This window comes from Poecilia mexicana, unplaced genomic scaffold (assembly GCF_051168715.1).
Source record: "Poecilia mexicana isolate PSO_F unplaced genomic scaffold, ASM5116871v1 scaffold_2, whole genome shotgun sequence".
NCBI classification, from domain to species: Eukaryota; Metazoa; Chordata; class Actinopteri; order Cyprinodontiformes; family Poeciliidae; genus Poecilia; species Poecilia mexicana.
This window is the reverse complement of record NW_028263371.1, coordinates 22,787,501-23,032,500: the sequence shown is the minus strand read 5'-3', so window position 1 is coordinate 23,032,500 and position 245,000 is coordinate 22,787,501. Positions and strand designations below refer to the sequence as shown.

At 39.4% G+C, this 245,000-nt stretch overlaps 5 protein-coding genes, 1 long non-coding RNA gene and 1 pseudogene across 9 annotated transcripts; 2 read left to right on the top strand and 5 right to left on the bottom strand.

Moving 5' to 3' along the window:
• Positions 1-131,147: 131,147 nt before the first annotated feature.
• On the bottom strand, positions 131,148-174,836 carry LOC106915710 (uncharacterized). 3 transcript variants are annotated; one of them, XM_088012797.1, is made up of 21 exons: positions 174,135-174,836; positions 172,355-172,769; positions 168,767-170,381; positions 162,619-163,047; positions 158,585-158,974; positions 156,309-156,818; positions 154,524-154,970; positions 152,720-153,190; positions 150,943-151,386; positions 143,207-143,635; positions 141,426-141,854; positions 139,624-140,070; positions 137,834-138,280; positions 137,484-137,747; positions 137,134-137,385; positions 136,802-137,056; positions 136,444-136,701; positions 136,041-136,343; positions 135,691-135,960; positions 133,509-133,592; positions 131,148-133,381 (listed from the first exon to the last, which is right to left on the bottom strand). In XM_088012797.1, exons 2-21 carry the CDS (start codon positions 172,725-172,727, stop codon positions 133,315-133,317), a joined length of 8,184 nt encoding a protein of 2,727 aa, XP_087868923.1. In that variant the 5' UTR covers positions 172,728-172,769; positions 174,135-174,836; the 3' UTR covers positions 131,148-133,314. The 3 variants fall into 3 exon arrangements, with proteins under 3 accessions (XP_087868923.1, XP_087868928.1, XP_087868934.1); XM_088012802.1 differs by having other exon boundaries at positions 136,808-137,056; XM_088012808.1 differs by lacking the exon at positions 137,834-138,280.
• A 149-nt stretch (positions 174,837-174,985) lies between these two features.
• kynu (kynureninase) lies at positions 174,986-182,321 on the bottom strand. The gene is made up of 14 exons (XM_014972041.2): positions 182,098-182,321; positions 181,274-181,462; positions 181,075-181,195; positions 180,921-181,003; positions 179,910-179,971; positions 179,758-179,829; positions 178,983-179,057; positions 178,760-178,906; positions 178,526-178,624; positions 178,361-178,434; positions 178,147-178,199; positions 176,444-176,529; positions 176,126-176,356; positions 174,986-175,231 (listed from the first exon to the last, which is right to left on the bottom strand). Exons 2-14 carry the CDS (start codon positions 181,440-181,442, stop codon positions 175,112-175,114), a joined length of 1,392 nt encoding a protein of 463 aa, XP_014827527.2. The 5' UTR covers positions 181,443-181,462; positions 182,098-182,321; the 3' UTR covers positions 174,986-175,111.
• Positions 182,322-182,774: 453 nt separating this feature from the next.
• LOC148160618 (uncharacterized) lies at positions 182,775-217,410 on the bottom strand. Its single transcript, XR_015765364.1, has 4 exons — positions 217,099-217,410; positions 215,873-215,964; positions 207,962-208,013; positions 182,775-183,201 (listed from the first exon to the last, which is right to left on the bottom strand). It is a non-coding gene; the product is annotated as an uncharacterized LOC148160618 (long non-coding RNA).
• On the top strand, positions 187,550-210,272 carry LOC106906674 (von Willebrand factor D and EGF domain-containing protein). Its single transcript, XM_014972033.2, has 33 exons — positions 187,550-187,810; positions 191,315-191,499; positions 192,388-192,616; positions 193,258-193,323; positions 193,400-193,632; positions 195,225-195,314; positions 195,393-195,534; positions 195,896-196,113; positions 196,617-196,690; positions 196,773-197,046; positions 197,163-197,365; positions 197,455-198,356; positions 198,455-198,591; positions 198,676-198,837; positions 198,919-199,023; positions 200,484-200,598; positions 201,596-201,861; positions 201,931-202,150; positions 202,219-202,356; positions 204,147-204,581; positions 205,076-205,240; positions 205,952-206,313; positions 206,377-206,809; positions 207,093-207,188; positions 207,278-207,373; positions 207,461-207,556; positions 208,524-208,619; positions 208,681-208,776; positions 208,884-208,979; positions 209,062-209,157; positions 209,462-209,557; positions 209,643-209,740; positions 210,023-210,272. The coding sequence occupies exons 1-33, from the start codon at positions 187,723-187,725 to the stop codon at positions 210,041-210,043; spliced, it is 6,129 nt and encodes a 2,042-aa protein (XP_014827519.2). The 5' UTR covers positions 187,550-187,722; the 3' UTR covers positions 210,044-210,272.
• LOC106906679 (basic helix-loop-helix transcription factor scleraxis pseudogene) lies at positions 213,512-214,552 on the top strand (annotated as a pseudogene).
• A 1,651-nt stretch (positions 217,411-219,061) lies between the features above and the next one.
• Positions 219,062-225,278, bottom strand: bzw1a (basic leucine zipper and W2 domains 1a). The gene is made up of 12 exons (XM_088012826.1): positions 225,153-225,278; positions 223,429-223,501; positions 223,174-223,350; positions 223,004-223,098; positions 222,859-222,924; positions 222,621-222,756; positions 222,241-222,350; positions 221,284-221,454; positions 221,052-221,198; positions 220,722-220,860; positions 220,492-220,614; positions 219,062-219,711 (listed from the first exon to the last, which is right to left on the bottom strand). Exons 2-12 carry the CDS (start codon positions 223,490-223,492, stop codon positions 219,680-219,682), a joined length of 1,260 nt encoding a protein of 419 aa, XP_087868952.1. The 5' UTR covers positions 223,493-223,501; positions 225,153-225,278; the 3' UTR covers positions 219,062-219,679.
• A 680-nt stretch (positions 225,279-225,958) lies between these two features.
• Positions 225,959-240,828, bottom strand: aox6 (aldehyde oxidase 6). 2 transcript variants are annotated; one of them, XM_014972036.2, is made up of 35 exons: positions 240,745-240,828; positions 239,913-239,970; positions 239,721-239,817; positions 237,819-237,927; positions 236,454-236,580; positions 236,250-236,311; positions 236,054-236,134; positions 235,817-235,897; positions 235,598-235,742; positions 234,912-235,004; positions 234,028-234,179; positions 233,748-233,841; positions 233,557-233,666; positions 232,828-233,012; positions 232,580-232,742; positions 232,428-232,505; positions 232,183-232,352; positions 231,973-232,099; positions 231,526-231,648; positions 231,352-231,448; positions 231,152-231,276; positions 230,944-231,077; positions 230,744-230,831; positions 229,767-229,853; positions 229,487-229,678; positions 229,187-229,414; positions 229,005-229,100; positions 227,953-228,081; positions 227,802-227,876; positions 227,267-227,319; positions 227,074-227,188; positions 226,919-226,984; positions 226,650-226,838; positions 226,412-226,579; positions 225,959-226,327 (listed from the first exon to the last, which is right to left on the bottom strand). In XM_014972036.2, exons 1-35 carry the CDS (start codon positions 240,796-240,798, stop codon positions 226,277-226,279), a joined length of 4,002 nt encoding a protein of 1,333 aa, XP_014827522.2. In that variant the 5' UTR covers positions 240,799-240,828; the 3' UTR covers positions 225,959-226,276. The 2 variants fall into 2 exon arrangements, with proteins under 2 accessions (XP_014827522.2, XP_014827523.2); XM_014972037.2 differs by having other exon boundaries at positions 236,054-236,131.
• Positions 240,829-245,000: the final 4,172 nt, after the last annotated feature.

Genomic DNA, 245,000 nt, shown 5'->3' with positions numbered 1-245,000 from the left:
ATGGACCAAGTATGGCAAGCTGTTGTTGTATTTTATACTCATAACATATATGGCTGAAATGATTAATCATGATTAATCGATTGAACTAATCGTCAACTAATTTAGTAATAGATTAATCTTTAGAGTAAACAGACTCTAAAAAGACCATTTGGTGGAAACAACACAATCAGATCAGTATTTAAGCAAAACTGTACAAAAATATATAAAAATTTCACATTTCAGATAAATAAAAAAAAAAAACTTTATCTGTAAATATTTTCTATTCAAAACTCAAGTGGCAGTTTTAGCTTCACATAGTTCAAATTCTGCAAAAAAAAAAAAAATCTCCAATTAAACACCATTTGTCAAACAATTACTCATCATGTCTACTAACTGATAATCCAAACATATTTTCCATCAATTCAGAAAATAATCTACACAAATTACAAAAATTTGGCTGGACTATAAATTGTCCTGGTAATTATTGCAATAAACAATAATATTGATGTTTGCCCTCTCAAAGATCAATAAAATTTATTTTTATAAAGGCCATCTAACACTAGAACTGGAAAATATTGTAACAACCAAAAATATTGAACAAAAAGGAAATTAAAACCAAACACAACAGGAATCATAAATAGGTTAAGTCTTCCAGATTTACTAGATTAAAATGAAAAACAAACCATTTCCTGAAATTTTCATCTTTTTTGGGATTTTTTTGTGTATTTTTAGCAACAAGAACAGGATTTCTCTCACTCCTCTCACTTCCAAATTTACTAAACAGACGTCCCCATTTCGGTACTTTAGTAAAAGTCTTATTACTAAAGAACAATTTTCCAAGATCTTATTTGTGTCTTTTTTGAACATTTGTATCTTTTTAGAAAAATTCATCAACATTGATTATAAATGCAGATCTGCATGAAATGGCTGAACCAATTTTTCTTGAACTGTGATCAAGGACCAGACAAAATTGTTCCAAGGGCTTCAAATGGCCCATGCGCCTCACTTTGAAAACCCTGTAAAACCTTGAAAAGACATTTCTGAACAATTTCTGCCGCTTTAAATTAAACTAAAAGCCAAACAAACAAGTAAAACAGTGAAATATTTGTCAAATGTTGACATTTGTCCATCACTTTGACTGAAAACCCGTCAAAACGGACCTCAAGTCCTCGGTGTCTGTGTTTCTAAGAACCTGTCTGCGTCGTCCTGAAGGAGCGACTCGGGGAAATTGGCCTTATTCCCCACACACTCGGAGGGAAGTGGCAATTAAAGCGCTGATTAATGTGAGGCCACTCTTGAGCACAACTTGGTAGGGGGCCGACAGAACAGTGGGGAGATGGGGAGATAATTCAGAAATCTCCTGACCTTGTGCTTATTATCTCCGGTTAATGACTGCTGCTGGCCTCTTGATGGGAACCTGGTCAACCTGCCGGCTTCGTTTTCCTTATTTGGTGTGTTTTCCTGGTCCTGGATCCTCAGGAGTATTAATCTAATTTGTTTGTCTCGTCCTCTCAGGCCTGTTTCTTCCAAACGCAAAACGTTCCTTTGTTTCCGTCCCTACAACCAAACCTATTGCAGCTTAAAAATAATAAAATAATCAATATTTTTTGCATGTTTACCTCTGACAGAAAGCTTTTCAGTCCTGTTTTTGTGATAGACTCAATCGTTTTCATATTAAAGTTTTGCTGCTGATGATAAAAGATGTAATATGACCTCACAAGATTCAACATTCCTTATTTTAATTTATTTTTTGTATAAAGGTTTTTGTAAAATCACTATTTTATTCTCCAAATACGATGGCTTTTCTTTTTTCATAATTTTCCGACTTTAATCTGGTAATACTCCCAAGTTTTTCTCGTGTTGTTAATGTTTTTCTCGTGTTGTTAATGCTTTATTCTAGTAATATTTTAACTTTTTTCTCTTTTTACAACTTTTTTCTCATGTTTTGACCTTTTGTGTTAATATAACTTTTTTATGGTAATATTTTTACTTTCTTCTGATTTCTCTAGTGTTTTTTTCCCCTCATATTTTGGCTTTATTCTTGTAATAATTCAACTTTTTTTCTTGTAGTTCAAATTTATTGTAATTTTGCGACTTTATCCTGGTAAATAACTTTATTCTTGTAATTTAACTTTCATTTTGCCTAGCCTGATGTTACTGTGTTGTTTTGGCTTAAGAATTCCCTCAGAGTGCTCATCCTTTTTTAAGTGGATCTTTGTTGTTTAATTGATCTTTGGAAACATGATCAGGACTTTGACTAGACCAGATATAGGCCTCAGTATCTGCAGATAAACAGGAATGCTCTGATGAATTCCAGCTGTTACATAACATTGAAGTTATTGGATTTATTAAGATGTACCTTGAAACCTTTTATAAGGCTTTGATATTTAAATTCTGACATTACTCAGGGAATTACTACATTGCCCAGAGTGCATTTCTTCTTGTGAAAGACTTCAAAGTCCAAACTGGAGGCTGTTTAGATGACGAGAAGCTTGTTGTCAGCTGCTTGATTGATTCCTATTGATCCATAATGTGATCGGATTCCTGATGGTGGAGGTTCAACTTGAGGCGGCGGCCAGAACCGACTCAGTTTGAACCCAAATCGGAGCTGACACGCATTGCTAAAGATGCCAATGCTAATTAATTAGCATCTCATTTTGACCCGACAGGAAGCGGCGCTTGCGTCTCGATGCCATTTCCCCTCCAGGCTCCGTCAGGGTCAGAATCGCCTCGTAAAAGGAGGAGGGCAGACGCGGTTCCTGTTACCGCCGGCGACTGCGCCGCCGTCCCGGGTTCAGAGCAGATCAAAAGGCGACTTGAAGCGCGTCTCGGCGGAGTTATTAGCATGTTGACGCCTCTGATTGAGACGGGAAGGAGGTGGAGAGGTTAAAACCGCTCCAGTAATGGCCCCCGCGGCGGCAAAACAACCGGCTGCTGCGACGATTTCACCATGCTCGTCTTCACCGCAGCTGCAGGGCGGGTTGCTCAACTTATTTTGGTTGCAAAAATAATGAAAGTGACAAAACACTTTAATATATTCAGCAGCGGCATAAATGGGTCGCAAGTTCACTCAGGAGAAAAAATCCAACTCCCATTATGCTTATGGTACTTAAATTTAGCAACCTGCTTAAAAAAACACAAGTTTAATGTAATAGTATAGATTTAGGCGTCTGAACACAATGCCTGAGTGGAAAGACAACAGCAGAGGAGAAGCTGTTGGTCTGTGTGAAAGGTCAGAAGGTCGTTTCCATGTCAGTCTGTCATTCTGCAGTGAGAGAGAAGAGAGGTTTATTTAGATGGAAAACACTGAAGGAGATGGTGGCCATCTTTAATCCTGACTGAAATGGTGGCCATCTTTAATCCTCCCTTCATTTCTGATTCTCATCAAAACCAACAGAAAGTTTAATGTTCTGCCTAAGATTATTCACAATGCTCCAGGTTATAAAGGAACTGGATGGATATACGCCATCCAGCCAACCATCCATCCATCCATCCATCCATCCATCCATCCATCCATCCATCCATCCATCCATCCATCCATCCATCCATCCATCCATCCATCCATCCATCCATCCATCCATCCATCCATCCATCCATCTTCTACCGTTGACCGACCATCCGTCCGCCATCTTGTATCTTCCTCGTTTTCTCCTCCATGTTTAAAGCCTGACCTCAGCAGAATCATTTGCCTCAAACTTGTTTTTATAAATATATAAAATGGTCTAAAGTTTCTGTAAATCACGAGGAACGTGGAGGAACCCTGTTAGCTGCTGAAATGCGACACCGTTCTGTGGTTTCCAGCAGTGTGTTTGTTGGCAGCATCGTGTCCTGAAGTCTGAAACTCCTACAGCTGTTAGTGCTGCACAGAATCTGAATCCATGCAGCTGAAACATTTAAACTCTGAGTGGTGGAGGGATTCAGGTATGCTGGAGAAAAACACCCAGCAGTCCAATCCTCCATTTCCCCACTTCTTCTTCTCTTTGGTTTTCATAAACCCCTCTGGTTTCCCACTGCCTCCGCTCTGTTTTCCTCTTCCCCAGCAGTTTACATGCAAACAAACGGAAAGCTGCAGCAAACCTCCGAGGTGGAAACGACGAAAGCCAGAGGAGCAGAACTGATGGGTTTGATCAAATTACGGTGCCGCTTTCCCAGTCTCAAGACCTCAACGTTTGAACTTTATCTGCGGCGATTCGCTCCGCATGTTTCCAGGTCTGCAAACGCAATGAATTGATATGACGGTTGAAATCGGGTAGACAACAACAACAAAAAAAAGCATTCTCCTTGACTTCAGGGGAACTTTCTGCATGTTTACCTGTTAGCTCTTGATTTCTTGGATCAGACAAAGACTCCCAACATTTGTTGCAAATTAAGTCTTGAAAGAGAGAAGGCACCTCTAAGCTGCAGCCTGCGGGGCTTGTGGGGGGTGCAGTAGGTAGATTGAAGCGCCCTGCCGCTGCCGACCGCACCGCTGCAGTCAGATACTGCGGCTTATTGGATCCAGGCTCTGCGGATTTGGGGGAGCGAGGCTCGGCTCGCCCGCCCAGTCAAACCACAACAGAAGACACGAAAACAAACTTCTCAGAATAGCTGTCCTCTCCGTACTTTGGCTGCCGGTTCAAAGATCTGCGGGGAGATGTTTGATCTCCGTTCAGCAATCAGAGGAAAGTTTAGCTCTCTGGTGGCCCCAGAAGGCGGCGGGGAAAGGTAACGTCTCACATTTTGCCTCAGGGAAAACCTGAGGCGACTTCAGTTATTAAAGAAAAAGCTTTCAAAACCAACCTGCGCATGAGGAATTACTCCCTAGATTTAATAACTTTAGTTTGCTTTAAGTTCTAATGAGTCTTTTCTATCACTGCTGCGTTTGCATTGATCATAAAATTGCGCAAACTGGAATAACAAAAAAATAAATAAACACATTTTTTGGTCATTTTTGGCTAGAATAAGATGGCTTTTTTGTGTACTTTGCATTTTGAGTTGTGATTAACAACAGGAAGTTACTTCTGGTGGAAACGACAAAGAAGACAAAGTAGTAGAAACTTTGATGGAAACATTCCAATTTCTAAAACGTTTTGGATCCAGGATGAGGTAGTTTTTTGGCTATATGAACATTTTTTGTATTTTGGTAAACTGCAAAATACACACTACTTGCATAAACAAATCATGTTAACAACTGGATGTTACTGCTGGTGGAAACAACAAAGAAGACAACAGGAAGTAGTAGTAAATTGATGGCACTTAATGTTTTTAAATGACTTGTGGCATGAAAAAATGTATCTACATGTGATCTTAATTGTGTTACTTAACTGAAATTATGTTTTTAGGGCAAGCTCTGCTAACTATAGAGTAGCACAGCTAGCAGCAGAGCCTCAGGAATGATTGAAATTGCATCATTGTGGTGGGATTCTGACCCACTCTGCTTTGCAGATTTGATGTAAATCAGATATGTAGGACAGTTTATGATCTCGCCAAAGTTTCAAAATTCAAAATTGCCACGTTTTCTTTTTGACACAGTCATAGGTGGATTGAGTTGGCGGTGTGCCTCAGGGCATTGTCCTACTTCATCAAGTGGGTTTGAATCAGAAGTTAGACTTTCCTTTGAGATCTTTTAGCCTACTTCATGCTGTCAGATCGGTACCATTTTCTATACAGGTGATTTATTGATCCTTCAGGTGATCAGTCTTTGGTGTTGGTTAGTTTTCTAAACATCTAGGTTAATTCCTGCTGTAATAAAGGTAAAAAAAGAGTACTTTTTCACATGAAATCAAGCTGTTTCTGTCTCTAAATTTGCTCAGATTGTTTTAAATGTGTTTAATCTGAAACATTTAAGAACAACAAAAGACTCAAAAACCAAAAATCTGTAAATACTTTTTGACTGACTCCTGTGTAAATGTTTAAATTCCTACATTTTGCACCTGAACGCCCTAATAACAGAGCTGCAAATGCTCCAGTTTAATATCTTGTGAAAGTATTAAAAGATTCATAAACCTAAAAAAATGGTAAAAAAGTTTTACCTTTAGTTTCCGATATTTGAATAGTTCTTAAAAACCGTTCTGACTCAAAGGTTTCTATATCCAGGCACGAAATTATTCATTTATAATTCATTAATTGCATTAATGTAGTGGCTGTGAATTATGCATAATCATCCTAACTTATTAATGGGCCGACTCTGCTGTAACAATAATAAATATGAAATTAAAAGAATAAAAGTAAAAGACGGCAAGTAAGTGGAACGTTTGTAAGAGTTAAAACAAAGATGTAATAATTTCCAGAAATACGTCTGGAGAACTTTATAATGAAGAGTGGGTCTTCTGGGGAACGCAGCTCCAAAACTTAACATGATCAAAGCTGCGTTCACAAACACAGCCGGCCAGGAAGTGTTGAACAGCTCAAAGATTTGCATATGTTTTCATTTTCCCAATGAAAAATAGATAGTCGGATGAGAGACTGGAGTCGTCTTTGTTGGCTGAATTAAACCACCTGTGACCACGAAGCTGCACGAGAACAACAACCAGCTGCTGGATTTCTAATTGGCTTTAATGTTAGGACAGAAAAATAACTTTTATATTTTATGACCCAATTCTACGAGTGTTTTCATGAAAAATTATGAGAAAAACTGTCAAGATTATAGTTAAAATGTCCATTTCTTGCTATGTAAATCTAATTAACACATTTTATTACAAACTATTAACACTTTATTATTAACCCATAACTACAAAAAATGTATTTATTCATTGGATATTTAGCTTTAAATTATATTAAAATTGTTTATAATAGAAAAAGTATTAAGCTGTATCAAATACATGTAAAGACAAACACATGTATTTATTAGGTGGGTGTTTTGCTTTAAATTATAAATTAGTACTTCATAGCAGAAAATTGTTATGCATTTATTAAGCTTTAACTAAAAAGTAATAAAGACTAATACACTTGAATATGTATTTATTAGCTTTTTTCCCTTAACTATCACCAATGACACACTTTATTAACATTTTATTATACATCCATTAACCTTTAAGTACTAATTCGTAAGACTAAAACACTATTTAATATTTGTGTATTTTGCTCTAAGTTATATATTCATAGTTTTTAAACGAATATTCTTCATTCTTCAATAATGTAAGTGTTTAATATGTATATCAGCTGTTTATCCTTGCAAATATACATTATTACAGCAAAGTAAGCTTTAATATGCATTTCTGTAACTAATACACTTGAATATGTATGTATTAGCTGGGTATCTTTATTTAAAATGTATATAATTCTTTATAACAGCAAAGTATGCTTTAATATACATTTATTAAGCTATAACTAATTATTATAAAGACTAAAACACTTTAATGTATATTTATTAGTTGGGTATTTTTGCTTTAAGGTGTGCAACATGTCTTTTGTCAGTAATTACTTTATTTCAGGTGGTCCATATAAGAAGCTATAAATCTTGATTTTTGAATGCAACTTCAATAAAGCAAGAAATACGCTAATGCTAATGTTACACAACACAGAAAAAGATGCATCTGTTTGCTGTTATGCTTCCACGCCTCTTAGCATGTTCTCAGGAAGAAACATGCTAATGCTAATGTTACATAACATAAAAAGATCCCCTTTTTGTTATCATGCTTCTGCATCTCTTAACATGTTTCTGAGAAAAAAAAAACCATGCTAACGCTAATGCTAAACTGTTGATATCTGTATCAGAAGTGAAAAAGTGGATCGGTGCATCCCCATTTCCAATTCACTGTATTCAACACATATCTTAGTAGTTATTTTAGTTATTTTACGTTTCCTGATTCACTTTTTGCATCGTAGTTTAAAGCCCAAAATGTCCCGAGGCGTGCTTACTTAGCATTAGCATCCATCTGTTTTTGTTTGGTAAATATATTCATGTATATTTTTGTGTTTCAGTGATGCAGCTTTAAGATATTTGAGCAGAAGATAATGGAGTTAAACAAACAGCAGAGACGCTGATGTACATTATGAGAACATGAATGCATAATTAGCCCGGCCAGCCATTGGCATATTGTAATTAATGTGCCGCCTGTACGTCGAATCAGTCAGAGGCTCGTGCTAATTTGGGCGTATGGCGGCGGATCAGATCCTGGGATAATTGTGGGCGAGTCCGGTCCCTCTCTCTCCCTCTCTTGAGTCTCCAGAGGATGTTAAAAACCGTAACTCCCCCCTTCGTCATCTGAACATGTGCCCTGCAGAGATCAGGACGGGGAAAAAAAGTGTTTTACATTCACAGATGATCCTAATTTGGTGTGGTTTGGAGTGTAATTTAGATCAAACACAGCCATGTAAATGAGTCAAGGTTTTCATAATTAGGTGGCTCAGCAGAGGGGTGGAGAGCGAGAAGGAGAAGAACCCGGACCACATCAGTGGGAACGGCGGCCCGTCCAGAAACGGGTCGCTCTCAGCGGCGCACGGCAACTAAACGGGTCACTCTGCGCCGCTTTGAGCGCTGGCCGGCTGCCAGGCGTCGGGCCTGAAACACTGCAGCTAAAGTTTGGATTTAACTGAAGACACAGATTAACAATAAAATCTGAAATCATCCCAACAGAGACTTTATTTCACATGTGACAAACAAAGTCTGATTAGTTTAATCAGGATTTAATGTGACACAAAAAAACAACACAAAATCAGAAGTGAGGAGGACAGGATTCATATTTTCAACCATAATAAAAAAAAGAGAAATAACTTTCAGTTTATTCAGGCATCATCATGCTGTGGGGGTCCTGTCCTTCATTGTGATGGCAGCATCTTTCTACTTTTATTAATATGGCAGCATCTTTCTATGGGGATAGTTTCCTTTCTCCTGGCAGCATCATGCTGTGGACATATTTTTTCTTCATGATGATGGCAGCATCATACTATTACGATACTTTTCTTCATTTAATACTATATAAGTCTATTATAAATAAAACTTCTCTCTCTTCTATCTAATCCTGATTATTTCCTCTAAAAGTTTTTTTTTGTGAATTTTAAGTTTCAGAGTTTTATAAACTTTATCAGCTGTTGAATCTGTTTGTGGAGAAACTTGGTAAATCAGCGAAAGCCTCTTGGTTCATCAAGTTGTTGTTGCACAAAGCTAATATTTTGTATTAAACTAAATCTATAATAATTGAGGATGAAATGGTTTGACCTTTAACCCCAGAGCAGCGTACTCTAGCCGTTTCCATGCCAACAGCATGAAAGCGTGCTGCAGGAAGCTGGTGACGCTCAGTTTACCAACATCAAGCTGCTTTGTCTGTGGGTCTGAAAGTACCGACAGTTTGCCGGGTTCCTCGTGCCAGAACGTGCAGAAGTTTCCGCTCCGGCTCCGCCGGACGCCAGCGAGGGGCCGGAGAGGCCACCTGCACAGAAGGTAAGTGCAACATGGCGGGATTGCGAACCTCCCCGGGGATTCTGGGACAGCCACATGGCCCGCCGGATCTGCCAGGGTGGCCCCGGCGACACCCGGCTGGGTGCCGCGCCGGGGATTAGCGCGCGGTGCCACCTAGCTGATGAAAGCGGAGCCAACAGGATTGTAGTCGGCCGCCCGCCTCCGTTTCTCTCTCTCCCTCTCTCTTTTTCTCTCTCTCTCCACAATCTTATTAGCTCCTCTTTGTTTCTGGCAGCGCATACATGCTACCATGCTGCTAGCAAAACCGCACTGCTGGCAAGCCGCAGGGAAAAGCCGGTCCAAGAAGGAGGACGTTACCTCGCTGATCCATCTGAGGAGTCGACTCCCTTCATGGGAAGTGACACCTTCTCTTCCAGAATGATTGATGGCCCACTTTTAAAATAGATCGTGATGCTTTCTGGTCCACTAAACCCCTCAGGTTGAAACTTTACTGTTCAGAAAAGCTGAACTTCATGATCCAACAACAATAACTCTAAAGTCAGACCTTAAGATTGTTGTGGAAAAAAGAGTTCATTATTAATTCAGTTACTTAGCAAACCAGCTTGTTATTTGGTAGTTTTAGGGAACACAGCAAACCAAAGACTGACTAATGTTTTTAACAATTTGGAGGATTGGCAATACCACAGAAGCTAGCGTTTACAGTCTGTGCTATTTACTTTGAGAATGGCCAGTCATTAGCATATCAGGTAGCATAGCATGCAGGTCTTTTAGGTACAAAGCTACATTTTTGTACAAATATTTCAGATGAATATTTTGTCAAAATATGTGATACAATGCAAAAAATCAGAATCTTTGATGAACAGTTTGAGGATTAGCAGAAGCTAACGTCTATGGTCTTTCTGATCTACAACTCTTATTTTGGAACGTGTCAGTAGTGTGTCAAGTAACGTAGCATGTTGCTATTTCACATCCCAAGCTATGTTTTCTTTTCAATATTTCAGGTGTGCGCCATGAAAACACCTGCGATCTTCCTGACATATGTTTCTAGTGGCAAAGCAAATTTTTGGTTTAGCACTTTAGCGTTTTTGCTAACTTTGAAAACGTTTATCGCACTCTAAATAATTTTTTCTCGATTAGTTCTAAATCGCTAGTTTACTGTCAGTTGAATAAAGTCCAACATCGGAGTTGACGTTTTGGTTGCAGTTAAGAATTTTTTTATTAGTTAAACATTTATTTTATGCTCTTAATTTGAAACAGATGAAGATGGTTTCTTTTCTATTCAAGAAACTTCATAGAGTAATGGCACGTGTGCGACAAGCGAATGAGGCAGCAACCAGCGGTTTTAAGAACCTGAACATAGTTGAATTTAGCACTTTAGCATTAGCTTTTGCTAAATACAATGCTAATATAGCGCATTATCAGAACTAATGTTTAGTTGTTAAGGATTAGCACAGCTAATGTTTTATCAAGTGATTCCCACCAATAAAAGCAGCTTCTGTCATTCCGTTATCTATCCAGCTTGACATTAGCTTAGCATATTTAAAACCTCATCTATGTGGTATAAAAATATATTTCTACTTTCAATATAAAATACTTTGATAATAACCAGTGGTGTGCACTCTTCCTCTGATTCGCTAATGCTGCCCCAATGGGGAAGCTACTTTTTGGTTTAGTGCTTTAGCATTTTTGCTAACTTTGAAAACATTTACCTTCCTCTAAATAAAAATTTCTGCATAAATTCTACAGCGATAACTTGCTTGTTGAATAGAGTTTGACATCTGTGTTAAAGTTTTGGTTGTCGACTGTTAATAATGGTTGAATTTATCACTTTAGCATTAGCATAACTAATTAGCATAGCTAACTTTTTAGCTAGTGATTCCAGTAACTGGAGTTTCTTCTGTCATGCTGTTGTCTTTCCGCCTTGGCATTGTGTTGATATATTTTTTAAAAAGTACAAACTCTTCATTTGTTAGTGTAACACTTGAACACCTTCTCTGGTTACAGTAAAGCTGTTAATAGGAAGCTGGGGATTAAAATAGCTTTGCTCTGGAGGACATAATCACTTCTTCGTTTGAAGAGCGGAGCTCTTCTCCGTCACCCAGATGTATGTATGACATGTTGTAATGAAACCCTTCAAGTTGCTGTGAAAATGACCTGCCATTCAAACAAATTAGATCTAAATGAAGCTTCTCGAACCCGTCCATCGCTCTCCTCGGCGCGCGCCAGCCTCCGTGTGATGCTCTTTAATTAAAACTGTGATGTTTCTGCAGGATCCGCCGCAACTGGGACTCTCTTCTCCTTCTTTTAGATTTGGTTTGCAGTGATTTGAAGCTGGGAACCCTCAAACTCTGAAATAGAAAGTGTCACTGCAAGTTATTTCTAGATTTAGGGAAAGTTTTTGATGCCAAAAACGTAAAATAAGAGCATGAAAGGAATCAGCTGCACCCAGGGCGCCATACCAAATGGGGGCGTCCTGGAGTTAGCTTCAGCTTCCCCCATGAAAAAATATAAGTATTATTTTAGTTATTGTTTGTTTAACGTAACAAAATGTTCTAAGACAACCTGAGTAAAAATAAAAGCTTTTTAAATGATTTTAATTTAAAATAATAATAATCTATTCAAACGAATCTGGTTTCATGTGAAAAAGTATTCACACCATTTATTACGTCCTTTTTGGACACATTAAAATATTTCAAAATACTTTGACTAAAAATAGAATTTTTGAAATGATTTTATTTAAAGACAAATAAGAATAAAATCTACCCAAACCCATCTGGTTATATGTGAAAAAGTATTTCAACTCGTGTTGACGTCTGTTTCTTGATGCACTAAAATGTTTTCAAGGTAAAAATAGTAAAAAAAAAAAAAATATGTTTTTAAATTATGTTATTTATTCAAAAGATTATCCAAACTAGTTTAGTCCCAAGTGAAAGCATATTCACCTCATAATTGATACTGTAAATAGTTTTTACACAATCATGGATGAACTTTTGTCCACTCTTCCTTGCAGAATTGTTCTTATTCCCACACTTTGAAGAGATTTCCATCATAAACGGATTATTTAAGGTCACACCAAAGCATCTCTTTTGGATGTATTCCAAACTTTGACTAGGCCACTCTAAGATCTTTTGTCTCTTAAAAACAACAACTTGAGATTAGGCTAATAATTTAAAAATGGTGACTCTAAATAAACAGAATTGTGTTTTTAAATCAAATCCGACTCTGCTGGACGACCAGAAGTCACCTTGGGAGTCGGTCCCACCTTCCCTCCCTCTCTGGGCCACCCCCGGCCCTCTGCAGAGGGGACAGGCCTGCCAACCGCGCCACATGGCTTCAGGTTTGGGGGCAGCAGAAGTCCCTGCAGGGGCCCCGGAGCCGTTGGAGCCGGTAGCACCCAGCCGACCCCGGGGAGACGGGGACATCGGGGACGGCGCCACCTCGGAGCTCTTTTCTTCCCGGTTCTTCCCTCCACCTCGTCCTGGCTGCTGCAGGCTACGCCCCGGACATGTGACAGCCTCATGCTGCATTAGCCATACACCTCTCTGTCCATGTCTGCCGCGCTCAGAGCCATGTTCGCTTGTGGAGCATCAAAACTGGGACACGCGCTGCACGAGCCCCACGCCCACAGACACTCCAAACCGTGGAAAATATGGACTCTGTTCATTCTGTGGGCCTGAAATCAGAAAACAACAAATGTTCTTTCTCAGTTTGACTCAAATGCTTCAGTTTTTACATATTTTTATTAGTTATGTTTAAAAATGCATCATAAAAAACATGAGAAGACTGAGTACAAAACTTTAATATAAAAACAGTTAAACTTAACAAAAATCCACTACTTTTTGTTGATCTTTTCTATAAAATCACAAATTTTATTTGACATTTATTTATAGATTTAAAAACAATTTTACTAAGCTTAATCCACATTTTTTATGGATATTTTATATAACATCACAACTAAACAAATTTAAATGTATTATTTTATTGTATGAACATATAAAAAAGAAGAAATTGTTTTTAATTTTATAAAAAATCACAGTAAATAACAAAAAAGAAGAGGTACTAAAGGAGCAGAGTACATACTTTTTATTTGTATAAGATTTAAAAACAATTTTACTTAACTTAATCCAACACCTTTTATGAATATTTTTGCATAAAATCACACAAATACACTGAAATTTGTAATTTTAATGCAGGATTATATAAAGAGATACATTTTGTTTCTGGTTCTCAACAGAGCAGCAATAAATAAACCTTTTATTTCACAAAAAATGACATTTTTTCACCTTTTAATGTGCAAACATACTCTTTCTACTCATATTTTTTAAAAACATTAGAAAAATACATTACATGCATTTAAATATGTACTTTTCTGAATACTTGTTTAAAACCTGAAGTAAATATGAATATTTGTAATAAGATCGTGGTGAGGACTTGGTTATGAGTATGAAAAAGGTTTGTTGTACCTGCTGAAGGATTCCCTGCATGTTGAGGCGCTGGAAGTCGAGGTAAACTCGTTGTTTTTACGAGCTTTAAGGAGTCTGTAAACGGCGTCCCGGGGGAACTTTAAAGTCACATCACTCGTGGTTTTTATGAGACGACACGAAGCGCTTCGTGATCCAATATTCCCCAAGATGAGAGTTCGTAAAAGCCTGCTTATTTGCTCTTACAAGTATTAGTTTCTGTATTAGATTCCCTCCTCAATATGGGGCTCGTTTTGAACTTTCATAGCCTGAAAAGTTGGAGGGGAAGCAGAGAAGAAGACGGGGGTTTCCCTCCGCTGAGTTCATTAGCTCGCTCATAATCTGCCGATGCGGCGATAAAAAAACCAACACGAAGCGCCACGAAGAGTCTCCCTGACACGCCATTAAACGGTGATGCATGGCAGCGCCGCTCCAACTTTCTCCAGTTGAAAGGTCAGCGCAGGAGTCTGTCAGTTCGTGGGACTTCGTGACGAGGCCATCTTTAATTGGAATAACCTGTTTACTCACAATAAAACCTCCCGGATCATTTTCCCGCTCTTTTATCTCCACGTTATCGCAGCATATGAAGCCTCGGCTGCTATCTTCCATCATGACGACTTCTAATGGCTTTTAAAGTAGTTACCTGCGCAGTCCTGACATTTATTACCAGGGTTTTCCAGCGCAGAGGTCTGCTGCTATCAGGAGGCGACATCATTATGAATTATTGTTTGTGGCTAAGGTAGAAAATTGTACTTTGTGGCTCTGTTTCCCCCGTGATAAATCAACCAGTCACTTCTCACATCTCGGACTCTGAAAGCTGCTGAGCGCAGGGCTTTTCTCTCCTTCAGCCATTTTTCCCAGCATTTCTCCGCACCGGGCTGAGTTGCACATTTCAGGCAGGAAAATAACGAGAGAGAGGGAGAATTTGTCAGTCGCTATCAGATGGGTGTTAACATGCTTCCCAGAACAACTTTATCCTCGGCTACATCTTCGCTGGTAAAGTAATCCTGTATGTGGCGAAGGCGAGATAAGGCGCCAACGTTCGCTCACGTTGTAAACATGGAGGATCATTGCTCACCAAAAAGAAACGGACAATAATCTTCTGTCAGGATGGTTGAAGAGGAACGGGTCGCAGACGTGACCTGGAGGAATACGGGAAAGGAAGATGGAGAGAGCGAAGAAACAAACAGAAAATCTGTGAAAATTACGAAACTAGCTCAAAAATATGGTTATTTTTTGAAAATGGTTACCTGGAAGAATGTGAAAATGATGGAGAGAGTGAAGAAAAAAAGGAAAATCCTGCTAAAACTACAAAATTACAACATCTATATTAAGATTGAACTACTTGCATGAAGTACAAAAAAGATGGAGATCGAAAAAAAATGTTACATCCTGTGAAAAGTATGAAACTAGCTCAAAAATATGGTTATTTTTTGAAAATGGTTACCTGGAAGAATGTGAAAATGATGGAGAGAGTGAAGAAAAAAAGGAAAAAAAAGGAAAAACCTTTTTATTTTGTTTTTAAGCCAAACCAAAACAAACCAGATTCTGCAGCACATCTACATCATAGTTGTCATAGTCAAGCTAGCATAACTGATCCTTTGCTCTGCTTCACTATTTTTTTTCTTAGTTAAAGCTTTTTCCTGACCTTTTTTATCTAGTTGTTGTAATGTTGACAGAAGCAAAACACTTCTCTTGTCACGCGTACATTTAAGATTTAGCTCGTTATATTGACAACCTGACATCTAAATCCAGTGGTAGCTATGGGACAAGATCTTGTCCATGTGATGTTTTTATGGGCCAAATGTAGCTCCATATAACCTGGACAACTCCAGAAGTCTTTATTGTTGAGGTTGTTTACGTGTTTTAAAAGTAAGATGTAATATTTTGTGGATTTCCTTTAAAAACTACTCCTTACCTAAGATTATTTACTTGGTTTTTAATCGTTCCCAATCGAAGCTGAGCCTATGATAAAGCTCCTCTTCTCCTCTTTTTGTGTGTAATTAATACATTTGTGTTGAAGTGTGTATATAGCTTAAAAGGTAGCATTAGTTAGTTTTTACTTTCTTGATTTTGGTGCTTTGTGACAGGGATAAAACAAAAAGTTAGAACGAGAACATCTAAGAGAGGAAACGCCAAAATGGAAAGAGGAAGAGGAAGCTTGTTTAACTTATAAATGAGTAATAAGGTGAGCGAGAGAGATAGGGAGGCCGTTTCGTCTAGACTCAGAACAAAGAAGCTAATTAACGATAACAAAAACCTGAGTTCCCTCACCTACTTCAAAAAGACCGCCGCAGGTTACTGCTAAACGTTACCTTGATGTGCCGCTGCCGCCGAGCCGGCGCCCACGGTGACGAGCATCACCTTTTCCTGCATTCTGATCACTGCGCCGCGCTCCATTAGGATGATTAATATTAATGTTTCTCTGCTGATCAGAGATTTCACTAGACCAAATCCCAGTGGGGGGCCACACCTTGCTGTAGGTGACTGTCGGGTTTGATTACTGCCAGATTAAGGGCTCACTTTTTGGTCAATATACTCAGATAAGCTGCCTAAACGTTTGATGATTATTCACTGTCACATTCAATATGAAAGGATCAAGTTTTATCAAAGTGGGATTTTCTGGAGTTTGCATGAGTAGTCATTATCTTTTTTGTAGTAATCTGCTTCATATACTCACTGCAGAACCCATTAAAGAATTTTTAAGGCTTCACCATTTCACTAACCATATAAAACCCATGTTTCTGTAGCTGATTGCGTTATCTAAAGCAACCCAACAACAATCTGTGAATTTCTCCTTTTTCAAAATGCATTAATGAAAAATCAAGAGGTTACACACTATTAGTTGATTCACTTTAGCAGTTATTTGGTTCTGTGAGAGGCTGAATTTATTGCCTCTCACACAAATAATTTCAGCATGTCTGAATTATTTATTAAGACATGCTGTGTGTCACCATGTCTTAAGATTAGCTTGACTCTTAAGAAATGCTTTCATCTTAACAGTTAGCATGCTTCTGAGTAGCTAACTTGCCTCTAAGTACCTGTTATGTTCAGTGTAGCTGTTAGCTTGTCTTCTTGTGGCTGTTAGCATGTGCTGAATACCTGTTAGGACACCACTAAATAGCTATTAGCTTGTAGTATCTGTTAGCTTGACTCCAAGTAGCCTTTTGGTGCTGTCCTTATACCTGTTAACTTCTCTTAGAGCAGCCTTTAGCTGGTCTATAAGCTATTAGATCATCTCTGAGTAACATTTAGCTCGTCCCGTAATTAAATGTTAGTTTCTGAGTAATTGTTAGCTTGCCCCTGAGTAGCTGTTAGCATGTTTCTGTTAGGACACCTCTGAATAGCCGTAGTCTTGTGTCTTAGTAGCTCTTAGCCTTTAGCAGGTCTTCTATTAGCTGGTTTCTTGCTAAGTAGTATCTGTAGCCGGTCTCCCATTTGCTGTTAGCTTGTCACTGAGTAACCTTTAGCTGGTATCCTTTTAGGTTGTCATTGAGGAACCTTTAGCTGCTCTTCTATTAGCTGGCTTCCTCTAAAGTGTTAGCTAGTCTCAGAGTAGCCGTTAGCATGTTCCTTAGTAGCTACTGTGACTTTTAGTAGGTGTTAGCTTGCCTACAAATAGCTGCTAGCTGGTCACACAGGATCTATGAACTTGGGGACAGGAAGTGATGTAAGTAAAAACATTTAGTGGCTATATTACATATTATTTGATATAGATGCCAAATTAATAACACCGTAAACATCGACCAACGGTCGTTTTTGTCTCATCTATTCAGAAACATTGAGGAAGCTAAAAAACTACCCCCTGTTGAAATCTTTAAGAGTTAATTGTATTAATAGACATGAACATGTTAATATTGGTGAATTTTGATTGGGTTTGAGTTAAAATAAAAGGTTTAACTCTGGTTCCAGTGGAGTGTGAGACTGAGTGTGATACGAAGCAGGAACAGAAAGCATTTAACAGGTTTTATGGAAACATATGGTCACATGAAGGTGTTAGTAATTGGAGTATGTGGCATCGGAAAAAAACCCTAACATCTGTTTTCGTTTATTCCACCAATGAATTTAATCTTTAAGCTGCATTTCAAAGATCCAAAAAGCGCCGCTACCACCTGGAAAATGTTGCTCATTAATATCTGGGATTGTTGGATAGCCTGACCTGAATGAGATCAATGCTAACCTTTGGCTAATTTTACAGCCAGTGGGGAAAATCCTCCCATCAAGCAGTTAGTGATAGATACAAACATAATGTGTGAAAAACATCCAGCGTCATTAGGTTAATAGTCACTTCTGAGCTGAATTAGCGCCGCTCCTCCTGAGCCCGGCCGGTAATTCCTCCGTCGCCGCCGGATTGTGTTCCTCCGGCCGCCGTTAATCACGTTCTATCAAACCCGCGCCCCTCCGAGAGCCAATCAGCTTTCAGATTGCTCTGGGAGGGAAGAAAGCAAGCGGCGTCCGGGCAGAACGCCCAAACTCATCCGTCTTCGTGGCGGTGAGGCAGAGGGGGGCTCTGCGACCTTTGACCCCCGCTGAGAGCTGCAGCATCCATCACGGCGTGTTAGCTAATGCGGTTAGCTTCCTCGGTGTTGTGGGTCCGGTGGTCTCCAGGTAGATGATGCTCCTGCTGGGGGTCCAGTTGATAGGAGGTAATCTGCCGCAGTCACAGGTGAGAAGGAAGCTAATCCATCATTAGCCGCTTCAGCGCCGCACTTAAAGAGACAGTACAGGATTATAATCTGGTTTGGTTAATTTGACATTTTTACATCAAACTTCACATATGGAGAGAAGGATGGAAGTAAAGAAGGAAGGAGGAAAGGCAAGAGAAGGAAGGAATCAAGGAGGAAAGGTTAGAGAAGGAAGGGAGGGAGGAAAGAGGGATGGGAAGGTTAGAGAAGGAAGGAAGGAAGGAAGGAAGGAAGGAAGGAAGGAAGGAAGGAAGGAAGGAAGGAAGGAAGGAAGGAAGGAAGGAAGGAAGGAAGGAAGGAAAGAAAGGCAAGAGAAGGAAGGGAGGAAGTAAGGAGAAAAGGTTACAGAAGGAAGGAAAGGAGGAAAGATGGAAGGAAAAGCAAGAGAAGAAAGGGAGGTTGGAAGGAAGCAAGGACGAAAACTAAGAAAATGAAGGAAGGAAAGGAGGAAGGAGGAAAGGCAAAATAAGGAAGGAAACAAGGACTGAATGTCTGTTTTTCTCCTGGCACTCCGAAGGGCCTAGTTCAAACCTTTTTGTTTCCGATTGTTTTCAAAGCGTCTGCAGTCGTTTGACGTCACATTTTGTTTTTTTCTTTGCTGACACTGAAGTCTGACTGCAGTCGCATTTAAAATAAAATCGTATCTTTAGTTTCCAGTGTTTAGTTTCCAAACTGTTTTCTTCTGGTTTTTTCCCCCAGTTTTATTTCTAGTCGTGGCGTTGGAGTGGAAATCGTCGTGTCTCCTGTAAAATGCGACGTTTTCCTGAGCGGAGCCTCGGCGTTCACTCGGCTGCAGCTTCAGAGGTTCAGCATCTGGCGCTCGTGATAATCCTCCTTCTGTCCCACATCAGTGGGACGTATTGATGAAGCACTCAGGCCTGTAGTGCTGCGTTTACGCTGCACATTAACACATTACTGTTATGGCCGCCGAGTAAATAGAGGCTCTTTACCTGGAGAGGAATCATTTCAGTGGAGCGGTTTATTTCAGTCGGACAGAAGAAAGTCCAACTGCAGCTTGAGAAGCTTCTGATGAACATTTACAGGTTTTATTTTTACAGAAATCACATAAAAGTGGCAGAAAAACTATCTTTAAGTAATTATAGTCATGTCTTCATTTTTAGAAAATAAATATTGGAGCAAAATATGCAACTTAGTGCTTTATTTGAATTTAAACAAATATTTTTTTATTTAATTTAGTTATTGCGATATATTTGGACTTTTTTCTTTAATGTAGTTATGAATAAATATTTTTATTTAGTTCTCAATATATTTATAAAATTTTCTTAAATTTAGTCATGAATATGTATTTTTATTTAACTTGCCAATATTTTTATTTAATTTATGAATATTTTTAATTTAGCTATGAATATATTAATTTTCTTATTTACTACTGATTATATATTTTATTTAACTTTTGAATATTTTTGTTTTGAATATTTATAATTTTTTTTAATTAGTTATGAATATATGAATATATATTTAATTTCTAAATTTTTTAATTTAATTTACTTATGAACGTCTTAATATTCCTGAATTTGCTCATTTTATTTATTCCTGAATACATAGTTTATCAAGTTTAGCTATTAAAATATATTTTTAAAAATTTTAAATATGTAATTTAATTCTATTTGTACCAGATATTGTCAACTTATTTAGGAATACATATATCTTTACATTTAATTATGGATTTTTTTCTCCTATTTTTAAAATGTTAAGTATTTAGTGTTAAAAATTAATTGTATTTATTATTTTTAGAGTAATATAATAATCCTTCCTGACATTTTACAGTTTCTCTCTATTTTTCCTCTGCACTGTTTTGACCTTTTCAAATATTAAACACCATCATGTTTGCACAGATTTCTACAAATTGCCACTTTGATGTACGGTTATTTGCGGTCGGGGACGCTTCGCGCTCAAATGTTGTGGAAGCAGATTCAGTCGGGAGTCTTTTCCTCGTCGCCGTGTCAACAAACCGCCACCTACGGGGATCTGCGGCGCGGCGGCCATTAGGTCCAGGTATATTGATGAGAGCCGCCGCCGTCGCCTAATGGCCTCGTGTCCGCCCGTCGCAGCAAACCGGGTGGCGCATGCGCTCACCGTCCGCTGGGTGCAGTTGGGCGGCGCGGGCAGATGGGATCCAGGCAGAAAGCGGTGTGTGCGACCCCCGTTTGAGAACTGCCCACACTTCATTAGGATGCCAGGATAATGGCCAACAAGCACGCGCCGCGACACCCCATTTCCTGCTCGCCCAGCTCTCCAACCGCGACAGATGTCGTACTACTTCCTGTCGTACGCCGAGAAACGCGCCGGTGCCAAAGCAAATCTCCCAAGTTTTCCCTCTGATTCTGATTCCGAATCTGAATCTTCAGGCGGTTTATCTGTGGGCGAAACATAAACAGATGTTCCAGAGGCTGTTAGGCGTCCGCGTTGGACGCGAGCGCCGCGTTTTCCTGCTAAAAGGTGTTATTATGGCGGCGCTGCGGCAGTAATAACGGTGGGCTTGGACGGAGAGCGCCTGTCACATCAGGAGAAGGGGAGCAGGGTCCGTGGACCGAGGCTAATGGAGGCAAAACAACCCCCAGCTCCTGCCCCTGCTGTCCAAGAATCAGCTTTCAGAGAGAAAACACGCGCAACACGATACGTCAACATGAGAGGCAATTTAATCCCCCTCATTTGAATATCCAGCCTCGCAAAAAAAAAAAAACAAGCAATCCCTCTCTCCCTCCCTTTGAGTTTTTGAACCTTGACCAGATTTCTGGACCACGGGGGGAGGAAATTGTTGCACATTTCCTGACAAATTGAGTTAAACGGACATTAAGTAGGCTTTAAGAAAAACAAATGGTCGCCTTTATCACAGGTGGACACTGATGGCTTAATGGGGGCCTGTGAGCTGATCGTATCACCGGCTAATGGCTTGACAGGATGCATTAAGGTTTTTGTGTAAAGAACCAGGGGCCAAAACGCAGACCTGTCAAGTGCCGCATGTTTTTTTTTTTTCCGTTTCTGTGCGGAGGGAAGCAGATGTTTGTGTACACGGTGAACTGGCAGAGGGAGGCCGGCAGCAGATGCCTGTACCGATGCCAAGGTTCAGGACTGTACAGACGCTGCACATTCACAGAGAAAAGCCCCTGCTTTCTGCTTAACCGACCCCTTTTTACTTATTCATCTATTTGTTGAATTATTTACTCATTCCATCGCTCGTTTGGCCGTTTAACGACCCGCCCGAAGGCGTTGGAGAGATGGAGCGCTGACGTCGGGGACAGATGACCGTTCTGGTCATTTATTGTGGTAAAATAAAAACAAATGCTGGAACACGATGGGGCTTTACGGTGGGCACTTCAGAGGTGAGGGGTTCTGTGTGTAGGTCTGATTAGCGAGCACTTAGCATAAATACAGACTTTAATAGATATATTATTGGAATACACGGGAGACTTCAAGTCCAAAATAGTGAAAAACATCTATCTGTTGCCATTAGCACTAGCTAGTTAAAAATAGCAGCTAATGTAGCAGCTATATTGGTGTCTATTGGTAATATAAGCTGCTACTGCTACAGCAGTTATTCCAAAGCTAGTACTTAATCTAATGTTAAAGTTACTGCTGCTACAATATTAGCTAATTATAGATATATTAGCTAATGTAAACACAGTTGTTGACCTCAGCTACTACAGTGGCTAATGCTAAATTTCATACTATCTAAATAGCATTAGCAGCATTAGCAGCTCTAACAATCATGTTATATGTTTTTTGAAACATGTTTTAATTAGCGCGACAGAACTGATGTAGCAAAAGGAGCTAACGTAGCATGCTTAGCTACAGACATTATGATGTGAAAGTTAGTTGCGTTGAATGTGTTTACGTTGGCATATGTAGTAGCAGTAATAGGTAATGTTTATATCACTTTTGTTGCTGGTGCTATATTAGCATTAGCTACAATTTGTTTTGCCAAATTGATTTTTGAGTTGTAGTAGTTAGCTATGCTATGCTAGCCAATGTAGTAGATTTTCTTACTCCTGTTACTACAGCGACTAAGCTAATACAATTTGTATTCCAATCGATAATGCCACTATGTTAGCTTTAGCAGCATTAGCAACTATAAAACTCATGTTATAGTTTTATGTAGCAATACTGTGTTAGCATAGCAACATTACCACATTAGCAGCTAATGCTCATAATGGTATTGTTTTATGTCTTAGTAGCTAATAATACTACATGAGCTAATGCTGCTTTTTACTTTACAATTTTGTTTCTTTGCTTTGTTTCTATTTTTACTTTTATTTTGTTTTTGGTGCAACCGTTTCAGTTGGTCTTTCCTATCAAGCTAATTGCCTCGTTAGTGATTTGGTACCTTCGTTATTTTGGATTTAAGTTTTTTTGACCCTTTGTCATGTTAGATAACATCTTAAAATTTATCGTGACAGGACTAACTTCATGTTGTCAGGTTGTGAACCAGGAAAAAAGTTATTTATTTTAGAAAAAAATCACTGGAGTCCATGGAGTATCGTCTTATCTTCTGATTCTTAATATATTAATACACTGAGGTGTCGGCTCTCGTTTATCTCGAATATTGATTTTCCAAATCTTTGTTTCCCAAAGCAAAGATGGCTCCCTGTAGTTTTGACTTGAAGAGGGAACTTTTTCTCCCTCCACTTCCCTTGTGTTGGAGCTTTTGCTCCACCATTTTTTTTTATTTTTTTTTTGAAGGTAGAGTTTGTTTTATGAACATCAAAAAGTGCCAGCGGGAGACGGCAGTGATCAAATTCCCCTCTAATTAAAATGAACCTGGTCTGAGGAGTTTGTGCTGTTTAATATGGACGGAGCGGCGCCGATCGCACAAAGCGGCTCCTCCTTTTGTTGCCTCAGATAATGCGGGCCCCGTGGAGACGCCGACGTGGGTGGAATGAGCGTACCTAGAGCGTACTCTGAGTCAGGGTGATGTCCTCATCACCGTGAGATTAGAGACGGGACCCGGTGAAGCCTAAGCTGCACGCACCTCGTCTTTAATTTAGGGGGTGATTGACGGACCTGGAGGCGATGCTGCTTGATGTTGGAGCTTGTCCTTGCTTACTGTGGAACTTTCTGGAAGTTCAAGATCACTTTGATATGAATCGAATCTCCAAGCGACATAAACGGCTTGAATATCTGTCCAGAACTCACCAATACAAATAAATTCCACCTACAGCTTGGTAAAAATATATTTGTAAGTTAGTTTTGACTTATTTCAATTGTAATAAAATATTTGCATTTGAAACTACACTAAAATATTTGATAAGGTTGTGTATTTTTGCAGTGTTATCAAAAATCTTCAGTGGTATAGCCTAAAAAACACACACAATCAAAAATGGCTTAAATGCTAAAGGATTGGTTAGAACAGATGGAGGAAAACCACAAAATGTAAAAGTTAACATTCATGCTCAAACTGCAATCGAAACTTTACAAAAAAAAGCTGATTCAATTGATTAGATTACTTGAAAACAATTAGTGGCGCATGTCTTATCGTCTTTTGAAATGTTTGTATGTTGCTTCAAAGCTTTGACTATGTCTACATTTATTAGAATATTAATTTTACCTAATGCCAACAATTGTTCTGTTCTGTCTTTTCTGGATAAATGGAAAACATTTAGTATGTAGCAGCCATTTTTACAGTACATTCTGCAGTAAACCAAATGACCAGAGTGTGGCTGGGGTTGCTAGGTAACGGGACTGGGCTTGGCTGGGGTTGCTAGGTAACGGGGCATGTGACTCAACAATCTGGGGGTTTTTGAAACGACTCATTTCCCAGACAGCTGAAAATGTTAAACTTGTTGCCAAAAAACTGGCTGGATGTTTTTTAATCACGTTTAGCAGATTCAGAGATATAAATTGAAGAACAAAAATGTGAATTTTACCTAATACGTCCCCTTTAGGCTGAAGGAATCCATCATATCGTGTAACAGAATCGTCTGAAAGTTAGTTTCTTTCTTGGTCAGAAGCATTTTCAGGTAAACACATCAACGTTTGCAGCATTTCTCTAAGGCTTCAGGAATCATTGTTGACAATGACAGCCTACGTCTGCCTGGACATTGCCTTTTTTATTTTTTTGGTCTGAGGGTGTTAGGATTCAGGTTTGGACTCTGGTTATGGGGACGCAACATTTGCAGAGAAGGTGAGATGAGGGATACAAATTCAATTTGGGTGTTTGTGCCGATCAATGACAGCAATCCAACCTGGATCTCAGGTTATGAATACCTGAGCAGAGGTCCGGCGTGACGCATACAGATGGTAGACGCTAAGACTGCTGCTTCTGAGATTTATATTTCTGTTTCCACATGTAAACATGGGGGTTAATATCCACACCTCCGAACCAGAACCAATCCCTTTAACAAATACTGTAATGTATCTCAAAAAAAGGCTCAATTTTAAAGTTGTGAAAATATAATTTTAAGTTTGTGACTTTCTGATTTACTAAATTATTGTAGACAATTTGTCAGCCATTAAGAGCGTTGTGGTAGCACAGGTAGGCTAGTTTTTAAAGTCTTTAAAAATAAATAAAACTTTAATGAAATAAATAAATGAAAAGCAAAAAAATAATAATGGAAGAACAGGAAATCATCGTGATGAAAAGAAGTTGATATAAGAAAAAATTAAAAGAAGTCAGTGTCATTTGGATGATACGACTGAAAAACGTATCACAATATCAATTAATATTGATAATTATTGATCAGTTTTTTTGTTTTAAATATCTGAAATTCTGCCAAACTGGCCTGTTTTATCCAGGCTGTTGCAATAATTTTCTCTCTCTTTTTTTAATCTTTGTAAGCAGTTATGAGGTGGCAAAACTTGAAACTGCTGCTGCTGTGCAAGTCACTGAACAGGTTGTTGCTAGGCAACCAGAGTTGGAGGGAACTCGAAACTGTTTGTTACTCAGCAGGTTGTTGCTAGGCAACCAAAGAGCGAGTGAGTCAGTTGATTCCACCGATTTTGTTTAGCGGCGAAAGCCTTTCCTCTGCCTATATCTCCCAGAAGGCTGTGCGGTTCTGCATTGGACATATGTCGTTATTGATTTCTGTACTTTATCAGATTTTTACATCATTGATGTCTCATAATTCTGGTCCAGAACAAAGAATGATTGAAAACTATAATTATAAAATTATGTAAGAAGTCTGCATATATTTTATGTTTGCATAAAATCACAATTGAGCATCAAGATGTAGCCTCAGTACTGAACCAATTTAGTTTTGTAGTAGATATTTCCACATCAGTCAAATGAATTATGTTGTGGCCTTTAAAAAAAGTAAAATTTTTACTCTTTTGAAGAGACAATCCGAAAGCATGAGGGGAGACGTTATGATTCATTTTGTTTTCTGTGGTTTTCCCAGAAATCTTTGGTTTGTTTCATGGCTTCATGAGACAACTGGTTGTGTCTTCTGATGTGTTTTTGGCTCTATTTTCCTCTCCTTGTGTTCTGCCCCTCCAGGGCTACATGTTTACACATAAACAACTATGTTCTGACATCAGATTTTATTTCCAGAAACTGGCAGCACAGAGGGCTGGGATCAGACTTTCGGTTGTTGCTTTGATAACTTGGAGATTTTCCTCCAGGACGGACATCCAGAGTCAGTTTGTGTTTGTGAGCATTTGTTAAATGTGCAGAACATGATGAGGACAGTCGGTGCGAGTAAATTCCTGCAGATTTGAATCCAGAATCCGGGCTCTTTTTCTGCGTTTTTTTTTATTTTTACAGCCTTCCCAGCCGGCTGTCAGACTCCGGAGCAGGTAGCTTGCACTCCATTAAACAAACACTGTGGCCCCTCACTTTTATTTGACATTTTATTTGGCTGTGACAAACGAGCAGCAGTTGGATTATAACATAATTTGTCTCCTCTTTATTACCGGCACAAAGGACACCATTCATTAATTATTCTGCCGGTGCCGCTCAACACTAACTGGAAAGGTCCCTCTTTGGACAGATGGCGAGGACAATGTTATTTATATCAATCAGTCCAAAATGTTCAGCGAGGATTACAATTCCTTGGCCCGCTTTGATTTATGTGTGTGCACCTAACCCCATACCCAACCTCGCCGGCTCCTGCGGGGACGCTTTAATGGAATGGGAATTGAAAACAGACTCGTGAGGCAGCAATGTTTTGCAGCATGTTTATTTATACACTTTTCTGTTTTTCTGCTCCACAAGTCATCACAGATAAAGTTGTGCAGCCGTGTCCTTATTACCGTAAACATTTTGGGTTTTTACAGCAGATCAACACTTAAAAAAGCATTTTGATTTAATGTGCACACCTGCCAGGGCTGGTTAGAAACTTTTGGGGGCCCTAATTTGGAGCCCCCCTCTTGTCCACCTTACCATGCATAACTATATAGCAAATGTTAAAAATATGTTTAAAAAATTGTCTTGAATTGTGAGGATTATGGTTTTTAATGGACTCCAGTGAAAGTTGAGATTCCCAGGTGTTTTACATTTAGAAATATATTTTGAAATATATCTTTTTTTCTTGTTTTGTAACCCAAAATTTTCTCAATACCTGTTATTTTATTTTGACATATTAAGCTTTTCCCTCATAGCCTCTATAGAGTTTATTCACTTCCTTCTCCTTGAGAAGGTCCCGCCCCTTTTTTAGACAAAAACAAATGTTTGTAACAGTATTTGTGACAAAGTAGGCAATTATTTTCAATTGTTTCTTTTTTTTCTTCAAACAAATAGACTAATTCACTTTTAGGTTCTGTTACAAGAACTACGTAACTGTTTATCACTTTCTGCATGACTATTGTTACTTTTGTCTTTTTGAAGAAGCCCAAATTGTCTAACAGAACTTAAACAATTCCAGTCTAATTTGTGACATGGACAACTATTCTTCCTGTACTTTGACAGAATAAAGTTTCTGTGTGTAATTTTAGACATCGATTTTGCAGTGTTTTACATCAAGTAAATATTTACATCAAGTAAAATACTGCAAATAGTTTTATATGTATCAAATCTTGGAATGTTAACTCATTAAATGTGCAGCTACAAATCAAATTAGTGGGATTTCCTAATTGGGATGCAGCTAAATTATAACAGAAACAAAGTATTTTTTCTTTGTTTTACTCCATAGATTTAACATTTTTACAACAGCAGTAAGCTATCAGCACTGAATGTGTGAAAGGCGGCCATGTTGGATTATGAGGTTAGCGTTTCTAGCATTAATCTAGTAAGATCCATCCTCTAGAATCAAAATTAATTCAGCGTAGCTACCTGATATGCAGTGGAGGCCACTACTAACTAAAAAGTTAGTAGCGCTAACACTGAAGAGCTAACCACAAACAATTGTACCGCTTTCGCTAACGTGCAACACCAACACGATATTTAGCAGAAGCTAATGAGAAAGCGCTAACTTCAACCATATTCAGACACATAATGTGCCAATAATACAGTACATCGCCCTCAACAGGAACAAATGTGTTATTACATGAATATGAGAGCATGAATATAAACATTTAGCTAGTCGTTGATAACCAAGACATCAACACAGATGTAAAACTTTAACTGAAAGTTAAAACAATAAATTAATTCTCTATTAATTCATTTGGGGAGAGCTAAGTTTGCTAATTGTTTCCTAAGTTAGCGCTTTGCTATTAGCGTATTAACATAAATGCATTTTTATGTCTCCATGTTATATCTAGTTTTGGAACCAGGTCAATCAGATCTAAGCTTGAATTGTTAATTTTTAGTGAAAATCTTAATATTTATTTTTTAAATAGTCTTTTCTCTGGTCACTTCTTGAAAAAATGTAAAAGCATTTAAAGCTTTTCTAACTTTAATTTTATGCCTAGACATGTAAAAACAGCTTTAAAAATGCATGTACTGCTGTCTCTTTGCAGTTTACCTGAACTTTTACAGCTGGTAACTCAGGGATAGTTTTCTTCTCTTCATGTCTGCAAAGAGAAAATATACATTTTGTAACGAACGCCGTTTATGGAGTAATTAGTTTTATGCAAACTAGTGGAGATGAAAGCAGAAATCTTTATAAATTATGAATCGCGTTCTAAGTTATGGCGGAGTTCCCCGTTAATTAAAAATGTTCACACGGGTTGGAAGCGGGGAGACTCCTCAGGTAGCCAAGAGGCATCAGAGATGCTAACAGGTGTAGCGACATCACCAAACACAGAAGGCTCCAGGTAGGAACCACTGATGATCCGCAGAAATCCTCGCCGGGCCTGCTCATAAAAACCCAATTCATCACGACGAGCGTAATTTGCTCCGAACGGAAGAGCGCCACAAAAGGAGGCGGCGGGGTTTCGGGCGGCAGCGGGGGGGGGGGGAGGTTGTCAGCGAGACAGGTGGCTGGAGATCTCGCTCTGATACTGAGCGATATGAATAATAGATTCTGCTAAATGTACGCCAGGACCCGGGCTGTAAACACAGCTGCCTCCTTTCCCGTCCAAAAGAACAGCTTGGCTGGATGAGAAGCCCTCGCGCTCTGCCTCCACCTGAGGACTGGAGGGGGGAAACGAGGGGGGGGCAATTAACTAATCAAATGCAAGGGCTAAATAGCAGAGAGGAGACAGACAAAGGCAGGAGGGGGGGAGAGGTGTGAGCCACAAGGTTCACTGTTCGAGCACAAAGGAGGTTGATTGCTGACAAATTCATGTCGGCTTTAGCATTTAACGTACATTTAGTACCGTTAGTATCAAACAGTATATATTTGTTGATATTTATGGGGTGTTTACATTAAAACCACAAACTTTCATGTGTTTTACTGGGATTTTAGGAATGCACTGATCCAGTTTTCACTTCTGATTCTGATCCGATTCAGGAAACCAGCTGAACTGACATAAAATGTTTATTTAAAAAAAAAAGAGAGACAGTAATGTAATGAATTACTAACTTATTGGATAATTCTGCACCAGTACACCAAATTAAAATATACCAACACCTTCACAAGTTTGGTCAAACATGTAAAAACAACTTATTTCTTCAGGCAGTGACTAAATCAGATTTTTATTTTGTTTTAACTTTAAAAAGTTAATACTTTTGCCAAACATTGTATTTTCCCAGCTAGTGCAAAAATACATTACAGTTTGGTGGAAAAATGAAAAGTTTTCTTCTTCTTTTTGCTTTTTCACATTCGTATTCTGCTTTAATTAAAGCTCGAACTGTAGATTTACTTTCTTATTTTACTTACATAGACAGAAATGGCTCCCAATTTCATGTTCCTGGACACTTAATCAACTTTTTACAAATTGTTGCAGTTCGTTTTGGGCAAATGTGACATTGTGGGTGTCCAAAGTGTCATTTGTGGGCTTTGAAGAATTTTGTGTGGCCCTGAACTGCAGTTTTTAAATTTGTAAATTTTTTAGGAAGAGAATTTCAATAACAAATTTAATTCTTCTTTAACAAAAATTGTTGGATTTTACTTTTACATTTTAAACACCCAGCGACTTTTTACTCAAAGCAAGCTTCTCATTTTCTATACCAAATAAACTGTTATGAAAACAGAAACTGTAATCTATTTGCTTTTAAGTTGGAAAAACAAAATGGTGCCCAACTTTGGAATTCTCTCCGATGTTGTGAATAATTTGGTCACCCCTGAACTTGGTGCTTCCTCCCCTGATCGTCTCAGAGTTGAATTCTTGGAGGATATAAATGACGTTTGTCCTGCAGCTCGGTGGGCCGAAGTCACACGTTTGGTGGGACATCGTAGCGCTTCGCTCACCGACGTGTTTCCTCGTGAATTTCACGTGCTTCTCGCCGTCGACTCACATTCTGTTGCTGATGTAATCTTCCCTGCATCTACGTCTGCTCCTCTGACGACTCCCCTGGTGAAATTTAGGAGGATTTTGCGCAGCCGAAGGTAATTAATTCTTCAATTAAAATGTTGTTAAACATTTTTAATGAGTAATATGCACCGGGGAAATGGGATACAGAAGTATGTTTAACCAGAGATAGACTGACAACACAAATGTTTCAAAGTTGGTTTCTGCTCGCTGACCCACTTCTTTTTCTCCCCGAGTGTTGCACGGCACAGAAATATAAATAAAAAATCAAATATGAATCGTCTCCTGGCACAGAGGATGTGTCCTTCATCTCAGGTGACTGCAGCTTCATTTGGCTGCTTGGGTTTTTCTTTAATTAGGCCACGAGGCAGCAGCACACAACAACCTGAGCTGCACATCTGCTGCCAGATCTGACATCGCTGCTTAACCTGATTTCACTGCAGTGTGAACAAAGACGGGGACAGATTGATGGATCGGAGCATGTTTCATTAATCACCGGCAAATGACACAAATAAAACCACCGGTTTTCCACACAAGTCTCACACTGCACTGTGTCAAACTAAGAGCATGCGAGTAATTAAAGTGTAGAAATATTGCTTGCAAAATATCGTAAATATATAATATATATGTGAATATATTGTGTATAAATATTTAAAACGTGACGTGAGCTACATATATACAAACATATAAATATATATATATATATATATATATATATATATATATATATATATATATATATATTTATTTATTTGTTGCTAGGCAGACACTGGCCTCCTTGCAATCATGAACCCCTCCTCTAAGTGGGCGTGGCTTATGAGGTTTATACAAAGCTCTGCCTTCTGTAGGACCGACCAATCAGAGCTCAGTCTGGATGGTTTCATTGTAGAGTTAGCAACATTAGCTGCTCTGTTTCAAGGCACTAGCTAAACTATAGAAGATGGTTGGCTAACAGTGTACAGTTATGTTCCTTGTTGGATTATATGGCTGAAAGTCGGATTAGCATGGAAGATAATTTGGGTTTTGAGAGGCTTTTCAGCTCTCAAACTTTAAATTAAGCTAGCATACTATTGCTAAAGTTTGATATTTTGGGTGAAACTGGTTCAGCGCTTGAGTTTTAGAGGCTTTTCATTTCTAAATGGACATTTATTGGACAAACAAATAAAACATTCCTCTTTAGCTAGTCTGGAACTGGATTGCATGGAAGTAAAAAAGGAGCCAAAGTTTCTAGAAAGTCTTTAAAAGTCCTCCAGAAAGACCATTACCAGAAGGTTAGGGTGAAAACGGACATTGCTTTTATTATTTATGGCCTTGGAAGCTGTTGGAATATATTTAAGTTCACATGAAACGATCTGGACCATTAGATGTCTTGATCAAAGCATTCAGGCCCAGCGAAGGAGCCGGACAGCGCTAATCATCTGCTTGTCCTGGCCACGCCTTTCCTGTTTAAAAGCGGCATTTAGAGTTAGAGATCAGCATCAAATGTCCCTTTAACTCATGTCAGGTGAGGATGGGGAGAGTTTGCGTGAGAACATTCCTCCACTGAGGTTTGAGTGTCGCATTTTTTAAGAACAAGGGGCTTTCAAACCTTTGCATAACTGCTGAAACATAGCCGCAGGCCGCAGCTTGAGCACAAAGTCCTCTTCTTTTGGATAAACATCTGTTGACTTTGCATACCAAGACCTTTCTTGGTACCAATAAATCTTGTTTAATGCTTTGCATGCTCATAGGTCACAAAGACAATGTGCTGTCTTGTTAGTTTGTGGTGAATTCAGAGAACTGGACTCGGAATGATAAAGCTGATGGCCAGTTCTGCTGAATCAGAAGGGAAATGATGCATCTTCTTCATGCTAGTCGTTGGCTTTTGAGCTGCCACTGATTTTTAGCTCATCAGTGAGTAAAAACAAACACATCTGTATCTGGAGCAGGACGCGGCGTCCTGACAAGCCGCACTTCATTACAGCTCTGCCCTCTTTGGGTTTCTGGCATTGTTCTCTCAATTAGTGACTTGTAAATGTGTTGCTTGCTTAATCACCCAAAAACCGGCCCCTAGGATTTCCCCTTAATGCGGCCCCATTAAGGAAGGGCCATCAAAACAAAAGATCCTGTAATCCCTCACTGCTAGCGAACGCAGAAGCTAAACTTGTGTCTCAAACGAGCGATGATGGATGACTGTACGCCTCTGTGTCAGATACTTTTATCGCTAGTGATGATCGAGGCGGCAGCGGCGGGGGAGTGTCGCAGCCGGAGCCGGTCCATCCCGATTGGGCCTGGAAGTGTCTGGAAGTCAGATGGCCTCTTGCACCGCTGAGAGGGGGAAATGGAGGGCTTATCCAAACAAGCTCATTACCACAATTAGCGCTTGTTTCCCGCCGATGGACCCCCGGAGCGCTCCTAAAGTTTGACTACACACTGCGACTGTGACTTGGATGATGACTCGCAGGGCCTTGGAGGGGTGATGAGCAGCTTCTTCTGAGCACGGCGTATATGTGATCATGAAGCGGGTGGAAAAAGGAGAAAACACTCGTTCAGTGACCGGGTGTACTCACGTTCATGAAAAAGTTTACCAGAACATTCAAATTAAGACTCTTTAGTCTTATGGTTTTACGTCTGAGCAGTGGTGAGAACCACTAATGTGCTAATAGTGGAATTAGCATTTAGCTAATTAGCGATTTAAAACTTTTGCTAACTTTGAACGTTTTAGTTAATTTAGCTAATTCTTGATACATTTTAAATTAAGCTGATTTGCAAATTTGATAACAGTGTAGCTAATGCTTAGCTTAGCACTTTAGCCCTGTTGCTAGTTTTGAAACTATTAGGTGCTAATAGCATGCAGTGGTTTTATAGATATATTTTAAATTAGTTAGGTTAGCCCTTTTGCTAAGTCACTAACATTTAGGTTAGTGATTTAGCCTCTTTTGCTAACTTTGAAACTATTAATTCCACTAATTAAATTTTTCTGGATACATTTTAAATTGAGCTCTTTTGGAAATATGCCATAGAGCTAAGCTAACTTTCATCTTAGCCCTTTTGATAACTTTGAAACTGCTAGGTTCCCTTAAATATTTTTTCTGGATCCATTTCAGTTAATCAGTTGTTTTTTTTTGGATAAAGTTCAACATATGTGTTTCTAGCGTCGCTAACGTTTAGTTTAACACTTTTCCCCTATTGCTAATTTTGGAACTGTTAGCGCACTTTGCTGAGCCTATATTTGTTTGTCTGGATAGATTTTAAATTATTCTGTTTTGTAAATGTACTAATAGCAGAGCTAACATTTAGGTTAGCTCTTTAGCCCTTTTACTAGCTTTGGAAGTGTTACTCCACTTAGCCAATTCTCTTGAATGAATTCTTCTAGATGCATTTTCTAGTCTGTTTTTTGTAAACTTTTAGATGAATAAAGTTGGACATCTGTGTTGAAGGTTTGGTTCTATATGGTTTTATATCCACTAACATGCTAATAGCTGAGGTAGCTTATAGCTTATTATTATAACTACTGTTTTTCTGGATTTTGTTCCAAACTAGGTGTGGCACAATGGGTGTTTAAGAGAATTAGTAAAGCAGCTGAAGCTTTAGACATATTTTGATAATTTGAAAGTGAAATAAGCCCACAGCATCATAGATCTTCTACCGTAGTGAACAGTGGGAAGGAGGTGATTTTCCTCATATTGACCTGCTGTTTTAATTCAGCTAATTTGTTTGTGTGCTGTAGCTTCTTTTTCTTTGATAAATTATTTCACTTTTCTTCATTTTTTCACATGGAATTATAAAGTGAAAGATCTTGAATCCCCCTCTTTATTCTTGAAAGAGTAAAGTCTGAAATGTAAATGCTCCCCATGTCTGGTGCTTCTAAATAAAGCCTTCCCTGTGTGCCGAACGCCTGCAAGGTGCAGCACAAAGACACGTCGGGCCGCTAACGATGTATCCTCTTAATTATGTATGGAAACCTTTTTCTATTCCCCAGACGGACGCGTTTATTTAAGGAAAGCAGATTCCTTCCAACGTTTGTCCTCCCAGGGTTCCCATACTTAACAGGAGATCTGCTCTTACGGGAGCCAGCTCCGGTTCTGCTGGGAGCCAGTCAGAACCAGGGATCTGCTGGGCCGAAGTCGAAGAAGTTCTGCTGATGAGCAGAGAGGCTGGAGGTCAAAGGTCAACAGTCTGAATCTGATACTTCCTGACTGGGAGGAGATCAGAAACAACGGATTTGTTGGATAGGGATCCTTCATTAGATACATGCAACTGAACAACCAACCAAGCATTGAAATGTACATCCAACTGTTCATATATCAGTAAGTCCAATCACACAACCATCCATCCAACCATACAACCAACTGCACCTCCAATTGTACAAGCAATCAACCATCCATCCAACTGACCGAATATCCATCCAACTATCCATCCATTCATCTGTACATCTGTCCGTCCAGCCAACTGTAATCCATCCGTCCGTCCATCCATCCATCCATCCATCCATCCAAGTGTACATCCATTCAAATAAACTCCCATCAGACTGCTTGTCCAAACGTTCATCCATCCATGCATCCATCTTTCATATTTAATTACCATCCATCCTGTGCAGACTCTCTGTCTACCCAGATGAAGATTGACTCATTTCTACTTAATGTGCTTGAAGAATCTCCACTTCAGTTCAGCCTAAACTACTTATTTGACCACTTAGGGCAGGGGTGTCAAACTCCAGTCCTCAAGGGCCGCTGTCCTGCAACTTTTAGATGTGCCTCTGCTCCACCACACCTGAAAAGAATAATTAGGTCATTAGCAAGGCTCAGGAGAACCGATCTACACAGGGAGGAGGTAATTAAGCCATTTCATTCCACTGTTTTTTACCTGTGGCACATCTAAACACTGCAGGACAGTGGCCCTTGAGGACTGAAGTTTGACACCCCTGACTTAGGGGGTGCTTCTAGAGCATTGACCTTTGATCCCAACAGGGCTAGCTGACCTATAAATAAGTGAAAAAAGTTCTTGAGCCACTTCAGGGTTTATATTGATTCATCCAACTAGATGAACCAACATCTTGTTCTTTTTAACAAAAGACTCAACATTAATTATTTCCCTCTTTGTTGACATTATAGACCTCAGAAGTCTGAAACCCTTCAGTATAAGGCAAAGCTGAAGTTAACATTTCACTGAAGTTAATTAAGAGAGAAAGTATTAGAAACGTTTTTCTAAACCTGGCCGCCATCTTGGCTCCAGAGGAAGCTCCTTCCCTTCCAGCAGGAAGTGCCTCTGCACCTCGCTGTGTAATTAAAGGCGTCGCAGAGCGGGACTCTGGGCTGACAGGTAATAAAGCGCATTGCTTAATTGCAAATGAATGCACACACCCCAGTCTCTATTAGGCATAAATAATTTGGCCGCTTGGGTATGCGCCTCCCAAATTACTTATTCTTTTTGTGTCTCAAATTACCTATTCTTTCTGATGTTGCCTTTAGTTGATTAGCGCACCGATCGCCATTGGCTTTCCCAGGTTTTGCACCAGGAACTGACCGCTTCTCTTTTTACTGCACAGGATTATTCATGCGCTTATTTCCAACTTTTCCACATCTTCCGTGTTTTTTTTCCAACACCTTGTGTCGCTTTTGCTTGGGGATGCACAGTGAATATTAAATAAAAGTGTCAGTGGGTTTATTGCTTTGTTTTCATCTTGCACACATATAGCCACTGCATACAAAAAATGCTTTTTTTTCTTCTTTCCATTCATGAAAGATTTATTTTCCTGATTCTACATAAACAGTTTCAGGACAAAAGGTTGCTTGGGATCAAAAATATCTCTCATTAGTGGGCGATTTCTCATTCCTTATGCATTTATTTTTAAAAACATAAACATTTCTTAAATATTTCACCTTTTTTAAACTTGATGCGTTTCATTTTCACAACAGTGTGATTTTCCTGCAGGCGGTTTTTGGTCCGATCTCTTGCACTGTTATGAGTTTTGCCGTATTTTTTTCCTCCTTACCACTTGAGTTCACAATGTGCAAATAGCTTCTAACAACCTGCAGGCATGGCAGGACAAGCTGGATGTGGACGATGTGCAGCGTTGTCATTCAGAGAAAACTTAAGATTGAAAGAAAATTAAGTGTTCACATTGAGTTGCTCTTATTTAGATGGAAGGTTCAGTTCCTGTAATATTAACATCAGTCAAACGTGGCTTTCCACTGCCATAATATATGCTTATTTTAAGGCTGCAACTATTAATTTAGTTAATTACTCTGACGATTTGGATTAAAAAAGTAATAACTAAACCACTTAAGCCTTTTTAGGTGGTTATAGAAATACATTAAAAGATGCAAATAAAAAATTTAATTCATTTTTAAATAGTATTTCTTAGTCATTTGTAGCAAAAGATGCATCTGTAGCTAAAAATACTAACAATGATCTAGCAGATTATTTCACTTAATAAGGAAATAAAACTAAACTATAAAGGAAAAACCCAAAACTATTACAAAACCTGCTTTAAACCTGGTTTATAAATTAAATTGTAATCAATAGGGTTTATTTGTAAATCATATTTCAGCAACAAAGCTGTTTAAAGTTCTTTACATCATAAAAACAGAAACAATATACAGTCATCAATTTGAGAAAAAAGTAACAAATTAAATTTCTAAACATCAATACACATCAAAATGTTGGTCAATGCTCCATTAATTATGGTTCAAAATCAACTTTGAAAAGCGAGTTTCTCGTTTTCATTTAAAGGAACTCAGTGTTTCAGCTGTTTTGCAGTTTTCAGGAAGTTTATTCCAGATTTCTGTTGCAATGAAATAAAACTAAACTCCAGTGAAAAACCCAAAACTATTACAACCCTGTAAAACATGATCATGACTTTAGTTTGTTAAACTAAACCAGTCTGTTCGATTTTGAATTTCCTCCTAAAAAATGCGGCGACACTTCAACCAGTCAAACTCCCAGAAGGTGTTGTTATGGCAACCAGAGCCCCCCTCTGCCTCCTCCTTCCTGCACGCCTTACCCAGGTTGCAACAGTCCTAATTAAAATGTCCTACCTCATTATCATCGATTGCCCCGTTGCATTTTGGAAAACAACTGCAACGCCAGGCTCTGGCAGCAGCCAAATATAGACATGCGACGCTGGCGAACCCCCCCACGCCGTCCCGTCAGATGGTCCTGCTCCGACATGAGAGCGGGGAAAGTGGGGCAGCAGCCGAGCGTCCCCAGTGGACGCCGGACGCCGACACACACCAAAATAGAGACACACACTCTGGCGTGCGGCCGCAGATGGCCGGCGGACCTTTCCAGGGTTCATCAGGACAAAAACACACGAGGCAAACAAACTTTCTGCCATTAATGGGATGATTTATTCATTAACAAGTGTGCTGTCGAGAAAGTTTCCCATCTGTAGGTTCTGGGGAGATTCTCACAAGACGTGACGATCAGTTTGGTGAGAAAATGGAGGATTTTCACATAAAACATGCAAAATTAAAGATGTGTATCATTGTACTTCCATTTTTTTCATTTTTAAGAACACAAAGCAAAATCTCAGCAGTGCTTTCCAAGGGAGAAACTAAATAAAGTTATTTTGTTTTCGTATTTTCATCAATTTATTGTCTAAGAGTTAATAAATGCTCGAGACAAGATGGCGGACAACTACATTTAGATTTCTAGCATGGAGAACACAAAGGAAAAAAATGGAGAGTTCTTCCCTTCGAGCTGAAGATTTATCGTAGTTTGTGCCCCTGGTACGGCACAGACCCACCAGTAGATGGTGAATTTAAGAAAGTCTGAACTAATTCGGCTCCTTTAGCGCATTAACTCTTTTTTGGAAAAGTGTAAAAACTTTTGTGTGAAATTTAGAATTTCAATCTTTTCTAACACAATAGTTCAAAATGCGTATAAAAAAAGTTGCTTTGGTTTTGAAAATCAATTGACAATTTCAAAATCTACCAATTTACCAATTCAATCGTGTCTCTGTACCCGTTTGAACTGGTTACTTGTCACTTAAGTGTAAATTTGTGAGATGTTGACGCTTCGTTTGGCTACAATCGTCCATTTGGTTCTCCGTCTGCGTACTGATTTGAACTCGTCAATATTCACTCGTCACCTAAACCAATTTCTACTCAATTAGAAACTTTAACAATTATCTCAAAATATCCAAAAACAACAGAAGAAGAAGTCTGAACAGTAACATGTTGCCATCAATCATTCATCAGCCAATGTGGGCACTCAAACACGTCACCCAGTAAATGATTAACACGAACATATTGCCTTCAATAAATCATCTCTCCTCTAGTTTTAGACATTATTTGAGGCAACACATATCTCAGTCCTCTCATTGCTTCGCCGTGTTGACGGACAGATGGACGGACGAATGGACAGATGACGCGTCCGGACAGACACAGGCATGTTGGCTGGCGAGGCGGGACGCAGGGAGCATCTGCCGGCGGGTTTGAGGAGCGGCCACGGCTTCTGTGAATTAGGATTTCCCCCGACGCCGCCACGAGCCAAGAGAGGCCGCGCGAGCGCCAGAGGGTCACCGATTTCACAAATGGTTCAAATGTTGCCACCTAAATCAAAACTACGTTCAACAGAAGGGATGGGAGCAGTTTCTAAACTCTGGTTTTCACTTTAACTCGGAAACATTTATAAAACTACACATGTACAGTGCTAAAACACAAAGTAGTTTCATTTAGTTTCCAGTGCAAATGCCATAGTAGACTTGAAATAAGACTAAACTGACTTCCACATAACTTTTCAGCAAGATACAGGAGCTTAATATTGATGAAAATAATTAATTTTCCCATAATGATCTGCTGGCAGAACAAGAAATGGAGATTAAAGAGGTTTAGCATTCTGTTTGTGAGAAGTTTACCCTGAAATGTCAACAAATTTAGACAAAACACTGCAAAAACACCAAATATTACCAAGTATTGTTGGTCTATTTTATAGTGCAAATAAGACAAAACTATTATACAACTAACTTTGTAGCAAGAAACAGGAGCTTTAGTTTTACATCAGTAATATAAATGTGAAATATTCTAGTGTAGATTTTAAGTTTTTATCAAAAGGAGATTTGAAAAGATCAACATTGGCAACATGCTACAAGTTAACATGGAGAATATTTAAACCAAATAACTTTTTAGAAATTCACCTTTGTAACATACTTAAAAATATATTTGTATTAAGTTTAGATTTTAAAAAGCCTTAAAGTTGACTTTCTAAATTGTGAAAATTTCCACATTTTTCAAATTCATCAAATTAGAAAAGTTGAAGCTAAGAATCAAACTTTCAGTAGTAAAAACTTGTAATTTTAATAAACAGAATGAGTGTCTGTCAAAAAAACCCTCAAAATTAGACACACTTATTTATATAACAATTTTATTTAAATAGAGGAAGTTTCATTGTAAAAAATTCAAATAAAAGTCTAATTAACAGTGAAGTAGCTTTTCAAGGTCAACTTTTGAGTCTAGAATTCGCCACAAATATTAGTACAGATAATAAATCGATAGCAATATATATCACTATAGAAATGTGATCGACATTAATTGATAATACTGATAATATATTGATAATATAATGATAGAATATTCAGTTTATAGAATAATCACTGAACTTTAATCCAGAAAGGCTTTAGCCGCTAAGCTAGGTTGGTGGAATCAACACTCACTCACTCTTTGGTTGCCTAGCAACAACTTGTTGAGTATCTGGCATAGCAGCAGTTTAAAGTTTCGCTTCATGACGACTTAAAAATAAGAAACAACGGCCTGGAGTGGAAACTGGATAAAACAATCATACTAACAGTTTGGCTGCTTTTCAGTTATTAAAAACAAAAAAATAATAATTATTGACATTAACTGACGTAAAACGTTTATATTCTTTCCTGGACATATTGGTCCAATTTAGGCAAACCAGTTGGTAAGAATGTTTTTTTTTTCTATACCTCACAAATCTCCTTTCAGGGGTGAAGTGCCACACCACAGACACACTTGTCTAAATTCCCCACATTGGAGTGCCAGAACTGGCCCAAATTTATCTCCTCCCCCCTGCTGGTTATCTACGGAGAGCCAAAGAATCCGGAGTGGTCGGGAAGGAGGGGGCTCATTTGACCACAGGGGAGGCCTGTCAATGGCCCAGATAGTTCTGGTAATTTCTCAGCGTTGCCTCTGCTGCTGCGGTTTACATATTCAGAGAGGGCATCAAATATTTGGAGAGGGTGGAGGGTTTCTCCATTTGTTCTGGATGGCCGGGGCAGGAGCCACGGATAGGCCTGCAAGACGAGGAAGTTGAAGAAGAGAGGAAAGGGAAGTAAACAGGATTAGCGCTATCAGGGAACACACACACACACACACACACACACAAATACGCTCTGTGTATCTGGGAACACTCACACCAGGAGTTGTAAATGAAACATAAATAAGTAAAGCAACAGTGGACGCAGACGGATCAGTGTTACGACGTAAAAGCCTCATAATGGCGGCGGCGGCGCTTCAATGGGAACCAAAACGGCGATCAGTTAAGATGAAAAAGTACGCGCGCATCTTCCCCCCGCGGCGCCGCCAAGAATCAGCGTGATTCTCCACGTCAATATCAGATATTACAGAAATCCAGCCCTTCATCTTTCTGGGTTTTTTATATTTTCCATCCCTCCGGAGCGTCGGTCGGATGGTGCTAATTTCCAAAAGCATCATCTCCTCCATCACAGAGTTCAGGAAGTTGATTTATAGACGGAGCTGGGGGAGTTAATTGCGGTGCGCGACACCAATCAGTTTTGTAAAAGGCGAGCTGGGATTAAATCGACACCCAGCACAAACAAACAAACAGCCATATTCATATCCCCCTGCATTTATTTATCAATGTTTTAGATTGCAGCCCGCCTCCCAGATTGCCCCCTTTTTCTGCCGGAGATTCAATAAGTCGACGGAAACATTGTCAGCGCAACAAATCCGTCTGTGGGAGGAAAAAATAAATAAAAAATGGGAATGTATGAGTTAAAAGAACCTCCTCGAGAGTTGCTCCTCCACAAAACTGATGGCGCTTGTGTTCGTGAGCATTCATCTCGATTATACAGACAGAAATGCTTTGATAATGATCCGCGGGAGCCGGCTGTCAGAGGTTTGTCAGGAAAAAGAAACTGTAAATGTCACATCTCTGCCGGTGGTATCCGACTACCGACCGGCCTCGTCTCTGGCTGAGAGCAGGCAGCTGCGGACCGACCACTGCGTGCCTGCTCATGTGTGTCGGGTCATCTGGCGCGTTCAGGGACACAAAAACACCGCGGGGAGAAACCGACTTCAGAGCATTTGTTGCAAAGCTGTCACGGCTGTTTGTGCACTTGTTTACATTTGTTCAGCGCGCCCCATGCGCCGGTGGAGATCTTTATCTGGATTTATCTCCAGACTGGACTTTGGCTCAGTTGACAATGTACGAAGGAAATCAACTAGAATATCACCAAAACGGTAATTGTTGTGATAATTTAAGTCTAATTTTTATAACCGACTCATCCGTGAGGTCAAAGAGCGACTCAGAACTTCTGTGTTTTCATTCTTGATTGTCCGGTAGGATTGGTTTAATTGGCGACCAGTATTAGAGCATTTGTTCTCTTCAAAAGAACAGAACCCTTTAAATACCTGTTCTCCTCCTCACCTGCGGGGGCGCTGCACCAAGAACCACTGAAGAAAACGATACGAAAACCTCTGAAGACACCGAGCTCAACTTCATTCTTCATGAAATGTAAACAAAAATGGAGTGGAGTCAGATTTTGTCTTTAGCTAAAGACGAGTTACTTCTCCTGGTAGCACTAGGCTAGTGCGTTTGTTTTGGTTGTATTTACCCAGAATGCCCTGCGTTATAGTCCACTTTCTGCTTTTGGAGTGGTTTCTGGTTCAGATATGCATTCAAATCACACCAGAGTTCACTTCAACCAAACCGAGAGTGAGGTTTGTAGGTGGACCAGAGCTATCATACAATTGGGTACCATTTAGTTCCACATGTAGAAGTGACCCAAATCGATTTTGTTTTGGGGTGAAAAGATTGGAATTTGGTTGTTCAGACTGGTTTAGGTTGTAAAAAAATTGTAAAAATATCAGATTTTTGTCGTTACTTAAGCTCCTCAATGGGACGATTGTCCGAAGTTCACCAGCAAGTCCATCTCTGACTGACTCCAAAAAACCAAAATAGAGGAATTAGAGTGGAATAGACTCAAGTCTGCTGGGGTTTCTATGTTATTATTATATTAAAAACACTGGAAAACCTTCCAATGTGACTGAATTAAGACTCTATCTGGGTCAAAATTCCTCCACTGTGATATTAGAGTCTCATTGCCAGTTATTGCTAAATACTGTTTATTATTAAAGTGGAAAAAAGATGAAATATGAGTGAAGAACCTTCAGAAAACCAAACATCTGCTGATGAAGACGACTTTAAAGGATCGAAGGAACACAAACGAAGTGCTAGTAGAAGTCTTTCACAGTTGAATTTAATCCTAAAAGTTATTTTCAGCAGAAGAAACCGAACCACGTAGGAGAAACCGTGACTAAGGGCGCAGGTTTTTACACCTCCACATGTAAAATACATCTCAATCAGCCTTTGTGCGCCCACACTGGCATTGCGCCGCGGCAGCTGTATAATTTAAATGTAAATGCCGTCGCAGGTTTCGCTCCCTTCGTCCTCTGGCTTTGGGAAGAGCCGCTCGCGCCGGCAAATGCAGACTGGCAGGTACTAAACGGTAAACGAGTGGAACTCCTCTTTAAAATGCTAATGAGCTCCAAATCTGCAGCCGCTGCGTATGCATGAGTGCTTGTGTGTGCATTCGCTGCTCCAAATGAACTGCCAGCCTTCAGTGCGATTATGCTTTTTGACCTTTTTACAGGGGTTGACATAACGTGGAGGATTTAGCTCATTATTGAGTAACTTCATGCAACACATGCTTTTATTTTTGACGCGCCAAGGCTCGCTGACGTTTCTCTGCTCGTATCTGTTTGTTTTGCCGCCACATATGGCCGCCATCGCTGACAATCTTGGTGCAGGCGAACATCTTGAGCGAACGCGGGGACCCCCAGCCTCCCTCCTTGGCTGACGTCCAAACTCTGTCTCTTGTCTTCTGGGAGAACAAGAGGAGAAATGGAACAACTGGTTTTAATGAAACAATTACAAGACACTAATTATTATGTTAATGTTTTGCTACTATCATCAGCCGCTAACTGCCTGCTGCACCTAGAGGTTCAGATGGACGTCTCTCTGTGGGAAGCGGTGCAGGAATGTGTCGAAACGTAGAAGGGGGAAAGAAAGGCCACAGAGCGCTGGCTGTTGTCACTGAATGTCAGGTACATTAATTCCCATAATGCCTAGCGCAAATAAATTAGCAGCAGGGATCCAAAGCCATCACTTGAAGGTGTGGAAGGAGGAGGTGGTGTTGGAGACGCAAGCACTGAAATGTAGATGAACAGGATGAATGATTGCAGCTGCTAACACAATCAGAAACATGAAACAATTGGTCTGCCCCCTGTACTACGATACTTCTTAATAAATGCCGCTGTAAAATTACTTTGAGAACAGTTGGGGTAAGTGGGCACACTTCTGCTAATGTGCTAATAGTGGAGCTAATTTTTAGCTTAGTGGATCAAAGTGTAAATGAGTTTCCTCTTGTCAACATCTCATATTTAACCAAGAAGTTTATTTAAAACAATCAACATAAAGGAACAGGCTTTAGAGTACAAGATATGAACATAAATATAATATCTAAAGGCCGGCACGACCTTTGAATTTGACCTTGTTGAGGCTAATAGGCTGCATGGTAACATGCTTATTATTTGACACATGGTGGCTACCAACATGGTTGGCATTTTATCATTTGCTTCTGCTAGATACTGTGTTGGTGTTGTGATTTAGTGTTAGCTTACGCTAAATACCTTGTTGGTATAGTGCTTTGGCATTAGTTTCTGCTAAGTAGCCTATTAGTATTGCGGTTTATCATTAGCTTCACGCAATACTTTATTGGTATATCTCTTTTGTGAACATTTCTGCTAATTATATTCTTGGTAGAGTGCTTAGCATTAGCTTCTGCTTAATATTGTGTTGGTGTTGCACTGTGGTACAAGTTTCTAAATATTTTATTAGCATAGCACTTTACCTTTAGCTTCCGCTAAAAGCCTTTCGGGGGTTGTGCTGTAGCATTAGCTTAAGCTAAAGCCCTGTTGGTGTTATGCTTCAGCGTTAGCTTCCTTAAACATTTTGTAGCTATAGCTCTTTAGCGTTAGTTGAACTAATATTTATGATTAGTGCTTCAGTGTTGGTGCAGCTAACCTTTTAGCCAGCGGTTCCACCATTAACAAGCTTTGAACATCTAACAAAGCTCTGTAGAAAGGATTGTTGGCTTAATTCTCCCGACTCTCCCCAAATCTGGTCTTTATGGATGAGCAGCAGTATTGTGGTGGCTGCATCATGCTGTGGTGCTGCTTTCCTTTAGCAGGAAACCAATTAGAGCGATATTCCAGGACTATCTTTGAGAGTTCAGGATGATTTCTTCATCATGGTTGGTGTGACTACAGGAAGGTGTTGAAGGCCGGGAAGAACGGCCCTTTTGTGTGGGTCCTTGACTTTGTGAGCCAGGTTTCCTTTTAAAGCCAGTGTTTTCAGTCTCGGTGGGACTACCTGGCTGAATGATGGCTCTGTGGCAGCAGCAACAATGTCCCCGACACTCTGCCATAAGTCGGTGAAAGAGGTGATTCATGAACAGCGGGCTTTGGGTCTTGGCTCGGACTCTTTGATTGAAACCTGTTTAGCAACAACTGCTAATTTCATTACATGGTGTCAGCGCACACTGAGCGGCCCGCTTTGAACTCTGGGGGCCCAAACAATGACACGGGGCAGTGAGGGGGCCTGATGGGAGGGTGACAGGTCGGCGGCGAGCGGAAAAACAAAACCTCCTCCTCTATGAATGGAAAAAATGCTGAAGTCTGTCAGATATTTTGATATGTCCCACACACCATGGTGCTGCTCCTCCTGGGATTCCTGCCTTTCAGCGAGGGAACAATTGATTTTCTTCACGATCACGTTGTTCGCCTCCCTGCCTCCGGGCGAAACCTTTCATGAGGAGCCATGGCCGCCGCCGCAGCTGTTCTGCCGGGCTTCTTCCCATGGACACCGGGGCTGGAGCCACTCGCAGGTTTCTCCCTTCGTTTGTCCCCCCATCGAGTGCTGGCTCACGGGAAACTTTACGGTTGTTTTTCATCTTTGTTTTGGCCAGACTTGGACCAAGTGATGATATTTTGAGTTGGTTTTCTGTCCAGCTAAACAAGACAATGATCAGTTCTCTCAAGAGTTTGGCTTGTTTTCATACTCAGGCTGCATTTCTTGAGCTTCTGCTTTGGGAAAAAACAAAGCGTTCCTGTAAACCGTTGAGCTACAGAACATAAAATCACCAATGGAGGAAAATATAAAAAGCTGCATAATTTAGTCTTTTATTTTCAGACTGAAAAGTATGATAAACTTTTGGTATTTGGAGAATATAAAAAACAAAATGTGGTTAAGTACAACCATATTTGTAACAAATTATAACAATACAGATCCAAATAGACAGATTACGTTCATTACAAGCCACCAGTACACCATACTACATTTCCATTATAAATGTACAAAAAAAACACAATTTCACAATTTCCATTAAATAATAAGTCATTAAAAAACATGCTGCTCCATCATCCTCCAACTACTTCCTGTCGTCGTCTTCACAAGAAGACGACTTGTGAAGTAAAACAATTTTTACTTCACAAATTTTAAGTACATTTTCAAAATGTCAAATATCAGAAGAGACTCTGCGAAGCACTCCACACCAAAACAATGCATTAAATCTAGGAATGATGACGGTTTCTGGTGGTTTACAGCCACAAAATAGTGATTTGTGGCTGTAAAGAAATGGGTTAATACTTTAATCACGACTTGTTCTCTATTATAACATCAAATAAAAAAAAATTCTAGTTACTTTCTAAAATGCATGAGGAAATTAACAGAAAATAGAATCTGAAGCACTCCACACCAAAACAATGCAAATATAGTTGAGCTTGAATAAGTAATGTGAAAAAGTTTTTAATTTCTGGGGATGAATGTAGAACAGCTAACGACCTCCATCTGATGCTAAAAAAATAGTTTCACATCAAATCAGTTTAATTTTCATTTTTGAAAGTTGATACTGCAACAAGTTACTTAGTTATTGCAAAGATTTTTTTGACAGTTCTGGAAATATGCTGATATTAATTTTGACTGCTCTGTCTAAATTTGACAAAGTTGGTGCTTTCTCCATTTTATCTGCCAACTTTCTAATTAAGACATTAATAAGCATCTCTATGCAGAAGCATTTTGCAGAAACTAAAATTTCCCGTTTCAGAGAGTAAAATGTTTTTTTAAATATCAAAAATATCTTTACAAACCAACTTGGCATCGTGTAAATATCAGTGGTGAGCACATTTCAGCTAATGTGCTAATAGCAGAGCTAATTTTTTATTTAGCTTGTTAGCATTTTGGCTAACTCTAAAAATGCTTAGTGCACCCTAAAATAAATTTTCTAGATAAATTCTAAAGTAATTTAACAAACATTATGAGTATCAACATGATTTAATTTAACGCAAGGTGTTAGCATTAGCAGAACTAGTGTTTTACAGTTAGCGTGGCTAACTTTTTAGCTAGGGGTATCCACAATGTTTTTTTTTAAACCCAGTTGAATTTCTGTCATATCTATTCCTGATTTCTATTAGCTCTATAAACTCAACAAATCGCTAAATTAGTGAAAACATGAAGTAGCTTAAATGGTTAATTACACAGTAAAGCTAACTAGCTGCATGCTAACAAATACCAGCAGACAAACATGGAGGTGGAGAGAGAGAAAGAAAATGTCTGATCATCAGTTCATGACCTTAAACTCAGGCTCACTTGTGAATTGCTGAAAAAAACAAATTAAAGTCAAAGTCTGAACATACACCATGTCAAAGTGGAAAACCCTCCAGTCTAAACAATGGCAGAAAGAAGACCAGGTCAAAACCACTAAAGAAATGACATCAAATAACTGAGTCCAGAGGTTGGGTTAGAGCCTTTGTTTCAAAGTGTTCAAAAATCCTTTTTAACTGAGTAAGAACTTTCCAGAACATGCACCATGAAGGTAACTTTGGAAAAGTTCACTGTGAATAGCAGAGCCGTATGAATATTCATGAAAAATTACCCCCGTTCCTGATAGCGGGGGCCTTTTTTCTGCTACGGTATTAGGCCTGTAGGAGAGATGAAAGGCTCGCGAGCCATCCCCACTTCCTTGGCCTTATACTGGGACACAATGGCCAACCAGCCGCTCAATTAGTCTGCCATCTTAGACTGACTGTTTGACAGGTCTAGCTAATTGTTAATCCCGCCATAACTGTTGCTTGGAGTAATTAATCATGCAACAAAGGGGCTCTCAGTGAGGCGACCCCACCAGCGCGGATATGCGTGTCAAACCAGAAAGCGTTTGCTGAACAGGGAGAAGGCATCAGAAAGGTTGTCCAATTTGCAGCTAACAAATATTTAATCTTGATTTGGAGCACCTAGAGTCCGCCGGCTGTTTCCCCGGATGTAAACAAGTGGCGTGAGATCTTCTGGTTTATGTAAATGTGGGAACAACAGCCATCCTTTCCACAGGAATGGGACTCAAGGGTCAAGCACCATTCATCATGAGATGGAGTGTCATTTTCCCCACTTAATACGCAGACAGCTGCTTAAGAGGAGGAAGAGAAAAGAAGGTATTCTTTGAGGAAGGGGCTCAGTCCCCGACGCTAGCGGGGGCGATTGGAAACACAAGGTGCCACTGTGTCAGGACTCAAACCGGTGATGTCATTCACCTCGAGTCATAAGACGAGCTGCATTCCTGGGAACAGCGGACGCACACAAAGAGCCACCGTGTTGCTGCGTTCTCGTTTTGTTGGTGTGTCCAAAACGATGATTAATATCTGTTTTCTGTCTCCGTGGCGGCAAAACAACGGCGCGCCTTGTTTTTGGATGAAACGGGGAGTTTCAGGCTCTGGGGCGATTGCGTCTCATAAAGGCCAAATTGGATAATTTGAGACAAAACGGACAGAGGTCGGAGCTCATCTCGATCGCAGTTTTGTGAGATTCTTAAAGATAGTTCGGACAAAAGACGCGGTGTCCGTAGAGCTGATTTGGCTTAACAAAATTTAAAAACTGTCGGATTAAAGGAGCAGTAGGGTTCCTGCAGTGATTTGACTTGCTCCACAGGTGGCCACCAGCTGCTAGCGAACAGGTTTCATTTGAACAATGAGCCTCAGAACCAGGAGGTTGTTTCTTTGTTTTCTTCCCCTGCGTGTTTCTCTCCGTTTGGCAGCGCCCGGAGGTAAGTCGCTGCTTCAGACGGCAGACAGTGAGGGCTTTTGTGTCCGTGCGCGGAGATGGGGGCTATCAGAAATTCCCCTGTCTTTGCTCACATGATTCAATGAGAGGCCTGTGTTTGTCGGTCTTGTTCTCTTCCCATCTATTCACGGTGTTCACCGGCGGGGGGAAAGACCCGGTTAGCGCCGGAGGGGCCTGCTTTTACTCAGCAAACTCGGCTGAACTCAGAATTCGTTTAACTCATAATTGAGGGGAGCTTCCCAAAAACCAGAGCTGTCAAAGTGTCTGTATCGATAAAACCCAAAAAACTGTTAAAATAATAATAAATACTCACATTGGTCAGTTCCACCAGGATTTTCAGATTATTTTTGTGATTTTTCTCAATAAAAATCAGATTTTTTTGGTGCTAATTTAGAATTATTTCCAATGTACGATGATATAATTTGACATCAGGAAATAAAAAACACTGCCACCTGCAGGTGGGAGGTAGCAATTACCTAAACCCAAAGTTTTTGACAATTTTGGCCGAATATTTGCAATAAACACAAGAAATTTAAAAACAAAAAATAACAAAATGGGAATAAAGTTGTAAAATTGCAAGAATCAAGTCCTAATATCATGAGAATAAAGTTGAAATAATTAGAAGTTATGATATTACATAAATATACATAATATTACAAGAATTAAATCATAAAATTATTTAAAAAATAAATTCCTATAATTATGAGAATAAAGTCCTAAAATGATGAAAATAAAATGATAAAATTACAAAAAAATAAAGTCCTAATATTATGAGAATAAATTCCAACTTTATTCTCTTAATTTTATATATATTTTCTTAGGATGAGTCTACTGTACTCTGGTATAAAGCTTATTATTGTGACCTAGTGTGAAAAATGTGAGGATCTGTCAATTTTATGTAAAATTACTAACTTGTGATAAACTGTTGTGGCTGATTTGGAGTCTGGAAGGCCTCATGAAAAGGTGAGCTGGGCCATAATTGGCCCCTGGACCTCGAGTTTGACTCCGGACTCAGAAGAAAGGACTCCTGGATTCACCCTAGAGATCATTATTTAGCGTAATTCAGATTCCATCTAATGTGGGACAGAAACTCCTCTGGCAGCCGCTGGAGTCCTGAAACCATGGCACCGTTTGATTTTATGCAAATTAAGAGGCTGATATTGTCCAAAATTAACAAAGAGAATTTCTGAATTTGTTTCTGAGCGGCTTGGAGGGACGGTTGGCAAGCGGCTGCTGATTGGCTGCCACGTTCCGCCAGAGACGAGTTAGCGTCGCAGCGAAGCACACATCTTCAAAACTCTGAGTTTTACCACAGATTAACCGAGAATAGGAGAAATGAGGATTAACGGCTGGATTTATAAAAGATTTCTGAGAAAATATGAAGACCATAACCCCATCTATCTATCCATCCACCCACCCACCCACTGAGCCTGTTTTTAGGAATAAAAATGGCTTAGTTTTGTATTCCTACCTTTCAGATGTCTCCATATTATTATTTTTATCTTTTGAAAATCCATTCAGAAGACATTTTGAGTCTCAGATATCAGTAATTATAATAACTTTCTTAGATTAAATGTTAAACTGAACAGTCATGGATTCTTTCAGCGACTCTCCAGTTTGTGTGTTTTCGTCGCAGCGCCACCTTCCTGTCCATCAGCGGGGCTCAGCTGACGATCGGTGTCCCTCCTGGTCACCTTACACCGCTGTCCTCCTGTCACCCCAAAAATAAAACTTTCATCTCCCTCATCATGCCGAACTTGCCCCCGCTCGCCTTCATTTGCATTCACGCAGCTGATGTTTGCTGTGAAGAGGCGCTGTCAGAGAGGATAAAGAAAGGTTACCTGGTGGCTGCACACCAACAGATTTATCCACACTGATGTTTTGATGTCACCACCGGCTGCTCCGGGCGCTTTGCTGTTGCAACAAACCAAACCCCAATCAAATCTTTGATGTAGTCATGTATGCATAAGCGTCGTCTACCTTAATGCTAAATAATTAGCGAGTGAGCTGGGATTGCTACCTCAGGGCTACACTTGCTTGTGCTGCTTTGATCATTACATTAATTAAATCTGGCTCCCTTGACAGGTCGGGGGGCTAAAAAACAGGTAGGTGTCATGGGCACCTCGGCAGAGACAGAAGCACCTGGTGTGTGCGAGCGCCGCAGCTGTCAGCGGCCATGCCTTGAGAGTCAGACGGCGGTGGCGTTAATTCGAACCGATGTCCCAAAAGAGGGAGGGGAGGGGGGCGAGGCGGCGGTAAGACACCCCGGTTCTCCGTTGTGGAGGCGGGCGAGGCTGGCCAGAGGAGGAAAGAAGTCATGTTGTCAGACTTCAGTGTCAGCTCGTGTCATAACCGGCGCCTGGGGGGCAAATTAGAAGTGTGTTTCGAGAAATGTGTCAAAAGTGTTCTCGGTCCACATCACAGAGGATATCGTGTGAAACCAAAGTCAAACACAAAAAAGTCAAAGCAGGGAACTCACCTATGATTTATTTAGCTTTAGTCGCCGACTGTATAGAAACTAACAGGCATCATGTTGGGTTTTACTGTTGCTGTCTAATGGGAGTGGGTGGAAGCAAAGGTCACAGGCCTTCTGGGTGAACATTAGGCTTCACGGGTCAACAATGTTGACGCCATCTTCTTCACATCTGTCTCATTGTGGCACATTCATTTATTTATTTAAAAACATTATATTTGGTCATGACCTTTAGGATAAACTTCATGAAAATCTGCAGAAATGGTTTGTAAATAATGTCAGAGGTGTCTCTGGGGGTCCGAACTTCTGGTGTAAAGAACCATTACTTTCTTACTTAGCTTAGCACAAAACTAGCTGGCCTGGTGTCCTCAAAGCACTTTATTTCTTTAAAAGTTGTTCTGAGATAGAAAAAATAATTTCCAGAACAGTTAAGAGGCATAGTTCTTCTTCTTATTTTAACTGGAGCAGACATAAGTCATAGTCACCTCTGTTTAGAGGATTAGGAAAAATGCTAACTACTACCAGCGTCAAGCTGAAGTAATATCATAGTAAAGCTAACTGCTAATTGTGATAATGCTAAAAGCTAATCTGAGTAAACTTTACTCTTAAGTGAAATAACAAAAGACAACAACTAAACAGTCAAGCTAACAGCTAACTGTGACAATGCTAAAATCTAATCTGAGTCATGATGGCTGTAGCCAACAAAACCTGAGCTAAACAGTCAAGCTAACAGCTAATCAATTTCATTCCAACACCTAATCAAAAGTCAAGATAAGTTACATAGTCAAACTAACATCCATCAACTTCAATAGTCATTCATGTCAAAGTTAAGCTAATCAGCTCAAGCTAGCATCTATACAATAACAAGAGAAGTTTACAGTCATGTTGACTGGAGCTAACCGCTAATCATGGTCAAGGTGCATTAAAACCAGACCCAACTGATTTTATTCAACAATCTCTCCTAAACAGTTTAAATATTAACTGTTTTTTAGCTTGTAAACAACTACAGGTATTGTTCAAAGCTTTTCATGAGATCAGTAAGAAGTTCCTAAAGACTAAAAGCTAGTCTCAGGGACTGACATTAAACACAAAGTTGCACTGTTTTCTTTAAATCTTTTAGGAACGTTCAGTCATTGCAAGCCGTCTTAATAATTGTGAGTTGAATAACATAAAATTACATTAACTCAAATCAGTGTTTATCAAATTTTGTCTCTTCTAATCCCCCAACTGTCCATTAGAAGTTGTTCTGCCTGCATGGCAGCTGACACACAGTAGGCTGCAGGGCATTAAAGTCTCCCATCTTTGATGGAAATGAGGCGAATGACATTTATTTCATATGAAATAATCTAGATTGTGTTTGTTGGATGTGCTTAGAATCAAAAAGGCTCTTTCTGCCTCGCCCCTCGCACCACATAGCGTTCAGTAGTAATTAGTGTCTTCAATATGCTTAACCATCCCACATACCTGTTTAATCAAAGGCGTTTCTGGGCGTTTATTCAACCTACAAAGGCTGCGTTCAGAAAGGCGAGTCGTCTCTGAAGCTCCCTTTGATCTAGATCATTAACGTTTTGGAATCAGAAGTTGACATAAGGCCCGGTTTTGTGTTGCCGCACTCCTGGATCTGTTTCTGTGCCGTGGAAGTTGAAGATGTTTGGAAAATTACTCCGATTATAGCGTTCGTGTGCCATTTGATGGCGCTTCCAAGAACAAGGGGGATCCGCGGCCAAACCAGACTCCACCAGTAAGAGCTGGCGGAACCGGCCGAGCTTTCATGGACCACATGGTCTCCTCGCCGATTTATTAGTGTGGAAATCTTCTTTTTACGGGCCCGTCCTGATCAATTACGCTCCTCTGAGATGAGTACATCAAGAAACAAGAGAGTTCATCTCTGAAAAACTAACATTTCTCCTGTTTTGGCTGGAATGAAACACTCCCTAAACTTTTAATCCTGTCCTGTTTGGCTCTGGTCATCAAAAAGATTAGTTCTGTCATCGGAAAAGTTGTCGTTCAAAGCTGATTGGACGTCTTTCTTGCTGGGATGAAATAAGAAAAAAAAGAAAAACGCAGCATGTTCTTGGACTTAAAGAAACCCTGAGATGGGGAAGCGCTGCCGCCCGCACCCACGGGCAGCGCCTCTGAAAAATCACAAGAAATTCATTTCCTTCCCTTGGATGGAAAATAACAAAGGCATTCCTCATGACAGGCCTCTCTTCCTGTCATCTGCAGGCCACAAGTTTACCCATCTATTATTAGAAACCCCCTTCCTCATTGCTCCTTTATCACAACCAGACTGCAGACCTCTCATCAGGTGATCTGATTAACAAACTGCAGACATGCAGGAAGTCTGATGCAAAAGGTGGAAGTTAAATTGAACTCTGTAGATTCCCAATTCAGAGGAGTTTTTTTTCCTTTGGTTTTTTTCTTGGCAAGGATTATCTCCCATCTGAAGGAGATACCTATCTGTTGATAAGTAGAGGAGCCCGGAGGGAGCTCTTTGTTGGAAGATCCGCTTTCGTTGCCACTTGTTCTGCGTGAAGTTGTCTTTTTGTCGGCTTGTTTGGAAGGAGCAGGTGTTAGTTCGACCTGTGGGAATATTTTAAAGAAAAATTCACTTTTTGGTACTTTTTCTGCCTCAGAAAAACCTCAAGTGCTTAAAAGAAACTTCCAGAATGTAATCAGTAGGCTCTGTGCCGTTACCTAGCAACCCCAGCAGAGTTCTGCGAGTTACCTGGCAACCCCAGCAGAGTTCCGCCCGTTACCTGGCAACACCAGCAGAGTTCCGCCCGTTACCTGGCAACCCAAATGGAGTTCCAGCACATTTGGTAATCAGAATCAGAACTACCTTATTGTTTACTTTGCAAGAAAGCACAACAAAATTAAAAAAATAACTTTTCTCGAAGACAGTGTAAATAAATAAATAACAATAAACATATTTCAAATAAATAAATATAAAAAATATAGGAGAAAGACACAGAGACAACTGGGTGTTAAGAATAAAAATAAATAAAGCTGGTTTTACCACTGTGTGCACTGTACAATGGCTGCTGGGAAAAAAAAGCTTACACTCAAAAAAAAGTTTACACTCAAAAATAGAAAATTGGGTTAAGTCGTTTTGGTTTAGTTTCTATTGCAAATATATTTGAAGACTTGAAATGAGACTAACTTACAAGTATCTTTTCAACAAGATTGAAGGAGCGTGCTTGAAGTAGTATTGATGAAAATGTACTTCTTCCATTGGCAGATTATTTTACTTATAGGAAAAATGTCTTGGTACTTTTTCATCAATATTAATAATTGTTTTAAATAATTAAGTCAGTAATTCAAGTCAATAAAACAAGCTCTTATGTCTTGCTGAAAAGTTACTTGTAAGTTAGTTTTGTCATATTTCAAGTGCACTTAGATATTTGCATTATAAACTAGACCAAAATTATTTGATTAGATTGTGTGTTTTTGCAGTGTATTGGGGTTTGCAATACACTTCCACAATTTTAAACCCTGTTTTAGATGGAGTTTAATGAGGAAGAATATCACTGAGTTCCTTTCAAATATTTTTTAAAGTAGAACCAAAAAAAATATTGATTTAGATGGCAAAAAAATCAAAAAAAATTTTGGATCAGGGCCTACTTCATGTTGTCAAACAGGTTCTTGTTAGGTGATTTCTTGATTCTACACTCCTGGCAATGACGCGTGAGTTCGAGTTGTGAAATTAAACAAAAATAATCATAGTCATAATTAAAGAATAGGAGCAATTAAATACCATTCAAAGCATTTTAATTAAGACAAATCTTTAATTTTGTGTCTTTTCGGCAGCCATCTTGCTTCCCTTTAGCAGCTGAAAGTCCTACTTCTCTGTGGAAAACAAATCTTCAAACTTGAACTCACTTTCTTTTTGTGTGTAAAATTGAGGTAAATCAACAAATGGCAGATGGAAGGAATCATCTAATTTGTTTGTCTGAAAAGTTAATGGACGCTAACGAGCCAAACGCAGATTTAGCATTCGCGCCCGAATGTGGAATTCACAGAGCTCATCTGCTCCAATTTAATGCATTTGATAAACCCAATCTGTCGGTTCCGCGGAGAGCTTTGTGTCCTGATGTTTGCAGGCAGAGCTTGTGGGAAATGATGGACGTGACGAAGTTCGGCGCTGCAGATGCAGACGCAGCCCATCCAGGCCCCCACGTTAATATCTCGGGGCATCGGAAGCAGAACTAACAAGTTAAGCCCAAACACTGGGTCTGCGTGGCAGCGGGGGGGTTAATGAATGTGTCAGTGTGTGTTTGGATGGGGTGGAGGGTTACTTACTTGCATGCATACATCAAACAGAGATGGCTGGTCAATATTGGGGTATGGAGAATCAACGTGCTTTTTTTAAACGAGAGGCTTATGCTCAAACATCAGTCGGCGGGTCGGAGCGTTTCCCCAGGCCCGGATCGCCGTTTCTCATTTGTTGCATTAGCGGGAAATAAAATTTCCCTCAGCAACGGGAGGAGGAGGGGGGATAGGAGGGGATGTTTGCATACAGACCAAGGCCAAGTGTGGATTTTTTTAGCTGAGCAGAAAGTATTGAGCCTCATCAGGAGGCAGTTCAGAGGAATTATCCAAGTACTGTAATTATTCACCTTTATTTGTCTGATAAGTTCAGTTATACCAAGAAATATTTCTGTTTAATCAGTAAAGTAACCAGGAAGTAAAGGCTTCCTGACAATCAATCAAGTTCAAAGTGCTTTACATCATAAAAACAAAATAAACACATTATAAAGTGAAACCAGTAGCAAACACTACATTTTGTCAAGTCCCATCGATAAAATCATCAAATATGTTTGTCAATTTTCCATTTATTATAGTTGTAAACTAACTCAGTGTTTCAGCTTTTTTGCAGTTTTCTAGAAGTTTGTTCCAGATTTATGGTGCATAGAAGCTGAATGCTGCTTCTCCGTGTTTGGTTCTGGTTCTGGGGATGCAGAGCAGAACCAGAACGCCTGGATGAGTTTCTCTAGATCGACATGTTAGTCGTTTAATCCTGGAAATGTTCTCCAGGTGATAGAAGGCTGACTTTGTAACCATCTTTATGTGACTCTGAAGGTTCAACTTCATGACTAAACCCAGATTTCAGGTCTGGTTTGTAGTTTCTGGCTGTAAAAACTCTTGATTTTTCCTCTTTGGGTTCAAAGATAATAGTAACTCCAACATGCTGCCACAGCTACCATTGCTATCTAAAACATATTAAAGCACTTCACATCATAAAAATGTCAAAATAAAAGTCATCATGCAGTCAACAACTGAGAAAACCAGTAGCAGATACTACCTTTTGATGAGTGCCATCAAATATGTTGGTCATTTTTTTATTTATTATGGTTGAAAAGCAACTCTAATGGCTGACTCAAGAGCTACAGTAACGTAGCTTTGGGTTTTCATCAACAACAATCCCAATCAACCAAAATCCTCAGAAAGATGTAGCAGTTGTGAAGCATGGTGGTGGAACCATCATGCTTTGGGGCTGTTTAGTGCCAGATGTAATGGTGGATAGTTGAATAAGCTTGGAACAGATAGAGAAGGATGACTAGGTCATACTCGACGTCAGCAGGTCTGATTTTGGGGAGGATTTAATGGAAAAAGGCCAAACTTTACCAACCAACATGGAGGCGAAACTCTTCGTTTTGCTTCCCGTCTGAACGGCCAGCGAACCGCTGCTCCCCCTCCACCTCTCCCTCTTGTCAGGCCAAATTGTGTTTTACAGCATCTGTTCATTATGGACGGCCGACATGATGGATACGGTCATAATATTAATGTAAGACTGACAACGGCAGACATGAATCATGGCCGACTTTATATCTAAGCCGGCGTTTCATTGGCCCGCTACTAAAAAGTGATCTATAAATGTCAGCGAATGGCAGCCGTAAAGCATTATGAAGTACATTCTGATGGTTATTTACTAATGTCTCCTTCATGCGATGCCCTGTTAGACGGTAACTGGGTCTGTTTCAGGTGCAGGGAGATGATAAAAGGATGTTCTCATATGCAGCGCCGGCCTTTGGGTATGGAAGTCCAACGGTGACTTAAAATTGAAAGTCTTCCATCAATTTGAGATTTCATTTCCCATATTCATGCGGCCCACATGACAAGGAGGCATCAGTCTTTTCATGAAACCGTGGCTTTATCTTCAGACGGGGACGAAAAAGAGAAATGGATAATCTGGAAGCTTCCTTCTGGAAGATGGAAAATCGTCATCAGTGGAAACTTTAATCGGACATAAAGTTGCATTATTAGTGACTTTAATGTGTAATCTACATGAACTTGAAGAAAAACACAGGATGAAACTGATTTTTACCCAACCAGTGAAACCTTTCAGCACCTAAAACCCAAACCGCAAGTCTATGGAGCTCAATTAATGGAAAATGTAAACCTTTACATACAGTTTTGGGGGGGAAAGAAAGTACACCCTCTGTAAACCTATCTGGTCTTTACTGGGTTTCAGTTGTAGAGAACTGCCCAACAGTTTTACAGTTTTTAATGTAAAATTGTGTTGTATGGAGCAACACAATGCCAAGATGGAAAGACATCAACTTTAACTTCAGGGGTAAAATGTAGAATGTAGTGACCACGAATGCCTCTGTATACCAAAGTAACCAAAAGGTCATGTCTGGTTCTGTTATCATTTCAGCTGGGGATCCTCAGGGTTCTGTGTTTGGCCCAGTTCTGTTCTGCTGTACATTATCTCTTCCAGTCACATTCTGATTTACCAACATCTTTACGGAGATGAAACCAGATTCTGAACTGACTCGGGTTTCATTCTTCAGAATCTGGACCATTTGATGTCACTGTTGACATCATAAACTCTACAGCAGAAAAGTCTCCTCTGATTGGCTGAAAATCAATCCAAACAGGAAGTTAACGCTGAAACCCGACTGCAGAAACAGAAGAAAATAGAAGCATTGCAGAGTTGGTTAGTAACTAGTTACAATTACTTTGGTAACTTTTTTTTTTTTTTTTATTTACTTTTAGGAATATTTTTACCACACTGTACTTTTTACTTTTACTTTAATTTTAATTTTAAGTATCTCTACTCTTACTTGAGTAAAATTACTGGATTTTCTACAAACTGAATGAAAGACAAACATGTTTTAACCAAAAATTCACCAGACACAGACCTGCAGTTTAATAAGTTTTAATTTGAAAGAAACTGATTTGGACATTTTAATTTTGCCTGATTTTGTTTTTGTTATTTTTTTTGTCATTTTAGTCCTTAGAAAAACAAAATTTCCACTTATCTTTATATCTTGGTCCATCCGATTATGTAATATTTAAATATTAAACGACTGATAATTTCATTAGTTTCTCAGTACTTCAGTAGACTTTTTACCAAATACTTTTTTACTCTTGTTTGAGTAATTACTTAATTTTTCCTTTTCTTGAGTTAGAATACGTTGAAGTAGTTCTACTCTCACTTGAATACATTTTCATGTACTTTATCCACTTCTTCTTTTATCATTATTACATTAATACTGTTAGATATTCTGCATTGGAAACAGTTTCTAGTTGCTTTTATGTGTATTTATAAAATTTAGCTTTGAATGGAGCTGCTTTGTGTATAAAATATAAATTATTATAAAAAGTAACTTTGCGTTTGGTCGTTTAGGTTGATGTGGATTTATCAGAATGTTGTAAATAAACAGTGAGAAGTGAATAGATTGTAAATCTGCTCCATAGAAATATGTTGAAGTCGTGCTGCTCTGCTTATTTGTGACGCCATCGAATAACAATGTCACTGTCCGTAGATGAACGTGTGAATCGGTTCTCTTCGTCGTGTAGATAAAAACAATCTTTGTCTAATATTTTTCCAGCTAATGTAAATTACGACTGGGTGTTGGTATGTAGTCTGTAATTACACGTCTCTTCCTCCTCCTCCTCCTCCTCCTCGTCGTTTGGGTTCGTGGCGCCGGGCCTCCGCTGCCGTCCTGTTTGAAAGACGACTGCTGCTCCCTACAGTTTGAAAGCCGCCTCTCGCTGCGGCTCATCCTCACGCTGACTGCTGTCTGCGGAGAAAACCGAGCTGCAAAGCTGCAGCTGTGGCTTCATGAAGGGAAAATATTTGAAGCAGAGGAGAATGAATCGTCTTTCAACTGCTTCCAGGTCTTAAATAATTTCTGGTTTTGTTGGAGGGTTTGGTGTCCGACGATGGGCTGAATTAAAAATCAAATGCTTCTCTTGCTTAACGAGGGGCTGATCTGTGAATACTCTGAATATTTGGCTCAAACGTCGCCTCAGAAAGCTCATTTTGGGCTAAAGTGGAAATAGATGTGGTGCTTCTTCCAGCGTTTAAGGTAATTATCATCTTCTCTCAGGTCGACACAGCGGAAAATATTATGCTACTCTAAGATTTGTGAGTTTTAAGGTGTGATCTGGTGCGCAGCAGCATATTGGCTCCTGATGTTTCGGAGGTGTGATGGAGTCTGGATCTTCTCCCGGCGGAGGCAGCACCAACACGGGGCTTTGGCTCGGAAATCCCACAAGAGGTAGAGGAACCGCTCACTTTTATCTGAACTGTTGCAGCAACAAAATGTAAACCAAAGAGCCTTAATTAGCTAAAAATCCTCCTCAGGGAGCACAGAGCGAACTTTGACCTCAACGACAAATATCTCCTCAGAAACCCTTTAAACTTAAAGTTTAATGTCAGAAATTAAAAAGAAATGAGTCTGAATGTCACATTTATCACAAAATAAATAAAAACATTAAAGCAAAACTAGATGGATTAATAAGTAATTTGGTAAATTCACTAATAATATAAACTGAAAATCAATTCAGTAAATAAATGCTGCATAAATAAACACAATCAGACAAACATATGAATATTAAATAATAAATTCATCAATAATAAATGGATTCATTCAAAACTAATAGAATTGCTGAGTAAATAAACATAATTATTATTCAAATAAAATAAAATATGGATTAAATAAATAAAAAATTAAAATATCTTTACTCAGTTCAATAAAAACTTCCAGATAGAATAATAAAAAAATCAGGTAATTAAAAATTAATTATGCTAAATCAACAGATAGTAAATATGTCAGAATAAATTATAATCAATATGTTAACAGGTTAATAAATTATTAAAATAGTTTAATTAAATAATAAATAAAAAATGTGTGCATAAATATATAATTATTAAATATAAAAATGAATATTGGGATCCCAACAGATCAATAAATAATGAATATTTGAGTATTTCTAGTTTTAATGAAGACTAATAATATATTATTATATTATTTTATATACAGTAAATTAATCACTAATTGAATTAAATTATTTTTTTCATGTGTTGTGAATAAATTTTGAAATCGCAGCTTTTACTCCCAAAAAGGGTAAAAAATGACTCGTTTTTTTCTTTGAGCGTTTATCTTAAGTTTACCTGTCACCGCTCGAGGGTTCGGATTAAAGCGAACGAGAACATCTGATTGTGCACAAGTTTGAGTTTAATCCAGCACAGAAACGGCAGAAGAAGAAGAAGCAGAAAGAGAAGAAGAAGAAGAAGAGGGGGGAGGTGAAAGTTGAAGCTCCAAATGGAGATGCTCTGACTTATCTGCAGCCGCCTTAAGTGAAGCCGCTCGGAGATAGACGGAGTGAAAAGAAACCAGCGATTGTCTTCTCGCTCTGCCTCCCTCGCCGTAATCTGATTGGGCACGTTCTCTCGAATCGAGGGCAACGCCAAAACAAAAGATCACCAATCAGATAGACGGGGCTCCCACTGAAGTTCCTGGCATGGCATGAATGCTTTGCCCCTCTCATGTGCGCTCGTATCTAGCGGTGAGATTCCCCGTGTCGCTTTTATGTGTTAATCGTCACCGCTCAGTGAGACTATTGTGCTATCTGCATCGCCGGGGGGAGGAAACCGCAGAAAAGGAGAGGAGTTTATATCAGGAATGAATGCGAGGCGGCGCAGGCTGCCAGGACTGTTTCACACGAGCTGAGAATCACCTCATCCCCCCCGTTGACGAAGGTCCAAGAGAGCAATTGCTGCTCTGCCACCTCTAGCTGATGGGAACCGGAGCATCAAGTAGAGGAACGGTTGCTACCTGAAGTATTCCTCGTTTTAGGGCCGCGGCATCGACATGTTTGAAGCTACGTAGAGAGGAACGTTTCTACAAGACCAGAAATCTGTGATTTATCACATTACACTGCAAAAACATAAAACATTATTATTCCTCTCTAGTTCATCATACAAATATCTTAGTACATTTAAATTAAGACAAAACTTGCTGACTTTTTTTTTAGTCAAGTCCAGTCTTGGTCTCTCGGTCTTGGACCGTCTGGTCTCGGTGTTGGAGGGTCTGAAGTTGGTCTTTGCTTCACTTCTTGATGATGACGACTTGCATGAAGCCGGTTGATAACATAGCTTACGAAGTACTAAATAGTTCTTGTCGTCACTTTGATCCAGAGTTGGATAGTAACTAGTTACATTTACTCAGTTACATCTACTTGGGTAAGTTTGTAGGGTAACTTGGCTGCTGCTGCTGAGAGCGGCGCCCTCAGGAACCCCGTCATCTTTGGCTGGGCTTTACTGAAACGAGATTTTGTTGTGCTTCTGTTTAGTAACAATAAAATCACTCTTATTCTTATTTTAGGAATATTTTTACTGCATTGTACTTTTTGCTTTTACTTCAGTAATTTTATTATGAAGTATTTCTACTCTTACTTGAGTAAAATATGTGGATTTTTTACCCACTAAATGAAAAACAAAAATGTTTGAACCAAAAATTCACCAGACACATAAACACACCTGCAGCTTTTGTTAAAGATTAATATGGAAAAACCTGAATTTTTTGTCATTTTGGTCCTTGAAAACCAAAATTTCCACTTAAGTTTACATTCTGGACGTCTGATGATGTATTTCTTAAATATTAAATGATTGATAATTTGATCAGTTAGTAGTTGATGAGACTTTTTACCAAATACTTTCTTGAATAATTTCTTTTACATCCACTTTTCACAGTTATAAAGGTTGATGTGGATTAATTGGAATGATGGAAATTTACAGTGTGAAGTGAAAAGATTGTAAATCTGCTCCGTCACAGCTCAGCTCTGACTGCTGTGAGTGTGTGTGTGTGGGCGAGAGAGAGAGAGAGCGTGTGTGTGTGTATGTGTATGTGTGTGTGAAGCAGATGCCATTCTGCTGATCTCAGCTCGCATCCATCCCATTTATCAGTCCCAAATCCTCTCCAAGAGTCCGACGGGAGCGAGCTGCCGCTTCCCACCGCGGGTCAGGAGGCGGCCGAACCGTCGCGGGTCGACCTTCGCCTGACAGTGAACATCTGCCTGCTGAAGAGTCGCAAGCTGCCACGGAAACGACAACAACAGTCGGTGTGTGTTCGTCACCGACGGACGAATATGTTGACGAACATTTCTGTGGGACCTGTTGGATCTGAACGAGATTTAATGAGTCCAAAACGTCAAATTGCAGAAATTTAATTCTGTTTTCAGTTTTTCATCTTTAACTTCAAGAAAATACATAGAAATAACAGGAAAGTACAAATATTTAACTGTAAACAGCTACAATATTGAGTGAAATAGTTCAATAAATAGCTAAGAAATTTAAACTTAGCTTTAAAACTGTAGGTAGCATGTGAGCCATCGCTAGCTTGTTTTTGTGTTTAAGATTATGAAATTGTACTTTTAAGTACAAAAAACAAAAACAATAAAAACTACAAACGTATAACTTTAAACACTATTGAGTAAAATAGTGTAATAAATAAAAATTTTAAACAAACATGACTGATTTTGAACCTTTCAAAAACAACAAAAAGTTCTAGTAATGAGTTGACAATTAAATTTTATTTTCTGTTTTTATGTTTACAATTATTAAATTATATGTTAATTACAATAAATGCACAGAAATAACAGGAACATGCAAAAAAAATACAAATATTTCACTTTAAACTGCTTCAGTATTGAGCGTAATAGTGCAAAAAATTAATTGCAAGTAAAATTTAAAGATTTGTTCATAACTTTAATCAAAAGTTTCAGATCTTTAATCTTGCAACAGATGCTTCAGTTTAAAAAAGAAAAACAGAAAATGTTCACATTGTACTGCTATTTTCTGATTTTGTGTATAAAATGAATAAATTATAGGAAAACATGAAAACTAGAAATGTATAAGTTTAAACAGCTGCAGTATTCAGCAAAATAGTGCAATAAAAAGCAGAATTTTTTAAAGAAATCTAAACATTAGATTAAAAACTGTTGTTAGCATGCACCGCTAGCATGTTTTTGCCTTTAAAATTGTGAAATTATATGTTTGCAATAAAAGGCACATATATAACTATAAATATATAACTAAACATCTACAGAATTGAATAAAATAGTGTTACAAATACAAATTTAAAACAACTACACAAGTAAAAATGAAAGATAAAAATTTCCTGCTGCTTTTTAACAAACATTATTTGACAATTTAGAGTAAAATAATGTAAAACTAAAATGATGAAAACACTTTGCCCACAACTTTCTGCTTCGTTTTAACAAACAGAACTTTAACCTCGTTTCAGTTTCCAACAGAAAATAGAAACAGAAAATGTTTTGGAACCAAAACAGAGGCGAGTTAAAAACCCGGGTCAAAGGTCGCGCTGCGCCTCATTACGGATCGTTTGCAGCAGCAGGGTTCAGAGGTTGCATGCATTAAGCAGGAACGCCGTGGAAGCGTTTGGCGTTCCTGCAGACGTTCAGTCAAGATGGCGAGAGGCTTTTCCTGTCAAGCATATGCGCGCTTCCTCCCTGAATCCTGCAGCTTTGATGGAGCTCAAAAAGATCCGATCTCATCCATCAAGGCGGGAGGAGACGGCGAGTCAGCGGGGGGGAGCTGCAGAACAGAAGTCGGGTTTCGCCACCGTACTGAACGCTCGTTTTATTGACGTGGGAAGGAAGACTCGGGCAACGAGCTGCTCTCATTCTTGCGTGTCGAGTCCTTCTGCTGGCGCCCAAATCCACAACGGTTCTGGATTTTGAGAAATACGGGGGCAGCTGGCGTTCCCACAGCCGGGCAGGAATTAACGCGCTGCAACCCTATCTGCTCTGCACCTGGGCGGCGGCGGCCCGACCTGCACCTTTGACTACGCCGTTGACAGGAAACATGTGCTGCCGGCTCACAGCAGAGCCGTCCTGCGTTTTCAGTTATTGGTGGATCAAAGTTTGTTCAGTTGGAAAAATGGCAAACAGGTGATTTTTATGAATAAACGGTTTAAAGTTTTAACTTAACCAACTGTAGCTTTTTACTTTTATTAACAATGCATTTATCTACTTATATTTTTAGAGTAGAGAGGAGTCTGTTGAATAGCAAAAAAGAGTCTCAATAATTTTACTTTTGATAATTTTACTTTTGAGATCATTAAAACTAAATTCACTGTCAGTGACGACAGATTTGAGAACAGTTTCTAAAAACTTATGTTCAAACAAGACGACTGGCGCTGCAGTCAAATAATTTAAAAGACGTTTTCCCTTTTTTTCTCTCTTTTTAGGTAAAAGTGTTCGAGTGAGAAACACGATTAAAGGTGGTCAAGAGAAAAACTCAATGGAAATGCAATTGTAACGTAATTTTAAAAAAAATATATAAACTTTTAATGAATAAAAAGTCAAATCTGGATCTTGAGACACTTTAACAGTGATGACATGTTTAAGGACTGTCAGAAAACCTAAAACTTTCCTTTTTATGTTTTTATCTGATGATTGTTGAAAAAAGTATCAAAAGCTCCAATAAAAAAAATTGAATTTAGTTTTAGTGTTACTTGATTGTAATTTATTTTCTTTTTGGAAAACAAGGAAGTGTTTTAGAAAGATAACAGTTATCTTAAAATTTGTTCAAAAATGTAATAGCAGTATTTCTAACAACTTAGTGTTTTTAGTAGAATATTATGCTTTATTCAGGCGTTTATAAACTTCTTCAGATCAATATTAATTTGCAAACAAACATTTCTTGTAAATTTGAAAATGTAAGTTAGCTTATAAAGTTTCATCTGTTTGGTTAAAAATCAACATAAAATATTTTTAAGTATTTAAGTTTATTTATTAAAGTTTATTTTATTGTGCGGAAGAATTTTGTGTAGATAGTGGCGTTTTTTGATAACATTTTACACCTGATTTACCTCAATTATATTTAGAGTTTAGCAAGTTAGACAAAAGTTTGATATTTAAATATAAAAAACATTTTGTAATAAATTTATTTTGTATATTATTAATTTAGCATAAATATAAATCAGTATCCATTGACCTTCAGGAATTATAAATGATATAAATATTGTAAATGTCCAGTAATATATATTAATAAACATATTGTCTCCTATTGTCATTTAGATTAAATACGATTTAACGGTTACCGTGGAGATTAAATACATCATCACTAGCATGTTGCCAACGGCAACCGTACAGATTGGACACAATGTGTGTACTAAACAGACACATTGTCTCTGGAAACCACAGAGATTTAATACGATGTTAACCGTAATTATATAGATTTAACACTTTAACGTTATAAATTTAACAAGAGGTTAATTATAGTTTTACAAATTTAGCACAATGTAAAACAAATTTCTAAATTTAACATGTTACCGTAGATTTAACATGACTTCCACTGTATAGATTTAACTTGTAAACTTTGTAGATTAATCTCAATGTCGACTGCAGTGATCAAGTTTAAACACGACGTTAAACGTAAGATTTAAAGAACGATTTATCCTCACGTTTTAAAACTCGTCGTTTCAGGAAACGATATAAACATGATGTCAGCGGTTAACACTTAAACGTTTTTGGTAGTCATTTAAACATAATAAACACAATGCCCATTATAAACATACAGTACATTTAAAATGTTTCTGGAAAATACACACAGTGGTTTATATTGAGCAAAGGGTGTCCAAAGTACGGCTCGGGGGCCATTTTGGGCCCTCAGAACAATAGTGGGCGGCCCTTGCTTTCTACTCAAGAATAGTCTAAATTTGAAGTTTAAAAACGATGCAATCGAAATCCTAAGATGGGAAATATAAGGTGCAACACAAAGTATTCATCCAGGTTTCTGGTTTCAATTTAATCTAATTTATTAATAAAAGGGACCAAAAACATTGAAACTGAACAAAACTGAACAAAATCCTGTTCTTGTTGCTGAAAAGACACAAAAACAAATCTGGAAAAAGACGATCAATCTGAATAACACAAACTCTACAGTAATTGCCTAAAGAAATCTGATCTCTTTGCTTATTTTATTAAAATATTGTGAGTTGAGCTGATCATTAATCAAGGTAAAAATAATTACAACCCAGATAGTAAAAGATGCTAATCTGATGTTGAATTGTGGTCAAAAACTTTGGTTTTTGGTTGAGGTCGATGATTGATGGTTAATCAACCATCAACCAACAATTTGATTAATTGGTTAGAATTGGTTGAATAAATGTCATGTTATGGTTGAATTCTAATAATTGAAATGCCAAAGTTTAACCAATGCTGAATTATTTTGACCATTTCTCATTTTCTGTTAATAAATCCTAAATTTTTGCTTGGAATTTCGGAGACATGCTGTCAGTAGTTCATAGGATAAAGGAAAAATGTTCATTTTACTCAAACATATAAATATAAAATGTAAAATCAGAGAAACTATCATTTTAAGTCGTCTCCCGTTTTTTTTCCAGAGTTGATTCCTAAACTTTGATTCAATACAAAATCAACACAAATGTGGATTTAAATCCACATTTAGACTCAACATGTAAGCCACCAACCACTTTTTGTACAATTTAAACCATATTTTAATGTTAATTCAGTCCTATTTTGTTTTCAGGGAATAATAAAGAAAACTTGACATTTTATTTTATATGTCTACATAATCCACTGGTTTTCTGTTGTCAGCTCTGCAGAACCCAGATTACGTTTAATAGTTTGGGGTATTACAGCAGAGAATCTCCCAAACTGCCTCCTCCATGACGCCATCGCCAGCATGAGTTCACTGGGTCGCCGTGGTGACAGGCAGGCGTGGTAAACAGCGGTGAGGAGCGAACATGTTGTCGCCCGTGTTGAACATCTGACCTGGCTGGAACCTGCGGCGCGCGGCGCAGCTGAACAGGAGGCCGTCTGGATGGGAGGGAGGGAGGCTTGGCGGCGCGCGTTGGCTCCCCGCCCCGGTCCCATTGACCAGACAGCTGAACTGTAGCGAGGGACGGAGGGAGGGGAGCAAATGGATGCAGCTTACATGAGAAAATAATAATCTGTGCAGTTAACTGTCATTCAGGGTCCATCTTTGCTGGGTGTCTTTATTTGTTTTTTTTTTTCTTTCTCCCATTTCAACTGGTAAAGAGATTAATCACTCGGAAAGCTGTTAACACCTGTCAGAGTATTTTATATTACACATAAAAAAGAACAGACTATAAAACTGATAAATAATCTGTTTTATTAACGGGGGCATGCGATCGTAGAGTCCTAATAAATCTGTCAAATCATGACGGACAACATTAATCCCCTCACCCCCAAAAAAAAAAAAAAAAGGCGTTGTTATTGACTTGGACGCGGCGTAAACACGTGTCCACGTTTTTTCCCTTTTCCTCAGCTGTGATGATCTCTGTGCGCTTGTGTTAGATCCCCGTGGGGTCCGGCTGTTGGACCTTCCCACCCGGACTCGGTTCCAGCCAATCAGGTGCTGATGTGTCCAAACAGGAGACGGGCTGTGCGGACAGATGGCGGGCTGACCTGGAAAACCTGCCCCCGTTTCAGGGTTCAGCGGCCGGCAGATGACAGGTATTACTTCCTTACCTGGAGAGACGAGTGGGTTACCAAATAACACTTTGTCTCTAACTTGTTGTGCTTTCTGGTCACATTTTTATTACTTTTCTCAAAATAATTATGCGCACAGTTTCAAAAATGTACCCCACTTTGGTCAGGGTGTCCTTTAAAAAACCTTAAATTCATGTATCTAAGATTAATGCCTTAAAATAATTTTAAAATTTAACTTAAATTTTGTCTTTTAATCTCGTATTCCATGAAGGTTTTGGGGGTTTTTTTTGCAAAGGTGTAAGTCACGCACACAGGCGGTTGTGGCTACTACTAACTAGATGCTAATATAGCCTTGTCTAGCTAACTAGTTAGCAAGATTTTGTCTAGCTAACTAGTTAGCTCTTTGCGTAAGTGTAAAGTTTGCTTCATAACGTCTGTCCTGGTTTCTTCGTGACTTTTCTGTCTCTCAAACGTTTGAGTCATTCAAACAACATTGCATTCTAACTTGAGGCAGTTGTGGCTACCGCTAATTAGCTGCTAATGTGCTCTTGCTACCTTTGTGCATCTAAGCAGAAATTCGCCTCCATAACTTACTCATTTCTGTTGTGTACTTTAAAGTTTGACAAGTCAGTCTCACAAGGAGTACCACTTCTTTCATAATATACTTTCTTTCATAAGAGTCTTAAAAAGTGTTTGAGTTGGTAAAACCTGCAGGAACCCTGGATTTAAAGAGCAGCATCAGCTCATTACTTCACCTTTCGCCTGTGACTTACATTTATCTCCGTCTCCAACCAGCCATGTAACCTGAGTGTCAGGGCAGATCCGTCTGGCAGAAAGTGCTTTTTGATGAAGTCGTTCATAAATTTTAATACAACATGTCAGCTAACATGATGTATAGAGTGAGAGCTCATTCATATTTCAGATGGTTTGCTGTTGAGAAAGCAGCCTTACTCGGCTCTAAAGCTGTTTGATTGTAGCTCAAGTTCAACTCTGATGACTGTTTTTACTGATTTTTGATAAACTAGGTTTTGTCACCAATAATGACACATAAAACAAGAATCAGTAGGTTTGTACTCAATCGCGCAGTTTTGTAAATATTTACATTTCCAATCAAATAAGTAAGGCTAAATTGGCTTAGCTATATAGCTTTGTAATAGTTAACTTAAAAAATAACTTTTCTTTTTATTTAAAAACTAAGTTTAAGAAACATTTTATGACAGAGTATCGGGGCCAGACTTTGATTCTTCTGTTAAATTACAAGATTAAAGTCATAATAGAAGAATAAGGACTTCATTCTTGTAAAATTATGAGAAAAAATGTGTTTTAATGAGAGCAAAGCTCCGATAGTTAAGACCTGATGTGACCAGCTCGTCTGATCCCTGATTAGTAGTTTTTATTACCATTTCAAATTCCTACTAATGATAATTTAATGCTAATGTATTAAAAATTGTTTTATTACATATGACATATTAATTTATGTCATACGAAATATGACATACAAGATGCTCAACATTCTTAAAGCTTTAATTTAATTGAGCTAGGTAGCATTTATTAGCTAACACTAGCTAAAAACAGTCTGACTAACATTTCTATTGAGTATGGCACATAATTATAAAATAGTATCATGGGTGCAAATGTAAACTTCAGTATTTTTTTCATGTATTTAAAATAAGACAATGTTAGCTTACTATGCTAGCTTTATGGCTAGGTAGCTTTCTTTTAGCTAACCTTTGCCTCCAAATTCCAGCTGAACTTGTTTAATGTATAAAGCTTCATTGGCAGTGATGGATTTATAGTTTTTCTGGTGCTTATCTTGTGAAATGAATTAAAACAAAGAAAATGTTAAACATGCTGATACATTTCAGTAATTTTGTTCCACAGAATGGTGACAAAAGTGATGTTTTCTGTTGCATGATTGGATTATTATCCCATACTAACTGTGTGAAAATAAATTTTAGAGGATTACAGTTGGGAGAACATACAGACTCACCTTTAAATTTACCTATTTTATGGCTAAAAGTTAAATATCTTTCAGTCCTACTGATATAAAAAGCCTCCAGACTGAGTGTTTAAACCAGAGGCAGGCTGAAATCGTCCGCATGTGATGCTGCTCTGAACAGCTGGAAATCATATCGAATTATTCTGCACACTTTTCTCTGCTGAAGGTGGCTGATATCTGATTTTTCCACCCTAAGCCTCCCGCCTTGTATGAAAATGAGACACATTACCGGTCCATTAATTGATCCGAGCCCTGCTTTGAAATGTGGACGTTCCTGAGAATCAGAAATTAGGCCGGGCTCCAGGGCCAATTAGGTGAGCCTTCGCCACATCTCCACCGGCTCCTCCGACGAATTTCAATCAATCCAGACCGGCCGCAGGTGAAATGCCAGACGAAGTCGCCACTTGCTGCTATGAATGCTAAAGGCGGGCTTGCATGCTAATGCTATTCATGTCCACATCATGCAATGCATGCAGCACATGGGGGCAGAGGCTAATAGTGTCTCGTTGGCTGGTTTTACCTTTCATGATCTTCTGGCTGCGGCTAAACATCATCGACTAATCAGAAGCGGAGGCTTTAATCAACACTAGCTTCTGTTTTTACCTCCACCAATAAAAGAAACTGGAAATCCAGTAACATCTAATAAATAAAGAAAAAGAAAGTAATTATTCCTCTGAGAATAATTGACTGAAAAGATGTATAGTTGCAGCTAAAAAAAATCTAAATGTTTGAATATATTTAAACTTTCCCTAAAAATGATCAAACTACTGGCTTCAAATCTGAATGTTTTCATTTTTATTCCAAGTTAATTTGTTTTAATGCATTTAAAATGTAAACAATGGCTGAGTTTTAAAGGCCTAAAATGTGAGCTAGCCGTTAGCTTTACCTTGAACTCAAACTAGAACTTTAGCAATTTCCTAATTTTCTGAGTAATGTTCCAGTTAAGTTCCTCATGAATCTATGAAAGCATAAAATGTAGAGTAATTGATATTTAATTACTGAAACATCAAGAATTTTGAAAGATGATTTAGATAAAAGCAAATTAGCCTTGGCTAGCATGATAGCAAGACCTAGCGTGTACAAATTTATAAATGTAGGTCTCTAGAAAACAGCAATATTACAAAAAATTAGTCAAAATAGTTATCTCTAAATTATTTTATTAAAGTTTTTACGTTCTATAATGTGGACATTTCCCAACTAAGCTGATCTGTTTAGTTCTTTTACAACAAGTTTGAAGCTAACCATTAGCTTTACATCCTGCTCCGATAGCTACTTTAGAGCTTTAAAATGTAATGTTCGAATTACTTTAAAATGAATTTATAACATTATGACTATATCGTAGCGTACAGAAACAAGTAAAAATGGTTTAAATGAACATTTTTTGATTTTAATTAACTTGAGTTGATTACAAGAACTGTGCTATTTTAAACATTAAATATAAATTTTAAGATAAAAAAATTACATTTTAGCTTAAAAAAATAAAATTTCTTTTAGATTTTTGTAAATATTTAAACAAAAAAAAAAAACACATTTTAAAAGGTTTAGCCGTGAATAACAATGGTTCATGTTTGTGTTGTTGCGAACTCTCCCGGTGCGCATGGCTCGGTTTCTGTCATTCTGGAGCCGTATAATCCCTGGAGCTGCCTGGCTGACCATGTGCTGTGTTCAGATGTGTCCTGCCACTCTAAACCCTGATGTAATCCCGCGATCAGCCAGCATGAGCTTTAATTGAAATAATCCCTGCCGATGAGCGGCGCGGCGCTGCAGCCGGAGCCAGTTCCATGATGGGTCCAGTTTAACCCACTGTGTGACTCTGACCTTTCCCTCGCTGCTTGCTGGGACCATCTGAACCCGGCCCAGTACGGACATCTGGTCCGATACTCGGGAGGTCGTTTGATCCGCCTGGTTGGTCCCAGAGGCCTTTCGGGTCCTCTCGGACTTACAGTACAACGCTGCTGGAAAAAAACTGCTTGCATCAGCAAGACGAGGAAGGAGCTGCTGTTTCTGTCGCTAAATGCAGAATTTAAGATCTGCAGAATATTTAAAGTAAATAAAATCACATAACCAATAATAAATGCCAACCTACATTCCCAGGCTTGGCATTCCGTCTTGCATATTACTGTTTACATGCAGAAATTTTACGCTTTCACAGAATATCGGAGGAAAAAAGACGACTCAAACAACAATGTTAGCAAAATGAAACCTGGAGTTGTAGGTATGATTAATTCAGAGTAATTTGCCGCAGAAAAGGGGGGGGGGAACACAGAAAAAACATTTAAGAACCCAAAACCACTTTTTTTCTCGCTCTCTGCGTCAGCTATGCTACAGAGACTCGTTACCATGGCAACTGACTTACAACAAGATTCAACATCAATAACTACACAAACATTTCCCACAGCATTCAGTCTATTGCAGTTTTGTGTTTTCATGCCTTTTTTTTACAAACTGAACTAAAACACAGAATTCTGCGTCTACATGTCAAGATTGTCACAGTCAAGCTAGCGTAGCATACTTTTTCTTTAATTAAATCTTTTCACTAATCTGTGAAATGTGATTCCTTCCTACCTTATCTAGTTGTTCACATTTAGTAGAAAAGTTGACATGTAGTCCCTTTTTCTTTCACATATCATGCGTACATTTTAGATTTAGCACGTTATGCTAACAAATTGACAGCTAACAGCAACAGTAGTCATTGTCTGTGAGAACGAATTGCTTTCTCTCTAACTATTTAGCTAGTTTTTACTAGCACTCTCACCTGAATCAGGGGTGTCCAAACTTTTTGTTCAATAAATAACCTGTTCAGTGAAGTCACCTGAAAGCGTTTTTTCTTTCCAGAACAAAACGTTTACTCATTCTTTCTAAAGAGAAGCGTGATTAAAACTCAAGAAGAAATGTCTTCTGCCTAAATGTTTTCAGTAAACTGACATAATCCAATAAAGTTGAAGCCAAACATGAGGCTAAACTTAATAAAAGCAGCTCCCTGCCTTGTGTTTGTAATGCGTCAGCTGCTGCTCTCTGATGGATGTTTAGCTTTAACATCTGCAGAGCGTTTGGCGTGTCACCCCGGCCGATTCAGGAGGACGTTTTCCTCTTTTTTTCACTTCTCACTCCGCTTCAGAACCGCATTGTTATTTATCTATTTCAAATTATTGATCTTCTACAAACATTTTTCAAGGTATCTTAATTACTCGCAAAAGAAGCGGCGCCTTGGCCGGCGGACAACACAAATAAGTTAATTTGCATTTCTGTGTTGTGAGTGTTTTGGCAGGCGGCGCGCCGGTCCAGATTGTAACCCCTATTTCTGCCTCCAAAAACCTGCCTTGGAGGAGCGTCCACGGAGGGATTAGGGATTTAGTGGGGAAGGTAAGTGTGACTACAAGCTTTGGCTCGCCATCTGCTCCCCAGCAGAGTTGAGGCCAACCTGTGCAGCCTGCAGCAAAGACCTGGGCACTGTGCTAACTCCGGCTCGAGCCAACCTGGCGCCCGCGGCCCCAATCACCAACAGTCTGCTGATTAGTTGTAAGAAGCGCTCCATATGTAGCAAAGTTTTTCCCCCCTCTCTCCGTCTCCTTCCCTTCCTTCCGTCCTCGTGTATTCTCTCATTAAATAAAGATGGATGTATGGAATATCTGCCATTTTTTTTTATTTTTTTTTTTTAGCAAATGGCAGATCGCCGTCGGTCGTCTGGCAAGGCGAAAACGAGCCTGTTCTTCTTCCGTCTCACCTCTGACAGAATAATGCCGAGCCAGAGAGGAAGGGAGAGGAAGATGAAGAAGAAATCCTGGCTCTCCTCCTCCTCCTCTTCCTCTCTTTCTTCTTCTTCTCCTCCTTCTCCCCTCTTCTGCCTGGCAGCTCCAGGAGACAGATGACAGGGGTTTGTGGCCGTCTGATCACCCCTGGGTGGGTTTTTCTCATTTATTCATCGCCGGCTTATTGGAGGAAAAAACAGGAGGAACCCAGGAAAAGTAATCACACCCTTCACATGTTCCCATTTTACCATTTCCACAAATAAAAACCTGAATTATGCTGAAATTTACACAAATATATACAATAGCACACCATCTTTATAGTGAAACAAGGTGGTGGCAGTATTATGCTGCGAGGACTTTCTTCATTTTGTGTATAAAACTGCAGGAATCTAAATTTTGCCTTAAATTTGTTGTCCTATTCCCTTATTTACAGTTTTTATTAGGTTATAATTTAAAATATACCATGTTTTGGTTTCAAATTTAGCATTTAAATGGAGTAAAGTTAATTAAGCTTAAAATTGTTTTAAAATGGTGAAATACTTCATTAAAATAATTCCCAACATACCGCCCCCTGCTGCTCAAGATTATAATATACACATAGCAGAAGTTTTGAAAACATTAACAAAAATACTTTTTCTCATTTTTATTAATTTTAATTTAAAAGCATAAAATGTTCCAGAATGCATCAAAACTTTGCATAAAATTTGTTTTCATATCCTCATACTTAGTTTTTCTAAGTCTGAATTTTAAGTTTACAATGTTTAGTTTCTAATTTAGGATTTGAAAGGTTTGAACTTTGACCCCAAACTCCTGAGGAGTTGACAGGGAGGCTTCACTGATGCAGAGAGATTGGAGGGAAGTTCAAACCATGTCTTCCATCACTCCATGACATGGAGTAGGGGATACTCCACAGAGATGGAGTATCCCCTGGAGTATCCCCTACTCCAACATCTCTGTGATGTTGGAGTAGGGGACTCTGAGTGATTGTAGTTTGAGTTTACTGATTTTTCTGGTGTTCAGTTTGAATTGCTTGAGCAGGACAAGACAAAACTGTAGTTGCAGTTCATCGCACTCCTTGAACTTTTCCACATTTTGTAACTACGATGTTGGAGTAGAGGATAAGCAGATGCAGAGCTTGGTGTCATCCAGGACATGTTACTGTGGAATATCGTCTCTGCTGCTGATATTAAGCTGTTAGCATGTAATGATAGCAACAGTCTTCAGTCAGAGACTGTTTTAGGTTGGTTGTAGAACTGACTGCTACAAGTGTAAACAATGTGGAGATTGTTTGTTTTCTCTTTGGGAGAAATAAAGTATTTTAAAGTTGATTTTAATTGATTTGATAACTGTTAGTTGAGTAAAGAAAGGCAGGATGAAAGTCATAACACACACATTCCCCAAATTAAAACATCTGGTTGAAATACTTTACAAAAACTAATAAAATCTGAGGAAACGTTGAAGTTGTGGACCAAATAAAGCATGTAGAGATGAGGAAGAGGAGGCAGCGACTCCCTCAGTGGAGATACCAGAGAAGATGAAACGGATTCAGCGCAGGAGGTTGAAACGTAATACTCATTATTAAATTGCAGCTATTCCTGTTGCCAGGAACCTATTTCTCAGTATTAATTATTCATATTTTGTTGCGGTAATCCAATACTCAGGTGAGAGCGGCTCCTCGTGACGGAATGTGTAATTTCCGAGCTTAACGGCGGGCTGAGGAAGAAACGGATTAGTATAAATCACTAATGGCGGCGGCAGCCTGAATCCGTCTTGCTTTGTGTTTACCAGTAGTTTATTGCTGCGCGGCGCTCCGAGGGAAACACTTTTCTCTGACCTTTCTCCAGACTAACTACGGGAAGAGGGAGGAGGGCTTCCTGTCCTCCGCCGGCTTGCCGTGAATACGCAAACGAAGACAGGACAAGCAGGCCCGGTTCTTACAAATGGTGTTTTTCAAGCAGAATAGCGCCATCACTTACTTTTGATCCGATTAGCCGCGTTCAGGCCTCTCCGCCTCGCCGAGCGCTCGGTGATAATAACAATTTATGGACTAGCAGGAATTTGGGGAAGATTATAAACGAAGTGTAAAAGCCCCAGGCTGTGCCTTTTTGTTTTGTCTTTTGTTTTTTATTCTCAACATTAATGTCTCTTTCTGTCCTCCGTACGGTCGCTGATCCTCACTCATCCATATTCCTGCAAGAACAATAAACATTTAACCCTTTCATGCATGAAGCATGATGACCTCGCTCTGGATTTGTTCTCTTCTCAATCATTTTTATGCATCTAGCGACACATTTTTTCCCCAATATATCAGAAAAAGTTTGAATTTATTCAGATTTTTTAAAAGTATGAAGAGTTATTGAGATTCTGCATCAATCTAAGAATATCTAGTTAGAGCTAAAAACGTATAAATAAATTGGATTTTTATTTTTCTGCTGATAGCTTGGTCAAACTACATGGTGGGTCTGGTTGCCCTTCTATGTGGGAGCAAATTTTTCTACAGTATTTCGTCTGTTGCATATTGGACTAAACTAGCCCTTCTAGATTAATTTTATTTTAACATAACTTTAGTTGTTTTAGTGCAAATTGTGTAAGAAAAATTGTTAAAATTTGTGGAGAATTTATTTTTCTCCTATTTTTTTTATTTTAAAATTTTATAGGTTTTATATAAACTATGTGCTTTAACCATTTTGTTTTCACTGATTCCCATTTAAAACTAATTATAATATGTTACCAAATTGTTTATTTTGATATTTTTTAACTATGTATATAAAAACCCTTCAGAGCTATGTTTTGTTGTTGTTTTTCACTTCAAATTAGGGTCAATTTGTAGCATTTCTTTGACGTTTTCAACCATTTTTAGTCACTAAATAGATGACAACATAACTTCAGGTCTTTTGGAAATAAAGTGAGATTTAATTCAGTTAGCTACAAATGCTAAGCTAGGGTTTAGCTTTTTCTCCTATGTTTATATTGACGTTTTTAGACTAATCTGCTACTTTAAGAGCCTCAAAGCTGCAGTATGTTACTTTAAAAAATATATTTTTGTTTACATATTTGTTGAAACTGTCACTGTTATAAGAAAGACAATCTGAAAAAATCAAGGTTTTTTCCTCCTCCAAAGGCTCCCAGTGCTAACTAGAAACAACCAATCAGACCGAGGAGGCGGGTCTTAGCTCTGTCTATCACCCTGGCCTGTAGTGAATATTAATGGCAGCTAACATGGCCGCTTATGATGGCTGATGAATAATTTTCCAGTAACAGGATTTTGGGAAGTCCAGTGAGTACATAAGGTTGATTTGCAGCGCTAAGACCCGCCTCCTGGCTCTGATTGGTTGTTTTGTCAGACAGCATGGTGACAACTTTAACAAATATGTAAAAAAAATTATATTTTTCTAAAAGTTCCATCTGATAAAATGTCAAATCTGACTGCCATAGGTGAGGATAACTTCTACGGTAGAAGGATTTGCAGGTTTTATTTGTCAAACTGACTCTATAAACGACTTGAAGGATTGCTGTCGCCCTGCTGTCCTGATGGTTGGAACAAGAAAAAAGCCAATTAGGTCATTGAATATGCACACATCTTGCATGCTCTCTGGACTCCTGTAATTTGGGTTTACAAAAAAAAAAAGCGTAAAGGTCAGCCACGTTAGTCAGATTGCTCTCGACAAATTCTAAAAAGGCTCACTGGTCACGCCGAATGTATTCCCTGCAACATAATTAGCCACAATTCCCAGACGTCCCACAAGCCCCGCCCCTCACCTCAAAACGCCTCTCACCTCTGCTTGTTCTGCAGCCATGACACCCCCCCACCCCGACTCGCTGCAGATGCGCTCGGCTGATGCATAAATTAGTCATCAACATTAGCATTAGCCGGCGCGTGGCACCCGGTGCCAACTGCTCTCCGAACGGCCATAAAAGGTCATGTTTTGATGACTGAATGCCACACAGGCACCTTGGCTCCCCGGAGGAGGGTTCCCCAGGTGCACGTGAAAGGTTAAAAATTACCTACCCAACGCCACCGCTGCCGCCGCCGCCTGTCTCTGGCGAAGGAAATAATTAGGGGGTTTTTAGGGAGCGGCAGAATGCCTCGCTGTCAGATGACAGAGCGTTACCTAATGGTCGTATCTGGGGAAGAGTCAACCGGCCTGTCATTCTCTTGACAGGACAAATGAGGATAATGGTGCCAGAGAAATGGGCGCACGCTCCCCTCCCCTGTCAGTGAGGTGAAGGGGAGGAGGAGGTGAAATGGCAGCGCCTGAGCAGAATAACAGAACGCTAACCTTTTCCCTAAATCTGTTAACACGTGTAGGAGCGCGGAAAAACTGAGGCTGATGGGATATTTCAAAACAAACCAGGAAAGTCTGGGAAAGATGTGGTTTCTGCGTCTAGAATGGTTTTCTCTCTGGGTACTCCGGCTTCCTCCCACGGTCCAAATATGTTTCCTTAAAGCTGCAGGATGTAACTTTACAATAAAAAAAAGAAGTTTTTGACATATTTGTTAGAATTATCACTTTTGATACTGATATCTGATGCAGTAAAACATTGCTTAAACGTTTATTTTAATCGCAAACGTAAATGTACTAAATTACAAATTTATTTGTTAACTTCACACCAGCACAGGACATTTAAAGGGGCAGTATTTTGTTTGTCCAGGCACATTGTATCATTTTATAGCATAATAAACTAACTGTTACTTTCAGTTGTTATAAAAATGCTAAATGTGTCAAATATGACTTAACCTTTGTAATTTAGCGTCTAGAAATTGGGCCTCCGTCTCTTTAAGAGACTATTTTTCTGAAACTCCGCCTTCAGAAAGTCATCCCAACATGGCTCCTCTATTAAACATTTCACCAGCGTTACTCTGAGAAGTTTTCGTATAATGACGTCAGCAGTCACAACAGGTGTTTGCTAATTGCTTGTGGCTAGTCTGAAGGAGTAGAAAGGGGGAGAAGCTGCACCTTGAAGGCGGGGCTAGGTCCCACCAGGTGTTTCACACAGCTATCGAAGCAAAACTCCAGGAACAACATTATCGAAACAAGTTGATTTTACATGAATACCGGCCCTTTAAAGTTATCACTTTGTCATGACAGGATGGCATATGAAGGCACCTTTTACACTTTTGACACCGATAAAGATTGAGATTTAGCTAGGTCTGGGTGTTTTGTTTGAAATGAAAGGAAAGTTTTACAACAGTCTGAGGATTTTGACCACACTTGTGAAATGATTGGAGTATTGTAAATAGCTGTACTGGTGCAGAGTTATCAAATAATTAGTAATTTTGTACATTTATGTCTGTTTTTAAGTCAGTTCTGTATCAAATATCGGTGTTAGCCGATACTAAACCTCAGATATTGGTATCGGAAGTGAAAAATGTGGATTGGTGCAAACTTTTTTGAAATGTTATTTCTGATGCTTAAATCTTTCTGATTGGCTGCCAGTCAGATTTACTAAGTTGTTTAGGTGTCAAGCTAGCAAAATGGACACCAGATGAAAGGCCACAATGCATAAAAATGAATCCGTTTTCCCAGACATCCGTCTTCGTGAAGTGTTTTTGGTAAAACACATTGTCTCTGAGGTCACGACCTGCAGGAATGTGCCACAATCTAAACACAATCTTGGGTAATTCATCGTCCTTGACCCGTTCGTTCCTCGGAGGTGTATCTTAACTCTCCGCTGCCTCAACAGGCGCACAGCGGTGTCATCTTTGTGTTTCTCCTGCTGCTCCACCTCCTGCATGCTAACAGAGGGGTTATTAACATAACAAACTTAAACGTCTACATAAATAATACGCTCACGGAGATGCAAACCGACTCGCCTGACACTGTTTAGGCAGCGCCTCCAACATCTGTTTATGAGCACTTTGCCTAATGATATCATCCGATATCATTAACTGTGGCAGTGCGCGGCGCAGCAGCAGCAGGTGCAGCTGTTTATGCGTCCCCCATCCCTCCGCCGCCGCCCCAACACACACTCAGGAAGACTTTTACAATCTCCTCCAACACCGGCTCCAACCCTTCCACCCCACAAATCGACAAACCGCTCATTAGGACAATTTTCCTCAACAAAAAAACCAGCCCCTGTGATTTCAATCTGTATATCACCTGTAATTGTAGTTTTTAGTGCGAGTCTGATTCCATACATTTAGCAGGAGTAAACTGCGCATGGTGAAAAGCGCGCGGCTCGCCAGCTGCACGCGCCGTTTTTAGACGGGCTTTTCTCTCCGAAGGGGAGGCGGGGTCGCCGCTTTGTTTTCTCACGTGGGTTTTCTCTGTTTAGATGCTGGAAATTATAGAAAATTATCGTCTCTGCTGAAGAACAATGAGGATTCGTCCTCTTCCTGACCGGAAGGCCGCGTTCGGAGGAGAGGGGGTCTCCGCAGGTTTTTCCGGATCCAGACGGGATCGTACGCTACTGTAATTAGTCAGATGGTCCATACAGATGTTGTGAAACGCCAGAGACAATTACAGAATTTAGAGGCCCAAACACACAACGCATAAGGCCAAACATTGGCTTATTAATAGACGTAAGGAATATCTCTGCATTGAGGAGACTTTGGAGACGTTGATGTTATCTATCAGAATTAGCATCAGCAGTCGACAGTCCTGTCCTTTTTAACAACGTTCAGTTCAAATCAGGGCGAAACGATATGGCAGGAAAACCTATCATAATGTAATTGTTTCATATCAGTTGATACTGATAATTATTGATTAGTTTTTTTGTTTTAAATATGTGAATTACAGCCAAACTGATGGCGTGAAAGTTCCTGTTTTATCCAGTTTTTTCTCCACGTCGTTTTTTTTATTTTTAAGCAGAAATGAGGAGCAGACGGGAAACTTGAAACTGCTGCTGCGCCATTTACTCAGCAGGTTGTTGCTAGGCAACCGGAGTTATGAGGGACTTGAAACTGCTTGTTACTCAGCAAGTTGTTGCTAGGCAACCAAAGAGAAAGAAAGTTAAATGTCTGTCGCACATTTTCTATTGATATTGATCACGTCTATCACAATATATATTAACTTATTATCCAGTTGTAGTTCAAGCTGTATGTGGAGAATTAAGTTTAAGAATTTATATAAAATATAAAGTATACTCCAAATTTCCATGAAACAGTTTTTGTAATTCAGGGGTGACCAAACATTTTGCCCTGGGGGCCAAAACTGGTAAACGTAAACTACTGGTTTCCCACAAAATTCATTACATTTTCTTACAATTTTTGTTTTGTACCTGCTCAAAAGTAAACTTTTTTTCTAATTAATCCTGTGTATCATGAAAGATCCAAAACAAAAAAGTGAGTCCAATAGGGAAATTTTGAGGAAATCGGGTCAGGTGTGTTTCTTTGCTGCAGGCCTCAGGTTTGTGTGTCAGTGTGTCACAAAGGTTTAATCCAGAGCCACTCAGAAAGATTTTTAATTTTACTGTTCTCTCCTTTAATTTTGTTAGTTTTGCATCTTTCCAAATGCTGACATTTTTCCTAGAAAAAACCTGGTGCTTTAGTTTGAAGCTAACTTCAGTCTCAGTTGAAGTGAAATGTTGAATATGTGAACGCCAAGCGGACCGTATACCGCTCCAGAAGCAGGAAGTGGACTACAGAGCAGGGGATTCTGGGTAAATAAAACCAAAACAAACATGCTAGGGCTAGCGCTAGCATGTGAAATAACTTTTTGTCTTTAGTCAAAAAGAAATAAATATAACTAAAATATTACGCTACTTAGTTTTTGTTTGCATTTTGTGAAGAAGGAAGTTGTGCTCAGTGTCTTCAGAGGGTTTTGTGTGGTTTCCTTCAGTGGTTCTTGGTGCAGCTCCCCCACAGGTGAGGAGGGGAACAGGTTGGATTCACACACAGCAGCTGAAAATGTAAAAAAAAATATTGCAATTTTTTCTCCAAAATTAACTGAGTCTATCATCCTTACTGAACATTCAGACACAAGCACTGATGGATAGAAAAACTCCTGCAGTTTGGACTTGATAACAAGAAATTCTTGAGATGTTTCAGTGGAAATGTGGCTCATTGTGCATTGTAGTTTATTTAAAACATAAATGCAACAAAGAGGAATCATTTATCGAATTGGTCTCTTCTAACAGTACTACATGTACTACAGACCACAAGGAAAAATAAATCGTACAACTGTAACCCAAACTTCTTGTGTAAATATCGTCCGTCTTCTGATCTTTCTTCCTTTGGAGTCTGAGATTTCATGTTTTCCCCCAGAGGAGCCGTTTCTTTATTTGTAAGCAAAGACCCCGATGATGAACCCGCTCCGAGCGCCGCAGCCCATCGGGATCGCACACCGACCGCACGAAACGACAGAACGTGAGAAAGTCCACAACAAACACTCCCCCTTCTCCTCCTCCTCTTCCTCCATCTCCTTCCAGCTGTTCCTCTAAATGTTGATTACACAAGACACCGGGGGAGCTTCCTCCCTCCTTCCTCCTCCTCCTCGATCCGGTAGCGGGGCGATCCCCCTCCTGAGGAGCCTGACCCGGGGTTGGGGGTCCGGAGAGAGGGCTGCGGCCTGCAGGCCTCTTGGCTGGGCTCGTCTTCCCCCCTCCGCTCACACGTTTCAGGATGGCAGACATGGGCAGAGACAGCAACGGCCTGCGGACAACTGGTGCAGGAGCAGGATGCAGAAATAAAAAATTAAAACTGCTCACATAAGTTTGTGTCAAATGAAACTGAGACCAGGGAGATGATTTTTATCCAAGCTGACTTTGTTTAGATGGGGTTTTTGTGCTTTTTCAGGCGTTTAGCCGTTATCCAGCTACAGAACATCACAAACAACGCTCTGAACTGACCAGTTACAATGAACTTTCCATAAGAAACCCTATTAAAACACTTTCACCACCTTCAGAAAGTCAAGTTTCTTTGACTTATTGGGACTCTTTAAGGTTTATTCAAGAACTTCACCAAAATGCTTGGTTTCTAACTATAGACTGTTTTGTAATGGACATCCAACTGGTCAAAAATGGGCCTTAAAACCGAATATTCTGCCAAATATATGTCCCATTCCAACTAGTTGGTGTTTCTCCATCGGCGGTGTTTTCCTGTGGTTGACCTTCTGATTGGTTGTTTTCACAAGGTTCCCCAACGCCAACGTGGTTCTGGTCAGACACTAACAAATACCTGGTTCTTTAGCTCGAACCTTATCTTCACCATCCGCCATCTTGTTACTGCGTTCTTCTACTGTGTTGATGACACACAATTGGTTTCCCAAACAAATGGAAACCAACACTGGCTCTCAACAAAACACAACATTAACTAAGCGCAACTTAGAAAAGCCTTAAGACAGAAACAAAATCAAAACAAAAAATTCAACTAAATTTTAACATTTTACAAACATTACAAAAAAAACTTAAAACACGAAAACAAAATTAAAATACACAATTTCAAAACTTTTCAAAGATAAAGCAATTAAAAGTCCTCACTTGTGTTTAGTTATTATTATTGTTTAGTTGTGTTTAGTGAGTTGTTGAAGTGGTTTGGACTTCAGGGCCACCGTACAGATTGGTTTGGATGTTTGAAATCGTTTACATTACTCAGTAGATCCTTGTAGAAACCAACAAAACCAGATTTATTGGCGCTAACTTCCTTTTTTAGAGGCATGTTGGATTATTTACAGAACCAAGAACTGTAAACATTTTGCTGGTTGTATTTGTTGAAACTTTGCGACCTTGAACCATTTGAGGAAAGAAAATGGAGAAGAGATGTTGGTCTACCTGTGGAGACGCTTTGATTATTAAATCATCTTTACAAGAAGAGGAAGAAGAGAGACGGGCGTTGATGTCGCCTGCTTTGTTGTTCCTGTTTTACAGCTAAATGACACATTTAGGATTTATTAAGACAAGAAACCATTTTCAGAAAGTGACTCGGCGGCGGAGCCTCCGCGGAGACGTGCTCATTACTCCGTAGCCCCGGGCCGTGTTCAGCGCCGCCAATGCAATGATTTTCTTCTTCTCTGTCTGTATTTGTGCGCTGCAAAGCCAGATGCCATAATGTCACAGCGGTTTTGTTCAAAGCCGTGGCGATGATTTGGGCTCCCAGCAGGTGCCGTCCTGATGTCTGTTAAATTATTAAAGCGAGGGCCACATGGCCGCATCGCCGCCGCGCCCATTAGATTAAAAACAAGAGACGGCTCTTTCTTGTTCCTTCTCATATTCATCACCGTTTTCATGACGTTTTATATTCTTTTGGAAATATTAAAGAGGCATTTGTTCCCTTTTCGTGTTGTTTGCACAATGGCTATCGGGATCTTTTTGATGCCGTCTCGTCAAATTGAGGTCCCGGCTGCTGCTTGTAGTTCCCTCCACTCGTTTGAACTTCCCAGCAGACTCCGATCTTACCATGAAAACCGCCGCCGCCGCGTTGATAAATAAGTCATGCGGGCGGGATGTCCGACCTCGTCACAATCGCTTCCAGCAGCCGCCGCCTCCGTCGTTTTCTCCCCCCGCCTCAAACGCTCTTTCTGTTGCTTTGATGAATCTGTAATGACCAATCAATGCCCCAACAAAGTCTGCAGCCATTGTTGAGATCAAGCACCAACTTGAAGCTAAAAGATGCCACCTTTAAATTCTTTCTGTTGCTTCTTCAGTTGTTTTTTTTTTTTTTTTTTCTGTTTGGTTTGGAAGAAAGTCTGACTGAAGAAGCAGAAAGTTGATGACAAAAACCTTTCTCAGAAAGATTGAAGAAACCAAATTATTTAAAGGAATACTTTTAAACTTTGTAATTGTTTGAGTTGGATGTGAAGCAGAAAAAGAACTTTAAAGGCTTTTTCCACTTTTAAAGATGCAGCATGTAACTTATAAAAAATATATTTTTACATATTTGTTAAAACTGTCTCTACGTCATCACAAATTCATATGAATTTTCCTTCTTAGAAAAAGGCATCTTCTCTGCCTTCTTCTAAGTAGAAACAACCAATCAGAGCCAGGAGGCGGGGCTTAGCGTTGTCAATCACCCTCTTTAAGACCCTCAAATGTGTTTCATTGCTTATGTGAGCACCTGAGAACAGACCAAAAGCAGGAAGTAGACTACGGTGCAGGGAATTCTGGGTAAATACAAGCAAAACCAACATGCTAGGCTAGGCTAGTACTAGTGGGATAAATTGCTCATAGTGTTTTGCCAAAGACAAATAAGTGCTAAAATCTGATGCTGCTCTATTTTTGTTACATTCCTTCAGCGGTTTTTGGTACAGCTCCCCCAGAGGCGAGGAGGGGAACAGGTTTTTCAAAAGGTTTGGTTGGTTTGACTCAGAGCAGAGAGAAAGTGAGCAGCTGTAAATGTAACAAATGCTGCAATTTTGTCCCAATCGAACCGAGTCTCCTGCACTATCAGGTGGAAATCTAATCTAGTCTAATCTAATCTCAACACCCAAATGACCAAATTCATCCTGTTGTTTTTAGGTTATTGGTTTCTAAACAAGTCTGAGCCTTTTAGATTTTGCTCAAGGTTTGTCCAGATACCAAAAAAAGCAACAAAAAAAAACAAAAAAAAAAAACAGATTCATAGTTTTTGCTCCAGAACTTTCTGGATAAAATGTGGAGTTTTGAAACTGGGTTTGTAGAAACATTGCTGTACATTTTTTCCACCTGCTGCTCCATTGAGGTTTTAAACCAAACTTTAATTTCTGTTAAAAAACAAAAGTTCTTTGCAGCTTAAAAAAAAATCAATTTTAAAACAACTTTGTTGATGTGAACCAATCATAATTATGTTTTCACAGATTTGTCCACCAAAGGAGACATAAATACCCTGAAATAAAAGATATTGTAGCTGTTTGAAGTTAAAATTCTTGGATTGTGCATCTTTTGAAGAGATGAAAGAAGTACGGAGCCCCACATGCAACCTTCCCCTCCCACACCAACAACAAACCCCAACCTCTCCTCCTCTTCCTCCTCCTTGTCTTCGTGTTCGGTGCATGCCAACAAATCCTAATTGCACCCCACACTCGTCTCTTCCCACTGACGCTGCACGCCTCGTGCCACCGAATTCCTTGTGTGCTAATTAGGCACGCAAACCGCGGTGCGACGCGCTCCTGACAGGTGCCGCCGGCTCACCGAGGTCACGCACACACACTCACGGCGAGAGACAGACGACAGGAGAGCGGGCTCGTGCTCGCCGCATTAAAAATAAATGGAGATAGGAGGGGAAAAAAACGAGAGAGGCAAGACGTGTTAATTTCTAGCTTCCATCTGTTATTACATAAGCACTGCCAACAACGAGAGAGGAAGACACAAAACAACCGCCATGACTGAAGTCCTCCTGCACAGAAGAAGAGTTCCCCAGGGAGCGGTAATCGGATCGATCGAGCGGATTCGTCTGAAAGTTTTGGCGTCTGAAAATTTAAAAAAATGTAACCTGGAGTCATTTCGTCGGAAAACAAAACATAAAACGTAGCGTGTCAGAAATTTTTGATTTCATTTTAAGCTCAAGGGAAATCTAAAAGTAATTTTTTAATTATTTCTTTTGGAAACAGTTTGGTAGAGAAGAGGAAAAAGAAACTTAGGACAATTTTTAGATTTATTTTTGGTAACTTTGAGAGTTGGGGGTAAAAAAAACCTTTGCTAATTGAAAATTATTATAAAGTTTAACAAAGAAAAGCTGCAGAACCGAAATGCATCAAAAATTGTGAGAAATGAATAAAAAAATGAACTAACCAATTTCATAAGCTTAAAAACGTAAAGCCAGAACACAAACCTGTTGTAGAAATATAAAAGTTGCACACAGACAGCAAATAAAGTGAAATGAACATTACATTTAAAAAGTACCTGTAGAAGTTTTGGGGAGTTTTCTTCTAAACACGTTTAAATACGTCTTTAAAATCAAATTCATATTCCCTGTCTGAGGCGCTAAACAAATAAAAAATGTAGCTAATTCCTCCGTAAAAGCATAAGCCCCGCCCTGTGTCAAATCATGGGTGGAGCCAAGAGACACTGAGGGGCGTGGCCAACTGGGGGATGAGCAGACTGTTTTTAATCAAAAACTGCATTATTTGGGCAACATTTTGCAGAATGAAACAAGTTTACAGGGAAATGTCAAAATTTGGACAGAAACATATAGAACCCCTAATTTAAACAGTTTATCTGATGTTTAGTTACACTTTAAAATTGTTAGTTTGTTGAGTGGACTTCCAGGGAGTACAACTGTGACACCTTGTGGTTTGGAGGATCAACTGCAGTGAAAACAGGGACGTTTGCTCCAGTTTGTGTTTATGTTTGAATGTTTTGTTTAGTTTTTGATTTTAAATTTTGAGATTTCCTACATTGTGAAACAGATGAATCAAAGGAAACAGAAAACTTAGCAACTTGTGCTAAAGCTGGGAAGTAAAATGTCAAATTGAGGCAGCAGTGAAGCAGGACTAAGGTTTTGAAAATGGTTTTGGACTTGGAGGAGATTGAAACCTTCTTCATTCAGTTGAACCTTGAAGTTTTTGATGGTCCAGTTTATCAGTTAGGAAGTTGCTCTTAATCTCATTGTGATAAATTTTCACATCTGACCTCATTTTCACAGAATCACCCTAATAGTTTGTGAAACTCTTGCGTCACGGTTCAAACCTTCAGCCTCAACTCCACAGCTGCTCCTCATGTTTTCTTTAGTCGCAACATTTTCCACCGACTCAAACTCTCCTGTAAAAATATTCCAGAGACGGCAAAGACTCACCGTTTGTCATCGAAATAAAATGTTTCCAGATCCGAGGAACAATGGGTCCATCCAAAAACAAAGAGGCTCGAGGAGTGACGAGCACCTCAGGGATGTTTTCCTGAAGACGAGTCGGCGTTTCCCGCTTCGTCTTCCTGACTGCGGGACGGAGCGGCGGTCCGGTCAGGATGCTCTCTGCCAGAGTACACATGAATATCTCTGCTGCTTTTCAGCACTCTGTCTGCTGAGGCCGACTTGTTTGATTTGTTTCTTTTGGACGCAGCACCTGAGAGTGAACTGAGGACAAAGAAGAACCTTTCTTCACTCTGAAAGGTAACAGTTAAATGATGACGCTGGGAACAGTTTTTATTTATTTGTGTTGTGAATCAACAGGCTGGAAGCATCAGATCTGAACCGAGGAGAAAGAAGTGGTTCTGAAAGAACAGGACTTCCTGGAGTTGGTAGGAATATTGATCCAGTTGTACTTAATCAGATACTGATATGGTAAAAATGACTAATGTAGCAGTAAAAGCTACTGGCAGCCATGTTTGCTTTCCTTTCCACTTCAAGTTACGCTCTACCTTGTTTCAGTTTATCCCATAAAATCCCAATAAAACATCCAGAGTTTGTTCAAGATGCTAAAAAACGTTTATCAAAGCACCGTTCCCCGGCTTCACTCTGTTCCCCTCTCCTTCCCGTCCCATGCATTATTCACAGCCGCATTAAAACACCGGGCCGAGACGGAGCGCATGTGGAACCAGGGAGGTGCGGTGGCAGCAGCTGAAAGTGTCACAGTTTGAACTTTCTTCCCCCGTCCTCCGTAGTTCCTGCTGGTGCAGCTGCCTAAATGAGAGGGATTAAGTTAACTCCCTGCTTAAAGGAAGAGCAGGCCCTGGATTAGGGCACCAGGCGTGGACACAGTGAGCGTTCAAGCACGAGCCGGCGCCTTTTAGAAAGGAGACGCAGGGCAGCGGTGCATGGCCCGCACAGGCAAACTCATTGACAAGTGTAATGCCGAGCCTGCAACATGGAAACTGGTGTCGGGGCGCAGAGGGGGAACGCTGGCTGACACGCTTGCAAACTCTTTGTTCCCAGTTTCACTTTCCACCCAAACCTCCATCTTCTACCATTACTCACACCTAATAAGGCTTTTATATCAATCTTAACTGGACTTTTAGAGTTGGGGGACTTTATAGTGCTGTCATTTCCTAATTTTGACCAAATTTAGGGTAGAAATAATGGTTTTACAGCAATAAAAGGCTTAAATTGGGCCTAATATGCAAAATGTATTTCCATTCGAGTTTCTCCTAATTCTATAAACAGCTGAAGTTCTTAAAACAAACCAACCAAGCCAATTTCTGCCAATAAATGAATGGTTTTCAGTGTCTGGAAACTGACTTGTTTCAAAAACTTCAGAAATATAACATCGCAAAATAGCGGGGAATTCCCTGTCACCTAGCAACCCCAGCAGAGTTCCGCCCGTCACCTAGCAACCCAAGCAGAGTTCCAGAACATTCGGTCAGCTGGTTTTAGCCATAGACCTATAATATTCAGTTGAAACCACAAGTTTGGATACTCAGAATAAAAATACACAAACACATTTTTTTTCCTCACTGTCTGAAGTTAAATCAGATCAAACTTCTCTTGTTTTAGGTCAATTATTGTTCTGTCAATTGACACCGCTTCTCTAAACTAGTTTATTTATTTTTTAAGGTGTTAGTCTTATTTGAACATATTTGGTTCAGACAGCAGGGGGCGCCTCAGCAAGTTATGCAGCTTTAGTGTCACTGATTGGTTTTGCAGGTGTGGCATCCTTTGTCAGACCAAAAAACAAGTAAACCGGTGAGTAAAAACCTCAGTATTAAAACTAAATCTGCCAACTATTTAGAAATCCGGTTTGGTTTGTAATCAGAGTTATTTTCAGCAGGAAGAACCTGCTGTTTGTTTGTTTGTTTGTTTGTTTGTTTGTTTGTATTAAGTGTTTGCTGACTTAATCTGATGCTGGTTTGAATTTTTTGGTTTGAGGTTTTTGGATAGAATCATGTAATCAGTTTTCCTGCAAATCTGCTAAAGCATTTTTTTGCATAAAGTGATGATAAAATACTTCATTTACTTTAATCTTTGTATGTTAGACAATTTAAAGTGATTTACTTTAAGTGGTTTTAGTGGAAAGAAAATGTTGTTCTCATTTCTAAAAATGAAATAGGAAGATTTAAAATAAAATTAATAATGAGAGGCTTAACCTGCTAAAGTTAAAAAATGGACTAATATGTATTTTTTTTCTCTATAGAAAATAAATATCTTAATTGATTACTGAAATATTTTAAACAGTTATGTGGTAAATGGAAAACTATTATGTTTGTTTTGTTTACAAGGTTTTTCAAAGATCCTTTCAAGTCGGATCGGCTTTGATGTGGAAAGACTTAACAAGTAGAATCACCAAAATTGTTTCTATTTGGTAAAAGTCACAGTAAAGATAGATTGATTTATGAATATCTATAAACTCAGATGTTTACATAAACTTCCTGAGTATTTGGTAGTTTTTCACCTTTGACCTGTGTAACCTGGGTCAAACATTTTTAGGTTTTCTTTTCTCAGTCTGGTAGCTGCTGGAGTTCTGGTCCAGTCCTCCAGACAGAACTGGTGGAACTGGGTCAGCTTTCAGATCTGGCCACAACTTTTACTTTGTGTAGGCCACACCAGAACATTGACTTTGTTGTCTTTAAATCACTTTATAACGACTTTGACTGCTGAAGATCATCATCCGTCTGGAGCTTTAGCTTCGATGTTGCTTCAATACTTCACATAATGTTCTTTTCTCATGAAGTGCATCAGTTCCTCCTGCAGCGAAAAAGCCCCACAGCATGATGCTGCCACCACCATATTTGACAGGGTGATACTAGCGTCTTTGCTTTTTCTCCAAATGTACTAATGGTTACTATGGTCAAACAGTTACATTTTAGTTTAATCAGAGAGGACATCTCTCCAAAAATGAAGATCTTTGTCAATGTGGACATTTAGAAAATGCAATCTGGATTTTTATGCTTTTTGGAGGAATGGATTCTTCCTCACTGAGTGACATTTCAGGCCATCTAACTTATGATTGGACAAAACAAATTATTCAGACTAATTACTGGTTGGATTTTTGGAATATTGGTTCCTTCCTTGCTGAGCTGCCTTTCAGCCCATGGTGCAGAAAATGTTTCAGTGAATAAGGATTCCATCTTACCAGCTTCAAATGGGGTCGATTTCCGCATTTTGGACCAGAATCTGTCTCTTAACATTATGATAGTTGGACATTCCCCATCACGCCACTGAACGGCCATCTTGGTAGGCAAGTAGAAAGCATAAAAACCATGTGTATGAGACCAACAAAATGAAGGTAAAGTACTCAGAAATTGTAATTGAGTAAATATTGTAAAGTATATTGTTTATAACTTATATAGGATCAAGGTGAGAGCTACTTCTAAGCTTGTGGCTTGTTTATTGTTGTCATAGCAACTACATAGCAACTGTCATGGCAGTTACGGATACCTACCAAGATGGCTGTCGGGGAGAAAGTTCCTGGAAGTGTGACGTCACGAGATCTATGTAACAGATAAAACTTCAGGCATCAATCAGAAGTTTCCAAAGCCGTGACATCATCATCTGGGCTTTCCCTCATTGGTTAGAGAGACAGTAATCATCCAAAGACACTAATACATAAATCTCATTGTTGTGGCTTTTTAATAAATAGACATAAATTTGGTGATTCTGACTGAAAACAAGAGAAGTTTGGTTTGATTTAACTTCAGACAGTGATGTAAAAAAATGTAGATGTGTCTCTTTATTCAGTGTTATCTGAAAGCTTAATGCTGTAATGTTTTCCCAAGCCCTTCGCAGAGGGGAAAAAAATCCCAGGAAGGAGTTGAGATGAACAGGTGGTGAAACAGTGTGAGAAAAACAACAGACACCTGCTCATGAAACCCAACCTGGTTCCTCCATCACATTCCAGCAGAGTTTTTACCCGGCGAGCTGGGAGGATCCGCTCCATCTCAGCCGCTCCATCAAACCTGCATTTAGATGGCAGTAAAAGGGTTTTTTTGTTTGTTTTTTTTTTTAAAGACTGAAACCTGCATGTTTTTGGACGACGTTCAGAGGTAGAGCTGTGACACAAAGCCTGAAATAACTCGGTGCTGGTCTGCGGTAACCTGGCGCACCAGATGGTTAGCTTCACCAAACCATCTGGGAAGAAAACCGCAGAATGAAGGGGACAGGTATGGTCAAAATCTGAATGCGGTAATCAACTGGAGGCTCCCGGGCCACGTGCAGTCCACAGGCTCATTCTGTCCGGACATTACTGTCTTAAATTCAGATCAAATTTCTCACAATATGAGAACAGAATCAGTTTTTTACTACGCTGTACTTTTTACTTTTACTTGAGTTATTTTATTGTGAAGTATTTCTACTCTTACTTGAGTAAAATTTCTGGATTTTTTTTATCCACTGAATGGAAAACAAACATGTTTTAACCAAAACAGACACGCAGTTTTGGTTAAAGTTTTAGAAGTGTTTTTTGTTGAAAGAAACTGATTTGGAAACATTTTCTTTGATTTTGTTATTTTCTGTTACTTAAAAGAATTATTGTCATTTTCATCCTTAAAATACCAATATTTCCACTTAACTTTATATTTTGGTCCATCAGATTTGGTCCATTGCATAATATTTGAAAATTATGCAATTTTCAAATATTAAATTATGGATAATTTGATCGGTTACTCAGTACTTGAGTAGACTTTTTACCAAATATGTTTTTACTCTGACTTGAGTATCATTTTTGGATTCTCTGCCCACCTCTGGATAATTTGGACAATGGACTAATTTTTGGTTGGATCTGACTAATTCCTGGTTGGTCCTTACCCTAACTGCGCCTGCCTGTTACTCGGTTTCATAAATCCCAAACATCGACACTCTAACCCTGAACAGGAACTCAAATCGATGACATCACGGTGCTTATTATCTCGGCGATTGTGTCATAATGCGGTGAAGCTTGATGTCCAAACTCCCTGCCTGGTTCCCTGGTTGCCTCATTGCCTGGCCCTCGGTGGGATCAACCTGGACGTCTGATGCTCTTTGTCTTCTCCTGGCTGCAGGCTGAAGAACCAGGCTCGGCTCACGTCAGCTCCGTGACATCAAAGCGACCGTGACACTGCGGCAAACCGCCGATGACTGATGCCTTTTTGTCTTCCTCAGTCAGGACGCATCGCCCGGCCCGCGGACGGCTCTAATCGCATCGACAGGTGACACGTATGTGGGAACCAGAAGATGATGGGGAGACGAGTCGGATCATGTGACCTGCGCCTCACATGCCTCCTCCGTGGGCCGTAAGTGTGTGAGGAGCTTCGCTGTGACAACACATGACATTTAGGAAACAATCTGAGGGAAATCTTGTTAACAAGATGCAGAGGTGATGTGTTTTAAAAAGCCTTTCTGTCGCCACCTCTAAAAATATTTATTCTCTGGAAAAACCTACAAACATATTTTATTAATGTCCTAATTAAAGCCCGAACTGAAGGTGAAGCCTTAAAGTATAATAATCATGTTGATGCTCAAGTTAACTTTGGTTTAAAAATTTAAAAATGCTTCTGCTGAAAAGTTGAACAGTAGAAAAACCTCCATTATTAAAACCGTCCAGATTTAAAAGATGTCGTCTTGTCCCAGATGTTTTTAGATCAAAATACGGAAATAATCAAATTTTAAGCTGAATTTTAAACATTCAACTGAAAAGTTTTAAATACGAGTAATAATGCAACACGTCAAATGTTCATGTTATTCTGTCAGACTACATTTATGTTTGACAGTAAAAAGTTTAATTATTTAGCAGCATTTCAGAACAGAAATCACATCTGATTTGTTTAGTTTGTGGAGGATTTTACTTTATCTTTGTTTAAATAAGAATCACAAAAAACGATTTCCACTGGTGTTTGTCAGGTTTTACTTTTTAATTTGAATCTGTTGCAGATTATTGCAAAACAAATGTGTCTTTAGCTCATAATTTGGGGGATTTTGATTCGTTTCTTACATCCTTTTAAGTTTTAAAATACAATAACATTAGAAAAACCCTGAACAAAACACTATAAAATATGTTGCTCGATCAGGAACATGTTGCATTGACTTCTGGTATCAAAACATCATAATCAACATATTTTGTCAAATATATAACAGAATAAATTTGGCAAAAGGAACGAGGAAATGCAGCCCATTTGGGGCTCTGTAACTCTGCGTTACTCTGCAGTAGAAATGTCATTCAAAGTTTTATTGGTTCACAGAAAACTGAACTATAGTTGGTGAAATTTGAGTTTTTATTCCTTTCATGGTTTTTATGTGACCACAGTTTGAAGTTTGATGATTTTTTTTAGATTTTAGCAGAATGTTTAGCTAACTGTGTGATGATGTCACACACTTTTAAATTTAAAAGTTCAAAAACTGTTAAATTTAAATCACGTTTTTCTCCAAATGAGCAATATGTACATCTAAATGTTACTGATTTGGTCTACTTTTACCCAGTGTGTGTGTGACGGCTTTAGGACTTCTGGTTTTCTGTCAAATCTCCCTCAAGATCAGAGTGCTCACCCCAAACCTCCATTCACTCCCATTGTAAGTTTTCCTCTCAATACTGGGATGAAATCATTTATTCAACCTGTCATTTCTCCTCCATGGAACTTTGTAAATTCATAAAAATCTAAACATATGTCCACCGGAAGCTTCTACTCCTCATGGTTTCAGAATCATTTTGATACATTTGTATTTTTAGTTGGTTGTTTAAAGGGTTAATTTCTCATTTTCATGCTGTGGGCTCAGCAGAGAAGGTGGGAATCGCCATGGCAACCAGGTTTGTTTCTTACGTAACTATTTTCGTCCTTTAATACATTATTAAATCAGTTTCTATTCGTATACACATAAGAGGTTTTTTCTTAAAATGTTTTTAAAAGTTGTTTTATGCTTTTATGCAGAGAAGGCGGGAGTCACCATAGCAACCAGTGACTCAGGCATTTTCTAAGTATTTCTTTTACTCAATTCTAATTTCCTCCTTTTACTTTGTCATTAAATAGGTTTTTTATTTGTATGAAAAAAGTGTTTCAAAATGTTTTTAAATCTATGCTTTTATATAGTTTATAGATAGTTTTTAAAGAAATTAGCGATGATAATCTGCGTTTTGTCCAGAAATCATCCAGCAGATGATGGGCGTTATCTCTGTGGGAGGGATTTGTTTTTAAAAAATAGGTGGGAATACCTCAGATTAAAGACTCACAGAAGCGTCAGATTAACTCTGACTTCTGAGGTAAATCTCCTCCTTTCTAGATCAATGGCAGTTTAATAAACATATCTAACTGTACATTAACAAGCTGTTCCCTTTGAGTTCCTCCTTTGACAGCGGGGCGGAGGAGTAAAGTGCCGTTTGAAGCAGATATTTGTGTTTTTTCCTGACGAGCTTCAGAGGAACTTTGCAGACATCTTTGTCATCTGTGGCCCAATTAGCAAACAAATTTCCCGACAAACACGGATAATTTAAAAGAGCCTAGGTGGATCACTGGCTCAGTGCTGTGACCGTTTCAAAGAGCCGCCGCGTTGTTGTGTGGAGAAATCCCCTTGATGTTTATTAGTTGGTGAGGCTGTTGAATCCCAAATCTTTGTCCTGCTTTTTTATTTCCTCCTCTCAGATAAGTTTAAGCTAGCGAAGCTTGTTGCAGGCCGCGTTGAGTCCTATTTGCTCAGTCGTCGCTTTTCACCAACAAGCCGCTTCACGGGCGTCCGGTGGGCTCTGATGTACTCGGCCCGCTTGAGTGTTTTCTGTTTGGCTGCTGTCATTGAGAAAAGACACATAAGTACTTGCTCCGCGTCTTTCCACACACTCTTCTCGGCGATGAGCTCTCCAGGGCGGAGAAATTCCCCCTCTCTGTCTTTATCTGCTGGTAAATGTTGACAGACCAGTGAACCCTGATGTCGGACTGTGACAGGCGGAGCTGTTTGGGGTGAGAAGAGGAGAGGAGGAACAAAGGAGGAGGATGTTGCGGTGGTTAGCCATCATGGCTGCTCGGCTCCCAGCACCTCCAGCGCCATTCCCAGCTCCACCCCAGTCAGCCGGCTCGCACACCATTAGGGAAATGGCTGAGGGCTTCTCGCGCTTCAGACCCGGCTGCACCGTTCAAATTAATGAGCGGATTGTCAGCATTTCAGAGCTGATGGGTGTGACGAGCAAAGCCCCAGTAAGGATCCAGAAAACAAGGAGAGTCAGGACAGAATTCACTTCAGAGGAAATTACTGTCTTTGGCCTAGTTTACGGCTGTAAACTTCTGTAAAACCGCCCAGCATTTCCTACAAATCAACCAGACAGTCCTGGAATCTTTAACGTCTGTTTTCCAAACCAAGATCACCTTAGAAATGAGGACAGAGGAAAACCCAGTCGTCTCTAATTCATGTATTTGAGTTGCTAACTGTTGACCTCAGGTGTTTAAACTCATCTACATCAAGTACGATTGTTTTGTAAAGTGTCTTGAGATGAGATTTGTTGTGAATATCATTAAACTGGATTGGTGCTCAAACATTTCCCTTATTGTTGCTTTGGACGGTTGACCTCAGTTACTCAAACTCATCCACTGTTGGTATTGTTAGTTTGTGTGAGATCTCTTTGTGGTCTGGACTTTGACTGGGCCATTCTAACTCTTGGCTGTTCCTCTTGTCCAGTTTGTTGGTTTAGGTAGATTTCCATCTAAACTAACAACTTTCTCCTTGGTCTTTCTGGCGTAAGCTTCATTCTTGTTCTTCAGGTTGTTGACTTCAGTTTTAGGTTTATGAAGTTTAGATTGAATAAGAAGTTTGACTCTATTTCTAGGGCCATGATTGCAGTTTTTCACTTTGCGTTTGATGAAAAATGAAACAAAAGTTGTTTCCTGATGACCGACAGCAGGATGGTGTCTGAGCTGTGAAAAAGAAACAAAATGGTGGACTTTAAATCCACCAGCTGCTGATAGGAGTGTCACCTCTCCATGTTCTCCTGTGGGAGCCGCGTTTGTTGAGTTTCCCCTGGCGAGTCGGGTCGGGTCACAGCTGAACGCGACCTGCCAACATGATGGTCCGCCAGGAGACAGAGACACAAAGGTGAGGAGAGACGATGAGCTGCGTTGGCGGAGAAACAATGGAGGATGTAGCGCGGCGGTGTGAGTTAGACTGAATGGAGACGAAGATGTGTGGCACACAGACGCTGCCTGGAGGGACTCCAGATGGAAAACTGGATTTCAGCTTCTCGTGATTCACTGAAGGACAAATTAAACGAGTCCTCAGGGTCCTAGTGCCAGCGTTCTGCTGAGCAAGGCAGCGTCTGCCTGAACTGATAACAGGAAGTCGACATTTTAGGTCTGAAGACCTGAACAGGAAGTTCATCCATCCAATTGATCATCCACACATCCGTCTGCTTGTTCATTCATCTGTTCACCTATTAAATTATCCAACCATCCATCCATCTGATCATCCATCTGATCATCCATCCATCCATCCATCCATCCATCCATCCATCCATCCATCCATCCATCCATCCATCCATCCATCCATCCATCCATCCATCCATCCATCCATCCATCATTGTGTATTTTCCTAAGTATCTCAGTTAAATTTCTCTCCATGTTTTATAAAATCTTTTCTGTTTTTATCTAAACTCGATCAGGTTGATCTGCCAAAACCTCGGCAGCTTTTGTTTTTCCCTCTCCTTGTTTCCTGTAGCAGTCGCTGCCACGGCACTGAAACGTTGGATTTAGGTGTAAATTAGGAGCCATCCGGCATTAGCATAATTAATAGGCACATGTGCAAAAGTTTCTCCAACCTTAGAGAAGAAAATCCTCCTTTTGGAGAAGGCCGTTTCTTTTTCTGCCCTCATTAGACATTCAGCAGTGAGGAGGAAGGCAGCAGAAAAAGGAACATCTCTGACATGATGTGCAGCAAAGCAGCTTCTTGCACAAATTGGACAGAAAAATAATTAAAGTGCTGTTCTGAACGGTGAAATCATGCAGCTGGAGTTTGAATCCTGACATTAGAGCATAAACACACGTTCACCTGTTTTTTTCTCGCCGCCCGGCTCCAATCAGGGTCCAGTTAACAGAAGAGGAGCCGCGTCTCCCAGTGGGAGCCGGTCAGATATTACAGCCGGCTGATTAGAGACAGATGAATGTACAGTAATGATCCTCCGCCCTGTTTGATCTGAACTCCTGCACTTCGCAGGTCAGCAGACGGTTTTCTCATCCTGCCGGACGCTGCTGTCCGTTTTTCTTCCGTCTCAGGGAATTCACTTCACTTTAATTGTTTGACAGTCTCTCCCTGCCTTCGCGCCGCGGCCGCAGAAGGTGCAGAGGATTTTTTTTTCTGTTTTTTCCTCCCTTTTTGAGGCATTAATAACCTTCCGCTCGACTGATTCCCCAGGGCACAACCTCATTATGGCTTATAGGCAGGAAAAATAAACCGTCTGAGCCGCCTGGCAGCTTTTTTTCCTTCTTTTTCTTGGAGAAGCGCGGAGCTGGTGGTGTTGTTGCTGACTGAGCCACATGTCCAGCCTGTTATCTGAGTTAAAGCCGGCTGCTGTTGACGGCAGTCTGCACTGGGGGGCAGCACATGTTTCTGAGGATTCATTTCAGAGCAGAAGTCTGAAGGTTTTCAATGTTTTTCAGACCCCAAAACTGATGGAGAGATGGTGCAAAAAACACCATTTGTCATTCTACTAATATGTAATAATACTGTCCAAATAACACACAGCTTCTCCTATAAAGCATTTTTTAAAAAGCTGATCACCTGATAAACCATCAACAAAATGTTATTTTGCATAAAATGCTGAACTTTTAACACTTTTACTCACTAAAACTACAAATTTGTGACTGAAATACAATATTTTGCCTCCTTTTAATAACTGTGTACATATATTTTTTTAAATATGCAGAAAATGTATAAAAAGTCCAAAATATGATGACCCTTCTGTAGAAAACTATGAATTCATGACTAAAATACAATATTCTCTGTCTCCTTTTAACAGTTTTTACATATTGTGTTTGAATTTTAAAACGGATGCACAAAAAATGCATAAAAAGTCAGAAATCTGACGACCCCTCTGCTGCACCGCCGTGACCCTCCTAAAGGTGGCGACCCTCATGTTGAAGACCTCTGTTTAAAACCAATCTAATAAGAAACACTTGTTAAAATTATTGTTTTTCTGCATCTTCCTCATTTATTACCTCCGGTTGAAATGATTAAAAAAAAAAAAACTAAACTAATCTTCTACTGAAAATAGAAAAATAAAGAACAGAAAATTAAAAAAACTATTTATGTCGTATATCTAGATACAAACGGACCAAAAAGAAACACAGAAAACTGACGATGTGTGAAATAAGTTACACATCTCATTAAAGCTGTAAAAGATACAAAACTAACAGCAGAAAAAACTAGTAACGACTCCAGAATGATACAAAAAGTAACATAAAACATTAATTTAATAAAGCACAAAAAAGTTACACAGTGACCAAAAAATAACACATGGAACAAAAGATACAAAGTAACATCATAAAGATACAAAATGGCAACAAAAAGACATAAATTTACCACAGAAAGTTACAGAATTGATACAAATTAAAAACATTTTTAAAGAATGAATATATCAACTTGACCAGTTTGAGAACCTAAATATAAATAAGCTTCACGTTGATAAATATAATGCTACTGCTGACTTTTGACATATTTCTTGTTTAAAGTTTAGACAGTTTATAAATCAGAGCGGATCATTTGATGCGTTTGCAGAATAACAATCTAATCCTGCGTTAAGGTGAGGAGTTCCTACTGATCGTATCTCCGCCTGTTAGGAGAGAAAACTGGAATGTTTCCAGTCGTCTGCTGCAGGACAGGCGGCGGCGGTCTGGGGTCAAACGTCACACCCACGTACGGCCGAGCAGTAGGAGGATGAGTCAGAGACGCCGTCCTGGAAATGTTCCCCTCCAACCCCACAAAGGCCAAAAGGTGGAGTTGACTGACAGCGGATTTGAATTTTTTGAGTGAAACATTTCAACTTTTTGGAGAGCCGGCTGACATTTATTGACCTCCGTACATGCTTTTTTTTTTTTTTTTTAAGAAATCAAAAACAGATTTTGACTTGAAAAGCACCAAATTAAGTGTGAAGGGAAACATTTCCATCAGAATATGCAACCTGACATTTCAAAGACCAAGAGTCGATGTTGGCGATTAATGCAGCGAAGCTTCATGACCTCCTGCAACAACGGCCTGAATATGCATCAGTACGAAATATGGCTTGGAAAAAAGTTTGTCAAAGTATTTCCACAACAAACTCTTTGATTGCTTCAATCTGACTGACAACAAGCATTTATAGTAACTGATCAGAAAAGGATGTTGGGTGATTATGATTATTTAAAAATGAGACTGCAAGATTGACAACTGAAAATGGTTATAAGAATAAGAAGGTAAATATTATTTACAACCTCTGTCATATTATGACAAAATTACAAAAACATACAAATAATGGAGAAGAAATGGCTACAAAAGATAAGAGCAATAAATATAGATATGAAAATACAAATAACTACAAATGACAGAAAATGGCAACACAAAGACACAAATAAAACAAAAAATGAAAGAAAGAGACAAAATCAAAAACTTTCCAAATTGACTTTACAAATTACACAAATACTTACAAAGGCACAGGGAAACAAAATACCCAGAATGAGATACGGAAGAGCATAAATAACAGAAAATTACTACAAAAAGTTACAAAGACCACAAGAGGCTCCAACTGGTTATTAAAACTGGAGGACCAGAACAAAGCAGAACCAAATAAAGTCTTGAATGGTTTTGATATTTTTAAAAAGAGACTCACTTATTGAAATTGCGATGGTCTTATAAAGGACTGGAAGTGTTTCCGATTATGTCCTGAGCGATGTGTGTTTCTGAGTTTGGCGGTTTGCAGCCATGATGGCCGCCGCTCTCCTGGTGCTGTCACCCTGTTAGCGTCTCTGCTTCCTCTTCCTTGACACAAATTCCTGCTTTCTTAATGCCGCCTCTCCTCCCTAAAAGCTTCTCTCCCACTCAATTTGTTTTTATTCACTGAAATTAAGGGTTTGGTTTGTTTGAGAGGAGTTTGGCGTCAATACGACTTCAATCAAGCAGCGGGGGAATTTCAGGGCGCATCCAGGCAAGGTCGGCATCAAATCCCACTAATGTGTCTCGCAAACGGCCGTTATTGAGTGAAGGCTTGTAATTAAAGGCAGGTTCAAGTCGATGAATGTGGGTTATTTAGCTCAAAAGATAATTTCTGCTGATGCTTTACATAATCCTTAAAATATACAAGCTTCTCCTGAGGAGAAAATATAAATTAATGGAAAAGCTAATGGACACGTTGATGACATTTCAGTAAACCTAATAAGAATTGATTCGTGGTTGTGGGAACGTTTTCATTCCTCAAGCCGCCCCCCATCTGCTTTCCAAGCGTAATGAACCTGCCTGAGCATTGATCAAAAACAAAAATTGGAGGAGTAAATCTGCTTAAAAAGCCGGGCTTTGTCCTGGCAGCGGGCCGGCCGGCACTTACCGAGGTGCTATATGTCTCTTAAATTACCAAATTGCCTGCCGGCACCCGGGCCTTTCTCCACCGGCGACGGTTTGCGGGCATTAGTCGAAAGTTTTTCCCGCAAATATTTAATCCTCGCTGTGACTGACAATGTTGTCAGACCTCCGGACGGGTTTTACGCCGTTATTACAAGTGCTCCTCCGTCCGTGGCGTTTTGGATTACTCAAGATTATGTTGTAATCCCTTTAATCCTCATTGCATTAAGATTTCAGTCAAAATATTGCAACAGTAAAGTAGCACTCAGAGGTCTTAAGCAGGCGTCATGATTGGGCAGCCGCCTTCATTTCCTCCCTGTGTCTCTTTATTTATCCTCCCGTCTCGGCCCGCATTGTCAATAAGCTCAGCAACAGATTTGCTTTTTAGACGCCACAATGAGTCATTTTATGCAGTCAATCTCCAATCGCAGCGGAGGAAAACACATATTTACCAGTGTCAAGGCGAGGCAAACACAAACCCGGGGCGGGGTGTGTTCACAAGAGTTTGGATGTGGGAACTTTGCTGATGAAATATTTGTCTCTAGCCGTGCATCCAGCAGTTCCTGTTCGACTATTTCTCCCCCCGCTGCTCTATACAACCCTTATCTCGGCTCGCTTGACTTCCCACCACATTTCCAGAGAGTCTCCAGCAGGCTCCTGTCTGCATGAATAAAACAACGTCCAGCTTTGAAACTGTGCCTTCTGTTGGCTGTCATTTGTCTTTATACGTCTATAAAGCAAATAAGCCGCATCACGGATGCAAATTCACACAATGAAGGACAGCAGGAAAATCTCCTGAAGATGTATTGTTTAGAAATAATCATGGCAACTTGTGGAAATTTTACCACAATTTTAGCATGAAAAGTCACTGGTTGGTGTTAAATTTGCTTCTTTAGTAAGAAAAAGTAAGAAAAACCAAGCAAGAAAAGCATCTGTTTGAAAATAGTAGATGACCTGGAAGGAATAAATGAACTGATGGACGTACAGGTTGGTTGATTAAGATAGATGGTTGCTTTATTACTATCTATAAAGCAACCATCTACCAACCAACCAATAGGTAGGTGGGTGGGTGGTTGGTTGGTTGGTTGGTTGGTTGGTTGGTTGGTTGGTTGGTAAACAGAGTTTTCAAGGGTCAAAAAAAGACAGACAAGAAGACATAAATGGATCAACAAAATCAAACCAGTTAAAACTAAAATAACAAAAACTTGACGGAAGTAAAAAATAACAAAAAGAGCAAATTAATAGAGGAGAGGAAGTTTATTCATTTCACTGAATCAGGAGCAGAATTTAGTTTTGAAAACAGTCAGATAAAAAGAACCACCTTCACATTTAGCTTTTTACCAGAAAACACAATAAAAAACTGATGGTTCTTATAAAATGGCTTAAGATGAATCAGCATTACTGTAGTTTGATGCAGCAAAGCTCATTTCTGTCATAGATTAAAAAAAAGAACAGGAGTTGGAAAGGTCGCTGATTTTGAAAGCCTAATTATTGTAATTTAAAGAAAAAGTTAAAGTGATACGGTCAGGTCAGAGTCCTCCATCTTTATCTCCGACTAACCATCAGCTGGAAGCGCCTCAGATTCCTGCTCTTCATGGTGCTGACATGTTTCCAGTGATGTCGAAAGGCTTGGAGGCGAAGAGACGGAGCGTGATCAGGTCTGAGGGAGATTTGCAGCAGCATCATCCTTAATGTGGTCACTGACGCTCCTCTGATCTGAGACCAGCTCTGCCTCCAAGACGTTCAGCTCCTCTTCCTCCGCTCCTCTTCCTCAGGACCTTGTTGTTGTTTTGTTTCTCTTGGGGGGAGAATCGCTCGGAGGTGAACAGAGAAGCGGGTGTTCTCCACTTCAAACCCGATAAGATCTCTGATTTGCCTCAGAGTCCGACTTCAAACTGGCAGCGAGTCTTTGAGAGGAGATCTTGTTCTCGGCGCTACAGGCCAGTTTCCTGTCTGCTTGTGTGTCCAGGATGTTGTTTCCACTGACGTTCTCACACACAGAGGTCAGCAGGAGCCAAAAACTGCTCCACATACTTTTAATTTGAAAAGGATTTGGTTTGAAGAGGTTGGATACTTTTAAATTACCTATTTTATTATTATGAGGCTGTTTTTCTTCACAGAAAGATGTTGAGAAAATGCAAAAGGAAACAGAGAGATAAAAAATAATTACTAACAGAATAAAAAATGAGACATAATGTCTGCAACAAGAGGGAAATTAACAGCACTTCAATATGGCTGCAAAACAAGATGAAGCAAGACCAAAGAAAGTGATGCTTATAAGGGCAAAAAATAAGTTTAAAAAGACAAAGATTACGATAAAGAATAAACAAACTAATGAGACAGAATCAAACTGTCTATAAAAACACTCAGCAAGTCTAAGAAAGTGTAAAAAGAAACAAAAAACAGCAACAAAAGACAAATGAACAGAAGAAGGAAGTAGAATGTCAAATGAGCACAAAACCAAACAAAATGTCAACCAAACAACAAGACGTGACAGTCAAAAGAAATTATGATAAGGGAAACATTATAGGTCTAAAAAGACAAAAATGGCTATAAAGAATAAACACTAAAGACACTTGAGTCAAAGTGGCTTCAAAATTATGCAGGACGATAAAAACACTCAGCAAGTCCAAAAAAGTGTAAAAAACTGTCATAAAAGAGAAATCATGTCTAAATAATCGACACAAGGCGGCCACAGAATGTCAAAACGACAAGAATGTTGAAAAAACACAAAATTATTCTAAAGAAACACAAAATAGCAAGAGAAGAAGAACAGTAACTATGAAGAGTCACAGGGAGGCACCAAGTTTAACAAAGTGAGTAAAAAAGATACAAACGTCTAAGAAAAAGAACAGATACAGAAAAAGCTACAATAAAAGACACAAAGTGTCCACAAAATGACACAATTTCTGAAAATACAGAAAATGAGTAAAAACAAAGACACAAAGTTAACAAAATAACACAAAGTATCCAGAAATCTGCAACATGGAGACACAAATTAACATGGAAATTCACTTAAACTCCAGATTATAAACAGATGCAAAGTAAGAAAATGTCACAAAAAGATACAAAGCAACTATAACAACACAAAGCAGCAACACGGGTCCAAAAAGACACAAAATCACTAAACGAAGACACTAATTGGCTTCAAAAGGTTAGAAAGACACTGATGAACACAACATGGTGATTAAAGACAGAAAACAGTGTTAAAAGCAGGAAACGACACAGGAAACAAAATAAAACTTAAAAAGGTTTAATGTCAGCAAAACATAAAAACTGACAACAAAAATAGAATAATAATCAATAAAAGACTTAGGTCTTCAAAAATGTATGGAAAAAAGGCTACAAAACTTTAAACAAATAAATCATCAGAGATTCACAGAAATACTGTCTACAGGAAAACAATGGGAGGAATAAACACAATGAAAAGAACGCCATAAAAATATTCACTTATATTCACGTTTTCAGAAAAAAAGCACAAAAACAAACACTGAAGCTCAAAGAACAAAAATAATTTAACACATAAGTGGGTTAAAACTGTAAAAAAAAAAAAAAAAAAAAAAACTTTTTTTAAGTATAATAACTGCTCATAAATTATTTAAGTAAATTCTAAATATCTCTCTGATCATCAGAGGATTTTTTTCTCTTATGTAGTGCAGGTACACTGCAAAAACTCAAATCTAATGTTTTCCAAAAATGTAAAATATTAAAGTTAATATTAATTAGTTGAGGTATAACTAATGAATTCATATCCAGAGTCATTGGATACAGAAAAGATTTGTTTTTCTCACTTAAATGTTTTAAATTAGAGAAAATAACATGGAAAAAAATCAACATCGTCCATTTATTGTTTAAAGTCTCTTATTTTAGCTATTATTAGAGTTTTAGGATGGTTTTGTATTAAAGTTTTAATGTGTTCAAACAGAAACGTCAACAATAAAATTAAGTGGAAGGTAGAAAAGGTTCACCTTTACACTGTAAAAACACAAATTCTTATCAAGTATTTTTGGTCTAGTTTCTTAAGACAAAACTAACTTACAAGTAATTTTTCAATAAGATATAAGAGTTTAGTTTTAGTCAGTAGTTCTTTAATATTTATGAAAAGGTTCCAGCTCCTCTGGCAGATTATTTCACTTCTCAAAAAAGAAAAATGTTTTGTTAGAAGTGAAATAATCTGTATTTTTCAGGGTTTATTGTCTCCTATCTGTTGTGGTTTTGCAGTGTAAAGTGCAGCAGTAGTTTGTGAGATCAGAGCGACCTGTTTGGCGTTGAGCGCCCGACGCCGCTGTCTCCTACGGAAACGCCACGGCGCTCTGGAAGAAGCCCCAAAGTCAGCCATCTTCACTGGTTTGGCCTTTCGACTTTGCAGAACACGCGGGCCGAACTGTTTGCTTCTGTTTGTCCGCCGCGGCGAAACGAGGTTAGACTTTGCTGTTGGGACATTTCTCTGACCCCTGGCCCGGATCCCGCTCCCCCCCCCCCACCCTCTCTCTGGGAGCGGGGGTCAAAGTTCACAGGCAGCCTGGAGAAGCTATCACATGGTGGCAACACTCAAACCGCTGCCCGCGTTTCCCCAGAACTCCACGCCGCCGCCGTCGCCGCCGTCCCGGTTCTGTCGCAGCGAATAAGCGGGTTTTCCCCTCGGATCGGCCCGGTGTCATGTTGACAAACAGAACGGCGGCCATTTTACGTAAGCTGGGCTGGAGACGCGTCCGGATGAAGACGCTGCAGGTCCAGAGTGACAGGGAGACGGTTCAGGCTGAACGCTCATTATCTAATGTTTTCTAGCACAAATTAAAGCGCAGCAACTCAACCTGATTAAAATGATGAGCAGCTCGGCTGGAAAGTTTTTTATTCTCCTTTAAACCTCAGATTTATTCAAGCTGTGAGTTTTTATTAGGAATATTTTACTGAGAAAAGAGACATTTAGTTCATGAGATCTCTTGAACAAAGTGTTATTTTACAGAATACACTGCAAAAACACAAATATTACCAAACACTTTTAGTCTAGTTTCTAATCAAATATCTGAGTACATTTAAATAAAAGAAAATTAACTTAGAAAAACATTTTCAGCAAGATATGAGAGCTTGTTTTATGTAAATAATTCCTTAATATTGATTATAAATTATTAGTTCACTGGCAGATTATAGTTTTCTAGTAGAACTATAACTTTTTTCATTTTGTAGTAAGATATTTGCATTAAAAACTAGAGAAAAATACTTGGTCAGACTTTTTTGTTTTTTCCATTTCTACCTTCCACCTAATTTTCTTGTTGATGAACATAGAAAAACCTGAATACTGATAAAACAGAACAACGCTAAAACTAATATTAATGTTATTGACTTTACTGAAATTACTCTGAAATTTTCCAGACATTTAATAATTGTTTTTATTCGACTTATTTTAAAACATTTAAGTGTGAAAAAACAAATAGGAGTTCTGAGTCGAGCTCCTATGTTTTGATGAAAAGTTACTTTTAAGTTAGTTTTGTCTTTTTTCAACATTACTACAATGTTTGCACAAGACGCAAATACTTGGTAAAAATGAGAGTTTTTGCAGTGTACATGCAATAATTTACTATATAATAAGAGAAAAATCATCAGAAGATTCAAAGAGATGAAGCTGAAATAATTTATTACTAGTTTATGTGGTAAATTTTACTGTTCTTTCAGTTTAAATGTTGGTTTTTGTTCTTTTTTCCCAGCGACCAAATGAGGGAATCTTTTCTGTAAGGGGAAATACTTTTTAATGCCACAGGATATGAATATGTAAGTAATCCCAGAGCCTTTAACATCATTTTAATATCATTTTTCAGCCTTTAGCACAGGAAGCTGAGGCTCTCTGAGGCCTGCAGTAAAGTGCAGTTTGGCTCCTGAACATCTTGAAGTTAGAGAAGCGTCAGGGAGCCGTTGGACAGAAAGTTCACTAGTTTATACGAGTCGCAGCGAGACGAGCCATAACACAGGACTGTTTAGTCGAACCGCGTACACAAAGCACTCGAGGGGTCGCATCGCCGGATTGTCCGACGTTTTTAAGAGGCTGGTTCTGGGTTAAAAACAATGAGCAGTAAAATTGTTTTAAAATCCTCTCACTGGAGAAAAATAGCCACTTTCAGCGCCGCTCCCGGGGCGGGTGTTTACACGAGCTCAGCTGGATCCGCCGGACCCCACGCCGCTGCCGCCGCCATCGACCTGCGCCGTCACTACAAATAAACAGGAAGGCCGCAGGTGCTTGGACCCGGTCCACGCTCATAAGTCACAAAGAGTCTCCGAAGCCGCGGGGACGCTTTGCTGCAACGATCGGAGCGACCTGTCGGTCCGTAACGAGCGGCGCCGGTTCCAACGCTGCAGTCGTTTCAGAGCGCCGCAGCGTTTGCGACGCGGCCCGGGTGAGCTGTAGGTTTGGAGGAGAGCCGTTTAACTACAGATGCTGTGGAACATGGAGGCAGGGAGGAATGAAGCTGGTAACCCTCCTGGTTCCTCCATCGGCTCTTGGCTTGTTAATGTAGCAAAGTTTTGGATGCTTTGATGGAAATTGATATTTTATCCAGAAAGGGGACCTACTACAGAAAGTTCACATCTTTGTGCTTCCATTTGGGTTTCTACTGCAGCCCAATGCTAAAAAGAAAAAAAGTCACCCAGCCGATTTTTGCAATATATTGATGCTTTTTGGTGTCTGGAAAATGAGCCGTTTCAAAATGATTAGAAGGATTTTGAATGAATTCCAGTTACTACATTTCATTTCCTTTTGGGATCAATAAAGTTTTTTTGAATTTGAATTTGAGGACTGCCCAATCACATTCAACGGTTGCGCCGTTATCTAGCCACCGATGCAGAATTCCGCCCTGTTACCTAGCATCCCAGGCTGAGCTCCAATACATTTGACCAGCTGGTTTTACCGCTCTATGCATGTACAATGGCTGCTGGAAAAGAAGTATTTTGTTGTTGACTTACCATCCAGAAACCACTTGCTGCATTCTTGGTATTTGTGCAGGAGGCTCCATTTATGCTTTTCAAAGATGTACCATTGTATAACTGTGCATCTGTTTGGATTTTATTTGGATTTAAAGTGACAGGAGGCCCTAAAACGGTTCCGTCTGAAAGGACTGAGCCGACTGAAATCTCATTATTTGAGAAAGATTTGGTTCAAAATAATGAAATGAAAATGTTTTGTTTAAACCATTTGGCTTTTAAATTTAAATTTGGCACTTTTAGTGATGACTTCCATTCAAAACACATTTTTAAAACACATTCCCATTAATTTATTCATGTTTTATTGTTTTCTTCCTTATGATCAAAGGAAAACATCCCAACTTGGCTATGATAACATATTGGCTGATGTTTGTAAGAAAATACAAATTTTTTGTGTTTTTTGGTTCTAAAACAGTTTAATGCTTTTAATGTACTGGAATTTCAGGAGTATATAAGTTGCATTAGTCAAGAAATACAAAAAAAAAAAAAAATCTAAGGAACAGAGGTGGAGCACAAAATGGAGGGTTGATAATATCATGAAAAAAATGATCTCTTACTGTATTTTTGATATTCTAAAAGTATAAATATAGAAGACGCTCTGATAGGCAGAAAGTGTTTATCTCTTTAGTGTGAAACAATAGCAGGAAATTGGCTCCAACGCCGCCGTTTTCCAGCCTCTTCAAGCTGACTGACTCCCATTTTTTTATTTTTCTTCCACAAAAATAAATAAAAAAAGCGTCCGGATCTCTTTCTGCTGCACTTAAATGCTCAGATGTGCACAGCCAACATGAAAAGCAATCTTCAAAAGCTATCTTTATCCCCTCCGCTGCTTGAAGTGCCCAAATTAAAGTTGCATACGGACGGCGCTCGGGGAGATTAACGACAACGCCGATCGGGACGCGATAATCTGAAATTGCCTCCTTTCAGAGATCTCTAAATCCCGACCGGGTGACAGCGGAGAGTCGCCACGGCGACGTGAGGCGGCCAGCGCTGCTGGAGACTCTGATCCGCCATGCCAGTCAGCATCAGCGGCGAGTCAAAGGCCTGGAAATTAATCTGAAGTTGAGGAGTTGATGCCTCATAGATTAGGGGTCGTTAGATTATCTGTGGAAAGGATTTAAGAGTTTAAATTTGTGTCGGAAGCCGTTTATTTAAGGTTTTAGAGATTTACTGAACTCCTTCACAGTTTAAACTCAGATCTTCTCCGGGTCTGGACCAGTTCCCAGACCAGTAGCTACTGGGATTGATACGTTTGAGCTCTGATCAATCGGATTGAACACCTGAATACCTGGATTTAGAAATCTTCTGAGCTCTTAATGTGGAGGGTCACTTACTTTTAAAGAGGTAGATTATGAATTAAAAGTTCCAAGAAAGTCTGCCCACACATCCTTAAAATGTCTTAAATTCATTTGAAAATATGTAATTTGGCCTTAAATAGAAGAATCTCAGGTCTTAAATTTTATCTTAACTATCTTATTTTGTTTTTCTTCGTGGACTTTTCTGTCAGGCAAAACTTCGAGTCATTACATTCAGATTCAAGGTGATTGTGGCTAATGCTACCTAGCTGCTAATAAACCCTAGCTAGCTAGCTTACATGCAAAAAAGCTTAGCACTACGATATAAAATATAAAATTTTCTTTTATAATTCCTGTTATGATTCAGGTCTTAAATTTCATTCATAGTGTCTCGAAAAGGTCTTAAAAAGTCTTAAATTTGAGTTAATGAAACAGAGAATTATAATTATTTTACAGGATTTTTTGGTGCTTTATTTCCTCATTATTTCTGTTAGTTTCTGATCTTTAAAGTAAGATTTGACGCTCTGAAAAGCCATGAACCCAAACGCTAAAGGTGGAAGCTGGGATATGAATTAGGACATACCAGCCTCCACAGGAAATATTTCCTGATTAAATACGCAGCAGGATGGGGGTAAAGAGCTTACAAAATACACCTCTTTTGCAATATAAACAGGGTTTTAATCTAAATTGTGTACACAGTGGCGATAGTTCAGCTGGAGAGCCTCAGGTCTTAGCTCACTAATATGGCAAACAGCTTCGATGCAGATATCACTCACAGGAGCCCAAAGTAAATACAGCTCTGCGATTCTTCCAAGGTAACAATCGAGCTTGTGTACGATATGATGGAGCGCACAATCCCCCGCCATTAAACACTAGTTCAAATATTTAGATTTCCCCACGGTGTAAATATAACAGAAAGTTTCACAGTTCTGGCATTGTTTGGAAGGCCGAGGAACACGTTTGAGTTATAAATGAGCGCCCGGTGACAGGTGGCCACGCAAAAATGAAGAGCGTCGAGGGCCTGAAGGTAAACAGAGCGCCGCAACAATACGGGCTGACGTGTTTGGGTCCAGAATGCTGGTTCTGTCTGTCTACATACCAAAGGACACAGTTTCAAAATGTTCCCTTTTTCTGCTCTATGGCTGTGGATTCAAACACCTCCAGCTAGCTTTCACCAACTCCCTTTATCCACTAGATTTACTCAGGAGTCGTAGTCTGAGTAGCATCAGTAATAAAATCTGTATTTCATGGTTATGGCGCTTCCTATGGAGAATGTTGTTTAAAATGTATGGTTTTTAATGTCAGAAATAGATCAATAAGTCTACATTTAAAATAAACACCTTATTTTTAATTCAAGAATCGTATGTAACTACAGAGTTAGACAACGCTAACTTAAAAGCTAGCTGTGCTAACTCTAAAAAACTCACCATAAACAATAGTTTGACAATGGCTAAATCATTATACCATCATGGTATTTAGCAGAGGCTAATGTAAAAGCACTATGCTACCATTGAATTTAGCACAGGCTAATGCTAAAGCGCTATACAAACATGGTATTTAGCATATGCGTGACAGTCTCACAAACACAAGCCACAGTAGTAAACACATGCTAATGTAGATTGTGGACTAGCAGACCGGCAGAAAGTTTTTGCGTCAGGACTCGAAAAAGAATGGTTCTCCACTGTCAGTGGGGTATCTGTTCAGGCGATGTCAGATATCCTGATAGTATTTGTGGAACTAAAATTCACAGATTTCCTAAATCTGATACGGAAGGCCTAGCTTGGATCAAAGCTTGTGCATGAACGCATTTGCAGCTCAACCGTCGTAGGATCAATAAAAACAAAGGAGTGTGTGCTGGTGTAAGTATTAATGCTTTGCTTTCTTTGTGTTTAGTGAATGGGGATATTTTGAGTGATTGTTTATCCACTTGAGATTCTGCTTTACAGCTTCAGTAGTGTTATCCATTTTGTAGCCTGATGAATGGAACATGTAGATTTAATTGAGTGGAATATTATTTTACCAACTGTTTCAGTATCTATGATAAATATGTATTGCAATAAATATATATGCAATGTGTACCATATCTGAGATATATTAAAGATTTTATTTTACCTGAAAAGGCTTTTTACTAAACTGTAATCGTGTTAGCCACACTAGCACCGAGTACCGAGTATCAGGCCTAGGCACACTCAAACATTTGCCAACAACAGAAATCACTGATTTCAAAAGTAACCCTCAAAACCATGAATGCCCGACTTACCCAGCCTTGCAAGAACAATAGGCATCAGTGATCTTGTCCACAGCTATATTTATGCTGAGGGTGTGAGGATCTGCTGTTTTCCTCATCTGTCGGTAGCATTTAGCTGTGACGCGCACAATGTTGGAGGCATCGCGTGGCTCAAACACCTTGATGTCATCCAAAATAGATGACATGAACTTGTTGGTTCCCCTGTCCATTGTCGTGGCTGATATTTTGTGAACATCTGGCAGAAATGCTACACTAATCAACTCAGAAATACCCTGCAGAGAGTCAGTCGAAGTGAAAGACGCCATGTTTACATAGAAACTAAGCTCAGCGAGGCTTTGTTTGTGAGCCATGCAGCCACGTGGGATTTTAGGGGGTGTTTCTGGGCGGAGCTTGGTAAGGTCCATTGAAGTTGCTTCCAAAAGCTTCCAGGTAATTTTTATGAAATGATATGGCTTGGATAAAGGAATCAGAGCGTCAGTTGAAGTATCAAAGCCGGGTTATAAGAACCTGTCAGCACTTCTGAAGACTAAATGAAACTGGACCTAAACGCGATGTGACATGTGCACAGGCCTTAGCGACCGTCTCCTCCTCTGAAGGTTGAGCTAACGCAGCAGAAAGTGTCATTGTTTGATCCAAACAGCAGCAGAATCCACTTCCCTCAAAGAAACGAAGAGGTTTGTCAAAGTCTGATGTGAACGGATAATCAGTAAAGATGAATTACAGTGGAGGGAGGAGAAAAGGAGCTCATTTGTAATGCAAACCTTTAATACTCCTGACTGAGGAGGCCTGACATACTGAGGTGTAATGTCAGCTATCGATTGATCGGCGGTCGGGTGTCTCGGTGTCAGGCCCCATTGACATTCTCTCATCTTACGATGAAGGGAACTTCTTATATCTGTTTACGGCCACACTTGTTATATCTGTTTACGGCCAGGAACTCGTCGTCTCAGCGGCCGCTCGCTCCTCCGTCAGCCTGCTTTCTGGGAAGACATCGTAACGGATCTTGTAGCGTGTCGGCCGCGGCTCGGCTGTTGACTGTAAGTGCCAAGACAATTGATCACCTTCCTCCTCCTCTGTGACACAAACTCCCATTGATAATCTGAGATCTGCAACGGTTTGAGTTGCAGAGCCAGCGTTTAATCTAAATATAAGATTTTACACATAATAGGGCTTTTTAAATAGACGTCTAATAGAAAGTGCAACCAAGTATGGAACCCCCACAATGCCACGATTTTTAAAAAGTTGAGCTTAGATAAAATTAAGCAGATGTAAACATTCCTTCCAAAAAACTTTTTTTTTTAGATATTTGCATTGTACATGGAACCAACTGTTTGCCATTTTTTTGTGATATTGTCCAAAGATAGAAGTAATTTTTTTTTTTTTTTGTTTGTTTTTTTTATCAAATCAATATAAAGTACAACACAGTATGGAATGCCAACATTTTTTTTTATCTAACTTAAATCTAAATTTAAATTTAGACATTCCTTAAAAAAAACTATTAAGAAATGTTTATTTTGTATGGAACAACCTGCATGCCACTTTTTATGGGTTTGTTCAGAATATGTAATGTTAAAAAAGTTATAATGGTTTCATGAATTCCAACAATTTATTTTTCAAACTTGAACTTAAATTTCAATCACAAGTAAAAAAAATAAAAATAAATTCCTCAAAATAGATAATTTTTAGTAGGTGTCAATATACTTTAAAAAGTATGGTTTTTCTATTTATAAAAAATACAACTTTATATGGAACCCTCACAATGCCCACAATTTATTTCAAAGTTTAATCTAAATCTAAGCAAGCAGATGTTTATGTTTATGATATTTATTCAATAAAAAGTACCGCTCTGTATGGAACCCCCACATTGCCACAGATTTATTTTTTCAAATTTGACTCTAAATATAAGCTCTCAAGGTCATGTGCTCAGCCCTTGACTTTTCACATCATTAATACACTATTGTACGTAAACATATGGAGAAACACTATTGTGTAATTTATTTTCCAGATGATCATGTAGTCGTAGTCTTACACTTTATTTATAAATGTAATGATTTGCCATTTTCTACTTTTGAGAAAATTTCAGTTTTGATCTCTTTTGACATATTCATATTATCTGTAATTTTGCTTTATCTTCTTTCCTGTCGTGTTTTGCTCTTCCTGCTTCTTTGTTCATCGATTGATTTGTTTCACGCCTCAGGGCCGACATCGTTTTACCTCGCAGCTTTCCTTGTTGCATCCTTCTTTTTATCCAAAATCAAACTCCATCCTTCCGCTCAGCTGCTTCCTCTTATTGTTTCATCCGTCCTCCTCCCTCTCTCTAATCGCTGACCTGCAGTTTATCTCATCGCGCATCACACCTCCAGAGCCCGCTCTTCATGCATGCATGCACTCCTGCACACGCCGCATATGTATTTTCTCAAAACAAACACACAAACACCCGGAGCAAGCATGTGTTGTTAGGTGACAAGTCGGCGCCCCCCTTCCAGCGCCGTGTTTTCTGTAAAAATAAAAGCAGAGAGGAGGTGCGCGCCCCGCACTCCGTCCCTCTCAGTGGGAGTTATCGATTGTGACGTGCGCTCGCAGTGCACCTTCCCAGTCGCCTGTCAGCCAGATGCGTCCTGGCAGGTCCGCCCCCTGACAGCTCCCGCGTGGCGGCGAGGTTCCAGGGGTGCCAGTGGTGTCAGAGGAGGTTGGGTGGGGGCAGAGAGATAGAGGCAGCTGGCGGGGCTCTGGCCCTTGTTTCTGTCCCTCAGCCTGCAGAAGGTGAACCTCGACCCCCATCCGCCCCGCGCTGGTTTGCTGCTCAGCTGTCGTCGCTACAAGGTGAGCGCAGCTGCCTGCGCCGGTTAGCCTCCATGTGACGATGCCCGGGTTTGTCGTTCTCACCCCCAGAAGCCCCTCAGGAGGAGAATGAACCGCTTTGGTTTGCTTTTCACCGCCGCGTTTAGCAGAACAAACTCCCCCCCCCCCGAACCTCCACCTGTTTAATGCCAGCGCCTCCAGAAGGTGCATCCTGTGCCGGCGCAGACAGGTAATGAGTTAGCTCGGGGGATGCCGACATGACTGCACGCCTGTGAGAGTGTGAAATTACCTGACACGGCTTTCATCAGCGTCTGCGTGTGTCGGCGGCCGTGGGATTTCAGCACACATGTTCACACAGAGAGAGAGAAAACGCAACATATGCTGCTCAGTAAACGCCTCAGTCCAACGCATGTTGTCATGGCAGCAAAGTAACGCGGTGGCGCGAAAAACTTTGATTTCATGCTAATGTTCTTAAAAACACGAGTTTACAACTGCAGTGTTTCCAAAATAATAAGATATGTGTTTTAAATTACACTTGAGTAACTTTGTTTACGTGACAAGACAAAATTCAGTACCACTAATCTCGAACAAACTTCCAGAAAACTGCAAAACTCCTGAAACACAGAGTTCCTTTAAATCCAGACTAAAAACCCAGGTGGTTAGAGTTACTTTTGAAAAATAATCAATGAAACATTGACCAACATTTTGATGAGAAGACGGCTTTTACAAAATGTATGTTTACTGGTTGACTTTGTGTTGCACAATTTGACATTTCTAAAAGAAATTAGCTTTCCAGACCATTTCAACAAAATTTGTTTTGGCGATAGAATGAGGTATTTCTTTGGCCATGTCAGAATTGGTTAATTTTGCACAACTACAGTGGAAACACTTTTACTGCATAACGAGTCACATGATCAACAGCCAGATGTTACTACTGGCGAGACCACAAACAAGAAAACAGGAAGTAGTTGGAGGTTTTTGGTGCGACGTTTCTTTTTGAATTATTGCGTGAACACGTTTATTTACATGTGATTTTAATTGTGTTTCTCATGTAATGAAAACACTGCAATTTCAAAATTGGTTTTCAACATTAGCGGAACATTTACAGTTGATAATGGAAACACAACAAGTAGCAACATCCAGTTGATGAACATGATGAAAGTTTCATTGATATTTGTAAAATAAATTTTAAAACTCCCAAAAAATCCCCCTCATCCAAGTGCCAAACTGTTTTATCATAAAACTGGATTTCTTTTAAATTGCCATGCTTCCAACAGTCAAATTGTGCAGTTATATTGTCAACAGAAATGCAACTAATTATCCATCAATGTTGAAAAAGTTCAAGTTTGCAATTGCTGTTTTTATGAACTAAGAAGATTAATGAAAATCAAACTTAATTAAACTCGTGCCATGTGCCATCAACCTCCTACCACTTCCTGTCTTCTTCATGGTTTTCACCAGTAGTAACATCCTGGTGTTGATCATGTGACCCAAGAAAAACTTTTTCCATTGCAGTTTTGTTAAATAAATCAATTTTAAAAGAACCACCTCATCCTAGCACCGAAAAGCTTTTATTGAAAAGCGTTTTTTTTTTTTTTAATTGGTGTGTTTCCATTGAGCGAATTTATTTTCAAATTGGATAAGTGATCTTTCCTTAGCATTGAACATCCTGACCAGTGAGATTAACAACCAGGATGGATCAGAACAACCCAGAAACACCAAACGTATCATAAATAATAATCAGCTGAGAGTTACAGAGGATAACCTCCATCCTCTCCTCCCTATCTTCGTCCATTCGTCTTGGAAAAGGAAATTACTGGATCCAATACAGTTTGATAGAAATCTGTGTTGGGGTGTTAATGCTGCCTGATACAGGCGGCGGTTTCCGGCTGCGCGCCATCCGTCATCGCGGGGTCGCTCCGCTGGTCAAGCTGTCCAACGCGCTGAAAGATGGCCGCTCCGTGGCGCCATCCATTAACGGCTAAGGGTAGGAAGTTTTTAAAGTCAAAGAAGTGATTTATTTCACTACTTTGGTTGATTTCAAAGTGTTTAGTAGTTTGTTTGTGTAACACCAATTTACAACAAATGTCATCTAAAAGCATTTACCAGACAAACTGATTTGATTTATGAACAGAAACAGAAAATTAAATCATAAAGATTCAACTACAGCCACACACATTTAAATTCAATCCTTAAAAAAAAACAGTTATTATACCAGTTGGTAAAAATGTTTATAAAGATGGACGGATGGATGGACAAACAGATGGTTGGATGGATGCAATGCTGATATCTCAATCAGCAATATTATCTTGTAATATATAAATGCTGAGTCATGACCTCTGAATGCTGAGTCATGACCTCTGAATGCTGAGTCGTGACCTTGGTGCGTTCATCTCGTCATTTCCTGTTGCTCCTCCAGTTTCTTCCCGACAGCAGAATCAGATTCAGAGTCGAAACCTGAAGTTCGATTCGTCTGATCAGATGGATAAATCGTCCTGGATCGGTTAGATGTCTCTGGTCCAACCTGAGAGGCCTCTCCAAACCTGAATAAGGCTCTGGTCTTGATCCGACCCGTGTTCCAGAAAACTCTTCGTCTCATACTTGTTGACTCTGTTCCCCTGAGATCCAAGGTTCAGGATTTCATGCATTTTTAATTCCATATTAAGGCGAAAAAGGAGCGGGGGGTTTCTGTGATCACTGCCACATTTTGACAGACCTGACCTCCCCTGCTGGCGTTGGAGGGATTACCAGGAACAAAAGTTGGCCCAGACGTCGCCGTGCCGACGCTTACGGCGCCACGGACACGGATTAGGAGGAAATCTTCCACAGCCATCAGGAAATGATGCACAGACATAATGAATACGCTTTCATGAAGCAGGGAATCATAAATCTTCAGTAATGCAGATTTCTGGATGTTTCTCTCTCTCTCTCTCTCTCTCTTAAAGCAGGTCAAAGGTCACTGGAGTCTGGTGCTTTTCTTTCCTTTGCTGTTTGTTGCCTAGTTTTGCATTTTATTATGCCAGAGAGATTCATGACAAACCAACCTGCTGTCAATTAGCTCCTGGATGGATGGATGGATGGATGGATGGATGGATGGATGGATGGATGGATGGATGGATGGATGGATGGATGGATGGATGGATGGATGGATGGATGGATGGATGGATGGATGGATGGATGGATGGATGGATGGATGGATGGATGGAGACACGATCAGGCGCTGATGGATGCAGGGACTGAACAATGAATACGAAAACAGGTGTTTATTAGGAAATAAACTTGTTCTTAGTCAGACAGGGTCAGAACCAGGGAATCCAAATCGGGGTCAGGCGGTTCCAGATCTCAGGGTCAGACAGACAGGGGGTCAGAGCCAGCGGGTCCAAATCCAGTGGAGAGGGTCAGGATCGGGGACAGGAGAGACAACTAGGCAGAAGGAAGAGACAGACAGGTTAGTCACTGGGCAGTTAGCTCAAGTTTCTACAGCAGGCCTGAAGGTTTTACCGCTGAGGGTTTCACAACAATCTGACGCCGTGCAGGAGGAAGATCCGTCCTTATATGGCAGCAGCTGGGGATCAAGGTGATGATGATCAGGTGTGAGTGGTCACCGCTCAGCAGCCGCTGTGACGGATGGATGGATGGATGGATGGATGGATGGATGGATGGATGGATGGATGGATGGACGGATGGATGGATGGATGGATGGACGTATGGATGGATGGATGGATGTGTGAAGCAGTGAATCATAAATCTTCAGTTATGTAGATTTATGAATTTCTCTCTGTCTCTCTTAAAGCAGGTCAAAGGTCACTGTAGTCATATTTTTTCTCTTTTCTTTCCTCTGCTCAGTTTGTTGCTGAATTTCCCGTCTTATTATCCCACAGAGCCTCATGTCACCCTGTCCTGCTCTCAATTAGCTCCCAGTGCTCCCAGTTAATGGAACTTTTGATTGGAGGAACTCGGGTTTCCTGGTTGGCGGGTTGTTGACCTTCGTTCTTATCTGCCGTTGCAGGAAGACGAGTTGCTCTGCTGCTTTATGCCGCTGTCCCCTCTACAGTCTCTGTGTTTTGCCACATGGCAACCTGTGTTGTGCAGTTGTTGGTTGCCATCTCTGAAAGCAACAAAGATTTTTATGTTTCGTTTTGTGGGGAATTGTTAAAGTTGTCGGACATGTTGACCAACAGACTTTTCTAACATTGCTGATTTGTTACAATTTAAAAAATCAATCAAGTTTCTTTGTGTTGAACATTTTATCAACAAGGCAGTTCAAGTTGCTTTACATAATAAAAACATCAATAACAGAACCATCAATTTTACATCAAGTATGTTGAGCAATGTTCTAGTTGTTATGGTTCAACAGCAAATCTAAGTTGGTGGGGTTTTAATGGCGGCTTGTGATGTGGGCGGTTGCCCAGGGCGGCATCAGGAAAGGATTACAAAATGAAATGTTTCTTCAGTTGTTTCCTGAACCAGTGGAGGGAGTTTCCCTTAGTTGCTGTTGAATACTGTGGCAATTTATTCCTGCTGCAAAAAAAAAAATCAGACAGTTGCCTGAATTTTAATTGGTTGGATGGTGGAAGGGGGAGGGGCTTAAGGAGACACCATTCCTCCAAAAACCACAACTGCATCAATCCATCCAACCATTTCTCCATCCAACCATTTCTCCATCTAACCATCTGTTTTTCCATCTGTTCATCCATCTGTTCATCCAACCATCCATCTGTTTATCCAACCATCCATATGTTCATCCAACCATTCATCTGTTCATCCAACCATTTCTTTGTGCATCCAACCATCCGTTTCTTCATCCATCTAATTGTGTGTCCATCCCACGGCCGCCATCGGCCTCTCTTTGAACCCAGTCACAGAAGTCTGCACTCCTTCAGAGTGAGGAAGAGTTGTTCCTCTTCCTCAGGTCAGAGGTCAGTGAGTCTCTCCATCGTTCTGCCCGGACTCACCATCAGAGGCTGACATGAATCCTCAGCCTGCCAGGCATCTTCCTCCTCCTCTTCCTCCTCTTCCTCTGGAGCAAACGGTCACTGTCTTCCTCTGCAGCTTGTTGGCAGCCATGTTGGAGACAAGGTGACCAGAGCAAAACAGAGATTCGTTCCTGGAGTTCCAAAAGAACGGCTTCAGGTGGGATGATGCTGCCACTTCTTCTCCTTCTTCTTCTCTGTTTACCTAACGACGCGGTGAGGAGGAGGAAGAGAGGAGGGAGGGAGTAAACAACACAAACAGCGAAGAGATGCGCCCTGACAATCTCTCCTTCCCTGCGGCGGCCGGATGCCAGAAAGGAGTTTGTTTCCTTCGGAGAGACGTTTCCCTGGAGATGCCAGGAAAAGAGAGAGAGAGAAAAGACTGCAGGACAAAATGCTCCGGTCATGAGATGCTCGCTCAGAAATGGGTCAGAAATCACAAAACATCACTAATCTTTACAACTTTCAGTGTGTTTTTTGTTGGTGGTCGAAGCCAAAATACTTTAAAGTTAAACAAACCTGGCAACAACTTCCACTTATCAAAATGAGTGGAAAGAGCTTAAAAGGGATAAAGTTGTTTGACCAACTTTTTATTTTTTAAGTTACTTACAAATGATATAAAAAGTGATCTCTTCAGATCTGTTAGACTTTTGTTATGATGGCCATTGTAGACAGAGAGAAAAAACAATCTGAAATTTTAGTGAAAAAAAAATTAAATTTCAGAGAAAAAACACAAAAAATCAGATTTATTTCAGAAATTTTTGAGAAAAATTAAAATTTTTGAGTTAGAAAATTCAGGAAGGGTTCGGTGACTGGAGGGCAACCGCAGTTTGTCCTTCCACTGAATTTTCTATTTAAATGATAGAGTACAGCACATAGATCTCATTATTTTTGAAAAAGTGCACTTACTGTTTGCCCTACTGCACTTTTTCCTTCCACTGAACTTTCCATTTATATACTAGTAAACGGCACAATGTATCATTTTTGCACATTTTTTCCTGGCTCACCCTTCTTGAGGAAGAAATGAGGGACTGTTTTGTGGACAGCTGTTAACTCCTTTTAATCGTCTTATTTATTCATTTCCATTCATTTCTTCTACTGAACTTTCCATTGAAATGCTAAAAATACAGAATCCTGTACTTTATTTTCTCTCACGCTTCTTGTGGAAAAGTTCACTTACTCTTTTTGCTGTGGATCTGTGTAATCCTATTGCATAGACTTATTTGCTAACTGCAAACTACACTTTTTCCCTCCACTGAACTTTTCATTTAAATTGTGAACTAGGATACAGGATTGTATGTCTTGTGGAAATGTTCAATGACTGGTGAACAGCTGCCAATTTCTCTTATAAAGTCCTGTTAGTTCATTTCCAACTATGTTTTTTCCTTCCACTGAACTTTCTATTGAAATACGAGAATACAGCATTTTGTGTGATTTTAGTTTTTTCAACATTATTATAATTAATAGAAGTATCTATTAGATTCTTCTATTATCATTTTAAATTATGTTCATTCATTTTGATCAAATTAGTTCATCTTGTTGCCAGGTTTTGTTGAAGTTTTAAGGATTTTGTCTTTATGTTGTTTTTGCTTCTTAAAATGTGAAAACCTGTTCACATGTTTTCCTCTGGAGGATGAACTCTGATGTTTCTCAGTTTCCCTGAAACATTTCGATGTGATCAGAACAAAAAAAATCGTCCCGAAGTTTCCCGTCGTCTCTGCGAAGCCGCTCGGCCCGCTCTGAATAATTCAGCGTCCGTCTGCTCCAACGCAAACAAACGGAATAAAACATGGACACAAATACGAACAAACGGCATCCCAAAGAAACAGAGAAGAAGAAGAAACCCGGAGCGCCCGGCGTTTTGGAGCGACAGTGTTTGACTAGCTGGACCAGACATCTTCCTCCTCCTCCTCTTCCTCAGCAGCGATGTGAGGCGAAGCCAAATTACATTCAGGACTACAAAGCTGCAAAACAATAACTGGGATCCAGCAGCAGCAAATTGCAGTAAAATCTGCGAGTCTCTTTCTGTGAATTATTAATGAGGAACAAACCTAAAAAGACAAAGCAGATATGAGCGGCGGAGAAAAACCGTAAAACCGTAATTACACCAGAGAAGAAGAGGAAGGGAGCCAGAAACTGGAACTCAGAGCGCCATGTTGGGAGAAGTTTTATTAGGTTTGCAGAAATAAGATGGAGACGCTGCAAAAACACAAAATATTACCAAATGTTTTAGTGCAAATATCTTTAAAATGAGATGAAACTTTTCAGCAACATATATTAGCTTGATTTAAGTGAATAATTCCTTAATATTATAAGTAAAATAATTATTTTTCATAAAATTTAATAAATTTACTGAAAAAAATCTGATGTTTTTAGCTGAAAAGTTGCTTCTAAGTTAGTTTTCTCTCATTTCATGCGTAATGAAATATTTGGACTAGAAAATAACAGAATATTTTTTGTTTTTGCAGTGTGATAGTTATAGCATTCACGTTTTTCTATGTTCAATCAGAAAAGTTAAGAGTAAAATTAGATGGAAGGTAGAAATGGTTCAGCTTTACACTGAAAAAACACAAATTCTTATCAAATATTTTCTCTTTATTGTGGAAATATATTAGTACAGTTGAAACAAGAGAAAAATAACAACAATGACTTTTGGGAAAATATAGTTGCTTTTTGGAAATCAGTTCCTTAATCTAGATCAAAAAGTAAAAATGTTTGGCAGACTATTTCACTAATAGTATGGGAAAATGTTTTGTTAAAAAATGAAATACTTGAAGAATTAATCACTTACAAAAAGCTGCTAATTTGCTGAAAGAAAAAAAGCTTTTAATTTAAGATGTTTGCAGTAAAATGTACATCAAATACTTGCTAAGGACTTGTGTTCTTGCAGTTATAAAATTGTTCTGGATTTTTCCTTTTTCAAGTTTTCAACTAGAAATGTCAGTGAAATTCAGTGGAAGGTAGAAATGGTTCACCTTTACACTGCAAAAAATAAAATGTTCAAACTTACAAGTAACTTCAACAAGAAATGGGAGCTTTTTAAAGTAAATAATCCTGTATTGTTGATGAAAGAAATTCTTCCAGTGGCAGATTATTTCACTTAAAAGATGTGAAATAAAAATAAAAAGAGATTAAAAAAATTATTTAAAATAAATAATCTGCCAGCTCCTTTATCAAGTGTGATGAGATATTTTCATTAAAAACTAGATCAAAATACTTGGTAATGTTTTGTGTTTTTACAGTGTAGCTTCCAGCTCCATCAGGCCGGTTCTGGAAGGAATCGGGCTCAAAACGTTCAGAATCAACATGGAGAAACTTCAGCAAACGGGTTGACAAGTTAAAGTTGCAGGAGCTCAGAAAATGAGGCAGAAATTTTTAAAATCTGAAAAAATACCAGAAAAATAGAAAAATTAAAGGCTAAATTATAATGTATGGACGAAAATAAAAGGAAAAATTCAGATCTGATTTATAAGTAAATCAAAGAAGGACATGTCATTTTTAAATGTTGAAGAGATTTAATCTGATTTAGGATGGAAAAGTCTCTTCTGATTGTTATTGTTTCTCTTTTGATCATTTCGTCTTAAAAATCTGATTTTATTTTTCAGGTTTTCCATATTTAGTATTCTGAGATACTGAGAACAGCACAACTTTTTTAATTTTTTTAAACGTGTTTCTCCTTTGGTTATTTCTGTATCAGTTTTCAGCCTCACATAATATAAATGTTACATTTTCAGAGAAATAAAACCTTAAAAGTTTTATTTTTTACGTTTTTTATTTATTAGTAAAGAAAATGTAAAATCATAGATCTACAGACACTGTTAGAAAATCATAATGTTCTGTAGAAACACTGTAAAAATTATTTTATTCATAGATATAAGTTTAGGTAGTAAAACCAGCTTATTTGTGTATTTTATGTTTATTTTGAGTGTGTAAATAAATTAGTTTTTCTCATTTTAAATTAGATCAAAGTGATAAAAAAAATTAGTAATCAAAAGGTACATGTTTTAAATTGAGTTATTTGTTAAATAACTTTATAATCTATGAAAAATCTACCACAATATTTGCAATCATTAGTCTTATGGTTTTGAGTTCTTATTTTTCAAATTTCTCATTTCTTAATTTTCTCCAATTAGACTTAATTTAAAGATTTAGTAAAAGAATGTTGAAAGTTAGAAAAAAAGTAAATGTTACTCATCTTGATTGTTTTATTGCTTAATTATTTTGTATAAAATCAAACGCTTAACTTTAACATAAACAGTATCTTTTTAGCTGTATTCCACTATGAATGTACATTTTTGCTAAATTAATGGCTATTACAGATAGCCATTAATTTAAAAGCTAGATATTTGCATAGAAGTAATTTTTGCCGTCTTAAACATCTGTTGTTGCTAAATCAGCCAGATTAAATAGTTATATAGTTCTAACTTTAACAGTAAGTTTAAAGTCATGTAGTAATCAGCTGTCAGTCTTTAATTAAACTAAAATCAACATGTTTTAAATGTGTTTAAATTAAAAGTTGACATTTATGTAAACAATCAAAAAGATATTTACTACTAGCTAACATTATTTTTGCAACTTTCTGCAACGTAAAACCTGTTAAACGTTATTTTTGCATTTATTTGTAATTCTATAAAAAGTCTAAGCAGCAGGAAATTGCATTTCAAAATAAAACCGAATACTAAAAAAGTTTTTTGTAAATGAATACAAAAAGTTTTATAAGTTTTTCTAAACGTTTGTCGTCTCTAGTCATTTTTCATGACTTCTTGGTTTAGTCACACACACACACACACACACACACGCACACACACACACACGCACACTCTATCTTTCTCTCTCTCTCTCTCTCTGGCCCGGTTCCTCTGCTCACAGCAGGCAGCCACGTCCCTCAGGATCCAGAACTGACCAGAGAACCGACGGTGGAGGAGTGTGTGAGCAGCTGGACCTCCGTCACTGAGTGTGTGTGAGTGAGGAAGAGGAGGATGAAACGAGGTCGATCAGCTGATCTGCAGAGACGCTCTACTGTATTTACGCTCCATTTCCTCAGCGATCCGATCCTGGATCAGCGGTTACTGCCGTCTGATCTGGTTCTGGTTGTCCATCGTTTTTATTTGCACAAATATCTGAACTGATTTTAATGGAATATTTATTAAAACCCATTTATTTGGGTTTTAAGGAGTCCAGTTGATCAAAAAGTTCAGACGGATTGGTTCTGGAGTGTTTGGGATTGACCTTTGACCTGATGCAGCTCTTATTAAGTGCTTCTTGTTGAGGTTAAAGGTCACAATAATCTGCTCGTCTCCCTGATGGTTGCAGCTGCTGCCGTCGTTTGTTTCCTGGTTCTGTTCTGCCCTCTAGTGGCGGATTAGTGGAAATGCAGCTTCATTCGAAGCCTGGTTTTAAATTTCAATATTTTTTTATTAGCCTTACATAATATTTCTAATATTCAGTTGGCTTTACAAAGATTTTACTCAGCCTGAGTCTTTTATCACAACAAACTGAGTTTATTTGTCTTTGATTAAGAAAGTATTAAGAAAGAAGTAACTTTTCTGAAAGGTATAGGAGCTTGTTTGAGATCAGTAATTCCTGAGTCTAGAGCAGTGTTTTTCAACCTCTTTTGAGCCAAGGAACACTTTCTTAATTGAAAAAATCTCGAGGCACACCACCAACCAAAAATGTAAACAAAGATACTCTGTAGCTGCCTATATTACATATATAGTCATTTTTATCAAAGTATCTTGAATAGGAATCAAATAAACACAAACATGTATTTTTATCACATTTTACATTTCTTATTTCAAATTGCATGTAACATGTCCACTTCAAAAATACACCTGAACACCTGAACAACACTGTGGTGTTAAATTTAAAGAAGTTGTAGAAAACTTCAAAGTGTTTTAGAAACTAATCCACAAGCATTCTTTTAGCCAGAATACAGAAAATAATTCTTATTCTGAAAGAAGCAATAATATTTGGGAAAGATTTCACCATTACAATATGAAGATTTGCATGTACAAAATGTTAATATCTGCATATTTTACCCATCTAGTGTGAAACCTGTGAATGTTTGGATGAAAACAGCTGATTTCCTGGCAGAAGTTGAAGAAAGACAAAGCTCTTCCTCAACAGCTCTCAGTCTCTCTCTGGTTTCAGTTTTTATACTAACCAGGCTTGAGAAGCTCACTTCACACAGACATGTTGTGGGAAATGGACCCATGTTCTTTCCAACTACTGCTGAGCTTCACTGTCTTTTCATCACTGCTACCTGTAACATCCATGCATCACTAATTCTCTCGTTTTAATGTAAAATGCTCTGTACCTACTGCCATCTAGTGGTAAGAAAATTACATCATTACGCCGCTAGTCACTACTACAGCAGACACTCGAAGATGGCATTATTTGCAGATAATTCATTTTCAAAAAATCTTTTAAAACCAATTAACGTATTTTTCGGACTAAAGAGCTCACCATACTAGCACCTTCAATTAAAAAAAAACAAAACAAAAAAAAACTGGAAGCTGCTCTCGGTTTTCCCAGCAGAGAGCTGCGTCCTATGAAATCTGCTGGGTATATTAAGGACGCAGGCAGCACTACGTCTCCAAAGTCGAACCATGGTTTCGTTCACACCGAGTTTAAGTGCAGCGGCTTTATTTCCCTCCTGTAGTGGCAGATCGACAGCCCTCAACTTAAAAGCTGCATCATATGAGTTTGAAAACATTTCTCCGTCGTGCCTGCTGCTAGCATGTGGCTAAATGAAAATTAACGCGTTCTTCTTTGATTTACAATTTTGACTTCTAATGATTCACTTCCTGCTAGAGAGCCCCCTGGTGGTTGAAGAAAAATACACAGGAAAGCCGTATCGGGCTACAATGCGCATGGTTCAAAGCTTAGGAAAAAAGTAGCGTCGTATAGACAGGAAAATACGGTACCGTAGGTGAAATTGGATAATTTCCACGGCACACCTGACGATCACTCACGGCACACTAGTGTGCCGCGGAACAGTGGTTGAAAAACACTGGTCTAGAGGAAAAATCTCTTATGGTAAGCCAACTAATCTATCTATGGCACTAGTGTTTTTTGTAAATGAATATCAAGCCATCATTTACTTAAAATCTCTTGGTAAAAGTTTCTCTAAAGTTATTTTTGTGTTATTAAAAGTGTACATATGTATTTGAACTAGAAACTCAACAAAAAAATACTTTGGTAGTTGTGTTTTTACATTGTTACATTGTTTTTACATTGTTTAGGTCAGACCGTCACAAACGTAAACCGGTGTAGTTCACTCATTCTACTGGGACATTAACTGTTTCCAGTGGACCAGTTAAAGTCCACGGCCTTTTCTGACCCTCCTCTTTCTCATCAGGGAGCTCAAGGTCGGCTCTCGGGTTATTTTCGGTTCGTCTTCGCTTTGATCCATGTTGCAAAACGACAAGGTAACGCAACTCTGAGGGGGTCAGCTGTGTAACGGGACCGCTGCCAGGAGGAAAAGGAAATTAATCCCGGCTGACAGATACTGAGCTGACATCATAAACGCCTGATGCTCACAAACAAATGCCTGAGCTTCAAATATAGCCGCACGGCTCTGCTTTGTGTCGTCAAGGAGCATCAGAGAGACGCAGCGTTGCTACGGTTTTTACTAACAAATCAGTGAACAGCGAGGGTGGAGAATCAGACCATGAGGGAACAGGAAGTGGTTTTATTCAAACAGAGTCATAATGTTTGTGTTTGAAATAGGACCTTTAATGCAAAATGTTTTTATACTTCCATTTGGAAGCGTAAAAGCAGTAGAGCTTTTAAACTAGCCAACTGGTTGTTTTTAGGTGGTAAGTTAATGTTTATTTGGAAAATCAGCTGTCTCCAAATTCTCCTGATTGGTCAGTGCCACTGTGATGTTACCTAGCAACACAAGCCGAATTCCAGCATGTTTGGTCAGCTGCACAATGGCTGCTGGAAAAGAGAACTGTGTAGTTGTTGATTTACCATCCAGAAACCATTTTCTGTAATCCTACTAGCTGTGCAGGAAACTCCACTTCTGCTTGTCTAAGATGTACAGGTGTGTAATTGTGCATCTGTTTGCAGCCATTTTCACATCAATATCTCCACATTTCTATTAGTACGATGTAAACTGCTTCACTGCATTTAGAAGATCAGCTGGATTTTATTTATGCATTTTATGAGTCGGTTAAACTTTGTAATACTTTTTTAGTAAATTGTTGGAATTGCCAAATGTAACAGAGTTAAATGAAGAATCTTATTGTCTTTGTGCAGACTACAGAGTGATCAAAAGTAGTTGAGGAAACATTTAACTTTATTTTGACTTTAGACAAACGGTTACTGTAATGTTAGCTTAAAAACTGTTCTATGTATATTTGTATTTTTACTTTGGAATAATGGATGTAGTCATAGTGCATATCTAAAATATCTGAAATAATCAGAAGTTAATGCAGCTTATGAAGCTCAAACCAAATGCTACTTAAGCTGTTAATGCTTGTCCATTGTGGTGAACCTCAGGGCTGTAGTTTGGGTCCTTTGCTGTTTTTAATGTATTTTCTCCCTGTTGTTTGCGTTCTCTAAACATTTAAAGTTATTTTACATGTTGAATCGATGAGAAGGGCCTGGGACTTTTCCAGTTTGGCTCCTTTGTTTTGAAGACGGTAATGAAACGGGCCGGCCTCCTGCTGGGTTCCTTCAGGCGTGTATCTGTGGTCAGTCAAAGCCCGGTCAACGAGGCTCCCCGTCTTCCTCACGGGGGGTTTTAGTCGAGGTTGAGAGGCGACAGATTTCTGACAAACATGCCATCTTCGTAATTATCCAGAAAGCAGCAGATGAAACATTAAACACCCAGCGCTGACGACAATCAAAACATGTCATTTGTTGTCAATTATTCATGACTTTGAAGAGTCTGAAGGACTCATTAGTATGGAAATCAGCTTCCATGCTAACAAGGGTGTTTTGTCTTCTTTGAGGTCCATATTTTCATTACTTTATCTTTTTCTGCTTGTTTCAAACAAATCCTGAAACAAGCAGCTTTAATGAAACTGTCACAGCTCAACTTTACCTCCAACAAACTGAGCCACCCAAAACGAATCCAGTCCAGCTTCTGTTTGACTATTTTCTCCCTGCACCTCACTGTTTTATTAACGTTGCAGCAGAGATGCTACTGGAGCAGTGGGTGACGTTCTTGTCTGTACCTTTTCATGCTTTCCTTGCTTTGCAATTAATTAATGGGATGAAAAGTCTGGTGGCCAGCTGTCAAATCAGAAAGACATGAACTGGAAAAGGAGCTGGAGGCCATGGATATCTGAGGTTCTGAGTTCTCATTCAAGCAGAATCGTTTTTACCTGCTAGCTGCTCCAAGCATGGTGTTTTACAGCTCTGCGTGTTTTAAGATCCAGGAATAAGGTCTGAGCTGGAGCTTTAAGCAAATATCTAGCCTTTTGTACTAACCAAAGCTTCTAGAAAGATCTATATTAGAGTCCAAAAATCTGTTTAATGACGAGTAGTTGCTGTCTGTTAGCTAAAAGTACTAACATACAGCAACTGCTGTCTGTTAGTACAGTAGTTAAAAGTACTTTTAAGGCGTACCCCAGGCATGAGTTCTTGGGTTACTATTTGTTTTGGTCAGTAAGTAGTGCTGTTGTCAGTGGTGAACACTTCTATAGAATAAGTTAGTCATGCTAACCTGAAACTGTTAATCATTATTTCTGCTAAACCAACACTATTTAGCAGAAGCTAATGCTAAGGTGGTAACTTAAATAGAAATTACCTGGTGTTGAAAGAACAAACCTTGATGGCTAATTAAAAATTAGTTATAAGTTTTATATTTTCCTTATTTATGTTGATTTTCTCAGTGTTTGTGTTGTATGTAGGAAATATAATTTCAGGGAAAAAGGAGGTGAAAAAGAAATGTTAATAGTTTAGGACAAAGTCATAAAAGCATGGATGTAAATGTTGAAGTAGAAAAAAACTGTAATGGGTGATAATCCAAACCTCAGTAATTCAAAGTAATCTAGGTAAATAAGTGTGTTCAGTGGAAAAGTAGCTATGTTGATGTAGAATTAGTGGAAGGTGGTCATGTTGTATTTAACTTATAGTGATGTTCTTGTCAGTTTGAAGGCTTTAACAATCTTTCTATAAAGTTTGTAGGATTTTAGATGTGAAGTTGTTAATCTCAGAATGAAGTATTTTAATCTGTTTCCTCGGACCAATCTTCGTGCTTTAGAAATTATTCTCTGTGAATCTGGAAACTGACTGTAGATTTTCTGTCCATTAAGTGTTGTGTTGTGTAGTTGCTCCTAAGAAAGAGACATAAATGTGTTTTCTTCCTCAGTGAGGTCTGGTCTGTTGTTACATTAGCAAAATTATGTAATCAGCTAATGTATTATTTATTTGATCCCAGTGTAATAAGGATTTGATACAATCCTTATTACATCCCCTTCATGTCCCAAGTTTTGATACTTTATTTGATGCTGTGTATGTCCACATGAAGTTGGACTCAAATGGCTAACTTGTCACAAGCATTGATATGTTTGTGTGATGCCAGTAGCACCAAGTTAACCAAACAGCACTAGTATTTAGTGGTTATATTGTTTTTGACTGGGTGTGTATTTAAAAGAGAAAACCCAAAGAAATCTGAGGTGAAGTCTCTGATTTATCATGTATTTCTTCTCAGGATTTCTGGAGAGGCCGAGCAGCAGTGACGTTCCTCCAAAGGGAGAAGCTGGAGACAAACATCCTGAACAAATCAAGGTGATTGATAAGTCACTCATTAAAAGTGAACACATGGGTTTTATCTAGCATATTAAGGCATTTGTAATAAACTACTCACATTAAAAGTAGTTGTAAATATTTTAGATAAGTTCAATATTATGCAGTTGCTGTGGTGTAGTGATTTCATCTGGCCACATGATGGCGCCAAATTACTCTTATGTCCATCTGACGTATAAACACAATTCACTGTAAACCTGATCATCTACTTGACTTTAAAATATCTACAATCAGCAAATGAGTGGACTGACTTTAATTTATCTAAATATGTGCCGAGATATCTTGAAATATTTTGATACAATCCTTATTACAAATAACGATTTCATTTGAAATTACGTTACCCTGATAATTTTATTAGAAAAAACATTCTCTACAATACTCATTTTGAAAAATAAAACTATTTAATGTTTTACTGTGATTATTGGTAGTGCCTGAAATACCACACTGAACAGTCAAACACTCACAATTCTGTAAAAGACTCATACTTTGCTGAAAATAAACAGAAATACTAAATGCTTACTGACGTTAATGAGAGATGATGCAATAGTCTTAACCAAACCCATTACTTTTATATTACCTGTGATTTCTTTTTTTTTACATAAACCAACACCTACATCTTTTGTTTATCTGACCAAATAATGCAGCTTGTCAGATTGGCAATGGCTCTAACTAACATAACAAACATCATCTAAAAGCACGAACCCACCACCACCCAGTGGAGTTTCACTGTAATGTGACAGGAGCAACTCTTTCTCCACTGGAGCACATCACAGTCTCCCATCCTGTTACTGGATCTGCATACAAAACATAGAACAAGGACATCGTCACATGTTCAGGGTCAAAATGTGTCAGAGATACTCAGATTCAGAAAACATAGGATATATTTTCATTTCTAACACATTGCAGAATGATCCCAAGTACATAGTGATTAAATAACTTTGTCTTACCTTCGGTTTTTTCACCAGGTGACTCATTTGATCAAGAGTGCTGACATTAGCACAACAAACCTAGTCTATGTACAACAGTAATTATTTTTAAATGACTCTAATATCTTTAAAAAATGTAATCCAACCTGGACTGAATTCATTCAAACACACTTCATGAGTCCTAAAACATTTTATGGTTAAAGTGTAATCTAAAATAACTTGTACATTTCAATACACATAATATGTTGGAAAATAGAAATAAAAAAAATATTAATTTCTGGAAACTATTGCATTGTCTTACAACTTCATAGTTCATCATGGCTCTACTAAGATATGATGATGATAGGTACTTTTCTCGAACCTATATAAAAAGACCACAGACAACGTATATGAATTTTATGACAAGCTTTTGCAAAAGGAGAACTCTCCATCAACAACTTCCTCAGCCGTTCACAGAGAATTCTGATCTGCTTCTGCGTGAGCCCGTTTTATTGTCAAAGCAGAACAGCCACAGGAACCAGTCAGGAAAACAACAGAGGTCGTAAAACTTCTAACCTAAACAAACCAGCCAGGTGTGATATCTGATCTACGGTCTGAGCCCAGTTCAGCTCTAGGTCAAACTAACACAAGAAGAATTTAAGGTCTGGGAAACACAGAGTTAACTGTCTCACATGGAGATGAAACAGACAGTCCTGACCTCCAGGTCAGTTCATACACACATAAGGAAAACAACACTTTAAACAGAAAATCACAATAATACTGATTAACATTAGACTGAATATGAACTAAAGTGATAACAAAATGATAATACCAAAAAATATCTAACAGATGACATTTGTCTTTTATATAATCAGATAAATGTCTGATTAACACCTCAATAAACACTGATATAACAAGAAATACAATCTCCCAAAAATCTGCAGTGCACTAATATCACATCAGGTATGTCATTTAAACTATGTCAACTTTTTTTTAACTATAAGCTGCTTTCTATTGTTAAAGAAAATTCAAAGACAAGAATAAACTGGGTTAAGCTGAGTCAGATAGATGTGATGGCCGCTAAATACAGTAAAACATTTCCAGTTCTACAACCAGACTGGTTTTCCTCACTAGTGTCCTGGTACTGGATGGTTCCTGAGAGATCTGGACTGAAACAGTTGTGACTTTGTGCAAAGATGAAAGATTAAAATGTACCATGGCAGGGAGTAGTTCTTGAAGTTTAATGAGAAATAAATTAGCAAAAACAAACTTATTAAAACATAGGGAACACAAGGAGTGAGAGCAGAAGAAAAACTAGGAATCCAGGGGAGAAACCAGCAAGGAGTGACTGAGAATAACTTCTACATATATTGGAGAGATTCATTATTGTACAAAGAACAGATGACTGAATAGAAACAGGATGCAAGAGAAGCAGGAAGATAGAGAGTACACAAACATGGGAACTGGAAAAACATAGAAATACACATAATGAAGAACAAATCATAAACTACATCATCTTTATTTATGTTCTACTTTAGTTCAGTTCTTAGCAATTCTCATACAAAGAGAGATTAACAAAACAATAACAATGAAAACAGATTCTATATAGTGTTAAGGAAGAAATTTCCTAAAAATAGGTTAACTTTGGAAAAAAGTTTGGCTCTCTCTTCCTCTGGATCCCAGGTCCTCTCGGCGGGCCACGTGTAGCCACAAGGAAACAACAATGCGTGTTGACATCACAGAATTACAGAGTTTAATCCAATATAAGACAAATGCATAAACTTAGAAGTAAGACAATGCACAAACTTACACCAGAAACTGCAGAACGGAGACATACATTCATTTACCTGACATAAAGAAGGAAAGAAAGAAGACAAAGACGTGCAAAGACATCTTTGGAGAATTGCAAGAGCAAATCTAATTTGTTACTTCTGTGTAGAAAGTTTTATCCTCTTGTATTTAATTTATTCAAATAAGGCGTACCTTTGCTCCTCCAACCAGGAGCTATCTCTGACCCTCTATCTGAAGCCTAAACCCCTGCTGTGTTTACGGCCTTTCACAGATGAGTGTGAAAAGCCAGAACTTCCACTGTATTGTTCTCCCACAGACAAAAGGCAGTTCAAACGATCCTAGCAAACCATCTGCTGTAACTACAAGTAAAATAAAGGTCAATAGGCCAGAATAAGTTACTGATTTAAAACCACAATTTAGGCCATTTGAATCAAGACATGTTAAGTTTTAAAACTAGCTTATTTTAAATTTATTTTCTCAACAATAGCAAACCCTACAACAACCCAGAAACAGAAACCAGAAGAACAGCTGCAACCCACTGCTGATCAGTTCAGTGTTGGCAGCCATTATGTCCCAAGGAGAAAAGTTTTTTTTTTGGCTCAGGTGGCCTTTCTTTAGCAGCTGTCAGACAGGAATGTGACTTATGACAGAGGCGGAAGAAGTTAAGCCATGAGAGTGACGTTGGGGACTAAAACCTCCATGTATGGGTCACACTTTACCCAGTGAACACAGAGCATTGGATTACACCAGAGAAAGGGACTTCCTGTTGGTCACATGACCAGCTGCTTCACCAGACTTCAAACTTCCTGTTGTTCTTAAAAGGAGTTTTGTTGATAATGTTGTTGTTGTTCAGTCTAGAAACAAAACAAAGCAGAGAACAGATGTGACTCTTTCGAAAATTACATGGATTCAGATGCTCAGAGATCAATCAGGGGAAGACAAACGCTTCCACTGATTGAGCTCTGATGAATGTTTGCTCACCTCACAGAACCAGGGGAGGGGCTGATGGAGACCAGGTGGAGTAACCAAGCAGTGGAGGCATCAGTGATCTGATTGTGACTCAGACTGGAACACAAAAACAACACAGAACATTATGTTGGGTTTTACTGGAACCGTGTTCATAATGACTTAATTCAGAACCACAGAAGAGATCAGCAGATTCCAGATGTGCTGCTGGACAGAGAAATGTGTCCTTTAGTACAAAATGCAGGTCTTATACTGTCAGTTGGTTTTGTAGCATCTTCCTGCTGAAAGGCTTAAGACTGACCCATTCCCAGCTCTCTGGCAGAGGAATATCCAAAAACAATCAGTTTGAGATATGATCTCCCTACCTTGCTGCCCTCCTCACTGTAGGCAGTGTCTGAACCCATGGATAGTGGGTTCAGAAAAGCTGATCTATGGCTGAAAAAAACACTTGTGTTGACTCATATTTATATCCCTCATTATTAAACGGTGGGTGTCCCATTTAGCTGCTTTTGACTTTGATGTCTAGTGCCGGGGAGGAGAAAGCAATGCGAACGTCAATGCCCTCTCCCATACGTCCAATCAGGAAATTACAGAGACTCTGCAATCATGCCGTCCAAAAAGCCCAAACAGGGTGCAGGTCAGTCCATACAAGGTCCAGACAACTCCTCAAACCAGAACACAGCGGCCTCAGCCAATCTAGACTCAGAATAAGGATCTAATAAGCCATACGGAGACGTGGGTACGGAGTCACTTCCCGCTATGACGAAGCAAGAGGTCCGTGCACGAGGGAGCTATGAAGGCTCTTCACATTGACTCCGAACACTTGGGTTTTGAGAGAACAGTTCAGTTATCGGGCATCGATATTGCTTTTTCTTCTCCGGTACTGGATATCAAAGTCCAAAGCAGCCAAACGGGACACCCACCATTGATTGCCCTGTGGCATCCAACTTTGCAGAGCTCATGATGTACTTGAGGGGGTTATTGTCTGTCTGGACAGACAACTTGCGCCCATAGAGATGGTCGTAGAATTTGTTTGTTACCGCCCACTTTCAGGGCAAGGAACTCTAGCTTGTGGGCGGGATACCTTGCCTCTGCTGGACTCAACCCTCAGCTGGCGAAGGCTATGACTCTCTATGCCATCTTGAACCTGGACCAAGACAGGTCCTTCCCCCGATGCATTTGTCTGAAGAACAAACGGTAGGTTGTATTCTGGGTAACCCAACACTGGCGCAGTTGTAAGTCTGTGCTTTAAGGCCAGGGATGCCTCCATACATTCCTCTGTCCATAAGAATGGTGGTTCAGATACCAGGCCTATTTTTCCTCTTCTGTTCATATTTCTCGGGTCACCACCTGTGAGCTGGCATAAGGGAACTGCCAGGACAGAGTGCCCACTGACATACCGCCTGTAGTAGCCAGCAAACCCCAGAAATTGCAACACCTCCCTGTCGTTTGTTGGCCTGGTCCAGTCTTTGACTCTACGAATCTTCTCTGGGTCAGTCTGGATTCAATCAGCAGATACCAGCTGGCCTAGGAACTGCACTTCTTTTCTCATCAGCTGGCACTTAGTTTAAGTTTTAAAACCTGCTCCAAAGCCGATGAAACACCAACAACAGCCTGTTTAGATGCTCATCAAAGATTTTAGAAAAGATAAGGTCATCCAGATACATCAGAAGGTGGGTGAAGTTCAGGTCTCCTAAACATGAGCCTCTGGAAGGTTGACGGAGCATTCTGCAACCAAAAAAGGCATTTTGTTGACCTCAAACAGACCCATTGGTGAACTGAATGCTGTTTTGTGCTTGTCCTGCTCTGCCACCTCCACTTGTACTTTGTGATTTTTTTATGCTTGTCGCTATTGTTTCTCTATTTGATTGTTTTTCACTTTCTGCAGGTGTAAAACCAGAGTTCTAAGATATTGCCTTGTATTCTCTCTATCCTTCTTTCTCTCCCCTACGCTTATCTAACCTTTTACCGCTGCCCTCCTTCCCCTTTCTCTTCCTTTACAGAGTTCATTAAATTTTAAATATACCCCTATCAAGTTGAACATCATAGCCAAATCCATAATGCTCCACTTGTGAAAGTAAATCTGTTGGGCCTCACCTTGATACTTAGAGAATGCTGAGTACCAAACCCCCCAGGAAAAAAAGAAAATAAGGTGGGATGTCTCTGTCTGACAGAAGGGACAGTCTGGGTCACTTACTCCAGGATGTGGACTTTGTGCAGATGTGTGATGAGTTGGAGCAGCAGCTGGTCTGTCAGCTGGCAGTGACTGAGGTCCAGCTCTGTCAAACCTTCAGAGTAGTCCAGCATCAGAACCAGAGCTCCACAGAGCCTCTGATCCAGTGGGCAGTGACTCAGGTCCAGTTCTCCTCCCAGGGCTCTGCACAGGGACATTGTCCGTCTCACTGTGTCCCTCTGATTGTTCACAGCAAGCAGAGACAGAAGCTGGACCAGGACCGTCTTACTGACTCTAAACAGGAAAAACAGACCAAAGAACATCAACATGAAGGTCAACAAACTTCTCCCTGCTTCAGGGTCCATCTTACTCACCTGAGACGGACTCTGTCCAGGACAGGAAACAGCAGGTCCAGCCCGCTGTCCTCCACCTCACAGTCTCTCAGGTCCAGCTGTGTGTCTCTGCTGCTGTGTCTCAGGACGGTGGAGACGGCCCTGCAGTCAGCAGCCGTCAGGGTCAGAGGCTCAGTCTGATCCTCCTCTGGTAGCTGCACACAGGAGGAGCAGGACAGATCCAACCTGTGCTGCAGAGTCCACAGTAAGTCTGATGCTGCCCCCTGCTGGCTGTCAGAGGAAGTGCAGCAGTGGATGAACCTCAGCAGGAGATTCCTGTCCACACTGGTGGGAACAGAGAAGAAAGAAAACCAACCAGTTAATGAACTGGAGGGAATGGTTCATCATGGGAAGGAGTCCTGAGGAGCAGGTTCTGATATCTGACCTGAGATCAGAAACTGTGTGCAGCAAAGAGTGGATGGACTGTATTCCCTCTGCTGGGATGGAGCTCCACAGCAGCTTCAGTTTAACTCCATCACTGTGTCTGAGGATGAACAGCAGAGCATCACAGTCCTCTGAGTCCAGCTCTGTGCAGTTCAGGTTGATCACATGACCCAGTGACCTCAGCAACCCGGGTATCAGGTGACTGTGGTGAGTCCTGAAGATCTCCCTGATGGACGTCCTAACAAAGCTGGGACTGGGCCTGAAAGCAGACAGAGGATTCACCACAACACTTTGTTACTGCCAGGAACCAGAAGCTGCTGATGGAAGATCAGACCAACTATTTATTAGAAGATAAAAACCTCCACCTTTGAATCTCCATCCTGTGCAGAAAGGGCAGCAGCTGAGCAGCTCTCTCCTCTAAGAATCGGTTCTTCTCCAGGTTCACAGTGATGGTCTGAGCTGTCGGCTGCTGCAGCAGGTAGTGAAGAAGCTCCCAGCTCAACCTGCAGCAGCTCAGGTCTCCACCAACTTTATTCAAGAGGGACAATGTCCTGTCTTGGTCTTGGACCTCATGGAGGAGAACCAGAAGCTGCTGGAGTCTCTCTTCACTCAGTCTGCAGAGATCACAGATTAAACTCTCACTGTGTTTCTGATCTGTTTACTTTCTGACAGAGATGATGAAGATGTTTACCTGAGTGTGAGAGGAGCATCATGAAGCAGCAGACTGAAGAGACTCTGAGCAGGGAGTCCAGACTCAGTCAGGTCCAACCGTCCCACTGTCCAGAACCTCAGCAGAGACGCCAAACTGCTGCCGACCTTCAACAAGACTCTCTGTGGCTGAGCTTTGGTGGACACCACAGAAAGCTCTTCTAGGACCACCAGACAGGCCACTCTGCCTCTTCTCACCCACTGAGACAGGAACAAGACCAGACTGTTGGAGAGTCTGGATCAGAGAGAAGAACAGAGATGAAGGACATCAAGAACTGACGGTTCAGCAGCAGATAAGTGGTGAGAAAGAGACGTTGTTCTTCAGGTTCCTGCCTCAGACTGTGGAGCTGTGTTGTAGATCTGAAGAGGACAGCAGCTCCTCTGACGGACATCCGACTGTCTGTGAGGATCAGATCCACTTTAGATCCACACAGGGGGAGAACTTTTCCCACAGAGCTGCAGATTTTATCATTCAACTCTCCTGTTAGAAAAAGTTTGAAGTTCAGAAGCTGCAGGAGAGACACCATCTGCTGGATCTCCTCTCTGGATCTCATTGATAGAGACGAACAAACACTCTGGAAAAACCCTGGAGGACAGCTGAAACACAGAGAGAGAAGAGAGTGAAAAACAGTAACGTGTCACATAAAGGGAGTTAAAATCTCAATGATAGAATCTCACTGTACCTGAGCTGTGAGATAAAAGGCAGAAACTGCAGGAAACTCCTCACTTCACTCTCTCCATGTGAGCAGTCTGTCAGCTTCACTCGTTTCTTCTGTGGTTGGAGTTTCATCACTTCCAGGAGGATGGAGGTCTTTCTCTCTGAGAGCTTTATGGTCCAGACTTCAGGAGCTGACTGTAAAACTGACTGTAATGATGGAAGGAGACTCAGACCTGATTGAGTCTCTCTGTCCTTCATCTGGGAGTACAGATCCAGCAGGAAGTCACTCTGATATATGACATGATCATCATCCATGTATTTATCCCACAAGGGAAATGTTTCATATCTACAGACTGATGCTAACATCTCCAGCATCTTCTCTCCTGTCTGCTGTTCTCTCTCTGCTGCTGCACAGAACAGATTCACTAAAAACCTGGTTTGTTCATGAAGATCTGACCTCTGAAGATCAAACCTGGAACAACAAGAAGGAAACATTTAGTGATGTTTTGATCTGAGCTGCATAAATACAACCACACACTACTGATGGACTCCATCTTGTCTGTCCTCTATGTGATGAAATTACATGTTCAACATGTTTGATCAGATCAGCTGTTACTGACTCTCAACACAAACTCTGATCCTGTCCTTCAGATCTCTCAGTTATTATCATTTCTGGGATTTTAGGATTTGAGTTTTTAGACTAAAACATCAAAACTGAAACCAAACATGAGAGAAACGACCAAAACTTCAGTTCATCTGATGAACAACAGGAGCTAAAGCTTCACCTTGATCCTCATTTAACACATAAATCTCAGTTCTGCTGCTCAGCATCTGCAGCTGGAGACACAAAGTGATGAAGACTCCTTGGTCTCTGTCATCCTAATGTGTTGTTCTCTATGGAGCTGCTAGGATCTTCATCATGCTCAGTAAAGTTCACTGCAGTCACAAGTTCAAATGCAGCTCAATGTAACATTGTCTGTTTCCTCATGTTGTGTTTAAAAGCTGTTCAGTGAAACTGAAAGAGATTCTTCTTTGAGTTTTTAGCTGCAGAGAAATTCAACCAACCAGCATCAGCTTCAGCTGCAGCTTTTTCTCTGTGAGGATGAGGAGCTGCTAACATGCTGTGTTGTTGTCACTGAGCTGCAGAGATCTGATTATTCTCATCACCTCATTATTCTCTCACTGAAGACTGTCACATGTTTAAAACTGCTGCAGCTCAATGTTTCTCAGTAAAACATGGCTGTTCTCCCTCATTGTTCTCTGGGAGCCATTTGTTCAACCAGAGACCTTCATTCAGACCAGTCAGACCAGTAATGGTCCATGTTGCTGTTCTGAGGACTGGAAACATGAGGGAGGAGTTAGACAGGATGGACTGGAGGAGGAACCTGAAAACACTCAACCTTCATCCTACTGGAGTCAGTTCTGCTGAAGCAGGAAGAAAATTACAAACCTGAAGCTGAACTAACAACATCTAGAAACTAATAACATTAGTTCACATCCTGGTAGTTTACTGGAAAATAAAACTTCAGTACATTGAACTGAACTCATGGCCAGAAATATAAAACTCAAAGATAATCAGTAAATAAAACTATAAAACAAATATATTGATGTCAACACAGCAGATTTTCCTCTGAATTATGGAGATTTAAACAATGTATGAAAATATGAAGAACATTAATTATATCAGACAATGAAGAAACATAATTGAATCATTTTAATGTTTATACAATTTAAAAAATATATATCTAAAAGTTTAAAACATTTATTCTCAATGGTTATTTTTAAGTCAGTAATATAAAAAAACAATGACTGTACCTGAGCTGTGAGATAAAAGGCAGACACTGCAGGAAACTCCTCACTTCTCTCTCTTCCTGTGAGCAGTCTGTCAGCTTCACTGGTTTCTTCTCTGGTTGGAGTTTCATCACTTCCAGGAGGATGGAGGTCTTTCTCTCTGAGAGCTTTATGGTCCAGACTTTAGGAGCTGACTGTAAAACTGACTGTAATGATGGAAGGAGACTCAGACCTGTTTGAGTCTCTCTGTCCTTCATCTGGGAGTACAGATCCAGCAGGAAGTCTCTCTGATATATGACATGATCATCATCCATGTATTCATCGCACAAGGGAAATGTTGCATATCTACAGACTGATGCTAACATCTCCAGCATCTTCTCTCCTGTCTGCTGTTCTCTCTCTGCTGCTGCACAGAACAGATTCACTAAGAACCTGGTTTGTTCATGAACATCTGACCTCCAAGTTTCAAACCTGGAACAGCAAGAAGGAAACATTTAGTGATGATTTGATCTGAGCTGCATAAATACAACCACACACTACTGATGGACTCCATCTTGTCTGTCCTCTATGTGATGAAATTACATGTTCAACATGTTTGATCAGATCAGCTGTTACTGACTCTCAACACAAACTCTGATCCTGTCCTTCAGATCTCTGAGTTATTATCATTTCTGGGATTTTAGGATTTGAGTTTTTAGACTAAAACATCAAAACTGAAACCAAACATGAGAGAAACGACCAAAACTTCAGTTCATCTGATGAACAACAGGAGCTAAAGCTTCACCTTGATCCTCATTTAACACATAAATCTCAGTTCTGCTGCTCAGCATCTGCAGCTGGAGACACAAAGTGATGAAGACTCCTTGGTCTCTGTCATCCTAATGTGTTGTTCTCTATGGAGCTGCTAGGATCTTCATCATGCTCAGTAAAGTTCACTGCAGTCACAAGTTCAAATGCAGCTCAATGTAACATTGTCTGTTTCCTCATGTTGTGTTTAAAAGCTGTTCAGTGAAACTGAAAGAGATTCTTCTTTGAGTTTTTAGCTGCAGAGAAATTCAACCAACCAGCATCAGCTTCAGCTGCAGCTTTTTCTCTGTGAGGATGAGGAGCTGCTAACATGCTGTGTTGTTGTCACTGAGCTGCAGAGATCTGATTATTCTCATCATCTCATTATTCTCTCACTGAAGACTGTCACATGTTTAAAACTGCTGCAGCTCAATGTTTCTCACTAAAACATGGATGTTCTCCCTCATTGTTCTCTGGGAGCCATTTGTTCAACCAGAGACCTTCATTCAGACCAGTTAGACCAGTCAGACCAGTAATGGTCCATGTTGCTGTTCTGAGGACTGGAAACATGAGGGAGGAGTTAGACAGGATGGACTGGAGGAGGAACCTGAAAACACTCAACCTTCATCCTACTGGAGTCAGTTCTGCTGAAGCAGGAAGAAAATTACAAACCTGAAGCTGAACTAACAACATCTAGAAACTAATAACATTAGTTCACATCCTGGTAGTTTACTGGAAGATAAAACTTCAGTACATTGACCTGAACTCATGGCCAGAAATATAAAACTCAAAGATAATCAGTAAATAAAACTATAAAACAAATATATTGATGTCAACAGAGCAGATTTTCCTCTGAACTATGAAGGAGATTTAAACAATGTATGAAAATATGAAGAACATTAATTATATCAGACAATGAAGAAACATAATTGAATCATTTTAATGTTTATACAATTTAAAAAATATATATCTAAAAGTTTAAAACATTTATTCTCAATGGTTATTTTTAAGTCAGTAATATAAAAAAACAATGACTGTACCTGAGCTGTGAGATAAAAGGCAGACACTGCAGGAAACTCCTCACTTCTCTCTCTTCCTGTGAGCAGTCTGTCAGCTTCACTCGTTTCTTCTCTGGTTGGAGTTTCATCACTTCCAGGAGGATGGAGGTCTTTCTCTCTGAGAGCTTTATGGTCCAGACTTTAGGAGCTGCTGACTGTAAAACTGACTGTAATGATGGAAGGAGACTCAGACCTGATTTAGTCTCTCTGTCCTTCATCTGGGAGTACAGATCCAACAGGAAGTCTCTCTGAGATTTATCATTATAACCTAAAAATGTTTCATATCTACAGATTGATGCTAACATCTCCAGCATCTTCTCTCCTGTCTGCTGTTCTCTCTCTGCTGCTGCACAGAACAGATTCACTAAGAACCTGGTTTGTTCATGAAGATCTGAGCTCCAAGGTTCAATCCTGGAACAACAAGAAGGAAACATTTAGTGATGATTTGATCTGAGCTGCATAAATACAACCACACACTACTGATGGACTCCATCTTGTCTGTCCTCCATGTGATGAAATTACATGTTCAACATGTTTGATCAGATCAGCTGTTACTGACTCTCAACACAAACTCTGATCCTCTGCTTCAGATCTCTGAGTTATTATCATCTCTGGGATTTTAGGATTTGAGTTTTTAGACTAAAACATCAAAACTGAAACCAAACATGAGAGAAACGACCAAAACTTCAGTTCATCTGATGAACAACAGGAGCTAAAGCTTCACCTTGATCCTCATTTAACACATAAATCTCAGTTCTGCTGCTCAGCATCTGCAGCTGGAGACACAAAGTGATGAAGACTCCTTGGTCTCTGTCATCCTAATGTGTTGTTCTCTATGGAGCTGCTAGGATCTTCATCATGCTCAGTAAAGTTCACTGCAGTCACAAGTTCAAATGCAGCTCAATGTAACATTGTCTGTTTCCTCATGTTGTGTTTAAAAGCTGTTCAGTGAAACTGAAAGAGATTCTTCTTTGAGTTTTTAGCTGCAGAGAAATTCAACCAACCAGCATCAGCTTCAGCTGCAGCTTTTTCTCTGTGAGGATGAGGAGCTGCTAACATGCTGTGTTGTTGTCACTGAGCTGCAGAGATCTGATTATTCTCATCATCTCATTATTCTCTCACTGAAGACTGTCACATGTTTAAAACTGCTGCAGCTCAATGTTTCTCAGTAAAACATGGCTGTTCTCCCTCATTGTTCTCTGGGAGCCATTTGTTCAACCAGAGACCTTCATTCAGACCAGTCAGACCAGTCAGACCAGTAATGGTTCATGTTGCTGTTCTGAGGACTGGAAACATGAGGGAGGAGTTAGACAGGATGGACTGGAGGAGGAACCTGAAAACACTCAACCTTCATCCTGACTGGAGTCAGTTCTGCTGAAGCAGGAAGAAAATTACAAACCTGAAGCTGAACTAACAACATCTAGAAACTAATAACATTAGTTCACATCCTGGTAGTTTACTGGAAGATAAAACTTCAGTACATTGAACTGAACTCATGGCCAGAAATATAAAACTCAAAGATAATCAGTAAATAAAACTATAAAACAAATATATTGATGTCAACAGAGCAGATTTTCCTCTGAATTATGGAGATTTAAACAATGTATGAAAATATGAAGAACATTAATTATATCAGACAATGAAGAAACATAATTGAATCATTTTAATATTTATACAATTTTAAAAAAATAATCCAAAAGTTTAAAATATTTATTCTCAATGGTTATTTTTAAGTCAGTAATATAAAAAAACAATGACTGTACCTGAGCTCTGAGATAAAAGGCAGAAACTGCAGGAAACTCCTCACTTCACTCTCTCCATGTGAGCAGTCTGTCAGCTCTACTGGTTTCTTCTCTGGTTGGAGTTTCATCACTTCCAGGAGGATGGAGGTCTTTCTCTCTGAGAGCTTTATGGTCCAGACTTTAGGAGCTGATTGGAAAACTGACTGTAATGATGGAAGGAGACTCAGACCTGATTGAGTCTCTCTGTCCTTCATCTGGGAGTACAGATCCATCAGGAAGTCACTCTGATGTTTATTATTACGACCTGAAGGGAAATCTTGATATCTGCAGACTGATGCTAACATCTCCAGCATCTTCTCTCCTGTCTGCTGTTCTCTCTCTGCTGCTGCACAGAACAGATTCACTAAGAACCTGGTTTGTTCATGAAGATCTGAGCTCCAAGTTTCAAACCTGGAACAACAAGAAGGAAACATTTAGTGATGTTTTGATCTGAGCTGCATAAATACAACCACACACTACTGATGGACTCCATCTTGTCTGTCCTCTATGTGATGAAATTACATGTTCAACATGTTTGATCAGATCAGCTGTTACTGACTCTCAACACAAACTCTGATCCTCTGCTTCAGATCTCTGAGTTATTATCATTTCTGGGATTTTAGGATTTGAGTTTTTAGACTAAAACATCAAAACTGAAACCAAACATGAGAGAAACGACCAAAACTTCAGTTCATCTGATGAACAACAGGAGCTAAAGCTTCACCTTGATCCTCATTTAACACATAAATCTCAGTTCTGCTGCTCAGCATCTGCAGCTGGAGACACAAAGTGATGAAGACTCCTTGGTCTCTGTCATCCTAATGTGTTGTTCTCTATGGAGCTGCTAGGATCTTCATCATGCTCAGTAAAGTTCACTGCAGTCACTGTGACAAAGTGGTTCAGTTTATGTTCACCACTTGTCCCTTATATTTTATCATTCACTTATTTTATAGTTGGTTATAATAATTAATGTAAACATTGCAATTTTGCTTTACTTACTATCCCGGGTTTGTTTGTGTTAGCATTATGTTGCAGGATCTATCTATGTTTAGGTTGGTTATTATTTCTGGATTGTGGGTTGAATTTGTTTCAAGGTGTATTTATTTTTTCTTTGCATTCACCATCATTTGCCCTTGTAGATCTGCAGGAGTGTGGGAGGGGCCGACCCAGTACTTCCTGATTGAGTGGCTGGATGATGTCATTGATTACCTTATTGGGTTCTACCAATTAGAGGGTTTTTCTTTTGTGTATTGCTTTGTTTGTTTTTCTTTAAAAATAATCTTTTGGAGTTATTTTGGATCATGTGACTTATTTTGCAGATAATTTCATTAGGTAGGAGTTTGTAAATTGATTTGTAGTTTTGGTGTTTCTTTGTTTAGAATTTGTTTGTTTGACCTGTTCCTTGGTGGCTGTGTCCAATTAAGCACAGGTGTGGTGCCAAATGTGTATAAAACCAGTGAGTTTTTGAATGCTGGGAGAGAAGTCTGAGAAATGACTGAATAAAAAATATAACTGGAAGAAACTGAAGCAGTGGCTGGTCCTGATTTTCTGCTCACTTCTGACCCTTGAGCCTAACCTACTTTACAAATGGTGGCAGCGGTGGTTCCAGGCCGATAGGTGTCAGAAATGCAGAGATCAGCCAAATCTAAAAGACATCAGGGGCCAATAGAGGGTGCCACAGAGGAGGCTCAAGACGATGAAAGCCTACCAGAAGCTTCCGATGAGCAGCGACCTGAGGCACAAAGTCTTTCTGAACTTTCAGTTTTATTGAAAAGCCTGATGCAGCAGCATGCTGACCAGGAAGCCAAATGGGAGCACGACAGACAAATCCAAGATGGTCGGTGGAGGAAAATGCAACACCAGTTCAGTCAACTTCAGCAGGAGGTCCAAATGGAACGTCAAGAGCAGCAGATGCAGCTGGAGGGTGCTGTAGCTGATCCTGGGACACTTCCCGGTCCTGCGGTGCGACCAAAGGTGCCACAATCGGTGCAACAGAGACGAAGCCCTCCCAGCACATCTGAGGAACCACAAGCATCCAGTCTGAGAACAATCAGTTGGAAAGGTCCAAAGATGCAGCCCTATGGTGAGGATGAAGATATTGAACATTATTTGACAACATTTGAAAGAATTGCAACCGGATGTCAGTGGCCAAGGACAGAATGGGCCCTGCATCTGGCACCTCTTCTCAGCGGTAAAGCAAGAGCTGCTTATGTAGCTATGGACACTGATGACACAATGGACTATGATAAAGTAAAAACTGCTGTACTGGAGAAGTTTGAAATAAGTGCTGAGACTTACAGATCCAGGTTCCGGTCCACATCGTTGAGGGATGACGAGACACCCAAGGAACTGCGAACACGCCTGAAAGATCTGTATGAAAAGTGGATGGTTCCAAAGAAGAGGACAAGAGAGCAAATCGGAGATGTCGTGGTGCTGGAGCAGTTCCTGAGAGTTCTCAGCCCGGATCTTCGAACCTGGGTGAAGGAGCGCAACCCCTCCACTTCAAAAGAAGCTGCAGAGATGGCGGAGGCTTTCCTTGCAGCTCGCCGCCCACACAAAGGGTTCATGACTTTGAAACAGAGTTCAGGCCCCTTAATGGTGGGTAAGTCGGGGGCTGGGAATGGACATAGACATAAATATCTCAAAGACAGTTCCCCAATCAGCGGCAATAATCGTGTCAGGGAATTTAAACAAAGAGGTCCTTTGGTTTGTCACTCTTGTGGCCAAACTGGTCATTTTAAGGCTGATTGCCCGGGTCCACAAGTCAGTAAAACTTGCATGTGTTTTTCACCAGAGTGTTTTGATTTACAGGGGGAAAAACCTGAGTCTGCTGTACCCTCTAGGGGTCAGGAGCACACGATTTGTGTTTTCATTGAGGGAAAGCCATGTGTTGCCTTATTAGATTCAGGCAGTAGCCGCACCCTCGTTAGACAAGATTGTCTTCCCAGAGACACCACATTTTCTGGTAAAGTTAAAGTCTGGTGTGTTCATGGGGATGATGTTGATTACCCCATGGCCAATGTTGTCCTTCAAGTGCATGACCAGGAACATTTACTTACTGTAGGAGTGATGGATAAACTTCCCTACCAGGTTGTATTGGGTCGGGATATGCCTCTCCTCAGGGACATGTTGGCAAAGACAGAGAAAGATCTAGATACTTCAAGTGAGGGTCTGCTAGCCGTCACTAGGTCTAGCTCTAGGAAGTCTCAGTCAGTGCCTGGTTTGAGTGAGTTACCTTTTGCTAACACTGAAATTCCTGGTGAGGAAGGTCTAAGACGTCAATGTCCGAGAAAAAGCAGAATGCAGAGGAGACATGAGAGGGTAAAGGGGACAGAAGTTGCTGAGTTACTTTCTGAACCTGACATTGATGAGCTACTGGTGATTCCGAGCAGTATTGTCCAACTACAAAGGCAGGACCCCTCTTTATCGTCTCTTTTTGCTAAGTGTGTACCAGAATCAACACAAATTACAGAGGGAGTTCGGGAAGTTTTCATTATAAAGAATGAACGCCTGTATCGTCGTAGCAAAGTGGGTGACCAGTTAGTAGTTCCCACAAGTTTAAGGCCAATAGTTTTACAGTTGGCCCATTCAGCTCCTTGGGCGGGTCATTTGGGATATGTGAAAACTTTCTCCAGAATGTCAAGCCGGTTTTTTTGGCCGCAACAGTTTTCAGATACTGTACAATACTGCAAATCATGTCCGCAGTGTCAGTTAACAGCTCCGAGTAAGAAAGGTGACAGAGCCCCACTTATTCCTATGCCAGTAATAGACACCCCCTTCTCTCGTATTGCTATGGACATTGTTGGTCCGCTGGAGAGGAGTAGCTCAGGACATAGATACATTCTAGTGGTGTGCGACTATGCAACTAGGTACCCTGAAGCTTTCCCATTAAGACGAGTTAAAGCTCGCCAAATAGCCAATTGTCTGGTTCAGCTGTTTTCAAGGGTGGGAATTCCCAGAGAAATACTTACAGATCAAGGGTCGAACTTCACTTCAAACTTATTGAAAGAGGTTTATAAACTTCTGGGAATTACCGGGGTCAAAACTAGTCCCTACCATCCTCAAACTGATGGACTTGTTGAAAGGTTTAATAAAACCCTGAAGTCAATGTTGAAAAAGTTTGTAAAAGACTCGGGGAAAGACTGGGATCAGTGGTTACCATTTCTGCTTTTTGCTTATAGAGAAGTACCTCAAGCATCTACTGGGTTTTCTCCATTTCAACTTTTGTATGGTCATACTGTCAGGGGTCCACTAGATGTCCTCAAAGAGGCCTGGGAGGGGACCAGACCTGAAAAACAGTGTACATCACTCTCGTATGTGTTGAAAATGAGGGATAAACTTGAACAGTTTCAGGAACTGGCTCATAGTAACCTAGTAGAAGCCCAACAGCGTCAAAAGAAGAACTATGATAAAACAGCTCGCAGGAGAACCTTTACAGAAGGACAGAAAGTGTTGTTACTTTTACCAACTACTGAGAGCAGCCTCTTAGCCAAGTGGCAGGGGCCTTTTGTCATTAACAAGAAAGTAGGTCCTGTCACTTACGAACTCAACATGCCAGATCGGCGGAAAAAACAACAAGTTTTTCATGTCAACATGTTAAAGGAATGGACTGAACGGCCAGTTCCATCAATGCAGTTGTGGGCTCGAGCTGTAATCGATGAAGAAGAGCTTCAAGAGCAATTCCTTCCATCTAAAGCGGGCGAACAGCTTCTGCCAGATGTGAGCCATCTGTCGGCAGAACAGCAAGGAGAACTGCTGACTATTCTGCCAAAAGAACTTTTCAGCACAAAGCCAGGTTTCACCCATCTCATTCAGCATGACATACGACTGCGCAATCCAGATCAACCACCCATCAGAGATACAACCTCCAGAGTTCCAGCAAAGCTGATACCAGCTCTGAAACAGGAGGTGGAAGAAATGCTGTCTATGGGGATCATAGAACCTTCCAGAGGTGAGTGGTGCAGCCCTGTGGTGCTTGTTCCCAAGAAAAATGACTCAAGACAAAGATTTTGTATTGATTTCTCAAAACTTAATGCTGTCTCTGTCTTTGATGCGTATCCAATGCCGAGAGTTGATGAACTTATTGAGCGCTTGGGGAATGCTAACTACCTGACAACACTTGACCTCTGTAAAGGTTATTGGCAAGTTCCACTAACAGAATCCTCAAGGGATTTAACCACTTTCAGGGTTCCTAGTGGACTTTATCGTTTCAGAACTATGCCTTTTGGACTTCACGGAGCTCCAGCTACATTCCAGAGGATGATGGACTTGGTTTTAAAAGGAGCTGATGGCTATGCAGCAGCATACATCGATGACATTGTGGTGTTCAGTGAGACATGGAAAGACCATGTGAAGCATCTGACAGATGTCCTGCAAAGAATCAAAGCAGCTGGATTAGTCATCAACCCTGGAAAGTGTCACATTGCTAAGACTGAAGTTGAATACTTGGGGTATGTTATCGGGGGTGGGGTTATCCGGCCTCAGGTGAGTAAGGTTGATAGCCTTGCTGCTTGTTTTCCTCCTACAACTAAGAAAAAGCTGAGGTCTTTTCTAGGTTTAGCTGGCTGGTATCGTCGGTTCATCCCCAATTTCTCCACCAGATCAGCCATTCTTAGTGACTTGACACGTAAATCTTGTCCTAACAAGATTAAATGGACTTCAGAGAGTGAGGCTGCCTTTGTGGATCTGAAAAACTGTTTGTGTAATGAACCTGTGTTGCAGTGTCCAGACTTTACACGCCCATTTACAGTGCAGACTGATGCTTCAGGGGTGGGGCTAGGAGCAGTGTTGCTGCAAGGTGATGGAGGTGACAAAAGACCAGTGCAGTACATAAGTCGAAAGCTTTTTCCCAGAGAAATTAGATACTCAACAATAGAAAAAGAAGCTTTGGCGATAAAATGGGCTCTTGACACTTTAAAATATTATCTACTGGGTGGTGAATTTGTGCTTGAGACTGACCATCGAGCTTTACAATGGATGAACAAAATGAGAGAGACCAATGCAAGAATCACCAGATGGTACCTGTCGTTGCAACCTTATCGTTTTAAGATTCAGTATAAAGCTGGAAAGAAGAATGTTGTGGCAGATTACCTTTCCCGTTCCTATGAAGATTAAATGACTTAAAGGGGGGGGGAATGTGACAAAGTGGTTCAGTTTATGTTCACCACTTGTCCCTTATATTTTATCATTCACTTATTTTATAGTTGGTTATAATAATTAATGTAAACATTGCAATTTTGCTTTACTTACTATCCCGGGTTTGTTTGTGTTAGCATTATGTTGCAGGATCTATCTATGTTTAGGTTGGTTATTATTTCTGGATTGTGGGTTGAATTTGTTTCAAGGTGTATTTATTTTTTCTTTGCATTCACCATCATTTGCCCTTGTAGATCTGCAGGAGTGTGGGAGGGGCCGACCCAGTACTTCCTGATTGAGTGGCTGGATGATGTCATTGATTACCTTATTGGGTTCTACCAATTAGAGGGTTTTTCTTTTGTGTATTGCTTTGTTTGTTTTTCTTTAAAAATAATCTTTTGGAGTTATTTTGGATCATGTGACTTATTTTGCAGATAATTTCATTAGGTAGGAGTTTGTAAATTGATTTGTAGTTTTGGTGTTTCTTTGTTTAGAATTTGTTTGTTTGACCTGTTCCTTGGTGGCTGTGTCCAATTAAGCACAGGTGTGGTGCCAAATGTGTATAAAACCAGTGAGTTTTTGAATGCTGGGAGAGAAGTCTGAGAAATGACTGAATAAAAAATATAACTGGAAGAAACTGAAGCAGTGGCTGGTCCTGATTTTCTGCTCACTTCTGACCCTTGAGCCTAACCTACTTTACAGTCACAAGTTCAAATGCAGCTCAATGTAACATTGTCTGTTTCCTCATGTTGTGTTTAAAAGCTGTTCAGTGAAACTGAAAGAGATTCTTCTTTGAGTTTTTAGCTGCAGAGAAATTCAACCAACCAGCATCAGCTTCAGCTGCAGCTTTTTCTCTGTGAGGATGAGGAGCTGCTAACATGCTGTGTTGTTGTCACTGAGCTGCAGAGATCTGATTATTCTCATCATCTCATTATTCTCTCACTGAAGACTGTCACATGTTTAAAACTGCTGCAGCTCAATGTTTCTCAGTAAAACATGGCTGTTCTCCCTCATTGTTCTCTGGGAGCCATTTGTTCAACCAGAGACCTTCATTCAGACCAGTCAGACCAGTCAGACCAGTAATGGTCCATGTTGCTGTTCTGAGGACTGGAAACATGAGGGAGGAGTTAGACAGGATGGACTGGAGGAGGAACCTGAAAACACTCAACCTTCATCCTGACTGGAGTCAGTTCTGCTGAAGCAGGAAGAAAATTACAAACCTGAAGCTGAACTAACAACATCTAGAAACTAATAACATTAGTTCACATCCTGGTAGTTTACTGGAAGATAAAACTTCAGTACATTGAACTGAACTCATGGCCAGAAATATAAAACTCAAAGATAATCAGTAAATAAAACTATAAAACAAATATATTGATGTCAACAGAGCAGATTTTCCTCTGAACTATGGAGATTTAAACAATGTATGAAAATATGAAGAACATTAATTATATCAGACAATGAAGAAACATAATTGAATCATTTTAATATTTATACAATTTTAAAAAAATAATCCAAAAGTTTAAAATATTTATTCTCAATGGTTATTTTTAAGTCAGTAATATAAAAAACAATGACTGTACCTGAGCTGTGAGATAAAAGGCAGAAACTGCAGGAAACTCCTCACTTCTCTCTCTTCATGTGAGCAGTCTGTCAGCTCCACTGGTTTCTTCTGTGGTTGGAGTTTCATCACTTCCAGGAGGATGGAGGTCTTTCTCTCTGAGAGCTTTATGGTCCAGACTTTAGGAGCTGATTGGAAAACTGACTGTAATGATGGAAGGAGACTCAGACCTGATTGAGTCTCTCTGTCCTTCATCTGGGAGTACAGATCCAACAGGAAGTCAAGACGATACTTAAAACTGTGATCATCATCATAAACATCATATTCTTCCAATTCATCTCTACAGACTGATGTTAACATCTCCAGCATCTTCTCTCCTGTCTGCTGTTCTCTCTCTGCTGCTGCACAGAACAGATTCACTAAGAACCTGGTTTGTTCATGAACATCTGACCTCCAAGTTTCAAACCTGGAACAACAAGAAGGAAACATTTAGTGATGATTTGATCTGAGCTGCATAAATACAACCACACACTACTGATGGACTCCATCTTGTCTGTCCTCTATGTGATGAAATTACATGTTCAACATGTTTGATCAGATCAGCTGTTACTGACTCTCAACACAAACTCTGATCCTGTCCTTCAGATCTCTGAGTTATTATCATCTCTGGGATTTTAGGATTTGAGTTTTTAGACTAAAACATCAAAACTGAAACCAAACATGAGAGAAACGACCAAAACTTCAGTTCATCTGATGAACAACAGGAGCTAAAGCTTCACCTTGATCCTCATTTAACACATAAATCTCAGTTCTGCTGCTCAGCATCTGCAGCTGGAGACACAAAGTGATGAAGACTCCTTGGTCTCTGTCATCCTAATGTGTTGTTCTCTATGGAGCTGCTAGGATCTTCATCATGCTCAGTAAAGTTCACTGCAGTCACAAGTTCAAATGCAGCTCAATGTAACATTGTCTGTTTCCTCATGTTGTGTTTAAAAGCTGTTCAGTGAAACTGAAAGAGATTCTTCTTTGAGTTTTTAGCTGCAGAGAAATTCAACCAACCAGCTTCAGCTGCAGCTTTTTCTCTGTGAGGATGAGGAGCTGCTAACATGCTGTGTTGTTGTCACTGAGCTGCAGAGATCTGATTATTCTCATCATCTCATTATTCTCTCACTGAAGACTGTCACATGTTTAAAACTGCTGCAGCTCAATGTTTCTCAGTAAAACATGGCTGTTCTCCCTCATTGTTCTCTGGGAGCCATTTGTTCAACCAGAGACCTTCATTCAGACCAGTCAGACCAGTAATGGTCCATGTTGCTGTTCTGAGGACTGGAAACATGAGGGAGGAGTTAGACAGGATGGACTGGAGGAGGAACCTGAAAACACTCAACCTTCATCCTGACTGGAGTCAGTTCTGCTGAAGCAGGAAGAAAATTACAAACCTGAAGCTGAACTAACAACATCTAGAAACTAATAACATTAGTTCACATCCTGGTAGTTGACTGGAAAATAAAACTTCAGTACATTGACCTGAACTCATGGCCAGAAATATAAAACTCAAAGATAATCAGTAAATAAAACTATAAAACAAATATATTGATGTCAACAGAGCAGATTTTCCTCTGAATTATGGAGATTTAAACAATGTATGAAAATATGAAGAACATTAATTATATCAGACAATGAAGAAACATAATTGAATCATTTTAATGTTTATACAATTTGAAAAAATAATCCAAAAGTTTAAAACATTTATTGTCAATGGTTATTTTTAAGTCAGTAATATAAAATAAACTGACTACCTGAGCTGTGAGATAAAAGGCAGACACTGCAGGAAACTCCTCACTTCACTCTCTCCATGTGAGCAGTCTGTCAGCTTCACTGGTTTCTTCTGTGGTTGGAGTTTCATCACTTCCAGGAGGATGGAGGTCTTTCTCTCTGAGAGCTTTATGGTCCAGACTTCAGGAGCTGACTGTAAAACTGACTGTAATGATGGAAGGAGACTCAGACCTGTTTGAGTCTCACTGTCCTTCATCTGGGAGTACAGATCCAGCAGGAAGTCAAGACGATATTTAAAACTGTGATCATCATCATAAACATCATAAACATCATCATAATCATCATCATCATATTCTTTCAATTCATCTCTACAGACTGATGCTAACATCTCCACCATCTTCTCTCCTGTCTGCTGTTCTCTCTCTGCTGCTGCACAGAACAGATTCACTAAGAACCTGGTTCGTTCATGACCATCTGAGCTCCGATAATCAAACCTGGAACAACAAGAAGGAAACATTTAGTGATGATTTGATCTGAGCTGCATAAATACAACCACACACTACTGATGGACTCCATCTTGTCTGTCCTCTATGTGATGAAATTACATGTTCAACATGTTTGATCAGATCAGCTGTTACTGACTCTCAACACAAACTCTGATCCTGTCCTTCAGATCTCTGAGTTATTATCATTTCTGGGATTTTAGGATTTGAGTTTTTAGACTAAAACATCAAAACTGAAACCAAACATGAGAGAAACGACCAAAACTTCAGTTCATCTGATGAACAACAGGAGCTAAAGCTTCACCTTGATCCTCATTTAACACATAAATCTCAGTTCTGCTGCTCAGCATCTGCAGCTGGAGACACAAAGTGATGAAGACTCCTTGGTCTCTGTCATCCTAATGTGTTGTTCTCTATAGAGCTGCTAGGATCTTCATCATGCTCAGTAAAGTTCACTGCAGTCTCAAGTTCAAATGCAGCTCAATGTAACATTGTCTGTTTCCTCATGTTGTGTTTAAAAGCTGTTCAGTGAAACTGAAAGAGATTCTTCTTTGAGTTTTTAGCTGCAGAGAAATTCAACCAACCAGCATCAGCTTCAGCTGCAGCTTTTTCTCTGTGAGGATGAGGAGCTGCTAACATGCTGTGTTGTTGTCACTGAGCTGCAGAGATCTGATTATTCTCATCATCTCATTATTCTCTCACTGAAGACTGTCACATGTTTAAAACTGCTGCAGCTCAATGTTTCTCAGTAAAACATGGATGTTCTCCCTCATTGTTCTCTGGGAGCCATTTGTTCAACCAGAGACCTTCATTCAGACCAGTCAGACCAGTCAGACCAGTAATGGTCCATGTTGCTGTTCTGAGGACTGGAAACATGAGGGAGGAGTTAGACAGGATGGACTGGAGGAGGAACCTGAAAACACTCAACCTTCATCCTACTGGAGTCAGTTCTGCTGAAGCAGGAAGAAAATTACAAACCTGAAGCTGAACTAACAACATCTAGAAACTAATAACATTAGTTCACATCCTGGTAGTTTACTGGAAGATAAAACTTCAGTACATTGAACTGAACTCATGGCCAGAAATATAAAACTCAAAGATAATCAGTAAATCAAACAATAAAACAAATATATTGATGTCAACAGAGCAGATTTTCCTCTGAACTATGAAGGAGATTTAAACAATGTATGAAAATATGAAGAACATTAATTATATCAGACAATGAAGAAACATAATTGGATCATTTTAATGTTTATACAATTTAAAAAAATATATCTAAAAGTTTAAAACATTTATTGTCAATGGTTATTGTTTGTTACTGTACCTGAGCTGTGAGATAAAAGGCAGACACTGCAGGAAACTCCTCACTTCACTCTCTCCATGTGAGCAGTCTGTCAGCTCCACTCGTTTCTTCTGTGGTTGGAGTTTCATCACTTCCAGGAGGATGGAGGTCTTTCTCTCTGAGAGCTTTATGGTCCAGACTTCAGGAGCTGACTGTAAAACTGACTGTAATGATGGAAGGAGACTCAGACCTGATTGAGTCTCTCTGTCCTTCATCTGGGAGTACAGATCCAGCAGGAAGTCACTCTGATATATGACATGATCATCATCCATGTATTTATCCCACAAGGGAAATGTTGCATATCTACAGACTGATGCTAACATCTCCAGCATCTTCTCTCCTGTCTGCTGTTCTCTCTCTGCTGCTGCACAGAACAGATTCACTAAGAACCTGGTTTGTTCATGAAGATCTGAGCTCCGATAATCAAACCTGGAACAACAAGAAGGAAACATTTAGTGATGATTTGATCTGAGCTGCATAAATACAACCACACACTACTGATGGACTCCATCTTGTCTGTCCTCTATGTGATGAAATTACATGTTCAACATGTTTGATCAGATCAGATGCTACTGACTCTCAACACAAACTCTGATCCTGTCCTTCAGATCTCTGAGTTATTATCATCTCTGGGATTTTAGGATTTGAGTTTTTAGACTAAAACATCAAAACTGAAACCAAACATGAGAGAAACGACCAAAACTTCAGTTCATCTGATGAACAACAGGAGCTAAAGCTTCACCTTGATCCTCATTTAACACATAAATCTCAGTTCTGCTGCTCAGCATCTGCAGCTGGAGACACAAAGTGATGAAGACTCCTTGGTCTCTGTCATCCTAATGTGTTGTTCTCTATGGAGCTGCTAGGATCTTCATCATGCTCAGTAAAGTTCACTGCAGTCACAAGTTCAAATGCAGCTCAATGTAACATTGTCTGTTTCCTCATGTTGTGTTTAAAAGCTGTTCAGTGAAACTGAAAGAGATTCTTCTTTGAGTTTTTAGCTGCAGAGAAATTCAACCAACCAGCTTCAGCTGCAGCTTTTTCTCTGTGAGGATGAGGAGCTGCTAACATGCTGTGTTGTTGTCACTGAGCTGCAGAGATCTGATTATTCTCATCACCTCATTATTCTCTCACTGAAGACTGTCACATGTTTAAAACTGCTGCAGCTCAATGTTTCTCAGTAAAACATGGATGTTCTCCCTCATTGTTCTCTGGGAGCCATTTGTTCAACCAGAGACCTTCATTCAGACCAGTCAGACCAGTAATGGTCCATGTTGCTGTTCTGAGGACTGGAAACATGAGGGAGGAGTTAGACAGGATGGACTGGAGGAGGAACCTGAAAACACTCAACCTTCATCCTGACTGGAGTCAGTTCTGCTGAAGCAGGAAGAAAATTACAAACCTGAAGCTGAACTAACAACATCTAGAAACTAATAACATTAGTTCACATCCTGGTAGTTTACTGGAAGATAAAACTTCAGTACATTGACCTGAACTCATGGCCAGAAATATAAAACTCAAAGATAATCAGTAAATAAAACTATAAAACAAATATATTGATGTCAACAGAGCAGATTTTCCTCTGAATTATGGAGATTTAAACAATGTATGAAAATATGAAGAACATTAATTATATCAGACAATGAAGAAACATAATTGAATCATTTTAATGTTTATACAATTTAAAAAATATATATCTAAAAGTTTAAAACATTTATTCTCAATGGTTATTTTTAAGTCAGTAATATAAAAAAACAATGACTGTACCTGAGCTGTGAGATAAAAGGCAGACACTGCAGGAAACTCCTCACTTCTCTCTCTTCCTGTGAGCAGTCTGTCAGCTTCACTCGTTTCTTCTCTGGTTGGAGTTTCATCACTTCCAGGAGGATGGAGGTCTTTCTCTCTGAGAGCTTTATGGTCCAGACTTTAGGAGCTGACTGGAAAACTGACTGTAATGATGGAAGGAGACTCAGACCTGATTTAGTCTCTCTGTCCTTCATCTGGGAGTACAGATCCAGCAGGAAGTCAAGACGATATTTAAAACTGTGATCATCATCATAAACATCATAAACATCATAAACATCATAAACATCATAAACATCATAAACATCATCATCCATGTATTCATCCCACAAGGGAAATGTTTCATATCTACAGACTGATGCTAACATCTCCAGCATCTTCTCTCCTGTCTGCTGTTCTCTCTCTGCTGCTGCACAGAACAGATTCACTAAGAACCTGGTTTGTTCTTGAAGATATGAATTCTGAGGATGAAACCTGGAACAACAAGAAGGAAACATTTAGTGATGATTTGATCTGAGCTGCATAAATACAACCACACACTACTGATGGACTCCATCTTGTCTGTCCTCTATGTGATGAAATTACATGTTAAACATGTTTAATTATAATTATCAGATCTTCCAGATGGAACCATCTAAATTAAAAAGCTGAAGCTGGTCATATGAAAACAATCAGTTTTTACAATCAGACCAACAATCAGATGCAGCATCTAAAACCAAATGTTCAGACATTCAGAGACAGAAATATCATCCAGAGAGCAGCAAGGCAGATCAACATGTTTAGTTTGTTTTATTAACAGATTTACAAACCGATCCAGAAAATAAATATCTAGACTTATATATGTATTCAGAAAGGTCACTGATACAACCAAGTATGACTGTTGAACTTTGACCTTTCATCATAGTGAACATTTAAAACCTCAGGTGAGATCAAATGAACTATTTTCAATCTGATTCAGAGAGAAAATCTCCAGTAGGATGATGATAATCTGACCAAACAGATTAAAAGTTTTTTTCCCCCATGAATTTATCTCTTATTACAATCAAACCAGCCTGTAGCTTCTAGTTCAGCTTCTTTTCATAGAAACAAAATTATCTGGTTTACATTGGACCTCCTGATATTGAAATAATTAATCAGCTGTTTCATTGTAGCGGTTTACACATTGTTCAACGTGCATGAAGGTTCAAGCCAGCAACTTGTTGTATTATCATCAGATCAACACAGAAACATTTAATTATAGACATGAGTTTTTTGGTTTGATACATGAGCTGTTAAAGCTGTAGATTGAAGTAACAATGTTTAAATGTTTTCATGTTAAAATTTCAGATCCTGTCTTGTTTTCAGACACTGCTACCTCAGAGCATCCTCACTACCTAAAGATGTCGGGTCTTCTGGGTTTTTCTGACTAATTTTCTACTACGGATTAAAGACACACAACACTAAGCAATTTTGATTCTTTCTGTTCTTTTAAACCAGAAAAACTCAGTTCCATGTAGAACCAGAACCCATTTGTTATGTTAGACACAGAAGGATGACGCTGGACATTCTGAACATTCCTATTAACCTATTTTCTACAGTAAATAAGTTACTGATAACTTATTTAAGCAATCAGTAAATATTTATATAAGTAATGTTTATAGTTACGTGTGTATACCTTTTTCCTTGTTAGATCTCAGCTACTCTTGTAAGCTATTCTTGCTTTCCTATTTTATTGTCATTTTATTGTTTTTTAGTTCTCTCCTTGAGTTTTTGTGTTGTGTTTTTCTCATGGGGATGTCAAATTTTTGCCATGTTCTTTCTTATGTATGTTGGTTAGTTGACCTGTCACAAAGCAATAAATGAGAGTTACAACACAAGAGCGCTAGACACAAGAAAGAAAAACATTATACTAGAGTCACTAAGAAAGACTAGATTAAAATAGAAACAAGGCTGATCTAATCAAAGAAAGAGACTAACGAACAGAGATAATAATGAAACTAGAATCAATAAATCAAACCCCAAAAAGACAAAAACAGCTCAGGATCCTAACAGTTTTCTCCTGAAAAGGATCCATTTATAAATGAACTGGATTATAAGTCCATATGAATAAAGTCTAAATGTGTGAATATAACATGGAAGAAATATAAAAAACATCCCCATGTTGATATTAAATATTAAATGAATATTAAATATTTAAGACTTTTAGTCTGAACTAAAAGGTTATTGAATAATAAAATCGGTATGAAATAAAATGTCTGTACCTGAGCTGTGAGATAAAAGGCAGGCACTGCAGGAAACTCCTCACTTCACTCTCTCCATGTGAGCAGTCTGTCACTTCCAGGAGGATGGAGGTCTTTCTCTCTGAGAGCTTTATGGTCCAGACTTTAGTAGCTGACTGGAAAACGGACTGTAATGATGGAAGGAGACTCAGACCTGTTTGAGTCTCTCTGTCCTTCATCTGGGAGTACAAATCCAGCAGGAAGTCACTCTGATGTTTATCATTATAACCTAAAAAAGTTTCATATCTACAGACTGATGCTAACATCTCCAGCATCTTCTCTCCTGTCTGCTGTTCTCTCTCTGCTGCTGCACAGAACAGATTCACTAAGAACCTGGTTTGTTCATGAAGATCTGAGCTCTCAAGATCAAACCTGGAACAACAAGAAGGAAACATTTAGTGATCTGAGCTGCATAAATACAACCACACACTACTGATGGACTCCATCTTGTCTGTCCTCTATGTGATTTGTTCTGTTAGACGCTGAAGGATGAAGCTGGACATACTGAACATTCCTGGTAATAGAATGGATAACTTACAAGCAATAAATAAATTAACACATCAAGCTAATAAATCACTTATGACAAAATGTAATTTCATTTAGGTCTTTAAATAGAACAGGGCCTCAGTTTAACAAAGTGACCACAGATCTATAAGAATGTAAGACTGAAGCAGAACCAGAATGTTCTGGAGTTTTTGTCACACTTGTTGGTTGCAGTGAGGCAGAGACATTGAGGTGATAGTGATGGACCATCTGAAGCCAGGCCTCCAGCGAGTTAAAAGCGTCGTATCAAATGAACCTCCGCTTCAATGCTTGCATAGTCTTGCTGAAAACCACGTGACCGACAACAAACGATGCCTTGCATTGCATTGGACACGTCACTGCTTCACTTTGTGTATCCATTTTCAAAATAAAAGCATGATGGGCTGAGCTGCTTTGTGGGTTGTTGGAGGTAATTTGGTAATGGCATTTCAGAAGAGTATTTTTCATCAGCAGATGCTGACATGGAACACAAAAAAGAGAAAAACCTGCCCAATCTGGGAGTACTTTGAAATGACCCCACCAATCACTGCACTTCTACGATACTAAAACAAATATCTTTATTGTCAGCTGATCTGGTATTTTGTATTTTTATCTTTTTATTATCTTTTATGTTCTTTGATATTATCTTTTTATTATCTTTTATGTTCTTTGATATTATCTTTTTATTATCTTTTATGTTCTTTGATAATCATTATTCTTTTCATTATCTTTTAACTTGTTCTTTGCTTTATAATTTGATCTTTCTTTGTTTGATAAAACTTATTCTGCTCAGATTATTGTGCTCATACGGATCACGTGAACAGGGCGTGCTTAGCTCTGGTTGACTTGGGTTGGGCTCTGATTGGTCTGGTTCACGCTCTCAGCCCATGATTGGTTCATGGTCAGAGAGCGGCTACCTCTGATTGGATGGATCGCCTGCAAGGATGGAAATGGCCATTCCCCCTTTGCACACAGGCATTCCTTTGTTTAAGAGATAAAATATGAAAAAGCCCGCGGTTTTGGTCAGAGTCTGCTGTGGGTCGCGTTCGAATGCCCAGCCACGTTGATGCTGTTTGTCTCTAGGCCGAAGGCTCTCCGGCCGTGTTTCATGAGGTAAGCACTGATAACTTGAATGAATCGAGCATCACGTGTTTAGTCATAGAGTGTTTTGTACTGTATTCTGTGGGGAATAAATCGAGCATATTTGTCCTAGCAGTAACAGTGTTTGATGCATGTTATTTTGCTGTAATCTGTGGGGAAATAAATCGAGCACATTTAATTCTAGCAGAAACAGCGTTTGGTTTCGTTATTGCCGCCGATCTCCTTCGACCCTGATTTAAAATTTCATAAAACATCAGCTCAGTCCATAAGACAAAAGAAAACACGTTAGCTGACAGCAGGATGATCACAGCTAAGTTAAATTGGGTTCAAGAAACCCTACGTGGGTTAGATAAAAAAAAATATTGTGACATATTGCAAATCCTACTACGTAATAATATTTTTTGAAGTATGATTTGAGTGACAAGGCCACCGTAGTTATAGCGCAACAGCACACTAGTGAGCAATGAATGAAGCAACAAAGTAATGAACCTTTGGGCAAAGCAGGAAAGCTTCAATGCTTCATTAGGCTTCATTTGGCCATCACTATGAGGTGATGATGAAGTTTTCACTACAAATTTATAAACAAAAAACTTACAAAAAATTTTAAAAATCACATGAACACAGGGAGCCAGAGGAGAAGAAAAACAGGAACCCAGAGTTAAAGAATGGCAGGGAATAAATGGAGCGATAACGGGAAGAACCAGCAAGGAGTGACTGAGAATGGGTACTAGATTTACTGGGGAGCTTGATTACTAGAACAAAGAACAGATGGCTGATTAGAAATGGGTTGCAGGTGGGAAGAGAGAGAGACGGAGTGAGAGAAAAAGTGACACCCAGGACTAGGAAATTAATCTAACACTACAGACTGACTAAATATAAGGAACATAATAAAACTGGAGTGCTAGACACAAGATATAAACATGATAAATTAGTCACTAAGAAATACTGAACTAGATTACAACAGATTACAAGGCTGATCTAATCAAAGAAAGAGACTAACGAACAGAGATAATAATGAAACTAGAATCAATAAATCAAACCCCAAAAAGACAAAAACAGCTCAGGATCCTAACAGTTTTCTCCTGAAAAGGATCCATTTATAAATGAACTGGATTATAACTCCATGTGAATAAAGTCTAAATGTGTGAATATAACATGGAAGAAATATAAAAAACATCCCCGTGTTGATATTAAATATTAAATATGTAAGGCTTTTAGTCAAAACTGAAAGGTTATTAAATATTTAAATCAGTATGAAATAATATAACTTAGGGCTGAAACGATTCCTCGAATGATTCGAGTACCTCGATTACTAAAATTCCTCGAGGAAAATTTACCTGCCTCGAAGCTTCGTTAATTTATGTTTTATTATTTAGCCACCGTGTTCCGGCCGGGACTTCATTTGCGTTGCGCGGAGCTCTCACTTCCGCCTCTGAGTTGTTGACAAAAGCTAAGTCTCAGCGGCATAAAGTCCAATCTTCAAGATTGGCCCGTGGGGATTTTATTGATTGATGATAATGCCCGACTTTTTATCGTTTTTGGGGAACCAATAAGCATCCTTAAAATGACTGGGGGATGCCTGGAGTACGGCAGCATTTCTCCTCCGGGGCTGCTGGTTGAAAGCGAACGGCGGGAAGAGCGCTGAGGTGAGCGGATAGACTGAACAGAGCGGGCGGCTGAGTAGCTGATGCTTACCGTGTAAATGTAGCTTTACCGACGAACCGCACAATAAATTTCATATCCCGGTCTGAAGAAACGGGTGGCGGTGCGCATCGTACATGGCTGGTAGATGAGTTTCTAAGTGTGACCAGTGAAGGTGTCGTAAATATCCCGTATTGCTTCCCCCCGTGTTCGTCCCCCGGTCTAACGGTTCGTCAGTCCGCTGGTCTATTTCCTCCCCTCCACCCCATCTTCGTTCATTCGCCCTCTCCTCCCACTCCAGGCGACATTTCCCGTATTTTCAAACCCAAAGCGTGACAGGTTAGGTGGCAAGGTGAGTTTAATTAATCTATTAAACTCACTGAAGATGAATACATAAACTAAAAGCTGGATTGTAGAAATTTTTATAAGCATATTTGTGAGCCTGCCTCTTTGTTATTAAATTCAATATAATTTCAGATTTTTCTATAACTTTTCTTCTGGTTAACTTAGAAAGTGAGCTATTATTGTTACAGGTTAGTTTTCTAAACTACAAAAAAGCAACTGTTAGGGATGCTCAAATATGAAAAATTGGACTGATATTGATATCTGATAGTAACACCGGTATTATGCCAGATTTACCAATATTTCATTTTATATATTTTCTATTCGATTACTCGATTAATCGTAAGAATAATCGATAGATTACTCGATTACTAAAATATTCGTTTACAACAGCCCTAATATAACTGTACCTGAGCTGTGAGATAAAAGGCAGACACTGCAGGAAACTCCTCACTTCACTCTCTCCATGTGACCAGTCTGTCAGCTCCACTGGTTTCTTCTCTGGTTGGAGTTTCATCACTTCCAGGAGGATGGAGGTCTTTCTCTCTGAGAGCTTTATGGTCCAGACTTTAGGAGCTGATTGGAAAACTGACTGTAATGATGGAAGGAGACTCAGACCTGATTTAGTCTCTCTGTCCTTCATCTGGGAGTACAGATCCAGGAGGAAGTCAGTCTGAGATTTATTATTATAACCTGAAGGTAATAATTCATCTCTACAGACTGATGCTAACATCTCCAGCATCTTCTCTCCTGTCTGCTGTTCTCTCTCTGCTGCTGCACAGAACAGATTCACTAAGAACCTGGTTTGTTCATGAAGATCTGAGCTCCGATAATCAAACCTGGAACAACAAAAAGGAAACATTTAGTGATGATGTGATCTGAGCTGCATAAAGTTTTTTGACCTTTTTATGTTCCTGGCTCTGATGTTGCCAACTTGCTACCCCAACAGATGATTGCAGAAGACAATGAATTCTCCACAGAGTTCTATAAAACATGCAGCATTTGGTTGCAAACATTAAAGGACCTAAAGACTGATTTCACTTTGTTGTCTTGTTGATGGCTTGATTGTTGCATCTCCAGTCCAGTCTGGTGTACAGGTGAACATCACAATATTTAAATTCCCCAACCATCTCCAATAATTTTCCCACAGAAATTGGCTTTGACTTGATCCTGTTTCTTTTAAAATGTACAATCCTCTCGATGTCCATTCAATTTAGATCAGTGGTTCTTAACCTTTTTTGAGGTACCGAACCCACGAGTTTCATATGCGCATTCACTGACCCGTTCTGTAGTGATAAATAAAATATGATTTCCCCCCCTTCACCCCCAAATTCAAGACAACTAGACTCTAGTTGGGTCACCCCATGATCACTAAGTCTTCTTAAAAGGTAGAGTCTCTGAGAACAGTTCTTCAAAATAAAGTAAGTGTTTTCACCAAAGTTGAGCTGACTGTCCAGGAACGAACCAAGGTATTTAAAATTTGCCACAGTTTCAACAGGTTGGCCATCAAGAGAAACTGGAACCACTTTAAGATCTTTAGATCATTTAATTAGCTCTACATCAGTGTTTCTCAACCTTTTTTGGGCCAGTGCCCCCTTAGCCTTTTTCCAGGTCCCTCACCGCCCCCCACCAAAGAATTTGTAGGCTACTTTGCACTGACCATTATTTTATCATTAATATTACTATCACTATTGTAGATATTTTGATTATTATGCTTGTTTCTGAATTGATCATCAAAAATAATTTCCCAGAGAACAAAAAACTCATGGGAATAGAAATTATTTTCACAGGCGTCTATGAAAAATGCAATGAACGTTCAAGTTAAAATTGGTAGGCCTAACAGCAGCCAATCAGAGTGGAAAAAATATTCTTATTTTGTAACATTTTCTAGTTGTTAAATCTTGCATAAAATGACCAGATAAAAGATGTTCAACATGCCAGTTTAAACTTTGAACTATTTGCAAACCGACTGAGCTCTGCAACATTAAAACATGGATAGAACTGCAACTACATTAATTATAGCTCTTCTTTCTGTTGCTTTCATGTGGTGCAGCTCTGTGCTGCCTTCAGGAGAATGGGACACCAGAGTATCATCCATAAAAATTCACCCACATGGCATTTATTGTTCAAACCAGAGCTGTCAGTGGAAAAACAAAAGTTCCACGTCCTTTTAATGCCATATAAATATGAGACAGAAACATGGATTATATTTTTATATAGACCTGTCTATTGATTTATAGATTAATAGTTTTACTGGACAGAAATTACAAAGAACAAATCTGGTTCTTAATCAAATCCTAATGAGTCAAATTGAAAGTGTCATGGAATCATAAGCCTCATGACATTAACACTGACATGAAAAATAATATTGAAGAAATAAATATATCAAATCTAATTAAAAACATAAATAACTGATCAGTTATTTACTGTTATGATCTGTAAGATATGTTTATTCTCAGTATCAGATATGGTCTCTCAACAAACCCATGGCACTTCATCAATATTTTAACTTTTATCTGGAAATAGTGTGTTTATTCTTGCCATACAGTCCTCTGTATTAATTATTGCTCTAAAGGTCTTGCCATACAAGTTTATTCCTCTGTATGCAAGTTTATTCTTGCATTTTGTTATTCATTAATTTCCATTTAGTTTCCTTTGATTAGTATTGTCCTCTCTTGGTTTATTGCTATGTCCACTTTAGTTCTTTCCTGTTGCTAGATTTATTTTATCGTTTATTGACCATCAGTAATCTTCACTCATCACCTGCTGCGCCGCCTAATCATCATGTTTCACATCATGTGTTGATTTTTCACTGTCCAGCGTCGGATTCTCTGTTTTTATGCCATAATTCACATCTAGACATGTTCTCCTGTTTCAGAGTTTTGCGCAATGTGCTTGTCTTTTTTTTTTTAACCCCCTAAAGTGCAGGGCGGTCGGGAAATGTATCAATAGGGAAAAGGCAGACTGACATAAACCTTTTAAAAAAACGGAAACAATTTCTGATTCTGATTATTGAAATGTAAAAGTGCTGTGTTGTTCTATCACCCCCCTTTCATACCGGACCTTACAGCACCTGTGTTAACGCTTTAAAATGAACGCTCTCTATCGTGGTGTCACCATGGAGGGATTTCTTTATTTCTTTATTTAAATGGGTTCATTTTTCAGAGGGATACAAAGTGAGGGCATCGTGATTTTAGCTACCAGTAGCAGAAGAACAGAGCTGCGCCAAGAAGCTAACAAACACTGAATAGAAGAACAGCTGCCATTGATACAGTTGCAGCCAAGCATGGTTTAATGTTACACAATACAGTTTTACCAAGTTCCTCAAAGTCTAAACTGGCATTGTTGTGCATTTAAGGTGTAAAGTTTACCTTTGACCAAACGCCCCCCAAAGGCATCCCAGCGCCCCCCTTTTGTAAAAATGTCCGCCAGCGCCCCCTGCCGTCCTCTGAACGCCCCCTGGGGGGGCGGTACCGCCCACGTTGAGAACCGCTAATCTAAGCCCTTAATTGGGAGACGGGTCAGGTGTTGTTACCACTAACGATCCTAACAAATCCCTAAAAACCCTACCCCCTCATCCCCTCTTTTGTTTACATTAGCGGTTCTCAACGTTAGAGTACGGCAGGGAGCGCTGGCGGACATTTTTACAAAAGGGGGGCGCTAGGATTCCTTTGGGGGGCGTTTGGTCGAAGAAGGTAAACTTTACACCTTATATGCACAACAATGCCAGTTTAGACTTTGAGCAACTTGGTAAAACTGTATTGTGTAACATTAAACCATGCTTGGCTGCAACAATATACATGGCAGCTGTTCTTCTATTCAGTGTATGTTAGCTTCTGTTAGCTTCTTGGCGCAGCTCTGTTCTCCTGCTACTGGTAGCTAAAATCACCTCACTGTGTATCCCTCTGAAAAATGAACCCTTTTAAACAGGCACGTGCAGAGGGGGGGAGGGGGGGGGCTGGGGGTGCTTGAGCACCTGCCCTTTTTGCTCCTTGCCCCAAAGTGCCCTTTTGGTCAATTGTTTTTTTTTTTTTTGTTTTTTTTGTTTTTGGTATTATTAATTTCAAAGCCCTCTTCTGACACATAACATGTACTAAAATTATTTTATTTATTTAATTTTTTTGTACAACATAATAAGCCTTCCGGTCACCTTGTTACCTTTGACCTTTTGCCCGTAACGCATGACGCAGTTGCCTCTCGCGCAGTGAGATAAGGCGGCTAACTGGAGCTCAGCATAGCGAACGTTCCAGATTACAGATCAGTTTTTGGTGAATTAAAAAAAAAAATATATATATATATATAAAACGTTTTTGGTGAATAAAGTGGAGTAGACTTGCTACTTGTCAGATGACTGAAAACGTTGAAAGTATCGTTTCTGCTTCAGCACGGAGTCGCAGAGAGGTAATGAAATACAACAGACACTGACAGGCCTCTAGTCTGGCTTACTCTGAAGAACCACTGAGCGGGAGGAGACAGCCAGGTGAGGAAAAACTGTTCTTATCTATCGATTCAGTATTTTTATCATACAGACAATAGGCTGTTGTTGTTGTGCTATTAGCTAGCTGCTAGCTAACGACTTTGCTAGCAAAGCTAGATAACTGAAAAGCTTCTTCCCTGTGTATGAGGCACATCGCCCGTCCAAAACTTATCATCTCCATAATGAATATGTCAGATCTTCTAATTTCCTTTGCTGCATAATGTACATTGCATTTATTCTGGCGTTAGGGTAAGGATATTCATTTAGAATTAAAAATAACTCACCCTGAATTACCATGATGGATATAATGTATGTCATTAATGAAGGGGAAAAAACTCAACCCAGACTTTAAGTTTAGGGTCTGGTTCGCAGAGTATGTAGTTAAATTTTTCCCCAATTATTCAGTGGGAAAAAATAAACTAACCTCAATTAAGTAAAATAAAATTGTAATGATTTCTTTTTAAAAAACAAATTCTTTTGTTTAAATTTTTTTTTTAATTAAATAAATTTTTGTCTTGTGAACTTAAAAAGTTATTTACCAAACATAAACTTTTATTTGCACACATCAGAAATCTTTTGTTGTGATTTTGGGTCCTGCCCATGACGTCATGTGAGAATCACAAGCAAAACTTTGAGTGAAACAAAAACTTAGAATATCAAGAAAAGATTTCTGACATGCACAAATAAGATTGTTTTGCAAAAAAAAATTCACTTCATGAGACACGTGTGATTTAAATGTTTAAAAAAGTTGTAAGCAAAACTCAGTAGGCTTTTCCCATGGTGACATGCATTAAGAATTAAATTTTTGCTTTTGTTTTTTTTCTTCTTTCTGCAGTTCCACCTTAAAGTTTGATGCAGCTCTGCTTTCCTGAATAGACCATCTTCATCTCCACTGCAGCAAACAGGCAGCTCTTTTTTTATAGATTAGTCACTAAAAGGTTGCATTGTGCCCTTGTTTATATTTTTAATAGTGTAATTCTGTAAAGACAAAATATGTAAATCAGAGCTAAACCACCAGCTCTGATTTACATATCTTGCTTAATTGCGGGTTTGAATATTGCAATACTTTCCTATAACAAAATAGACCTGCAGACAGAAATTACTAATAAAATATCTTACATATGCATAGTTGTATGCTCTGTATAGAGCTTTACCTTAGCTTTGATTGTATATTTCACAATTTTGTAATTTATCATTGTTTATTAAACTCTGAAAGCTGTGTGGCTTTGTTAATATTCTGTCCTAGAATGCGGTTAGATGTGCCCTTTTTTTTTTTTTTCTTTTTTTTTTTGAGCACCTGCCCTTTTAGTGGTCTCTGCACGGCCCTGCTTTTAAATAAAGAAATCTCTCCATGGGTGATACCACGATAGAGGGCATTCATTTTATAGCGTTAACACCGGAGCTGTAAGTGGTCCGGTATGAAACGGGTCTGATAGAACAACACGGCACTTTTAAATTTCAATAATCAGAGAGCAGAAATTGTTTCCGTTGTTTTAAAAGATTTATGTCAGTCTGCCTTTTCCCCATCGATACGCCCTGCACTTTAGGGGGTTAAAAAAAAAGACGCGCACATTGCGCAAAACTCTGAAACAGGAGAAGCGGGATATAAAACGGAGCTAGATGTGAATTATGGCATAAAAACAGAATCCGACGCTGAACAGTGAAAAATCAACACATGATGTGAAACATGACGATTAGGCGGCGTAGCAGGTGATGAGTGAAGATTACTGATGGTCAATAAACTATAAAAATAAATGTAGCAACAGGAAAGAAACTAAAGTGGACATAGCAATAAACCAAGAGAGGATAATTACTAATCAAAGGAAACTAAATGGAAATTAATGAATAACAAAATGCAAAATGTAATGTTATATATTCTGTCAGCCCTTCACTGAGAAAGACAACAGTCCACAGCTGCTGAGCCAGAGGGTCAGACCTGTAATTTAAAAGAAAACTAAGTAACTATGCAAGAAGGTAATACAATATTAGCATTGTGTTGCAAAACTTATCTTGAATAAGTTTAATTTTCCATACACAACCTTATCATGGCAAGTGAATATGAAAAACATACCAAGTCTTACCATTCAACATTTTGAAGGCATCCAAACAGTTGTCTCATTCCTGTTTCAGACACCGTCACATCCTGAAGGTTCAGTCTTATTTTCCTTCCCTTTGACTGAGTGACCACATAGGCCACAGCACAGCAGGAATAAGGGTCCAGATTCTCTCCACTGAGGTCAAGATGGAAGTTCAGTTTGCTCAGAAAGGAAATACAGTCATCAGAGCTTTGGGACTCGTATAAACATTGGCATAAGAACAATATATCAACATAAAGTTCATAGTTTTCATCTTTGGAGAAAAATATGTCAATCATCTCTTTAAAGAAGCGTTTAGATGTTGCCTTGAGCTCCTCAGCTGGAATCAAACAGCTCATCAAACTGGGGTTTTCCTCATTCAACAGATGACACATAAAAGGAATCAGATGCTTCATGTGTTTCTTCTCCTCGGTGAGGCACTGCTGGAAAACCTCCCTGATCTTATCAGGATTCTTCAGAAGCCACAGAGCTGCAAAAAACTCTTGCATGGTATAATGGAGAAAAGCATATTTAACAACTGTTTTGGTACAAGTGGTGCTGACATCAAGTGTTTTCAGGAAGGAAAGGACGCAGCCATCTTCACAGGAAAGTTCTTCCAGATTCACAGTTTTTCTATCAGTTGCATTAAAAGCAGCTTCAGCCAAAGACAGGATTCCATTTCTCTTCGTTTTGATGAACTGATTGAGATTCCTGATCCTGGTTTTGTTGCTGTTCATCTGGAGACCAAATCGAACAATATTGATGTATATTTCAGTCACAGTTCTGGGCTGCAGAGAGTTTTCAGATGGAAAGCTGGCAGCCACCATCAGTGCGTACATTGGAACATGACAAAGAGTCAACAGCTCCACGTTACTCAGGACTTTTCTGTGATTTTCACCCAGAGCTGAAGACAAATATGTCTTTATTGTTTCCTCACTGAAGCCTTTCACCTCCACTCTGAGCCAGTCTTCAGGACAGAGGTCTTCCTCATCTTCTGGTCTGCAGGTAATGATGATTTTAGCATAAGGCAGCAGATCTTTCTCTACAAGTTTCTCCACAACTGATGTAGAGAGATCAGTGACTCCATCCAAAATGACTGTAACATGATCAGAGTGGCTCTTAATGTCCTGTAAGACTTCATCTTTGCGCTCATCTGGTTCACTGCATGCAGTGAAAAGTAGATCCTCCAAACTCATGGTTGGTGGGATGTTGGTTAATTTTCTCATGTCAACGTAAAACATGTAATCCAGCTCCTTGTTGTCTCTTTCTGACCACAGTCTCCATATTTCATGACTCAGAGTCGTCTTTCCAATTCCAGGTTTCCCAACCAGGAGGATGTTTTTATCCGTTTTCAGCAGGTCACTGAGGGAGATTTCAGGTTTGTTCTCTGGAATATAAGTCCTTAACTTTTTAGGACGGGACTTCTTGCTTTTATTGTTTTTAAATTTCTTTATTTTGGACTGAGAAATCTTTCCTTGGACATCAAATACAACTGCCCTGTAAAACAGATCAGGTTTCTTGTCTTCTGTAAAAAGATCTTTACTTGCCCTCCAGAAGTTCTCAGATAATTTTTTTGCTTTAGATTTTAACTTGTTCTGATATTTACAGCATGGCTTTGGACCTAAAATAAAAGCAACAATAGGTTAATAAATTAAAATAATTTGGGAATTATTCTGTAGGAGTATTCTCTTGCAAGAGACACAGATATAAACACAAAAAAGTCACAACATTAATCCATGACTTGATAAAAACCACAAATATACTGGATGTTTTTCCTGCATTCCTTGAGGTTTTTCCTATACTTGCTTTATATATTACCTCTGGAAATATATAAATATATAAATGTATGTCTAAATATGCTGGTGTGAAGTCAGGTTCAAAATACCTGTTCCAAAAACGTCTGTCTGTCTTATCAAATTTTGGTTTGGTTTCTAGGTTGCCACTTTTTAAAAAGATAGTAGATAAAAAATACTTGCACTCAGAATTTGTTTCTCGATGAACATTTAGTTTTAAAGATATTTCAATCTGGGTTTAAAACTCACTGCACCATGACGTCTGCATTATACAGAGTATTTCATATTTTTAACAACGGACTCTGAGATTGTATGTTAATCTTTAAAAAAAACCTGTGCATGTACTTCGAATGCAAGAAAAAAGGAAGGCCTTTTGGGTAGAGATAAAGTAAATAGAATAAATCTTGTGTTTTTGCATTCTTGGAGCAGACTTAAGACCAAGAAGCAGCTGATTTGGTTCAAACTTCCTTCCAGTTTGATCATTGATTGTCTATTAACGTGAGCTTTTATGTTTTATATGTGTTTTTCCTTCCTTCTCTATGTAAACTTGTCCTAACACTTGCTAAGTAGCTCAGTGCTCCATTTCAAAACAGGTTTTCAGAGAACATGCCATACTGAACCATAGTGAACTGCTGGCAGTTCACTATGCTATAATAATACTAATTATTAAAAATAATAATTAGTATTATTTATTGCTACTCTGGCTTCTTTTTGTTCTTTGAAGTTGCCATTTTGGTATCAAAAAGTACTAAGAGATGTATCACTGCAGTGACTAATCAATTGACTAATAATCAAGTGATCAAAAGGTTAGTGATTTGAAATTTGGGAAATTAAATAAAACATTACTTTCTAATAACTTTTTTTCTTCTGCTTGGCTCTGTGACACAAGCCAAACTGAAAGCTAATCTTAACAACAAAACTGTTGTAGACAAATCTTAGTCTTTAAGCACTCATATTTGAACTGGACTGCCAGTTGAACTATGAACGCTTTATACCACACATCAATCGATGGGTTACTTTATGCTTAGTTGCATATTTTGATGCAATAAAAATATGCAATGAGACAATGCACCCAGCAGTGCTGGTTTTCAGCAGTTACTGAATATCTGCTCTGATTATGGGTCAAGATTTGATTTACAGTATAATGCTAAGAAAACTGTTGTACTAATATGTAGGACTAGAGCAGACAAACAACTCTGTTTCCCTGATTTTTTTCTGTCGGGATTAAAGTTAAATGTTTGTTCCAAAACTAAATATCTGGGTCAGTACATTACAGACCAGCTCTATGATGATGATGACATTTATTGGCAGTGTCGCATGTTGCAGGTCCAGGCAAACGTTCTGGGGAGGAAGTTTCACATGTATACTGATAAGGTAAAAATAAGCCTGTTTAAGGCTTACTGTACATTCTTGTATACATCTCCTTTGTGGTGTACATTTAAAAAAGCTAGCATGAAGAAGCATAAGGTTGTTTATAACGACTCCCTGAGAATTCTGCTAAAGAAACCCAGGTTCAGCAGTGCAAGTGAGATGTTTTGTAATGCACATGTCAGAACGTTTCAAGCACTCATGAGGAATTTGATTTACAAGTTTATGCATCGTTTGTGCAGCTCATTGAACAGTCTTATTGTAATGTTCTCACATCCCTCTGTCAGTGCGCTAAGATACCAGTCGACTCTGTGGAATCATTGGTATGCAAGTCTCATAAGATTTGTTTGTTTTTATATATGTGTTATGTCTTTGCGGACCATGATTCTGTTGAATAAAGTTTCTCTCTCTACTTATTTGTAGTTTTAATTACCTCGTATGTAGTTTTGCTGCATTTCTGCATCTTCTTTGAAAGGAAAGCAGCTGATCCAGTGGTGCAGGTCAAACCTTTTAGCCTCAGTTGAAGCTTCATTTGTTGGTCTCTCTAAGGTTCTCCTCCTCGTCTGGTCAATAATCCTTAGAAACCTGTAGCAGGCGTCTTCACCTTTTCTAGTGACTGAGTCCAGTATTGCTCTGGTTCTATCATAGTCATCTTTCTCTGCCTTTATCTTGCTGACCTCTTCATCAATGAGAACTTTTTGCTGATACAAGTTCTCAAGAATCACTGAGAGACTCTTTAATTCTCCAACAAGGTGAGGTCTGGCATTCTTAACATATTCCAAGGCTGACTGTGACGTACAAGCCATAACTTCAGATGACTGTTTTCAGACAAACCCAACTTCACTGATCTGCAAGACAAAAAACAGTTTTATGGAGAAGATTTTAGTTAAGGCAGCATGCATGACCACAAAACAGTATATTCATTATGTTTAAGGTCCCCATAAACTAGTCTGCTCATTTGAAAGCTACAGAAACAACAAAGTGAAAACTTCTTGTAGTTCATTCCACAAGTAAACATTACTAATTCAGTGATGAGTATTCAATTATATATATAAAAAATTTTAATAACCAATGAATGTAAACTAGTGATATTCCCCCTAAAATCTATCAGTTTTTAAAAAATTAAATGAAATTCAGCATTTAAAAAAATACCAGACTTAAAACATATTAAAAATACAAAATATTAAAGCATATAAATACACATAGAATTTACAAACACTGCAGTGACAAAAATACTTATACATTTAAAAATAAAAACTCTGAATATTTCCAAGAGATAGTTTTGAAAATATCCTTAGGTATGACTGTATGTGAATAGTTGTTGATATAGTGCAATATAGAATACAAGCGTATTAAGTAGCTGACTTCAATCAAATGTAAAAACGTCCTCAGTCATTTTGAAACATGCTTTAAAAGACAAATAACTCTCCTGTATTGGTTTTCCTTTAATATTTGCTAACGAGAAAATCCAAACCAACCGAAACATAAACACACGGGGTTGGAGTGGCAGTTAAACAAGCCGTGTCAAAACACGGAAACACGATTTATTTTGCTGCCACTGTTTCAAGTACATTTCACCTGACGAAAGGAAAACAAATCCAAAATAAACATCTACTTCTCTTCATAGGTTGTCATCTTTTCATAAAATAAGCAGAACCACTCATGTATAGAAATCTCATAAAAACAACTTTTACACTCTGTCCGGGTGAACTTTAAACTTCCGTGTGACTTAAAGAAATAAAACAAGTTAAAGTAATTTCTTTTTTCGGAGGGAGTCTAAACGCTTTATATCAATAGATATGGAGACGCTTTACCAGGTCGAGAAAGAGTCACACGCTGTTAGACAAAGGCCCATAGTAAAGAGTTACATTTTTGATTCTGTTAGACACTTAGGCTCATTTCTCAGAGAAACAGAAACTTATCAGGCCACAGAGACATGGTGTGATTTCAGGGAGTGTCTTCCGTCCATATAATCAGCTGCCCTCCTCTTTCTCCTCAGACGCTGCACAGACTTTTTTAGAAACTCTTCTCGGATGTAATGGTAAAGCGTCTCCTTTCAGCGCTGAAAGTTAATAAAATAAGTAAAGTCTGAATGCTTTTCTTGGCTGATTTTATGCTCCGTGTGTCAATACAAATTATGATTCATCGATCGGGATTTTCATTCTCAACAATAAGCAAACAGAAAAACCCATTAAAATCGTTTTAAATCTTACCTGTATAACATGTGGGATCACGGTGACATTCATTGTACCCCATTTCCTCGTTGAAATGCGGAAACTGTCATCACTGTATCCGTGTACCTTCAGGCGGCTTTTTTCTTCGCTTTAAACAAAAAACTAAAGAAACGAGCTTTTACGTTTATTGAACCAAAATGAAAAAATAGATAAATCAAACTCTGTTATTGGATTTCCAATTTCTTGCATTAAACGAAAGTAAAACTGTTCACGAAAAACCTCTTCCGGGGTGGAAGGATCTTTCTTTTTTTTTTTTTTTTTACAGTGGTAGGATCAGGAAGCAGGAAAAGTTTAGAACAGCATTTTTCAGAATGAAGAATCAGGGTAAAATATTATAGTTAATACTAATGGATAAAATAATCAAATGAATACTTTTATCTATCAAATCTGAGCAAGGGGAAAACTTAGCCACTCTAATAACTAGTCTAACAAATGGCTGACTCAAATCAAGCCAACAACTAGTTATACTAATAGCTAATATAGTCCACCTGAACCTTGTCTGAGCTAGCTAAAACCTGCAGTCCAGCAAACAGCTGACAGTCAGACTAATAGCTACTTAATATCCAGACTTCTATTTATTAGAGTCAAGCTAATCGTGTAGTTTTTAGATATATAAATGAGACATTCATCTCAATTTAAGATGTAATTAAGTATTAGCATTATGAAACCTACCCTCTTCATAAAACAAAAACTCAGTAGTTCTTTTAGATTTCTAGCAGTGAAGGTACAAATAAGTTTAAACATGTTTAAATGGGACAGAAACTGAACCTGTCTCCCTCCAATTAGCCAGTGACTCTTTTGTACTCATTGATTGATCAATGGGAGCAGACTCAGGTGTTTATAAACACTTTATGACACTTTGATATGTCATTGACAAGATGGTTGTATATCAACAGTACTTTGCAGCACACAGGATTTGATGAGGTTGCTGAATTTGTTTTCTTCTCGTTTTGGGTCTAGCTGCTGCTGGCAGCCAGAGCTTTTCCCAGTGTTTCAATGAAGCGATGCACGTCCCTGAAGGAGTTGTAGAGCGGCACCGGAGCCACTCGCAGCACACTGGGCTCTCTCATGTCACACTGCAACAGGAAAAAGGCTGTTCAGAAAAAAATATTTAGCTTTTACCCACACACATACTGTTTAACAGTGGGGGAATGGTACAGTATCTGATGGCCATATTTCACCCATCAGATACCGTTCCCCCACAGTGGTCTGGCTCACCAAAATACTGCATCAATTTTTACTTGAGCTTACATTTAAGTCTAGCAGAGAAATGGGGGCAGGAACTTGCATTGGTGACATCATGCTGCAAGGAGTCTAGTTTAAAATAACATTGGAGCTCAGTTAAGAGTATCGTGATATACAGTATATCGTCTACCGTGATATAGCAAAAATATATCAGGATATTAGATTTTCCAGCCCTACCTAGGACCCCTTTTACTCAATATCTATATGCTCCCACTAGCTCAGGTTATAACAGGAAAGTATCTTTTTTACTCCCCCCAAAAAAAGTTAAGTAAATGTAACTAGTACAACCCAACTCTGAACATAAATGACAAAATTTGTATCTAGTCTTCTTGACATGATCTATCGACATGTATCAATTAATCATCATTTTGCTGACATCCAACAGAATAACTCATCTTATTCGGTTTGGTAATAAACTGCAAAGTTCTTCCCCTACTGCTGATCTGCTGCCATGTTTCTAACACATCGGTGTGTCGCGCTGCACAGCAGCAGTTTGTTTCCGTTGTTGACCTCTGGTGTAAAACTGGCAGGAGAATCTTAGCGCTCATGTTGTGTTTAAAGGCGGTTTGAAAAAATATGTTATGACATGTTAGCAACGGATTAAACAGTTTTAGCGGCTGGAAAAAGAGCAGGAGCCCCTACTGTATGAAACTGAGATAGGAATAATAGAAAGATGGCCACTCTGAGGTAAAACCAAGCAAATAGCTTCCAGGCGAGGTGCTTACAGCGACTCCTCTCTTCTCCAGCTCCTGGAAGACTCTCCGGATCGGGATGGAGAAAGAGAGCGACAGCTGGCAGCCCCTCTGCTGGGGGTCAGAGGGCGTGAGGATTCGGACGTAGGCTTTATGAGGCTGGGCCAGGTCCTCTGTGTAGTACTCCTTTATCAGGTACTCCAGGTACCCGGTCAGGAGTACAGACTTCCTCCGCAGCGACTGCATGCTCGCCATGTTAAACACCTGGAACATTTTATAGGCAACTTTTAAAACAACTAGTTTCTCACACAAAACATAAATCTATTAAATAAGTCCTGTAAAGTGCAATACTTCTAAGCTGGCCTGTAGAGGGCAGACAAGAAGAATGGGTTGATTTGAGAGTCTGAAGCCGCTCACTCCGGGCTGCAGCTCCATCACTGACAACAGAAAACAGTAGAAACTAGAGATGTGCCGATCAGGTTTTTTCCTGCCGATACCGATACCGATCACCCATGATGGCCGATACACCGATACCGATCACCGATACCGATCACATAATTATTATTTATTTATTTTTTATCATAAACACTACCGGTTACATTATGTGGAAAAAGGAACCATGAATTCACCTTAATTTAGACAAAAACTTGTTTTTAATAACTTTTTCCAAGAAGAAAACTAAACAAAACAGGCATTGTGCAAATTGTACTGCTATTGGTAGTACTATCTTTAACAGACTGAAAACATATGAAGGCATTGCCAAAAAGTTCAAGTATAAAACTTAACATTCAAAGGAAAATACAGGTTCCATTACAATAAACAATCCTGAGTTACTGAATGAAAACTTCTTGTTAGCATGGCGGCTAGCTGATTACTGCTAGCTCTGATTGGCTGTTTCTGACTGAGCGGAGTAATTATGCAGGACAGGGAGGAGATCGATTATTTTTTCAGAGATTATCTGTCTCATGTTAGGACAGCGGAAGTTTTAATACGTATGTAAAATTTATTTTTTTAGGTTAGATGCTGCAGCTTTAAGCAGGTTCGGTGTGAGAGTCACTACCAGGTGGAGCAGAAGCGGCGCTCCGTCTGTCAGATATTACTACCTGTAGCGTAGCAGCGGTTCAACAGCGAGAGCAGAACCAGCGTCTGACATCGCAGCACGAAGACAAATAATTTTGCGGGTTATTTGTTTAGTTTTCTGACCGTCATGCTAATCCGGGTGAGTGTTTGTAGCTGTGCGCTGCTTTACCTGCTATCTGATCCTCCATGTCTTTTTTACTGCAGTGAGCCTCGATGTAGCCAATCTCCGTCAAGTATGGCATTGTTTTTATGTCGTATTAGCTTCGTTCTGTTGATGCATTTTGACGTGCTTCAATTTTCCGCAGCAACACGCAGCAAACTTCCCCATTCACTCAGTGCGTTATAGTTGCACATCGCTTAAGATTTGTTGTTGCGCGTTTGCGCAGAGTGAAGGAAAGAGGAGACCAGCTGCACAGGCAGGCTGCGAAATGAGAAGTAGGTGATCGGTATCGGTAAAAGAGACAATGGACAATGATCGCCGATCACCGATCATGCACTTTTTCACGAAAATCGGCCCGATTATGATCGGTGACCGATCGATCGGCACACCTCTAGTAGAAACATACATGAAACACAAGACTGATGGAAGAGGATTAGGACCACTGAAAAAGAAGAGACGTATTCTGAGTTTAACCTAAAAAACCTGGGATTAAGGGGGGCTTAGAATTCTGAGATTAAAGCAAAATCTGAGAAAAAAAAAGTCAAAATTTTGAGAAAAATTAATAATTATGAGGAAAAAAAATCAGAATTTTGAGTTTAAAGTCAGGATAGTTTTTTCTCCAGTGGCCCTAATTATGTCATAAACAGTTTCTGTAGAAGTATTTTTCAGACAGGATGCTAATTTTTATTGAATAAAATAGGATTTTCCTGTCGCATTCATCAGCACTGCTCATGTAATACCAAAAATGGCCACAAGAGGGAAGCAAAAAGACACATTTTAGATAAACTGTGTTTAGATAAAGTGAAAGGTTTACCGTTGGTCATCCTAAAGCGAGTTGGCAGGTCATGACCCCACCACCCTAACAGTCTGAAGGAGACACAAATTACACAATTAAAGTGACAATTAGAATTGGCCAATTCTTAAACTTAATTTGTAGTTTAAACTTTCGTTGTTTAAAACCTAAATGCTACCCATATGAATTAAAAATAATTTTTTGTTCATTTTAAAAGAGTTGTTGTGTTACTCACGCCGGTTTGATGGTGTCTTTATGTTTTTCGTGAATGAATGCCCCGGCGAGGCCGCCAGCACCTGAATTTAGATACTATAGAGCCAAAAACACAATCATCATCATCATCATCATCATCAATTTCCTTTCTTTTATTTCTGTCTGATTCAGGCTCTCTTCAGCAGACCTTATAGGAGCACCAGCAGGCAAAGTCAACATCCCAGTCATGCAGCTTCAGATCTGCGTTTCCCACTGCATGGGCGCAGTCAAATCCAACAAAACAGCCCTGATGATGCACAAAAACATGTCGGAGGTCAGTTAGCTTTTCATTTAACATCTCTAATATCCAAATGAAATGTGATGGGGAAACAAAAAGAAAATTGATCTGAACTATTTTTTATTTAAAAAGGTTTCCTGCTACCTTTTTGTGGCCAGCCTTGGTGATGTCTTGCATGTCAAACAGTTGACCAGTGTAGTACTGAACCCCGGGCAACATCACCATGGCGATGATGTCGCCTTCTTTCTCGATGACGTCCAGGATGTCCTCAGTTCTCAGGGTGTCTTCACCCTGAAGAGAGAGATTACATTTGTGAGAAATCATGACTACATTGATCAGATTCTGGTGAGAGGTGTTGTGGACGCACTGGTCTGGGAGACAGCATCAGCATGCTGCTCTCGGGGGAAAATCCTCGCAGGCGGATCTGAGACTCGATGGCGTACTGAGAACAGAAGAAAAATTCACAATGAACTGACTGAAAGTCCAGCTTAAAAAACACTACGATGGCGTGTTACGGCCATTATAGATGGAAAAAAAGGAAAACATTTCTACAAAAAAATTATTCTGATTTTTAGATTATTACATTTCTTAGCACTAAAACTAAAACATTTGCAAGAAAAAAATCTCAGAAATTTTGAGATTACAGTATTCTCAGAAATGTTTACTTTTCTAGAAGATCTAATTTTAAAAAATTACCAAGAAAAATACTCAGAAATTAATGCCATAAACATCCAGCAACTTTTTATTCAAACATACTTGGGCACATATCCAGGTTTTAAAAGAAAATTATCATTTCTGTTGCTGGAAACAAACTAAAACATTTTATAGACCAACAAAAAAGAAAACAATATTCAGATAAGGTTAAATACCAACAAACCTTAACGCAAAATGCCATACTAATATTACATGTTTAATTTGTTGTTTGTAGGTAAAGTAGAAAAAATTCATATTAGTTTTGTGTTTTTGATCAGAGAGAAAAACTCATTTTGGTCACTGAAGAATTTCAACTTGGGCAATTTGGACACCACTATGTTTCCAGCTGTCAACTGTTCATTACTGTAGTTTTTTTTTTTTTTATCGAATTTATTTTTTTTAATGTAATGGAGCAGAAACTAACAAAGGAGGGTTACAGACATACTCACATGATCTGAAGGGAAGGCTTTGCTCTCCAGAAGGATTTTGTGTCTAGTTGGAGTTGGTTTGTAGAAGGACAGCTGCAGAGCGACACCATCAAATGACTCAACTTTTCCACTTAACACTTTACTTTAGATACATTTTTTCTCCAAGGCGTTACCATTAGGAGATGCAGATTAACCGTCAGGCCGTTCATCAGCGCGACCTCCCCACTTTTAGCTCCTGGCATAAAACAAAACGTTCTTATTAGTTCAAGTTGGTAAAAGCTTAGATAATCAAGGTGCTGTCAATGCATTCAGGAAACATAATGATGAGAAAAAGCTGTAAACATTTAGAAAACAAATGAAAAGTAATGTAGAGATCCTGAAAGGTTTGGGTAAATGTATTGGTTTAAATGGATCTGGTTGGTCAGTGAGTTCAGGTTCTGTCTGGTCACTGACCTTCAGACTCTATGAAAACAGACCGGAGGCACAGATGTAACCAACAAAACTATAGATATAAAACTACAGAACTTGCCTGATGCTTTACAGCTTCATGTACAGAAGATAGAGCTTGAGTTTGCTTTGAGATCAGTGTTACTCTTTGGAGGTTATCCAGAACACATTGTTGTAACTTCATGCAAACATCCTTACTTTAACACTAAACCTAAATGTGTCTTTAAGAACTTTGGAAAAAGGAACATGAAAAAAGAAAAAATATAGTTTGTAATTATTGAGAAAGGGAAATGTTTTTACAAGATTTTCTTCTCCCTGCTCCCTTTTCGCTCATGTTGAGTTACTGTTATCAGATAATGCGTTTGTACATTGATGGAATTTGTTAAATTGAATGAATAAACTTATTAATTTAACAAGTTTCTTTCATTGGACTTTCTGAACCAAACCCAGAACTGATTATTTTTTACTAAACTTCCTGACATTCATAGATTTGCCTCCCTCACCTTCTTCAAATCTCACATAACTGGTGTCAAACATTTTTACTGTTTGACATCTAATAAAAAAAAAAGAAATGCACTGGTTGTATTATGGATAACACTTTGCTTTTCCTCCCAGTAATGCCTCTTTCTTTTTTGTTGAAGGTTGTCACTTTAAACTGCTGTTCTGAGTTTACATCTTCATTTCTTCTTAATCTGTTCAGTGTTTTTGGACTTTCTTTGTAATTTTTCTGAACTTACCAACAATATTCGCCATAGAGTCTTCAATGTTGTTTTCCGCCCACGCCCAAGGCCTCGAGCCGACAGTGTGACCATGAATAGCTCTGTTTAAAGAACAGCAAGACAATGTGAATACAATACTTTACTAACAAAGCTAATAATGAAACTCACTAACATCTTAGCCCAGTTGTCCAGCTCCTCCTCCAGATATTTCCGTGCATTTTTGGGTTGCAGACCCAACGAGTTTCCACACAGGTAGATGCATTCTTGGCTCCCGTCCACCAGAGAGCGATCAGCTGCAGAGAGCGAAACTGAATCATCACTATATTCCACCTTCAGGTCAGCAGATCTTGAATGCAATATTTTCTACTCACTAGGGGGCAAATCTGCGATTTTGGGCACCAGGAAGTTTTCTCTGAGGTGCCGCAGTTTGTCATGTTCGTCAAAGTAATCGGCTACTTTCTCTGAGGTCGGACTGCAGCCCAGCAAGGAGGACACTCGTTTCACCGCCGCTGTGGGACTCAGGTCAAAAATGTCGTCCATTGGTGTGGGAGCAGAAAACCCTAAAAGATTAACCAAGACAAGCAGAGGGTCACATGACCTGATGCATTAAAAATGTCAACGTCACTGCAAAAATAATTAAATCCTACCAACTAATTGTGGTCAAGTTTCTTAAGATAACACTAACAAGTGACTTTTCAGCAAAACAGAGGTTATTTTAAGTCAATAATTCCTTAGTATTGGAGAAAAAGTCCCAGTTCCTCTAGCAGATAAAACATGACTTGTAATCTGGTTTTTAATTGTTTCAAGTGAAATACTATTTGCACTAAAACTAGAAAGAATGAGAAGATTTTGTATTTGCAGTGAAAAAGATTAATAATGTTTAAGTCATGTGCTGTACCACTGTTGGAAACAGTTCCTGTTCTTGGTAAGTAAATAAGTGAATTATAAGTAAGTAAAGAACGAAGGCTCCATTCGTTCTGTTCAGTGTCAATGCAATCTGACCTCAGATTATGGAGTATTACAACTATATACATGCTGATAAGAAAATAAACAGTTTATAAATGTATAAAAGCTGCTTGTTTCTTCTTTGCTTCTATCTGATTCTGTGTTGTCAGTTTTTCTCTTATGTCCCTGAATGCTGCATCACAAATAAAGTCGTCTGTCTGAACTCTTTGAAGTGAAAGTTGTAACTTACCGGTGGGCTATCGGAGGGTTTCCTTTCTGCTGGCAGGACAGAGGCTGACTGAACCCTCGGAGACGCTCTTTACCCTCTCTGTGCTCGCTCTCAGGTTAATCATTGCATCGATGAGCTGACCTCCAGCTCCAGATAACAGCGAATCACCTCTACAAAATGCCTGGATCACATTCAGTCCTGCAACTGACACTTATGAAACAGGCTGCTTCCTCTTTCGTGTGGTTTCAGTTTTGAGTGTGAAATTTGAAGCCAACAGGGTGAACTTCCTCATAAAGAGCCAATCATAGCAGCAGCCAGCAGTTTCACCGGATCTCAGCCAGACGGCAGGGATTTGGTCCCATTTACAAACTGGGAATGCTGGTCTTTATGGAGCTTAAGGCACAAAGAGTCAAACACACACTGCACTCATGAAGCTGGACGCATTATTTTCATCCAGTTTTCTTTTTAATCTGGGTAGAATTAATTTAATAAACTCATTATTCATCAATCTTTAAATGTGCAATTAATAAAGACCAGTACAGTTCCCTTGGAAATAAGGTTTACCCCTTCTCCACCAGAGGGCAGAAGAGGACATTCAAATTGTCCAACTTGTAAAGGGGCAGTTTTATGTTTTAACATAAATAAATAACTATGTTACATTCAGTTGTTATAAACATTATCTATCAAATTGTCACCTTCCTAAAATAATATCCTAAATCATATTTTGCCAATAAAGAAACAAAAATCACTAAGCAAAAAGAGCATCAAATGATTGATGTTTTGGTCAGTAACTCAGGACCTGAGTAGTCCTTTTATCCAATATGTTGTTACTCTTACTTGAGTCATTTCTTGGATGGATACTTTCTACTTTTATGTGAGTAAAAATATGTTAAAGTAATGCTACTCTTACTTGAGTACAATTTTAGACTGCTCTACTCACCTCTGCACCACCCAGGTAAGAAAGAGTCTCTGTGTAATTCCTTCGCTGGAAAATCCAGAGATTTCAAAGAGGAGTTCACAGAAGTTTCCTGAAGCAGCTGGCCAGTCAACCAGCAGGAATCTTCAGCGTGTCGTCCATCGGACATGCTCACCATCACATCAAAACTTCAACGTCACGTCTAGGGTCTCAAAAAGAAAAGAAAAAGAAAAAAAAAGTTTAAACTTTGGAGTTCAAACACAAATGATCTAAAATCCACAGTTTCAATATCATTTAAAACTATTTTCATTAATGTCTTGCTATAGCACTCAACTTTCTACAACAGAGGCAGTGTAAACTAAAATATAACTAAATGTTATGTTTTGAAATGTTTATTTAATACCCTATACACCTGACTAGACTGAGAACAAAACCCTGATTTAACAACAAAAAAAGTCCCCCAATTTATATATCATTTTATGTATAAAATATAAGATGATCAATAAGTCATTGAGCTATTAGGAATAATAAATAGTCATTAAATATATTTTTAAAAATCGTAAGTTAAATGACCTTCCTGCTCAAATTAAATGCTTAAACACAATATACATTAAAAAGTCACAAAGAAATCAATTTTTTTTTCCGGCATTAACGTTCAGTCTAATTTAACTTCAGACAGTGAGAAAAAAATCTTTTGTGTATGAAAATATCTGGTTTCAACTGAAAATAACACTTCAAATTTAATCAAATATTAGACTACAATTATATTACAAAAATGTGAAGTTTGAATATCAAGCCATTTTCAAGCATTTTCTAGGTAAGTTTTCAAACTTTTCCACCACCACACAATGGTTAGTCAAATCTTATTGTCACGCAGTCCATTTTTAATATAATTAACCTTTCGAACACATTTAAACTACATTTAAATTACGTAACATGAATTAAACATTAAACGTTTTCCCAAACACTCCAATTGGTTTTTAACTGACTTGTTTAACCGTTATAAGAAAGTGTCAGCTATCGGGTGACAGATAACTAAAGTAGTTATCTTAGCTAACCAACCTAGTCATCTTTTTATCACGTATTCCAACTATTAAAACAGCTAGCAGTTGGTTAGCTAAGTTAGCCTTCTGTCACCTTAGCTTAGCTGTTGATTAGCTGAGGTAGCTAACCGACACTTTTCCACCGTCGCCGAATAAGCGACACTTTTCAAACTCCGTCAATATCCGCAGTTCTTTAACGATGTCACACCATCCAACATTCATTTTTTACACATGTCGTATTTTTCTTTTTTCTTTTGTTTTCCTTTAATTTTGTCCGCGAGCTGTCTGTTCCTGATCACGGCTCCATTTCAGACGTAGATCTCTATGGAGTTAAATTTGTTTCACAATTATTCAATGAAAAAAAAAAAAGTAGTATTCAATCAAAAAAAAAAAAAGTCAAACAAAAAAATAGAGTTGTGATCAAAACTTTTTGATTTTGAAAAAAAAATGTTTCAAACAAAAAAAACAAATTTCTCAATCAAACTGTAAGAATTAATAAATGCTTTTAAAGCTTTTTTTTCTTTTAATTGAAATCACTATTTTTGTTTGAAACTTTTATTTTTGCATATCAGATTTTTTTGGTTGAGTCTAAGTTTTTTGGAAGTTCCTTCTTTTTGATTGAACTCAACGTTTTTTGCTTGCGAATCTCACATGAACATCTTTTTTTTTTCTTAGAGTTGGGGTTGATTTTCATCAGAGATGGTCTTGCTTCTAATCTTGAGTCAGGTTTTGGATCGGTTCAAGTCTTGGTTTGGGTCTTCTTTTCCTTCCGGTCTCGTATTGTTTCTTTTTTGGTCCTTTGTGTCCTATCTTGTTTTGTGTCTGGTCTTGGGTGAGTTCTAGTCTTGGTTTGTTGTAGAATGTCAAGTATTACAAGACATTGAGTCATAAATGAAATTGAAACTGTTTTAACTCCAAAGTTTGAAAACTAAAATGGTTGAAGTGTGCTTGAGCCTCAAACTAACACGCCCAACTCCTGCTGCATTCATCTTATTTTGCTTCCATAAGCAGGAGGACGTGTTGGATGTGACTCAGACTGAAGGAACAATGTGGCTGCAAGATGTTTGCGGGCTCCCCAGCAGCTGACATGCCGCTCGCTCTTGTTGTTCCTGCAGTAAAACGAGGATGTGGGACATCTGGAAGCAGTCAGGAGGCAACAAGGCCGCGCTCCGTCCCCTCACGGACGTTTCTCTGGGCGCTAGAGTCAAATCAGGAGGTAGAAAACATTCCCTCTGCTAACTTCAGAAGATCCAAGGGACAAGAGAATAAAATGAAATTAAATTATAATTGTTTGTCCACTAAGAAGCTTTTCTTTGCAGGAAATGTGTTACAAAGTCCAGAAAAGCAAACTGCAGCATAAACGTCACATCATGTCCTATTTAAAACATCTAATGAAGGAATTATGAAAGGAACCAAAGAACCTTGATTATTGACTCTCACTCTCTCTCTCTCTCTCTCTCTCTCTCTATATATATATATATATTTGCATTTTTCTGTAAATCATTTATGATGTTTAAGGATGCATTTTATTATGCTGAGTCAGCAGTTTGTTCCTGATAAAACTTTATCAATGTGAGAGTTTTCAAATCAAAGCTTTAGATGCTCCGACACATTGCATTTTATCATTAATTAACATTTAACAAATTATTACATTAAACTTACAGATAAAATCTGTTTCCAAGCTGATTTTTGCTGGTAAAGTGAGGCGCTAATAAATGTAGCATGTCTTTAAAAATCTGAATTATTGGCTTATTTTATATATTTGTATAAAACATGCGAATTATACCATTTAAAAACAGAAGTAAAGGGTTATTCTGGAACTGTTTGTCATAATGTGAATTATTTTTCATTAAAATTAGCAGAATTATTCCATTTTCTTGTTGTTTTTGAAGCTTGCAGGTCGTGTTTCTCTCCGATCTCGGTGGAACGGCGAGTCCAGCACACCTGCTGCTGCACTCAGGTCTTTTATTTAGTGGAAAGGTATGCGTTTTCTCTCCTCTCTGTGGCCTCCAGCACCTGATATTTACCCCGGTCAGGAGGCTAACCCACCCCCAACCCTCCTGCAGGGACATCGGCTCAGTCACAAACTGCCTCCAATCACATGAGATGACTTCCTATTATTTAAGAGTTTTACTGAATGTAAAACCCAACGCATAGAAAGGAACAAGAAATTAGGACTAAACTACAGCTAATTCCATTTTATCCTCATGTTTTTGCATTTTTCGGCAGCCAGGCAGAACGGACCGATCCGGACTGGATGAGAAACAGTCAAATATTTTGGCTTTTGTTAGTTTGACACCAGAACCGTTCCTGTAGTTTAGTAAGACATCTTTTTGGAAAAAAAAAGACATATTGTACTTTCTGATAAATACGTACTATTTGAAATTTTGTCTCATTTTTAAAGGACCATCATTGTATTTATTCTTTAGAATTTAAAATAAACATCAAATTTTGCCAAATATGTGGATGGAAAGTGAACCTGCGTTTGGCTGAAAACAAAAAAGAAACAGCTTTTCTTCTAAATTTACATAGAATAAAGTTAAGAACCTTTGAGGAAGGTCCAAAGAGCCAATTAAATCAGTAAAGAGGTAAAAAGTTAGTTCTACAACACATTTGAGTTAATATTTATCTAAAATGATAAGATTTGTTTCTTTAAAAGTTGAGTGGACAGACTAAAAAGTGACTCTTTTGGTTGTGAAGTTTGCAGACCCCTGGCTTGTTACTAAATGTTTTTAATGTAGATTCTATAAATATCTCAGTAAACTTAAAATAAGACTGAACAAACTTCTAAGTAACTTTTCAGTAAGATATAGGAACTTGTTTTGGGTCAATTATTTAATACTGAAAACATTTTAAAAAATTATTGATTTACAAGCTCATATAACCTCCTGAAATGTTATTTATGAGTTAGATTTTCTTATTTCAACCGTACTAAGATATTTCCACTAGAAACCAGACAAAATGACTTGGTAATGTTTGTGTTTTTGTGGTGTAATCTACTGGACATCATGTTCTTATTCACATATTTTTGTCTATTTCTTTTGCAGTAGGTTCTTTTTTTGTATGGGGTTGGCCCGCTGCTGTACCTTTTGTTCTTTTTTATCGGCTCACCAGGTCCAGCTTTCTGTTAATTCTTTTGGGATTTAGTTTTTTTGGGGATGCAGGGATTTAGGGTATTTAACTCTCTTTTTGTCTTTATAGAAAATCAAAAGCAGCTGAACCAAAGGAACATTTCTAGAGTTTTTAAATAAAAAGAATATTTTCACCCTCACTCTTGCATCTGTGTCCGCAAATATATTATGCATTACTTTGTTGCCCTTTCATATTAAATCTGGCCAATTAAATATTGTCATAATATGATGGAAAGTTTTAAGGGGTGTGAATATTATGGGAGGTTTATTCTGTGCAGCTGGAAACGCAGCGAGAGCCTCATGTTTACACAAACTGAACCTGGGAGGAGAACGACTCAGAGAATCTCCAAAGACCCTCCTCCAGCAATAAGCGCTGTCCTGCCTCCTCTTCCTCCTCCTCCTTCTCCTTCATCTCCCAGCCGGTCTCCAGGGAGCCAGACGCAAAGTTTAGTCTCTTATCCTCTAATTAACAGAGAATTTTGTGCCATTTTTGCAACCTCTCCCCCTCTGCTTCCAATGGGCCAGAGAGACTGATCCAGCTGTTAGCGCTGCACACATGGATTGTTGCGCCTTTGCTGCGGTTCTGGGATGTTTACGCATCGCGCTGCTCTGGGCTCTGCAACTAGGAGCGCTGGCGCAACACGGTAGGTCCGGCAGAAGGAATTGATGCATGCATGCAGCCTCACAGATCTGATCCAGAACCTGGTGGCAGAGAGAATTAGGAGCAGAACAGGCATGCCATTGAGCTGCTGTCCAAAGGTTAAAAATCTGGGTCTGCAGGGCGTCTCAGAGCAGATCAAAGCTGATTACAGGACACTTTAGAGGGTCCTGGGGTCATAAAATGAGACACTGAGGGGGCAACAACACCAAACATGTGGAGAGCACAGCAGGATAACAATAACTGTCTATGAAGTTCAGACAAGCAAGACTGTCGCCAGATATTTAGAACTCATTAGCTCACCAGCAGCTTGTCAAATAAAAGTGTAAATGCTTTACTGATAGTCCAGTAGACTCCCAGTTATTCCAATTCCAGCTCCATTGGTTCTCTTTCTCACTGCATTCAGTCAAACCAACCAAATCCTTTGAGCAACTTGTTCCCCTCCTCGCCTGTGGGGGCGCTGCACCACGAATCACTGAGGGAAACATTAAAACTTCTGAGCACAACTTCCTTCATCAAATGCAAACAAAAATTGAGTCGCAACAGATTTGAATAGTTATTTGTTTTTCGTAAAAGACCACGAGCCATTTCTCCTGCTAGCACTTTACTAGCATGCTTGTTTTGGTTGGTTTTACCCAGAATGCCATGCACTGTAGTCCACTTCCTGCTTTTGTAGTGGTCTCCAGGCCACTTGGTGTTTACATCTCCATTTGAGTTCATTTTGATGCTTTGGAGTTCACCAACAACAGATATTTTATTTTATTTTTTTCTTCAAGTATTTTACCTTGAACTGTATTATTTTACCTGCACAACACAGATTAAGACTGATGTAGAATAAAATTGCACATAAAAAAGGATTTCACCTTTTACAAAGCTACGTTGACACTGTAAATGCAACATATATCTGTCTTTTTCAAACAATCTGATTTGTGCCACTTGCAGTCAGAATGCTCGTCACATTTTATATATTTCATGCGTCATAAATCTGTACCAGAAGAAGCCAGACGTAAATCAGGATGTAAACAATGGCTGAAGCTAGCAATGCCAACACTTTCATTTTTTTTTAGCTTTCTTTGCCTTTTTCTGATTTTGTGACCATACTATCAGCTCCATGTCGACAACCACACAAAGAACAATGCAGCTCTTCAAAATCATAAGTGAGAATCAAGAACTGTTGTGTGAATGTAGCCAAAGAGAAATGTTTTGGGTCAATAGATTTCCACTTTCTTGTTCCAATATGTTTTCTTTGGAAAGGATCTGGGAGGTTTATTTGAAAACAGTCGGTTCATTCATGCAATCTGTTCAGCTTTAGTTCAAATCCCTGGAGATTTATGGTCCCATTTACTGTGACAAACTGAAAGAAGGTGGTTTAGATTGTGTTGTGATTTAATACAAACCACAGCAGAAGAAGAAGCTGAAACAGAATGGTGCAGGTATAAAGCAGGCAAATAAAGGAGGGCAAATATTCACTTATTCTTGCATTTTATGCTTTAATTTCTTTCTTGCATTTTGTGTTAAATTAACTTTTGGAGTTTTGCAACATGTCATTCCCTCATTAAAACACACCTGGAGTGTTGCTTTGATTCTTTCATAATAAAAATAAAATAAACTAATTTATATATCGGCTGATCTCCAGATGGTCCAACAAAGTTTACTGTTTTTTCCTCTCAGCTCTAATCCTGTTCCTCTCCGCCTATTCATCAGTTCTGTAAACGTACTAATCCAGGGGTTTAGCCCGCCGCTGCAGTCTGGTCGACCATCATCCTCCCTGAAGCCGAGGCTGTTTGGATGACCTCTGACCTCGCGCTTCTTCAGAGGAGCTTCCAGACGGGTCGTGCGCTCAAACAGGCGACAATGTAAACAAGAGCATTTTCTTTTAGGAAGCTGTCAACAGCAGGATCGGCTGTAACTGTTCGAGACGTCCTGAATGTTTGTTCAGAGGAAGCAAAGTCCACTCGGTCTGTTTCAGCTCCAGAGCAAAGATCGCTGCTTTGACAACAAATGAACATTTGCAGGTTTGTCTTCACCTTAATGCCGTGTTAGTCATCCCCCGTTGGACTGAGCGTCCTTTCCTGAGGCAATCCAGGCGAGGAATGTTATTCCTGGGAACTGAGATCACCTGAGGAGGTGAAAAGGTCCTTCCTGTTAATAAAATCAGCAATCCTGTCTCCGTTTTCCTTTAACTACTGAATTTATTGTACTGAGATATTTTCACTAGAAACTTTTGCAGTTATGTGCTTCCCAGGAAAAAAACTACCTCAAGCAAACACACAACATGATGTTTATTAAGCAGCCTAATGCACCTAAATACATCTTCAAATTCCTCAAAAGTTAAGAAATGAATCACTCCTCTCCTAATTGGATAATTTTTCCTCTCTTGCCTGTTTTAAACCCACCAGCTGTTTGTAATTTGAAACCATCTCTATTGTGCATGTGGACCAAATGCAGTCCATATTGGACCATCTCTTCTGGGTGCCTGAAATTGTAATGAACCATTTTTTAGAGTGTACAACACAACAGAAATACTAAGGGTGCGTTCTCACAAACCCTGTTTGATCTGTTTTAACCGACTCCGGTCCATTTGCCTACTAAGTCTGGTTCCTTTGTGGAGGTGTGAATGCATAATCCAACTCTGGTCTGCCTAAAAGTCTCGGTCTTGGTTCGGTTGAAGTGAACTTTGGTGCAGTTTGAATGCATATGTGAATGCCAAGCGGAGCAGAGATTGCTCCAAAACCAGGAAGTGGACTACATAATTATTTATTTGTTCTCTTTTATATTATGTTCATTTTGTTGTACAACTTTTTTTCTCGTAATGACTAATCCTGAAATGTAGAAGAAAAAAAATCTTAGCCCGATCCTAATACTCGGCCCCAGTGTTTAAGTGAAGATAAATAAGAGACATGACGTATGTAATGTATTAGAATTCATTTATTTTTTATTATTGAAGGCTAACCCATAGACTGATAACTACATTTAGCTAAAATCCACTGATTTAAAAGCCAAAAATGTTTTCTAAACCTGTATTTTATTATGTAAAACTTGCGATTCCTCTGATATTTGGAGGTAAATATGAAACATATCTGCAATACTTTGAAGAAATGCATCCGGTCACATTGAGTTTCTTCACATGCTGGCTTTTCCCAACTTTCTCAGCAGGATTTAATTTAACTGACATTTAGAGACCAGATGTTCAATCGTGTAAGAAAACAAGCCAGATGAAGTCACAGACGAGACAGAATAAAAGTCTCAATAAAACCAGAGAGTTGCAAATCCATGTGCTGATTCCCATGGGCTGGTTTTGTTTTGTCTTCCACCAAAAGGTCCGTTCTGCAGAAAGCAGCTGTAGATAAAGACCTGACCTAATTATGGTCTCAGACTGGAGTCTGCAAGGCTCAAGGAAGGGATTTTAGGTGGAATGACACTGACTCAAAGTAGAAAAGCAAACTCAGTCATGAGAAAGTTTACAGCAGTTCGTCATCCTTCTTCACAGCTCCAGAGTGTTACCCTGGAGGACATCGGATCTTACGCAGCCCCTACCGCAGCGTCGACTTCGACTCCACAGAGATTCAGAACACGGCCATCCAGGACCTGATCTGTGACCATTCACTGTTGGCCGGCTGGTACCGATTCCGGATCAACAACAAGCCGGCAGAGATGCCAACCAGCTGCATTGAGGTTGGAGAATAGAAGGCAATGCTGATGAGTCCAGCATTGCCTGGCTTTAAGATGTGTAAACTCATAAGTGTTGTATATTTCCGTTTCTAAACTGTAAACAGACTGAAGTTAGATTGTTTTTGCAGTCATACCAACAGAGGTGGGCACCACTAACTAAAAAGTTAGCTGTGATAAGCCTAAAGAACTAATCATAAACAATATTTCTGCTAATACTAAAACATTATGAAAACATCGTATTTATCAAAAGCTAAAGCGCTACACCAACATAGTTTTTATTAAGAGCTAATGTTGAAGCACCATACCAAGACAATATTTAGCAGAACTTAATGCTAAAGCGCTTCACCAACACGATATTTAGCTGAAGCTAACGCTAAGGTGCTACATCAACATGACATTTATCAAAAACTATTGCTAAATGCTACACCAAGACAATATTTAGCAGAACTTAAAGCTAAAGTGATACACCAACCCAGGTGCAAAATATGGAAGCAGAAATCTACCAACATGCATTAGGAAGAAAATCAAGAATGCATTTTAAAAGTTTACCAAGCTATAAATTAACATAGTAGGAATATTCAGTGAAATAAATGCTTTGTTATGTGTCAATATTTTCTAAAATAAACCATTTGACAGTCATTTGTGCTCAATTAAACCATTGTGGGATAAAATATTATTTCACCTCAGTCTAGTGTAACAATGAAGGGCTTTTGCACAAGTCTCGTCAAAGTCCAACTTCACTGTAGAAGGGGGGCTTGTTCCATCAAATGAACTTTCTCATGGTGCTTATTAAAATCAGCAGACTGTTTTAATAAGCACCTTCAGCCCAGCTGCAGGGAATAACAAACTCCTCTTTTAGATAACGACTGGTTCTCGATTCTCCACCTGCAGATGAACCACTGTGGTACCCAGGCTCCAATCTGGCTGTCACTGAAGGACACCTCTCTGCCGCGACCCGGCCAAGTCCGCCAGCTCTCTGCCTGCGCCACATGGCAGTTCTTCCACGGCAGCACCAAAGATTGCTGCCTTTTCCGCATCCCCATCACGGTGAGGAACTGTGGCGACTTCCTGGTCTACTACCTGCAGCCGACGCAGGGCTGCATGGGATACTGCGCTAAAGGTGAACACCAGGAGGTTTCTGTTTTCTTAAAGATGACCTATCATGCTTCTTTGAACTGGTTAGGGTAGGTCCACATTTTCTTGCACAAAATTATTCTTAGATACTGAGATTTTAGTCTGGTCAGTTCTGTCTTCTATCAGAATTAACTGCTTTAGGGCCTCTGTCACTTTAAATCCAAATAAGCTGCTGCTGGTCGGGCACTCAAAACTCAATGCTTACACTCACACGTGAAAATGGCTGCAATTATACGATCCTTCATCTTTAAAAAACATTAGTAGAGCCTCCTGCTCACACAGTAAGAATGCAGCAAATGGTTTCTGAATGGTAAGTCAACAACAAAATACTTGTATTTTCCAGTAGCCATTGTACAGCAGTAAAATCAGCTGCAACTAAGCTTGGGTTGCTCGGTAACGGGCTGGCCTGGGCTGGGTTTGCTAGGTAACATTCAAAAAACATTAGCTTATTGCCAAAAAACGCCATTGTGTGTGCGTGCGCGCGTGTGTGTGTGTTTTAAGAGCTTGGACTTTTTTAAAAGCAGTTGAAACCCAAATGTAAGTTCAAAAGTGTGCAAACTGTGAATTTTGCATAATATGTCTCCTTTGATGATGGTGATAACATATCTGGCTAACCTCATGTTTCAGTTGCTCCAGAATCAGGATCCAGAGTCTGTTTACCTGGAGAAGTGGAAGTTAATGGACAATGCAAAGGTAGGACTTAAGGGAAATTAAAGGAAACCATTTATATTTCTTCAAAATATCCTAAAATGTGTACATCTGTCCCCAGTTTTGGTTCCGTCTTTGCCTTCCCGGCCAGTGATCACCCCAGAGCCCATTGGACACAGCGTCCACCTCCGGTGCTCCTTCGTCCCGCCGCCCTGGAGCCAGACACTGGGCTTCCAAGTGGTTTGGGCCCGACACATCGGCCACAAGATGAAGGCCGAGATCAGGCAGGAATCAACGCTGAAGCCCTTCTCTCTGGTGGAGATGGATGGCGTCCACTTCAGGCTGGGAGAGACGGTAATTCCCAACAGATTGTACTGGGATTACTGGAGGTAGGGGAGCACATGTGGAAGGCTTCAGCATGAGATATGGATCACACTGACTTACTTTAATATTTTTTGACCAGTCTCAGAAAAAAAGCAAGCAGGGAATGTCTCTCACTTTGAGTTAGGAGAGAGCAAGTGTAAGGAGGGGAAGTTAAATGAAAAGCAGGTTGGGAAAGCCTTGATCCACATGGGTTTCATTCACAGTGGATTCCAGGGAAGCTCTTTGAAACACACAGATGGTGCAGAACACCTCTGGAGGTGGACGAACTTTAGAAAACATCGAACAAGCAGAGTAGTAAAACCGGATATGGAGTAAAAATGGCTGAAGGAACAGGAAATGAAGACACCTGAAATGTTTACAGCTTCCAGTGAGTGAATCCAGAAGCACCAGCGAGAGAAACACGGACACCAGGAACAGAGTCCAAACCGACGGAGGAGAGGGATTTTATGGCCTGATGGGTTTTTTTCTGGTAGAACGTTATAATCTGCGATTTTGCTGCTGATGTTGCTTAACAAGACATGAGAAAAAAAACCTAGAGGATTTGTATGAGATCAGCAGAACCATGTCGCCATTAGTGAAGTGAATATACAAGAGAAAAGAAAAGCAAAATAATATAAAACAAAAAAGAATAGAAAAAAAGCAGCAAAAGAGGAGTGAAAGAGAGCAAAAGAAAGAGCAAGAAGATTTAAAGAAATAAGAGCAAAAGAAATTGAGAGCAAAAAAAGAGCAAAAAGAGTAAGAGAAAAAGAGCAAAACAATGAATGAAAGAGCAAAGGAAAAAAGAAAACAGCAAAAGGAAGAGCAAAATGAGTGAAAGAAAAGAGAAACAAGGAAAAAAGAACAAAAGAAGGAAAGAGTGAAAGAGAGCAGAAGAAATGAAGTGAAAGAAAAAGTTTGGCAAAAATAAAAGAAATAAGGAAATAAAATGTAAATAAAGCAAAAAAAACTGAAAAGGAAAAAACGACGAGATAAAACAAGAGGATTTGGAAAGAAAGGTACAGAAATTAGAGCACATAAGAAAAAAGGGGGGAGGGAAAAAAGAACAAATTCACACAAACATGAAAAAAGGATATAAAAGGAAATTGAGTAAAATTATATTTTAAAAAGAAACAAGGAGAAAGAAAATGAGAAAATGAATTTAAATAAAAAATGGGGAGAATGAAAAATCTGTAAAAGAATAAAAAAGCAAATCTAGTTGGGGTTTTTTGCAGATTCCCTTCATCTGTTGCTCTGACTTTTCCTTTTCTACCAATTTTATTTGAAGCATTTTAAACAGACAGCTCTGTAGGACAAGACCATTCGCCTTGTTTTAAATCTTTAAAGACGGCAACTTGTAAAACTCAATCTGAGCTGAAAGGATGAAGCAGGTCGTTACACATACATCTTCCAGCTGGAGTCGCCTCAAAGCAGCTTTGACTAGACCTAATGGTCAGTTTCCTGTTTCCAACATTCACTGTCACTGATTTCCAAACATCCAGTTTTCATTTCCTGGAGAAATTTTTCAGCACCAAGTTTTCAGCGTTTGTCCTATTTCACCTACAAATCTTTTGTTTTCTTTGCAGTTCTCATGTAGTGTGTCGATTTTCAAAGTTAGCTCTAACCACACCAGATCCTCTGCAAAGGAAAGTGAAAGTTTCTACGCTGGATTAAAGGTAAAACTCAGCTTTTCCCTTGTTCTTAATGATTAAACCAACTGTTCTCCAGCAGCTAAACTTTTTACTTTTGCTCAGTTTTCTCCAGACTCTCTTCACATAGCAGAGAACAACATGGAGCATGAAGTGACCGTCCACAGCACAGTCCCCATTCCCTGCTTTAGCTCCAACCTTGGCCACCAGTGTGGAGTCCCTCTGGCTTTGAGTGTCCACAATCCAGGTCAGGTCTGCTAGAAAACTGTTTTTACATCAACTAAAACGAAGCTGGGGAAAGCAAAGGATGCAAAATCCAAATTCTGGCTGTGAATAAAAGTCTCTGCAGTTCACACCGAACCAAATATACCCCTACAGTCAACTTTAATATGGTTTTAATGGGATGATCTCTGTTTTAAATAACCATCAAAGCAGAGATCACAATGATAGTAAATAATACATATGAAACATAAAATACTCCTTGGTACTCGTTTTTGTGTTATTTTCAACGATCCTGTAAATCATCACATGAGAGTCTGCTGAGAAGCTGTGATTACAGTTCAATAGACATCCATCTGCTAATGCTAACACGGTGTTGACATCCACAGAGAGCCTGAGGCATGAGGTCCCCAATGTGGTGGTGTCGGCCTGCCAGGTGGAAATCCAGCCAAAAACCTGCAGGGACGACAGCTGTGGCAGTGCAACATTTGTCCTCACCGCTGTGACGGATTTCACACGTGACGGAAATCGACTGAGCCTGGTCTCTGTTTTACCTGGACCTGGTGCTCCGAGACTCTGGAGGAGCTATACCCCAACATCTCTGAAGGTGAACTCATGTTTCCAGTGACAATGTCCTCCTGGGGTCCCTTTAGTTCAGAGTTCATTTGTTCTCTCAATGTATCCTTGTCAGCTACTCTGCTTCTTCATGCTATTCAAAAATGTGCACATTAACCTAACTGTCACCTCAATATTTCCATTGACTCCAATAAATTGCAGGCATGGTTGTTGAGTTTGTGGCCTCCCACGCTGCAAGGATTAAATGGCTCAAAGGAGATAGTGACAGTGTAGCGATTTTATAAAATTTTAAGGACAATGATGCATGTTTAAGGAAAGTTCTCCAATAGCGCAACCACATCTTCATACTGGTGTCAGTTTTCCAAATAGCCATTCATTAATGGTTTCAAAAGAAGAGTGGAGGTTTTCATGTTATAAGAAGGATAAGAAAACTTTATTTTAGTCTGAAACCATCATTGAAGGATTGACAATAAATTTACTGAAATCAAACCTTGAGGATTAGACGTGTGTCTGCCTTCGTCTGCTTTCCTCCAGGTCATGGTTCAAGACATTCCCACTTCTATGTGTTACTCTTTGACTGATCCACATGTCATCACACTTGATCGCAGGTAATTAATACCTCAAAAGAGGTTCTAGAAACAGATCAACCCTATTAAATGTATGTCCCGGTCTAAAATCTGCTACCTCCAGGCGTTATGAGAACCACCAGACTGGCACCTTCCTTCTATACCGAAGTCTTGCCAGGAGGTTTGAGGTTCATTCTCGCCAGTGGGACTGTGGCAGCAGACACTACTCGGTTGCCTGCAATTGTGGCGTTGCTGTGCAAGAGGGGAATGACATAGCAATCATTGACATGTGCAATGGCCAGCTTCAAGAGACCCGACCTCAGCTAATTGTAAAGAACATTGGTGAGGAGGGGAGTCGGGTCAGGATCCTGGAGTCCCATCAGGGAAAGAAGGTCACCGTAGGTATCTGGACATTTTACCACTGTGCTTTTGCTTCTTTTGTGCTTGCATGATGGATGTTTTCTTTAGTTCAATCTATATTAACTTTGTGTTGGCTATGACTCTTCTGTCATAGTTGATGTTTCCCTCTGGGGCATTTGTCAGGGCAGATGTAAGCGACTGGGGGATGAGCTTGTCTGTCCAAGCTCCAAGTGTCGACTTCAGCAACACTCAAGGATTGTGTGGAACCTTTGACCACAACAGCAACAATGACTTTCATGGTTCCAATGGTGGTTTTTATGGTCCTGATGATTTGGAACGCTTCATTGAGGACTGGAGGTCAGCAATTTAAGCTTACAATCTTTTTTCTTGATTCTGATGTGTCTCTAAAGTTATTTGATATAATGGTTTTCACTTTTTTGTGTTAGGATAGCTCCTGGTGAGAGTTTATTTGACAATACACCACCTCTGATCGTGCAAAAGGCCAGACGTCCCTTCTGTCAATGCCACAGAGAGTTTACCCCATCTCAACAATATAGCAGAGGGATGGTGCACAGTCCTTTATCTCACTCTGACTGCTCTGCATATGACAATGTGGATTACACATCTGTTTTTCCTTCCATGGATACAACAGCAGAATACATCAGGAGTCCCAAAAGAGAGGAACGCATCCTGGAAGTGTCTGCTTTGAGTAGTCATCCTCTAGAGGGAAGGCACTTGTGGATTAATGGACAGAGAAGTCAACATGGAGATGATTTTGAACTGGATGGCGAGTTGAGAGAAGACCTGTTGCTTTCACCACACAGGCCAAAGAGACACACTTCCTTTGAATTTCAGCCCCTCTTTGCTGCTCAGAGCCTGAGCCAAACAGATTTGGAAAGTTTTGCCTACTTTTTTCCTGAAGATCACCTGGCAGAAGCTAGACCAAAGGTTCAACCCCAGTGGCCCACACCAAATGGACTGACCTCAGCCAAAGCCCTGGAGGTTTGCCAGATGGCCTTGGTCAACTCTACCGTTGGCGTCATGTGTGGAGGTCTGCTGGGACGCCATCTTGATGAAGCAGTGACTCTCTGTATGATGGACCTGCAGCTAAAGGATGACCTGGGTTGGGATGAAGCTCTACTGCCATTTCTGGAAAATGAGTGTGAGAAGCAGCTGCTGGACAACCGCACCCAGCGAGCCATGAAGGTTCATACCTCATCAGGTGTTTCAGGGGAAGTGGTGATGGCATTGCGCTGCCCAAACTTATGCAACGGAAATGGAGCATGCACCGAGTGGGGATGCCGATGTTATCCAAGTTACAGCAACCATGACTGCAGCCTTTCCATCAGTAAGTCTCGGTGGATTTCTAGCGTGTGTGAATTAGGTCAATGATGAAAAAACCCTGAAAAGTGCTGATTTTAGGAAATATCTCACGTCTTCCGATAGGCCAGCCTATTGAGATAACCGATTTGGAAAACAGTGGACTATGTGACATCCGAACCTTTGACTGTCGCAGTGTTCGAGTGTTTGGCCTCGGCTTCATCAACTCTGCTGAGCTCAGCTGCCTCACCACAAGACTAAAGGTGAGCCAGAGCAATGTTGCATGTCGAGCCAACAGCCGTCAACACAGGAGCATTGTTGCTCATCTTTCTGAGCTTCCTCTGCAGTTCATAAACAACGGTTGGATTCCAGAGGAGCAGCAGAAGACAAAGGCAACTTTTCTCAGCTCCAAGGCTTTAGACTGTGCTGTTCCATCACTGAGCAGTGCAGCTATCAGTACAGAGGACTTCATGATGGACGACAAGCCATATGCACGATGGGACATTAAGGCATTACATTTATCTGTAGCTTTTTTTGTTTTCCTTCTTTCAAAAAATATATATTTATATTGGCCTTTTTTTGGATTCCAGGTGACCAATGATGGGTTCCAGTTCAGCCAGGCAAAGATGCTGACGATTTATGACGGTGTTTGCCAGGTCTGTGAGGCATCGCACTCAGGACTCTGTAAGTTAAAGGTAACTTATTTACCAAAAGGAGCAATGTTTTTCACCTACAGTTCATAGTGGTATAGGCGTTGGTAACCAAAGGTGCATCAGGATTGTAATATTGGTAATACTTTCAACCAGCAGCCCAAGTCAAGACCTTTCAGTTGATCACTACTCGTGATGGACTGGTCATGGAAGCTCACACGATGAAAGGATCATCTGAAAGGGACTGATCATTTTGAAATTTGTCTGAAGAAATACTATTTCTATGTGACTTCTGTATTCCAGAGGTCATTCAGTGATCAGTCCAGGGTGTGGTGCTAATGAAACTGACCTTAGAACTCCAAAAAATTTGGTGAATCCAGGCTAACTCATGATTTAATAGGGGTTGTGAGTATTTTCTCCATAAACAACCCTGCTGCTGTGGAGGGTTTTTCACTTCTAACACAATCCATTTAACAGCTGAATGTTGAATTTACTGAAGTTATCTTTGTCCCATTATTAGGGAAGCACTGATTGCAGTTTTCTGGACGATCAGAGATCTTTAAAAAGCAGATTCCAAAAATACCAAAATTAATGAATTAATTGGTGTGTCCCTACCCAGAGTGATTTAGTTTGATAATTTGAAACATGAAATGTACAGTTATGCAATTGCCTTGCACCCAGGTAGACTTGAATTCAAATCCCAACCTGGGGTCTTTCTCCATGTTTGGTTAATTTGTCTCTAAATTGTCCTTGTTTTTGTTTCTGTGATGGACCAGTGACCCGAACAGTGACCTGTCCAGGGTGTACAGTCAATGGACCAGATCCAAAACACATTCTTTTCTGTCAGTAACTGTGGCAGAAAAGAAAAAAACAAAACTACAAGGGGAAAACACTTTATCAGCACTGTAGATAAAATGGAGGTTAAAATTGCTCCCAGATGGAAAATCAACTGGAATTCCTCCGTTAGGGATTGGCAATTGTTTTTTTCATTAAAATCAAATATACACAGTGAAAGTGCTACAACTGCCTTTAATCTGAGTTTCCAGTTGTCTGCAGCAGTATCTTATTTCCAACTTCAGTTACAGTAACTGTGCAAAGACTAACTGTTGCCCTCAACAGGTCTTTAACTGAGAAGTTGTTGCTGCTGCTATGATGTTTGGGAGGATTTCAGAACAAGGAGTTTTATGCGAATCAAAGGTGTTAAGTGGTAGAGTTTGTTCACGCCTTCTGATAGCATGGGTCTGATTGAAAGCAGAGACAGTTGTTCAATAGCCGGCTTGTTTAAATGGGCTGCAGGGTCTCTCTGTTACTGGAAACACCATTTTACTGGATTGCAATGAGTTTAAACACAAACAGCCGCAAACATGCATCAAAAAGATTTGCAGCTGTTCGAAGAGGCTGGGATTAATTAAACAGCTCATGAAGTGTAAATAGAGTCCATTTCCTACAACTAATGCGGAATCCCATTAAAACTGTTTCTGTTTCCTTGTGTTTCATGGTCCTAGGAGAAGACGTGTTACATAGACGGGATGTGTTTTGCAGCCGGAAGCGTCAACCCCAGCAGCCCCTGCCTCGTGTGTTATCCCGACACCTCCAAATTCACCTGGTCTGTAAACCAAGGTATAAACATTTCCTTGCAGCTGATGCAAGGTGAGGAAGTAGGGAAAACTGCATCGAAGTGAGTGAATTAGTAGGATTCCTTCTGGCTGCTGCCACGGCAGGAGTCCAGCTGGGATCCTGTTTGTCTCCATTAGCAGATCAAAGGAGTCTCCCCAGCATGTTCTGACCCGTCGTTTAACCACTCCTGGGTGAGGAGTGGGGGTAAATCACATGTTTTATCCACAGAGCAGCACAGAGGGACTATCATCCTGAAGTAGTGAGGCTACCCTGCAGTAAATGTCCAACTAAATCAAGAGTAAGACCAGTAATTAGCCTCAGAACCGGATCAAAATGGAAAGCAACAGGAATAAAGTACTTCAACATGACTCATTAAGGTCCCAACAAATCAAATACAGTACAACAATTGGCCTTTTCACAGAGCTTAGCATGAGATCAACACCAAACTGCAGTCCTTCAGAGTGATTGTTGTCTTCGTTAGGTTCAGTTTCTTCATTCTGTTGGTACCAAATGACAATGTTTGACATATTCTATAAAGGGCGACCAGGTCCTTGTAAAATTTTTATGCCAATTCAATCTCTTGTATCTCAATTTTCCCAACTAACATTAAACGCGTCTAACACAGTTGTTAAAAGAAGCCGGTGTGTCTGATTTCCATTGAATAACAGTAAACCTTTAAGTCATGAGAAATCACTTTCAATTGGAACGAAACAATTACCTGTTGGAGTGGTACACCAAAGATGGGGACAGCATTCACATAAATAGGACATTCCTAGAACATCCTACACATGTAGTTGGAATAATTTTTGCAAGTCTGAACATGCATGTTTACGATGATTCATCCAGGAAGGACCTGGTCGTAAAGAGCCTCACTAAGCACAGGAAGCTTCTGTCATCAAATCTTTCTAGTTGGAGAACAGTAAATGAGAAGGTGGGGATAACCAGAGGTGTTGCTTTGATATACAACTGGATAATGGTCAGGTCTCCGTCTGTTTTCCAGTAAACAGGCCTCCATCTTTCCACCGACCTCAGAGCAGCCTGCGGACATTTGCCGGAGAGAATTTCGTCTTCCAGTTTGCGGCGTCTGACCCAGAGGGCTCGGCAATCCTGTTTCAGCTGGAGGACGGACCAGACGGGGCTGCGCTGTCTCCTGCTGGCCTCCTCATCTGGAGGGTCCCCTTGGTTCTCCTGAAGGAGGAGGTTCAGCAGTCCTTCAGTTTCATGCTCTCTGATGAGTGCAACGCCCAGAGCACCTTCACGGTGCAGGTAAAGTTGAAGGAAGCAGCTGTATTAATACAGTTAAGGCTTCGTCAACTCATTTTGTGCGTCACTCAGGTTGATGTGGTGCCATGCGGTTGCCTGAACGGAGGGACCTGCATGATGGATGTCAGTTTTCCCGCCGGCAGTGGGAAGTACCTTTGTGTTTGTCCTGGGGGTAAACAGGGCGAACTCTGTGGCGAAGACGTGGATCAGTGTTTGTCGTCTCCATGTTCAGCCGGCAGGTGCATCAGCACCGCCAGCGGCTACAGATGTGAATGTCCTGCTGGACTGAGAGGTAAGAACAGACTCAAGACATGATCCAGGGACGTCTCTGCAGTCGCTTCATCATGTTGCCTTTCACAGGTTTAACATGCCTGGAGGACATCAATGAGTGTGAGAGGAATCCATGTTTTCCTGGAGTCCAGTGCATTAACAGCATCGGCTCCTTTAGCTGTGGTCCATGCCCCAAAGGCATGCTGGGAAATGGAACGACTTGTACAGGTAAGCGAACACTTCAAACAGGGTGAAACAGGGGGTGGTCAGTTATTTTTTGTCAGGGACTACAAAGGCCCAACATGTCAGCATACATAAGGGTTAAACATTTGGCACAAACAATGATAAATCTCCACATAGTTGCAAAGCTAATCACAATACCCTTTGGTTCATGTTAGTGGTACAAATACACAACAAATGCCATTCCAAGGTTCTACACAAGACAAATATATAATCAATCCAATCTATCCTAATCCAGATTAGGATAGATTAAGCTGATAAAAATTCTTTGTAAGAAAGCAAATAAAAATCACTTCCTTTCTTTTGATGAGGTGTAAAGTAGACCACTTCAGAGTTTCCTCCATCTTCCTTCATGCCTTCACGTAAAGTTGATTTACCTCAAAGTTTTCTTGAACTTTAACTGACCTGCAGTGTTTCTGTTTCTCTAGACCAGGTTAGGAGCAGAGGAAACTGCTACCTGCCATGGTTTTATGTCTCCTGAAATCAAATTTTGAAATAGAATCTGTGCAGAACGATAAACACTGAGTCCTCCCTTTATGCACACAGCAGCGTTGAGCTTATCCAATAAAGCTGTTCAGAGGTTGTGGAACCACATAAAACTATCTCAGTTCACCGACTTCTTTACTAAATTAATTGTATTTGATCATCTAGACTGTGATGTTGGTTTACGCTTCTCTTTTCCTGAATTTATTTGCATTGAGGGAAAAACCTGGAGTCTGGTCTTTTGAGAGGAAACTTCAGGCACATAAATGGAGCGCAGCAGAGTCTCTGAAGAGCCCTCAGCAGGGATACAGTGCTTGTAGTGAATGGAAAGCAGATGTCTGATTGTAGCCGATGCAGATGCTCTGCTCACTTGCATCCAGCTAAGCTTAGTCTCTCTGTCGTCACATGTAGAGTGTTCTCATTTATTTTTGTGTGCTTTGCATTTTAAATCTCCAAAAAAAAAAACCTCTTTTATCAGAACCAAAAATCCAAAACACAGATTTAATGCACATTTTGGGTAATGCACAGCAGGTGTTACCAAGCAAAACCGATCATTAGGTTTAGGGGGCGATTACTTTTTCCCAAATGAACAGGTTGGTTTGGATAGAATGAATATTTCAGCTTCTGCAGGCATGCAACCGAAACAATCCTTCACTACTTATGTTTTTTAGTAGAAAAACTGCCCAAAAACAAACCGCAAAAGGTAAATTATGACTTGGACACTTTGGTTTGACTTTCTTGCTCCCTTTAATGCCAAAGATTTGCAACTTTAGGCATCAGATGAGCTTGAATATTGTCTGATTGTATGCATGTCTTGACTTTGAAAATCAGAACTACCCCAAAAAAAGCAAAGTAAGACTGCAAATTCCCAAGCAACTTCTTGTAAAAATGGGGTAATAAAAAAGTTAGTTTTTCCAGGATATTACGAATTAGTTTAACATAAAGAAACATTCTGACACATGCTGAAAACGGACTCAGTTAGCGGCCAGAAGATTTGGCAGTGGTAAGGCAGAATAAATCAGATTTATGAGTTTGACTTGCTGCCTTGTCTAAAACCTGTCGTCATAAATCAAATTCGCTTGCGGCTCTAGATGTGTCGATAAGCCACAATGAACGACCAATGTTGAGACTTTTAAACAAACTTCTCTCTCTCTAAAGATCTGACCTGTTAAAAACTTTCTTGTGTCTCAAATCATCTTATTGCACCATTACTGCAAACAGTCTACAGCAAGCATTACATAAAAAACGTCTTTTGAAGTTATCAAGATGAATTTCTTGTTTTCCCCCCAAAGCAGCAGTCTTTAGGCCGGATGCCATCATCCCAACACCTTTTCCTCTTACAACTGTTTACAAGATACCAGATGTTCTGCTGCGAGTCCCAACAAAGACGGACCCTTTCCACAGAGCCTCCACCTCTTTGAAGTCAGAGGTGGGCAAAGAGACACCAGGAACTGGGACCAAAGCAGAGTCCACCTCTTTGAGGAATATCCCAGGAATTACCCCCAACTTAAAGGTCAGGACGGCGGAAACCAACAAGAGTGTGGCAGCAGATGCTTCCCAACACATAGGTGGTCAGCCAAGAAAACCTCAAAGAGGTCCTTTGGTTTCATCCAAGCCCATCAGCAACACTTTTGAGGACAACTCAGAGAGTACAGCCATGAAAGAGACATTGGACCAGACAACAGTAAAGAATGAAGTCGGGAATACTTCCAATAAAACATCAGAATCAGGTAAATAGAAGAATAAAAGCTGTTCACATATCAAGAAGCTCTTTAATATTTCATAGTTTACACGATGGAGGAAGAATATATTCATGAAACCCTTAAGGCACAAGTGTCAAACTCCAGTCCTCAAGGGCCGCTGACCTGCAACTTTTAGATGAGCCTCTGCTGCACCACCTGAATAGAATAATTAGTTCATTAGCAAGGCTCTGGAGAACTGATCTGCACAAGGAGGAGGGAATTAAGCCATTTCATTCCAGTGTTTTGTACCTGTGGCACATCTAAAAACTGCAGGACAGCAGAGGACTGGAGTTTGACACCTTTGCCTACAGGCAAGAAAATGGTCTAGTAACAGGTACCTAATGAAGTGGTGAATGAGTGTACGTCATCAAGCACTGAATTAAGCACCATATGATTCAGATGTTGTCCAGAGAAAACGGTTATCTCTAAATGTTGCTGAAGGACCTGATCAGATGATAAGGCAGTCTTTCTCCTGACCACAGGTCCGGTTCGGTCTGTCCCCATCTCAGCAACATGTGCCAGCAGGCCGTGCTTCCCTGGAGTCCAATGCATCAACCGCAGGCCTCCACACGTTGGTTACGTCTGTGGTCGCTGCCCCCCTGGACTTCACGGCAATGGTCGCATCTGCATGAAGACCCCCAAAGAAGGTATGGGATTTATTTACCTCAAGTTCCCAAACTAATCTGTAAATTTTGGGAATTTTTAATAATAAATTTACCCCTTTGACTGTTCTGTGCATGTTTGAAATTATTTAGGAATTTGAATCCATTCAGAAGTTATGTGCTGCTTTTGAGGTCTTTTGTATTGTCTGTTTTTCCTAATGTTCTCTGTTTTCTTTCATTTAAAAATATCATTTATTGCAGCACATAAATCAGTGTGAGTGGTTAGAGACTGCCTTAATGTACTAACCACCCGGCCACAAAGTTTCAACAGCAGATTGTTTAATGCTGTTGCTCTTTAGGGAGACCAGGGAACTCTGAGCAGACAGTCTGAATCCAGCTTTAATCCCTTTACTGCAGATCTTGTTTATCTGGAAAGTCTCAAAGCAACTTTGGGTGTTTTTGCAGATGCCTCAAACCTCTAAAAAGGCATAAATCGCCTGAATGGTTTTGTTTTTATTGTATTTGTGGCAGCACTGATTAAGCACGAGCCCTGTTTTGGAAACATTCTCAGTTTTATGGCAGAATAGATAAAAGGCCTGATCCCTCAACTGTTTGATGCAAATCTTTGACAATTATGAACAAAGCAAGTCTGATTGCATTTCTGGTACTTGAACTTCAAAAGCACAAGGAGAGAGGAAGAAATCCAGCGAGAATATTTGCAGAAAGGCATTGATTTGACTTCCTGTCTTTCCTCAGCATCCAATGTCCTCCCTCAGCAGCAGATGTTTGGTAAATCCAGCCGATATTTGCATGTAAGCAAAGCCAAACCTTCCCAACTTCACCTCCACCTGCCAAGCTTCCCATCCAGGCAATCTATCAGGCGTCCACCTTTATCAGTGGCCACACAAGACAATCCACCACATCAGGATTCATCATCACAGAGAGGCGGTGGAACAGGGAGGAGGGAAGCAGTCTCCTCTTCTTCCAGAAACGCTCCAAGGACATCATCCAACGCTTTATTCACTCCCCACTCCACTCATGAGATTGCCATCTCCAGAGCTGTCACCAGGACATTCACCAGGTCAAGAACTACAGCCTTTAGAGAGTCGGGTCCCAAGGTGAGTTGAAATGTTTTGTAAAGATTAGCTGATGTGTCTGAGCATTAACAACATTGTCCTTAGATGACCCAGAAGTCTGAACGAGCTACAGCCCTTAAAGTGATGCCACCACAGGGAGTTCAGCCACAGCTCAAGTCCTGGACGCCTCCAAAGCCTGCGCTCCCTCTCACCGCCGCCCTCACAGCTCTGTCCTACACTCTGTCTGAATCAGAGTTCTCCGCAGACGGAGACGAACTTGATCCCCTACCCGAGGGTCCACAAGCACCCACAGCACCAACTCCTACACCTCTTGTCCAGGCAGTCTCCAGCTTCACACCACATAAACCTACGTCCAATCATCTCAAAATAAGGAGCGACACAACAGCTAACAGTCATGTGACGGCCTGCTCCAGTACGCCTTGCTTTCCTGGGGTCCAGTGTGAGCCGGCGGTGGGTGGGGGTTTCCGCTGTGGGAGGTGTCCTGCAGGATACATAGGAGATGGACACGCATGTCGGGGTAGGGCTAAACCCAAGAGAACAAATGTTCTTTTTCAAATGTGGTTGGGGTTCATCAAAGTGTGAACTTTGAAAGTGTGAACTTTGATGAACCCAAGTTTCAATTTTATGAAAACCTATTGATATGATGAAAATATGATGAAAATTAAAACAAGTTTAAATTTTCATCATATTGTTCTGGAATAAATGGCTGACCTAAAGTTCTCCTTACAGCTTAATGCAGTTCAATGTAGAGTCAAAAGTCATGATTACCTTCTCAGTGGCGCCCCCTGTTGGTTTTTAAGCTGTATGCAGGCACATGTGTGGCAGAAACATGGAGTGTGCTGCACCCAACACATGCCGCTGCAAACCAGGCTATACTGGCTCAAACTGCCAGACAGGTAGGTGAAAACTGTGGAAGAACCATTTAATTTTTACCCAGATCTAAATTTTGTTTTAATTATTGAATTTTTAAAATGTTTTTCTTCAGCAATATGTGATCCGGAGTGTGTGAACAGCGGGGTTTGCATTGCTCCAGGTGTGTGTCAGTGTCCTGGAGGTTTCCATGGAGAGATTTGTGAAGAAGGTGAACGTAATCCATCAATGCATCTATAAAAATGATGCTAGCTGCTTTAATTATTATTAAACTTGTGAGAGCTTCCTGTCTGTGCAGCTCTGTGCAGGTTTCCATGTGAAAATGGAGGCAGCTGTGTGGGACTGCAGACCTGTTCCTGTCCGTATGGGTTTGTTGGTCCCCGATGTGAAACCAGTGAGTTCATAAAGTTTCTACAAAGATTTTTATTAGTGGTTTGGTAACTATTAAGATTTAATGTCATCCAGTTTGTTTCTCTGAGTTAATATCAAGTTAAAGATCTTTTTTACTCTTCAGAATTTATCAACTTCTCTACCTCAAAATGTTCAGCTTTTCTTTTATTTCATTTGTAATAAATGTCTCGTCTGAATTGTTTAAATGGGAAAATCAGTTTTCCCATTTAGTTTTTCTTATAAAACTTTGATTATGTTCATACAAAACCAAAACTGGGTTAAAAAACACATTTTCACCATTTTAGAACCAACAAAATGATTTGGAGTTCACATTTTAGCATCTCATTAGCAGTTAGCACAGCTAGCAAAACAAAAACAACAGTCTCTTTGTGAGAACGTAGATCCTTACCTCAAAAGGCTGCAGACGTTTTCCAATCCAGTATTCAGGGCTCCTGGACAATCTGGATAAACGAGGAAAAAAGAAAGTAAGAATATGGAAAATATTTGTATTTATAGAAATAATTCTTTATCCCATTGTCTAATCCTTGATTTAGAGTATAAGAAACTATGTTATACCCTCTGCTTTTCTGTCATCACATCCTCGATGAGAAGTTGACGTTGCAGCTCGGCTGAATGAGTGCCATGTGAAACTTAAAGAGCTTACAGTGTGTTTATATGTCAAAACAGAAATGCATAAAGGGCATTTTGCATCTAAAACTGGACTCAGTTTGGACCGTTTATTTTTTCCGTTCTGGTATGGCCCCGCCATCTTTATTTCTGTATCAATTGGCTCCACTTAAGGATGACCAGAGGCGCCCTTTGGTGGATGGAGGCCAAACTACAACACTAAAAGAAAGTCTAAGCAGAAATTATTAATTGATTAGAACTAATTTTGATCTAATAAGCCATTATTTGCTTCCCCTAATCCAAAACTCAGACCTGAATCTGGTCTGATGATGTTTTTACCGCAGTGGTCTGCAGCCGTCACTGCCACAACGGAGGCCAGTGTGTGTCCCCAGACGAGTGTAAGTGTCCTCCAGAGTGGACCGGACCGTCCTGTGAGATAGGTGAGTCCCTGATGTCTTAGGGTGGGAACCAGCCAGCAGGTAACCTGTCTGTTTTCTCTAGCTCTATGTTCACCCGTCTGTCTGAATGGAGGAACTTGTTCTCGGCCGAACGCCTGCGAGTGTCCCCGCGGTTTCTACGGAGCGCAGTGTCAGAACGGTAAATATGAACCTAACTATAAATCTATAAACCTAATCCCGTTCTGCACCCTCAGCTGGATGTTTTATAGTTTAATCTTAATCTATGATCATCTCTCTCTCTCTCAGCTGTCTGCAGTCCACCCTGTAAAAACGGCGGTGTGTGCAGGAGGAACAACCTCTGCTCCTGCCTGCAGGGATTCTCTGGGGAGCGCTGCGAGAAAAGTCCGTCTTTTCTCTCAAATTTCTCTTTAAATTATCTGAAAACATGATTTCCACATTCGGTTACTTGTCTCCTATCCGCCAGGTGTGTGTGACCCCATATGCATGAACGGTGGCAGGTGCGTCGGCCCAGACGTGTGCGACTGTCCGTCCGGCTGGCGAGGGAAGAGATGCGACAAACGTAAGAAAACGCAGACGGAATCTCTGGAAATGCGACTAGAATCCCATTAAATTACCCGTTTCTAATTCAGCATCAGAAAGTGATGATGTCATGGCTTTGTGAGCTTCTGATAGGTTAGTTAAATGTTTGAATTGAATGGATGAACACGCTATGTTCTCATCGGTGTCCAAACTGTGGTGCAGGGGCCATTTGTGGCTACTGGAATTAATTTTTCGGCCTCCTGATTGAAATTTAAGAATAATACAAATTCTGCCACTCCAATGAAAGCGTTTGATGCTGAACTGATGATGAATTCTCCTGGCAGCCAGCTGCCTGCAGACGTGTCTGAACGGAGGGGAATGTGTCGGTCCGAACACCTGCCACTGTCCGCTGGGCTGGCAGGGATTTCTCTGTCAGATCCGTGAGTAAGACCTGCTGCTGCTGCATGTGGGGAACGTCGGCGTTTCTCCAGTTCTGCCTGAGTCTCAACCCGTTTTCACCCTCAGCTCGCTGCGAGACACCATGTTTGTTTGGCAGCCGCTGCGTTCGGCCTAACGTCTGCGCCTGCAGAGCCGGGTTCACCGGAGCTCGGTGTTCACAGAAGGTAAGGAGCAAAGCATGCTGGGAAACGCTTTAAAAAATAAACAAAAATTAAGATTAATGATGAGTAAAACTGATTAAAGTGAAAAAATTTGATATTTCTAACAAAAATACAGCCTAATAATTAAATGAATCAAAATTAGGTATGAAAATAGTAAATGTTACTGAGCCGTTTGTATTTCTTGAATGATTTTTGACATGTTCTAATATTTTCTTCTCTGCTGGTGAGATTATTGATTTTTTTGCATTCATATATTTTACTTTAAAGTATATTTTTGTGTTTCAGCTCGCCATCACTCGCGGCTGAAGATCAGCGGATTATTGATCCAAATTCTCTGACTACTGTAGAAACCCGCCATGTTCAGGTTCCTCGTCTATAATCTGACTTTCTCTATCAGTATTTATTTATTTGGATGTTTTATATTGTCACATACCCTCGATGTATATATCTTAATCACTTTGTAATCTGCTGCTTCCCATCGAATCTTTGTTTACTGGATGTTTTGTAGGAGAATAAAAAGTGTTTTATAGGCTTTTCTGATGGGATTAGTCTATTTCCTGGAGCTTCTACTCATTTGAATTTTCAAATCAGTTCAAATATTCAATAATATGCTTAAAAATGCTCCATATTTCAAGGAGTAGATTATTCTAGATTATTTGAACTAAAGAAAAAGAGGATTGTGGATTAGGCTAACCTTTCAAAATAAAGATCACACATTTTCTTTAAAATAAAAGCCTTAATTTGTAGCTCTAATCCAAAACATTCTTGATGAATGGAAGCTAAGGATAAGCTGAGATACTTTTCACAATAAAAGTCTGTTTTTTCAAGGTTTAATTATTACAGAGGTGGTTCAGCGGCTCCAAATGGGGTTTAAAGTCTAAAACTGATGCATTGTGGGTCTGAAGTTAGGAATATTTGGAAAACACAAAATTTCAAGACATAATAAAGACACATCATGAAAATAGGGTGTTTCAGTAAAATCAGTAGTAGGGTGATAAGTAGTATATTTAATTGTATTTTGAAGTATCACATTCGGTTTTACAAATAATGACTTTAATACATCACATTCAAATGATCACATTTTGATCACTATCCAAGTTTTACTCTCCTAAAATCTTTTTACAGTTTCATCTGGTAATATTGCATCTTTATTCTGTAAATATTATGACTATTCTCGAAATTAAAAGAAAAATCCCAATCTGGCCTCAATACCTTGTCATAAAAACTTTATGTAGATATGGGGAAGTTTTTGTGGTTTTGAGGTAAAATTATTACTGGGGATTTACCACCCTCTAGTGGCGACAATAGAAAACAACAAAAATATTACATGATGTGATAAACTATCACTAAAAACACACAAAAAAACAAAACATGGATGACACTTCACTGCAACACAATGTTTCTTTTTATCATTGGATTCTGTTTAAATAAAGGCAATAAAGCAATATTTGCTGGAAATCGACAACTTGAGTGTCAGTGGGAGCTCCAGCAGAAGCAGCAGCCCACATGAGGCAGATATTTATATCTGTCCCCAAAGATGGTTCTGGAGCGGACGGCGGAGGTCCGGCCCGGTCCCACCTGGACTGTTCACTCAGCAGGAGCTCAGAGCAGCCGGCCAAAGTTCGCCTGCAGCCCCTTAGATCCCGACAAACAAACACAAACACGCTGAGCAGGAGGATCTGGACTGAGTTCCTGCTGTCTGATTGAAGGATGCACTGATCAAACAGCTGGAGAGAAATTTAAAACAACTGGACTGCAAAAAGGTTCTGTTTATCACAAAACAAGACGTCTGTGCACTGCAGCAACTGTGAAGCATGGCGGTGGAAGCATCATGCTGAGGGTTGGGTAGTTAAATGGTGAAAAAAAAAAAAAAAAACAAATGTTAAACTCTAACCGGCAATTATAAACTGTTTATAAAACTGATCACAGCTGATTAGCATCGCAAACATAGCATCCAATAACTCCTGACCTTTGACCCCAAACCCCAGAGGAGTTAGAGAGGAGGAAGTTCAAACCATCTCTACTGTAGTGTGTATCTTAATCCTGTACTCCAACGTCTTTCTGCTCGACTTTCTAGAAAGATTTAAAGAGGAGCAGCAAAAGCAAAAGAAGTGGATTAGCAGAGCTGATGGTGTTACCTGTTAGCATCTCATGACAGCTGTGAGTCAAAGCGATGATCTTCAGTCAGAGGCTTCTTGAGATTTGTTGGAAGACTGACTGCTACTGGAGATCCTTCTCACATTAACAAAGATTCTCACATGGTATTTTTTGACATTTAGTTTCCATTTGGGGATAAAAAACAAGTATTTTTTAAATTGATCATGTCAAGGTCACCTATCATGATGCTGCCACCACCGTGCCAAACAGATCAATCACATTCAGGAAAACAATTAACTTTACTCCAAGTTTTCTTCACAATACATTTAATATTTTTGTCACATTGCATCCAAAAATTTAACGTAACTGGGATTTCATAGGACAAAACAAAAATAATGAAAGCATGATTGTAAAGTGGAAGAGAAATTACCCATTTTTAATTTTTTTAAATCAAAAATCTGAAAAGTGTGGCGTGCCTTTGCATTCAGACCCAATGAATAGATGAAGCTTTTTCTGCTAAATAGTTGAAGTTCAGTCAAATTGTGTATTGAGAAATCAGTTTTTGACACAGATTTATGTCTGGCCTTTGACTAGTTCATTCTAAGGCTACTTTAATGTAATTGTGGCAAGCATGGCTTCTTATGGGTTTTTTTTTAAAGAAGTGGACTTCATACTCTAACTGGGTGACTTCTAAGGCTGAAACTGGTTTTATTTTGGGGTATCAGAGTAGATGCATGCCACACTTTCACAATGGAGTATTAGGGCCATTGCAAATAGAAAAAAGTAGCAAGTTTATGCCAAAAAAAATTTTTTTTTAATTTGATTAATCTCAGAAATATAAGGGAAAAGATTTGAATTTTTGGAGTAAAAAATTTGCAAGAGGAAAACCCCTCAGATTTTGAAATTAATCTCAAAATTGTTGGAAATTTTTGAGTTTCAAAAATCACTTTTTTTTTTTACTTTTGAAAGTCAGAAATTTCCTAATTTTTAAAAATGTTTTACATAATTTCTGAGTTTCAAGAGTTGAGAATTTGCAAGAAAAAAAAACTGAAATTAGTTTTTGTTTCAAAAATTGCAAATATTTGACTTCTGAAACTCGGAACATTTTTATGTTTTTGTCGCAAAAATTCTAAGCGTCAAAAGACGAAAATTTTCAAAAGTGGAACATTTTTCTCCCTAAATTTTCATGTTTTTTTCTACAAAATTTCAGATTTTTTTTCTTGCAAATTTTAAACTTTTCAAGCTCGAACATTACACAAAAATACTCTAAGCATTTCTGTGCTTTTTTGGCAGAAATGTGCTCCTCCATTTTCATTTCTTCTGTCTAAAATGTCCCTGATAGGCCGTCGTACTGTCCTGACATCATGAAATCCCAGTAGTTTGCAGGTTTCTAGTTGTGGGAAAAGTTGAACCAGCATGAAAACTGTTGAGTCTAATTTAGACTCCATCCTCCAGACCACAACAGGTGCCTCCCCTCCTCCTCCACCTGTCTCCCCCTTTCCGCGGCGCGCTGGCCGTGACCCAGAAAGCAGCCGTCATTCTGCAGAAATGGTATGCAGTCCGCTCGGTTCGGTCACCGGATCGGCGGCAGCTGCTGAGCCCCGTCCCCCCCGGGGCTATTTTCACCCGCCGGATAAAGTGCCGCAGCTCGGCGGGATTCGGCGCAGAGCAGCGGCAGGATGAAGTCCCGCACAGACGGCTGCGCCTCCGAGTTGGACACCGACACGGACAGCTCCGATGGGAAGTCCACGGGCGGCTGCAGCTCACCCCGGGAGTCCGGGGAGAGACTGGAGGCGGAGGGCGGCTGCCCCGTTACGGCGAGGCGGCGACGGCGGCGCAGGAGCGGCGTGGGCGGCGGCAGAGACGCGCGGCTGTCCGGCGTCAGCAAACAGCGGCAGGCGGCAAACGCGCGGGAGCGGGACAGGACGCACAGCGTGAACACGGCCTTCACCGCGCTGCGGACGCTCATCCCCACCGAGCCCGCGGACCGGAAGCTGTCCAAGATAGAGACGCTGCGCCTGGCCTCCAGCTACATCTCCCACCTGGCCAACGTGCTGCTGCTGGGGGAGGACTGCCGGAACGGGCAGCCTTGCCTCCGGTACCAAGACATGATCCTGCACGGCTCCGCGGCGCTCAGCGGCCCCTCCCTGCGGCCCATCTGCACCTTCTGCCTCAGCAACCAGAGGAAACAGGTGGGGCGCTTTCTGGACCGCAGGGTCCGAGATACGGTGCACCGATTTATCGGCCCGCCGATTCGGCCGATAATCTACTTCATCAAAGATCTAAAAATTAACCTCTGCCCTCTTCTGCTCTCCTGTGAGCAGAGGAGGCCAATTAAAAGTATCACTACTTCAACATATTTTTACTCAAGTAAAAGGTAGTCGTCCAAGAAATTGCTTCAGTAAAAAAGTATTTGGTAAAAAGTCTATTCAAGTCCTGACTAACTAATCAAAGTATTCAATATTTTAAAATTACATCAGCAGATGGACCAAAATATAAAATTAAGTGTAAATTTTGTTATTTAAGGACAAAAATGATATTAATTCCTATAAGAAGCTAATTTTTCCAAATCAGTTTCTTTTAATAAATAAACTTATGAAACTTTAACAAAAACCGTAGGTGTGTGTTGCTGTTTGGGGATTTTTTGGTTAAAACATGTTTGTTTTTCATTCAGAGGGTAGAAAATCTAGAAACTTTACTCAAGAAAGAGTAGAAATACTTCATAATAAAAAAATCACTCAAGTAAAAATAAAAACTACAATGTAGTAAAAATACTCATAAAAGTAAAATTAAAAAAAAGCTACACAAGTAAATGTAACTGAGTAAATGTAGCTAGTTACTACTCAAATCTGCCTGTCAGAGGTTTCAGACAAAAAAAACAAAAAAATAAATAAATGAGTACAGGACAAAAATCTGAATCGGCAGGTCAGGTTTTTTAACAAAGCGGTAAAAACTGCAATCAGTGCACCTCTGGTCTGACTATGACGCTCAGCGGGAAGAAAAATAATACATTTTTTAAAAGCACAAGTTACTTTTAAAAATTTGCTTCAAAACTTAAATATTACATTACAATTTGGTTTGATTTTCTTTTCACTGCCCATATATGGTACAGTTATCAAAAATAAAAAAAATCCTGAAAGTGTTTATTGCATCATTTTCACCCTTTATGGACAAAAGAAAAAAAAAATCTGACATGTCTGAAGTGTGGTACAGCTTATGAGTCTATTTCGGAATAATTTTGTTTTAATTATTATCATTTTAAATATAAAAAGAAAAACTAAATTTAAATTTCTACTCATCTGTTTGACTCCAAAAAATGTTTGTTTGTTGTTTACATTTTGACCTCAAATCCCAATAATCAAACAAAACTTTTAAAAAATCCCCCCAAAAAAGGAAACTTATTTGATTCCACCTCCAAAAAGAATAAATCTTTTTTTTCCAGTAGAAATACAAGTTTGGTTTAATTTTATTCATATTTAAAATTATTTCAAAACAGTACCTGCACTGAAAAATGGAAAATTCATCTTATTTATCCGTTTTATTTATTTTACAGCTTGAATTACTCTAGTAAAGTATACACTTGTGATGTCACTACAGATAGATACATAAAATAATAATAAGAAGAAGAATCATATCTTCCTAATGCTAACTGAAGTGCAGAGGATGTTAAATGTTCCAATTTCTTTCTCATTTTATCTTTATTTTTTTAATTTACTTTTATTTTACAACTATAAAAGCTATGTTTTATTGACCACAAAAGAAAAAAATGGCTAAAATTTCCATAAAACCTCAATATAAAAATCAAATAATAAACAATTTCCCCCCATCAGGTTTCTGATAATTAATAGAGTTAATGAGATCGATGTTTACGTTTTTTAATTATGTCAATAATGTTTTAAATAAACAATTAAATGTGAAAGTTAATTTTTGAAAACTTGTATTCATGATTTGCACTCACATTTTATTCATGTTAGAGATTAAATGATTAAAATAATTAAGTATAATTTAAATGGTCACACTGTACATTATATTCCATACCTGTTGCACCAAAATTTGGAGAGGAGCTGCTTCTTCCTGTTCATCTCCAGCTGTCCCAGTCTGGCCAGTAAAATCAGGAATTTATAATTAAACTGCAAATTACAAAGGAAAGAAGAAGAATTAATCATAGGCTGGGATGAGAACCACAGTGAAAAACAACTCAATATTAAACATTTAAAGACATTAATCTACAAGATTCACATGGTACAATCTAATAAATCTATGATTACATAAGAAAAATGTAGAGAAGTCACCAGCGGTCAGAAACAGGTGGGGGAGGAACAGCTGGAGAAAACTTTCATAACCACCAATATGGTGACTAAATGTGGAAATTCAAAATTTGTTACCAACTTTGATGGTTTTTATCCCTTTAGATTGCTTCTTTACTCAGCTGATAGTTTTTATGTATTCTTTTCTTGAATCTATTGTAGTTCTAAGATTCTAACTTTCAATTTTTCAATTTTAAATACCAGTGCGAAATATCTGACAAAATAAAACCCAAACCCATAGAAAAACATCTATAAAAATGATAAATTTTTGCATTTCTTGTACACAGGTGTTAATCATTAGCTTGTACAGGAACAAACATCTCTATAAACATATTTAAATACACAATGTTGGTTAAAAAACTGTTTCTTTATCTCCACAGCTCAGAGATGGAGGGAAACACTCCTCTTCTGTGTGAAACGAAGCGGCTCTGGACAGACCCGGAGTCCATCTGATGTTTACAGTCTAAACTTTGTAAATACATATTTATTTTTTTTAACATACTACAGGACAAAAATGACTTTTTGAGCGCTTTCTGTCCAGCTCGGTGAGTTTCTGAACCTCAGTGTTTTGACTGAGAGTAACCCGAGTCTGTGTGCGCAGCTGCACCTGACGTGGGGCTATTTTGGTCCCCACCGATAGTACAAACTACCCCCTGACCCACCACCACAGAGTGTACCTCCTAAAAACAAGCTGGTCACCTTCAGTGCAGTAGTTGCTGTCAGTTTACTGGTGGCTGCCTTCAGCAGTAAGAAGGCTGTCCATTACTACTGCCTCTAGTGGTGGACATCAGTAACTGCAACACTTGCAGAATCAGACAGTGCAACTGGTTTAGCTTTATTCCCCAACAACCATTAGCTGAAGTTCTCAACATACTAGATAAAGAATTGGATACATTGATATTCTACCAATCCACCAGCTACAAAACCACCAATTACAGGAGAAAATCAATTGGTTACCTAAAGAAACGGGTTGGTTGGCCTGTTATGCCTTGCAGGAAGAAGGTTCTGTGTCTTCCTCGTTCCTGAGTGAGTTTTCTTCATGTTCACTGAACAAAAACATGGCTGTTAGCTTAAATTGTTTCTCTAAACCAGAAAAGTGTCCAACTATAGTTCTCAACAGCTACTATCCAGCTTCTCCAAGACACCTAATTTCAGTGATTGGTGCGTTACTATTTGGTATCTAGTTTGCATTACCGCCACCTACTGGTGTGGAGTGTCGTTACCAGGCCTTCATTTTCTTGTGGCGTTTATTTGCCGATTATAACTTAATGGCGCATTACTGCCACCAACAGGTAAGGGGTGTGGATCAGGATTCTAACATTTACACTAAATAATTTAAAAATATTAATTAAATTCTTCCAACTAAGCCTGTACACAAAAGAGACTGCAATATAACTTTCCTTATATTTCTAAAAATGTAGCATAATATATTCAACTGCCTCTTCCTATTCTAAAGAGTGCTACTCAATTCACTGTGTCCAAAAAAGTTGATTTTATTGCAGATGGAAATATGAACCTTCAATCTCAAACCGTATTCTGCCTACTGAAAATAATTCGACTGGGAATCATGGATTAAAAGATTACATTGTGCTAACAAAATGAATGTGTTAATGTGAAAGCAATGAAAGTGAAAAGGTTAAAAAGAGGAATCTATTCTTAACCAAAACTTCAATGTAGCTAGCTAGTTAGCTACACTGAAGCTACTTTTCAATGTGATTAGACGATAGCCAACGCTGAAACTAACAAATTTTTGATGTGGCTAGCTAGAGGCTAGCTAGTTTTTAATATATCAAGCTAGCTAACCTGAAGCTAGCTAGTTTTCAATGTGACAACATTGGAACTCTAGTTTTTGATGTGGCTAGCTAGAAGCTAGCTAGTTTTCAATATATCAAACTGGTTGCACTAAAGCTGACTAGCCTACTAGATTCAGTGGTAGATTAATTGTACATTTGATTTATATGTAAAAGTCAGATTTTCTGGCTGTAAGTTGGAAAGATCAACTAAAATATTTTCCAAAGTTGGACATCTGTGAGACAGCACATGTTCAATATCCAACATGGCTCCCTCTAGCTAGCAAACATCTTTTATTTAAGAAAGGCAGGTTTATAATTTTGTTTCTGACATACCAGAAACTCAGATGTTTATAAATGTGACATTTTTATTGTGGGGATTTTCTTAACCTGTCAAATATTTTTATGATTAGTCGTAACTTGATTTCACTGCACACTGTTCAGACATATTAACCTAAAGTGTTGAAAAGTTTACTACTGCAATGCTGCACAGTCACTTTAACAGCACAAGATGTGCATCAGACTGCCTTTTGCACTTTTATGGAATTTAAAAATGTGATATTAAACTCATGTGGATCCCTTTGATATTTATAATACAGCACTAAACTATTACTGGGAAATTTTGCCCTCTACCTCAGATCTGTGTTTTAAATACGAAGGCCTACCTCTGATCGAAATTAATAACAGGACTGTAACAAATACTTGAATGTCAGACTCGTCTGTCCTTTGCACATTGAATGAAACTTCTTGAAGAAAAATGTATTTTTGTACGAAAAAAATAAACTTTATCAACCAGTCTTTGTACATTTCTTTCCAATAGTAGTCTCAAGATTTTTTGAATAATCAATTGGAAAAGTGTCATCAATACCACAATTTTTAATGTACCCTGATATTATACTCAAACACATCAGGTTTTATATTTTAGTAAATCTTTATATTATTTAAAATATTTCTTAAATGCACCTATACATAAAAGTTTTAGTAAAGTAGCAAAGCAGATTAAGCTAAGTGGAAGGAGCGGGGCTTGATCAGACCAATCAGAGCTGGTTATAAATAGCCAGTAAAACCTTTGTACTTTTATGAACTTAACATTTAATTTATTGCAGTGAAATACAACAAATACAGCAAAAAGCGTTTCAATAATCTTTATTTCATAAAAAAGTCAAATTGGTTTATATCAGATTAAAGAAAGTATAAACTGACGATAATCAGGTAGCTGGCGAGGCATTTTACAGGGCGGGGGCTGGTTGGGGCGTTTCTTCAGACGGACTGAGCAGAAACAGGGAAAAATGGAAATAAAACTAAACAGAGTTTGCCAAAAAAAAAAAAAAACAAAGCAAAATAAACGGGATAAAAAAAAAACTTTGGCAAAACCGATTACATTTGTCAGCCTTGCAGTCGCATGGCTTCCCTTAAATATAAACCCAATCCTGCTTCAGAACCAAGAGGCTGGGATTATTCCGAATCCTTGGATCCAGATTACAGAAGGCATTGGAGACGAATCGAGAACAGAGGGCAGAATTCCTGGTTTTCCTGATTCCCCGGCGGAGCCATGGCTCCTCCAGGACCGCTTACTTTTAAATACTGCTGAAACGTTTCAGTGGTAGAGGTGAGTGTTTGTGGAGAGAAATCAGTAACAGGAGGTAGAAGAGGAAGGGCCAAGACATTCTACTGCTCCTGCTGCTACAAAACAAAACAGAACAAAAAAAACAAAAAAAACTGGAAAAGCTCGTCTGGTGATGAAGGTTTCAGTCTGCCTCCTCTTCATCAGATTCAGACTCTGCAGAAAAGAAAATTAGATTTTTTTAGCAAGAGTTTTTGGAGCCCAATTGAAGCCATGTTCAAACAGTTCAACTTTTATTTTGACACATTCTGTTAAAAATAAAAGATAAAATCCTCATTAGCTTTCTAGCTAACACCTGATGGTTTTGGGTCAGTTCCCACGTCATGATGCTGCAACTACCATGTTTCAAAGTGGATGTCAGGAACTTTTGGACCGTAACGGTTTTTTCCAGGGGAATATGAAGAGTTCAGGAGAGTTGTGACAAGTTGAAGACAACCAGTTTAATTGGACAGGATAATTATGACAAAAACTGTAGAGTTTAGAAACCCTACCATTTGCTTGTTTTTTTAAAAAACTAAAAAGACTCCAAACGCTTAAAAAAAAACAAACATTAGATTGTAGACGTAGCATTAGCCTGTGGCTGCATTACTGCTATAAGCTAATGGTGCAAACGTGATTGAAGTCAGTGACGTAGGAAACTTCCATGATGAAACAATTTAACGGCATTTGTTTAAATATTAGTTTCATGTGACATGGTTCTATATGTTTGATTATCAAGGTTATTTTTAGAACCAGCAAAACGTTTTAAATAAAGTCAAAAAGAACAAAGATACAAGTTTATTAGAAATCTGATGCCTTGTCTCCGTGTTTTGGTGAACAAGTTTTCATTGTCACTCAGTGAAAACGAGGCGTCCATTATGATCAGGACGTACATTCATATTCTTTTATTGGTTCTTTTGGAGAAAGCTCAGTAAATTAGCCGCTAAGCTAACATACCTTCCTCGGCGTTCTTCAGCCACTCGACGAATTTCTTCATCTGCTCGAGGAAAACGCTCTTCCCCTTGGCGAGGTGGGCTTCAGAGTACCACTTCAGTATGGCCTCTTCGCTCAAAACGTCAGCTGAGAGACGGAAGACAAAGTTTCTCAAAGCACCTGCTTCGACTCAACCACAACTCAACACAACGGAAACAGGAAAACAAAACGCGGTGACTCAGTTGGAGGCAGACCTTTGTAGAGGAGCACCACGATCTTCTGAAACGCCTTCATGAAGTGGATGTTGTCGTAGCAGTACTCCTGGATCTTCAGCAGCAGGCTGAGCTCAGACAGACCCTGGGAGGTGAAGGCTTTCAGCAGAGGGCTGTATTGCTGCAAAAAAAAAAGATTTACAGGAGATTTTACAACACAACTCTGCATTATTTTTACTTTAACATCTTTGTTTTGATCATATTGGAGCTAAAGGCCTCCAGCAACTGTAAAGATAAAAACAAAACGGGTGATAAATTCATTTTATGGTTTTTGAAGATTTAACTTTTTAGAAAATTTTGATTTTTTTTCACCTTCAAGTGTTTGATGGCTTGTTCGGTCACCAGCTCTTCCTTCTTGTTCCACTCCACGCAGCTCATCACACTGGTCCAGATGATGCCGATCATGCCCTGCTCTGACAGGCCGGCCTTCTTCATCTCCTCCCTGGTGAAGGCGATGATCTGAGGAGCAAACACCGCCCGGTTACCGATGGTTACCACCCATTTCCCCTCTCTGTTGATGGAGTTACAGCAGCAGGAAGCTCACCTCTTTCTGAGGGTCTCCACGCAACATCATTTCCTGGAGCTCCTTCTGCAGCTCCTTGCGGGCGCCGATCGATTGCTGGTTGCGGGCGAAGTCGGACAACTCCTTCAGCCCGGCGTCGGTGAAGTACTTAGAAAAATGCTCACAGCTCCGTTTGTTGGCAGGAAAGAGTTCCTGAAGAAAGAAATAAAGCAATCCCAAAGCAGGCGAGGTCAGACGCAGCTCAGGACAAACTACTGGAAAATTATCAAACATGGATGCTATTAGCCTTTTTAGCTAAAGTCATCATAATCTGATGTCGACAAAAAGGTAAGGTTTGTTGTTTATGTGATAAAGCAACAATAGAAGGAACAATTTCATAAAATAGAATGAAGTTAACATTTAACAATTAAAACTGAATTTGCAAGTCATATTTTAAGTGTTTAATTCTAATTCACAAATAAAATGCTGCACTTAACTTGAACAGAGAAGTTCAGAAACGCAGTGTGTGCAAATTTCTTCCTTCTACTTAACTTTTCATTCATACACTTTGACATAAACACTCTTAGTAAAACTATTTTGGGATTGTGGTAACTGTCATTTTAGCAGCCGTCCTCATGATGGTTGTAGAAATCTGGTCTTAAAACCTGATTTCAGCCTTTAATTTTTTTTACTGGATCAAAATCAACAGAAAACTTTAAACCAATGTGGAAAATATTCACACAATACATTAGTTTGCTTATTTATTGACAAATTAAATGCTAATCTACTTCATCTAGATTCACCAGCAGCAACTTTTCTTATAAAGACAGTTTAGTTGCCTCAACATTTTAAAAATGACTCTAAAAAGTAGATTTTTTTGATTTTCATCTAAATATTCAAATATCAGGTCAACATCTGGATTTCAGGCGGCTCGTCTGTAAAAGCACTGGATGTTTCCATGGTTACAGGAGATGGAGAGCGTCTCCTTTAACGTTTTACCATCAGCCTGTTGTCCATGCCGACTTTGCGCAGACTGCCAGCAACAGAGTTGATGTCCTTCTCGTTGATCCACGACTTGAACAGCTTGACAGCAAAAGCTGCAGAAACTCCTGGAAGCAGAAGCAGAGCCGGGTACAAACTAGTTACATTTAAAGTAGCTACATTTAAACTAGCTACATTCCACTTAGCTTCATAATTTTGTGCATCTGATTATGTAATTTTAAACATTAAATGATAATTTGATCAGTACTTTTTATTTTACTTGAGGAACAATATTTTAAGTTCTGCTACGATAGAGTGAAAGTTTTGGGCACATTCGGGTCAAACACAGGAACAGGAAGTGATAAACCCCAGCAGGAAGTGGCTGTGTGGAGCCTCACCCTCTTTGACGAGGTTCTCGTTGTAGAGGCTGGTCAGGATGGAGGCGGATATGCTGCCGTTGGCCAGCAGGATGCCGGTCAGCATGGCCAGCTTGTTGCGCTCAGACTCAGTGAACCCCTTTAGAAACAGCAGCAGCTGCAAACAAACAGCCTCAGCGTTAGCAGGTGCTGCAGCCGCGCTGAGGTGTCTCGTTGCAGTGATAATCCACTCCATCTATAAACAGCTGCGCCTCCTCACCTTCTTGATCTCCTCCTCGAAGCCCTTCTCCAGGTACTTGTAGCGCCTGATCAGCTTGTTAAAAACCTGATGAGAGGAACAGAAACCTCGTCAACGTCTGTTGTTTAAACCCACCGGAGTGTCGCGTCGCTGCGTCACGTCGTACCTGAGCATATGCTTGCATGGTCTCCAGGTCTTCCTGCGCCGTAAAGAGGCAGAACTCGGTGCGGGTCATGTCGTCAGACAGCGTCCCGCCTGGTGCTGTGGGACACATGGCGCCGCCGGTTAGCTTTCAGGAAACTCAAACACAAACCGCCGCCGCTCTCTGAGACTTACCCAGCATGCCGCCGGCCACCAGGATGTCGAAGAGTGTCTCTGCATACCGGCGGTAGTCGAGTTTGGCGCCAGAGGCATCAAGGAACTTTGCGACCGCCTCCAAATCAGTGCCAGTTTGATTCAAGCCTTGTACGATACTTTCTTGAAACTGAGTAGGGTCAAATCTCTCCTTTTCATCTAGGAGGGGGTGAAAATAATAACGTTAAATCAGAAGCAGAGAAATGGAGGAAGAAACTCCAAGAGGAGAGCAGTTACCTCTTTTCCTCGTTTTGAAACGCTGGCCGGTTAGCGTTGGCTTTTGCTGCTTTTGATTATTCATAAAAGACACCTGGGAGGAGACGAAGACAACGGTTAATGACCAAACTACAACAGAAGAAAGACTTTACACCTTTCAGACATGCTGCAGCTCTATTCAACAATAAACAGTGAAACTGAACAAACTGGATGGAAGGCGATGATTTTACTCACAAAAACAAACAAAACTCTGCTGGTAAATTTGTTTTAAAATAAACCAAAGTCAGGAGGAAACTAGTCTTTTCTAAATGTTTTAAAAACATAATTTCACACAAGCTGTGTTGCTGCACACTGCTGATCAGCTTGGCAAGAAAATAAAACAAAAACATCTGACTGACTAGAAATACAACAAGCTGCTGCCCATTTAAATAAGATTTAAAATATTGATTAAATTCAGCTTTTTATTCAACATTTTGCTGGATGTCTTAGAGTTACATCTGCTACAGATAATGTAGGAGAAAAGTTTTACAATACAGAGGTTTTTTCAAACCAAATTTATGTTTATAAACTTCAGTTACAGAAATAAATACAAGAAAATGTAAAAGTTTATGTTACCATTTTGCTCACACCATCCTCTTAAAAGACTGCTTATGCGAAAGAGTAATAATCAAAATATGAATTTTGATTTTTAAAATATATTTTACACTGATTGAATTGAACAAAATACAGACAATTAAGTCAACATATCCATTTTTACTGGTAATCTAGTTCTGCAAGGGGTGAAAATAAATTCCCTAAAACTTAATTTAAAATGTCCCAGCTCGCTCAACATTTAATTTATAACACTGGTGTTACTAAGAAAGTCTCCTGATGCTCTTTCCCGTCAATTTATCAGGTGCGGCATGAATTTCCGGGCTGATCGGGTCACATCGTGCCACCTGACCCTAACATGTCTTCATGCCTGCGGTCTTTACAGTAGTTTGCTCAACGCTCAGAAATATAAATACCAACATATTGTTTTTAAACACACCACAAAACTGTTTTCTAAAGTTATTTAATGTAAAATGACGCAAAATAACAGATTTAAGTCTTATTTTTTCCTCACAGGTGAGGCTTTTAAAGCGCCTCACAAAAGGAAGGAGGGCCAGACAAAAGGCGAAGCTGGGAGGTACAATGGAGCTGGTGGGTGTCGGGTCGTGATTTCGAACAACTGCCGCCATTATCGGTCTTTTTATGAGGAATTGTGTGTAAATCCAACGTGGAAGGATATCAGGAATATTCCTGAACAATCTGATCATTTGTACGCTGGGATCATTTCATACTAAAGCCGGCTAACTAAGGGATTAGCTCAGGCTAACTTCGGGCCTCACCATGCGCCGGGCCGCTGTTTGTTAGCCGGGCCTGCTGCGTTACTAACCGGGATTACATCACCAGCATTATTCGGTTCAAACCTCACTGAGATCTAAGGACAGCTGGTCTGTACTTAAACACAGCCTGCCATCGCAATGTCACGCCGATCCGTGACACTTTGTTGAAGCAGAGCTAAAGAAAGCGTGAGCGCAGCTAATGCTAGCAGTAAGCTAACTAAACTGGAGCAAACAGGATTCGCCCTCCGGCGGACCAAAACCCCCGACTCCAAAAGAGCCCCTAAACTTGACTTACAACAACTAATTAAACATGCCGCCGGTCCAAATAAACAACCCACAGTTTGGAGAACACTTGAGGATTCTGGTGAGTATACTCACCGAAATTAATGCAGATAAAAAACGGTTGTGAACCAGGGGAAGTGAAGCAAATGTCGAGTCTCTGAGCGGCCCAAACAAAAAGACCTTCCCGTCAGGACTACAGCTGGCTCCGCCCACCGCGCATGCGTGGTTAGAGGGGATGAGAAGAGGAGGATTACCAATTCTTCCAACCCACCCAAAGCTCAAAGTTTACGTTTTATTTTCAATTCATTGTGTCTACTAGATTATATGTCCGGTTTTGGTATATTATTTACCTCCTTATAGATTTCTTCTATTTTTCCTTTTTTTTGGTCATATATATTTAAGTATTTCAGATCATCAAAGCATCCGACAAAGGTGAAGATGAACTTTAAGTTTTAACCTGTGTATTTTACACAGATGATCTGTAGTGATCTGTAGTCATTAGTAGAGCTGTGGGAAAAACGGTGTTAAAAAAAACAGCAAAAAAAGTGCTCATGTGTAGCTAAAGCTATTAGCATGAAAGCAGTTTAAATAAAAAATCTCTGGACATTTCACAGGGTCATATGCTATTGATGGATACGTAAAATTAAAATCAAACTCAAACTGTAATAAATAAAGAAAATCAGTTGATTTTCTTTATTTCTGTGGGGCTTGTGTAGAGCCCCACAGAACAATGGGGCTCTACATAAGCGGCAAGGTTTTAGATGGGCACTTACCCAGGGCATGAAAACTCTGAAAACATGGAACGTTTTGAATAAAAACCTTACTTAACAGGACAAAAAATATATATCTTTCTGCATCAGTGCTAATATCAGAAACAAAAAAAAAACAAGTTCGCTCAAATCTTTGAATTTATACACAATTTATTGTTGATTACAGGGTTTTTAAAAAGTTACCTACACATTTACATGTGGTTACAAGTTTTTAAAATGATCCTCTAGTTGCATGATTGATTCTTGCAAAAGTGGAGTTAAAATAATCAGTATCCAAAATCGGTTCGTTTCATTATTCTGCTCTAGGAGCAAAATCACATAATCAGTGACACATTTTCATGGTCGCAAATGGATTAATTTCTCTTGTAGTGGAAACCATTTACAGGAAAATAAGTACATTTGTTGGTTAAGGTTAATTCACAGTTGATTAGGTCGTGGATTGGATGGATTTTAGATGTCTAAGGCCCAGGGTTTGAAGGATCCCGGCTTACTGGTTGGAACCTGTGAATGAAAACAGATTAAAGTCGTAATATCAAGATGAACGTTTCACTTTCAGGAGTCTAAGTAAACCGTCCTCAACTCTACCTTCTTAATAAACGGTGAGGCACAAGCCAGACAGGCCCTCTCCGGAGTCGCAGGCGTGTCCAGGAAAAATGGGCCAGACAGCCCAGAGTCGGAGCGAGCCGCCGTCACCGCGTCTTTGATGGCGAAGAAGACGGAGCTGCCCAGGAAGAGGGTGGGTTCTCCGATTCCCTATGGCGCCAGAAACAACCATGAGAGAGGTCCAATATAGGTCGAGAAACCTTCACCACTCGGTGCTGACCTTTGAGGAGTAGATGGCGTGGGGGTTGTAGGAGTCCGGCAGGAGGTAGACGTTGAACTTAAGAGGCACATCGCACACCGCGGGGATCTTGTACTGGGACGGACCTCGGGAGTACAGGATCCCGGTTGGGGAGTACTTCAGCTCCTCCAGAGTGTAGAGACCCAGACCCTGCGTGAACGCTCCTTCAATCTGACGAAGACGACAAACACAGAGGTAAGGAAGTCCAAATATCTACGTTTTTGCTGTGAGGTCCTTTAACCGGGTCCTACCTGGCCGATGTCCACAGACGGGTTTATGCTTCTGCCGATGTCCATCACAATGTCCGTTCTCAGTGTCTGCAAGAAGCAGGAAGACACCGACGTTACTCTGTTTCCAACAAACCCGAGGGTCGTTCCAACGGTTCAGACAACAGGCAGATCCACACCCGGTAGTCTCCTGTGAGGCAGTCCAGCTCCACCTCAGAGCAGCACACCCCAAAGGTAAAGTAGGAGTACGGATGGCCCTCCATCTTTTCCCAGTCATAGTAGAGGTCTTCCCCTCTGTGGAGGAACATAGGAGAAAGTTCTCACCTGCTGCTTTGGTCAGGAAAGACCTGAAGCAGTAGAGTTTAGACGTACCTGAAGAACCCCGTGGCTGATAAACTGATCTTCTGCAGATGAGCCTCCTTGATCTGCCATCAGAGCAAAGAATCATGTTACAGACCCATTAAAACATTAAAACCAATGGTGAGCACTGCTAACGGAAAAGCTAGTTCTGCTAATGCTAATTAATGCTAATGCATTAATCATAACGCTAAAGCACTAGTTCTGCTAGTGCTAAGTGTAAATATTAGCCTTGCTAATGCTAAAGTGTCAATCACAGGTATTAGTTCTCCAAACGCTAAAGCACAGATCATAAATATTAGTTTTATTGTCGTTGATTTCTCCTACTTTAAGACTCACTACTTGAAGACTTCTTAACAGCTTCAAACTTTAACGTTTTACAAATTATATGGAGAGAAATAATTTAGAGGAAGCTAAGTGCGCTAAACATTTTTGAAAGTTGTCAGAAGCTGTAAGCTAAAAATTAGCTCCACTATTAGATTCATGGAAGTGTGTCCACCACTGATTGAAACCATTCAAGGCTCAACTTCATGTTTCCAACACTTCATACCCAACTCTCCCATGATCCTTTAGGGTCCTTCAGCCTGATCGGCTCCAGTCTGCGGTACAGAATCTCACAGGCTTCCTGAAAACAGTAAAAACAACAGAAATGAGCAAAGAAAGCCCAGACATACAGCACAGACAGCAGGAACAAGGCTCACCTTGACCGCCATGCCGTTGGCGTCGGTGCCGAAGGAAGCGGCGGAGGGACAGGTGTTTGGAACGGTGCCGGTGCTGGTTTCACTGAGGAAGATCTTTGACGTCGGGATGTGAAGCTCCCGACTTGCAACCTGACAGCAAACAGGATCCCAGGTTATTTTATCATCAAGTTATTTGGTTTGTTCAGAAATAAATAAAGCAGATCCAGTTAAAATGATCCACATGGTTCAGGTTCAGAAAAACTATTTGCACTCACTGAAATGTTCACATTCAGAGTAATTTATTTTTGATATATGTTAAATGTCAATAGCTCTGTAATAATATAATAACAATAAAGTATCATTTCATTTTAGAATTCTTTATTAGAGTTTTTTACACTAATTATTTTGTTACTTAGAAAAAAATATTTGCATTTTTATTTTTTTACTGTGAAAAGTTATTTTCAAGAAAATTATTTATTACATTGATTTAATAATTGTTAAAATGTTTTCCTAACACTAAATTACATTTAATAATATAATGTATGTTACACTTATATAAGATTTATTTTGGCATTCTTGTGTTATGAATATTAATTTATATTGAGTTTTTTATTGCTACTTTCTTGTATTCCTATTTTATTTTCATTACATAAAATAACTTCTTATTTTATTTAATTATATTAGCACATTTTAATTATTCTATAACCACATTAATAAATTAATTTTTAGCTATTTATACTTCTACCAAGAAATTATGTTTCTTTTTAACTTTACAAAAATGGCTGTACTTCTATTGAATTTATTATATATTGTAATTATTAAGGTTTTTCAATCCCTCATTACGTTTTTTATTTTAGATTTCTTTAGTTTTTCATTTATTTAATCATCCATATAATATTATTTAAAATAAACTAATATTTTGCTCTTTTTATTATTATTCATTGTCTTCTCTGTGATTGGTGAAGTTTTGTTTTTTTTCTGCTTAGAAACATTTTTCCACTAAAAATAACAATCAGAAATGTGTATAAATATATTTGTCCTAAAAACCAGCCACATCTGGTTGAGTTCAGTACCTGCTGCATCTTGGTGTGGATCCCCTGACCCATCTCCGTCCCGCCATGAGTCACCAGAACAGAACCGTCTTTATAAATGTGGACCAGCGCTCCGGCCTGACAAACACCAACAGAAACCCTGAAAATGTTCTGGCAGCTGACGTGGATCCAGATGGAAGCGATGTGAACAGAACCTCACGGACCTGGTTTAAGAAGCTCTCTGCGAAGGCGATGCCGTACTTGATGGGAATGAGGGCAATGCCCTTCTTCCTCCAGCGGTTCTGCTGGTTGAACTGGTCCACGGCCTGGCGCCGGGCGCTGTAGTCGCTCTTCAGCTTGCAAAGCTCCCAGCAGCGATGCAGGTTCTCCGGGCTGAACTCGAACTTGTAGTGAGTGGCTGACGGGCCTTTGTACATGTTGACCTCTCTGACCTGCAGAGCATTTCACAATCAGAAAGCAAAGTACTTCCTGATGACCATTTGGGCACCAAGATGACCTCTGACCTGGTCTGCGGGGCGTCCCAGCGCCATGGCAACGTCATTGACCATGTTCTCCACCACCAGCAGGCCCTGGGGGACGCCGAAGCCTCTGAACGCCGTATTGGAGGGCAGATTGGTCCTGCAGGCAGCCGAGTGGCCTCTCATGTTGGGAATGTTGTAAACGTTGTCCAGATGAAGCAGAATCTTCTCAGAGATCTACAAGACGGTCCAAATCAGTGATTCTGTTTTATATTCTTGAAGGTCAGTGAATATTTTCTCTAAGAACATAAACTCAATGACCTACCAGCACAGACTCATCCACAAAGCAGCCGGCGTTGGCGTAATAGTAGTAATCCACAGCCATGATCCTTCCATCGTTCATAAAACCCACCTGAAGCAAGTTTCATAATAAACTCAGAATAAATTGAAATCTTTGGTAATAAAAACGAGACAATTTTTCAATTTATATAAACTTGAACAAACAAAAAAAGACTGCAGTTCCCATCTTTTCCACTTTCCCACTGCAATCCCTGTTCTGGCCAGTAGATGGCAGTCAATGTTCCAGCTGCTCCTTTAAATTTTGGGGAATTTCTGGACAGAAATGGCAACTCATAACTCAGACCAACTCTCATTTAGATAACGCAGCTAAGATGGATTCAGATAAATATATTTGAGATTTATGTTGCGTCTTTTGTCCTGGAATATAATGTCTCACAACAGGACGTAACTAAATGAGTTTTTTATGTTTCATCGTTGTTTCCAGAACAGGATCCATTTTTTTTCTAGTTAGTGGGTACTACGGCAAATGACTAATTCCTAAAATGACTAACGTTTAATTCGAAATATGAAAAAAACGTAAACTGCTCTACCCAACTTAGCCAGTAGATGGCAATATGTGACTTATGGGGTTCCTTTAATCTTTCAGGAAAGTCCAAACATCCCTTATTTTTATAATGTGATTATTTCACACACTAGATGCCTTGAGATAATTACACTCTTTAAATAAATACTTACTAAATAGTTGTACTTTTGTTGAGTGTTCTGTCTTATTTGTTATTTCAGGGAACAAGATATCTATAAAATGTATTTAAACAAAACAGCTGGCTAATTTTATTTCCAAAATACATTTAGGGAAAAAAAACATGATTCCTGCTTCAGCCACTAGATGGCAATAACTGATCCACGGTGCTTCTTTAATCCTGTTGGATTTTGTGAGCAGAAAGTCCAACCAAGTTGTTTTTATCTCAGGCACTTTGAGTCTGTTTTTGAGTTTTTTCTTACTTTGTATTTTCCCAGGACAGGATGACGCCCCCCGGTGATCAGCATGTCCTCGCCTCTCTCCAGGACACAGCGAACAGCTCGGTTGGTTCTAGGAACAAACAAACAAATGTAAACATCATGTTGAGGAATTTTCTGATTGTTAAATTTGAGATCTTAAATAATAAGAATAATTTCTAAATTTCTCTTTTCATGAGACTCACTTCCACGCAGCCACAGAGGTGATGGAGGCCAAGACGGAGGTCACAATCACCTTCCCTCCAAAAGCTCCGCCCAGTCTTTTCACGTGACAGGTGACTCTGTTGGACTGAATGTCCAGCGTTTCTGCAACTGCTTCCTGAAACCACAAAATGATCTCTTCTAAGTTTATGTTTCAGTTTTAGGACAGCTTTTAACTCCTCCACTGTGTACCTGAATAAGAGTGGGCCACTGGGTGGAGATGTAGACCTTGAACTCCTTCTCCTCGCCAACGGGAACAACCAGCATGCTCTGAGGCTCCATGTAGAAATGCTCCTGGCCTCCCAATCGAATCTGTCCTGAGAAGAAAAACACAACAAAAACAATTAGATAAGCTCAACCATGTTTACTGATGTTCATCTGAAGATATTTACCTTCATAAACTCGATCACAAGTCTTAAAAGCTTCAGTCACGTCTCCTCTAGCAAACATTCGCCGTGGCTCATAGTAAGACGACTTTTCGATGGCGTCCTGAGAGAAACGAGCGACGCTGTGATGAGCTATGAGTGAACACATCAAAGGAAGCTGAGGTGAAAATACAGACTCACCTCGATGGTGAATATGGGGTCTGGCAAGTCTTCGTAGGTGATCTTCACGGCGGCTGCTCCTCGCTTAGCATGCGTCTTCGTATCGGCCAGAACAGCGCAAACCGTCTGACCGACGCAGAACACCTGAGCAAAACAGGAGAGACTCAGCCTTTTACACCTGGTTTAAAAGTCCTTGTCTTTATTATACGTTGGATATTTTGAGCTTGGAAAAAACAGAAAAGGAAAAAAAGAAAATTGTCGCTATTCCTTCTTGACCACTAGATGGCAATATTTATTACACACGACTTCTTTAATTTATGAGAAACTTTATAGACAAAAAGTCAAACCAAACATATTTAATCCAAAGGCAGAACCTAAAAAGTTAATATTTTCCAAAACTCAAACTTCCATACCAGGATGGATGGATTGTTGGATGGTTGTTGGATGTAACCCAGCGTTTCTCCTCACCTGGTTCTCCGCCAGCAGCTCCTGTTCATAGCCAAACATGGGGCGGGCTTTCTTCCCTGGAACGTCATTGGCTGTGATCACGTCAACAACTCCTGGAAGCTTCAGGGCTTCGCTCACGTCCAGTGAGCTGTCGGACCAAAAGCATCAAATTATAAAAATAGGAACGTGAAAACTCCAACCAGCTGAAGGTTTCCTGGATCCTCTCCTCACGTGATCTTAGCGTGTGCCCGAGAGCTGGTGACCAGAACCATGAAGAGCTCCCCGTCCGTCTTGGGAATGTCATCGCAGTACACCGCCTCGCCTGTGGCCTGGCTGATGGCAGAGCGGTGCATCATGGGACGCCCCACTGGGTCCTGACTGTCCTGGTCCTTTGGCACGTGCTGAAGAAGAGGAGAAGCGTTATGAAGGTGGTGCCAGGTGTTTGTGATGTGAATGACTGAGGGACGAGTGCTGACCTGGAAATCCTGCAGACTGGGTTGGATTTCTTTCGGCAGAGGCTGCAGCTTTTCCGGAAGCTCGTCTTTGATCACGTTCTGCCAAGAAATGAGGAAGGTAAAGCAGCTGGATGCTGTCCTGGTAGAAAAGCTTTAAAAGGAAATGTATTCACCGCTTCTTTGAGCTTCTGCAGGACCTCCAGGTTGAATTTAAAGAGGAGGCTGAGCGTCAGCGATCGGCGAAATTCAACCTTCCCACCAGGAGCGGATGGAGGGAGATCCAGCTCCTCCAAGAGGGCGTCGTACGCCTGATTCAGCGTCTCCTCATCCCACAGCCTGATGGAAAACCAAACAGGAAAGGATAAAACACAGATAGGGGTTTAAAACAACATGAAAGAACACAATAATACCAACATCCGACCTTCCAGTGATGGCCTTGCAGGTCTTAGTGGCATTAACGGTGGTTGGACCCATTCCTCCGAAGTACAGGCTGACTTCCTGAACCACTCTGGATCCCTCGGAGAAAAGCACTCTCATTCCAGTCGTTACCGTAGCGAAGGAGACCTCCTTCCTTGGTGCCTGACGGAGAGCTCGCACATACTCCCCCTGCAGGTCAGATAAAGGTATTACAGTTATGATCACTCCTTTTTACAGCCCACAGTAGACACATGACTCTTCATAGTTCAGTATTTGCAGATTTTTCTGTGGAGTGTAGCTTCAAATTATTAATGCAAAAGCCACATTGCAACAACAAAGTTCACAATGCAAGTTATGCTAAAACAGAAGTTATGCTACAATGGAAGTTAAGCTCAACTTGCTAGCATAACAATTGTTTTAGCATAACTTTTTTTCTAAGGTGTGTTGTGGCTTTCTGGGCCACCGTATTACTTGGTGTTAAAACTATTTAAAAAGGCAGTTATTAGCATTTTTGGCATGGGATCTCAAGTACATTAGCTATTCACAACAGCTGTAATTTCCTGCAGACATGGAGACTTCTCTGTACTGTCGCTTTAAAATCCAAAGAGTCATTTATAAGCCTGATTAATTAGTGGATTAAATAATCTCATCAATTCAGAACCAATCAGAACTCAAGCCAGTGTCTAGCTCAATGAAACGTCCAAATGCGATCGATTAAAGAAGAGTTCTGCACCTTTCTTGTAAATGGAATAAAAACTGAGACGACGACATCCTCCGGCTTCAGGATGGTTTTCCCGAATCCAACGAAGAAGTCCTGATTCAGAGGAACCTCTCGACTTCCTCCTGCAGGATTCAACCAAAACTAGCTTAGAAAGGATCTCACTTCTTTGTTGAGTAAAAGTGATGGAAGAGGAGGCAGCTCACCGGTGGAGATGACTTTAACTTTGCAGTTCCCAGCAGCCAGAACAGGGTTCAGGTCTGAGTTGGGATACGCGCTCACGATGTTTCCTCCGAGAGACTAGAAATGAAAAACAATTACCCAGAAACATTTATACATTAATTTAAGAGCATTTACAACCTGCCTGTTGGTTCTTTATTACTTTTTGAGCAAAACAACTGTAAGTTTTATCCAGCTGACTGTTCTGGACTGAATTTCTGGAATGAAGTTGAGCAAGAAAACTTATTGGTTTTGAATTGTCCCTACGGCAACATTGCGGATCTGCAGGCTGCCCAGGTTCCTCAGTTGCTGGATCAGAGCTCTGAACAGCTCCGTCTTCTCCTCTGGGAGCTGAGGAACCATTTTCTCCAACAGAGACTGGAGCTCAGACAGACTGGAGCCGGCTCCGACCCAAACACCTGCAACAAACACGTAAAGACAAATTCAGAGCAAATCTGAAAATACTACGCAAAATAATTCATTTTAAGCCCTTATTAACTAAAGTTTTGATGACTATGGATCCCAGAGAATGAAAACTCAAACTTCAGTGTCTCAGAAAATACAAATTTTGTGAAAAACTTAAATATATAGAAAGTTGAGTGGAAAGAAAAAGTGTGGTAGAATAGATCCTGTGAATTTGTGGGATCTTCATAAGGATGAGAGACAACAGAACCAATGATGAAGATGAGATGAAGGCAGGTTTTAAAGCAAAGTGGACTTCCTGAACCTCAGTAGAACTACAAGCTGATCTCCTCCATGCTACGCTGCACTGACACAGTAATTCATGCAAAAGGAGCTCAGACCAATGTGTGAGTGCATAGAAATATGAAAATTCTGTTTAAAATATTATTTTTTATTGATCTGTTGTTATAGTCTGAGACAAACTTTTAGATTTTCATTCTCGTTAAACCATAAAGACTTAAAATATTATGCCCTATGTTTAAATAATACATTAATTTAATTTTAAAATATTGAACTTTCTCAGAATATTCTCATAGTTTGAGCTGCACTTGTTTGGCAGAGTGTAGCTTTCAAAAATTCACCAGAATGTAATAAAAAGTGTTACATTTTATATCTCACAGTGAATAAGTAAGATTTTCCAATTTGTATGAGGTTTTTAAACAAACAGGAAGAAGCAAAGAGGAACTCACCGTCTGCTCCCTCTGAGACTTCAAACAGCTCTTTGACTCTCATGGGAGAGATGATCAGTGGATGCAGGATGCCTTTGAATTTAATGTCTGGACCTTCAATAAAAAGAAAGAAACCACCATGTTTAGTCTAAAAGCCGGTTCAGTCCAACCATCACAAACATAAACTCTACTGGGATTTTAACTGGAACTGTTTGCATTAGATGACAAAAACAACAAAAACAACAAACAAGGATCTAGAGGCCAAAGAGCTATTTTGGATCTTTTTAGATCCAAAATAGCTCTTTTTAGATCTTTTTAGCAACTCAAAAAACTGAATTTCCAATAACTGGAACAAGCACTTATGTTTTGTTTATAAATTAATGCAGAAAACGTTATTTAATCATATTTTTTGTCTTTCAGGTAACAAAATAAGACATAAAGAACTAAAATCTGGAAACTCAAATCATTATAAAATAATTATCCAGATTTGGGAAATGATCAAATCAAACTCAGCACTTTCCCAGCCTACATTCAAACCCTAACATGCCCATTGTTAAGCATGGTGGTAGGTGTGTGATGCTGTGGGCTCTGGGAAGCTTGTCAGGGTGCATGGCATCATGAAAACACAAGCCTGTTGGACTCTGGGAGAGATTAGAGAGGACTCAGGACTCTGGATGATTGGTATTGCGTTAGTGACCCTTGCGGACCTATGTTGGTGTTGCCCATGACCAGTGGAGCCTTTGAGTTCTTTGCCCTGAACTGGACCAGCTCCTCCAGAGAGGTGGGGGACACCCAGGTCATCCTCTCTCCATGAAAGGTCAATATTTGGGGGTTCGCCGCCTCAGCCATCAACTGTGGATCATCATACAAAGAGATTAATGCATATTTACACATTAAGGGTAGAGAGCTGCACATTGATGACCTACAATCAGTTCTGGAGGAAAGATCAGCTCCTGGGTCGGGTCCAGGGGAAGAAACTTCTCTTGGTCAAATAGTCGTGGCTTTTCCTGAAGATTGGGTTGTAAAAAATGGATTTTTAGAGGCTGGATGATGAAACAACACAAGCTAATTGGTGTAAAAGTGGAGAAAGGAAGAGAAAAGCTGGTGGAACAGGGGTACAATGCTGGAAAAAGGGACAAGAAAAGACTGTAAGACAAGCTCACATGCTCTGTTTCATTGGTATTTCCTTCTCCATTCAGGCAACAGTCAGCTCCTCCATTGGCTTGGCAGCAGTTCCCTTCCTGCTGGTACAGATTAGACTGGTACTGTTTATGATTGACCATCACGTGAAAGACAAAGCAGAGGCAGTAAACGAAGAGACAGTATAAGTGAATAATTCCTGAATGACGAAACTCGAACCTGGCAGAAAGTCCTGCAGCCGTCCACAATGGGTCGATATCCAGTACAGCGACACAGATTTCCTGAAAATCACCAAAAACCACAATCTGGTTGTGTAAAAGAAAGACTTTATGAGAAAGTTACTGAATTCTACATTTGGTCTCAGGTGTAACAAGAATTTATTCTGGGCCAGTGAGTACTTAGAGTTTAATAAAGCAAACGAACCACCCAGAGCCTGCGTGATGTCGTCCATGGTTGGCTTTGGCTTGTTCCTCAGCAAGGCGTACATGGACATCACCATCCCCGGAGTGCAGAATCCACACTGGGAGCCGTGAGCCTTCGCTATTCGCTCCTGAGGGAATAACGGCAACTGGATGAAGGACTCTTTGGCATAACTTCCAGAATCATTGTCTCTTACAATCTGTGGTACTATTGACCGGCAGATCTCAATACTCCAGGCTGCTGGATCGTCCAGTACTTTATACCAGCTAGACTCCTGCAATACTTTAACAACCGGATGTACTGGTACCCTACAATGCCTGAACCTCTTGTTTAACTGACTGTCTAATTCTACAGACAGTCAGTTAAACTATAGTTAATGAATGCCCAGGACATCCAACTACAATAAATCAGACAACTCAGCACCTCCTCAGTCCTTTATGCTCCCTTGGTATTCCTGATCTACCAGAAGTCTGGAATGCTTGAATTCCAGTACTCCTTACTGGACGGTGCTGTTCCTCTGACACTGGTGAATCTCTAGTATTCCTGAATCTCTTGGAACTGTACATTGCCTAAACTCTGGTAATTCCTACTGCTAGATCCCTTTGTACTCTGAGCTACCCAAAGCTCTAGTAACTTCTCACAGATTGATCTCTTGTTGGTCTCCAGACTGCCAAAGCCTCAGTACTCCCAACTGTTGGATCTCAACTAAGGACTTCTTGAACTGTTGCCACTCCTGACTGCAACATCTCCTGGCATTATGGCATCTCAACAAACCCTTGGCACTTCTGTCAGCTGGTTCTGCTTATGGCTAAATATCTCAGTAACCTTTAGCTCCGCATGTATTTTGTGTTTCAAAAGAAGAAAGAAATTTCAATTGAAATAGCAACAAACAGCTACTATATAAAGAGATCCTAACACAGAGCAGATGTTTTTACACAGTCATCCAGTTTTACACCATCAAGCCATTCTCTTGTTGATACCATAAAATAGCTGTGGGACAAAGGTTCATGTATGGGGAAATAGGACAGAGGCAACTTTTTGATGTCATGAGATAACATTACTTATAGTAAACACCAGCGAGTGTGATGCATTTCTGTTCTGTAATTTGCACTGGTAAATCCTAAAATGTGCAGTATTTTTCTTGAATTCTTTGTGTATTTAATCTATTGTGCTTCTCTTTTTAAATTATCTCAAATATAATTGAGTTAAATTTGACTTTAGAACTTAATTAAAAACTTACATTAAGAAAACAACGTGTAGAAAACACAGTTCCAAGTTTTTGGTGCTTAGGTTTGGTAAAATCTGACATAAAATTGCAAATATATCCAAATATTTTAAGCAAAACAGCCAAATAAAATGGGGACAGACCTGCACGGGGTGGATCCTGGTCTTGGAGCTGCCGATACCCTCCACTGTGGTGATGGCGGCTCCATAGAGCTGACAGACCGGCAGGAGGCAGGCATTGGCTGAGTAATGGCTGATTGTGCGGTAAAGGGAAACTGCTGCTGTTTTACTGGAAGTACTGCAAAAGTTCTGACTTTATTAGACCGACTGCTTCTGTCATCATGAACCCAAAGATGTACCGGTTTAACTTGAAGCGACCTTGGCCTTTGTCTCTCTGCAACATGTAGCATGCAGTTCTGTTTTGCAACATCATTCTGAGCAGCAAACATGATCTGAGAACTCTTGATAAATTCTGTGAACTCAGATGAGACTTTATCACAGACGTCCACTTCATCTCAAGCAAATCTGCAAATCAAGCAATCCAAAACACTTTCCTCTGATTATTATATCATCGTTTATCTGCCTCTTCTGTTGAACTTTCAGTCAACAGCCAATAAAAATCAGACAGTTAGATTTTGCCGACTCATGCTGACAGAATCTGAACTTTGACCTGCTCCGGATGTGCCTTGTGCAGATTTGTTTTTATTTCTGTGAATTGGATTACACACCCAGAATGAATATTTTTTTCTGTAAGGAGGTTCAGCAGCAGAAGTGTTGACTTCTTATTCTCTGCCTGGAAATTATTTACATTTCTTCTCTGCTGTGTTTCATGCCACTTTGTTTAATATTAAATTTTCCCTCGTTCCCAACAACAATAGTCAAATTTACACCTTATAATCACTGCAGCACATTAAATTTGAATTTGGAGAATCAGCAGACGTCATGCCAAAAATGGGCGGAGTCTAATCAGACCACTGGAGCCAACCAATTAGTGCGGTTCTCTTCTTTATATCTAACAATTCAGATATCTGCCATTATCCAAAGATAAAACAGCAAAAGCTGTTGGTACATGTAAGTAAATACCAACAACCTCAAAGGTATTGCTACCATTTTTATTGATTTGTGTACTGGTTAATTGTTGGTTGATATTAACCAGTACACATTTAGCTAACAGGTTTTTTTTTTCATAATCAGTTCAAACAATTTCTGAGGCATAAAAAGATGCTTTCAATGAAACTAAGAAAACTATTATTTTTGTAGAAGAGTCATAGACATTAAAATCAGCTTATTTAACATAAAATTGCAGAAATACAACCAATAAGATTAATTACACATGACCTTAAATTATATTTTTAAAAAGTATGAAATTCAACGCTTTGTTAACTATCTGAATTGAACGTTGGGTCCAGTTTACACCCAGAAGTAAAGTGATCTAGATGCAAAAAAAGACAAAGTCCTTTTTAAATTTTGAAAAACCACACCAACATTAATGAATGGGACATAAATCAATTAGCTTTTTTTTTTTTTTAGAAATTCAGATTTTTATATTTTAAAGTCTGGTTTATGCAGACCTGAAAATGATGGAATCAGATTAAAAACTTTTCAAAACTATGTTGGAACCCTGAGGGACATTTGTTTGTTTTGAAGTTTTTAGAATTATTATAACTGTGTATTTTATATCTAATTATATGTTTTATGGTTAGTTCTAAATTGCTTTAGTTTCTATGAGACATCGATCTCTTTACTAAACAATAACTTTGCTATTACTTTGCAGCAAGTAAGGATGTTAGCTTAGCATCTTCACAGTCCAGAAACCACTAGAGAATCTCTTCAAAACTTATTATTCATTAGCTTTAGCATATGCTAGGCTAAAATGTGTAGCTTTTGATCACAATTATTACATATTTTCACAGTAAAATTATCATTCAGAAACCTGTTTTCTTTTATCTTAATATTTGTTTGATGATCTGAAACATTTAGCAGAACATCAGAAGAAGATCTCTAGTTCTAATACCACAGAAGAAGAACCAGGAGAATAAAGGATACACGATGGTCTTGGTAGCGGGTTGGTAGCGTGACACCATCACAGTACACGCCCCGCATCCTCCGCCGCCGCAGCCAGACTTGGTTCCAGTTAACCTCACTGAGATAAGAGTCAAGAACAAAACAAACCTCCATTCATAAAGAAAAACTATAACAAGAACGTGAAGATGGAGTGGGAGCTGCTCTGAAGGATACGCTTCTCCCTGAGGAAGGGCAGCAGCATCGTCTCAGGATCCACATGGCTCTCAGTCACCTGTTAAACCACAGAGAATGCAGCGTTTATTTATTCAGGTGTCTGCAAACCAGATGAAACCCACAGCCTCAAAAACCTTCTGCTGCTATATCTACAGCTGAAAATTCTCTGGTGTTAAAAATAGATGCAAAAATTCCAAGATATTCCAGAGTTTTTACTAATTATTTCTACAGTTTGCACAATAAAAAAACAGAAAACTACAACATCTCACAGTTTTACACCATTAAAAAAGTTTTACACCATTAAAAACTACAACTTTCAAGAAAACAAACGTTATGTAACTGTGTATTAGCGCTGAAAAAGTCTAAAATCCTGTCATATAATTTTTTTTCTTATATATGTAACAGTTTTGGTGTGATTCTGATGAATAAAAATAAAAATGTAACTTTATATTTAGTCCTTTTCGTTGGTTATTAACCCTAATAACGTATTAACTTTAAATCAAAAGAGCGTTTATTTGATTAGCCGAGTGACGTCATTCTGTACCAGAATCTGAACCGTGACAAATGTCAGCAGGACACCTCAACTTCCCTTCTTTAAATTTGACCGAAATGTGAAGTTTTATATAAATATATACTTATATAAACACACTTTATTGCTCGGATCGATGCTGCCTTCTCCTCTAAACCAAACGCAACATGTTTTCTTGGTTATAAAAAGTAAACAAAAGTCTGAAAGCTCGGTCTGAGTGAGGAAACCGAGATGAGAACAGTTAAAATGTCTGCAGGTTGAGCCAAAAAACGGCATAATTCATGTGAAAAAGGATCAGTTTACCTTTCTCCCATTGATAAACACGCACAGAGTGTCTCCTTCTTGTTGTCCAGACATCCTGCAACTGCATGCACAGCTGCTGCACAAGTGCAACTTTAACTCTGCGGCACTTCCGGTGGTGCAACTTTCAAAATAAAAGTCTCAGGTCAAAGAAAAATTTATATATTTCCAGATTTATACATTATTCAGAGTCAGACTTTCTGGAGATAGTTCTTTTTATTGTTACTTGTTGACTCCTGAGGTTTGGTCCAGTTTGTGGTTCTGAAATACTTAAGATGACGTTTTATTTTCATCAAATTGATATTTTGTAGCAGATTGAAATTACAAAATGAACTAAAAATAAGTGAGAATCGGATTTTTGTCTCTATTTTATGAATTGTGAGAAAATTCTTTCGCAGTAATAGTTGATTTCCAAGCCATTTTACTTGTTTTTCTTTCAAATTCATGATAGGGTGTATTTTATTTTCATAGCTCACTTCCTTTCTCGCCCTGCTGCTTAACTCTAATTTTATCAGTGTTAATATGACGCATATGGTGGGAGTAGAAACTCCCACCTAAAACCCTGCAACCTAATCAAACATGGCCTACGTTAGCAATAAAAACACTTCAGTTTATTACATTCATTAAACATAAACAATTAACTGACATCTTGAAGATTTTCCTGTTAAGAGTTAACAGGACTCCAGCAAAAAGCCATAATTAAAGTCACATTTCACATATTTTGTTGTAAATCTAGTTAAACTACAGTCAGCAGATCAAAAATCAACCAATAGGAGCTCCGTTTCTAAAATAGTTCATAAACATAGTTTCTTCATATCTGCTGTAAAGTGATCCGTAATCATTAACACTGCTGCTTTGTTTCAGAGTTAATTATTCACAGTTTAGTTGCTCAGATAAAGAACAGAGATTCACCTGAGAGCGATAAATGAGGATTATTAGATCGTAGATCGTGGCGGTAATCTTTTCATATTAATCTTTACCTGCTCTAAATGTGAAGTAGTTGTGTCAACAAGATGGACAGGACAGATGTGGAGAAAATAAAACTGAAAAACGAACACAAGAGGGCGCTAAAGGGAAAGCTGACAATGTTTTAAACCTAGAAAACAAACATGCCCATTTTAATTTATTACAAAATCATTAAAACGTTTTTTATTATAATTTTTCATTCCATATATTAAGAAGACTTTAATTCAGTTTATCTTGCGGATCATGCTTTACAGCTGGTAAGCATTAATATTCAGTTTCTCAGGAGAGGATATTACATAGAACTAATTTAAAAATCATGCATGAGATTTATTGAAAAATACAAAGTAACAGATGTTAGAGGAAACCAGGCAGACAGCAACAAATAACTAAAAGTAAAAGTAAACAGCTTAAGTAAAAATAGGAGTGATTGAAAACTGGATGCTTTAATATTTGGGAAATATTAATTATGGGGTGCAGTTTGTAAAGTTACAGCATGTCACAGTTTAAAATTAAAAGCAACAAATTGAGTTATTTACCAAATAAAAAAAGGGGTTAATTTTTCAATGTCGTATTTTAACCATCGTATTATATATTTATTAGTTAATGTCACGGGTCAAAGCTAAATATTTACTTCGTAAATAATAGAACCAGTCCAAAATGGTGATGTAGTTCAGTCAGTGTCCAGCAGGGGGAGCTAGTCCAACATGATGTAGTTCCTTCAGAGTCCAGCAGACGGTTTCCACTGTAAAACAACATAAAGTGAGGAAGGTCTTCCATAGATAACCCTCACCATATCCAAGCATGTCACAATAAGCAATAAATCAATAAATCGCATAATAAATTAAAACTAGCACGATAATTTCCATTTGAACAACAATCATCATAGATTTGAATATTGTTGAAAAGCCGCCATTTTGAGAAACATCTTCACTGCCTGCCAAACTACTATTATTTTATTTTTAAATATAATCTTGACTACAGAGACTCTCTAATCCATTTTAAATATTGTAGTTTTGTTTGCTGTTTTGTTGTTGTTGGATATTTTAAATTAAAACTTTTTTGATCTTTGAAAACAATCTCAAATAATATTATCACTTATCGTAATATTTTCTGGGACAATTTATTGTAAAGAAACATTTGTAATCATGATAGATGTAACTATACTAGAGAATAAGTTGATATTGATTTTTTGTCTTCACTTTTTGAAGCTAGCTGCCTTTCCTCCACAGCGTTATCTCCCATCATCTGCTGAACAAGCTGCCCTTCCCCCTCGTCTTTTACTCCGTAATTCATCTTGTCCTCGAGGGAGTGCGGGTTTCATTCCAGTTTCTTCTGGAAACAGCATGACGCCGTAACCCACAGCAGGGACGTCCATACTGGAAACCCGCACTAACTCTCAGCCACACGATGCATCAGCTAACGACATAAACACAGGTTACATGTTCCAAGTGAGGAAGCTACCACTTTTCTCTGTCACTTAAAGAGTCAGACTGAATTAACTGAAGGGAAAACATTTAAATATGATGTATTTTAATACGACAGACAGGCCAGCAGCTCTGGAAAGTAATTTTCCTGCAGCCTGATGTAGTAAAATTGATTTAAAAAGCTTTCTGCCTGAGGAGCTTTCTGCTCCAGAACACCACAGAGAAATAGGCTTTTGTTTCTGAGCCCATTTATTTATTATTTACAACCCAGTTCTCATGAAAAGCCTAAGGATTTAAGCAGTTTGGATGTAAAAATTTTATTTTTTTAAACTCTATTCTGCCTGAAATGATGTTTGTTTCATTATTATTTCTCTTATAAACCAGAACTGGATATTCTGGGTTTCTTTATGTTTAATAAACCCTGGAGGAGCAGAAACATTTTCCTGTCTAGACAGATCAACCTCCATGATAAAAAGACAATTTCCAACAAGTTTGGAGCTTTCCTGCCTCTCTGTATCCTCCCAGTAAACGGGTCTCGCCCAGTGGATTACAGGGGCGAGTCGTGTAATTAAACATGCTAATGACACGGTCCAGCTGGCAGATATTACAGCTGTCTGATGCCATGTCTGCTTCTCACTTTATGACTTCTTCTCTTCTTCTGTTGTGGAAAAAAATTAGAATTTTTAATCAACTTTCTGCTGCAGTTCCACAGTCCAGCTGATTTTATTCTTTGTTCTGACATAAAACAATTTGAACCCTGTTTTATTCTCAAAAAAGTAAATTTCTTTGTAATTAATTGTTAATATATTAGTTAGATCCACTTCAGAGAAGATGACGAAACTCTGGAGATGTAGAAATAAAGCTAAAATATTTTAAAAAGTGACAGTTTAAAGTAGAAAGACTGTGACAATTTAAAAATGTAAAAACAAAACAAAAAATAAATAAATAAATTGCCTGGAAAGAAACTTCTGTATTATTATAGCACTAAATACATCTTAACACAATATGTAAGTCAAATCACTTAAAAATTATACATACTACAACCATAAATAACTAAAAAATCTGAATAAATGAAAAATACATTTAGTCAAAATTGTATTATATGAATAGTAAAAATAGATCAGTGATCTGTAATTAAATAACAAACTAAAGTTATAAACAAAAATAAAATATGAGTAGCCTAATCTAAATAAAGACAAAAAATAATAAAAAACAACTGAAAAATATTAATACAAAACAAATACAGTAAGATAAAATAATAAATAGTTGATTAAAACCAAATCAAAATAAATAAGAAATAAAGCTGCAACATAAAGCAACACTCGAAGGTTTAGATCAAAATATGTTCATGTGTTAGAATGGCCTAGTCAAAGTCCAGAACTAACCTTGATAAATTACTTTGTTTGTCTTGTAATCTAGTCCTGAAAGCCATGTGTTCTTTAACTTCACTGCAGAAATTCACTCTACTTGGTGTCTTAAAGTGGAAACCGACCAGAAAACCCTTGAGGTCCACTCAAAGTCCACCAGCGCCGGCTTCCCTCAGCCGACACAAACCATATTATTTCAGAACTACATTGTCAGATGAGTAACTATAGACATGTAAACAACATGTCTCTGCTCTGCGGTCAGAAACATGACCAGAGTAATTACACGACTGGAGACAGAAAGGTAAATCTGGTACCAAAACATCGACTTCTGTCTGCACAACCTGACATCTCTGAGCTATATCAGGATCCCAGTTCTAAAATAAAACTGGAAAACATTTCCAATAAACCCATTTAATTATTATACTCAGGGGTGAAAGTAGTTTTAAGTTCTTGGGGGTAATATGACAAAAATAAAATTATATATATATATATATATATATAT

Excerpts from the sequence above, each read along its gene's own strand:
- LOC106915710 (XM_088012797.1), bottom strand. The coding sequence starts at position 172,727 with ATGGCTTGTACGTCACAGTCAGCCTTGGAATATGTTAAGAATGCCAGA. Across the intron at positions 156,819-158,584 it reads CCTTTTATCTCACAGCTCAG|GTTTCATCCTCAGAATTCAT; the intron begins GTACAGACATTT and ends TTGTTGTTCCAG. Across the intron at positions 133,382-133,508 it reads CCCTCCCCTGGTTCTGTGAG|ACTGAACAACAACAACATTA; the intron begins GTGAGCAAACAT and ends TTTTGTTTCTAG.
- kynu (XM_014972041.2), bottom strand. The coding sequence starts at position 181,442 with ATGGACGACATTTTTGACCTGAGTCCCACAGCGGCGGTGAAACGAGTG. Across the intron at positions 179,972-180,920 it reads CTCTATGGCGAATATTGTTG|GAGCTAAAAGTGGGGAGGTC; the intron begins GTAAGTTCAGAA and ends GTTTTATGCCAG. Across the intron at positions 178,435-178,525 it reads CCTGCTGGTGCTCCTATAAG|TATCTAAATTCAGGTGCTGG; the intron begins GTCTGCTGAAGA and ends TTGGCTCTATAG.
- LOC106906674 (XM_014972033.2), top strand. The coding sequence starts at position 187,723 with ATGGATTGTTGCGCCTTTGCTGCGGTTCTGGGATGTTTACGCATCGCG. Across the intron at positions 202,151-202,218 it reads ATGTCCTGCTGGACTGAGAG|GTTTAACATGCCTGGAGGAC; the intron begins GTAAGAACAGAC and ends TGCCTTTCACAG. Across the intron at positions 208,620-208,680 it reads CGGACCGTCCTGTGAGATAG|CTCTATGTTCACCCGTCTGT; the intron begins GTGAGTCCCTGA and ends TGTTTTCTCTAG.
- bzw1a (XM_088012826.1), bottom strand. The coding sequence starts at position 223,492 with ATGAATAATCAAAAGCAGCAAAAGCCAACGCTAACCGGCCAGCGTTTC. Across the intron at positions 223,099-223,173 it reads GGTGGCCGGCGGCATGCTGG|CACCAGGCGGGACGCTGTCT; the intron begins GTAAGTCTCAGA and ends TGTGTCCCACAG. Across the intron at positions 221,455-222,240 it reads GCATGGACAACAGGCTGATG|GAACTCTTTCCTGCCAACAA; the intron begins GTAAAACGTTAA and ends TTCTTTCTTCAG.
- aox6 (XM_014972036.2), bottom strand. The coding sequence starts at position 240,798 with ATGTCTGGACAACAAGAAGGAGACACTCTGTGCGTGTTTATCAATGGG. Across the intron at positions 229,415-229,486 it reads TGGGACGCCCCGCAGACCAG|GTCAGAGAGGTCAACATGTA; the intron begins GTCAGAGGTCAT and ends AATGCTCTGCAG. Across the intron at positions 228,082-229,004 it reads TCCACACCAAGATGCAGCAG|GTTGCAAGTCGGGAGCTTCA; the intron begins GTACTGAACTCA and ends GTTTGCTGTCAG.